Source organism: Salvelinus alpinus, chromosome 27 (assembly GCF_045679555.1).
Source record: "Salvelinus alpinus chromosome 27, SLU_Salpinus.1, whole genome shotgun sequence".
NCBI lineage: Eukaryota > Metazoa > Chordata > Actinopteri > Salmoniformes > Salmonidae > Salvelinus > Salvelinus alpinus.
Window position 1 is genome coordinate 32,196,670 of NC_092112.1, and position 241,278 is coordinate 32,437,947.

Consider the following 241,278-nt stretch of genomic DNA (forward strand, 5'->3'; position numbering starts at 1 on the left):
CTGCCCAGCGCATTCTGAGCCATCCGTCTGCCCAGCGCCATCTGAGCCATCCGTCTGCCCAGCGCCATCTGAGCCATCCGTCTGCCCAGCGCCATCTGAGCCATCCGTCTGCCCAGCGCCATCTGAGCCATCCGTCTGCCCAGCGCCATCTGAGCCATCCGTCTGCCCAGCGCCATCTGAGCCATCCGTCTGCCCAGCGCCATCTGAGCTATCCGTCTGCCCAGCGCCATCTGAGCCATCCGTCTGCCCCGAGCCATCTGAGCCATCCGTCTGTCCCGAGCCATTAGAGCCGCCCGTCTGTCCCGAGCCGTCAGAGCCGTTCGTCAGTCAGGAGCCGCTAGAGCCGCTAGAGCCGCCAGTCAGCCAGGATCCGCCAGTCAGCCAGGATCCGCCAGAGCCGCCAATCAGCCAGGATCTGCCAGAGCCGCCAATCAGCCAGGATCTGCCAGAGCCGCCAGTCAGCCAGGATCTGCCAGAGCCGCCAGTCAGCCAGGATCTGCCAGAGCCGCCAGTCAGCCAGGATCTGCCAGAGCCGCCAGTCAGCCAGGATCTGCCAGAGCCGCCAGTCAGCCAGGATCTGCCAGAGCCGCTAATCAGCCAGGATCCGCCAGAGCCGTCAATCAGCCAGGATCAGCCAGAGCCGTCAATCAGCCAGGATCCGCCAGAGCCGCCAGTCAGCCAGGATCTGCCAGAGCCGTTCGTCAGTCAGGATCTGCCAGAGCCGCCAGTCAGCCAGGATCTGCCAGAGCCGCTAATCAGCCAGGATCCGCCAGAGCCGTCAATCAGCCAGGATCAGCCAGAGCCGTCAATCAGCCAGGATCCGCCAGAGCCGCCAGTCAGCCAGGATCTGCCAGAGCCGTTCGTCAGTCAGGATCTGCCAGAGCCGCCAGCGAGCCATGAGCAGCCAGAGCCGCCAGCGAGCCATGAGCAGCCAGAGCCGCCAGCGAGCCATGAGCAGCGAGAGCCGTCAGCGAGCCATGAGGAGCCAGAGCCGTCAGCGAGCCATGAGCAGCCAGAGCCGTCAGCGAGCCATGAGCAGCCAGAGCCGTCAGCGAGCCATGAGCAGCCAGAGCCGTCAGCGAGCCATGAGCAGCCAGAGCCGTCAGCGAGCCATGAGCAGCCAGAGCCGTCAGCCAGTCCGGAGCTCCCGTCCCTCAGTCCGGAGCTGTCGTCCCTCAGTCCGGAGCTGTCGTCCCTCAGTCCGGAGCTGTCGTCCCTCAGTCCGGAGCTGCCCCTTATCCCGGTGCTGCCCCTTATCCCGGTGCTGCCCCTTATCCCGGTGCTGCCCCTTATCCCGCTGATGCCCCTTATCCTGGTGCTGCCCCTTATCCCGCTGATGCCCCTTAATTTAGGTGGGTTTATTTGGTAGGTGGTCATTGGGAGGGGGCTACAAAAGCGGGGATTGACTATGGTGGGGTGGGGACCACGCCCAGAGCCTGAGCCGCCACCGTGGACAGATGCCCACCCAGACCCTCCCCTAGACTTTATGCTGGTGCGTCCAGAGTTCGCACCTTGAGGGGGGGGTTATGTCACGTTCCTGACCTGTTTTCTCTTATTTTTGTATGTGTTTAGTTGGTCAGGGCGTGAGTTGGGGTGGGCATTCTATGTTACGTGTTTCTATGTTTAGGTTCATTGTTTGTTAGCCTTATATGGTTCTCAATCAGGGACAGGTGTTATTCATTTCCTCTGATTGAGAATCATATATAGGTAGGCTGTTTCACTCTGTTTGTTTGTGGGTGGTTGTCTCCTGTGTCTGTATGTTCGTACCACACAGGACTGTATCGTTTGTTTGTAGTCTATACCTGTTCGTGCGTTCTTCGTTATATGTAAGTTCTCAAGTCCAGGTCTGTCTACATCGTTTATTTGTTTTGTATTTCTCTAGTGTTATTCGTGTTTCGTCGTTTTCATTTAATAAATTATGTCTACCTTCAACGCTGCGCTTTGGTCCAATCCCTACTCCTCCTCTTCAGACGAAGAGGAGGTGAACGACCGTTACAGAACCACCCACCTAACAAGGATCAAGCAGCGTGAGAGGAACCAGCAGCAGCGGCCAAAAAAACATGACTCGTGGACTTGGGAGGAGATTCTGGACGGAAAGGGACCCTGGGCACAGCCAGGAGAATATCGCCGTCCCAAAGCTGAGCTGGAGGCAGCTAAAGCAGAGAGGCGGTGATATGAGGAGGCAGCACGTAAGCGAGGCTGGAAGCCGGAGAGGAAACCCCTAAAAGGGAGTGTGGCGAAGTCAGGTAGGAGACCTGCGCCTACTCCCTGTACTTACCGTGGAGAGCGAAAGTACAGGCAGACACCGTGTTACGCAGTAGAGCGCATGGTGTCTCCTGTACGTGTGCATAGCCCGGTGCGGTACATACCAGCTCCTCGTATCTGCCGGGCTAGATTGAGTATTGAGCCAGGTGCCATGAAGCCGGCTCAACGCGTCTGGTCTCCAGTGCGTCTCCTCGGGCCGGCATACATGGCACCAGCCTTACGCATGGTGTCCCCGGTTCGCCTACATAGCCCGGTGCGGGTTATTCCACCTCCCCGCACTGGTCGGGCGACGGGGAGCATACAACCAGGTAAGGTTGGGCAGGCTCAGTGCTCAAGGGAGCCAGTATGCCTGCATGGTCCGGTATTTCCGGCGCCACTTTCCCGCCCCAGCCCAGTACCACCAGTGCCTACACCACGCAGCAGGCTTCCTGTGCGTCTCCAGAGCCCTGTTCCTCCTCCACGCACTAGCCCTTTGGTGCGTGTCTCCAGCCCATTACCACCAGTGCCTACACCACGCACCAAGCCTCCTGTGCGTCTCCTGAGTCCTGTACGCACGGTTCCTTCTCCCCGTACTCGCCCTGATGTGCGTGCCCTCAGCCCGGTACCAACAGTGCCGGTACCACGCACCAGGCCTATAGTACGCTTTGAGAGTCCAGTGTGCCCTGTTGCTGTTCCCTGCACTAGCCTGATGGTGCGTGTCCTTAGCCCGGTACCTACAGTTCCGGTACCACGCACCAGGCCTACAGTGCGCCTCAGCCGGCCAGAGTCTGCCGTCTGCCCAGCGCCATCTGAGCCATCCGTCTGCCCAGCGCCATCTGAGCCATCCGTCTGCCCAGCGCCATCTGAGCCATCCGTCTGCCCAGCGCATTCTGAGCCATCCGTCTGCCCAGCGCCATCTGAGCCATCCGTCTGCCCAGCGCCATCTGAGCCATCCGTCTGCCCAGCGCCATCTGAGCCATCCGTCTGCCCAGCGCCATCTGAGCCATCCGTCTGCCCAGCGCCATCTGAGCCATCCGTCTGCCCAGCGCCATCTGAGCCATCCGTCTGCCCAGCGCCATCTGAGCTATCCGTCTGCCCAGCGCCATCTGAGCCATCCGTCTGCCCCGAGCCATCTGAGCCATCCGTCTGTCCCGAGCCATTAGAGCCGCCCGTCTGTCCCGAGCCGTCAGAGCCGTTCGTCAGTCAGGAGCCGCTAGAGCCGCTAGAGCCGCCAGTCAGCCAGGATCCGCCAGTCAGCCAGGATCCGCCAGAGCCGCCAATCAGCCAGGATCTGCCAGAGCCGCCAATCAGCCAGGATCTGCCAGAGCCGCCAGTCAGCCAGGATCTGCCAGAGCCGCCAGTCAGCCAGGATCTGCCAGAGCCGCCAGTCAGCCAGGATCTGCCAGAGCCGCCAGTCAGCCAGGATCTGCCAGAGCCGCCAGTCAGCCAGGATCTGCCAGAGCCGCTAATCAGCCAGGATCCGCCAGAGCCGTCAATCAGCCAGGATCAGCCAGAGCCGTCAATCAGCCAGGATCCGCCAGAGCCGCCAGTCAGCCAGGATCTGCCAGAGCCGTTCGTCAGTCAGGATCTGCCAGAGCCGCCAGCGAGCCATGAGCAGCCAGAGCCGCCAGCGAGCCATGAGCAGCCAGAGCCGCCAGCGAGCCATGAGCAGCGAGAGCCGTCAGCGAGCCATGAGGAGCCAGAGCCGTCAGCGAGCCATGAGCAGCCAGAGCCGTCAGCGAGCCATGAGCAGCCAGAGCCGTCAGCGAGCCATGAGCAGCCAGAGCCGTCAGCGAGCCATGAGCAGCCAGAGCCGTCAGCGAGCCATGAGCAGCCAGAGCCGTCAGCCAGTCCGGAGCTCCCGTCCCTCAGTCCGGAGCTGTCGTCCCTCAGTCCGGAGCTGTCGTCCCTCAGTCCGGAGCTGTCGTCCCTCAGTCCGGAGCTGCCCCTTATCCCGGTGCTGCCCCTTATCCCGGTGCTGCCCCTTATCCCGGTGCTGCCCCTTATCCCGCTGATGCCCCTTATCCTGGTGCTGCCCCTTATCCCGCTGATGCCCCTTAATTTAGGTGGGTTTATTTGGTAGGTGGTCATTGGGAGGGGGCTACAAAAGCGGGGATTGACTATGGTGGGGTGGGGACCACGCCCAGAGCCTGAGCCGCCACCGTGGACAGATGCCCACCCAGACCCTCCCCTAGACTTTATGCTGGTGCGTCCAGAGTTCGCACCTTGAGGGGGGGGTTATGTCACGTTCCTGACCTGTTTTCTCTTATTTTTGTATGTGTTTAGTTGGTCAGGGCGTGAGTTGGGGTGGGCATTCTATGTTACGTGTTTCTATGTTTAGGTTCATTGTTTGTTAGCCTTATATGGTTCTCAATCAGGGACAGGTGTTATTCATTTCCTCTGATTGAGAATCATATATAGGTAGGCTGTTTCACTCTGTTTGTTTGTGGGTGGTTGTCTCCTGTGTCTGTATGTTCGTACCACACGGGACTGTATCGTTTGTTTGTAGTCTATACCTGTTCGTGCGTTCTTCGTTATATGTAAGTTCTCAAGTCCAGGTCTGTCTACATCGTTTATTTGTTTTGTATTTCTCTAGTGTTATTCGTGTTTCGTCGTTTTCATTTAATAAATTATGTCTACCATCAACGCTGCGCTTTGGTCCAATCCCTACTCCTCCTCTTCAGACGAAGAGGAGGAGAACGACCGTTACAGGTGGAGCATGAACTCTGCCCGGCACAAGGAAATCACATTTGTGCAAAATCTGTAGCGTAAGCTTTCATTTGTAAAATAAAAACCATAAAGCCAAGTAAGATGTCTCTTATCGTTCGCATCGCTGAGCCAATCTTATTCTTTAACAACACTGCCACCTACTGGTGCCCTATCTTCTAACAACTATCACATCAGTTTGTCTTTCCTCACCACCTGGTAGTATTTCACAGCCTTTTATTGGGTGGCATGTAGCTTACTTCATTATTTAATGGTCCAGTCATCCATGGCGATTATTTGATAGATAGATAGACACAGCTTTATTTATCTCCCTCAAGCTCTTTGACAGAAACTGAAATCAAGAATAATCCATACATCTAATTTGCCCAATAACAAATACAAATGTAATAAGAAACTGAAGAATTTATTAGCTCTATACTCAATATGGCCATCCATCTTTATAGTATGCTTTTCTTATTCTTATTACATTACACTCAGACAGTTAGATTTTGGCAAATTCTCCTCCCTGTATCCTATTTAATATCCTCCATTTTGTTCACTCTACTCTTGGGATTCAGAAAATATCAACAATGGGACTGAGGCACAACCGCACCATTGATTCTCTTCCACATCTGTGTGTGAGATAACATGAATCCGCTTTTGTCTGGGCCAGAATCACTGTCAGGCTAGATCTACATCCCACTGCTGACCAGGGAAATTTCTAGGATTTGAAGACATTGGGGGCTTAGCCCAAAACCAGTAGGGGGGTCCGGAGACGTCCTTCCCCAGCAAGAGAAAAGGATTTTCAACAGCTAAATGCATGAATTTGGTGCACTTTGAGATGAACATTGAGAGATTAGATCTTTTTCAGGAAACTTGCACTTGCCACAGCAGACACTGCCAGTACTCAATTACAGTAGCTACTTTGGGTCTCTCTATTCTGGAACACTCTCTATTCTGGAACACATACAGTACCAGTCAAAAGTTTGGACACACCTACTCAGAGTCTTTCTTGATTTTTACTATTTTCTACATTGTATAATAATAGTGAAGACATCCAAACTATGAAATAACACATATGGAGTCATGTGGTAACCAAAAAAGTGTTATAAACAAATTAAAATATATTTTATACTGAGATTCTTAGCCACCCTTTGCCTTGACAGCTTTGCACACTCTTGGCATTCTCTCAACCAGCTTCATGAGATAGTCGCCTGGAGTGCATTTCAATTAACAGGTGTGCCTTGTTAAAAGTTGATTTGTGGAAAGTCTTTCCTTCTGGCAAGAACAGCTCAAATAAGCAAAGAGAAACGACAGTCCATCATTACTTTAAGACATTAAGGTCAGTCAATCTGGAAAATGTCAAGAACTTTTAAAGTTTCTTGAAATGCAGGCGCAAAAATCATCAAGCGCTATGATGAAATTGGCTCTCATGAGGAACGCCACAGGAAAGAAAGACCAAATAAATGCTTAACAGAGTTCAAGTAACAGACACATCTCAACATCAACTCTTCAGAGAAGACTGCGTGAATCAGGCCTTCATGGTCGAATTGCTGCAAAGAAACCACTACTAAAGGACACCAATAATAAGAAGAGACTTGCTTGGGCCAAGAAACATGAGCAATGGACATTTGACCTGTGGAAATCTGTCCTTGAGTCTAAATTTGAGATTTTTGGTTGCAACCGCCGTGTCTTTGTGAAACGCAGAGTAGGTGAATGGATGATCTACGCATGTGTGGTTCCCACCGTGAAGCATGGAGGAGGAGGTGTGATGGTGTGGGGGTGCTTTGCTCTTGACACTGCCTGTGATTTATTTAGAATTCAAGGCATACTTAACCATCATGGCTACCACAGCATTCTGCAGTGATACGCCATCCCATCTGGTTTGCGCTTAGTGGGACTATCATTTGTTTTTCAACAGGACAATGACCCAACACCACTCCAGGCTGTGTAAGGGCTATTTTACCTAGAAGGAGAGTGATGAAGTGCTGCATCAGATAACCTGGCCTCCACAATCCCCCGACTTCAACCCAATTGAGATGGTTTGGGATGAGTTGGATCACAGACTGAAGGAAAAGCAGCCAACAAGTGCTCAGGATATGTGGGAACTCCTTCAAGACGAGGTACGATCACAAATATCCTATCAATGGGACATCAAAAACTGTGATATCCTATGTTTCACGGAATCGTGGCTGAATGACGACATGGATATTCAGCCAGCGGGATATACGCTGCACCAGCAAGATAGAACAGCACACTCCGGTAAGACGAGGGGGGGCGGTCTGTGCATATTTGTAAACAACAGCTGGTGCACGAAATCTAAGGAAGTCTCTAGATTTTGCTCGCCTGAAGTAGAGTATATTGTGATAAATTGCAGGCCACACTACTTGCCTAGAGAGTTTTCAGCTATACTTTTCGTGGCTGTTTATATACCACCACAGACAGATCCTGGCACTAAGACCCCACTCAGTCAGCTGTATAAATAAGCAAACAGGAAACCACTCACCCAGAGGTGGCGCTCCTAATGGCCGGAGACTTTAATGCAGGGAATCTTAAATCAGTTCTACCTAATTTCTATCAACATGTTAAATGTGCAACCAGAGGGAAAATAATTCTAGGTCACCTGTACTCCACACACAGAGACGCGTACAAAGCTCTCCCTCGCCCTCCATTTGGTAAATCCGACCACAACTCCATCCTCTTGATTCCTGCTTACAAGCAAAAATTTAAGCAGGAAGCACCAGTGACTCGGTCTATAAAAAAAGTGGTCAGATGAAGCAGATGCTAAACTACAGGACTGTTTTGCTATCGCAGACTGGAACATGTTCTGCCCTCTCCACCACTGCCTGCTTGTGCTCAACCTGGTAGCTTTTTTTGCCTCTCTTTCGGAAGAAGTTCTGAATAGCCATATGCTTTGTGCTATACTACAGACAGGCGTTTTGTTGATTGATGACATTGACATCTAACCAGGGACGTATCACAGCATCTACCGTGTCACTCCAAAGGCTTCTTGCAGTGCCTACTACTGGGTTTCCATTATGTAACACAGCCACAAAGTCAGAATCCACAGCCACAAAGTTAAAATTGGCTACACAAATGTGCTTTGTGGTCTTAATTCAAGGTTAGGGTTAGGCATAAGGTTAGCCGTGTGGTTACGGTTAGGTTTAAAATCTGATTTAAAAAATATAAATTGTGGAAATGGGCGGGGTTTAGCCATATTTATGACTTTGTTAAGTAGTGACAACCCTACTACATTTAAGCAGATGCGTTTATCAACTAGGGTTAAATTCCTTGCTCAAGGGCACATCAACAGCTTTTTCCCTTAATCAGCGCAGAGATTTGAACCAGCAACCTTCAGGTTACTGGCACAACACTCTTAACTGCTAGGCTACCTGCCTAACACGGTATTCTGTATTGTTTATTTTTGTCATAAGTTTGTTAGTAAACTTTTTTTTTCTTATATACTGAATAGCGCAAGTGATCTGTGGTTATGGAAACTCATATCAGACTGAAAAAATCTATATAAAATCTATATATTTTGACCATCAAAAGGTTCAGGGCTGGACCGAAAACATCCGGGGCTGAAGCCACTACTGCTGACTCATTCAAACCCACAGCTGTTCTTGACAGTTCTCCCTTTTAGCAGTCTCCTTCACAGGCGTGGTAGAAGCCTGTGCATGGCATAGGTTATCCTTTAGCAAACCTCCACTGTTCCAAAAACATTTGCTGTATTTGTTGACATGGTCATTGTATTGTAATAATTAATCCACGCTACAGTCTTATCATCATCTGGGTTCGCTTAATTTTCCGTTCTTTAAAAATCGAAATAAAGGTAACTGATTAAGGGTTATAGTCTGTTTTTATCGACTTAGTTAAATGCCGGATGTGTGAGAGATAACGATTGCAGTCAGCATGACTCAATGTTTGCACACCCACGGCTGAAAAATCTATTCAGCTTTAATCAAATTTGGAAGCTAAACTATTATACCTTTTGGAGGAGCATTGAAACGAAAGTTCCAAATACAGATCCCATCACAGGCTGTATAAGAGCAGCATTCTTCAATATATCATGGGTTAGGACAACCACATAAAATGTTTATATTTGGAGAGTCATGTTTTCTCTTGTTACCCAGTCTGCCTGTGTGATTGACTGACTTTGAACTTGAATCGTCTGTGTGCCCCAAGAATGTGTTAACCCGCTGAGCTAAAGCATTGTGGCCCACTCCTTATCATTGATCAGTTTACTGTTTTAAGGAGAACGGCAAGGTGCCTAAGTAGGCCTATGCTTTGAGGGACATCTTCCTGTAATGTGCATTAACTGACCCAGTCGCAACAAAATGATTATGATCAAAATGATCACAACTGACATAAGCATGTTTGTATATGAGCTAGGTTTACACTGGCAGGTAGCCTGTAGCAACAGGATAGAGTGTACCTTACGGACTGTTGAGATGAGGATTGCTTCTTTCTGACTATCTATCATTAAAGGTGGGTGTCTATCTATGCATGGTTGGCATTCCAATGACAGGTGGTAATACCGGAAATGCATTGGGCGTGGTACATACAAGCATGGCCGTAACCAAGGTCTGAGTTTTAGTGAGGTCCAGACAGGTGGCTCACTAAAGCTCATTTACTGCATTTCTATATCATTTAAAACCTCTAAAATGCTATTTGGAGAACAGAAAAAACAAGCAAAAATAACCCCAGCAATTATCACATTGGTTGCTGGAGCTTCATTCACCTCAGTCGATCTACAAACACATATCCTATTAGCTATACAATTAGCCCCTACACATGAACTCACATTAACTCAGCACCGGGATTAAAAAATATAATTTAATTATACATAGAGGGATCTGTTAGCAAAAAAACTATTTAATTAACAAAAAGTTAACAAATGAGTTAGCTCTACATAACTTTTTGTTGCAGTTTTACAGCTAATTTCCTTGCAATTCTACACATTTTGCCATGACTTATGCAATGTTAATATGATATGTGAGTGAGAGTAACTAACAAAATAAATTGGGGCCCCCTGGAGTTCAGGGCCCATGGACACATGCCCTGCGTGCCCGATCGGTAATTGGCCCATGATTACTACTAGTTTAGATTGCTGGCTAGACTAATTTACTAATCTAAAAATTGTTTACTGACATGGACTAATTACGTGACAGTCAGTGAGTGACATACAGGTTTAACATGAGGAAAACTGCTGAAAATTCAAAAGAATGACAACGCTCCGGACCTCGATGTCCTCATATGTAGTTATAACCCTGCGTACAAGGCATGTCAGGTAAGGAGAGCACATCGCCTGCATGAGCATGTATAGACTTGTTTTGAAATGTCTGTTCTCACTTTACCCTCCTGTGACCTAGCCTGGGTGGATTTGACTATCAGACGGCTTTACTTTTCATGTAGACCTAGATACTTCACCCTTTATCTTAACCTATACAACCCATACTTCTCCAGCTAGAATAATGTTGAAGACATCCTTATAGACATTTAAAACTTTTCAAGTGTACTCCTACACTTAACATGCAACTGTGTGAATAGTGAGGTCAAGCACCAGGGGTAAAATTATTTTTATCTTGGATATTCGATTTTCTCTTGTCAATAGCTATTGAACCAAGCATGCCATGACTATGAAGATGGTATATTCTGAATCAGGGGTTAATGGAAAACAATCTACCTTTATTTGTGTGAAAATAAATTAAATACGATTTTGGATTTCAATCTTCAATAGCTCTTACAGAAAATTGTGGCATGACTATGAGAATGATATATTCTCAATCAGGGGAGGATAGAGAAAAATTCCCAGCTTTTTTGTTGTTGATGTTGAAATGTCGTTATTGTGTTATTTGTATGGCTTTCAATTTTCAATAGCGCTTACACAAAGCATGGCATGACTATGAAAATTATATAATCTGAATCGGGAGGATGGAGAAAAATCCTGCTGCTTTATTTTGTTGTTGAAATTCATATACAGTACCGGTCAAAAGTTTTAGAACACCTACTAATTCAAGGGTTTTTCTTTATGTTTGACTGTTTTCTACATTGTAGAATAATAGTGAAGACATCAAAACTATGAAATAACACATATGGAAGCATGTAGTAACCAAAACAAGTGTTAAACAAATCAAGATATATTTTATATTTGAGATTCTTTAAATAGCCACTCTTTACCTTGATGACAGCTTTGCACACTCTTGGCATTCTCTCAACCAGCTTCATGAGGTAGTCACATGGAATGCATTTCAATTACAGGTGTGCCTTCTTAAAAAGAGAGGGCACGTTAAAAAGTTAATTTGTGGAATTTCTTTCCTTCTTAATGCATTTGAGCCAATCAGTTGTGTTGTGACAAGGTAGGGGTGGTATACAGAAGTTAGCCCTATTTGGTCAAATAGGACCAAGTCCAAGTCCAAGTCCATATCATGGCAAGAACAGCTCAAATAAGCAAAGAGAAACAGCAGTCCATCATTACTTTAAGACATCAACATCAGTCAATACGGAAAATGTTAAGAACTTTGAAAGTTTCCTCAAGTGCAGTCGCAAAAACCATCAAGTGCTATGATGAAACTGGCTCTCATGAGGACCGCCACAGGAAACGAAGACCCAGAGTTACCTCTGCTGCAGAGGATAAGTTCATTAGAGTTACCAGCTTCAGAAATTGCAGCCCAAATAAATGCTTCACAGAGTTCAAGTAACAGACACATCTCAACATCAACTGTTCAGAGGAGACTGTGAATCAGGCCTTCACGGTCGTTTTGCTGTAAAGAAACCACTACTAAGGACAGCAGGGGCGGCAGGTAGCCTCGTGGTTAGAGCGTTGGGCCAGTAACCGAAAGGTTGCTGGATCGAATTCCTGAGCTGACAAGGTAAACATCTGTCGTTCTGCCCCTGAGCAAGGCAGTTAACCCACTGTTTCCTGGGAGCTGAAGACGTGGATGTCAATTAAGGCAGGCTCCTGCACCTCTCTGATTTAGAGGGGTTATGTTAAATGCGGAAGACACATTTCAGTTGTACAACTGACTATCCTTTCCCAATAATAAGAAGCATCTTGCTTGAGCCAAGAAACATGAGCAATGGACATTAGACTGGTGTAAATTTGGTCTCGAGTCCAAATTGGCGATTTTTGGATCCAACCGTGTCTTTGTAACTTTGCAAAAATCAGAAACTTTCTGTCCAAAAATGATGCAGAAAAATGTATCCATGCTTTTGTCACTTCTAATTTTGTCACTTCATGCTTTTGTCACTTCTCTTCTGACCAAGGCCCTTCTCCCCCGATTGCTCAGTTTGGCCGGGCGGCCAGCTCTAGGAAGGGTCTAGGTAGTTCCAAACTTCTTCCATTTAAGAATGATGGAGGCCACTGTGTTCATGAGAACCTTCAATGCTGCAGAAATGTTTTGGTACCCTTCCCCCACAATCCTGTCTCGGAGCTCTATAGACACTTCCTTCAACCTCATGGCTTGGTTTTTGCTCTGACATGCACTGTCACCTGTGGGACATTATATAGACAGGTGTGTGCCTTTCCAAATTATGTCCAATCAATTGAATTTACCACAGGTGGACTACAATCAAGTTGTAGAAACATCTCAAGTATGATCAATGGAAACAGGATGCACCTGAGTTCAATTTCGAAATCTCATAGCAAAGGGTCTGAATACCTATGTAACAAAGGTATTTCTGTTTATTATTTGCAATAAATGTCCCAAAATTTCAAAAAAACGGTTTTTACTTTGTCATTCTGGGGTATTGTGTTTAGATTGATGAGGGGGGAAAAGTATTTAATCCATTTTAGAATGAGGCTGTAACGTAACAAAATATTTTTTTGGGGGGGGGGGTTTTAAACCTTCCATAGGTCTTCCACAGAGACCTATGACAATGAAAATGACATATTCTGAATATGGGGCGGATGGAAAAAAATCCACAGGTGTTTCTTGTTGATGAAATGTCGTTAATTTGTCCCATGTCACAAGTTGTGGAAACTGAAAGCAGCGGCATGGATGGGAGTGACTGAGGTTCGAAGCAGATTGACATAAGGAATAGCTTCGCTGCACTGATGCCTGATCTACCTGCGCCTTCATCGCTGGGACTGCCTGTGTCTGCGACGGCAGTGCTGACTTCAACTACGCTGACTACAGCAGCGGCTTCGTCGTCGAGTTCGGCTCCTTTTGCTCTCTCTGTCTGACGGGGCACTGCCTACTGTGGGAGGTCTGGACCGATCGCCGGGAGCAGCGGGTATATGCTAACCTGCTTCTCATGGGCCCGTGAAAGACTCAACGAATTGTGTGAGGGGTGGGAATTCCCTTCTCCGGCTGTTGTATTGAACAGTTCAATGGCGAGAAATGTCTCAGTCCCTGGAGCAAAAACGTTGTGCTATCCAGGAGCACGAGTACAGAACATCAATAAGCTGCTCCCAAATATGTTAAACCAGCATCAGGAAATTGAGTCTTTCATAGTTCATTTGGTATTCAATGACATTACAAAGGGCAGCTAAGAACAGCTGAAGATGTATTTTAAAGAATTGATTGGCTCACTCTGCCATCCCTAAATCGTGGCATTGAACGGTTCAGCAGACTTTTAGCCCTCCTTAAAACCTCTACCGCTTCTCTCTCCCGGATCCGGGATCCTCCTCATCAAAAAAGCTGACTAGCATAGCCTAGCCTAACGCGACAGGGATATCATATAATATAATTTTCATGAAATCACAAGTCCAATACAGCAAATGAAAGATAAACATCTTGTGAATCCAGCCATCATTTCCAATTTTTAAAATGTTTTACAGCGAAAACACAATATGTATTTCTATTAGCTAACCACAATAGCAAAAAACTCAACCGCATATTTTCACAATTTTTCTACCGCATAGGTAGCTATCACAAAACCGACCAAATAGAGATATAATTAGTCACTAACCAAGAAACAACTTCATCAGATGACAGTCTTATAACATGTTATACAATAAATTTATGTTTTGTTCGAAAATGTGCATATTTGAGGTATAAATCATAGTTTTACATTGCAGCTACCATCAAAAATATCACCAAAGCAGCCAGAATAATTACAGAGAGCAACGTGAAATACCTAAATACTCAGCATAAAACATTTATGAAAAATACATGGTGTACAGCAAATGAAAGATAAACATCTTGTGAATCCAGCCAATATTTCCAATTTTTTAAGTATTTTACAGCGAAAACACAATATAGCATTATATTAGCTTACTACAATAGTCAAACACACAAATGCATTTATTAGCAGCAAAAGGTAGCGATCGCAAAAACCAGCAAAATATATAAAATTAATCACTAACCTTGACCAACTTCATCAGATGACAGTCCTATAACATCAGGTTATACAATACACTTATGTTTTGTTCGAAAATGTGCATATTTAGAGCTGCAAACCGTGGTTATACATTGTGAATATGTAGCATCGATTCACCAGAATGTCCTGAGCTAGTTTGGACACTCACCTAATCTGACCAAAGAACTTATCATAAACTTTACTAAAAAATACATGTTGGACAGCAAATGAAAGATACACTGGTTCTTAATGCAACCGCCGTGTTAGATTTTTTAAAATAACTTTACCATAACAAACAGCTTACGTTATAGCAAGACAGCGCCCGCTGTCACGTTCCTGACCTTATTTCCCTTGTTTTGTATTTATTTAGTATGGTCAGGGCGTGAGTTGGGGCTGCCGTTACACCCGCCAAAACGGCGGATAATAGGACTCAACATTTTCCACAGAAATACGAATTAACCTCATAAATTGTTCTTACTTTTGCTGAGCTTCTATCAGAATCTTGTACAAGGAGTCCTTGGTCAAGAATAAATCGTTGTTTGGTTTTAGAATGTCCTTCTCTCCTGTCGAATTCGCTCCACAAGGCTAGCCAATGTTGATGACGTTCCCAATTTCTCTCAACGCAGAGAACGGAAAACTCCAAAAGTCCCATTAAACGTTGAATAAACTGATGAAACTCGGTTGAAAAAACCTACTTTATGATGTTTTTCTAATATGTATCAAATAAAAACAAAGCCGGAGATATTAGCCGTGTATACCGAACGCTTATCATAAGACAATACGGAGGTGCTTCCCGCGCCTAGGTAGAGAAAGGAAATTCTGGACACGTCATTCCAAGAGCTCTTGTTTGACCTCAGATCAAGCTAGACACCCCATTCCACCTTCCACTGCCTGTTGACATCTAGTGGAAGGCGTATGCAGTGCATGCATATCCATAAATATAAGGCAATTCAATAGGCAGGCCCTGGAACAGAGCATCGTTTTCAGATTTTTCACTTCCTATCTGGAAGTTTGCTGCAAAATGAGTTCTGTTTTACTCACAGATATAATTCAAACAGTTTTAGAAACTTGAGAGTGTTTTCTATCCAATAGTAATAATAATATGAATATTGTACGATCTAGAATAGAGTACGAGGCAGTTTAATTTGGGCACGATTTTTTCCAAAGTGGAAACAGCGCCCCCATATTGACAAGAACTGGCTATGAGACTATTGCAGCTCTGCGGGTGTTACATTTATTGACACTTTTGATACCTTCTGGAAACAAAGCTCATGTTATAAGGAGGATGGGATCCACCCACATCATTTGGACTCCTGGATCCTTTCACAGCAATTTAAGGCTGCGTTGAAACAATGACTTATCAATGACACAAGCCCAGCTCATTTAAGCCCTACCATTGTGTCGCTGAGTTGTCATAATGCTTCAGCAAATGTACATTATCCCAGAGGGGCTGGAAGACTTAATGTAAGTACCCTAATCTATGTCCCTCTTACTGTCCTAAATGCCTCTGCTGATCCTACAGCTATTGTATGCAGTAATCACATGCCTATGAACCAGAGTTATACTGTTGACAATGAGGCGGTGTCCCCTAGCAGGAAGTCCACTGTGTGCAGCTCACCCTGCACTAACATAAATAACCTGAGCATGTCTACCTCTGCTAAGCTTCCCAGTAAAGCAATAAAAACAGAAAAGTGCTAAAAATAGCCCACATTAACATATGTAACTTAAGAAACAAGGTTCATTAAATCAATAATTTGCTAGTAACAGATGGCATTCATATTCTGATTATCTCTGAGACTCAATTACTAAATTTAAACATCAGCTATCTGAGCAGCTAACAGATCGCTGCAGCTGTACATAGTACTTCTGTAAATAGCCCACCCAATCTACCTACCTCATCCCCATATTGTTCTAATTTACTTTTCTGCTCTTTTGCACACCAGTATCTCTACTTGCACATCATCATCTGCTCATTTATCACTCTTTATCACTTTATCACAGTGTTAATCTGCTAAATTATAATTACTTCGCTACTATGGCCAATTTATTGCTTACCTCCTCACGCCATTTGCATACACTGTATATAGACTTTCTTTTTTCTCTATTGTGTTATTGACTGTACTCTTGTTTATTCCATGTGTAACTCTGTGTTGTTTTATGTGTCGAACTGCTTTGCTTTATCTTGGCCAGGTCGCAGTTGCAAATGAGAACTTGTTCTCAACTAGCCTACCTGGTTAAATAAAGGTGAAATAAAATAAAATAAAAATAAATGTGGCAAAAGAAATGGCAACTAATTCTGTCTGCACAACCGAATGGCTAATATACTGCAAATTGAGAAATCATGTGACTAAACTGAATAAAAAGAAGAAGAAACTACACCATGAAACAAAGATAAATTACGTAAAGAATGATAGTTAAACGCTTTGGAGCACCTTAAATGAAATTTTGGGCAAAAAGGCAAACTCCGCTCCGACAACTTAGATGGAAAATTACTGAGGATAATAGCGGACGATATTGCCACTCCTTTTTGCCATATCTTCAATTTAAGCCTACTAGAAAGTGTGTACCCTCAGGCCTGGAGGGAAGCAAAAGTAATTCCCCTACCTAAGAATAGTAAAGCCCCTTTTACTGGCTCAAATAGCCAACCAATCAGCCTGTTACCAACCCGTAGTAAACTTTTGGAAAAAATTGTGTTTGACCAGATACAATGCTATTTTACAGTAAACAAATTGACAACAGACTTTCAGCACGCTTATAGGGAAGGACATTCAACAAGCACAGCACTTACACAACGATTGGCTGAGAGAAAATGATGATAAAAAGATTGTGGGGGCTGTTTTGTTAGACTTCAGTGCAGCTTTTGACATTATCCATCAAAGTCTACTGCTGGAAAAACGTATGTGTTATGGCTTTACACCCCCTGCTATATTGTGGATGAAGAGTAACCTGTCTAACAGGACACAGAGGGTGTTCTTTACTGGAAGCCTCTCCAACACAATCCAGGTAGAATCAGGAAATCCCCACTACAGCTGTCTAGGCCCTTACTTTTTTCAATCTTTACTAAACGACATGCCACTGGCTTTGAGTAAGTCCAGTGTGTCTGTGTATGTGGATTAATCAACACTATATACGTCAGCTACTACAGCGACTGAAATGACTGCAACACTTAACAAAGAGTTGCAGTTGGTTTCAGAATGGGTGGCAATGAATAAGTTAATTCTAAATAGTTTAACTTAAAGCATTGTATTTGGGACAAATCATTCACTAAACCCTAAACCTCAACTAAAGGTTTAGGGTTGTAGGGTTGTTTAGGGTTGTAATGAATAATGTGGAAATTGAGCAAGATGAGGTGACATATTGATACAACAGTCTGTCCATAATAAAGCATTGCTCTGCCTTCTTAACAGCAAGGCAGGTCCTACAGGCCCTGGTTTTGTCACACCTGGACTACTGTTCAGTCATGTGGACATGTGCCACAAATAGGGACGTAGGTAAATTGCAATTGGCTCAGAACAGGGCAGGAAGAGTAGCAGCTAATAGGGATCCAAAATAAATACATCATACAAAATGAGACATTCTGAATCAGGGAAGAATGGGGAAAAATTCACTTTAGTTTTAATTCTATATTTTTTTATATCTTTTTTTCTCTTTCGGCTTTCAACCTTCAATAGAACTTACATAAATCGTGCCATGACTATGCAAATTGTATATTCTGAATCAGGGGAAGATGAAGGCGTTTTTGGGGGGGTTTAAGATTGTTGCTGCTAGTTAGTACACTGTTGTAGTAAAGCTTGAGTTAGCTTGTTCCACAATAGGTGCATCCAATATTTATTTGGCCCTAGACATGCATTGCACCTCTCAGGCTAATGTGACTGTTTCGTCTAACTTGGCATGGAAATATGATGACATTGCTAAAGTAGGCAAATAATTAGTAGGAAACAACTTATCCATATTATGATGAGATCAAATATTAGGTACGAATATCCAATATGAAACAAATTTTCCCTCAGTTAAACAACCCTGTTCATATTACCTAGTCTAGAACATTTGAGAAGATGAATGATATGACAAGAGTATTGAGACATTGAACAACTAAGAGGACGACTGGTCCGGACTGGTCCATTTCGCTGAATTCATCAACATCCAGATGTGTGGGTGAGGAGGCGGAGCTATGTTACTCTCTACCCTCAGAATTTTCGTCACGCGCAGTCCGTGAGATGCAGAGATCAGCGCAGCAGGGTTTGGATACAACAGTCTGTCTATATTCTATAGTTTCTACTAGAACGCAGGAATTGTAGGAAAGCGGCTACTTTTCGATATAAGTGTTGCCTTCGATTTGCTGTGGAATTCGTCCTTCGTGCAGCCTAAGGGACTCAGTAACGTAAGAGTAACACATTTCATAATGAGGACTTTATGGGAAAAAATGGTAACATCTGTAATTTGTTCAACTTAAGCACTTGGACGGAGAGAACCACATCACTCATTAACAATAACTTTTTGTCCAACATAAGATAGTTGCATACTGTATCATGATGCGAATTCTATTGTCTTGCTCGTTCATAGCCTGGGCAAACATCCTAGACTCAGGGGTAGACGTAACATAGTAAATGTTAATCCGGGATACATACTCCAATTAGTATGATGCTGTGTGTTAAATTCCATTGGTACTAATTTGATGACGTCCATCATCAATTTCGTTTGGTATGTTATGAATTGCAATTCGTTAAGAATTTGCAAAAACGTATGATTTGTTACAAATCCAATTTGTTGTAGCTGTCGTTAGTTAGGGTGGCTAGATTGCTAACGCTGCATTAGCAAAGTGGTTAACTTTAACTAGGCTAGGGGTTAAGGTTACGGGTCAAGGGTTAGGAGTTAGGTTTAAGGGTTAAGGTTATGGTTAGCTAACATGCTAAGTAGTCACAAAGTAGCTCAAAAGTAGTAAATAGTTGCAAATTAGCTAAAAGGCTAAATTAGCTAAAAGTTGTCTGTGATGTGATTCAAACACGAACCATTGGGTTGCTAGACGTTCACGTTATACTGTATATGCCTATCCTGACCAACCACCGTACTTTAATTTTTTGCCTTAGGTAACCTTCCGTCTTATGTAACCAAACCTAACATATTATACTAATTTGAGTGTGTTAGATGTACATGTATTATGTCACATCTAGTGTGAGAGACCAGGCTGGGGCAAATGTGAAGTTCCAATGCCAACCTTCAATGTTCTGCCAATTTTGTGTCAGGCTTGTGAAGATGGCAATGGGCACAATGCGTCACAAGGTATCCTATTTCTTTACTAATAATTTACCAATTGGTAGTAAAGATAAAAATATATGTACAAATGTTAGTATGGGATTCTGTCTGTTCCTAGAGAACTGGCATTGCACTTCACATTTGGTGATTGTTAGCCATATCTTTGACTAAGAAGAGATACAAAGAACTCAGGTTATAAAATGTATTTTCTTTTTAGTCATAGATATGGCTAGGTGATAGTGTGACGTGTATGTCTGTTTAATGACTGGATTATGTAAGTGGGCTATGTCCACTGAACTCTAGAGGGACTCATTTGTTCCTATGGCGATGTATTGTTTACATGTGTGAGTGACACAGAGGGACGGACACAAGAGGGCGGTCAGTGCCACCATGGCATGCCCATCTCACATACACAGCTGACCATGACAGTCTGGTGTTTCTACAGGCACATAGGCTTTACAGATCAGATGAGAAGGGGTGTGTACGTTATGTGTTGTATGCAGTTGTGCATGCGGCACAACCATGCGTTCTGTAAACAAAATAAAACACTGCCACACAAATGCGGCCAATTAGATGTATGTGTTTGATTCAAAATCAATGATGTAGATCATTGATCGGATTTGATCAGAAGACAAAGGTCACTTCATTCACTGAACTGCTCTTGTTTGATGTTGCTGTTAATAAGACAGAATGGCCCATTAGTTTAGAATGAAATTCGATAGGTTTAAGAAGGCTATACGATTTATTTACATAGGGACTATGCTATTTAGGAAGCTCAAGACAAATGGGTGTTTAAGCACAGTTACATACAGAATCATATTTGTGTTGTGTTGGCTAGTGAGGCACGGGTTGACTCATACCCTGCAGTTCCCGCGCTTATATCCACTGGGCAGATGGGTTTAGGGTCATTTAATATTGTGTGGATGAAGGGCGGATTGAATAAAGAGAAAAAAATACCTTAAAAAATCCATAAATGTATAATTATTGGGCAATTTATATCTATAGGCTACATTTAGGTTTTTCTTAAATTGTTTTAGGCTAAATGGCATTAGTGCGTAAGCCTATAAGCTTTAGGGCCTAACTGTAGGCGTGCCAAATAGTCTACACGCCAATCGCCACATGTTTTTGGGAATGGCGTCAATCCACGGAGGCAAAATGGACAATGTCGCAATTTAATTAGAGAAAAGCTGTGAAATGGAGAGTTGAACATAAAGAGGGCCAGAAAAGTAAATGTTTGGGAAAGATTTGGTGAAATGGTAGGCTTAAAGAGGATGATGGCAGTGCCGGCTATGTTAGGCCTATATGTGATGATTGTGAGGAGCTATACAAATTCAACAGTCACAAGATGGGGACTTCAAATAAGGAAATTCAAGGGAACTGTAGCCTACTGTTCAGATGGGTTAAATCTTCAGCTGTCTTTGACTGTAGACTACAGCGCATTTTCTATATTAGTGGGTTAGGGGCCGGGTGCTGGCCTCAGATTTTCACTTTATCACATATAATCTGGTGGTTGAGGATGGGTTATTAGCAATTGTGGAAGGGTGCGGGTGAACAAACAGCTGACCCGGGCAGCACTAGTGTTGGCATGGTGATGCTGACTAACAATCTGCTGACTGGGTCCCAGAGGGTGATGCCCTGGATTTATAGGGAAGAGGAACTGCTAGTGGAGATCCTCTGCTGACAAAGGTGCACATGCAGCTAGCTAGAAGGTCAACAGCTGTTGATTATGTTACTGCTCCCAGGGGCGGACTTAGTGATTTGGAGGCCCTAGGCCGAGGCCAGTCTGAGGCCCCTGCCCATGTCTATTAAACGCATTCATGGCTACTGAACGAAGAGCTTTTCGGAGCTAGCTCTTTTAGATGAATGAACCAAAATGAAAAGGCTAACCGAAAAAAATGTCAAATGCCCTTCACTAGTAAAGGTCTTTGCATCACTACATTGAACAGCAGTGGGCAATCATTTTGGTCCGAGGGTCACATCGGGATTTCAGTTTTGTTCCGGACCCATTTGTTAATCAAAAGCAATTTGCGGGCCAGAAAAGGGAAGTTATTTTTAAATAGATAAGTCCATTAACATTCTACATGTTTTCTATTTAGTTTTAGATGTTCAAGTTAGGGACCATAGACAACTCATCTTTTGTCCCATTATGGTGTCTGTGAGAGCACCGGGCAGCACCATTGAGGCCATCTCCATTTTGAAGTACTCAATTTTCTTCTTCTACTACTTCTATAAGTTGGTAAACAAACTGAAATGGTACATACTGCCACCTGGAGTTTGTTGTTTGAACAGGTATAATGTCAAGGTTGGTGATTTACTGCCACCTGCAGTTATGGAATGCTCACAAGTAGAATTCATTGGCTGAGCCCACCTGATGACCTAGATGGGATCATGTGATCCTTCCTTAACCCATAGGAAGTCCCACCCAGTTGACTACTTCAAAATGGTGGAAGCTCTCAATGGCAATGTCCATGCAAAAACTGGTTATTTCCAAGTAGTGATCTCTATCCATCTCTATGGTGGATATAAATTCTGGCCAATACCTACAGTACCAGTCAAACGTTTGGACACACCTACTAATTTCAGGATTTTTATAATTTTTTATATTTTGTACATTGTAGAATAATAGTGAAGACATAAAAACTATGAAATAACATGTAGTAAATAATAATGTAGTAACCAAAAAAGTGTTAAACACATTTTTTATTTGAGATTCTTCAAAGTATCCACCCTTTGCCTTGATGACAGCTTTGCACACTCTTGGCATTCTCTCAACCAGCTTCACCTGGAATGCTTTTCCAACAGTCTTGAAGGAGTTCCCACATATGTTGAGTACTTGTTGCTTTCCTTCACTTTACGGTCCAACTCATCCCAAACCATCTCACTTTTTTTGCATCAAACCGTGAGTGAGTCTCATCAATCGGTAATAGCCTCCGTTCAAAAGCTGGAGCCAAATTCAAAGAAAATAAAACGATTTTGAGATGCGCCAGAAGATACATTTTTAGGAACAAAACAGAAACCGCTCCGTTTACTGCTAATAGCGTACCTCGGAGGTAACTCACAAGTGGAGGAAAGCCTCAAGTGGAGGGGGAAGGCAAGATAACAGAGAAATTATGTATTATTAAACTAAATGATGGCAAGTTCACGAGGCCCCTGATGATGCGAGGCCCCAGGCAATTGCCTTAGTTGCCTAATAGTAAGTCCGCCACTGACTGCACCAGATATGATACTGTTATAAAACCATTCCTTTGCATGAGATGAGCCAAGGTTTATCATGTTTCAAACTTCCATGGCTACTGAACATCTTTATTTAGGTCTTTTATAGTGATTCCATCATCATAAACTGCATAGATTGCTCAGTTGCTCTGTAAGCATTTAAGGAGGTCACATTGCATAGCCCGGTTCCTGGTTCCTTATTTCACATGACTCCAGGAAGATTCTCTCTGCCAGGGTCATGCTGGTCTGGATGATGTTGATGTTGACAAGAACTCCCATTGTACAGTATATCCAGCACTCCAGGAATGTCATGCTACACATTCTAAGGGACAGAAAAGTTCCTGAATTTATTTAATTCAGTTGAACCCAACCCTGTTGATAACTGCCTGGTATTGCCATTGAGGCCTCTATATGAACCAATAATGATCTCTGGGCTCTTTCAGAAATCTCTGTCAATATAATCAAGCAAATCCATATAGATGACCCCAGGTCAATTTTGGGAGGAATGTGACTGAGAGAATAACACAACAAAAGTTAATCATTCTTTCCTAAAGAGTCTTTTTCTCTGTCTCTCTGTCTGTCCCCATCCCATCTTAAGCTGCAGGAAATTTGTCTGTTTCCTTCAGCCTTTCCCTTCCAGGCAGCATAGAAGCCGAAGCCTGTTCAAATAATGGACCCTTTCAGACCAGGGATTCCTGTATCCACGGTAATGTGTTCTCAAGACTATGTCGTTGTAGCTCCCGAAATTCCACATCTTGTTGAATGTGTCAGCATGTGCTTAGCTGAGGACATTTTTGAAGCATGAACATTCCAGTCACATGGCAAGACTGTTTTCCTATAATGCCACTGAGTGTGGATTGGTTGTTACTTGTTAGAACATGCATACGGGGCTAAGTTAGAGGTATGGTGTCATTCCGGTTGGTCATACTGTACATCGTTTTTTTAAACTCAATGTTGCACCAGACCAGTAGCCTTTCCAAAACGTACATTTTTCAATGGAAATAGTCATTTGCTTCTTTGTTGGACAGGAAGCCTGAGGATTAGTGAGCAGCAATAGGGAAAAAAGACATCAGCACAGATCAGGATTTTGTGTTTATGGAAAATCTTAGCCTCTCTACTCCAGCACCACTGGAAAGCGCCACATTAAAAACCTTCAAACCGACCTCGAAGTTGATGTCACAACTTCAAATAGACACACACGTGATGTCATAATGTAGCTTCTGTTGGAAACAGTTGCCTCAGAGTTTATTCATGAATAATTTGTTTCTGTCAGTAGTATATTTCAAGCCTGGCTTGGATAATCAATGTGAACGGATGCAGAGTTTAAAGGCATTGTAATAGAGAGAGTAGACACAACACAGACTACAGCAGGAGGATATGATTCACTAGCCTGAACTGTGTGAGTCACATTTCCTCAGTAGGATGTCTCCGTAGTGTACAGAAGGCATTCTGCACATTGAGGTTTCTGCTCATGTGGACCCCACCCATTCTCAGAACCATGGTCTCTTAAAGGTGCACTTCATTGATTTGCTTCTCCCTATGCTAGAAGGAGGATACTTCAACCTCACCAACAAGTCTGGCATGGAATCTTTGCATTCTTGTGCAATCACTGGAATGTGGATTTATCTAGCATAGGGCAATTCCACGTTAAAGGAATTTCATTGAGACGGATTTTTCACTTTAAAATGTATTCCAAACAAAAACCATTGATTTCAAAGTTTAACAAACCATACAACTCTATGCACAATGACTACTTTGAACAATTTACACAGTAAAAAAACGGAAGATTTACCAAACACATATTTACTGGAAAAACTTGCAGATGAAAAGTTTGGTAACAGTTTTATTCTGTTACCAAACTTTGTATCTGCACAGTTTTTCCTGTAAATATGTTTTTGGTAAATCTTCAGTGGAAATTGTTAAAAGTAGCACATTTGGTGCAGCTCCACTTGAGAAATACCTCATTGAGGTAAGAGTCTGACACTTGCTTTAATCTATGAAACACACCCATTGACAGTTTAAGATATCATACCACCTGAGGTTCCTATTTGTTACTACTGGTTTGGAAAGACTCCGGCTTCTAACAAAGTTGAGAAACAAAGAAAGGGTGAGTGAGAGAGGGAAAAAAGGGGAGGGTCAGGGAAAAAGAGTCATAGAAAGAGAAATATAAAGTAGGAAGTGTCCAAGAGAGAGACAGATAGGACAAAAAATGTTGTGTGTGAGGGGGAGAGAGAGACGGAGCACTCATATCAGATTCACTGCGAGGGATGTGATTGTATTGGCTAACAGGCCTGAATAGCTGACTGGGTCACTCTAGGGTTGGGAGATATCCATATTTTCATACCTTTATACTGTTCCTGTAGCATACCGGGGTATACGGTATTACCGGCAGTACACATAAGGGGCGTTATTTCTTTCCAAAAGAAAACATTTAATAAAAAATAGGCATCAGGGATCTTCATCCAGGAGGGGGTTGATTGTCTCTACTGTAACCAATCTTGCAAGTTAGCTAGCAAGTTAGCAAACCAAATAAATAGTTGGAGCCCTGAGCTGTAGATAATAGATTTGGCACATTTTAGATAGTTAACTTATAGTTAGTTATAAGCAGTGGCTTATAACTCAAGCTTGACGGTATTGAAAATCATACCATCGGTATTTTATAATACCCTGGTATACGGCAAATACGGTATACCGCCCAAGCCTAGGTCACTCCCTGTCTGTCTGTCCTCACAAAGTTGAGTGGCTATAAATGTGCCAATCTGTCAGTCACTAATCTATGTCCCAATGGCACTGAATACTCTTTAAACCGCAGCTCCAAGCAACAATGGGACTGAATCAGTATACTCACAAAGCTGTTGCAAATTCAGCAAGTATGACACCAAATGTACTATGCATTATCCCATATTATGCTGATGGCTGTTGGGATGCAGCACATTTTACAGAATGTCTTTTCAATTGAACATATACATATACAAAAGCCTTTAACCTTTTCAATCAAAGTCAAAGGAGGAAGACCTGGTGATCGTCTATTAACTGTCTTGTCTATTAGTAAATGCCCCTCTTCTCACATTCGTCCATTATAACTTTTCACCTCCTTTTTGTGGTGGCCCATGGGACTTAATTTCTGCCACATGCCATCCATCTCCAGTTGCATGACCTGCAGTCAGATCTTACGACCTCAGTGAAAGACACAGCGATAGTGACTGATATTTGAGCTTGCTGTCTGGGACAGGGCATAGGCCTACTAGTAGTGTGCCCTCTATAGAACTCTGTAAAGTCCAAACAGTCACACTCAGAACTGAAGTGGAAGTGATAGTTCACCCAACTTTAATTTACATTTAATCTTGATCTTATACTGAAAGTGGTACAGTTGAAGTCGGAAGTTTACATACACTTAGGTTGGAGTCATTAAAACTTGTTTTTCAACCACTCCACAAATTTCTTGTTAACAAACTATAGTTTTGGCAAGTCGGTTAGGACATCTACTTTGTGCATGACACAAGTAATTTTCCCAACAATTGTTTACAGACAGATTGTTTAACTTATAATTCACTGTATCAAAATTCCAGTGGGTCAGAAGTTTACATACACTAAGTTGACTGTGCCTTTTAAACAGCTTTGAAAATTCCAGAAAATTATGTCATGGCTTTAGAAGCTTCTGATAGGCTAATTGACATCATTTGAGTCAATTTGAGGTGTACCTATGGATGTATTTCAAGGCCTACCTTCAAACTCAGTGCCTCTTTGCTTGACATCATGGAAAAATCTAAAGAAATCAGCCAAGACCTCAGAAAGAAAATTGTAGACCTCCATAGGTCTGGTTCATCCTTGGGAGCAATTTCCAAACACCTGAAGGTACCACGTTCATCTGTACAAACAATAGTACGCAAGTATAAACCCCATGGGACCACGCAGCCGTCATACCGCTCAGGAAGGAGACGCTTTCTGTCTCCTAGAGATGAATGTACTTTGGTGCGAAAAGTGCAAATCAATCCCAGAACAACAGCAAAGGACCTTGTGACGATGCCGGAAGAAACAGGTACAAAAGTATCTATATCCACAGTAAAACAAGTCATATATCGACATAACCTGAAAGGCCGCTCAGCAAGGAAGAAGCCACTGCTCCAAAACCGCCATAAAAAAGATTGTACTTTTTGGAGAAATGTCCTCTGGTCTGATGAAACAAAAATAGAACTGTTTGGCTATAATGACCATCGTTGTGTTTGGAGGAAAAAGGGGGAGGCTTGCAAGCCGAAGAACACCATCCCAACCGTGAAGCATGGGGGTGGCAGCATCATGTTGTGGGGGTGCTTTGCTGCAGGAGGGACTGGTGCACTTCACAAAATAGACCCTAGCAACTAGCAACTAATCGGCATGGCCGATTAATTAGGGCCGATTTCAAGTTTTCATAACAATCGGTAACCGGCATTTTTGGACGCCGATTATGGCAGATTACATTGCACTCCACAAGGAGACTGCGTGGCAGGCTGACCACCTGTTACACGAGTGCAGCAAGGAGCCAAGATAAGTTGCTAGCTAGCATTAAACTTATCTTATAAAAAACTATCAATCTTAACAATCACTAGTTAACTACACATGGTTGATATGACTAGTTATCTAGCTTGTTCTGCGTTGCATATAATCAATGCGATGCCTGTTAATTTATCATCGAATCACAGCCTACTTTGCCAAACGGTGATGATTTAACAAGCGCATTCGTGACAAAAGCACTGTCGTTGCACCAATATGTACCTAACCATAAACATCAATGCCTTTCTTAAAATCCATACACAAGTATATATTTTTAAACCTGCATATTTAGTTAATATTGCCTGCTAATATGAATTTATTTTAACTAGGGAAATTGTGTCACTTCTCTTGCGTCCTGTGCAAGCAGAGTCAGGGTATATGCAGCAGTTTGGGCCGCCTGGCTCGTAGCAACTGTGTGAAGACCATTTCTTCCTAACAAAGACCGTAATTAATTTGCCAGAATTTTACATAATTATGACAACATTGAAGGTTGTGCAATGTAACAGCAATATTTAGACTTAGGGATGCCACCCATTCGATAAAATACGAAACTGTTCCGTATTTCACTGAAAGAATTAACGTTTTGTTTTCAAAAATGATAGTTTCCGGATTTTACCATATTATTGACCTAAGGCTTGTAATTCTGTGTGTTTATTATATTATAATTAAGTCTATGATTTGATATTTGATAGAGCAGTCTGACGTAGCGGTGGTAGGCAGCAGCAGGCTCGTAAGCATTCATTCAAACAGCACTTCCTGCGTTTGTCAGTAGCTCTTCGCTGTGCTTCAAGCATTGCGCTGTTTATGATTTCAAGCCTATCAACTCCCGAGATTAGGATGGCAATACTATAGTGCCTATAAGAACATCCAATAGTCAAAGGTATATGAAATACAAATCGTATAGAGAGAAATAATTCCTATAATAACTACAACCTAAAACGTCTTAACTGGGAATATTGAAGAGTCATGTTAAAAGGAACCACCAGCTTTCATATGTTCTCATCTTCTGAACAAGGAACTTAAACGTTAGCTTTTTTACATGTCACATATTGCAATTTTACTTTCTTCTCCAACACTGTGTTTTTGCTTGATTTAAACCAAATTGAACATGTTTCATTATTTATTTGAGACTAAATTGATTTTATTTATGTATTATATTAAGTTAAAATAAAAGTGTTAATTCAGTATTGTTGTAATTGTCATTATTACAAATATATATATAAAAATCTTCCGATTTAATCGGTATCGGCTTTTTTTGGTCCTCCAATAATCGGTAATAATCGGTATCGGAGTTGAAAAATCATAATCAGTCGACCTCTACTAGCGACAGCAACCAACTTCAGCATTTTAGACAATGCTAACGCTGCGTTCATAGCATCTCATATATTCGTAAATATGAACATACAACTGGGAATAATCCACTTCAATGCCCCTCCAAATCTTAATTGATAGGTGGAACTCTTGTGTCATTTCATCCTGAGCTCCGACTTCTCCCACATGATGAACTCTGACGTCACCTAGGCTCTTAGAAAAAAAGGGTTCCGAAAGGGTTCTTCGGTTGTCCCCATAGGAGAAGCCTTTTTGGTTCCCACTCTGTGGAAAGGGTTCTACATGGAATCGAAAAGGGTTCTACCTAGTACCAAAAAGGGTTCTACAAAGGGTTATCCTATGGGGACAGTCGAAAAACCCTTTTAGGTTCTAGATAGTACCTACTATACTAAGGAAATTACCTCGATAACAGCATTTTTTGCTGTTAAATGCAACAACAAAACATTATTTATAAAAATACATCTATTAATATGGTTTTTGAACACTATAAATTGGTTATGAGCATGATAGCTGTACTTTTAGTTCATGGTTGACACAGCTTGTTTGCCATTAGCCAATTAGGGGTTCTCAACAAGTTCAAAGCATGTGAATGGACACAACTTGTTGCTCCCAGTTCACAAGTAGGATTTTCAGAGTTTCAGCATAAAAGGATGTTTGTTTTTCTTTTACCCTTCCTGAGTTCAGAGGAGGTTCCTCTTCAGGCAGGTCTTTGACAATGGAGACCCTGCTTTCACTACCTCCAATTTTAGATTTGTGTATCTTTCCAATAATGCTTTGTAGTTCCTCCAAATCAAACCAATGCATGATTTACAGACTTATTTTTCAATTTTGTTTCAATTGTTGTGGGTCTCTGTTTCACTCTTATGTGGCACAACACGAATATTGCATAATGTTTCTCTACATCTAGCCTATCTTTTCTGAGTTGCCATGGCAGCCAAGGCATCCAAAGGGAAGTGGGAGGCCCTAAAGGAGCACCTGACCAGCAGCCCCCCGGACCCAGATGCTCACCTGGAGGCCAACTTGGAGAATGCAGATCCAGAGCTATGCATACGACTGCTACAGGTACCCACGGTGGTCAACTACTCAGGGCTGCGGAGGCGTCTGGAGGGGAGTGACCAGGACTGGATGGTGCAGTTCCTGGAGCTCAATGGGCTGGATCTGCTGATGGAGGCCCTGGAGAGGTTGTCTGGCCGTGGGTGTGCCCGCATCGCTGACGCCATCCTCCAGCTCACCTGTGTGGCCTGTGTGAAGGCAGTGATGAACTCCTCCGCTGGGCTGCACTTTATACTGGACAATGAGGGATACGTCAGGACCCTGTCACAAGGTGAGAAAGAGGGCTCGTAAGAAAGGTGGCAAGAGTTTTGGCAAAGGCCTGTCTCTGTCTGTCTGTCTGTGTGCCTGACTGCCTGTTGGAACATGATCTCTTTTTTTGATTGGCAGCACTGGACACGTCCAACACCATGGTGAAGATGCAGGTGTTTGAGCTGCTGGCAGCCCTCACCATGTTCAACCCACAGGGACACCACCTGGTCATGGATGCCCTGGATCACTATAAAGTAAGGTGTAACCCTGCCATCACCTTTTTTTTATACAGAACAGCATAAATATACACAAAGACAAATTCTGATAATTATTTTCATATGGTTTACTTTCAAAGCAATTGTTAGCTGAAGCAGCATTGATACCCCCTTGAATTCATACAAAGTATTAAAGGAGGAGTGTGAAAATGTATTTTACCTCGTCTAAGATAAGGAAAACCTACTTTAGATAAGGCATCTCCCTGTTCTTCATGAATTAGGGATGCTGACTTATGTTATCTTCGTAACTATATATCTTTGTCAGAGTGTGAAGATCCACCAGTACCGCTTCAGCGTCATCATGAACGAGCTGCATGCGACGGACAACGTGCCGTATATGGTCATCCTCATGAGTGTGGTCAACGTGATCATCTACAGGGTACAGGACCTGAGGAAGAGGGACAAACTACGCAAAGAGTTCATCGGTATCACTACTTCTTCATCATGCTTTTTCAACACTCACATACATAGAGAAGCACCGGTGTGAATGGAAGAAAAGAAACAAGGAGACCCTGCTTTCACTACCTCCAATTTTAGTTTTGTGTATCTTCCCAATAATGCTTTTTAGTATTTAGACTCACTTATTATTTCTTGAGAAAGGTTTCCATTGCCGTGTATATGTCTACTTGACCTTCCAATACTGTTGCCCAGGAAACGGAGAGGCTTAAGGAGTGTCTGTACCCTTTAAAGATCAACCATGCACAAATTGATTACCAGTATCAAGAAGTACCACAATAATGCTTATATACAGTAGCCTACATGGTGTGGAGTGCTTCATATGTTGAAAAATCTATCATAATGATGAAGATATTGCAATCGTTATAAACAATGGCTTGAATACAGGAAATGGAGATGGACATTCATAGAATTAAGAATTAGAGTACTAGAATGGTCATGAACCTTCTTATGATGGATAAAGGTCAGCCATTTTGGTCAGGGAGTTGGTCAACCATGGTTTGCCAGTGCTGTGATAAGATATTGTGTAAAATAATGAATTTGAAGAATTTATCTGCACTGTATGTTTGTTAGTTAGATAGTCAGCCAGTTTTAGAGGAATGATTCCATTAATTTGTTTAACTGCCAGTTTGCCAATATCCAAACAATGCAGTCCACAGCCATACGCTGGCGGAAATCAGTAGATGATAGGACTTAGACAAGTTGTAAATGCAACACATACTGATATTGTATCAAATAATAGGGCGGCAGGTAGCCTAGCCGTTAGCGCAAACCGAAAAGTCGCTGGTTTGAATACCCGAGCCGACAAGGTGAAAAATGTGTCGATGTGCCCTTGAGCAAGGTATTTAACCCTAATTTGCTCCAGGGGCGCTGTACTACTATGGCTGATCCTGTAAACCAACACATTTCACTGCACCTATCAGCAAAATAGTAAAACATATTTTTTAGATGTATTATATATACACTGTATACACAATAGCATGTTGACATGTTCTGTTTAAATATATTTGAGATGCTTTTTATACAGAAAATTGGTATAAAACCTGTTTAAACAGTATTTATAATTATATGACAATATTTTAGTTTGACAATAATTCTATTACACAATTTATGATATATATCACATGCCTTACTTTATAAGTAAAATCAGGATTATGCCTCTACTGCCATTAATTCAATTAGACTGGTTTGGATTTCTCCCTGACCAATATGGCTGCCATTTTCACCCCATTGTAGAACTTTTAGGATTTGTAACATAGCCCCTCTAGTAATTGATAGAATCTCTATGTGGACATGTCAAACTGGATGAAAATGTCTAACTGTGACTTATTCTTTGTCTCGCAGGGCTACAATTACTGGATTTACTTCCAAAACTGAGGTAAGTTGAGTCTTTTGCATAATACATTTTTATTTATTTCAAATATATATAAACTTTTTCGGAATAAGCAAATGCTCTGTTATGCACAGCACACCAATTTTCTTTCACACTGCTACTTGTTTTTTCCTGTGGAAATACGTATTCATGTATGTTTGTGTGTGTGTTACAGGGAGACGGATGATGTGGACCTGAACATCCAGTGTGAGACCTTTGAGGACACAATGGCATATGATGATGCTGAGATGGAGAGCATGTACGGAGGTATTGACATGAGCAGTCACCAGGAAGTCTTCGCCACACTCTTCACCAAAGTAAGCACCAATTAAGGGTGTATTTATTTGTAATTAAAACACACAGCAGATAATACAAGTAATATAACCCCCTCCCCTCTCTCCAGGTGAGTAGCTCCCCTGCCTCGGTGCTGTTGCTGTCCATCCTGCACGCTCTGTTGTTGTTGGGGCCGGAACACAGCGAGGTGTGGCTGGCCCTGGAGGCCCTGGCTGACCGTGCTACTATGCTGGCACAGGAACGTGAGTCTGAGATCAATCACCTTCATAGTCCATAAAAACATAATTTTCACCATTTATTTACTGTGGCCATGTACGCTGACATGTTTTGGCTGGTTTATATTATGTCACTCTGACATTGTCTGTGTGTGTGTGTGTTCTTTAGCTGAAGTTGACTCCACCGAGCGCTTGATGGAACGTCTGGTGTCCTCCAAGGGTCAGCAATGGTCACCTAAGGTCAAGGTCAAGACCACAGACAGGGGCGTTCAGATAGACCTGAGAGAAAGATTGACCGATCATTTGGGTGTCCTCATTAAAGGATCTACCTCCCCTGTTGCCACTGCACCCCCCCCTCCTTCTCCTCCTCCACCCCCACCACTACAAGGCATGGCAGCATTCGGCACACCCCCACCCCAACTTCCACCCCCACCACTTCTTGGCTTGTCTGGGATGCTGTCCCCTCCCCGGCCTCTCCCCGGTCTCCCTCCTACCCAACCTTCTCTACCAGGGCATGGGGGTCCACCGCCTCCCCCACCCCTGCCTGGCATGGGTCCCCCCCCACCACCACCCCTACCTGGCACAATGGGTCCCTACCCACCACCACCCCTGCCTGGGATGGGTCCCCCACCACCACCACCCCTGCCTGGGATGGGTCCCCCACCACCACCACCCCTGCCTGGGATGGGTCCCCCACCACCACCACCCCTGCCTGGGATGGGTCCCCCACCCCCACCACCACTGCCTGGTATGGGTCCCCCACCCCCACCACCACTGCCTGGTATGGGTCCCCCACCCCCACCACCACTGCCTGGTATGGGCCCCCCACCTCCCCCTGGTGGCGGTGACATGATTATGGCCCAGAGTGTGCAGACACTGGGCCGATCCTACTATGCCCCTCCACCCAAGGCGGGCCGCTGCCCCACACTACGCATGAAGAAGCTCAACTGGCAGAAGCTGCCATCCAGAGTGGTGACTGGTAAGGGACCTGTCAGATTGTGTCACCATTGAATTAAACCAACAAATACAGTTGACCCTGACAAGTGCAAATTGGATACATTTTGGATACATTTCAAGAGTGTAGTGTATAAGTCATAATTCAAATACTGTACACCATTTTGTTATTTTGCTCCAGACAGTCACTCCATGTGGACATCGGTACAGTCAGATTCTCTGGAGCCTGACTACTCCAGTATTGAGGAGCTCTTCTGTCTGCCAGTGACTGATTCAAAGGCCAAAGGCAGCGCCCCTGCGGTCAAACAGGAGCCCAAAGAGGTAGAGAGAGTAATCAATGTGGTCTTACCCCATCTCATTAGACTTTGAAATGGCCTTATAATCTCACTCTCTCTTCTCCCTTCATCATTATTGTCATTTTCCTTAACACATCCCCTGTTTTAATTTCAAGCATCACACTTTTTCTCCATCTACAGATTTCTTTCATCGATGCCAAGAAAAATCTTAACCTGAACATATTCTTAAAACAATTCAGATGGTGAGTATTTTCAGGCAAGAAATATGAAGAAGAGAGTCTTAGTAAAGGAGGCAACTTAAGAATTGATAGGTACAGTAGAAGAGTGTTGAAATACAGTGCCTTCAGAATGTATTCGCGTCCTTTGACTTTTTCCACATTTTGTTGTGTTACAGACAGAATTTAAAATGGATTACATTTTATGTCACTGACCTACACATACAACTCGATAATATCAAAGTGGAATGATGGTTTTTGAAATTTGTACAAATGAATTCAAAATGAAAAGCTGAAATGTTTTGAGTCAATAAGTATAAGATCAGGAGCAAAAATGTGCTTAACAAGTACACATAATAAGTAGTATTGGACTCACTCTGTGCAATAATAGTGTTTAACATGATTATTGTATGGCTACCTCACCTCTGTACACCACACATACAATTATCTGTAAGGTCCCTCAGTCGAGCAGTGAACACAGATTCAACCACAAAGACCAGAGAGGTTTTCCAATGCTTCGCTATGAAGGGCACCTATTGAAAAGAAGGAAGCCTGTACAGAATTAAAATATTACAAAACATGCATCCTCTTTGCAATAAGACACTAAAGTAAAACTGCAAAAAATATGGCAAATAAATTAACTTTATGTCCTGAATACAGGTTAAAGTCTGCTTGAAAGAGCCGCTAACCTAGCTAAGCTGCTAACGTTAGCCATAAAGCTAACAAAGTTAGTCCCAGATGAGTTTTCCAATGGGGCCCTCTTTGTCTGGAGAGGTAAATGAACGGTTCCAGCGCTGTAGGAGCTGTATCTATTATTCTGTGTTTTAGGACAAACTGGATCACTCAGAGTTACAATGCGGCAATTGTTTGCTTGCTGAGGATTATAGGCTTGAGGTGGCTTCCTTGATCATGCAGCCTACGTCAGAAATTGGGGAAAACGCAGAGTGGAATGTTCACCTTTTCTACGCCGGTTGCTGGATGGCTTCTGCGCATGTTGGATGCATCTCCGTCTTGTCGTTTGTCGTTATCGGACTGGCCGGTGTTGCCCGGAGTTCGTTCGCCAGGGGAGCCATCTCCTGCTTCTCCTCCCCAATCTGATAGCGGAGTCGATGGAGCACAGCAAGAGGAGCATGGCAATCAACAAATGTCGCATGTCACGAGCCGTGTAAGCCGAAGACAGCGGCCTGCCGCAAAGCAAACTACACTCCCAATGAGAGGCCTGGAGTGGAAACAAACAACGAATAGTTTCGCCGCCCTGGAGCCTGATCTTCCTGCACCTTCGTCGCTGGGGGTACCTGTGTCTGCAGCCGCTGTGCCTATTCCGTATGGGCTTCAGGCAGAAGTCTGCACACTTTTTGATGTATTTCAGAACTGCAGTTTCCTCTGCTTGGAGCAACAGTGAAGTGGGCAGGGCAGTACGGATTTCTTATCTTACATCTGCAAGCAGAGTCTGAACATCAGACAGGATGGCATTGTCTCCCTCAATCCGTGCAATGGCTACTGCTATAGGTTTCAGGAGTTTCAGGCTGCTTACCACTCTCTCCCAAAATACATCGTCCAGGAGGATCCTCTTGATGGGGATGCCAATATCGGCAGACTGTGATATGGACATTTCTTGGAGAGACTCCTTCCCCTCCAGGAGACTGTCAAACATGATGACAGCACCACCCCAACAGGTGTTGCTGGGCAGCTTCAATGTGGAGCTCTAATTCTTCTCACTTTGCTTGGTGAGGTAGATTGCTGCTGTAACTTGATGACCCTTCACATACCTAACCATTTCCTTGGCTCTCTTGTAGAGTGTATCCATTGTTTTCAGTGCCATGATGTCCTTGGGTGGGTGTGATGTGAGGGTAGGACTCCTCCACTTTAGACCAAGCAGCATTGTCTGTCACCAGTGCAAATATCTTCTGTGGTCAAAGGTCATTGATGACTGCCTTTAGCTCATCTGCAATGTAGAGACCAGTGTGTCTGTTGTCCCTTGTGTCTGTGCTCTTGTAGAATACTGGTTGAAGGGTGGAAATGTAGTTCATTATTCCTTGCCCACGAACATTCGACCACCCATCAGAGATGATTGCAATACAGTCTGCTTTCTCTGTGATTTGCTTGACCTTCACTTGAACTATGTTGAACTCTGCATCCAGCAAATTAGTAGATAAAGCATTTCTGGTTGGAGTGGTATATGCTGGGCGAAGAACGTTCAGAAATCTCTTCCAATACACATTGCCTGTGAGCATCAGAGGTGAACCAGTTGCATACACAGCTCAAGCAAGACATTCATCAGCATTTCTCTGACTACGTTCCTCCATTGAGTCAAAAAATATTTCTGATTCCAGGAGGACCATGAGCTGTTGCTAGCGATAAGGTGTCTGATTCATAATTTTCACCTCAAATAGAAGTAGAGGGACTTTTGTCAGAGGTTGCTTGTTGTGAGCGCTGAGGGAACTTTATTCACTTGGCCAGATGATTCTGCATCTTTGTTGTATTCTTCACATTTGATTTGTCACAGTATTTGCAAATTACACAGCTTTTCCTTCTACATTGGCTGCAGTGAAATGTCTCCACACATTAGATAGTGCCCGTGGCATTTTCCTGTAAAGATCAGAAAAAAATGAGTAAAAAAAAACAAATACAATTCCATGTACAGATAAAAAGTTAAGCAGTTAGATTAAACAACTCCTTTGTAAGATAAATGTTTTCAAATGAAACATGTATGGAAACAGGTGAATTAACACTCCTCAGTTAGCAGGCTCAAGCTAGCTAAAACCCACATGGTAGCAAAAACTAAATAGCAGAAATTGTTAACAAGTTAGAAATAATTTACTAGCCTACTATTTACTAGTTAAGAAAAAATTATGTATGTCAAATAAAATATATTCACCCCACCCAGTATTGTAATCAAAACTTACCAGAAAGCATGTAGTCCTTGGCTTAGACAGTGTAGTAGTGTGGGCTCAATAGCATCTCATTAGTGTGGAAGATCTTAAAAATCCGCTGTACATGTGATGGAAGAGTGCACTGCACATGTGATGGAAGTATGCACTGTGCATGCAGAGGGTTGCAATTCCATTGAATTGGGGATAGTTTAACCAAAATATGCCACAAGACCTAGAATTGCCTTAAAAAAGGTTCACTGTTATAAGCTTTTTTGAGGAATTTAATCAAAATTTACCAAATTCCAGGGCTTAACTTCTCATGGAAAATTTTGTAAAAATTCCAGAAATTTACTGGAAAGTTTCTGACCCTTTGCAACCCTAGTTGAGAGAGATGAGGCAAAAGCAATGGCAAATAATTCTGGCTGCACAACCGATTGGCAAACGTACTGCAAATTGAGAAATCATGTGACAACTGAATAAATAGAAGAATAAACTACACTATGAAACAAAAATAAATGACATAAAGAATGGTAGTAAAAAGCACTGTTAATGAAATGCTGGGAAAAAAGGCCAACTCAGCTCCATCATTCATTGAATCAGATTCATTCATTACAAAACCGACTGATATTCCCAACTACTTTAATAATTTTTTCATTGGCAAACTTGCCAGCCACAAACGCTGACACTACACATCCAAGTATATCTGACCAAATTATGAAAGACAAGAATTGTAATTTTGAATTCCTTAAAGTGAGTGTGGAAGAGGTGAAAAAATGATTGTTGTCTATCAACAATGACAAGCCACCGGGATCTGACAACTTGGATGGAAAATGACTGAGGATAATAGCGGACGATATTGCCAGTCCTATTTGCCATATCTTCAATTTATGCCTACTGTCATGCCCTGACCTTAGTTATCTTTGTTTTCTTTATTATTTTGGTTAGGTCAGGGTGTGACGAGGGTGGTATGGGTATTTTTGTCTTGTCTAGGGTTTTTTGTATATCTATGGGGTTTTGGTATTGTCTAGGTAAATGTAAGTCTATGGTGGCCTGAGTTGGTTCCTGATTGGGGATCCTATTTAGGTTGCCATTTTCCATTTTGGTTTTGTGGGTTATTGTCTATGTGATGTTGCATGTCTGCACTCAGTGTTTATAGTGTTCACGTTCGTTTTGTTGTTTTGTATTAGTTTGTTCAGTATATTTCTTTATTAAAAGAAGTATGTATTATAATCACGCTGCGCCTTGGTCTCCTCACTACGACGAACGTGACACCTACTTGAAAATGTGTGCCCTCAGGCCCGGAGGGCAGCAAAAGTAATTCCGCTACCTAAGAATAGTACAGCCCCCTTCACTGGTTCAAATAGCCAACCAATCATCCTGTTACCAACCCTTAGTAAAGTTTTGGAAAACATTGTGTTTGACCAGATACAATTCTATTTTACAGTAAACAAATTGCCAACAGACTTTCAGCACGCTTATAGGGAAGGACATTCAACAAGCACAGCACTTACACAAATGACTGATGATTGGTTGAGAGAAATTGATGATAAAAAGATTGTGGGGGCCATTTTGTTAGACTTCAGTGAGACTTTTGACATTATCCATCATAGTCTGCTGCTGGAAAAACGTATGTGTTATGGCTTTACACCCCCTGCTATATTGTGGATACAGAGTTACCTGTCTAACAGAACACAGAGGGTGTTCTTTAATGGAAGCCTCTCCAACATAATCCAGGTAGAATCAGGAATTCCCCATGGCAGCTGTCTAGGCCCCATACTTTTTTCAATCTTTACTCACGACATACCACTGGCTTTGAGTAAAGCCAGTGTGTCTATGTATGCAGATGACTCAACACTATTATACACGTCAGCTACTACAGAAACTAAAATGACTGCAACACTAAACAAAGAGCTGCAGTTAGTTTCAGAATGGATTGCAAGGAATAAGTTAGTACTAAATATTTCAAAAACTAAAGGCATCGTGTGTGGGACAAATCATTGTGTAAATTTAGCAAGTTGAGGTGACTAAACTGCTTGGAGTAACCCTGGATTCTAAACTGTCATAGTCAAAACATATTAATACAACAGTAGCTAAGATGGGGAGAAGTCTGTCCATAATAAAGCGCTGCTCTACTATCTTGACAGCACTATCAACAAGGCAGGTCCTACAGGCTATAGTTTTGTCGCACCTGGACTACTGTTCAGTCTTGTGGTCAGGTGCCGCAAAGAGGGACTTTTGAAAGGTATTAACATGTTGAAAAGCACCGAGCTGTCTGTTTAAACGACTAGCACACAGTTCAGACACCCATGCACACCCCACGAAACATGTCACCAATGGTCTCTTCACAGTCCCCAAGTCCAGAACAGACCATGGGAGGCGCACAGTTATACATAGAGCCAAGACTACATGGAACTCTATTCCACATCAGGTAACTGATGCAAGCAGTAGAATCAGATTTATTTTAAATACAGATAAAAATACACATTCTGGAACAGCGGGGACTTTGAAGAAACACAAACATACGCACAGACACATGCATACACACACACATTATATTTGTGTTGATTTTGTGTTGTAGATATGTGGTAGTGGAGTATGGGCCTGAGGGCACACACTTAATGTGTTGTGAATTCTGTAATGAATGTATTTTAATGTTTTAGAAATGGTATAACTGCCTTAATTTCTCCAGACCCCAGGAAGAGTAGCTGCTGCCTTGGCATTAGCTAATGGGGATCCTTAATAAATACAAATACAAAGCGTTATGTTTGCGGTAAATCCAACACATCACTGAGTACAACTGTTCATATTTTCAGGAATGGTTGTAGCTGCATCATGTTATGTCATTATGGGGTATTGTGTGTAGATGGGTGAGAGAGAAAAAAGTCAATTTAATAAATTTTGAATTCAGGCTGTAACACTACTAAATGTGGAATAAGTCAAGGGGTATGAATACTTTCTGAAGACACTGTAATTTGTATGTCCCCTAACAGCTCACATGAGGACATTGTGGCCATGATCCAAAAAGGGGACCGCTCCAAGTTCGATGTGGAGGTGCTGAAACAGCTACAGAAGCTACAACCAGAGAAGCATGAGGTGCGTGCCGGCACAGGAATCCCTGCCAAGTTCATTGGTTAATTTCAAGCGGCCACACTGTATTTCTAGATCTAAATACATTTTCTGTTTTCGATAGCGACATAGTGTTGGGAACCAAATGTTTGTGTTCAGTTTATGTTCATAGGAAAGTTGTTTTTTCCCCACCACTCAGATGGATAACCTCACGTCCTACCAAGGAGAGAGAAAGAAGTTAGCTGGTGTGGACCAGTTTTATCTCCAGCTCCTAGCTGTTCCATGGTAAAGATCTCCACAGCTTAATAGCGTTCAATGAGCTAGGACAGATTCACCCTGGATGTTGACCGTGGTCGTGTGTATGTGTTTGACCCCAGCTACGCCCTGAGGATCGAGTGCATGTTGCTGTGTGAGGAGATCAGCTCAGTGTTACAGATGATGCAACATAAAGCTGAGCTGCTGGATGAGGCCTGTGAGAGTAAGTCCAGGCACCAGGCTGCCTGCCCTACCACTCTCATCACCCCTACGACTAATTAAAATTCCTTTTATTTTATTCTCTTTAATCGGTTATTATTTCTATCCTATAAGGTCTGAGGGTGAGCACTCGACTGCCAAGCTTCTGCAAGCTCATTCTGGACGTTGGAAACTTCCTTAACTACGTAAGAATCCATAACATGTGATGCCATATAGTACTAAACTCAGCAAAAAAAGAAACGTCCTCTCACTGTCAACTGCGTTTATTTTCAGCAAACTTAACATGTGTAAATATTTGTATGAACATAACAATATTCAACAACTGAGAAATAAACTGAACAAGTTCCACAGACATGTGACTTAACAGAAATGGAATAATGTGTCCCTGAACAAAGGGGGATCAAAATCAAAAGTAACAGTCAGTATCTGGTGTGGCCACCAGCTGCATTAAGTACTGCAGTGCATCTCCTCCTTATGGACTGCACCAGATTTGCCAGTTCTTGCTGTGAGATGTTACCCCACTCTTCCACCAAGGCACCTGCAAGTTCCCGGACATTTCTGGGGGGAATGGCCCTAGCACACACCCTCCGATCCAACAGGTCCCAGACGTGCTCAATGGGATTGAGATCCGGGTTCTTCGCTGGCCATGGCAGAACACTGACATTCCTGTCTTGCAGGAAATCACGCACAGAACGAGAAGTATGGCTGGTGGCATTGTCATGCTGGAGGGTCATGTCAGGATGAGCCTGCAGGAAGGGTACCACATGAGGGAGGAGGATGTCTTCCCTGTAACGCACAGCGTTGAGATTGCCTGCAATGACAACAAGCTCAGTCCGATGATGCTGTGACACACCGCCCCAGACCATGACGGACCCTCCACCTCCAAATTGATCCCGCTCCAGAGTACAGGCCTCGGTGTAACGCTCATTCCTTCGACAATAAACGCGAATCCGACCATCACCCCTGTTGAGACAAAACCGCGACTCGTCAGTGAAGAGCACTTTTTGCTAGTCCTGTCTGGTCCAGCGACGGGGGATTTATGCCCATAAGCAACGTTGTTGCCGGTGATGTCTGGTGAGGACCTGCCTTACAACAGGCCTACAAGCCCTCAGTCCAGCCTCTCTCAGCCTATTGCGGACAGTCTGAGCACTGATGGAGGGATTGTGCGTTCCTAGTGTAACTCGGGCAGTTGTTGTTGCCATCCTGTACCTGTCCCGCAGGTGTGATGTTCGGATGTACCGATCTTGTGCAGGTGTTGTTACACGTGGTCTGCCACTGCGAGGACGATGAGCTGTTCGTCTTGTCTCCCTGTAGCGCTGTCTTAGGCGTCTCACAGTAAGGACATTACAATTTATTGCCCTGGCCACGTCTGCAGAGTCAGTAGGATGGCCTCTTTAGTGTCCTAAGTTTTCATAGCTGTGACCTTAATTGTCTACCGTAAGCTGTTAGTGTCTTAATGACCGTTCCACAGGTGCATGTTCATTAATTGTTTATGGTTCATTGAACAAGCATGGGAAACAGTGTTTAAACCCTTTACAATGAAAATCTGTGAAGTTATTTGGATTTTTATGAATTATCTTTGGATTTTTATGAATTAAACGTCCCTTTTGCAGGGTTCCTGAAAAAGGGACGTTTCTTTTTTTGCTGAGTTTATAACCAAACCAAAAATGATGGTCTCATAACAACATAGTTCTCTCACTAACAACTAACAATCTGTCTATCTCTGTTCTACAGGGGAGCCACACGGGGAACGCTGAGGGCTTCAAGATCGGAACCCTGCTGAAGCTCACTGAGACCAAGGCCAATAAAAGTCGCATTACGCTGCTCCACCACATCCTACAGGATGCTGAGCAGAACCATGATGACCTGTTGAACCTTCCAGATGATTTAGAGATCTGTGAAAAGGCTGCTGGGTATTGGAAAAAGCTGTATACAACATTGTGGAGTCTAATCAAAGCTTTACACGGAGGCTATGCTAACCTTACCAAGTTTATTGTTTACTTCCACAGTGTGAATCTGGAGTCTATCCAGACAGAGGTGAGCTCGCTCATCAAGCGGTTGACAGATTCAGAGAAGAAGGTGGCTTCCTCTTCTGTGGAGGACATCAAGGAGCAGTATCTAACTGCAATGCAGGTGGGTTGCAATACCTCTCCTCACCACCAGAGAGCAGGTGACTTTGTAGTTTCGTACAAGCGCCCCTTTAATGGTGTTAGAGATTTGTGACTTCATCGGGATTGTTGCCAGATCATAACTAAATAAATCCCCCTGAATTGGCTGTCTACTCTAGGGAAGCCTGGAGGCCTGCAGGGAGCTGGAGGAGAGGTTTTTCTCCATTGACAGGAAGAAGGAGGACCTGGCACTGTATCTGTGTGAGGACTCATCTCGTCTCTCTCTGGAGGAGCTGTTCAGCACTATAAAGACCTTCAGGGGACTCTTCATCAAAGCTCTCAAGGTGAGAGAAACAAATAACTAATGGACCTACTTCACCTATTGACGTTCCTATATAAAACCATTCAAAGTATATCTTTCTGTGTTTATTCCACAAACCGGGTCATACATTTTGACTGCATAGGTCCTCCAATTTTGTTCCGATATTTAATACCACATTGCTATGGTTTCACATTCTGGATACCTGTACTATTGTGTGTTTTCTCTTGCTTTTTTAAATCCCAGGACAATCAGACCCGCCGAGAGCAAGCCATCAAGGCAGAGAAGAGGAAGAAACAGCAGGAGGAGGAGGATTCCAAGCGACCAAGAGGGGATAACGGGAAAATAAGTGAGTCTAACCGCCAGCCAACACACCAAATAACACTGTTACCTCAAGGCACTCCCTGGTGACTATAGTCATAACTCAACAGTGTCCCGTTACCAACATCATAATCATACATGGATCATGTGTAGCTTCTGAAAGGGATTCTCCCTGGCTGTGTCTCAATAGTCTTCAGAAGATCCCTTTCCCCGTCTCCTCCTCCTTCATCTGCATTGATCTAGAAGAACTGGGGAGATGAAAGCATTCCTCACAAAATAGAAGGTTCCATTGCCTTTAACTGTCCAGTCTTTCAGTGCAGATTAAGGAAAGGAGACTAGGAAATTATGCCACTTTCTAAGGACAGTTGACACCTATAAGTGCATGTTTGATAATTGCAGTTCACCAGTCCAAATTCAAACGCACTACCAGAGCATTGCATGTATCAGGGTGGACTGTTTTGAGATGAACTCTCTCTCTCTCAATCCCAGTTCGTAAAGCCCCCCCGGTCCAGGAAGAGGGCTGCATAATCGACCACCTGCTGTCTGACATCAGGAAGGGCTATGCACTGAGGAAGACCAGGCCCCAGGCCGACAGGACAAGCCTGCCCTCTGCAGACAAGAAAAGGGACAGCAGTCTGTCGGGTGAGCATGAGGATGGGACTGGCCATTGATTCTGCTGCTGCCTCGAGCTGTTTGAAAGATATTACTAAGGCCCTGTCCAGAAACACCCTCTTACCTCTAAGCACTAGGCACTTGTGTAGATCTGAAAGGCTTGCATATAGAATGTAGAGGAGGTTTGTAGAGGAGGTAAATGTAGTTAGTTGTGCTTTATGTTAATATCTTTAATGAATAATTTTCCTCTCTCTCCTCCCCTAGAGCAGGGCACACAGCCTGAGGGATTGTCTGCTATAGATGCTAAAGATGGAGATGAAGTTGAAAAGGTGACATCACCCAATGACCAAAGACAACAAGACAGAGATTCAGTCGTAGGGGAGTCCTCATCCGGCCTCCCCACACACCCCTCACTCATATCACGTTCACCCGAAACCTTAGGCCCCTCAGACCTCCATACCACCACCAAGGACCAGGGAACCTGTGATCACACACAGAGTGAGGACCTCAAACCTGGGATGGATTCCTTGGCTGACCGCCTGGTCGAGGAGGAGTCCCCAGAGGTGGAGAGGGTTAAGGCTGCTGATTCAGAGGTTGAGGATGTGAACAGGAAGGCATTCTCAGCTGGTGGGGATGGTCCAAAGAGCGGAGACACAGAGATAGATGGGAACCAGGAAAGTGGGGCTGATGGAAAGGGGTTAGAGGAGAGTCAATCATCAGAGTCCCCCTCAAACACAGCTGCTGGTGACGCAGAGCCCAAACAACAGGCACAGAAACGGGGGGATACTAAGAGACATAACGAAGGTAATGTCTTCAGAACTAGCCTCATCTCGATAGAAAATGAACCATTCTTGCTTATCTTGATTTTTTTTGTCCTGTAAGGAAAACTTTGTTTCTTGTTTTTAATTCCCTAAAAATAGACATGAGCTATGGAAAAGGCCACACTAAACCTAAAAAGAGTTGTGTGTTACATTGAGGTAGGTTCTCCTCCTTTCAGGCTTTTCAGAATCCCAGAAACACCATCCACTAATCCTGCATGGATCTAACCAAGTCATTGGTGGGGCGGCAGGTAGCCTAGTGGTTAGAGCTTTGGACTTGTAACCGAGAGGTTGCAAGATCAAATCCCTGAGCTGACAAGGTAAACATCTGTCGTTCTGGCCCTGAACAAGCAGTTAACCCACTGTTCCTAGGCCATCATTGAAAATAAGAATTTGTTCTTAACTGACTTAGTTAGTTTAGCCTAGTTAAAAAAAAAACTGGTTTCCTTTCAATTCTATGTCTTGTCCATCCTGCATATCCCTCCCCTTTCCTCAGTGACCTTTCATACGCCACTTGCAGTTACTGTTCCTGCTTCAACTCTCTTCCATGTCTGGGGGGTATGTGGTGTTTTTAGCCTGGCTGGTTGGTGCTTTATGGATGACTCGCAGGGGCTTTTTGTTGGTGTATATTGTCTGTCAGCTAGCACTGGGTGGTTGGAGATTTGTAGGCTTGCCATCATTGGATCCCCCCAGTACCCAAGGTGACCTTATGATGGGAGATGTGATACACCTCGCGCTTGGCGGAACGCATACCGACCTACTGAACACTGCAGGACCTCAGCCGAACTGCCTGTTCTCCCTACCAACAACCACCACCACACACAAACACATGCACGTGCACACACACACACACAGAGTAAATCATTGAGTTAGATCAGATCTGGGCCATTGGTTTTGTGGGTCATTTCTAGGTTGTTATTGATTCACTCGGTTTGAGCAACATTTTGTGTATTTTACATGTAGTGTCTAACAAGGAACAGGCCTCTATAAAAAATGATGTTGCATTTGACGTTAAGAACAACCCACTGGGCACAGACGTCATCTATTCCACATTGGTTCAATGTAATTTCATTGAAATGGCGTGGAAACAACAATGATTCAACCAGTGTGAGCCCCGTGGGAATTTACTACTGCAAACTAATCCTTTTTACCAGATTTTCCCCCATTTGTTGTTTCTTTTATGAATTTTTGCCCCCATTTTTATTTTATTTTATAAATGAACATGTCAGGGAAGCAGTTTGTTGTCAATGTGCTGTAAATCTTTGTCACTCTGCTAAGGGATGTTAAAATCACAGATGTCCCCTGAAGATTACATTTCTGTGGGGTCTATGGGTCTATTATCTTCTAACCACCAGTGTGCAGTCTGGAGAGAGGGACTGCTATGGGTCTGACGCTCAATACACTTTTCTTGTTATGTAAACACTCGAGGCAGAAGTTGCCCTTATTCACAGATTACCATTTATCGTTAGGGCAATTCAAATATCTGACCCTAGATCAGTTGTTAGGGGACAATTCTACCTACTTCACCTGAACGTACACAGCTTCACTAAAATCCCACAATGTCAAGCTTAAGCTATATTTGTGTCCTTGTCTCCATTGTTTGGGGGTGCTTCCTTTCCATGCGCTTTCATCTTGTTGATTTACTTTACTTATTCCTTTCAGCTCCTAGTGTAGCAATGGGTCTCAATGGTCTATCCTCTTGTATTCTGGGTGAAATTAAATTAGCTATAGCTGTGTGGTTGGTATGTGCAACATCACTGATTCTATCTTGTATCTCTATTTCTAAGTGGACGCAAGAAGAAGGACAAGGCCAAAGGCAAAAAGAAACCATGAATGTTGACGCCATCTTCCAGTGCTCCACCCGTCTGCCAAACAAATACTATGGTATACATTATACTGTACTTACAAATATCTATATCAGCCATGCATGTTTCCCCCACTTTTTTCAAAGGATTACCTAACGAACCTAGATGATGCTTGTTTTTCAAAATGGAGACTTCCTTATTGCACCCCCTATAGTGGGGTCTTTGTATTATTTACTACGTCAATAACAGGATTTGGCAATGATATGACAGGAACTGCTTTGCAACCAGCCCCAGGAAGTATGGATGATGATGATGATGATGGGATCATTTGCATGTTACAATTTCATCATGGACATTCAATGTATTTGACACAATTTCATTGAAATATTATACATTATTTGACGAAAATCAACATGTCTATGTATAGAATGTTTCAATTTGATACTGAGACAAATGTTTACAGTATGTCTACATGTTATGTTTACTTGTTGATACAGACTCTCGTTTAATTTGGCAAATAGAGGGCCTCTTGCCTACAGCCAAGCATTGGTGTAATGACTGTAATGAATATTGGTTCATGATCAGTTAGCCATTAAATATTGACAAGGTAACAGCATAGATAGACCATAATAATAAACTCACCTGTTTTTCCAGACACAACAATGTTATAGTGATAATTTGCTATAGTCTCTTTTTTAACAGTAACAGTTATTGTTTCTTATTGCACTCTGCATTAACAATGTCATTTAAAAAAAGGTATGCTAATCAGGGATTTAGTAGGCTATAAAAATACTCTACATACAATAAAATAATCTGATACACTCCATGCATTTTTTTATTCGATTTGTCTATCTCGTTTATATGTGTGTGCTAATAGCTATGTTCACAGTTAAAATTGTTGCATATGGCCGGTCCACTGGTTCAACATAGTACGCGCAACGTGTGCGAGTAGTTTCATCCAAACGAGACTAGCGCTCCGAGAATGAACTATGAATTCTCATTGGCTCTCGCTTTCGTGGTAGTCTTGAACAACTGATAAGGGTCTGACAGTAAATATAGACACGAGATCATGTGCAGTCTAGACTACGGTTGGTGTGCCCCCTCGACATCAGGCGGCAAACCCGTTTTTGGTTAGACCGGACTCTTCTTGAGCACTGAGGGGACATTTTTCTCATCACATACGAGTTGTCAGGATAAATATGTCTCACAAAAGTTGTTATACAAACCCTGGCACAGGGGGGAAGCGACCTCGAAACGACAAGGGGAACAAGGTGACAGTTGTACTTGGTGCACAATGGGGCGATGAAGGGAAGGGAAAAGTGGTCGACTTGTTGGCGACAGAGTCGGACATCATTTGCAGATGCCAGGTGAGGAAACAAAAATACATAAAGAAATGTACTCATTGTTTTATGTGTCTGCGTTTTTCTTTATTTGAGAAGTTTGCACTTGCAAGACCTTTATGTTTATTTGGACACATTGTTTTAAGCACCTGTTAACAATTCCAGCTACTCCGCTGTGCAACTCTATGCAATGTCAGTCAGTGTAAAGTAGGTGCCATTGTGAAAACTGTATCTATTGATTCATAGTGCCTTAACGTTAACTTTGTTTCCAGGCGCATGAGAGAAAGCAGATTGGGCATTAATAACTATTTCAACCCAGCACCGTGAAATGTTGGGTTGAAAGACCCTGTGTTTATTCAAGGAAATACCCGTCTGTTGTAACATGAACCCGGCTCAACAGGAGTTAGGAGCTCTTTTTATGTGCTTAAGGGCTAGGGTCCTTTTTTCAGAATTTCTGCCTGACTGACGTGACCAAAGTAAACTGCCTGTTACTCAGGACCAGCCATGATATGCATATAATTGGTACCATTGGATAGAAAACACTTTGAAGTTTGTAGAAATGTTAAAATAATGTATGAGACTATAACACAATCGATATGGTAGCCGAAAATCCAAAGAAAAACAAACCAGATTTTTTTTGTTGAGATCCCATGCTCTTTCAAAGAAAAGCTATGGGTAAGATGCAATTCCAGCTTCCAGATTGCAATTCCTAAGGCTTCCACTAGATGTCAAGTCTTTGTTCAAGGTTTCGGGCTTGTTTCTTCCACAAAGAGGAAGAATTTTGAGTTTTAGTACAAGGAGTCACAGTTGGAAATCAGTCTGTGGGCGCGCACTTGCCAATTTTACTTTTCTATTGAACATACTTCTTTCCGTATGAAATATTATAGTTTAATTACATTTTAGGGTACCTGAGGATTAAATAGAAACTTTGTTTTAACAAAGCGCTTTAGCGGTAGCTTTTTGGATTCCTTTGCATGTTGAACGAGTGGATTACTGAAATCGGTGGTGTAACGGATGTGAAATGGCTCGCTAGTTAGCGGTGGTGCGCGTTAATAGCGTTTCAATCGGTTACGTCACTCGCTTTGAGACCTTGAAGTAGTGGTTCCCCTTGCTCTGCAAGGGCCGCGGCTTTTGTGGAGCGATGGGTAACGACGCTTCGTGGGTGACTGTTGTTGATGTGTGCAGAGGGTCCCTGGTTCGCGCGAGGGGACGGACGTAAAGTTATACTGTTACAGTGGCACCAACTAAACAGACTTTTTGGGATATAAAGAAGGATTTTATCTAACAAAACGACCATTACTATTTCCTACATTGTAGAATAATTGTGAAGACATCAATACTATGAAATAACACATATGGAATCACATAGAAACCAAAAAAGTGTTAAACAAATCAAAATATATTTTATTTTTGACATTCTTCAAAGTAGCCACCCTTTGTCTTGATGACAGCTTTGCACACATTCTTGGCAGTCTCTCAACCAGCTTCACCTGTAAAAATGCTTTTCCAACAGTCTTAATGGACTTCCCACATATGCTGAGCATTTGTTGGATGCTCTTCCTTCACTCTGCGGTCCAACTCATCCCAAAAAATCTAAATTGGGTTGAGGTCGGGTGATTGTGAAGGCCAGGTCATCTGATGCAGCACTCCATCACTCTCCTTCTTGGTAAAATAGCCCTTACTCAGCCTGGAGGTGTGTTGGGTCATTGTCCTGTTGAAAAACAAATGATAGTCCCATGAAGCGCAAACCAGATGTGATGGCGTATCGCTGCAGAATGCTGTGGTAGCCATGATGGTTAAGTGTGACTTATTTAGAATTCAAGGCATAAACAGTGTCACCAGCAAAACACCCACACACCATCACACCTCCTCCTCCATGCTTCACATTGGGAACTATACATGCGGAGATCATCCTTTCACTTACTCTGCGTCTCACAAAGACACGGCGGTTGGAACCAAAAATCTAAAATTTGGACTCATCAGACCGAAGGACAGATTTCCACCGGTCTAATGTCCATTGCTCGTGTTTCTTGGCCCAAGCAAGTCTCTTCTTATTATTGGTGTCCTTTAGTAGTGGTTTCTTTGCAGCAATTCGACCATGAAGGCCTGATTCATGCGGTCTCCTCTGAACAGTTGATGTTGAGATGTGTCTGTTACTTGAACTCTGTGAAGCATTTATTTGGTCTGCAATCTGAGGTGCAGTTAACTCTAATGAGCTTATCCTGTGCAGCAGAGGTAACTCTGGGTATTTCTTTTGTGTTGTCGGTACTCATGAGAGCCAGTTTCATCATATCACTTGATGGTTTTTGCAACTGCACTTGAAGAAACTTTCAAAGTTCTTGAAATTTTCCTCATTGATTGACCTTCATGTCTTAAAGTAATGTTTCTCTTTGCTTATTTGAGCTGTTCTTTCCATAATAGGGACTTGGTATTTTACCAAATAGGGCTATCTTCTGTATACCACCCCTACCTTGTCACAACACAACTGATTGGCTCAAATGCATTAAGAAGGAGAGGCATTCCACAAATGACCTTTTAACAAGGCACACCTTTTAATTTAAATGCATTCCAGGTGACTACCTCATGAAGCTTGTTGAGAGAATGCCAAGAGTGTGCAAAGCTGTCAGCAAGGCAAAGGGTGGCTACTTAGAAGAATCTCAAAAATAAAATATATTTTGATTTGTTTAACACGTTTTTGGTTACTACGGGATTCCATATGTGTTATTTCATAGTTTTGATGTCTTCACTATTATTCTACAATGTAGAAAATAGTAAAAATAAAGAGAAACCCTGCAATTAGGTGTGTCCAAACTTTTGACTGGTACTGTACATTTTTTTTAAGTAGTGAGGCACCGCCCCTAACGCTCTAATGGACGGGCTGCCACTGAGCCCGTCAGCTCACACTTTATAGATTGCTAGGTAAGTTAGCCAGCTATCTGAACCTTGTAGTAATTATAGCAAAATGCAAATTGTTTTCTCCATCCCTTGGAACATTTGTAGAATTGCTGGAATTTAACTTTAAAACTGCACATTTTTCTCTCAACCCCATAGTAAAATGTGTAAAATTGAAGGGAATTAGCTTTAAAATGGCTAAATCTTCTCTGTTCCCCATGTATAATTGCAGAAAATGTGCTTTACATCTGGATAATATTATCTATGCCCCATGGTAAAATGTGTAGAATTGCAGGACATTAACTGCCAAGAGGGGGACCACTAAAATGTTTTGCCTGCGAGGTGGGTGTGGGGGGGGCAAATCTTGCTTAGGGCTCCCAAAAAGCTAGAAACGGTCCTGACTGAAGGGGATACATTACTTATTTATTGGAAAGGCTCCTGTCAACATATTGCAACCAATTAGGGTGACCGTGTGGTTTCTGGGATTTGGACCCTTGTTAGTCCCCCTGTCAGTGCATCCCTTTGCAAATGGATCACAAGCCTTTGACAGTTTGCACCCATCATGTCAGTGGCTCCTGACCCCTTTCTTTGGGATACAGCTTATAATGCATTCCATTATGTAACTCTGGCCCCACTTACGTGGACAGTATACACACTGTATCTCTCCTACTTCTGACACCGATGTCACCCAAGGGAATTTAATCCGTGTTATAGTTATGCAAAGTGACAGAGACATGTTGGCTTTCGTCTGTGTTCTCTGATTAACACTGGGGTCTTCGGAATGTTTTGAGATAAAATATGTTCAAATCAGGAATCCATTTTAGCAGCTTCAGCATTTTTACCACTTGGTCACCAAAAAGTTGCTGCAGTGGAAAAATACAGTGTTTTCCCCTGGCATTTCATCCAAATTTATCTTGACCCTCTTGAGATGCTTGGGACGTTAAGTGACCACTTTGTCCAGAGACAACACAAAACTAGAAGTCAGAGATACACAAGAGACATGGTTATGTTATTGCTCGCGCCGTCGCTCCAAAATCTCCATAAATTGAACGCCGAAATATTTTCTATCCAGTATTCAAAACCATGGCATTTTTGAAGAGTGGTGTTCAGTTATCCTAATTGAGAGTGTTTGGCAGTGACAATGGCCAGCAGTGTCCTAAGGTCACTCAATGCTATCATTCTGAGTTGTCTGTGTAGATAAGGCTGTTTTCGTGGATAATGTAATGAATGATGTTATTGAATATGGCCAAATGGTGTTTAATCTCTGAACTTTTGTTGGCATGTTTCACTAACGTCAGTATTTTTCTAGATTCATTCTTTCATACTAGCCTCACGTTGTTCACTCCGTATTCATTTTCAGTGCTCCGGTGGAAATCATTTGAATCAAGAACATTCTGGTCCTTTGACTGACAAATCAACACTAGTCTTTGTTGGAAAGTAGCCTTACAAATATGGCAGAGCGTATTTATAGTAAGCTTCTGCTGATGACAGATGTCTTAATGTTTATTTACTGTAATTGGCAGAGGTGTTACACGTGTTAACATTAGCACATTTAGTTTCCTCGTTGTCATTGCCGAAGGAAGAGATTGCGACTGGTATTGGTAAACCTGACAGCATAAATCTGTGATCCCACTGGTGGAGACGTAAGAGGGGTTCCTGCAGAAAGACAGGATTGAAATACAGCTGGAGAGGGGATACTGGAAGTAACAACATACTGTACACATAACATTTAGGACAATGATGCAAGGTCCTATATGTAACGTTTAAAGTCCTCAAACAAAGATGCTTCAAATTGTGTGTATTGTTGTGAAATTGTTAGATATTACTTGCTGAATATTACTGCACTGTTGGAGCTAGAAACGCAAGCATTTCGCTACACCCGCAATAACATCTGCTAAACATGTGTATCTGACCAATAAGATTTGATTTGATTTGAGTGTCAGTTTGGGATGTCCCCATTTCTCCAGTGTGCCTGCCAGCCTAGGGGATAAAGAGGAGTCACATGCCTGGGGAAGCATGGATACATGAGAAGGGCAGACTGCACTCCAATCCCCATATCCCAGACTACATGGAGTACGTGTGTGTGGGGGTGTCGTGTCACCTTGTCCCGATCATTGCTGCTGCTAAAATAGCTACTAGTCTAGTTCTGCAGACTGCCAGTTAGTTTGCTCTGGGGAAAAATATTTCCGCAGGCACCCCTCCCCCCTTGGCATGTTATAGAGTGACTAGTCAGTCTTGTGTATCTGCAGGCAGGGGGGGCTGGAACAGAGAAGAGGGGATTAGGGGAGGAGGGGGTGGCCTAGATAGGGGAGACTTGTTGGATGAGATAAGATAACCCATACATTTGTTGCATTCCTGAGTGCCCTCTCCGTTCTTCTTGTTTTTCGGACCACAGGGCGGTAACAACGCAGGTCACACGGTGGTCGTGGATGGGAAGGAATATGACTTCCACCTCCTCCCCAGTGGGATCATCAACTCCAAAGCTGTTTCTGTGATCGGTGTGTACATTTCTATTCCCTATCACCAGCAGTTTGCCACTGTTCACCCTGACCAGTCACTCTGCTCTTTGGTTTGCCAGTAAGATGTAGGCCTACTGTCAAATCATTCAGTACCAGTCAAAAGTTTGGACACCTACTCATTCAATTTCTACATTGTAGAATAATAGTGAAGACATCAAAACTATGAAATAACACATATGAAATCATGTGGTAACCAAAAAAGTGTTAAACAAATCAAAATATATTTTAGATTTTAGATTCTTGAATATAGCCACCCTTTGTCATGATGACAGCTTTGCACACTCTTGGCATTCTCTTAACCAGCTTCACCTGGAATGCTTTTCTAACAGTCTTGAAGGAGTTCCCACATATGCTGAGCACTTTTTGGATGCTCTTCCTTCACTCTGTGGTCCAACTCATCCCAAACCATCTCAATTGGGTTGGGGTCGGGTGATTGTGTAGGCCAGGTTATCTGATACAGCACTCCATCACTCTCCTTCTTGGTAAAATAGCCCTTACACAACCTGGAGTTATGTTGGGTCATTGTCCTGTTGAAAACAAATGATATTCCCAATAAGCGCAAACCAGATGGGATGGCGTATCGCTGCAAAATGCTGTGGTAGCCATGCTGGTTAAGTCTGCCTTGAATTCTAAATAAATCCCAGATAGTGTCACCGGCAAAGCACCATCACACCTCCTCCTCCATGCTTCACGGTGGGAACCACACATGCGGAGATCATCCATTCACGTACTCTGCGTCTCACAAAGACACAGCAGTTGCAACCAAAAATCTCAAATTTGAACTCAGACCAAAAGACAGATTTCCACCAGTCAAATGTCCATTGCTCGTGTTTCTTGGCCCAAGCAAGTCTCTTGCTTTTAGTAGTTGTTTCTTTGCCGCAATTCGACCATGAAGGCCTGATTCACGCAATCGTTTAGTAGTGGTTTCTTTGCAGCAATTTGACCATAAAGGCCTGATTCACGCAGTCTCCTCTGAACAGTTGATGTTGAGACTCTGTTAAGCATTTATTTGGTCTTCCTTTCCTGTGGTGGTCCTCATGAGAGCCAATTTCATCATAGCGCTTGATGATTTTTGCAACTGCACTTGAAGAAACTTTAAAAGTTCTTGACATTTTCCGTATTGGCTGACCTTCATGTCTTAAAGTAATGATGGACTGTCGTTTCTCTTTGCTTATTTGAGCTGTTCTTGCCATAATATAGACTTGGTCTTTTACCAAATAGGTCTATCTTCTGTATACCACCCTTACCTTGTCACAACACAACTGATTGGCTCAAACGCATTAAGAAGGGGAAAAAATCCACAAATGAACTTTTATCAAGGCACACCTGTTAATTGAAATGCATTCCAGGCAACTACCTCATGAAGCTGGTTGAGAGAATGCCAAGAGTGTGCAAAGCTGTCATCCAGGCAAAGGGTGGCTACTTTGAAGAATCTCAAATATAAAATACACTTTTTTGGTTACTACATGATTCCGTGTGTGTTATTTCATAGTTTTGATGTCTTCACTATTATTCTACAATGTAGAAAATTGTCAAAATAAAGAAAAACCCTGCAATGAGTAGGTGTGTCCAAACTTTTGACTGGTACTGTATATGAAAATCATATCAAATCGCATCTATTTTTACACAAAACATCCCTTCTGTCTCTGCAGGCAACGGTGTGGTCATTCATCTGCCAGGCTTGTTAGAAGAAGCGGAAAAAAATGAAAAGAAAGGTTGGGAGATTCAGGTGTTAATGTTAAGTGGAGTAATTAGCCTATAGTTTGTCTTAGATTGTTCACATTGATCATCTCTTTAGAAAGGAACAGCAGTCAGCAGATGAGAGGACAGAGTGATTTTTCCTAACTGTTTTATGTTTCCTTCCCACAGGCCTTAAAGACTGGGAGAAGAGACTGATCATCTCAGACAGGGCCCACATTGGTAACTAACTGTCTCATGGGAAAACAGCTGCATTTAAAAGAGAGGGCAAAGGACATGTAGTTCAGATAGCACTTTAATCAGACGAACAAGCACAGTAATGGATGTGATTATTGCTGATTGTTCGCAAATCAATTGCTAATTGATGTATATGTTTGTACTTCATGTCGTTGGTGTTGTGACAGCAGTTTGTCAACAGTTGTTGCAGATAATTATAGAACATGGAGATACATTTATCCCATAGTCTCTCATGTTGCTTACATGTTCCAATGACATGTTCTGTTGTTGTGTTTATGTGTCCATGGTGTGAAATAACCTGTTTACCCTTTGGACAGTGTTTGACTTCCACCAGGCAGTCGACGGGCTCCAGGAGGTACAGAGACAAGCACAGGACGGGAAAAAGTAAGAACAGTAAATTACACCTTCTTCTGCAGGGCTCAAACAACACTACTAAAGCCTGCAGCTGTAATGCATTGAGATTCATTCATTATGCCAGTGGTGGAAAAAGTACCCAATTGCATTACTTGAGTAAAGTTAAGATACCTTAACAGAAAATGACTAAAGTAAAAGTGAGTCAGCCAATAAAATACTACTTGAGTAAAAGTCTAAAAGTATTTGGTTTTGAATATACAGTACGTAAGTATCAAAAGTAAATGTAATTGCTGAACTATACTTACTGTAGGTATCAAAAGTAAAAGTATAAATCATTTAAAATTCCTTATATTAAGCAATTATTATATATTTTTTTAAATTTACGTATATCCAGGGGAACACTCCAACACTCGGGCATAATTTACAAACGAAACATTTGTGTTTAGTGAATCCGCCAGATCAGAGACAGTAGGGATGAGCAGGGATGTTCTCTTGAGAAGTGCTTGAATTGGACCAATTTTCTATACTGCTAAGCATGAACAATGTAATGAGTACTTTTGGGTGTCAGGGAAAATGTATGAAGTAAAAAGTACATTATTTTCTTTAGAAATGTAGTGCAGTAAAAGTTGTCAAAAATATAAATAGTAAAGTAAAGTGCAGATACCCCAGAAAATAAACATAATTAGTACTTACATGACACCATTGAATAATGCATTGTAAGACTTGTCATGATTTATGATTCATTACAAAGGCATACAATGCTTGTAATGTCTTATTAAGCATTACCTGCAGACTTTAAGTAAAGTGTTACCAGATTAAGTGTTTTATTAGCATTCCTGTAGTGTTGAAATAATTCTAGTGTTATAATTCAACATTTACTTCATACAGTATTGGAACCACAAAGAAAGGCATCGGACCGACATACTCAAGCAAAGCGTCACGTACAGGGCTGCGTATCTGTGACCTCCTAGATGATTTCAAAGAGTTTTCTACAAGGTAAGGTTATGGGGAGTACCAGTTGGCATTTGGCTCTCTGGACAATAGGAACATTTATTAGGAAAATAACAGTATATTCATGTTCTTCTGATGGTGGCTTGGTCCTAGATTCAAGAATCTTGCTCAGCAGTACCAGGCCATGTTCCCCACACTGGTGGTAGATGTTGAAGGTCAGCTGAAGAAATTAAAGGTGAGTTTCATGAGGTGCGCTTTTTTACGTGTTTGTTTGTGTACACTATGTGTTGACATGGCGATGGGGTAAACAACCCCCCTCAGCTAGTAGAAAAAGTCTGTCTGAATTGGGCATACTCCTAACTCATCATAATCATCATCACCACATCATGGGGTGATGTCTAAATTTAGCATCGGAGAAGCAGATGACAATTACAGTAGCTCTGCTCTCATGATCCATCGATCCATACAGTAGGAACAAATCTCACCTATGCACCCTGTCTAACCTTTTAGGAGTATGCTGAGCGGATAAGACCCATGGTGCGAGACGGTGTCTATTTCATGTACGACGCTATTAATGGACCCCCTAAGAAGATTCTGGTGGAGGGCGCGAACGCTGCCCTGCTTGACATTGACTTTGGTAAGGAAATACTATACTCCCCTATGGCTGACCGTACGAGGCGGGTATAGACGCATGAATATGAGTAAGCACTGTTGGCCCGAGAATCATGGTATGTACATAGGGATGGTATGTATCCTTAGAGTAGGTTTGTGTTTGGGTCTACACAGTCCTTGTTTACACCTGTTGACACCACATATAGTCATTATAATGGAATAAGGACATTTCAAAAGTAGACATTGCCCAATAGTTCTGGGTCTGGTGCATATCCAGGAGGCTATCACAAATGCATTCCTTTAAAATCTTGCGCTCGTCTCCCAGGTACATACCCATTTGTGACATCATCAAACTGCACCGTGGGTGGTGTGTGTACAGGACTGGGCATCCCCCCTCTGAACATTGGTGATGTGTACGGGGTGGTGAAGGCCTACACCACTAGGGTGGGCATCGGGGCGTTCCCCACAGAACAAGTCAATGTGAGTCGAACCCCAAACATGATACATTAAATACAAATTAGAGGAGATCTATTTTGTAGAACATGATGTTAGAATTCAACTCGAAGTAGTCAAGTCTACACAGAATAGAGTAGTTGAAGGTCTGATTGCTCAGACCAGCTTCTCTGCTGTCATCCGTCCTTACAGGAGGTTGGGGAGCTGCTGCAGACGCGGGGCCATGAGGTGGGCGTGACCACAGGGAGGAAACGACGCTGTGGTTGGCTGGATCTTGTCATCCTGCGTTACGCCAACATGATAAACGGCTTCACGGCGTGAGTTTCACTGCAGGGTTTGCCCTGCCCTACAGTTGTGCAGTCCTGTATTTTTAATAGAAAAGTTGGGCTACTTTGCCACCTAGTGGATCTTATTGGGAACTTTTAGCTTAGATGCCATTTTTTTATTTAAAAAAATTATAATTATTTAACCTTTATTTAATTAGGGGTTGACAAGAGATTAGAGATATATGTTAAATTTGTACCGTGTTTTTTTCAATAACAGGTTTGCATTAACCAAACTTGATATCCTTGATGTGATGGATGAAATCAAAGTGGGAGTGTCTTATAAACTCAAGGGCAAAAAGATTCCCTATTTCCCAGGTAAGACTGACTGCAAGTGTACATATTCTCTTCATACATGTATACGTGGTGAATCAAACAAAGAAGATGATGTTGGCGTTATAAGATTCATTTGGAAATTGTTAACACAAAACCTTTCTCTATATTCTGTATGACCCATGTCCCCTCAGCTAACATGGACGTCCTGGAGAAAGTGGAGGTGGAGTATGAGAAACTGCCTGGCTGGAAGAGTGACACCTCAGCCTGTAGGAAGTGGGAAGATTTGCCAGTCAAAGCCCAGAACTACATTCGCTTTGTGGAGAACCACGTTGGTGTACCCAGTAAGTATTCTATTCCAAATGCAGGACTTACATGTTATTTTAAAATTCAATAAATCAATACGGAAACATTTTTCAATAGCTCTTAATCAACTTTTTCTCTTTCCAGTCAAATGGGTTGGAGTGGGCAAGGCCAGGGAGTCTATGATCCAGATGTTCTAGGACACAACAAGACCTTTGTCCTTCCTCCTTCCTCTCTCCATGAAGGTGAATTGAGGTGGTATGGCTTTATCTGCTCTGGTCAGATTTCTTCTGTTTTGAAAATGTTTTTTTTTAAGGGGCAGCAGCAGCTGCACAGACCCCAACTCCTGGACTAACAAACAGGTTCAAATGAGAGTTTGTGCAACCACCATGCTCTACTATACATGGTTCAAAAAGCACAATAAAGTGAGCAAATAATAGTTATATTGATTGTGTCACAGTAGTTCTTCTCTATTGCAATTTACAAACCATGAAATTGTCTTAGGTGAGTTCAAATAGACTTGTTTATGTTCCAATTCCGTTCTTTGCACTGATACAGCATTTTCGTATTTTGTTGAATATTGTTTTGATTTGATATTGCTGTCATGTCAGCTAACCTACGTTGTTTAGACTTGAATTAACATTGGCCAGTATCTGATGTCTACCATAGTACTTGCATGCTAGAACTACAGCTGATATGTAAAACTATTTTGAACAATGCAATGTGCAATGGCCAGAATTAGGTAGTTGTATGACATGTTGTGGTCAAGGTGGAAATCATGTGTCCTGATACTTGTCCATGAACTGAAGTGCAATACTGCATTTTGCTGTCCACACTATGTTGAAAAATCACAGGGATCCTGTTCTTTGCTTCTGTGACACATTTGATTATATAAAACAAATCTATTGTTGTAGCAATTAGAGCTCGGTTTCTATGGATTTTTTTGCCAGTCAAATTGATTTTTTCCCAGTAATAGTATGTCCCCCATTGACACTGTACTGTAACAGCTAAGAAAATGACACTGTTATACCCCAAAAGTTTTCTAGTGCAACACTTTTACAAGTGGAAATCTGATATGCAAATAAATCTGTTACATCGCATACATTGATCTGTTGTGTATTATCTATGTTTTGTTTGTCTAGTTTGAGAAACAGACGCCTCACAAGTCCTCAACTGGCAGCGTCATTAAATAGTACCCGCAAAACACCAGTCTCAACGTCAACAGTGAAGAGGCGACTCCGGGACGCTGGCCTTCTAGGCAGAGTTCCTCTCTCCAGTGTCTGTGTTCTTTTGCACATCTTAATCTTTTCTTTTTATTTGCCAGTCTGAGATATGGCTTTTTCTTTGCAACTCTGCCTAGAAGGCCAGCATCCCGGAGTTGCCTCTTCGCTGTTGACGTTGAGACTGGTGTTTTGCAGGTACTATTTAATGAAACTGCCAGTTGAGGACTTGTGAGGCGTCTGTTTCTCAAACTAGACACTCTAATGCACTTGTCCTCTTACTCAGTTGTGTACTGGGGCCTCCCACTTCTATTCTGATTAGATCCAGTTTACGCTGTTCTGTGAGGGGAGTAGTACACAGCGTTGTACGAGATCTTCAGTTTCTTGGCAATTTCTCGCATGGAATAGCCATAATTTCTCAGAACAAGAATCGACTGACGAGTTTCAGAAGAAAGGTCTTTGTTTCTGGCCATTTTCAGCCTGTAATCGAACCCACAAATGCTGATGCTCCAGATACTCAACTAGTCTAAAGAAGGCCAGTTTTATTTCTTCTTTAATCAGAACAACAGTTTTCAGCTGTGCTAACATAGTTGCAAAAGGGTTTTCAATTAGCCTTTTACAATTATAAACTTGGATTAGCTAACACAACGTGCCATTGGAACACAGGAGTGATGGTTGCTGATAATGGGCCTCTGTACGCCTATGTAGATATTCCATAAAAAATCAGCCGTTTCCAGCTACAATAGTCATTTACAACATTAACAATATCTACACTGTCTTTCTGATCAATTTTATGTTATTTTAATGGACAAAAAATTAGCTTTTCTATCAAAAACAAGGACATTTCTAAGTGACCCCAAACTTTTGAACGGTAGTGTACATCTCTGGCTCACCCCTTTGTCAAGAAAAGATAACAGTAGGCACAACTCTGGCGAATACTGGGGAATTGACATCATGTACCGCACTGGATTATTTAAATTGGCAGCGCATCTCTACAGTCTGAAGGGGTTTTCTCTTTCTATCTCTTTACCTTTATCTGCACCATTCTGAGAACACAATAGGTGGACATAATACATAGGAAAATGTCATTCAAGGGACTTTCTTTCCACCTGTCAGAACCTGAAATCCCTCTATTTATTTGGCAGCGGTGTGGATAGTAACCTGCTGGTGAGTCAGTGGTGATGGGAACATTGTCTCTATTTAGTCTCATCAGAGAGGCCGGTACGACCGCACCGCCGTTCACTGCTGAAATAGTGGCAATGAGGCTCCTGTTTGGCCATTTCAGGTTATCAGATTAAAACCCTTTGAAATTAAATCACAGCCACTTGTCCCTTTTACCACACCTGGTCCCCATGACCCTCCCCCCTTCTCTGAGTGTCACCCCAGAAGGCCACCGCCACCCGCTGTCACTTCCCTGAAAATAGCCAGAGACCGTGACCCAGGGATGGGCTGTGTCATGAGAAGGTTAGGGCATATTAGATACAAGCCTGCTGGAGTTTCTCATCCGGTTAGCAGGGGGCCATTTTGTCTCTTTTACTGACATTAAATCCATAGTTGCTATGAGAAAATGTTCCTGGAACTGTGTCCCTGCAGGGGAGGAACAGGAGGCCTTTTCACCTGTTTCGCTACTTAACATCTCTTCCTCTCCTTGTACATTTATATTTATGTGTTTGTGCCTTCTTTTCTGGATGTTTGTTGTTATACCTGTTGTGTTCCTCTGGTCCAGCAGGGGCCAATACTAACGTAATGTTGAAACGAGGTTATATCTTTGCTTCTGGCTTTATACTGGCTGTTGGATAACTTTTAATTGCCGATATTGAGGAGGTTGTCCAGGTTCTTTATTTCTTGTAATGTAATTTACAACATGCTAGAGTCTGGGTTTCAGCACCTCAGAGAGAAATGTACTATCTAAAATGGCTCTGATTTCAAACAAAGCCATTGAATCCCACATAGAACTTGAACAGTTGAAGCACAATACTTTTATTGAGGTGAGTTACATTGCTATTACTTTAGATTGTAGTTGCATTACTATTACATCGTTGTTGTAGATTGATACTGTAGGTGTGGCTCAATTACAATAACCTTCCCAGTAGGACCCTCACTATAAGTGGGCAACACAGCAAAGACAGATTGGGCTTGAAGAGAAAAGGTGCTGTGTGTGGCTTTCTTTCACAGACTGGCACTCAGCATTTTGCACAGTAGGGGTGTTGCTGTCTTCTGTCACACCATCTGCCTCCAATTCTGCTGTTGCTCTATCTTTCTATTCACCTCACATTCTTTCTCACTCTTGCTTTCTCTCTTTCTCACTCTCCCTCTTGCTTTCTCTTTCTTGCTTTCTGCCTCCCCCCCCTCTATCTCTTGCTTTCTCGCTCTCTTTCTCTCTTTGCTTCATCTGGGAAAACATCCAGTCATAATAACACTCAAAGACCTGACAGATATTAGTGAAAGATAATTTGTTGCAGCTTGAGTTAAAACATACAGTAACCATACTGTGGTTTTGCCATGGAAATTCCTTTTTGAAGAGATAGTGATGTGTAAAAGTGAAAGCCGTGGTCAATTAAAGTGTTAAATGACACCTAAAACAGTTCTCGGCAGGTGTCTGTTGCCTTGGGCAATACCGTATTTCTCTTTTAGAGAAAACAAAACCTTGCATCACTAAATGTGTCATCACAAAGACCCAAGGGAGAAACGGTTATCTTCTCATTAATTGGATTTAAGAGCTCTATTTTTTTCTGGCTGTGTGTAATTGTAAGAAAAACACTTCAGGGGAGAAGAAAGTGCCAGATGCTTTGGCAATCTGACCTTTGCTTGGGGGGCTGAGTTCTTACCGGAAAAGATATCTTATATCTTTTTGAATGCACTGTGTATATATATATATATATATATATATATATATATATATATATATATACAGTGCATTCAAAAAGTATTCAGACCCCTTCACTTTTTCCATATTTTGTTAGGTTACAGCCTTAAATTGTTCCCCCCCCCTCATCGATCTACACACAATACCCCACAATACCCCATAACCAGGTTCAGACATTTTTGCAAATGTATTAAAAAATATATAAAAATATATAATTTACATCATTATTCAAACCCTTTACTCAGTGCTTTGTTGATGGACCTTTAACAGCGATTACAGTCATGAGTCTTCTTGAATATGATGCAACAAGCTTGGCACACCTGTATTTGGGGAGTTTCTCCCAGATCCTCTCAACCTCTGTCAGTTTGGAAGGCAGCACAGCTATTTTCAGGTCTCTCTGGAGATATTCGATCGGGTTCAAGTCCAGGCTCTGGCTGGGCCACTCAAAGACCTGTTGGAAGGTGAAACTTCGCCCCAGTCTGAGGTCCTGAGCGCTCTGGAGCAGGTTATCATCAAGGATCTCTCTGTACTTTGCGCTGTTCATCTTTCCCTCGATCCTGACTAGTCTCCCAGTTCCTGCCGCTGAAAAACATCCCCACAAGATGATGCTGCCACCACTACGCTTCACCGTAGGAATGGTATTGTCCAGGTGATGAGCGGTGCCTGGTTTCCTCCAGACGTGACGCTTGGCATTCAGGCCAAAGAGTTCAATCAGAGAATCTTGTTTCTCATGGTCTGAGAGTCCTTTATGTGCCTTTTGGCAAACTCCTAGCGGGCTGTAATATGCCTTTCGCTGAGGAGTGGCTTCCGTCTGGCCACTCTACCATAAAGGCCTGATTGGTGGAGTGCTGCAGAGATGGTTGTCCTTCTGGAAGGTTCCACAGAGGAACTCTGGAGCTCTGTCAGAGTGACCATCAGGTTCTTCTCCCCTGATTGCCAGATCTAGGAAGAGTCTTGGTGGTTCCAAACTTCTTCCATTTAAGAATGATGTAGGCCACTGTGTTCTTGGGGATGTTCAATGCTGCAGAAATGTTTTGGTACCCTTCCCCAGATCTGCACTTCGACACAATCCTGTCTCAGAGGTCTACGGACAATTCCTTCGACCTCATGGCTTTTGCTCTGACATGCACTGTCAACTGTGGGACCTTATATAGACAGGTGTGTGCTTTTCCAAATCATGTCCAATCAATTGAATTTACCACAGGTGGACTCCAATCAAGTTGTAGAAACATCTCAGGATGCACCTGAGCTCAATTTCGAGTCTCATAGCAAAGGGCCTGAATACTTATACAAATAAGATATTCAGTTTTTTGCTAAAAAAGGTCAATGTTTTCCCTTTGTCATTATGGGGTATTGTGTGTAGATTGGGGAAATGTTTTTATTTAATCCATTTTAGAATAAGGCTGTAATGTAACAAAATGTGGAGAAAGTGAAGGGGTCTGAATACTTTATGAATGCACTGTAAAGAGAAAGAGAGAGAGAAAGAGAGGGAGAAAGAAAGAGAACGAGTGAGGGGGGTCAATATACAGTATAATATACAGTAAAGGTTTGCTCGTTAATCCATTTCTGTTGATTAATTTATACAACAGTAATACTATAAAAGCCAAACTCTCTGTGTCACAAAGTAAAGAGGTATGGAAATAAACAAGCTACATATAAGCTTCCTGATCTCATAACTAAACAAATCATGACTGATAATGAAAGTGTAGACATTTAAGGAAATATAGTTTCTTCTTGAGACAAAGTCTGTGAGACAGAACAGTTAGACAGCAGTAGCCTAGTTAAGCATATAACTACTCCAAATGAGGTCAATGAACCAAAGTGGTGTCACAGAACACTGAAAGTGTCCGAGTAGTTTTCCAATAACAAATAGCTCATGAAGCGCGGCTGTGTGTGTGTTTCTCGTAGTTGAGCCAGCTGAATGGAGGCCTTTTGTCCTGCTGGCAGACCCACTCTGCTCTGACTTCTTGTTTACCGGCTGAGGCTCTGACAGGGGATTTCCTCTGTGGCAAAAAAAGAATCCCTAAACCTCATCATGGAGGCTTTTTACCGAAACTGTGTTGAAGTGTTGTCATTGTGGCATTACCTTTATTACACACTTACACCTTTATTACACACTTTCATGTGTAATATGAGTAGGCACACACACACCCCCCCCCCCCCCCCCCACCCCACACACACAAACGCTGCTCCATAATTCTAATGCACTCCCTCCCAATCATTATGTTAAATATGTGCCATTCATGTAACCTATCAAGAAAGAAGAGCCCAACTAATGGTTTGCTATACTGTATACTGTAAGTAATTAGCTTACATAACTAATGGATCTTTTTCTGCATCAATTATAGAGTTAGAATAGGTATTAATTCTCATTTTAGCAATAATGATGATAGAACATTCTCTCAATGAAATATAATATTCTCTCAATTACCCGTAAATACATTAGATAGATACAAAGCAAGTTTTTTCTGCCTACAGTAAAGTTCTCAATTTTATCATCATCATCATCCCGTATAACGTTCTAGTTTAACAACACAGTCCCAGAAAACGTGGCATTTTGCATCTTGAGTGACACAATGAGTATGAACTCTTGAAACGGGTGAAAAGGCAAATGAGGTTACGGTACAGGTATTGGGTCGGCTTTAGGACCCAGGAGCGATTCAAATGCCGTTCAGACATAAGGCTCGGTTGGTTTAATGGGAGAAAGGCTAGACTTCTAGTGCACGAGGATACATTAACGAATACGCATGGACATATCCGCTGATAAATTGTCAAAGAGTCCAAGCAATGGCCCGGAATAACATTTGAATTGGTTAAGGTAAAGTACTGTGTTTGATTTCTTATTTTGTTGTTTCAGTCTTCAGTCATGCCAGAAAGGGTAGTTCCCATTGTAGTCAGTGGGATGCGGATATCTTCTTCACCCAATCTGCTGCTAGGCCTAGAACTGTAAAAAAACGAGCCAAAATATGAGAAATATTTACAATTCGGAATATTGTTCCACTTAGCCGACTGTGTGTAATGTGTAGCTTTGTGACGCATAGCTAATTTCCACAGTTATGCACGTTATTACATTTCTTACATTATATTTACGAAGAGTTCACATAATTACTGTAAAATCTTATTTTTTTAGGTGTCGGTCACAGTGCTCGGGAAACTAAAGTCAATTCCCTGTCATTAGTTGTTATGTTAGTAGTACATTTGCTTAATGCCGCTTGGCATCATTTGGCCACAGCAAGGAGTGTAAATCCGCCGTACAGTGTTATTAGTGACAAGTCCAATAAGTTTCCCAACATCTTTTTGTTCTTTGGTGAAGCTCAGCCTATTCACTCAGTATTGTCTGGTAGCCTAATTTAGTTGAAACTTAGTTGAAGTATTTTATTGATGAACCTAAAATAACTGACCGGGACTTGAAGGTTGTTCCATTGATATATTTTCTACATTGTAGGCTAACCATAGAGAATAAGGGAACCTGCTTTTTGCAGTAGGCTAACACGTGTGCTGTAACCCGACTGTAACAATGGCCCCCACTTATTGCGTTATAGTGTGGAAACATTACATCCACATAGGCTACTCGTGTATCAACCCTAAAAGATTGGCTGAAAAGTTGTATTGACCGGTGAAAATGTAGCAAGGCTTTCCTCTGGTACCCAACTCAGCATCTTTCGATACCAAAGTCCAAGCCAAGGGCAGGGTTATTGTGAGCATAATGAATAACACGCAAATTATTATTAAATCAGACACCAGACACGTTGTCTCTCTCACACAACTGCTATCTCCTCTTAGACATGCTCCTAAAATCTAGTGTGTGTGGATTACCTTGAGAAGAGAGAGAGCACACACTAACAAGGAGGTCAGACAGGATTCAAGGCAGATTTGTGGTGATTTACATTTACATTTAAGTCATTTAGCAGACGCTCTTATCCAGAGCGACTTACAAATGTGATGTCAGGGTACCACTGACAGTTTTTCGGAGGAGGAAGGGGGAGCATATTGAGGCTTAAAACAAACAAGTTGCCATGAAAAGAATCCATTGCAGTTGGGAACAGTTCTCTACTAAATGCCAATATCTTTGTTTGATCATGGTCAATACTCAAAGTTGTTGCTAAACATGGCAGATAAATAATTTTAAAGCCAAAAATGAGATGGTTACGAACATCTCACATATAATGTGTGTGCCTGGGGTTGTTTTGAGGAACAGGAGACCTAAAACATAATACAAAGACTGAAAAAAAACACCAGAGGATGGAGAGTGTAAGAGACAGGCTGTGACAACTTTTTGAAGTAAGCAGTAGTGTGAACTGTTTGCCCTGTGGATGTAAATACCTCAAATTTGGTCGTAGCCTGAATATGAGGAATGTCTCTGGAATCTGCTGCTGTAGCACAGACAAGCGTATTGTGCCGGTCAGCGAGCCAAGAGGTTCAGATGTACAATCAGACAAATGGCAAGAGGAGTTGTTGTGTCAACCGCGCGCACACACACACACACACACATACACACAACCTCCAGATCTCATGACATTTTAACAAGGGGTCCACCCTCACCTCTTACAACTCTCAAAGCATTTCACTGTCTCTGTGTGTTTGAGAAAGATAACCCTTTGAATCCCATCAGAGGTCAAGGAGTGGGGCAGCATGAAGGATATCAGTCAAACAACATGTCAGTATTTGAGTCTTTCAACCCAATGTATTGTCTAGACAGATGAGGTCTGGAAGAAACGTCTAATCATGGCTACTTCTCAAGGGTTTACAAATGAACTAGCCACAACCACCTTAAAACAGACACTTCTGTTTGCAATCCATAGTCAGTCTCTTTTGAACTCTTTCTCACGCACAGACATCCAGTCAAGCTTACAGCGCCAGCCTAGTTGTTACACCCAGTAATAGTCTCTCTTAACTAAGCTGAGTGTATTTCATATGCTTATGTTTTACAGGGAGGTAAAATATGCTGTACACTAATTGCATAAATAAGCACTCTTTTACCCATCTTCACGCTCATCAGAAAAAATGTGGCTACTCACTCAAGGTGGTCCATTTGAAAACAAGGGGGGTGGTGGTTGCTTAGTTACCTAACATAAAAACAAACAACAATCTAAACACTGTAATTCAGAGGCGAACCACCCTGTCCAAAGTCATTAGAATTCAAGGAATGGATCTGGAAATGAGTTTTATATTTGGGTTCTGTAAATGCTCCTTCTATGCTATTCACCCACTCATTGTTCCCTTTTGCTCAGCCTGTTCCCGAACATTAGCAATTAACGCAAAGGATGTTGACAGCGTGCTGAATATGAGGATATTGACAGCCTGCTGAATGTGAGGATATTGACAGCCTGCTGAATGTGAGGATATTGACAGCCTGCTGAATGTGAGGATATTGACAGCCTGCTGAATGTGAGGATATTGACAGCCTGCTGAATGTGAGGATATTGACAGCCTGCTGAATGTGAGGATATTGACAGCCTGCTGAATGTGAGGATATTGACAGCCTGCTGAATGTGAGGATATTGACAGCCTGCTGAATGTGAGGATATTGACAGCCTGCTGAATTTGAGGATATTGACAGCCTGCTGAATGTGAGGATATTGACAGCCTGCTGAATGTGAGGATATTAACAGCCTGCTGAATGTGAGGATATTGACAGCCTGCTGAATGTGAGGATATTGACAGCCTGCTGAATTTGAGGATATTGACAGCCTGCTGAATGTGAGGATATTGACAGCCTGCTGAATGTGAGGATATTGACAGCCTCTTTTAAACAACTCTTAACAGAAGTTACCTCCACACTGATTACATGAGTAACTTTTGTCACATTTCTGTCTCAATTGATTCTGACAGATTATTCAAAGTTGCCAGACATGATTGGAAACAACAGTCAATCTGAAGAAAGTCGCACCACACAGGATTGGGGGTCTTTCTTTAGAATATTGTGTACTAGAAGGTAAGGGATCATTAGCAAACATGGTCAGTGGTCACCTGGTTAGTAACCAAACAGAACAGCAAACAAAATAGTAGGTCTAGTATGGGCAACGTGGCTGACTCTTGTATTTGCATCATTTCACCCATTTAGTGGAATGAACCTGGTGAACTCTACCTGTTAGCAACTGTACCTGGCAGAAACAGCTGCTACATGTATGAGTCGTTAGGATTAAGGGTGATTCCACCCAAAAGCCCTCCCTCAGCCTTTGCACTGCACACACTGGCTCATGCACATTATCTACCGTCTGCAGTTTCTGGCCTGGCAGACTTTGTGTGCTGTTAACTCAATCCATTGACAAAACTGCAGGTTTATTTGCCTCCTATCATCCTTTTCAAGGGCCAACATCTCCTGTACTTTGAAAGGCACATTTGCACAGAGCCGCTGCTGGGATGCACCCTATTCACCATAAAACCCTGCTACTCCACATGTTAATTAATGTCAAGGCATGTCCACTGACATCCCACAAATCCCAGCTGTGGATGTGCAGCTGCGTGGCATGAAGAAGAGTCCATCCTCTTTCTTGCTGTATTTTATACACTCCCTCTCTCCTCTGCAGCAGCTTCCCTGGCTCCCTGACACTGGGGCGCGTGGTGCACACTCCACCATGACGAGGCCACAAATGTCGAACTAGGCGTGGCGGTGGCAGCCCTAAGGGGCCTCTCTTTTTCCTCTCTTTCCCTCTTTCTTTCCCTCCCTCATTTCCCATTCCTCCCTCTCGTTCTCCCTCCCTCCCTCTGTATCGGTCTTTCTCTCGCTCCTACTCTTTCTCCTTCTTTCTTTCTTCCTTCTCTCCTCCCCTCCCTCTCCTCCCCTCCCTCTCTGGCTTGGTCACGTGACCAGCTGTGAGGGCGTTGGGTTCATTCGAGTGCTGCAGTGTGTGTGTGTGTGTGTGTGTGTGTGTGTGTGTGTGTGTGTGTGTGTGTCTGAGGGAGCGAGTGTTTTGGCCATGGGCCAAGTCTCTTTTCCCCTCCGCAGCCAGCCGGCAGTGGTGGGGTGGTGGGGTGGGGGGGACGTGCAGGCGTCTTTGGGAGGGGAGGAGCGCTCTGGCCTGCAGGAGTGTGCCTGAACCAGGAGGAGATGTCAGTGTGAGGTCCTAAGGGACACGTGTGCGTGTGTGTGTGCGCGTGTGTGTTGCATGTATGAGACATTTTTGTGTGGTTTTGGTACGGTAGCATTTGTTAGAGTTATTAGTCTGGTGTGTGCATGACATGACCATTTGTATCAGCCTATAGGTGTTTTTGTGAGAATGTGTTTACTGCACATGTTTCTATGCGCTCCCAGGTGTTGGACTGCATGCTATTGACAGGTGTGAGGAGTGTTTCTGTTTCTGACATGTTTTGTATGTCTGTAGTTGGATGATAGTGTTAGCTGTTTTATGTGCATCCTTGTGCTTCTGCTGGCATAATACGAGTGTGTGTTTGTGCATCCTTGTGCTTCTGCTGGCATAATACGAGTGTGTGTTTGTGCATCCTTGTGCTTCTGCTGGCATAATACGAGTGTGTGTTTGTGCATCCATGTGCTTCTGCTGGCATAATACGAGTGTGTGTTTGTGCATCCTTGTGCTTCTGCTGGCATAATACGAGTGTGTGTTTGTGCATCCTTGTGCTTCTGCTGGCATAATACGAGTGTGTGTTTGTGCATCCTTGTGCTTCTGCTGGCATAATACGAGTGTGTGTTTGTGCATCCATGTGCTTCTGCTGGCATAATACGAGTGTGTGTTTGTGCATCCTTGTGCTTCTGCTGGCATAATACCGAGTGTGTGTTTGTGCATCCTTGTGCTTCTGCTGGCATAATACCGAGTGTGTGTTTGTGCATCCTTGTACTTCTGCTGGCATAATATGAGTGTGTGTTTGTGCATCCATGTGCTTCTGCTGGCATAATACGAGTGTGTGTTTGTGCATCCATGTGCTTCTGCTGGCATAATACGAGTGTGTGTTTGTGCATCCATGTGCTTCTGCTGGCATAATACGAGTGTGTGTTTGTGCATCCTTGTGCTTCTTCTGGCATAATACGAGTGTGTGTTTGTGCATCCTTGTACTTCTTCTGGCATAATACGAGTGTGTGTTTGTGCATCCGTTTGCTTCTGCTGGCATAATACGAGTTTGTGTTTGTGCTGCAAGTTGGGGCAAGGGAGTTAACCACATGGGCAAGAGGGCTGTTGTTAAAGATTTCTGTCGTTCACAGGAACACTGTGGTCTCTTTCTGTGCGTACCAAGGAAATCGAAAAGGGACCATCGCGCTCTCCCAGAAGTTTGGTTGATGTGTAAAATCTGTGAATTCAGAAAGTAAAGGGTATGATGGGTCTGCACTAAAGAATGTCGCATAAAGCTTACTTCATTTTTTGAGGAGCCAGACATTAGGGATGGACATTTGACCTTTTTGAACTGTTTGAGTACTTGCACTGCTTTTTTTTCTTCGAGTACTCTTAATAATAAATAAATAAAAGCTATTTTTAGAACACAATGCCTGCACTGGAATTTTTTTGTGGTGAATTTGTCTACATGCCAAGGTTTCCCATGCTCGGTCTTGGGCACCCAAAGGGGTGCACATTTAGTTTTTGCGTTAGCACTACACAGCTGATTCAACTAATCATCAAGCTTGAATCATTTGAACCTTCAGCAGTGTGGTGCTTGTTTGTAGGAGCCTATGGCTGTGCACTGGCATAGCCTTGTTTTGTTAATTTAGCAGACAAGATGCTCTTATTTCCCGAGCCCTTATCACAGTCGACACACATTTTATAGTAAAAATAGAACAGAAGTGATGCACATCTCCTGTCTGGAACACTTATTCTCAAACAGTGATCATTTGAAACTGGGCCCAATTTGGAGAGTTGAAAAATATTTTTCAGGGGTACAAACCAAAAATCGGTCTTCTTTTCGATATACAGACATTTTGATTTCGTTTATCCTGACTGTTAACAATTCCACATTGGACACCACATGGGAGGAATTACGGCCTAGTGTTTGGTGAGTAGGTCTATTCTTAATGATTCTGACGAAAATATGATCTTTGTCTTTATCAAAATAATGTTTTTGCATATTTTCAGTCTGGAACCTGTTTATTTAGGGGTGTTATACCCTAGGCTAACCAATTCTAAATGGCACTAGCAATTTGCAAAGTAGGGTCGTCACGAGTTACCACAGCCAGTCGTTAATCATAAACCGTGCCTGTTTCTACAATTTCTCTTTTTAAAATCAGATTTTAAACTTAACCCTGAACCACACTGCTAACCTTATGCCCAACCTTTCATGAGTTTTTCTAATATAGAGACTTTGATTTTGTGACTGGCAGCTAGTGACAACCACAAAGTAGCTGAAGCGGGAAATTACGCAATTGTTCCAAAATTGCAGCTCATTATTGTAACACATATTTTGCTACTTCAGTCAACCAGTCCATTTTACATTTGTGATAAAACTGTCGTCATCCCATCAGTTAGATATGTTTTTAAAGGCATTTATTTCTGTAGAGTGTGTAGAGGGAGCGCTCCGAACACAATTGAGTGAGACACAGAGGGGTAAAGGCTTTTAGGTAGCAGAATGTGTGATGCTTGGCTTGGTTTGTTTTTTCTTGTGTTCCGCAAATGCACAGGTACAAATGGAACACTAGAGTCAAAGTAAATGAATGTTTTGGTCAAGACAACATTTTGACCAAATAGTTTTACGGTGTTGGACTTTCTTTAATTAAAAAAAAAAATCTCTGGTTAAATATTGAGTTTTGACGTCTGTTTGAGTACTCGATTATTCATGCCCACCCCTACCAGACATTGATGGGTGGTGGGTGTGTGTGTAGCAAGGAGAAAGGAAGGAGGAAGAGGGGTGTATGCTGGGGGCAGCAGGATTTTTCTCTGGAATTAGTCTACCTTTTACCGTCTCTGTTCTCATTGGCTAGTCCCAGTCAATAGGGCCCTTGCTGCACCCCCCTTGCAATCACCGGATCATCTCAAAGCAATTTCTCTGGTCTGCCTATAGGTCCGTCTGAGATTCATTACACTGTACATCCCATTCTGGGTGAAAAAACATGATGTCAAATCAAATGTACAGTCGTGGCCAAAAGTTTTGAGAATGACACAAATATTACATTTCACAAAGTCTGCTGCCTCAGTTTGTATGATGGCAATTTGCATATACTCCAGAATGTTATGAAGAGTGATCAGATGAATTGCAATTAATTGCAAAGTCCCTCTTTGCTATGCAAATGAACTGAATCCCCCCAAAAACATTTCCACTGCATTTCAGCCCTGCCACAAAAGGACCAGCTGACATCATGTCAGTGATTCTCTCGTTAACACAGGTGTGAGTGTTGACGAGGACAAGGCTGGAGATCACTCTGTCATGCTGATTGAGTTTGAATAACAGACTGGAAGCTTCAAAAGGAGGGTGGTGCTTGAAATCATTGTTCTTCCTCTGTCAATCATGGTTAACTGCAAGGAAACACGTGCCGTCATCATTGTTTTGCACAAAAAGGGCTTCACAGGCAAGGATATTGCTGCCAGTAAGATTGCACCTAAATCAACCATTTATCGGATCATCAAGAACTTCAAGGAGAGAGGTTCAATTGTTGTGTAGAAGGCTTCAGGGCGCCCAAGAAAGTCCAGCAAGCGCCAGGACCGTCTCCTAAAGTTGATTCAGCTACAGGATCGGGGCACCCCCAGTACAGAGCTTGCTCAGGAATGGCAGCAGGCAGGTGTGAGTGCATCTGCAAGCACAGTGAGGCAAAGACTTTTGGAGGATGGCCTGGTGTCAAGAAGGGCAGCAAAGAAGCCACTTCTCTCCAGGAAAAACATCAGGGACAGACTGATATTCTGCAAAAGGTACAGGGATTGGACTGCTGAGGACTGGGGTAAAGTCATTTTCTCTGATGAATCCCCTTTCCAATTGTTTGGGACATCCAGAAAAAAGCTTGTCCAGAGAAGACAAGGTGAGCGCTACCATCAGTCCTGTGTCATGCCAACAATAAAGCATCCTGAGACCATTCATGTGTAGGGTTGCTTCTCAGCCAAGGGAGTGGACTCACTCACAATTTTGCCTAAGAACACAACCATGAATAACGAATGGTACCAACACATCCTCCGAGAGCAACTTCTCCCAACCATCCAGGAACAGTTTGGTGATGAACAATGCCTTTTCCAGCATGATGGAGCACCTTGCCATAAGGCAAAAGTGATAACTAAGTGGCTCGGGGAACAAAACATTGATATTTGGGTCCATGGCCAGGAAACTCCACAGACCTTAATCCCATTGAGAACTTGTGGTCAATCCTCAAGAGACGGGTGGACAAACAAAACCCCACAAATTCTGACAAACTCCAAACATTGTTTATGCAAGAATGGGCTGCCATCAGTCAGGATGTGGCCCAGAAGTTAATTGACAGCATCCCAGGGTGGATTGCAGAGGTCTTGAAAAAGAAGGGTCAACACTGCAAATATTGACTCTTTGCGTCAACTTCATTTAATTGTCAATAAAAGCCTTTGACACTTATGAAATGCTTGTAATTATACTTCAGTATTCCATAGTAACATCTGACAAAAGTATCTAAAGACACTGAAGCAGCAAACTTTGTGGAAATGTATATTTGTGTCATTCTCAATACTTTTGGCCACAACTGTACAGTTAGGGGTCTGTCTGTTTTGTTGAAGACTACGTATGTCTTCAATGCGCCTTAAAACATCACAACGGATGTAGTCTGACCTATAGTGTGGCTCGCTGAGTTTGTACATCCTATGGAAATGTTATGTGTTATGTTGACGGACAGTTTCCCACAAAGTCTAAGCAATGAAAAACCACTGTCTCGCAATCTCCCCCTTCCTGGCTTCCTCACCTTAACCTCTGCTTAGTCCTGTCAGCATTCTTTCTGTGCTGTGCAACATGAGTGTGGTTTGACAGTGGGGCTCTATGTACTGCAAGGCAGCAAGCAAAAAAGGTCACTGCAAGGTCTGTAACTTCATGTTTTCCTCAACGCAGACAAATCATGCCTCTCTGGGAGCTGTGTATGACCTCCTGGTGAACCCCTCCGGGTTTGTTCGCTCTCTCCTACAGGCAACTCATTACAGGAGACATTACATACACACAACCTCTTGACCCTTGGCTTGCCCCTTTGTACTGCACAGATTGAAGCCCTTACCAGGGCTAGAGAATACCATGTGTAGATTTCTAATATTTTGCAATTCACCTTTTGTTGTTGTTGTGTGGTAGCCTAACTAGTTAGATTTGACTGGCCAATTGCAACGACCTTGCAATAGTGCAGGATTTCTTCAAACTACCAATGGGAGATGACAGCCTTTAAGCAGCCTTGCTTGCAACCAAAAACCCACAAGAGTAAACCTGCATATCCGTTGATCTCATGTTTGCTTGATTTCATTACACATTTTAGATGTGGACAGTTCAGGGATGTTTTATTTTCCCCTCTTGATAAGAAATGACTATTAATACAAATTATTAAAGTAATTGTCCAGTGTTTCCAGATTTCTATGAAGTATGACTTATAATGACAATATGCGTGAAAAGTTTTCCTTACCAACATTTTTGGAATTACGTATGTTAAAAGCAGCTTTTCCGTGTTGGAATAGTGTGGGCATATCCCAACAACAGAATGGTGTGGGCGTATACTGGTCATAAAAAAATATTTATCCTGATAGTAGGCTGATTGGCCAGCTCATCCTCCTCAGGAGTATGACATCATACTGTATGAGGAAATAGCAAGCATTTTTTAATGGTCTGTTTTATATACAGTTTAGGGTGTTTTTGTGTGTGTTTTTCTTCAATGTATGCTTTGGCCACATACAGGATCAGTCAACAACATTTATATGGGTATGAGTTAACAGAATAAGAACTTTTAAAAGTATATTTTCACTGGACAGTTACTTAGCACTTGTATTGATGGTTTAACGGGAGCTCCCCTGGATATAATTTGGTGACCACCAATGGTTGCAATAGGCCTGGAGAGAGGTCTTCAAATGAAGAAATCAGAACATGGCTAGCAGCTAGTTAGTTAAACAAAAACAAATAGTCTGGTGGGCTATGGTCCAGTGAATGGCCATTTTGTAAACATACTTGCTCCTGTCTTTCATGTCTGTTTGTTTTGGGCTTCTGAACAGTTCACTATGGGCATCTGTTATTTTTTCCCTAGGTGAAATGATACTTGATTGGTAGATCAAAAACATTAAGCTGCATAGTAAAGCCAGTTTCAGGTTGTTTTATGTAATTAGCTGCTAGATGGAGCATGTAGTGTTGTGCAGTGGGGAGGGGTGTTCTGTCTGGGCATCGTCTACAGAACTGCTGCCTCCTTCCCCAGCCCTGTGCCTGGAAGTCATTTGATCTTTACCATCTCAGCACAACCACATCAACATGCTATAACCATCCTGTAATTTGTATAGACGTGCAGAAAATGTATATCTGGAATGCATCCATTTCCATACAGAGTTTGACAGTAGCAGTAGAAACACTTGGCATATTGCTGTGCTAGACAGCACCTGCTGTCTGTTGAAGCCATATTAAATAATGTGAACCTGCATTAACCCCTCTCTCTATCGTACAGATCTTCTGCCAATGCATTCATAAGCTCTTTTCATGGCTAGTCATATCATTCTGATGAACAGGGGTGTCATTTAATATAATATCATTGGGTTGCAGTCAAGGGGCAGGATTTCAAGAACCAGAGGATTAGGGCAAATAAAGCTCTGCAAGGCTCAGCAACGGTTCTCTTTATTTTTTAGCCTAGCACTAATATTAATCATGGTGATCATAGTGTAGTTATAGTACAATATTATAATTTTTAGGCCTACCAATGGAAATCTGAAATTTCCCTCATTCCTTGAATATACCTGATTTAGTTTGGTCCAACAGCAGAACACCCAACCTGTGAACCACCTTGATTATTATTTAATTTCATACAACGGGTGGTTCTAATGCTGATTGGTTAAAACTGCATTCCAGCCAGTGTCTTTTCCCCAAGATACCACTGGCTAAATCTATAACGTTAAAATGCTTATTTACTCTGTTCCATCTGACTGCACAGTCCACTGTCTCATCAGCCCAGCCAGACAATTTGTAAACTTGATCTCCACTATAAAAATCCGTTATCTCACATTTTATTTTTAGACTAACACTTCGTTTTCTACAGCGGAGGTTTGTATTAACCTTGCTGTCTGGCTCTCTGACATTCGATCTCAAGCTGTTCCATAGTAATGAACGTGTCGGGATGAGACAGACAGGCAGGCAGCTTTTCTTAGCCATTCGAAATCATGAATCAGCTGGCATCATTTTTATGGATATATATACACAAAGAAATGTCAATTGAAAAAAGAAAATGAAACAAAGTGCAGCTAGTTTGTAGTCTTTCCAGCTTCAGTTTGAAGTGATTGTGTTAGTTGTGTTGTTGGCTAGCTCCTCTGAACAACAGTGTCCTGATGAGAAAGCACATTTTCTGTGCCAGGCAAAATCGCGCCTATGGATGCATCCAAATAAATGTCACTAGGAAACAGCTTAAACAAATGCAGCTACTGTTCTGGCTGCACTGTTTGACATGACTGTAAGTTAGCTGTAGTTGGCTAGCTAGCAAGCAAGGGATAAGAATGTTGCCAGCTAGGATGGCAATGGAACATTTAGAACGAAGACCTGTGTCGCGTCCATAGATACAGAACAAAAAGACTGAACGACTGGGTCGCGTCCATAGATACAGAACAAAAAGACTGAACGACTGAGTTGCGTCTCTGGCAACCAAACCGATAGAACGAACAACCAGCTGGCTTGGGTAGCAACTCTAGTTTTGTGTCGGGACTATATCTTGTGGAAGGATGAAATAGTATGAATACATTTATCAAAATATATTTTTTTCTGAAAATACACTGCTCAAAAAAATAAAGGGAACACTTAAACAACACAATGTAACTCCAAGTCAATCACACTTCTATGAAATTAAACTGTCCACTTAGGAAGCAACACTGATTGACAATAAATTTCACATGCTGTTGTGCAAATGGAATAGACAAAAGGTGGAAATTATAGGCAATTAGCAAGACACCCCCAAAAAAGGAGTGATTCTGCAGGTGGTGACCACAGACCACTTCTCAGTTCCTATGCTTCCTGGCTGATGTTTTGGTCACTTTTGAATGCTGGCGGTGCTCTCACTCTAGTGGTAGCATGAGACGGAGTCTACAACCCACACAAGTGGCTCAGGTAGTGCAGCTCATCCAGGATGGCACATCAATGCGAGCTGTGGCAAGAAGGTTTGCTGTGTCTGTCAGCGTAGTGTCCAGAGCATGGAGGCGCTACCAGGAGACAGGCCAGTACATCAGGAGACGTGGAGGAGGCCGTAGGAGGGCAACAACCCAGCAGCAGGACCGCTACCTCCGCCTTTGTGCAAGGAGGTGCACTGCCAGAGCCCTGCAAAATGACCTCCAGCAGGCCACAAATGTGCATGTGTCAGCATATGGTCTCACAAGGGGTCTGAGGATCTCATCTCGGTACCTAATGGTAGTCAGGCTACCTCTGGCGAGCACATGGAGGGCTGTGCGGCCCCACAAAGAAATGCCACCCCACACCATGACTGACCCACCGCCAAACCGGTCATGCTGGAGGATGTTGCAGGCAGCAGAACATTCTCCACGGCGTCTCCAGACTCTGTCACGTCTGTCACATGTGCTCATGTGCTCAGTGTGAACCTGCTTTCATCTGTGAAGAGCACAGGGGGCTAGTGGCGAATTTGCCAATCTTGGTGTTCTCTGGCAAATGCCAAACGTCCTGCACGGTGCTGGGCTGTAAGCACAACCCCCACCTGTGGACGTCGGGCCCTCATACCACCCTCATGGAGTCTGTTTCTGACCGTTTGAGCAGACACATGCACATTTGTGGCCTGCTGGAGGTCATTTTGCAGGGCTCTGGCAGTGCACCTCCTTGCACAAAGGTGGAGGTAGCGGTCCTGCTGCTGGGTTGTTGCCCTCCTACGGCCTCCTCCACGTCTCCTGATGTACTGGCCTGTCTCCTGGTAGCGCCTCCATGCTCTGGACACTACGCTGACAGACACAGCAAACCTTTTTGCCACAGCTCGCATTGATGTGCCATCCTGGATGAACTGCACTACCTGAGCCACTTGTGTGGGTTGTAGACTCCGTCTCATGCTACCACTAGAGTGAGAGCACCGCCAGCATTCAAAAGTGACCAAAACATCAGCCAGGAAGCATAGGAACTGAGAAGTGGTCTGTGGTCACCACCTGCAGAATCACTCCTTTTTTGGGGGTGTCTTGCTAATTGCCTATAATTTCCACCTTTTGTCTATTCCATTTGCACAACAGCATGTGAAATGTATTGTCAATCAGTGTTGCTTCCTAAGTGGACAGTTTGATTTCACAGAAGTGTGATTGACTTGGAGTTACATTGTGTTGTTTAAGTGTTCCCTTTATTTTTTTGAGCAGTGTATGTCAATCTTTATTTGAATATGTTGGTAACTCTTGTATAAAAGTGATAATGCCCTCGAAGCCGGTGTTTGGAGGATATATTGGCACGGTTTGCCTCCCCTCGACTTTGTCTCGGGCCTAACAACACCCGTGCCAATGTATCCTTCAAACACCGGCTTCCAGGGTGTTCATTATCACTTAAACATATTAAATGATCTTATATGGCATTGCACAAAGTAGGCTATATATCCAAGGGACAATTTTGGTGCAATATTTCCACTGTTGATAGATATGGAGGGATACATGGGGTGGTAGCCATGACAAGGTAGAAAGATTTGACAGCTGCTAAACGGTCTGCATAGTTCTGTGTCTTGGTGCCATCCGAGTAAGGACCCGGTCTTCTAATTTAAACAATAAGGCACGAGGAGGTGTGGTATATGGCCAATATACCACGGCTAAAGGCTGTTCTTAGGCACGATGCAATGCGGAGTGCCTGGACACAGCCCTTAGCTGTGGTATATTGGCAATATACCACACCTCCTCGTGCCTTATTGGTTAAATTAGAGCTCCTAGAGTGTGCGGCTCTCCTTTATTTTTACGTTTTCTACTCCGCTAGCCAGCACCTCGCCTAAATAGGTGTGCGTTTCTTTTTCTTCTATATTGGCAATATATCAGAAACCCCAAGGTGCTTTATTTCTATTATAAACTGGTTACCAACGTAATAGTAAAAACAAATATACGGTCTGATATACCACGGCTGTCAGCCAATCAGCATTCAGGGTTCGAACCACCCAATTTATAATAACAAATACCAGACACTTGTTCAGTAGGGTACAACGCTACAGAAAAAACAGATAGAAATGGCAACACTACATGAATTTGTCCTTATTCATGTGTAGTAAAACTGTAATTACTCTAACATTGTATTTTGTTACATAGTGATTTAGTAATTACTTTGTAATTGTATAGTAAATGACTTGAGCTGTTTTTCTGGAATAATAACTGATTGCCATTTGTAGTCCTTGTTTCTTTGTCTCTTAATGTTGCTTTATCACTGCCTGTGGTGTGTTAATATTTGCAGCATTGAAGAATGTGTAATAGGGTGTCCTAGTTCAAATCCAGCCTCTCTTTGTCTTACTCCAATAGGTAACCAGTGCTGGCTGAAACGTTCCCCAGCACTAGACCACTTCTGATTTGACTGAAGGGGACCAGAGTGTCTTCTCCTTCTGTGGGACTCCCTCAGTGGACAGAACCTCCCCCTTACCCCCATTCCTCCGCAGACCACCATGGGCGAAGTAGTCATTGTGAAGGAGGGATGGCTTCACAAACGCGGTAAATACATATTCCCTCCATCTCCCACACCCTCTTACCTAAGGCTTTGGAAATCACACAATCTTCCATTGATTCTTCCTCTGTTTTGATATGAAATAAGTGTAGATTTCTTTGTAGATTTTGCATATTTTTCAATTAGCCAACCTGTTGTCTTTTGACCTAAATGGGCAGATAAAGTCGTCTCACAAATTCCTGAGATTGCTTCCTGTTGTTTCAGCTCCATTCATAGATAACCAGGTCTACAATGCAAGTGATGCAATGTTTATGGTCCTCAATATTGTTTACGGTCTATAAGAATGTTTACTGTTCTGAAGTATTTAATGGCTTCTACGAATGTTCATGGTCCATAAAATGTTAGTTCCCAACACCTAAGACCTGTGAATACATCCTCATAACAAACCTGTTAGTGCGCACACACACTAGTAGCGGTTACATCAGGACTTAGGTGGGTGAAACAAAATATTAGCCCTTTTCTGGATAGAAATGAACTATTAACTTTTGGATTAGTCTGTGTGTAGGTTGAACTCTGGGTCTCTGCTGTGACCCAAGCCAAACCTCGTGCATGTTTTCCACTTGCACCTGCTTCACCTTTGACCCTTTCTGTGTTCTATAAACAAAGAGGATGACACCCCCCACTGTATGACTGAACTGTCGCCAGCGCACGCCGCCTCACCTCGACACAGCTGTAGCCACAGGGAAGAACGGATTGCAAAATTAAGGAGTTCAGAGAATGACTGACAATGACAAACGATGGTTTCAGCCACTTATGTTTGTTTTCACATATGAAATCCTCTAATTGCCTACACTGGATATTTCAGAGTGAATTCTGTTATTGGGTTGTGTACAACACCCTTTTCAATCACAGAGGCGCAACTTAACTTTCTGCAATGGAGCAGGGATAAGGGTGTGGTGGAGGGCGACAGCAGCAGTAAGACTCCTACATTCTGTGGAAGTTGGACAGTCGAGGAGTTTGCAAGGCCAATGGGTTATTACGGGAGAATCCTCCCTCCCTCCAGCCTCGGACAGTCGGACAGTGTAGCGCCGTGTCTAGGAGTTTGGGGGTCATCCCAGTTCAGCTATGCAGACAGACACCACCCGGAATGGCTCTGGGCCCTGTTCAAAAGGAAGGCAGCCGATGCTGGATTTGTGCCGCTTAGTGTGGCGGCGAGCCTGTTTTGCCCACAAGGGATTTGGGGGGAGATGTTTTTTCTCTCTCGATGTGGCCATGGTGACATCACCCATGGGAAACCATGAAGGCTGCAGGGTGGTGCTGTCAGGCTCTTTCAGCTCAGGGTGCATTTTAAAAATGCTCATGCTTTGCCCACCTGTCACTCTCAAACTTTATACAACAACTTTAGTTTAGGAGGGTCATGCTCATTCAAGCACTGTATGCCAGTCACCTAATTTAAACATGCCAACGTGCATCATGTCTCCTCTGTATGGTTGACAATATGCTGAACTGGTTTGTATGTAATGGAAGCAAGGTATATACAGTGGGGAGAACAAGTATTTGATACACTGCCGATTTTGCAGGTTTTCCTACTTACAAAGCATGTAGAGGTCTGTAATTTTTATCATAGGTACACTTCAACTGTGAGAGACGGAATCTAAAACAAAAATCCAGAAAATCACATTGTATGATTTTTAAATAATTAATTTGCATTTTATTGCATGACATAAGTATTTGATCACCTACCAACCAGTAAGAATTCCGGCTCTCACAGACCTGTTAGTTTTTCTTTAAGAAGCCCTCCTGTTCTCCACTCATTACCTGTATTAACTGCACCTGTTTGAACTCGTTACCTGTATAAAAGACACCTGTCCACACACAATCAAACAGATTCCAACCTCTCCACAATGGCCAAGACCAGAGAGCTGTGTAAGGACATCAGGGATAAAATTGTAGACCTGCACAAGGCTGGGATGGGCTACAGGACAATAGGCAAGCAGCTTGGTGAGAAGGAAACAACTGTTGGCGCAATTATTAGAAAATGGAAGAAGTTCAAGATGACGGTCAATCACCCTCGGTCTGGGGCTCCATGCAAGATTTCACCTCGTGGGGCATCAATGATCATGAGGAAGGTGAGGGATCAGCCCAGAACTACACGGCAGGACCTGGTCAATGACCTGAAGAGAGCTGGGACCACAGTCTCAAAGAAAACCATTAGTAACACACTACGCCGTCATGGATTAAAATCCTGCAGCGCACGCAAGGTCCCCCTGCTTAAGCCAGTGCATGTCCAGGCCTGTCTGAAGTTTGCCAATGACCATCTGGATGATCCAGAGGAGGAATGGGAGAAGGTCATGTGGTCTGATGAGACAAAAATAGAGCTTTTTGGTCTAACTCCACTCGCCGTGTTTGGAGGAAGAAGAAGTATGAGTACAACCCCAAGAACACCATCCCAACCGTGAAGCATGGAGGTGGAAACATCATTCTTTGGGGATGCTTTTCTGCAAAGGGGACAGGACGACTGCACCGTATTGAGGGGAGGATGGATGGGGCCATGTATCGCGAGATCTTGGCCAACAACCTCCTTCCCTCAGTAAGAGCATTGAAGATGGGTCGTGGCTGGGTCTTTCAGCATGACAACGACACGAAGCACACAGCCATGGCAACTAAGGAGTGGCTCCGTAAGAAGCATCTCAAGGTCCTGGAGTGGCCTAGCCAGTCTCCAGACCTGAACCCAATAGAAAATCTTTGGAGGGAGCTGAAAGTCCGTATTGCCCAGCGACAGCCCCGAAACCTGAAGGATCTGGAGAAGATCTGTAGGGAGGAGTGGGCCAAAATCCCTGCTGCAGTGTGTGCAAACCTAGTCAAGAACTACAGGAAACGTATGATCTCTGTAATTGCAAACAAAGGTTTCTGTACCAAATATTAAGTTCTGCTTTTCTGATGTATCAAATACTTATGTCATGCAATAAAATGCAAATTAATTACTTAAAAATCATACAATGTGATTTTCTGGATTTTTGTTTTAGATTCCGTCTCTCATAGTTGAAGTGTACCTATGATAAAAATTACAGACCTCTACATGCTTTGTAAGTAGGAAAACCTGCAAAATCGGCAGTGTATCAAATACTTGTTCTCCCCACTGTAAATGTAGCCTGAATGACCCGATTATGCCAGGTTTCTTGCTTTCATCAGATAGGGCTGTATTTTAGCGTGAAGTGAGTCAACTACTTGGGTTTAAGCGGTTACTGAAGGGCATTGGTTCCATCACTGCAGACCGAGTTTGGACTTTCCCACTATTCCAGGGATAATCAAAGCCACGGATGGATGCTAGGACGACCTCCATGGGACTCTTCACATTGAAACATGGCAGGGGCTCCAACCAAGGTGTTAGTCAACCATTGGAAAAGCCTGCTCTGAGGAAAACATCTGGACTCCCTGGAACGCATCTACCTTTCCCTTTTTTAGCCAGTATCTCAGCATGGCTAGGAGTCCTCTGATTCCAAGCAAAAGAGTCATACACGAGGTAGGAGAAAAATGTGCTTTGGATGTGACTCCTGGACTCAAAATTCACAACTGGAAAGGCTTATTCTTAAATCCCAGCCTCAGCCTAAATACTGTTTAGTGTCCTGGCAGCTGGTTGGTTCCTGATATGGAAAAGTAGCCACACCCTTTAGCCTGCGGTTATGTGGCTTGCGATGGTGTGCCACTCTTGTCTGATCAAAGCATTCCGTTCGCAAACGTTGCAGAGGAGACGGGTACACCGGGATCAGTCTGTGGAGATTGGCAGTTACAGTTGGTGCAGAGGATTTGTAGGTTGGGGGGAGGGTGGTCATATGTCAGCCAGGCCAGCCGGTACCTTCCTTACCAAAAGCCTCCTCAGACCCAGTGTGGTTGAGCACACTACAGGGTTAGGTGAGGCATATTGAGGAGTGGCTGTAAGGCAGAGACATACTGGTAGTGGTGGCTCCTCTTAACACTTACATGGATGAGAAATGTGTGCCGAGTTATCAAAGGGACACACACAGCACTTACTGTACCACATTGTTGTGTTACCAAGGCCTAGCATAAGGTTCATAGTTGCTTGCAAATGGGACCGCTGACCAGAAGACGACGGGTGTACTCTGTCGTCTGTGCTTGTGCTTGAATGGAAGAGTTTAGAGACAGGTATGACATCTGACTGATGTTTTGACCTACTTGTCTATCTCAAAGTGTAGACAGGAACTGTCTACCCTCGCATTCATTCTGCTCACAAGCAATTTGCATGTCATACTCTTTTCACAGTGATATATATATACACATACATGGATGATCGCTCCCCCAATAAAGGTGGCGGTACTTAGTTTGAGTTGCTGCTGTTGTAGCTATTCACATGCATAAAACACAATAGTGTACAGTGTTTGCCTCTTTTAGAAGAAACTGCCTATTCGAGGGGCCTGGTTACCACACTGTAGGCTGAGCTGAATTAGATTAGGCCTTTGTGTGTGTGTGTGTGTGTGTGTGTGTGTGTGTGTGTGTGTGTGTGTGTGTGTGTGTGTGTGTGTGTGTGTGTGTGTGTGTGTGTGTGTGTGTGTGTGGGGGGGGGGGCATACTTAGGATACTGGGTGTCCGAGTGGGCGTGTATCAGAGCGAGTGTGTGTGGGTGTGTGTTTCCGAGTGTGTATGTGTGGGGGAGGTACAGGAGGAAGTGGATTCTTATTATAAGCCACACAGTTCCTTTGAAACCACATCCTCCTCCTATCCCAGACTGCACTGGTATCTCTTATCTTCCCTGTCACTGCACCACCATGCTCAGCCACTGTTGACTTATGTCAGCAGTCATAGAATTGCTATAGTGCCATCCACTCTATGAGAGAAAAACTGGGGCCTACCACAACCCTTACTACCACACCCTCACATCCCCTCATCAGCAGTACCACAGCTTCTCATAGTGGACCTCCCAGAATTCAGACATTCAGCACAAGAGGTCAGTAACCAGACCCAGTGCAACTCCTCACTACCCACACCAGCACATTCCCCTCGTCAGATAGGTCTGAACAGACCTCCCTTAGACCCTCACATCCCAGTCCCAGAGTGCCAGCGGAGCCATGCTGGGACCCTCAGGAGAGAGGAAGACAAGGAAAGGCCACCTGTGGTCACCACCCCACTCCAAAGACCATCACTCCAGACACCACAGCCCACAACAGCAGCACACAGTCAGAGCACCCTATGGCTTTTATTTTGTGACTCCAATGACACATTTCTCAGAGAAACTGCTTTTCCCTAGCATGTAGTGCTTAGTGATTAACCAAATGTTTTTTTCCGGTTATTAAACAGCCAATTGACCGACGTCTGATCAATTACTTGAGTTCCATTTAGTTTTTTTTTGTGAGCCCAATGCGCCGTTTCTCTGGAGAGAAATCAAATCATTCACAAGATAAATTAAGTCAAGAACTATATGGGACGCTGGGCTGAAGGGAGTTGTTTTACTTGAGCAAATATTCAACCAAGTTCAGCAAATAAACTTGGCAATTAACTACACTAACCATAATCCATTGCGCCTGTTCTTTTCTGTCTCGGACACAGATGGATACACTTTTACGCCTGCTACTTTAGGTTAGATACACACACACCACATACGCCGGCACATGAGAGGAATGTAGACAACACAACGATGAGAGGAAGGGATAGAGTTCATTAAAGGATGACTTATAGTAGTAAAATAATTTATAGTAAAATGATTATCAGACCGTTCTGCAGCATACTTAGGCAGGCTAGCTAAATAGGATGACTAAAGACAGTATAGTATGGGGAGAACAGAGATGATGTTAGATGGCCTGGCTGGCTGGCTGCTAGTGCCTGAGCAGAGATGATGTTAGATTGTTGGCTGGCTGGCTGCTAGTGCCTGAGCAGAGATGAGATGACTACTTTAAGGAATGAAAAATTATAAAGTCATCAAATAAAACGAAGTAATATACACAATTGAAATATATTTTATTTAATAGTAATTTCCTACTTTTCTATGTGGCCCTGACCGAGACAATGGAGAATTTTCAAGGTTTTGGCAGTTGAATGTTCACTATTTTTGGCTTTGTTATTTCCATGAAAAAGCACTAATCATTTTAATAGAATTATTTCATAATTAATTTAATGTAAAATTTTTGCAGAAACCGTGATTGTTTTTTTAATGATTGAACTGAAACCGAACCGACCTTAAAAAACACTAAAAGTTCAGCACTACAGGCATGTCAGTCTGTCAAGCAACACATTAAATGGGGTCAAACGTATTATAATTCACACCGCTACTAATGATTTGATGGCAATGAGAAGACATGTAGATCCTGCAATGCAGCAAGTGGCAGCCAGAGTTGGATGGATTAACTAACACAAAATCACTGTGTCCACCCTGTTGTTACGTGGAGATGTGCCCTTCCACATTTATTCAGAGCAACAATGCTGAGCTGGCTATAGGCTGTGCCCCATCCAGAGAATCCAGCTCCACCCTGCACCATCGGGCCCCATCCAGAGAATCCAGCTCCAGAGAATCCAGCTCCACCCTGCACCATCGGACCCCATCCAGCGCGGCCAACACCACCCTGCACCATCGGGCCGCGGGCAGAGAATCCAGCTCCACCCTGCACCATCGGGCCCCATCCAGCGCGGCCAACACCACCCTGCACCATCGGGCCGCGGGCAGAGAATCCAGCTCCACCCTGCACCATCGGGCCCCATCCAGAGAATCCAGCTCCACCCTGCACCATCGGGCCGCAGAGAATCCAGCTCCACTCTGCACCATCGGACCCCATCCAGCGCGGCCAACACCACCCTGCACCATCGGGCCGCGGGCAGAGAATCCAGCTCCACCCTGCACCATCGGGCCCCATCCAGCGCGGCCAACACCACCCTGCACCATCGGGCCGCAGAGAATCCAGCTCCACCCTGCACCATCGGACCCCATCCAGCGCGGCCAACACCACCCTGCACCATCGGGCCGCGAGCAGAGAATCCAGCTCCACCCTGCACCATCGGGCCCCATCCAGAGCGGCCAATACCACCCTGCACCGTCAGGCACCTTCCAGATTGGACAGCACCCCCCCATCCCACTACCCCCATGCTTACAGGACAACACCCCAATCAGAAGGGACCAACAGTCCAGAAGTGGAACGAAGAATAGAGCACCGTGCTGCAGCTGTCACGACTTCCGCCGAAGTCGGTCCCTCTCCTTGTTCGGGCGACGTCACCGGACGTCACCGGCCTTCTAGCCGCCGCCGATCCACTCTTCATTTTCCATTTGTTTTTTGTTTTTGTTTTACACACCTGATTTCAATCCCACTATTACTTGTTCATTATTTAACCCTCTGTTCCCCCATGGGTTTTTGTGAGTGATTGTTTATTGTATTTTCGGTCTGTCATGGTGTGCGTGTATTTGTTACTTTGTATATTTGACATTTTGAGTAAAAGTACGTTGATTACTCATATCTGCTGTCTTGCGCCTGACTGTCTACACCAGCTACACACAGGACCCATTACAGCAGCTGAGCTAAACCAGGCATCTGCTGCACATCATCTCCTCAAAAATCGATTAATTCCTTTTGTTATTATCATAAATAGAATTATTAGAAATACAACCCATTTATCATTGAGTTCAGTTTTATATAAGCTACCCCGGAAAGGATTAAAGTTAGCTCATATAAATATATATAGCCTCATGAGATGAGTAATTTGCTAATCTGAGATAATATTAATATATTAGCCATTTCTGAGGCTGACAGCGCCTTTGATACAGCAGTAGAAATACAAGGATGTAACATATACTGAATGAAAATATAAACGCAACAGACAATAATTTCAAAGATTTTACAGGGTTACAATTCATATAAGGAAATTATAAATTCATTAGGCCCTAATCTATGGATTTCACATGATTGGGAATACAGATATGCATCTGTTGGTCACAGATACCTTGAAGAAGAAAAAAAGTAGGGGCTTGGATCAGAAAACCAGTCAGTATCTGGTGTGACCACCATTTGCCTCATGTAGCGCGACACATCTCCTTCACATAGAGTTGATCAGGCTGTTGGTTGTGGCCTGTGGAATGTTTTTGGATATTGGCGGGAACTGGAACACGCTGTCGTACATGTCGATCCAGAGCATCGCAAACATCCTCAATGTGTGACATGTCTGGTGATTATGCAGGCCATGGAAGAACTGGGACAATTTCAGCTTCCATGAATTGTGTACAGATCCTTGTGACATGGGGCCATGCATTATCATGCTGAAACATGAGGTGATGGTGGTGGATGAATGGGCCTCAGGATCTCATCATGATATCTCTGTGTGGATTCAAATGGCCATCGATAAAATGCAATTGTGTTGGTTGTCCTTAGCTTATGCCTGCCCATGCCATAACCCTACCGCCTCCATGGGGCACTCTGTTCACAACGTTCACATCAGCAAACCGCTCGCCCACACGACGCCATCTGCCCGATAAAGTTGAAACCCGGGATTCATCCGTGAAGATCACACTTCTCCACCGTGCCAGTGGAGGTGAGCATTTGCCCCACTGAAGTCAGTTAAGACGCCGAACTGCAGTCAGGTCAAGACCCTGGTGAGTACAATGAGCACGCAGGTGAGCTTCCCTGAGATCGTTTCTGACAGTTTGTGCAGAAATTCTTTGGTTGTGCCAAATCCTCTAAAACGTTGGAGGCGGCTTATGGTAGAGAAATTAACATTCAATTATCTGGCAAAAGCACTGCTGGACGTTCCTGCAGTCAGCATGCCAATTGCACACTCCCTCAACTTGAGACATCTCTGGCATTGTGTTGTGTGACAAAACTGCACATTTTAGAGTGGCCTTTTATTGTATTCAGCACAAGGCGCATCTGTGTAATGATCATGCTGTTTAATCAGCTTCTTGATATGCCACATCTGGCAGGTGGATGGATTATCTTGGCAAAGGAAAAATGCTCACTAACAGGGATGTAAACAAATTTCTGCACAAAATTAGAGAAATACGCTTTTTGTGCATATGGAACATTTCTGGGAACTTTAATTTCAGCGCATGAAACATGGGACCAATACTTTTCATGTTGCGTTTTATATTTTTGTTCAGTGTATATTGAAAAGACAGGAATGTCTAGGGGGGAGGTGTTGCTGTATATATTCAGAGCCATATTCCTGTAAAGCTCAGAGAGGATCTCATGACAAATGAAATAGAAGTGCTTTGATGCAGATTCACCTGCTACACCTGAAGTCTCTTATTTTAGGGTGCTGCTATAGGCCACCAAGTACAAATTGTCAGTATCTGGAGAATATGTGTGTGATGTTAGATAAGGTCTCTGATGCAAACGGAAATTTATTTTCTACCTAAAAATGGTAAAGCACCCTTTGCTGGCTGTAACAGCTGCCTGTTGTCACGCCCTGACCTTAGAGAGCCTTTTTATTTCTCTATTTGGTTAGGTCGGGGTGTGATTTGGGTGGGCATTCTAGTTTTTCTATTTCTTTGTTGGCCGGGTATGGTTCCCAATCAGAGGCAGCTGTCTATCGTTGGAATAAATACAATGCTAACTACAGATGCTCAGCATGCATATAGGGAAGGGCACCTAACTTCTACTGCATTGACTCAGATGACTGATGATTGGCCAAAATAAATGGATAATAAGATGTTAGTTGGAGCTGTATTGTTAGTTTTCAGTGTTCCGTTTGTTATTGATCCTCATTTGTTATTAAAAAAAACTATGGCTTTACATCACCTGTCATCGCATGGTTGGAGAGTTACTTATCCAATATAACTCAGTATTCTTCAATGGAAGCTTCTCTAACATCAGATATGTACAGTGTCGGGTCGTTGTCCTGTTGGAAGATGAACCTTCGCCCCAGTCTGAGAGCAGGTTTTCATCAACGATCTCTGTACTCTGTACTGTTCATCTTTGCCTCAATCCTGACTAGTCTCCCAGTCCCTGCCGGGATGGTGCCATGTTTCCTCCAGATGTGACACTTGGCATTCAGACCAAAGAGTTCAATCTTGGTTTCATCAGACCAGAGAATCTTGTTTCTCATGGTCTGAGAGTCTTTAGGTGCCTTTTGGCAAACTCCAGGCATGCTGTCATGTGCCTTTTTACTGAGGAGTGGCTTCCGTCTGGCCACTCTACCATAAAAACCTGATTGGTGGAGTGCTGCAGAGATGGTTGTCCTTCTGGAAGGTTCTGTATATATAAAAAATATAATATTTGGAGGATTAGAAATGATGCAGACAATTACATTGATGGAAGCCACAGTATCTCCAATATTAAAGCTTATTTAGCCCCCCCCCAAATAAATAAATAATAATACATGCATGATAGTCTTTCATGATTGAGAAATTGACTGACTACTCTATTTTTTAAGAAGAATTTGTGTGTTGAAAATGCCTAATCACATGCATAATCTATTTGCATACACTTCAAACAGACATACAGTACCTACCCCACCAGACATGCCACTATGGCTTTCTTCACTGTACCCAAACCAAAAACAGATTTAATGCATTGCTCAGTTATCTATAGAGCCATGTCATCATGGAATGTTCTGCCACCACAGGTTACTCAGGCAAAAAGCAAGTTTAACTTTAAAAACAGATACAATATGTTTATCTTAGAGCCTCTCCTCTTTCTAAAGATCTAATTTAACTGTACTGAATATGTATACACAGTGAACAAAACATTACAAACACCTTATTATTGAGTTGCACCCCCCTTTGCCACCAGAACAGCTTCAATTACCTCTAACCTGTACCCCCGCACACTGACTCGGTACCAGGACCCCTTGTATATAGTTTTGTTATTGTGTTACTTTTGATTATTTTTTACTTTAGTTTATTTGGTAAATATTTTCTTAACTCTTCTTGAACTGCACTGTTGGTTAACGGCTTGTAACTAAGCATTTCACGGTAATGTCTACACTTGTTGTATTCGGCGCATGTGACAAATAGAGTTTGATTTGAATTCGTTGGGGCATGGACTCTAGGTGTCGAAAGCGTTCCACAGGGATGCGGGCCCATGTTGACTCCAATGCTTCCCACAGTTGTCAAGTTGGCTGCATGTCCTTTGGGTGGTGGACCATTCTTGATACAGACTGGTAACTGTTGAGCGTGAGAAACCCAGCAGCGTTTCGGTTCTTGACGCACTCATACTGGTGCGCCTGGCACCTACTACCATACCCTGTTCAAAGGCACTTAAATCTTTGTCTTGCCCATTCACCCTCTGAATGGCACACATACACAATCCATGTCTCAATTGTCTAAAGGCTTACAAATCCTTCTTTAACCTGTCTCCTCCCCGTCATCTACACGGATTGAAGTGGATTTAACAGGTGATATTATTGTCATGGAAAGAGCAGGTGTTCCTAATATTTTGTACACTGTCAATAGTTTTTTTTTAAATCTTGTGGTCTTTCCTATATATAACTCTTATTTATTTTGAATTTAATGTACTATCTTATGTCGTTCTTGTCTATTACTGTTCTGTACTTTGTCATGTATTTGTACATTTGTGGACCCCAGGATGAGTAGTTGCTGCATAGTAGCTAATGAGGATCCCAATAAACTGAACTTCCTGCCTGCCTGGGTAGCTCTCCGTCATTTATGCATTATTAGTGTGCATCTCAATTTTCTACTGCGTCTTCCTCGACTTCCCTCCTTTACCCCAACTGCACCGATCTGGCATTAGGTTGGAGGTGTATGGATGGATTGCTTTCACCTGTCCAGTTCTGTCACTAGAAATCACTGTCCTTAGAGTATCTATTTAGCAGCACACTGCACAGGTACTTACAGCTCAGTACATTATCATAGGCTCACCCATTTAAAACATGCACCTTCAAACATGTTTTCAGGCTTAAGTGCTGTTTGTAAAGAAATGGGTTGGAGATGAGTGGCATTGGTGTGTGAGTCTAGACAGGCACCATGCAACAACACTTAATAGACAGAGATGGATTGACTTTATAAGTTAACAGCTTGTTCATTAGCTCTGCCCCAGGAGCATCCTGTGCACCTGCAGCTGTTGGCTATGTGAAAACACCATCCGGTCCATGCCACACGAAAATGTGCACAGGCTCGGTAGCATGCACACACTCCGCTGCTTTATTCATTAGCCATGCCATTGCAGTGTGTGCGTGGGAAAATAAAACTGTTTTCCGAGGATTCTGATCTCATCGCACCTCTTTGAGCGGGTAACAAATGAGTCAGCAGCAGCACTGACATTAGACCTGATTGGGGTTTGTTCTTTTCTAACTGTGGTGTTTACCCATGCTGATAGTGTGTCACTTCCTGTTTTCTAGAATCTGGTTGTTGATTACCAGAAGTACCTCTAGCCACAGTTATAAAAATAAAAAAACTGGGTGAGACCCCGTGTTTACTAGCTGCCTGTCTTAAAGGTACAGTACAGGTTGGCAACACACACCATAATGTGTAAAGAGGAGATAAACAAGCAATAATACAAATACATAAAAAGGAGAAGGAAAAGGCCTAATGAGAAAAGTTCCGTTTTCTCTGAAACCACCAGGAGAAAGGCCTCAGTTTGCAGTCAACCAGACTGTGAGAGAATCTGTCTTTCTCACACACTTGTCCAAAGTGCTATCATTACTAGCTCACCCTAGGGTTAGCGATAGCTCTGTGTTGTTAATGCTCTTCAGACTGGGCTAGTATTAAGATTGCACTGTCCAAGGTTGACAGAGTATTGTCCTTTCTGATGTGATATGCACTCTCCGTCTCGCTCACTCTCTGTGTCTCTCTCTCGCTCTCTCAGGAGAGTACATAAAGACTTGGAGACCCAGGTATTTCTTGCTGAAGAGCGACGGTACGTTCATCGGGTACAAGGAGCGACCGCAAGACATCGATCAACTGGAGACGCCACTCAATAACTTCTCAGTAGCACGTAAGGCAACCCTATGACACTCTGCCCTAACCACAAAATGTAACAAAATAATTGTGCAGTGTTTCTCAACTCTGGTCCTCAAGTTCCTCCGAGGTTCCACATTTTTGTTCTAGCCTTGCACTACACTCTGCATCCCTGATGTTTCACTTGACCGCATGACATATCTCTCGCTTGCTCCCTGTCTTTCTCTCCCTCTCTCTCTCCCTCCCTCTCTCTTCCTTCTTCCTTATGACCAGCAGAATGTCAGCTGATGAAAACAGAGCGTCCTAAGCCCAACACATTCATCATCCGCTGCCTGCAGTGGACCACTGTCATAGAGCGCACCTTCCACGTGGATAGCCCGGAGGAGAGGTGGGTTACACATGTACACACACAGGGCTCTATTTTAACGAACCTAACATAATGGTAAATCTTAGCGCTGGTGGTTGGGTCAGGGGTATGTCCGAAATACTTGAGCTATTTTCACAACCAGAATTATGGGCGCAGTAGCTGACAGTATCGCGAAAGGATTGGGTTTTGATTAATAAGAAAGTTGTGGGTGTGTCTAGACTTAATCCCTCGCTGGCCAACCAGAATGTGCTCCAAGGCTAAATATGTGGTTGCTTCAAGTTGTGTATGTAAAGGATTTTATGTATTGTGTTTTCACAACTCCAATTCGAGTGTTAGTCTGTTATAGCCTAGTTTGTTAAATAGCCTACAGAAACAAAAAAACGAAATGTAGGCCTGTCCCATATTTGCTAAATATGTTGAGCATATTTGCAGTGTACATTGTACTAAGAAATTGCACGGCTTCAAAATGGATTCACACTGAAATAGGCCTACTGTAAAATGCATTATGTCTGAGCCATGGACATGCCAAACATTGTCAATAATCAATATTAAATTAATTATTGATGAGACCTAAAAAGACTGAATAATTCAAATTTAAAATAAAATAAAAAATGTCAACAAAAAACAACAACTTGTTTTAAATAGGCTGTCTAAATACAGTTACAGGCACCATAATTGTTCCACGTGGGCATATGATATTAGGCCTAAGACGACATAGACTATGGAGGGTTTTACACACATCCAATCTTTTCATAGGAGCTGGAAGAAGATCAACTATAAGGAGAATGTGGGAATGTCCACTCACCGTTATACTGCTCCCAAATATACAGTACCAGTCAAAAGTTTGGACACACCTACTCATTCAAGGCTTTTTCTTCATTTAAAAAAAACAACTATTTTCTACATTGTAGAATAATAGTGAAGACATCAAAACTATGAAATAACGTGTATGGAATCATGTAGTAACCAAAAAAGTGTTAAAGAATATCAAAATATATTTTATATTTGAGGTTCTTCGAAGTAGCCACCCTTTGCCTTGAAGACAGCTTTGCACACTCTTGGCATTCTCTCAACCAGCTTCATGAGGTAGTCACCTAGAATGCATTTCAATTAACAGGTGTGGCCTTGTGAAAAGTTTATTTTTTGGAATTTATCTCCTTAATGCGTTTGAGCCAATCAGTTGTGTTGTGACATGGTAGGGGTGGTATACAGAAGATAGACCTATTTGGTAAAAGACCAAGTCCATATTAGGCAAGAACAGCTCAAATAAGCAAAGTAAAATGACAGTCCATCATTACTTTAAGACATGAAGGTCAGTCAATGCTGAACATTTCAAGAACTTTGAAAGTTTCCTCAAGTGCAGTCGCTAAAACCATTGAGCGCTCTGATGAAACTGGCTCTCATGAGGACCGCCACAGGAAACGAAGACCCAGAGTTACCTCTGCTGCAGAGGATAAGAAATTGCAGTCCAAATAAATGCTTCACAGAGTTCAAGTAACAGACACATCTCAACATCAGCTGTTCAGAGAAGACTGTGAATCAGGCCTTCACGGTCAAATTGTTGCAAAGAAACCACTACTAAAGGACACCAATAATAAGAAGAGACTTGCTTGGGCCAAGAAACATGAGCAATAGACATTAGACAGGTGGAAATCTGTCCTTTGGTCTGATGAGTCCAAATTTGAGATTTTTGGTTCCAACTGCCGTGTCTTTGTGAGACGCAGAGTAGGTGAATGGATGATCTCTGCATGTGTGGTTCCCATTTGTGATGACATGGAGCAGTTGGTTGTGATGGTGTGCTTTGCGGGTGACACTGTCTGTGATTTATTTAGAATTCAAGGCAAACTTAACCAGCATGGCTACCACAGCATTCTGAAGCGATATGTCATCCCATCTGGTTTGAGCTTAGTGGGACTATAATTTATTTTTCAAGATGACAATGACCCAACACACCTTCAGGCTGTGTAAGGGCTATTTGACCAAGAAGGAGAGGGATGGAGTGCTGCATCAGATGACCTTGCCTCCACAATCACCCGACCTCAACCCAATTGAGATGGTTTTGGATGAGTTGGACAACAGCGAAAAGCAGCGAACAAGTGCTCAACATGTGGAAACTCCTTCAAGACTGTTGGAAAAGCATTCCTCATGAAGCTGGCTGAGAGAGTGCCAAGCGTGTGCAAAGCTGTCATCAAGGCGAAGGGTGGCTACTTTGAAGAATCTCAATTATATTTTGACTTGTTTAACACTTTTTGATTCCATATGTGTTATTTCATAGTTTTGAGGTCTTCACTATTTTTCTACAATGTAGAAAATAGTAAAAATAATAAAAAGCCTTGAATGAGTAGGCGTGTCCAAACTTTTGACCGGTAATGTGTATATATAGCTATAGCCTACCATTGCCGTTGACATGCTTTGCCATGTGAAAGGTAAACAAACGGGCAAATATAGCCTACAAGCGGATTAAGCACCACGGACAGCGATTAGATCTCCCACAATTTGACAGTTTGGTCCGGCAGAGGAAAGTGGAAGATTTTTTGATCAACAAAAAACAATAAGCAGTCTTTTTCAATAACCTGATGTTCCTAAACAGGCTTCCTACAGTTACTGACACCTTTCATGCGCATCGCACATAATGAGTCCAAACTTTTCACTGAAGCTGAAAAAAAAGAATGTTCAGAATAAATAAAAAGGGGAAGTTCTGTGACTGTTTTGCTGCTCTGATATTTGAATAAAACATTAGTGATGTACACTAATGTAAGGCTACTGTGTGTACCTCCGCTGGCAAAATGCCGTAACCAATTGAGTTAGCGCTAAGACCAGATTTTGGTTGGCCTTAAATAGCCCTAGTTTCACTGACTGAATTAGTTTTTTTTTATTTGTTTTTTTTGCTGACCAAAATTGGCTTATTGGCGCACCTTAAATATTTCCATCCCTCCCACCTCAGCGCAAGTGAGCTGACGTGAGACAGGTAAATTACCAAACCTGGCCAAAGGGGTGGAAAATGAAAGTGCGTCAGTTTTTACTTGACGAAATTGCAAACTAATGTTCATTTGACACTTCCGCTTCCTTAGCACCAGCCGAAAATAGAGCCCGTAGAGTCATCCCCCTCTGGTTCCTTCCATCCTTAGGGAGCAGTGGACGAAGGCCATCCAGGAGGTGGCTGATGGGCTGCAGAAACAGGAGGAGGAGAGGATGGACTCCTCACCAGACCCCATGGACATGGAGATGTACCTCACCAAACCCAAACTTAAAGTGGTGCGTGCACCCAACCCTAGCCCTAACCCTTTCTACTCAGCATTTCTTGTTACTTTAATACAAGACAAATACCAGCGGCAGGGTTTTAGATATGGTCAAATAAAGTTCATCCAACTGTTTGTTCTCAACTCCTAGACTATGCACGACTTTGAATACCTCAAGCTCTTGGGAAAAGGCACTTTTGGGAAGGTTATCCTGGTGAAGGAAAAAGCCACAGGAAAATACTACGCTATGAAAATCCTCAAGAAAGAAGTGATTGTGGCGAAAGTGAGTAGACGAGTGTGTGCGTGTGTCTTTGTCTCAGTTTGTGTCTGCACATACTGGTATTTCCTTTACTTGGATCATGCTCATCTCCTTACTCTTTTCTAGGATGAAGTAGCGCACACGCTCACTGAAAACAGAGTACTGCAGAACTCCAAACACCCCTTCTTAACGGTGAGAGACCATTCCATTGGTGTGCATCAGCATATGTGTTCCCTCTGTTTACTGTTATCCTAATATAAATGGGTAGCATTGTGTTTCTTAAATGTTTTCCTTCTCCTTACCATTAAGGGTCTGAAGTACTCCTTCCAGACGCCTGACCGCTTGTGTTTCGTCATGGAGTATGCCAATGGAGGAGAGGTGAGTACTGTGTTGCATTTTACCTGAGGTATACATACTCCTTATCAGTGAGGTGAAATACTCTGAACCTTGCAGATGAACTGTAATGAATAGAACAGACATGGTTCCTTAATCTACATGTAAGACAATTGATGGGAGTGAACTTAATACCGGTAAGGGTGAGGGGAAATGGGTTGGATTCATGTGACCGTAAATGTATGTAATAGGGTGCGTGCTGGTGGCAGGGTAGTCAGGTGCAGGAGAACGAAATTGGTATAAACTGAGTTATTTAATAACTGCTTAAAAACTCGAAAAACCAACATACAAAATAAAGAAAGTGGGTATAAACCCGTCGCACACCATAACATACTTGGCACCAATACATACAACGAACAATTCCCGACAAGGACATGGGGGGAAAACAGAGGGAAAATATACAACATGTAATTAGGGAATTGAAACCAGGTGAGTGTGAAAACAAGACAAAACAAATGGAACATGAAAAATGGATCGGTGATGGCTTGAAGGCCGGTGACGTTGACCGCCGAACACTGCCCGAACAAGGAGAGGAACCGACTTCGGAAGAAGTCGTGACAATGTAATTGACACAATCGCCATCTCCTTCCACCTAGCTGTTCTTTCACCTATCACGAGACCGTGTGTTCTCCGAGGAGAGGGCCCGGTTCTACGGAGCGGAGATCGTGTCGGCACTGGACTACCTCCACTCGGAGAAGAACGTGGTTTACAGGGACCTGAAGGTTAGTTAAGGAGTCGGAAAACGTTTCGCAATGGAAAATAAAAACATGTGTTCTTATTGGAACCTCCCTAACCCTCTCTCTACTGTAGCTGGAAAACCTGATGCTGGACAAAGACGGCCACATCAAGATCACAGACTTTGGCCTGTGTAAGGAGGGCATCAAGGACGGGGCCACCATGAAGACCTTTTGTGGGACGCCAGAGTACCTGGCCCCCGAGGTAAACACCTACCCATCAACCCTGTTCTTCCACTGATAGAAAGCTATCATCAGTGAATCAGAACCACTAACATAGAAGTTAAGGGTTAGAAAGCCCTTCCAGAGGATCTACCACCCACCTGTACATGACGCTCATGTTCTACCTCCCCCTTTCCCAACACACAGGTGCTGGAGGACAATGACTACGGTCGTGCTGTGGACTGGTGGGGTCTGGGTGTGGTTATGTATGAGATGATGTGCGGTCGGCTGCCCTTCTACAACCAGGACCATGAGAAGCTGTTTGAGCTGATCCTGATGGAGGAGATCCGCTTCCCTAGAACCCTGGGGCCCGAGGGAAAGTCCCTGCTCTCTGGCCTGCTCAAGAAGGACCCCAAGCAGAGGTAAGACGGGTGTGTGTGAAGTATGTTTCTGCATGTGTATGTGGTGGCGTTACCTTCCCCAGCAAGAAAACAAAAAATGGCGCTAAACAGTAGGGGGAACTAAGAAAGAGTCATTGACCAACAACCAATATGAAACGGGGGGTTTAGGAGCAACAACAACTGGAACCTAAAAGACGTCCACTAAATTTGCCCAAGAAGAGGCAAAAAGAAAATCTCACACCAAACTTACAGATAGGAAGCAAATGAAAAATGTGGAGCAAAATTAGATCAGGGAAATCAGACAAATGAATGTTTTTCTAGAAATCAAATAGGCAGAGCCAAATAAAGGTGTTGACACTCCACATCCCAAGACAACTGGAGCGCTGGGCCAGCCACTCTTAAATAGCACTTGAGCCAGCACAGATGAAACGCCTTCCCACTAACAAGATGGCAACCAGCACAGGTGTAACACTGACTAAGGTAACACCAATCGGAGCGCCCTGCGTGCTAACGACCAATACGTGCTAAAGGTGTACTCCCTTCTGTGTAGCACTTTGTGACATCGGCTGATGTAAAAAAGAGCTTTATAAATACATTTGATTGATTTGATTGAAAGTACAACCTCAAAACACCTTGCTTGTAACAATGGTCATTCAATAAATGAATGTATGTGTGTGTGTGCCTCTCTTTAGGTTAGGTGGAGGGCCTGATGACGCCAAGGAGATAATGCAGCACAAGTTCTTCGCTGGGATCGAGTGGCAAGACGTGTATGAGAAGAAGGTATCATATTCGTAGCTTTCTATGTGTTCTCATCGCAGGAGGTCGGTGCTACCTTAACTGGGGAGTACGGGCTCGTTGTAATGGCTGGAGCGGAATAAGTGAAATGGTATCAAATACATCAAACACAGAGTTTCCATGTGTTTGATGCCATTCCATTCGCTCCGTTCCAGCCATTATTATGAGCTGTCCCCTCAGCAGCCTCCACTAGTTCTCATTGTTCTCATGGTTATGACAAGTGTTATGACATGTAGGTGCCCACTATCATGACTCCTTCCTTTTCTTCTCAGCTGGTCCCGCCCTTCAAGCCCCAGGTCACCTCGGAAACAGACACCCGCTATTTTGATGTGGAGTTCACCGGGCAGACCATCACCATCACGCCTCCAGGACAAGGTACCCTCCCTCCCCTTATATATTTTGTATGTTAAGCATATGGGGCGGCAGGTAGCCTAGTGATTAGAGTGTTGCGCCATTAACCGAAAGGTTGCTGGATCGAATCCCTGAGCTGACAAGGTAAAAATATGTCGTTCTGCCCCTGAACAAGGTCGTTAACCCACTGTTCCCCGGTAGGCCGTCATTGTAAATAAGAATTTGTTCTTAACTGACTTGCCTAGTTAAATAAAGGTAAATAAAAATCCACTTATGGAAACACAACATCGCTATCAGCGAAGATGATTGGAGATATGGACTATCCTGCTAGAATACAGTCACTGCTCTGCCTATCCCGTTCTTCTCATCCGCCTCTCTGCTTGCTTCGCCTGCCCGCTTCTCGCTTTAGAGGCACTAATTCATCCAATTTCAGCAAACTCTGTACACCAGGTGCAAAATAGCTAAAGGCAGATTTACCTAACTCTGTTGAGATCAAAGGGATCTCCAGAGGTAGCCTGAGACGGTGTCTGATATCTTGTATTTCTGTAGTTTAACAGAGAAGTGGGGTACGGTGGGAGTTTATGCTAAAAGGCTGTATAAACAAAAAACGTGCAATGCATCGATCTACAAGACTTCAAAGAGGATCAGCCTATTTTCTGATACTGAGTGCAGTAGTTTGTGCCCCCGCTTTAAAGAGTTGATGGATTTATAGCACACTGACTACCCCTAGTGGGCTTAGTAGCTTTCATACTACTAGTTAAACCACAATTTGACTTAATTGCTTTGTTGTTGAGTTTTATTATTTTGGAACGTGAATGTCAGTTTTGAATTAATTGCGCTTTAACTCTCTTTCTCTAACTTGCCCTCCTTTTCCTTCCCAGATGACAGCATGGAGTCTTTCGACAGCGACAGGAGACCCCACTTCCCCCAGTTCTCCTACTCTGCCAGTGGGACAGCCTGAAACCGAAGCCTAGACCCCCTCTACCCTCTCCTCACCCTCTTACAGACCATACTGCTCTCACCCTAATGCCCCAATCTCTGAACAGACCTCATCCTCATAGGCCATCTATGACCTCACTCATGTTTATCTTCTTTTTTGTCTGTTTGTTCTGTAATTGTTGGGGCACATCTCAATTGTCTAGCGTGGCTTCTTAGCCTGTTCTCCTCTTCAGATGAGTCCAGGGGAGGAGAGGAGACGAGGAGTGGAAGGCCACTTTCGACTATTGAGTCTCCCTTGGTGTCACCAGTGTTTCAAATACTGTACTTGTGTTGCTTAGAGGGGAGGAGTCGGTTGCCTGCCAATAGGAAAACACTTGGACTAGAGGTCAAAAGTTACTAAGATATAGTGGTGACCGGCCAACCTAATTCTTCATGGCAACATGATTTCCTGTCAATGATGCATATGCAGCTAGCCTCAAAAGAGAAGCACAGTTATACACAATCTCTGAAAATGAGCTTTTTAAACGGTACACTATCTATTTCTACAAATTATTAGCTTTATATTTTGAGGGAGCAAAGGAAACATCATAGCGTGATCTTTAGAAATAGTCCTCCTTCTTCCCATCTTCTTCTACTAGCCACCACTGCCATTGTGCTCTCAAAGACTCACAGATATTCAGAGGTTTGCGAGAGGTAACACTAAAGCTCCACACCTGGGTTGTGTTCAGTAGGGCACCACAAAGCAAAACGTTTTGAAATCGAAAATGAAAATATGTGTTCTTATTAAACAAGTTCCCGTAGCACAGGGATGGGCAACTTTGGTGAGGGTGGGGGCCACAAAAAATCTGAACTCATCACGAGGGGCCATACCCACGCATGCAGTCAGTCCGGCCCTAGCCTTTTGGGGGGCCCTAAGTTAGAATTGCAGTTCATTTCCTGCTATTCTACACATTTTGCCATAGGGTGGAGAGAAATGTTTTTAATATGCAGTTTTGCAGTTTTTAATATATCTGAGTGAGAGTGACTAATAAAATCAATGGGGGCCCCCCGGCCGTTAAATTGATCATAATTACTATAAGTTTAGATAGCTGGCTAGACTAACTACCAATCTAAAATATCTTAGTTGACATGGGCTAATTGAGGGACTGTCAGTGACTGACATAACAAGAGAAACTGCTTATGCACAACCAAATTTCAAAATTGCACCTTGTGTATTCTACTATTCTTACTCTAAACAATAAGATACGTTGTTTTTGGAAAGTTGCCCATCCCTGCAATAGCACCTCCTGTTTGCTTTCTCCTATTTTGTGACTTCTGAACATGACCCTGCTGTCTCTCACCTCTCAAATGTTGATCCTCCCAAACACACACACCTTTATAGTAGCAGTGAGGACTAGAGTACTAAAATGGAGTCTATAGAATGATCTGTTATTCTACTTTTCTTCAGTGTTACTGGCCTCCCTCGCCTTCTGGCCTAAGCTTTCCTTAGTTAGAGTGACTACAGTACAGTGAAAGTTTGGTGTACGGGATCACACCATCTGTAAATTGGCATGGCGCAGAGTGAAATTCACAAAACGGTGTGTGGATTATAAAGGATTTTTTTTGTGGGGGTTGGTGTATCTGGCTACCTTTATGATTTGGGAAATAGCTTGTTTTCATGCGAATAGCAATCTTGGTATTCCGGTACAACACAGCGGGCAAAAGTTGCTGCTGCGACCACAGTAGGTTGTATGGTGAAATGACTGGATGTACGTACTTGTTTTGTTAGAAAGGCCACTATATCCATTTACCCATTAAACAAATGGGCTCTGTTGAAATCATGTGTAAGGAACCCTTTTGTTGGTTTATATTTCTCTATCAAAGCTATAGACATATACAACTTCAAAGTACATTGAGATGAGTTAGCTAATAAAAGTTACTTTTTATATCTAGCAGAGAACCATGCTCGTAGACCTGTTAACTGCTAGCTACATGTTGATAATAGAAATCAACTTTAAAAAAACAAATGCGTTTTTCTACCAGCATGCCATTGAATGCTGACACATGCATGGCTTAAACAACGGAAGAGTCTGAAGCTCGCCTGTAAAGATTTTAAAACGATTTACCAACCAAGCAGTTGCTCCACAACTATCTGGTATTGAGAGCACGGGTCACAGTCCGAACAATGTATAACAAAACTCTTACCAGCCATGTTCCAGTACATATTCTGAAGACCCTTAGCTTGGTGGACAGTTTCTGTATACTGTGGGAAGACTACCTGGTCTAAGTAAATGTAATTGTGCAATAACATAGGGCTGTGGTATGAGAGGAAAGAAGGAGCAAGCATATTTGTGACTGGAATCCTCGTGAGGGTAGATGGGATAGGGGGCTGGGCAATGCTGATACAAAATGAATGTCTTTCTTTTAGCTAGAACTGTGACCAAAGTCCTGTTTAGTTTGTGTGAGATTTACAACCTCGCCCTGACCCTTAACCTTACCGGAGTCGCACTGACTGACAACTGGGGGATATGATCATCTGAAAGGCATGCTCATGTACTGATACGAACCTTTGGAATTGAGTGTACAAAATGAATGGTGTGAATGTTCTGTTCTACCAACAAATTGACCTTCTCTTTGCTGTTAGATTCTCAACAGGTAGCCTGTTATTTGTTTGTACGTTTAATTGTTTATTGTTTTGCGATCCTTTCCAGTTATTGGGTGTTTTCTCCCCAATGCTTTTAGCAACACCTCACTGAGGTCACTGTTACAGTACTCAACCCTTTTAGACAGACAGCTACTGTACATAGACAGTTACTGGTGCAGCGAAACACACCAAACAGGCTGTGACTATATCCACAATCAAGGAAGGATGACTGTATTTGTGTGTGTGTGTACACAAGCGATTGTGCGGACAGGTCTGTGAGGCCAACAATTCAATGCATTTGTATCAGTGATTTGTAAAAAAAACTCACTGGCTATGTATGGTATGTTAGTCAAGGAAAACAAATGAGAATCTTACCTTTTTACATATTAAATCAAAAATATTTGAGACGTAAATACCTCAATGGTCTTAATTGAATCCAAGTGAGGATATCCACATTTTGCTGATGGTAATTTACGTTGTGTCCAGATGCCCTAGATTCTAGGTTTAAGTGTTAAGGCCTTATTTAATTTGAAGTTAGTTGAAACCCCTCTGAATATAAATTATTTATTTAGGAAAGGGTTCAAAATGTTCACTAAACAATACAATTAATAATTCATGTTAAAGAAATTATAAATGAATGTAAAACATATATTTAATTTTGTTGACCCATTCCAGTTTTGTATATTTACTTATTTTTTTACTTCCTTATTTTGAAATCATTGACCTAATTGTTACTTATCAACCGGTCCTTCCCTGGTGATTCACCATGTAAGTTGGGGGGGTAAGAAAATGTTAAAGAATTTATATTTAAGTTATTTCATTCCCTTTGATGCCCCCTTTGTAGATGAGAAACTGAACAATTGAATGCTCCAGCTTTTGTGAACAAAGAACCAGTGTAGGCTGCTGCAGGGAGGACGGCTCATAATGGCTGGAACGGAGCTAATGATTCCGCTCCAGCCATTACCACAAACCATCCTCCCCAATTAAGGTGCCACCAACCTCCTGTGCAAAGAATGTTTTTCTTTGCTGTGTGGGCAAAAATGTGGCATTATTTTCATTGGGATTCAGAAATAAAGACTTTTTGAACAAATATTATGATTTTGATTTGTTCAATTCACTCAAGCTCCCCACTTGTATAAAGAGTATATCAAGTAGCCTACAAATATTGTCCAGGACATAATTTTTTGGCTCATCCACTGGATCTCTGTATTGGACTGACAAATGCAGCCTAGAGCCAAGTGCAGATTGCCCAGGCCAGCCCAGGATAGGGAGCAGAGGTCCAGGGAGACAAACCCAGGTTTTCCGGGGTCCAGCTGTGAGCCGAGCTCCATGTGGAGGGAGCAACACAGCCAATTGCTGAATTCTCAATTGGCCCCTAGCCCTTATCCTAAAAAAAACAATCCTGTAGATTTGAAGGACATTTTGCATTATGTTTGGGAGATTATTTCTTCAGCTAGTTCCTCAAGGAAACTATTTCAGCAAAGCCATATTTGGCATGTATAGTGCGCCATCTTCTGGCTCAAAAGGCTATGCAGTTTATTATTGAACATAGTAAATAGTGAAGGTTGCATTATTTGCCATTAATCCTAATCAGGATAGGCCTATCTTGGATAAAGTGTAATCATAACAAGATCACAAAATAAGAACACACATGAAAGGTTAAGCATTAGATTCTTTGGGCACATAATGGACAAATTAAGCATCTAAATCATCCATGACATGATAGTTTTACAGGAAGCTGATTTGAATTCTTTATTTATAATTGACCATTAACAGAAATTACACCAATTTCAGTAGCCTCCTGTAGGCTACTATGTAATCAAGGGCGTGGATTTACAGGCTATCCAAAAGCGCGAGGTATAGACATGTAGTTTACCAGGCCTACCTGGCAGTCCGTATGGGATGAGAAGGCACAGTCAATATCCGTAATAATAACACACTTTTGCAACATTTTAATTCGTATCAGCAATTCCAAATTCGCTGTTAGCCTACACTACATTTTTTAAATTATAATGTAAACAAAAGACGTGACGTCATCACATAACGGTGTCCAATGCCCCTCACGTGAATGATTTTTAAACCACATTTTCAATATCCAAAAATATTTCAACAAGAATCTGTAACAAAATCTTCGTTAGACAACGCTTGTTCATATTTATTTGGGATAGACATAGCTATATAATCCTGCATTCGGCATACATTAGAGCAGGTGCACCACCAGATAACTGAGCATCTGATATTCGCCGTTGGTCCTGCTGTGCGTTTGGAGGCGGCGCGCTGGTCAGACAGAAATGCCATAACAGCAGCTTCGATATCACCACCCGAAGTGCATGATATTCACCTGGACCCGCGTAACGACATCGATTTGAAGCCACATTTGACCACAGACTGAATTGTCAGAGGATTGCGCCAAGGCTGGTGCTGTCTATTTGATGGTGACATCGTTTGTTGCTTTTTGGTGGGGAGCAGCATCTGGAATATTGTAGGTAGGTCGCGAGGATTTCAATATTAGAAAATGACATTATTTCATCATGCCAGTGGCCTAGACCTATCTTATTTGGTATGGTCGACGGCGATATATTTTGGGTTAAAACGATAAAGATCTAGCTCGTCCGTGCCTCATTGAATGGGGCAGTAGCCTACTCCAGGCTTTTGGGGCTAAACGCGCCTTTTTAATGTTAGCTACATTGATTGTAGCATTCTGTCCATGGCAGTATCGACAGTTGCATCCTCTGCCTATAACTATTAGGCTATTGCGCCCAATCAATTGTATACGTTGTATCGTAGTAGGACTATATGAACTAACAATAGTGCTGGGCTGGGCATATAAAGCAGACATCATCATCCAGTCGGTTGGCTTCTCACTGACGCGAGCATCCGGCACCAGCTGCGCTGTATGATCGGGTTATTTAATGAACAAATTAAAGGCGTTGGAGAAACTATTGAAGGAACGAGTCAGGTCGCCTCAAGGACACATTTAGGTTGAGCTTGAATGTAACTGGGATTTCAATTATCCTATAACGGTGCATGTTTCAAAGAGGGCATGCAGACATTCTGTAGGCTATCACGTGCATCTTATTGGCTACTGACACCGGCCTGTAATGGAGTGTGGAAATTGATGCGATGCCTATTCTTAGTATGAATAATACGTGTGTTTATGAATCATTTAAGATTTGCTTCAGAAATATGTTTCATTGTTTCCATTTGAGATGAGCCTAACATTTGCTTTCTTATAGTCAGTATGTTGCTACCTATTATGCAGTAATAATATTCATCACCATAGGCCTACATTGTTATTTTGTATGGGCAGCTCTGGTTTTGGGTCTGTAAGGCTTACTTAGCAGCAATACCATTTTCTCTGGTGTTCACTGTAACACGGAGCTATTGTAGTGAGGATTCTAGTTAGGCACAAACTATTGAATATGAGAAACCTCTATGAAATGTGATATTACACAAAACCGTGGTCTTAAGAAATAATATCACAATGCTGGAGGGATAGGGCAGGGGACTCTTACATCGATGTTATAGCTGCTATAAAGACCTCTCCATCTTCCTCTCTCCATTTATTTCTAATGTGAGCATTATTGCCTTCGTTTTGGTATCAGAGCAACACCACCCATGTCCATTGCAGGACATTGGCCCTTTTAAACTTAAACCTCCCTGTTGAAAGACAAGCATTCAGATTACAGATCAAAGGCCTGCGATGCTGTTTGCTGCTATTAAAGGCCCTCTTCATTTCAGTGCTATAAGGCTGTGCTATATCGCTATCGCCGTGCTAGCAGTATCCCCCTGTCCTTAACACCCCTGATCTAATACATGTGATTCAGCATCCTGATGAGCAGCTAATGAGTTAAATCAGGCGTGTTAGAGCAGGGCTGGAACAAAAGCCTGAGCAGCCAGTAGCTCTCTAGGAGAGGGCTGGCCGTCCCTGGTCTAGGGCGTGGTTCCAGTGTTAGTTACAACGTAGCATCTTGGGCCCTCTCAGTTTCACATCCCTTGCCACCAGTCCCAAAGTTTGCGGTGTCATAGCAGCGCTGACTTCTAAACAGAGGGCTATGGGCTTACCTACACCACTGACCTAGCTACAGTACCATTCCCTGTTGGTGACATTGAACCACTGCAAAGGCACACTGACAGTAGTTACTGATCATTCTCACGGAATGCTTCATTAGTGTCATTTGAAAAAAGGCTCTCAATCTCATTTCCACCCAAGCATAAGCCTGCCTTTGATTTTTCACTGATACCACCACTCTTTCTCATGTTATTTCCTGTGAATCAGCATTCTGCACGGCATGTTGGGACTGCAGTATGAATAGTCCTGTGAGTGAACAAGTGAACTCAAATAACAGGTCAATCAATTCATGTCCTGCTCCCTCAAGGGTGTCCATAGCAAGGCCTACGTTGAGCAGATCGATGTGCAATGGATAGTGACAGCATTGAAATCAGCAGTTGATAGTTTGTTGGTTGAGTTGATGAATAGGTTACGGTTCTTTGATGTTTTCTAGACATCGTTTAACTCTATTTGCAGATGTGTCTAGAAGACTTGACAGTGTGCTGGACTTTGTGTTACCACAACACTGGAGCAATGTAAATATTTATGTGCCACAAAATGTCTATCTAATGGAGAGATCTGCCCATTGGATGAATTTTATGATGGCAATTTTTTTTAAACATATTTTAAGGGACAATTGGTCAGTATGATCGATCGTTCATGATTATGGTGATGGCTACCTCCCTGAATGGATACCATACTGTACGTTGCACGTGTTCTACCCTGACATACTGTATGCGTCTCCTGTGTGTCCCAGGATGCAAAGGGGTTTCCCGGGGGGCCTGTGAAGATGAGCGTGACATCATGGTTCCTGGTCAGCAGCTCTGCCACCCGCCACCGTCTTCCACGGGAGATGATCTTCGTGGGCCGGGAGGACTGTGAGCTGATGCTGCAAGTAGGTGACGTGACCCTGGCCCTGACCCTGACAACCTCCTTTAAAAAGCTTAATATTGATGTTACTCTCTAATCTAATGCATCATCTTATCCTCAGGCGCAGATAACTAGAGATATTATTGTATTCCATGTAGTCCTCTTCTTCATGAGGAAGAGGGGAAGTCTGTGAGTGAAACTCAGTGACTACTAAGATCATTCAGAGATGGTGGCTGGAGTAGGGCAGTAAGTAAAACTGTGTTGTCTGTCATGCTACATGGGAAAGCGAGAAAGGCTGAAGAGGGTTGTCTGATGGGGTAGTTTACTCACTGTCCCATGGCACCATTAGCAGAAGGTAGTTGTGCCCATGGGACAGTGAGTCATCCACCCAGTCAGAAAACCCTCTTCAGCCTGCCTCAGCCACTGTCTCCTTCCTGTGTAGCATGAAAGACAACAAATTGATCAACACTCAAAATATGTCTATCTATCCTCCTTCTGAAAGCATGCTCACTTTTATCCGATCATGTCAGAGTTTGCTGTCTGGAGGACCTGTGCAAGGGTTTCTACAGTGCAGTAGCATAGACCAGTATTTTTAAAATCCAATCAGAGGAGCCTTCAGGGGGTGCCCAATTTTTGTTGTATCCCACCTGATTCAACTAATCAAGGGCTCAGTGATTAGTTGATTAGTTCAATCGGGTGTGTTAGTGCTGGGCTAAGACGAAATGGGAACCTCCTGAGAATCCTTCCAGAAACACTGGCTGACTATTTGTAATGGTAAAGGCAAATTTTTAGGACAATCTGATTGGCTACCATACAGTAGGAAGGGGTGGCATAAAGGGGAAATGGATGTCAAACATCACAGAAATCACTGAAGGAAGCAGACGCCTCTCAACAAAGGTCTCTTATTTTGGGATGGTCAATGAGATGGTATGTCGATAAGGTTGTCATCTGGTTAGGGCTAGCACTCTGTCTGTCGGCTGGAGATCACTACCTTCCTTGATGTGTGGGTGGAACAGCAACGTAATTTTACATACAGATAGTTATAGCCACATTGATGTACCATTTCACTGCATAGTTCAGATGACTGTAACGTTACTCTGAAAAAGACGACTGGCTATCTACTATTGGTGTCAGGCTTTGGCCGGTCAAAGCCTCAGCCCTTGATATTACAAGAAGCAACAGCTAGATACACTGATTTGCTACTAGAGGAAGACATCAGTTATCAACAAAAGTCTGCAGTGAAAAATAGGCCTTTTAGAGCACTGGGAGTTGTTAACCTTGACATGATCCAAAATGTGGCCTGTTTTTTAAATGTCATGTACAGTATACTGTATATAGTTCCTACCAGTTGCCGTGGCGCCAGCTCGGAGATCCTGATGATGCAGAGCTGTCTGCCCCACAGTGTCTTCCGATGTGGCCATCTGTTGCCAATAGCAACAGCAGAGATGGACTTTTTCCCTCACACGGCGAATGGGTGGCCTGTTGCCATCCCGGAACAATATTGTGTTATAGGACTAATGCTTTCTCACCCGCTCCTTCAATCTAAACCCAATTTGTTAGTATACCTGCACTTTAAAGTCAGTCTCCTCATCCTCCCGAAGCCCTCTGAAGGGGACAAAGGTCTTCTCTTCTCTGTGTTGTGTGTAATTTACACTCCCTCCATATTGTTGGCCACAGATAACAGGCCTTTGTCCTTCCTACCTGCCGAGCCACAGCAGTGTCTCTGATTCCAGCACTATTTATCACCTTTTTTTATTTGTTTAGCGGTGAAAGTTACCTCATACATCTGGCAACAATGATGGTATTGTGTAGCTCCAAACACTATTTTGAATATATGACACACTGGTGCAACTACACCATTTTAGTGAACTGGATTATTTGTCATGATGTTATTATTAATTGAAAATTGATACAATGCTTGTACAAAGCTACTGTTTTGATAGTAGACTGCCATTGTGGCCCTTAGCCATTACTCCCTTAGAGTATTTTGTTCAGTGGTATGGGGCTCCCACCTGAGGTGGTTCATGACTGAGTTGGACTACCACCCTATGTCTCTTGTATCAGGCTTCAGTATCACTAGGTCTTTCATCATTATGTGTTTAACAGTGATTTTTGCACTGAACTAGCCTAGCAACTTGGCTAGGCAGAATGCTTTTGGTCACTGTCTGAAGCACTTGTCTGGATGGTGGCTCCTGTCATGATGTGGTTGAGTTTAGTCTCTGACCCATTTCACTTCCCGGATGTAACCACATTGGAACATTTCCCTCTTCCTTCCACTGTCTAGCCTTCTCGCCTGTCATAGTAGGGAAATCCTTTTCAACTGACATGGCCAACATTTTAGTAACTGTACTCATTAACTTGTTTTGTGGGTGGGAAATGTATTGAGAAATGGATAGAGAAACACTGCTCTTTAGGAGTGACTATCAAGGCAGAGCCTGCCATTGTGTTAGTGTACTCCGCACAGACATGTTCAAGGCAGTAGTGAGTAGGAGGATGTGAATGTAAAGTACTTTCTTCTTTTTTTTGCTCATCATTCATACAATTCACCAAATACAGCTAGATACTATTACTTATCTAGTGAGTCATCCTCCAGTTCACTTGCCTTTTTAATAGAGGCCTGTTGGACATGCATCGCTCAGATTCTTGAGACAGACGCTTTTAGATAGTATGGTATGTTTGAATTATTCATCTTTTAAATGGTGTTATGGTTGTGAGAGTGTTCTAACTTTTGCGTAGTTGTGTCCCACGAGGAAATGACACGTGTGGTTAATGGAAGCCACGTGGCTTAGTTTGAGGCGTCTTATGGTGAACTGTATAGAATTTAGCTAGTGAAGTCTTTCCCTCACATGTAGTTGAGCAACAGGAGTTCGGCTACATGTCTTCTTGGCACGAGTTTGACCTTCTGGTTCTGTTCCGTTGGTTCCCGTAGGGACTGGATCAAGTATTTGACATATGCGCCTGAGGGTATAGAGTATCATACACAGTATTGACATGTTGCTTACTTCATATGAGTAATGGAGGTATTGAAAGTAGTCTTGCAAATTGCATCACTGCAGAAACTAAATTATAGGATTTATAGTCACTGTCTGTCATTTGTAGTAATGGTACTTCTTAAGGTACAGATTTAGGATCTTAATTTGAGCCAGTTTTCTACAGCAGGAAAATAATATTGTAGCAAGATAAAATGTGGATTATAATTCATGGACATTTTTGTAGGGGTTGGTACATTGTTTGTAAGGGAAAGTGAAGTCTGAAATTTCAAAGTGGAAATTACAAACTTCAGAAGACTTTTTAAACCTCAAATGCACTACAAGTTTTACATTTTCTGCATTGCAGGAAATGTATCATGCAACAGGGTGATCAAATTAAGATCCTACATCTGTAGTATGAAATGTATTTAAACAGAGATTGTAATTGTAGGGCACAGTTGAAGTAAACCATCCATGGTTCTCTCCTTTCCTTTTCCAGTCTCGAAGTGTGGACAAGCAGCATGCCGTCATCAACTACAACCCTGCTACCGATGAGCACCTGGTCAAAGACCTGGGCAGCCTCAATGGAGTGAGTACCCAGGGGAGGGAGGGGTAAAGAGGAAGGTACAAGCTAAAATACTTTCAATAGAAAGTTCAACTGTCTTTGGTACAAGGACTCCCCTTACTACACACAGAGATAAAAAGGCCCTAGATGTTTCAGTGTTCTGTTAAGTAGTTCTAAGCTTAGCACAGTAGATAAGTGCCATTACGTGCTTGCTTAAGCTGGTTATCTATTTTACACGGGTGTGTTAATGCTAGCTAAAAGAAGCAGAGAATTATGAATGGTTAAGCTCTGTCCTATGACGTTAGTTTCTGTTTTTCTATCTGCTCATGCTGTATGTAGTCTACTGTGCAGTGACAATGTAAATGCTAGTTCTAAGCTTAGCATAATGGAACGTATCTACTAAGTGCTTGCTTAAGCTGGTTATCTATTTTACATGGGTGTTTATAAACTGGGCAGTTAGAGCCCTGAATGCTGATTGGCTTTCAGCCAAGGTACAGTATATCAGACCGTATACTATGGGTATGACAAAAATATTTGTACTTTTTTACTAATTATGTTGGTAACCAGGTAATAATAGCAATAAGGCACCTTGGGGGTTTGTGGTATGTGGCCAATATACCACGGCTAATGGCTGTATCCAGGCACTTCACTTAAGAACAGCTCTTAGTCGTGGTATATTGGCCATATACTACACCACTTGGTGCCTCATTGCTTGAATATACAGTGCCTTCGGAAAGTATTCAGGCCCCTTGACTTTTTCCACATTTGGTTATGTTACAGCCTTATTCTAAAATGTATTAAATATAAAATGTTCCTCAGCAATCTACTACACACAATACCCCATAATGACAAAGTGAAAACAGGTCATTTTTGCAAATGTCAGAAATACTTTATTTACATAAGTATTCAGCCCCTTTGCTATGAGACTCGAAATTGAGCTCAGGTGCGTCCTGTTTCCATTGATCATCCTTGAGATCTTTCTACAACTTGATTGGAGTCCATTTGCGGTAAATTCAATTGATTGGACATGATTTGGAAAAGCACACACCTGTCTATATAAGGTCCCACAGTTGACAGTGCATGTCAGAGTAAAAACCAAGGTAATGAGATTGAAGGAATTGTCCGTAGACCTCTGAGACAGGATTGGCTCGAGGCACAGATCTGGGGAAGGGTACCAAAACATTTCTGCAGCATTGAAGGTCCAACAAGAACACAGTGGCCTCCATCATTCTTAAATGGAAGAAGTTTGGAACCACCAAGACTCTTCCTAGAGCTGGCCGCCCGGCCAAACTGTGCAATCGGGGGAGAAGGACATTGGTCAGGGAGGTTACCAAGAACCTGATGGTCACTCTGACAGAACTCTAGAGTTCCTCTGTGGAGATGGGAGAACCTTCCAGAAGGACAACCATCTCTGCAGCACTCCACCAATCAGGCCTTTATGGTAGAGTGGCCAGACGGAAGCCACTCCTCAGTAAAAGGTGCATGACAGCATGCTTGGAGTTTCCCAAAAGGTGCGTAAAGGACTCTCAGACCATGAGAAACAAGAGTCTCTGGTCTGATGAAACCAAGATTGAACTCTTTGGCCTGAATGCCAAGCGTCACGTCTGGAGGAAACATGGCACCATCTCGACAGTGAAGCATGGTGGAGGTAGCATCAGACTGTGGGGATGTTTTTCAGCGGCAGGGACTGGGAGACTAGTCAGGATCGAGTCAAAGATGAACGGCGCAAAGTACAGAGAGATCCTTGATGAAAGCCTGCTCTCAGACTGGGGCGACGGTTCACCTTCCAACAGGACAACGACCCGACACTGTACATATCTGATGTTGGAGAAGCTTCCATTGAAGAATACTGAGTTATATTGGATAAGTAACTCTCCAACCATGTGATGACAGGTAACGTAAAGCCATTTTTTTTTTTTTTTTAAGTGACCCCGACTTGAACCCGATCGAACATCTCTGGAGAGACCTGAAAAGAGCTGTGCAGCAACGCTCCCCATCCAATCTGACAGAGCTTGAGAGGATCTGCAGAGAAGAATGGGAGAATCTCGTCAAATACAAGTGTGCCAAGCTTGTAGCGCCATATCCAAGAAGACTCGATGCTGAAATCGCTGCCAAAGGTGCTTCAACAAAGTACTGAGTAAAGGGTCTGAATACGTAAACTGTTTTTGCTTTGTCATTGTGGGATATTGTGTGTAGATTGCTGAGGGGGGGACACACAATTTAATACATTTTAGAATAAGGCTGTAACGTAACAAAATGTGGAAAAAGTCAAGGGCTCTGAATACTTTCCAAAGGCACTGTACCAAGGCTAAGAGCTGTTCTTAGGCACGATGCCTTATTGCTATTCTAAACTGGTTACCAGCATAAATAGAACACTAAACAAGTGTTTTTGCGTCATACCCATGGTATATTGTCTAATCAGCATCCAGGACCCAAACTACCCAGTTCATAATGACATACAACATGACAACTGTGGCCCAAAAGTGCTGCTGAGTCCATTTTACTGAGTAGTCTAGCAACTATTTTCCTTTTAAATTGTAAAGGCCTCCGGATAGTGCTGTGAGATGGGAAATTGTTGGGTCGGAATGGGAGATTAGCTGTTTTATAGTTCACTGAACTGTTTGTTGTGCAGCTGACTGGTGGATGAGTGATGCACAGTGTCTATCCCAGGACCTCGTGGAGACTCGTGTTACATGTCATCCTTCAACATCTCCTGTTTACAGTAACCAACTGTGTTGTGTTCCCCTCTAGACCTTTGTGAATGACCTGAGGATCCCAGACCAGATTTACATTACCCTCAAGCTATCTGATGTCATTCGCTTCGGATATGATATCCTTTTTTTCTCACTCACGTCATCAATGCATAATTCTTGTGCCATATATCCGTAATCAACATTTGCTTTGGAATTTGATTGAAGTGCTTGTCTGTGATGTGATTGGCTATTGCCTTAACCTAGTATTTACATTCTCATGTGTACGTCCTGGAGAAGAGCCAACACAAAGTCCCAGAGGAGGCACTCAAGGTCAGCTTTCTATGCTAATGCAAACCTCAACTGTATTAAACAATAAACCCTAACCTGGACTAGCTTTTCAGACAGTACTGGTCTACCATCACATCATTTAGCTGGAGCTCTCTTAGGCAACTTTAGTGTGTTGTTTTTTGAGTTGTGTTGCGCCTCCTGCTGTTTCAGCATGAGAAGTACACCAGCCAGCTGCAGATGGGTCTGAGAGCCTCAGAGGGGAAGAGGGCTGAGCACCTGGATGACAAGTCCAAGCTAGAGAAGACGGACAGGAAATCTCTGTCTCAAGGTAAGCGTTAGCGAAGGCTTCAAACCTGTTTAAATGCTCTTCCACCGTATATTTCCACGGAATGTGCTTTTTTTCTTCTCATAAAACAAAGCTCATTAGTAGGAGGTCTAGATACATGTAGTGCTCATATTGATAGACCTGTTTGGATAACTACATGATGTGATAGAGGCTTTGCGCTCATGAACTCTGGGAATCGGGACATAGTGGGTTGCTCTCTTTTCATTTATCTCACTGATTAATCCTTAAGATTGCATCAATCTAATGAATATAATATTTGATTTAATACAAAAATCCCCATCGAAATCCGTCAGTTTAAGCTAAAGAGATCTGTTTTTGGGCTGCTTCTCAATCCACTGCATCCTCCGATGTCGCCCCTCCGCATCTGCGGTGGAGGGACATGGTGTGTTTTTGTATTTTTGGGGGATGATACTAACACAGCTGTTTTAACTTGGTTGAATGATCCTGGATTATTCTGATTTATAAACTGTGACTCAGTAATACCTGGAATGGTATGGTGTGTGAGGATGATGAGTATTTGAACTTTGCTCTGCTCCTCAATAATAAATAAATGTCCCTCGACCATGATGTCAGCATCAGCTCATCCTATTTCAGTCAGAACATGCTCCCCCTCTTTGTCACCCCTCTCTGTCCCTCGGCGGCGGCTGCATGCGGTCTCCATGGTGATGGCTACCGCACCCATAGTCACAGTTCAGCTCAGCACCGATGGCCTGTGATTTTTCTTGCTCTGTGTAATTCACACTGGCATCCCCACTGTCAATTGCTCTGCCAGAGAGTAATCCTTACGCCATAAATAGGTCACGATCAACTATCTATCGACTAAAGGCAGCTTTATAGGCTGCCTGTGTTGTGACCTCTCCGGCTGATGAGTCCCTGATACTTTTTGCTTGCCCTGCGAGGCTGTGACGGCATAAGTATAATCCAGTGGATAACAACTGAATCCTCACTCAAATCAACACAGAATTATTCTCCTCGTTTACTGTAGCCTCTGCAGTAAAAACATTGCCTCGAGATCAACTGGATGTGTTGGACACATTGGATGAAATACTATGTCATAAATAACAAGCTTTATGTGTGTGTGATTTGATGTATTCTAGTGGGGTAGAGACAAACCTTGAATATTATTTCTCTAAACTCCCAGTGGACCAATAGTAGATGATGACTGCTGCAGAGAAATGAGTCCTCTCTCGTGTGTGTTGTGTGTTCAGAGACTCCAACCTCCCGGCCCACTCCATTGTATGGCCAGCCCTCATGGTGGGGGGAGGAGGATGCGGCCAGCAAAAGACAACACAGTGAGGGACACCGGTCAGAGGAGGGTCACCCAGGTCAGTGAATCTTCGATTCACACCATTAATGAATAGAAATAAACAAAGAATGGTTTATGCTTGTCTTTTAATTTGCTTGTGTAGCCTCATTGGTGCTTTCATACCTATCCATTTGCAGAGATTCCAAAAGAAGGTTCAGCGTTAGATTCAGAGGTGAATGGCTCCCTGTTAGAGTACAGGGACGCTCAGGGCAAGTCCAGCTTCTCCTACCATCGGGAGCCCAGCTACTTTGAGATCCCTACCAAGGAGTTTCAGCTGCATCCCAAGTCCCCGGGGGCAGAGCTCCACGAGATCCCCACCAAGGACACGGACACGCCCCATGCCCCTCCCACCCCCACCTCGCCCACTCCCCCCGTGGTGCAGAGCCACGCCTCCTTCACCATAGAGTTTGACGACTGCACCCCAGGCAAGATCAAGATCAAGGACCATGTCACCAAGTTCTCCTCGCGCCAGAGGAAACAGCAGCAGGTATCCGGCAAATCTCTGGCCACCACGCCCACTGAGGTGATGTCAGCCGAGTGCAAGGTAGCAGATTGGTTGGTGCACAGTGATGTCAGAATGATGAGAAGGCGTCCCACGTGTGAGGATGTTTACAGTGTCAAGAGTGACCAGGCTGTAAACATCAAGAGCCTCAAAGGTAAGAGAGTGGTACTTTAAAAAAGAAACGTTCATAGAATTCAGTAAGGTGTTGGGAGGTTTGGGAAGGGGCTGCGTGTGTGTTTTCTGTCCCTCATTTGTGGTTTGAATTGATCTGTTTCTAGGACACCACCATGACGATGGGACCCAGAGTGATTCTGAGGACCCGGTTTTAGGGAAAGGGAAGCGACGCAAGTCACACCACCGGATCCAGTCGCAACATTCGATCCAGTCTGAGCTTTCCCAGTCAGAGCTGTCAGAACCGTCACAACAGACTGTGCGGTCATACCAATTAGTTCAGTCACAGCAGACAGTCCAGTCGCACCATTCAATTCAGTCTGACCAGTCAGTGCCGTCACAACAGACAGTGCTGTCAGTCCAACCACACCAGACAGTCCAGTCAGATCCATCACAAATGTTACTCCAGCCTCACTTTTCTCCGCCCAAACTGACCCCAGTCTCTCCTGTGGTCCCTGAGAGGCCCCTGTCTGAAAGCCCGCCTGAGGTTGGCTCCCCCACCATGGGCCGCTCTAAGCCCGACCCCCAGGAGCCACTCAGCCAGCAAGCATTCATCATAGAGTTCTTCGACAACCCGCGCAAAAAGCGCTCCCAGTCCTTCACGGCCAACCCCGCCCACGCAGACTCTTACTCCACCCTCAAGGCCAAGCTGGAGCGGCGGAAGGGCGGGGAGAGGCCAAACTCCATGCACGGACACATGCCCCCCACCCAGCAGGTGACTGTTCCTCTGAAGGGCCATGGCGGGCCCCTGAGGTCGAGCTCCCTGAAGAGGGAGAAGACAGAGGAGCCCCTGAGTGGAGGTAGTGCCTCCTCTTCCTCCGGTTCTGGGCCTTCCTCTCGCACCTCCTCTGGCATCACCATCAAGCCGTTTGGCAGTGTGGGGAAGAAGTCCAAGCTGGCCCAGGAGTTTGCAGCAGAATTCCTGATGAAGGATGCAGCCCACAGAGCATTGTCCCCCACCAGAGATAAGACGTCTCCTCCCATGTCCGCTCCCCCGGTGATGATGATGTCACCCTCTCGCACCCGCATTCCGTCTCCCTTAGACCCCCCTTCCTCTGTTTCCTATCCCTCCACCCCCTCGCAAACCACTGCACCACGTTCCTACTCTCCAACTCCTGCCCCTCATTCCCCAGCCCTAGCCCTCTCCCAGCCCCCGTCTCGCAGCCCTGTCCAGACTGCCTCCCCAGTTCGCTCAGCCGTCCCCTCCACGACCCCTCTAATGCCGCTGGGTCTGGGGGTGGTGAGGAACGAAGAAGAGGACAGTCTGAGTGATGCCGGCACGTACACCATCGAAACAGAGTCCCAGGACAAAGAGGTGGAGGAGGCACGCAACATGATCGACCAGGTGAGATTGTAGCAGCCGGAGGTTCACCTTAAACATTCTCAATTTTTAAAGTCTGTCACCACCATGACTTCTTTGGTGGGATGGTGGACCTTTTCACATGCTGCGTGTAATTATTGTACTGTATCGTCTCCACTGTTTGGATTCTGATGTTAAATGCTACAATTCTAACAAGTGGTATAGTTCTAGAATAAACAATCAAATACCTGAATAGGAATACCTTGAGGGACGCATGCTGAGAACTTCCTCTCCTTACCCAGTACCCCCTTCCACCCCACCTGTCCTTCTTCCCCTTGCAAAGTCCCATTGTCCCTTCTCTTCTCCTACCTACCTCATGCATGCTCTGTCCCTCCCTGACAGGTGTTTGGTGTCCTCGACTCACCGGAGTACAGTGGTGCCGGAGTGTATAGACCCATCATTAATGATGGCAAGGACGAGCCGGCAATGCTCCGGCCTAGTGACGCTAGCACTGTGGATCAAATGAAAGCAGTGTCTATGCATGGCTTTAACCCAGCCGCTCTCAGTGGGGCCCCTTCAGGCCCCTTCCAGGTAACCTCACCGTCCTACGCTACTGGAGAAATTAGGGACTTAATAAGTTTATTATTTGTCCTTCCTTTACTCCCTTTGGCTTCTACAGTGCCTCTCCTTACAATGTAAGGATTGTTCTTGGAAGGAGATTATAATGGTGGGTATCCTTCGACGTTGTGCTCTGTAGCGCTGCATCTAACCCCTCATAGTTTCCTACACTGTTTCAGGTGCCGTCTTCTAACACTGCAGCACAGGAGGAGGGGCCTAAGTGGGTTTCTCGCTGGGCCAGTCTGGCAGACAGCTGTGCAGAACCAAGCTGTACTCCACCTCAAGGGGAATTTGCAGAGGGAGGTGAGTCGTCTGCACCCACTGACCGCTCTGCTCAGAACTTATGTGAGCAAACTTTGGGGAAAAAGGCTGAATTAAAATATGTTTCTCTTTCCTAGATTTACGATTGATGAGTCGGTTGATGCCTAGCCACAGCATGGATAACTCTGAGTCAGAGGCGAGCCAGAGTTGTAGGATCAGGAGGCTGCTTCCCCAGGTTCCCCCTGGAGACAGAGACAAGCCAGAAAGCCCCACCCCCAGCATCTTGATCCGCCACGAACCCCCCTACCCAGGCCCCGAAACCCCCCTGGAGAGGAGTAGTGGTACGCCCCGGCATCAGGACTCCACCCAGAGGCTGTGCGTCCAGGACGATGTAGACCCAGACAGCCTGAGTGATGCCAGCCGCTCTGACGATGGCTCTGTGCTGGAGAGGACCAGGAAGAGCCAGGAGAGGACGAGTGGCGCTACCTCGCCCGGGGACACTGGACCTCACTATAGGGGTCAAGATAAGCTGTCTCCGTCTCAACCTACCAAGTCCACCTCTTTTTACATTGGTTCTGAGGAATGCAGCTTAGTCAAGCCGGACCTGGCCCGAAGCCCTTTTCTGTCTCAGGGGCCTGAGAGGGGGCGAGACATCCCTGCCAAAACCTCCCCCACCACCGTCCTCATCAGGCACCTGAGCAGCCACGAGCCCCGGAGGTTGGGCATCAAGCCAAACAACTCAGCCCCCAACCTCCACTCCCAGCAGGACAAGGAGTCTAAAGACCCCAGTAAAGACTCTCTAGGGACTTCCTCGTTTGTCAGGCAGGAGAGCTTCACCAAGGAGCAACCCAGTGACGACATCCAGATTAAGAGGCTCCCCCACATCTCCAGTCACCCCACCCTGAGGGACATGGAGCAGAGGAGAGAGACTGCAAAGGACCCACAGCCCTTCCTCCGGGATGCAGCAGACGCCTCTCTCTCCTCCCTGGAGGTCAAGTTACCCTCCTCAGGCTCCGGACACAGTTCTAAGAGAGGAGGTTCCTCCAGTCACATGGACGACTCTCTGTCTGGGGAATCCGATGTGGATACAGCCAGCACCGTCAGCCTGGTCAGCAACAAGAACACCCCCGTCACCACAGGCCCCAAGAAGAGGACGGCCGCCAGGTCCTCCTCCAGTCCGTCTGTCCAGGAGAAGGGCCACCGCCAGCCCACAGCCCGCGAGCGCCTGTCAGAGAAACGCCGCAGCCACGCAGCTGCCGGTGATAACTCCAGCAGCAAGGCCGAGCAGGCCAAGCGCTTCCAGATGCGGCGCAGCACGGGGAACTGCGGTTCCCTGGACCTATCAGAGGACCAGCAGAGTTCTGGCCAGCACTGGCCTGACACGGCCTCTGACCATGAGACCAGCTCCCGGCCCGCCAGCCGCAACAAGAAGCTCATAGCTCCCCTACAGAAAGAGGACAATGGGAAGACCCCCAAGAGTGCAGCACAGCAGGCGCTGATCCGCTCCAACAGCCTGTCAGCACCACGGCCCACCAGAGCATCCATGCTGCGCAGGGCACGCCTGGAAGAGACCTCTGACAATGATGGTACAGAGACTGACCGGGGATCCCAGAACTCAGACCACATCGGTGCTCCCTCCAAGGTGTCTGCTGACGGGAAGAAGCTCCTCTCCAGACTGGACATCTTGGCCATGCCCAGGAAGCGAGCAGGCTCCTTCACTACGCCTAGTGACAACGAGTCCTCCATCACCACCCCTTCAACCCGGCCTGGCTTCTCCAACCGGAGTGCAGAATCAACTGGGCCGGTCAGGAAGACATCAGTGGGTGAAGCAGGGGCAAAGCAGGGGGTCACAAGAGGGTCCGGAGCCCCTGGGAAGCAGCCCTTCACACGCACACGCTCCAGCGGGACTAAATACTCCAGCACAACCAGTGAGTATTATTGAAGTTACCATTGAGTAACTTCTCAATCTGCATAGCCATGCTATTTGCTTGCACAAAGCAACGCAGAGAACGCGTATATATATTTTTTTGAATTGTAATTCATGATTTAAAAGTCATAGCACCTTTTTTTGTAAGAGTGTATCTAGAACCTAAAAGGATTCTTCAGCTGTCCCCGTAGGAGAAACCTTTGAAGAACCCTTTTGGGTTTTATCTGGAACCCCAAATAATTATACTTTAAACCAAAAAGGGTTACCTTATGGGGATAGCCAAAGAACCCTTTTTTCTAGAAGTGTATACAGTATGATCAAATTTAAGACTGACTGGGGATTGTCATGATACAAATTATTATTTTTATGATACTGGGATGTTGTGTATGTGTTCTTAATTACTGTTTTAAGTAGAGGTCGACCGATTATGATTTTTTTCAACGCCGATACCGATTATTGGAGGACCAAAAAAAGCCGATACCGATTAATCGGACGATTTTACATTTTTTTGACAATGACAATTACAACAATACTGAATGAACACTTATTTTAACTTAATATAATACATAATTAAAATCAATTTAGCCTCAAATAAATAATGAAACCTGTTTAAATAATGCAAAAACAAAGTGTTGGAGAAGAAAGTAAAAGTGCAATATGTGCCATGTAAAAAAGCTAACGTTTAAGTTCCTTGCTCAGAACATGAGAACATATGAAAGCTGGTGGTTCCTTTTACATGAGTCTTCAATATTTCCAGGTAAGAAGTTGTAGTTGTTATAGGACTGTTTCTGTTGTATTTCATATACCTTTGACTATTGGATGTTCTTATAGGCACTTTATTATTGCCAGTGTAACAGTATAGCTTCCGTCCCTCTCCTCGCACCTACCTGGGCTTGAACCAGGAACACATCGACAACAGCCACCCTCGAAGCAGCGTTACCCATGCAGAGCAAGGGGAACAACCACTCCAAGTCTCAGAGCGAGTGACGTTTGAAACGCTAGCCATAGCTAGCCATTTCACATCGGTTACACCAGCCCAGAGTTGATAGGCTTGAAGTCATAAACAGCTCAATGCTTGAAGCACAGCGAAGAGCTGCTGGCAAAACGCACAAAAGTGCTGTTTGAATGAATGCTTACGAGCCTGCTGGTGCCTACCACCGCTCAGTCAGAATGCTCTATCAAATCATAGACTTAATTATAACATAATAACACACAGAAATACGAGCCTTAGGTCATTAATATGGTCGAATCCGGAAACTATCATCTCGAAAACAAGACGTTTATTCTTTCAGTGAAATACGTAACCGTTCCGTATTTTATCTAACGGGTGGCATCCCTAAGTCTAAATATTCCTGTTACATTGCACAACCTTCAATGTTATGTCATAATTACGTAAAAATCTGGCAAATTAGGCGCCCAAACTGTTGCATATACACTGACTCTGCGTGCAATGAACGCAAGAGAAGAGACACAATTTCACCTGGTTAATATTGCCTGCTAACCTGGATTTCTTTTAGCTAAATATGCAGGTTTAAATATATATACTTCTGTGTATTGATTTTAAGAAATACATTGATGTTTATGGTTAGGTACAGTCATGCAACGATTGTGCTTTTTTCGCAAATGCGATTTTGTTAAATCATCCCCCGTTTGGCGAAGTTGGCTGTCTTTGTTAGGAAGAAATAGTCTTCACAGTTCGCAACGAGTCATGTTAGCAGGCAATATTAACTAAATATGCAGGTTTAAAAAATCTATACTTGTGTATTGATTTTAAGAAAGGCATTGATGTTTATGGTTAGGTACACGTTGGAGCAAAGACAGTCCTTTTCCACGAATACGCACCGCATCGATTATATGCAACGCAGGACACGCTAGATAAGCTAGTAATATCATCAACCATGTGTAGTTAACTAGTCATTATGATTGATTGATTGTTTTTTATAAGATAAGTTTAATGCTAGCTAGCAACTTACCTTGGCTTCTTACTGCATTCGCGTAACAGGCAGTCTCCTCGTGGAGTGCAATGTAATCAAGTGGTTAGAGCGTTGGACTAGTTAACTGTAAGGTTGCAAGATTGAATCCCCGAGCTGACAAGGTAAAAATCTGTCATTCTGCCCCTGAACAAGACAGTTAACCCACCGTTGTTCCTAAGCCGTCATTGAAAATACGAATGTGTTCTTAACTGACTTGCCTAGTTAAATAAAGATTAAATAAAGGTGTAACAAAACGGTGTCCAAAAATACCGATTTCCGATTGTTATGAAAACTTGAAATCGGCCTTAATTAATCGGCCATTCCGATTAATCGGTCGACCTCTAGTTTTAAGGTTACCGCTTTTCAGGACAATAACTGCCTGCCTGCCACTGGCTCAATACAGACTCTCTGCAACTGTCACTGCAACAGACACCTTTTCACATTACACTAATGAATTGTAATTCATGATTTGAAAGTCATACAGTGCTGTGAAAAGGGATTTGCCCCCTTTCTAATTTTCTCTACTATTACATATTTTTCATGCTGAATGTTCTACTACCAAAACCTAATATTAGACAAAGGGAACCTGAGTGAACAAATAACACAATGACATACTTATTTCATTTATTTCATAAACTAAGTTATGCAACACCGAATGCCCCTGTGTGAAAAAGTAATTGCCCCCTTACACTCAATAACTGGTTGTGCCTCCTTTTATCTGCAATGACCGCGAACAAACGCTTCCTGTAATGTTTTTGGGTTTGCAGCGTTTGGTTTTCGCCAGGCATAATGGGACCCATGTTGTCCCAAAAGTTATACTTTTTTTTTTTTTACCCCCTTTTCTCCCCAATTTTCGTGGTATCCAATTGCTAGTAATTACTATCTTGTCTCATCGCTACAACTCCCGTACGGGCTCGGGAGAGACGAAGGTCGAAAGCCATGTGTCCTCCGAAACACAACCCAACCAAGCCGCACTGCTTCTTAACACAGCGCGCCTCCAACCCGGAAGCCAGCTGCACCAATGTGTCGGAGGAAACACCGTGCACCCGGCTCCCTTGGTTAGCGCACACTGCGCCCGGCCCGCCACAGGAGTTGCTGGTGCGCGATGAGACAAGGATATCCCTACCGGCCAAACCCTCCCTAACCCGGACGACGCTAGGCCAATTGTGCGTCGCCCCACGGACCTCCCGGTCGCGGCCGGCTGCGACAGAGCCTGGGCGCGAACCCAGAGTCTCTGGTGGCGCAGCTAGCGCTGCGATGCAGTGCCCTAGACCACTGCGCCACCCGGGAGGCCAAAAGTTATACTTTTGACTCATCTGTCCATAGAACATTCTTCAAAGTTTTGATGATCATCCAGGTGCTTTTTTGGCAAACTTGAGTCTACTTTTGAGGCGACATGGGTCCCATTATGTCTGGCGAAAACCAAACCCTGCATTCCACATTTAAGAACCTCATACCAATGGTCAAGCATGGTGGTGGTAGTGTGAGGGTTTGGGAATACTTTGCTGCCTCAGGACCTGGACGACTTGCCTTAATAGAGGACCCATGAATTATGTTCTGTACCAGAGAATTCTACTGGAGAATGACAGGCCATCTGTCTGTGAGCTGAAGCTGAAGCGCAGCAAAACACACAATCAAGACTACATTAAAATGGCTAAAAAGCAACACATTTTAAGTTTTGGAATGGCCTAGTCAAAGTCCAAACCTAATCCCAATTGAGATGTTGTGGCAGGACTTGAAACGAGCAGTTCATGCTTGAAACCCCACAAATGTCGCTGAGTTAAAGCAGTTCTACATGCAAGAGTGGACCAAAAATTCCTCGACGGTGATGTGAGAGACTGATCAACTACTACAGGAGGCATTTGGTTGTAGTCATTGCAGCTAAAGGTGGTACAACCAGTTATTGGGTGTTGCATAACTTTGTTAATTAGATTAAATAAGTATTAAAAAATGTAAACTCCGGTTCCCTTTATCTGATATTATGTTTTGGTTGAAGATCTGATAACATTCAGTATTAAAAATGTAGAAAATCAGAAAGGGGGCAAATACATTTTCACGGGACTGTATATGATCAAATTTAAGATTTGAAAACTAATTCAGGTGCACATAAAAACACAGGGCCACTGAGTATTGAAACAGGGCCTGACAATGAGTTGAAGTGACCTTTTCCACCCTTCATAGTGAATGTGACTCAGTCTCCCTTTTGAGATGCATGCTGGTAGGCTGTATTTTGGCTTGTCCTGTAGGAGCTCAGTGTAGTTGCTACGAAGCAGTGTGATGATGCCCTCTGCTGCCTGCTGCCGTTTCAATAGAAACACAGCCCCTGGTGGAAGCAGACTGAACCAGGTTTTCCTCTAGGATTTAGGATTTTGCCTATGCCTATCCATTCCGTTTATTTGTTATCCTGAAAAACTCCCTAGTCCTTAATGATTACAAGCATAGCCATAACATGACGCAGCCACAACTATGCTTTATATGGAGTGGTACTCAGTAATGTATTGGATTTGCCCCAAACATAATACTTTGTATTCAGGACAAAAAGTGAATTGCTTTGCCACATATTTTGCAGTATTACTTTAGTGTCTTGTTACAAACAGGATGCATGTTTTGGAATATTTTGTTTATTTTTAGACTTCCTCCTTTTCACTGTGTCAATTAGGTTAATATTGTGGAGTAACTACAATGTTGTTGATCCATTCTCAGTTTTTTCCTATCACAACAATTAAACTCCAACTTTTAAAGTCATCAATGGCCTCATGGTGAAATCCCTGGGTGGTTTCCTTCCTCTCCGGCAACTGAGTTAGGAAGGACGCCTGTATCTTTGTAATGATTGGATGGTGTATTTTTTTGACCCGTCTACCAATAGGTGCCCTTTGCAAAGCATTGGAAAACCTCTCTGGTCTTTATGGTTGAATCTTTGTTTGAAATTCAATGCTCGACTGAGGGACCTTTTATAGATAACTATGTGTGGGGTAAAGCGATGAGGTAGTCATTCAAAAATCATGTTAAACACTATTGCACACAAAGTGAGTCCATGCAACTTATTATGTGACTTGTTACTAAGCACATTTTTACTGAACTTATTTAGGCTTGCCATACCAAAGGGGTTGAATTTATTTTTTATTTTATTTTTCACCTTTATTTAACCAGGTAGGCTAGTTGAGAACAAGTTCTCATTTGCAACTGCGACCTGGCCAAGATAAAGCATAGCAGTGTGAACAGACAACACAGAGTTACACATGGAGTAAACAATAAACAAGTCAATAACATGGTAGAAAAAAAAGAGAATCTATATACAATGTGTGCAAAAGGCATGAGGTAGGCAATACATCGAATAATTACTATTTAGCAGATTAACACTGGAGTGATAAATCATCAGATGATCATGTGCAAGAAGAGATACTGGTGTGCAAAAGAGCAGAAAAGTAAATAAATAAAAGCAGTATGGGGGTGAGGTAGGTAAATTGGGTGGGTAGTTTACAGATGGACTATGTACAGCTGCAGCGATCGGTTAGCTGCTCGGATAGCGGATTTTTAAAGTTGTTGAGGGAGATAAAAGTCTCCAACTTCAGAGATTTTTGCAATTCGTTCCAGTCGCAGGCAGCAGAGAACTGGAAGGAAAGGCGTCCAAATGAGGTTTTGGCTTTAGGGATGATCAGTGAGATACACCTGCTGGAGCGCGTGTTGCGGGTGGGTGGGTGAATACTTATTGACTCAAGACATTTCAGCTTTTCATTTGAATTAATCTATAAAAAATCTGAAAACACAATTCCACTGACATTATGGGATATTGTGTGTAGGCCAGTGGCACAAAAAAAACTATATTTAATCCATTTTTAATTTAAGTCTAACACAGCCAAACATGTAAAAAGTCAAGGGGTGTGAATAATTTTTGAAGGCACTGTAAATGAATGGCCCATATTATGCAGTGCTGGTGTATTGCGTTTTTACTTATCAGTATTGTGGCGTAGTATTTGTAATCCCAAGGGTCTGTCAATGACTAATGTTGTTCATATTATAAAGGTGGTGCTGCTGGGAGGCCCTATTTCTGCAGAAAAACAATTTAAAAAAAATAGCTGAAAAATGTTTTTATTTATTTTAAACACTTTTTTTGCCCTTGTGCAAGGCACTTGCCCCTGGAGCAAATTAGGGTTGCCGCACTTCATGGCTGACCCTTTAAAAAAAATGTTTTTTGTATGTATCCTGTAACTGCATGAGATATGGATCAAATGAAAAACCGTGCTGTTATCTGGTAGGTTCCCGTCAAAGGCAGAAGGGTTCAGACTACACCTCCACATCTGAAGAGGAATATGAGGCCAGCTCTGGAACCCCCAAACACAAACGCTCCTCCCACATGTCTGCTGCCACACAGACCCCCCGGGCCCAGAAGGAGAAAGCTGCTGCAGAAGTTGCCCGGTCCAAGTCCGGCTCACTGGAGTTGGAGGAGGACGAGGTCCAGAATGAGGATGACCACTACCAGAACTGGACCACACACAGCGCCGAGATAGCAAAGTAGGGTGATACAATGGATCGCCTGGCTGAAACCACATATTGAGCCTTATGATTGGCAGCTGTAGAACATGCATTCTGTACGTATGTATTATTTTATGTGGTCGTGACTTGTGTTTCTGTCTTCCCAGGCTCAGTCAGGACTTGGCCAAGGACCTTGCCATCCTGGCCCGTGAGATTCATGACGTGGCGGGGGACGGGGACTCTCAAAGTTCCTCTGGAATGGGCACCAACCCCTCCCCCAGCTCTGCACCCAACACGCCCGGGCCCGCATCCACCATACCCATCTCTAGCCGGGAAGAGGTGAGCCCGCACACTACCCATAATACACTTCAAACATGCCCCCCTGACCTGCGCCTCACGCTATGTACAGTTATTTCCATCCCTTTGTAATGTTCTATTGCATAATACAACTGCACTGGAGCCTATGGGAATTTTCTTCCCTCTATAAGTTATTTGAACCATGTGCCACTAAGCTCTTACATCAAAATGATGTACAGGTCCAGTGACGCGTGCAAAGGATCCCTTATCATTTTTTAGATTATCATGAGCATGTTTCTGTTCTCTACTGTACAGAGGCCATGTACATCTTTGCGAGGGGTCCTCCCATCTCAGGTGCATACCTCAGATACGTCTGTCTCTGTGTCTGTCTCTGTGTCTGTCTCTGTGTCTGTCTCTTGCAAAGGTTTAAATTTGTTTCCTTCACCTCCCACACTCTTCAGACTATCATCACTAACCCAAACACTCGTATGCTGTTGGATTGTCATGCTACAGATTCTTATTTTTATCATACTGGGATGTTCTATGTGTTCTTAATGAGTTTTTATGGTGACAGATTTTCTGGACCATAACTGCTTGCCACTGGCTCACTACAGACTTTCACTGTCACTGCAACAGACACCTTTTCACCTTCCACTAATGTCACTTTATTTCATGGGCTTGTATCCCAGCAAAACTAAAATTCACTGCTCACAGTTCAACTGCTCTCACTCCTGCATGTTGCCTTGGTGCATGCAATCACAAAGCACTAGTCACACTGTTATTCTGTACTAGAGAAAAATCGACCAAAGATATTGTAACTTCGTATTCTCACTGTGTGCTTGAAGTACAGTAGAAGGCCTTGAGGCACTGAGTCCCTCAGTAGTCATGGTCATGTTAGTTGTTCAGAACGTGCGGTCCATGCACTGATTCTGTTCTCTTTCCAGCTGGTCCAACATATTCCTGAGGCCAGCTTAAACTACCAGAAGGTTCTACTATCGCCAGGTTCCACCGCTGTCATGGACCTGGATCCTAACATGAATGACCAAGAGCCAAGCTCTAAGCCACGGTGGAACCGTGAAGAGGTCACTTTCCTGTCACACTTGTTTCTCCTCCCTTAAGAATTGTACTTTCACTAATTAACAATGATTTGGAAACCTAGGCTCACGCAGAAACAAACTGGCACTCAGGCTACACAAAATGAGCTGTTGCAGTTAATTTTGGTCTTCTGGGAATTAGACTAAAGTATATTAATGTATGTGAAACTACTTTGCAAACACTTTGGGTGTTTGACATTCACCATTTTCTCCCTCCAGGTGATTTTGGACAATCTGATGTTGAACCCTGTTTCTCAGCTCTCTCAGGCCATTCGGGAGAACACAGAACAGCTGGCTGAGAAAATGAAGTAAGGGAACTTGATGTACCTTGGCTCTTACCTTGTGTAATTTTAGCATTGTATTTTAAATGGAAAAGAGCTAGTCAATGTATTCCTCTCTGCCTGGCTCTGAAGGATTATACAGTATTTAGTATTTTTCTTCTGTCAGGGTTTTATTCCACAACAAGACTGAGGCCTGGGAGGAGATCGAAGCGAAGATCAATGCTGAAAACGAAGTCCCCATCCTGAAAACATCAAATAAGGTACAGAATTGGTAGCCAGTAACATCGTACATTGATAGTGTAAAACTGAGGACATTTATTTGGGAAAATGTGTAATCGTAATAATTCTACTGTCACAGGAAATCTCTTCCATCCTGAACGAGCTGAGAAGAGTACAGAAACAACTAGAAAGTAAGGGGTGGGTTTTTCTTTGTAACACATGGGTTTTTCTTTGTAGTTAAAAAAGAATAATAATCTTCCTAAAATGTACTGGGAGTGCGATGTTGAATTGCTTTTCCTGAACGACTTCATGTCTGCATGACCTATTCAGGACATCTAAATAAAGCTGAAGGCCTACGGAATCTAATAGAACATGGAATGTTCCCTTTGTTGTTGTAGTGATCAACAGCATTGTGGAACCCGGTGGAGCTGGCAGTGGGAACCCTAAGGTGGCAGCAGTGGCTACTGCTGCTTCAGGAGGACAGGCCACCAGGTCCCCCTCGCGGCAGAAGAAATCCCCCAGTAAGCCCACTGGGCTTGGGGACAGACAGCGTGGTGCTGGCCCTTCAACCAGCCCCACCACCTCCAAACCCAACGCCAACGAAAGCACCAAGAGGACCACTCGAGGCCCCAAAGGGGCAAACTTTATGGCCTGATCAGAGTTCCCAGGTTTCTGTAGCATCTGCTGGTGGCGACTGCCTCCCTTCACCACACTGTCATTTGTAATGTAATACTATCATGATATACTGTATCTGTTTTGACTGGTAAAGGTGTACTGTAATTGAGTACTGCTGTAACTGAGTACCACTGTTTAGAATTGCTTCTTCCACATTTGTACAAGCTCAACTAAAAGTAGGCAAAGCTGAGTAAAATAAGTTGTAACTTGTTGCTTTAATATGTGGATTGTGTACAGAATAATGTCCATATGCCTTGTCTACTTGTCCTGTACAATGTGTAGTAGCTCAGTACTGTAGGCTTGGCCAGATGCCCAAGATAAGACAGGCTACATTCTTGCACCAACTTTGTTACCATAGTAATAATCCTGATGAAAACAATCCTAGGTGTCCATGAGAACATGTGATGGACTACTTCAATGACATGGTAAAACAGAGCAGCATTAGAGAGGGTGTTTGCAGTGTTCTGTGCTTGTCTTGTAAAATATGATTCATTGAATGTTCCTGAAGGACTTGGATATTTTACTGCTTGGGAAAAAAGCTACTGAATGAACTGACTGACCACCATTCTCCCTTTTCTCAACTTGATTGTCTGATATTGTGAAAATGCTTAAGATTTGTTCTATGTGAATGCTGTGCGTACAGAATGTTAGGATGGTGTGTCATCCAATGTTCCAGATCCCAAATAAATGCAGTATACACTATACAGCATCAGAAAGAGGGTAAAGAGCGTACTTAGAAGGCCAGCATCCCAGAGTCGCCTCTTCACTGTTGACGTTGAGACTGGTGTTTTGCGAATACTATTTAATGAAGCTGCTAGTTGAGGACTTGTGAGGCGTCTGTTTCTTCAACTAGACACACTAATGTACTTGTCCTCTTGCTCAGTTGTGCACCGGGGCCTCCCAATTCTCTTTCTATTCTGGTTAGAGACAGTTTGCGCTGTTCTGTGAAGGGAGTAGTACACAGCGTTGTACGAGATCTTCAGTTTCTAGGCAATTTCTCGCATGGAATAGCCTTCATTTCTCAGAACAAGAATCAACTGACGAGTTTTTGGCCATTTTGAGCCTGTAATCGAACCAACAAATGCTGATGCTCCAGATACTCAACTAGTCTAAAGAAGGCCAGTTTTATTGCTTCTTTAATCAGAACAACAGTTTTCAGCTGTGCTAACATAATTGCAAAAGGGTTTTCTAATGATCAATTAGCCTTTTAAAATGATAAACTTGGATTAGCTAGCACAACGTGCCATTGGAACACAGGAGTGATGGTTGCTGATAATGGGCCTCTGTACACCTATGTAGATATTCCATTTAAATATCTGCCATTTCCAGCTACAATAGTAATTTGCAACAATAACAATGTCTACACTGTATTTCTGATCAATTTGATGTTATTTTAATGGACAAAAAAATTGCTTTTCTTTTAAAAACAAGGTCATTTCTAAGTGACCTCAAACTTTTGAACGGTGGTGTATATGCTTCAAATTAGTAAATTGGCCCAAGTTGACTGTATTCCGTCTCCTAAATTGACTGTATTGTAGTGTGCTAGCTCTGTAAAGGTAGAATGGAGCAGTTCCTTATTGTCCGCTGTATGTGTGTGTGTGTGCACTAAGAGCGCCTGTGAGTTATGTAGCTGTTGTGGGCTAAGCCAATGTCACAGTTTACTCCATCTGCAAAGGCAGCAGGGATTGTGTGTGAGGAATCCTGTATAGATGTATGTTAAAGAATAAGAACGGACAAAAAAACTATTTTAAAACTATTTTGTGAAAGTGCATGTGTAACATAATTATATAGTTTAGTTGGGTGAGAGTTCAGGCTAGTTTGCCAAATGTGCACTTTTTCATTTTGAGATACACCTCATAAGCCATGCGTGGAACTGAAAATAAAGCACTATGTTTAATTAAGCAGTAAAAACAATGACATGTAGCTGAAATGTAGGTTTAACAGACTGTTTTAGAGTATCGCTTATCAGTATGATTTCTGTCAAGTACTTAAGCCTACAACAGATCATATCTATGCTAAATGCAAAGCTTTTTTTTTTTTACAGTCATCAATGGTGCCATGGTGTTCACTGACCCTAAAGCTATTGAGAATGTATGGATTTGTCACCTACCCAGAACAGACATCTGACTGGCTATTGGTCTGATTATGTCACCTCTGCTGCTAAGGGTGATGTCAGCTTTGGGCTACTTCTCAATATTAATTTTGTTTTTGCTACAATGCATGTAACTCAAGTATAAGTGTATAAAAACACTGCAAAGTGCTAACCAAACTGTGTGAATATCTGTTGGTATACATCAAAAACTTGTTTAATTTTTAAAGACTTTGAGGTTATGTTCACACTGTTGTTCCAAATTATTTATTTAATATTTGTGTTGTACTGAATATATTTACAGATGTTATGCCATGGACTTTACATACCAGTTTGTGCATCATCATGAACATTGATTTGTACCATTATATAATTTGTAATAAACTGATTTCAGTCATAAATGCTTTATTTTATTTTAGATGTTATGATATTTAACAACAAAAGATGATGACCTACAGAACAATTGTACACTACTGCTGCATCATGGTGTTAGTCTCTAGACAGCTGGGCTGCCTCCCACAATGTACCAAATACTGTTCGAGCTTATAGTGCTGAAACAGTGCTGTTGCTGCCCTAGGTCTGGGATTTCCGAGACTGTCACGTTGTGGGTAAGCCTAGCTTTGAGAAGGAGTGAAGAGTTTGGAACAAAAGTGCAAAGCCTAGGTAAAATCTTACATTGTTCCTATTCTTATTCACTGTGGCTTGTCATAAACCAGACCCACACCAAGTCTCTACATTTCTGCTATGTGACAATATTTGAAGATTGCTGTCCAACAATGATCCCCAACCAATCAGATTTTGCAATTTTGTCAAGAACTTCAAGAATGAATAGCCTAATGTTGCCTCTGGTGTACAAAGCATGTACTTCCACAAAGTTGCTGGAGAAACACTTCAGTCCAGTAGGTGGCCGTAATGCACCATTAATGTTGGTAGCCAACCACAACAACACCACAGAAGAAAAAGTGTTTCTTCTGCGCTTTCGCAGATTTGTTAGGCTAGCTTTGTAAGAATGGTTACTCCCTTATTTAGACGTGTTCCCGTCATTTTTGGTTAAAAGTAACAGGCTTTGGGGGGCTTTAATGTCAGGTGCAGCTAATTTAAAGACCTTTAGTAAAGCGGGAACCAGCTGGTAAGTGATTTCTGAGAAAATTGCTAGCTAGCCAGCCGATTAGCCTAGCTAGTTACCTGACTGGACAGCTGCTTATATTTTGAAGACATTACAACGTTAATCGGCTACCTAGTTATCAGATGTTTACATTTTGACAGCAAAATGGGCCACTAACGTTAGCTAATAAATAGCGTGTCAGCTAACTAGCTTGTTTTTCTTTTTTGGTTTAGCCAACTATGCTAACTAGCTTTTAAATGTAGGTCAGATCTCCATGGATTGGATTAACACATTGGCAGTGCCTGGGCCGTTTAGCACAAGCTCTGCATGGAAGTTCATCCAACATTTGGCTGCAGTTAATAATTACCTAGGCAATAGCTAGCTGGCGTTAAGATGGTATGTACACTGGTACACAGATACTACTATTAGATTGATGCCAGGTCTTATACTCATGCTATGGGACAGTTTTCCAAACTGATATGTTAATATAGGATAGTAGTGTGTACACACACACACACACGATTTGGGCTATACACACACAAATTCATATATTCTTCACTGTTTGTACCACACACACTCACACCTCCTTTCTCTCCTTCCCCAGGCACTTTAGCCGGACGATGGACGAGCTGGTCCATGACCTGGTGTCGGCGCTGGAGGAGAGCTCGGAGCAGGCGGCGCGGGGGGGTTTTGGGGATGGGGGGGACCATGCGCTGGCTGTGGGCTGCCTGCTGAAGAGACAGGCCCGGAAACGCCGTGGGAGGAAGAGACGCTCTGACAATCCCCACCCTCCCTGGGAGACTGGCCACCTCAGTGAGGGCTCCGAGTCCAGCCTGGATGAACACAAGGTGGGGAGGTGGTCTCGGACGGTCCAGGTCCTCAATGAACCTCACATATCTTATTGTAATTGTAAAGGAACAGTACCTTGGTAACTGTACAGTAAGAAGATTCCTTAAGAGCACAGATACTGTCAGTTTAACTGTCTAAGCATATGTTGTAAATGTTTGTCTTAATCTATTTCTCTTCCCTCGCTCCCTTCCTGTCAGGACTACCGTGCCACCACAGGCAGCGTTGCCAGCAGTAACAGCCACGCCCGTGACAACAGCGACTCTGACGAGCAGCTGGGGCCCAAGCGCCGTACCCCCCTGAACCCTGACACAGGGCGTGGCAAGCGCCCCCTCTGGCAGGAGGACCTTGGAGGAGTGGGGAGCGCGGAGGGGTCCCGCAGTTTGAGACGCCGCCGCAAGGTCAAACGCATGGCTGTCGATCCCCCTCTGGAGGCAGTGACCTCCAATAGCACCACCCCCATGCTAGGTCCCCCGCCTGTCCCCAAGCCCCACGGAGGGTGCAGGATCCCTGGGGTGAGCGCGGCTGAGGGCAGGGCGGGGATGGAGCTCACTGGTGGCGGAGTTGGAGGGAAGTGCAGGGTGAAGAAGAGGAAACTGGCAGCCCACAGGCTCGGGTTGGAGGCGACTGATGAGGGGGTAGTGGTGGAGCGTGGGGACGCCATTATGCGGCAGGCGGGGCCCAAGGACAAGATGGAGTTTGAGGAGCAGAAGGGCTCGGATGAGGACATGAGTGACAGGTGGTTAGTGTTTCCCTGCTCCTTTGTGTATGCCTGTACGTTCACAGGTACGCTCACCTGGTTGAAAGCAGTGTTTAGAAGGCTTGTTTAAGGTCTCCTACCTCAGAGGTTTCGCTGTATGATGGACACTGAAAATTGACTTCAGACTTCTCCCTTCTTTTCCCTTCATCTCTCCTTACACTCCCATCTTTTCTCCTTTTATCTCTTTCTTTCTATCTCTCTTTTATTAGTGAGACCAGCAGTGTGAGCAACAGTAGTGATGGTGGACTGTACACCAATGATGAGGGGAGGCAAGGTAAATTATCTATTTGACCAAATCTTGTCATTTACAGGGACTGGTGGAAGAAGAGGTGCGGCAGCGCCCACTGGTCTACCTCACCTTTCAACTTGAGATTCATCATTAACTGAAATCTGGACAGTGACTGTAGGCCTATAACCTCTCACATGTAGACTCATGTAAAATGAACTCGTGCAGAATTAAGTATTTCTTTCAGTGCAGTGACACACGTAATGTTAATTTTGTCTCTGGAACAGAAACTTTGAAATATGATATCTTTCAGCATCTCTTGAGCGAATGCAAGTGGGCTGATACGTTATATGCAATTGACACTTTTCATAAAAGCAGACCGTATTAAAATCACAACATTATGCATCCAAGACGAGCGGAAATCTAATTTGAAACATGTTGGATCGTTGCACAGCCTTCAGCAAGGGAAGAATCATTACCTTGTGTTAGAGCTTTTCTCCCATTCCCTAGATGTCTGTGAGAAGCAGTAATGGATCCGACAACTTTACCGACGTCAACTATATTATTGATGCATTCATTCTATCAATTTATAACATTTATTGTTGTGAGTACTGATTTTTATAGGTCAGCAAGTTATGACCGAAGACAAGCTGCATGTGTCTAATTATAAACAAGTTGACAAACAAATATCCTTCCAAATATCTGAAATTTATAAGCAGAAACACATTTTTAAATTAGGCTTTTAAAAAAAACATTTCCCGCACCCACTAGGGGAAAGGAAAGGGGGATACCTAGTCAGTTGTACAACTGAATGCCTTCCAACTGAAACGTCTTCCCGCATTTAACCCAACACCTCTGAATCAGAGAGGTGTGGGGGACTGTCTTAATGGACATCCACATCTTCAGTGCCCGGGGAACATTGGTTTAACTGCCTTGCTCTGGGGCAGAACGACAGATTTTTACCTTGTCAACTCTGGGACTCGGTTACTGGCCCAACGCTCTAACCACTAGGCTACCTTCCACTACGTATGTCATTTATAGCAGTGTTATCAACAAGAATAAAACATGTCTTTCAAAAAAGGTTAGTCCAAAATCTAAATAAGTAAATGTTTTGTATGGAACCTATTTTCTCAGCCCTGACCTTTAACATTTGCCCCCTCCCGTCTCCCAGGTGATGATGAGCAGAGTGACTGGTTCTATGAGGGGGAGCCGGGGGGGGCGTGTGGGGTGGCGGGGGTGATTCCCTGGTGGGAGAGAGAGGCAGGGGAGGAACTGGACCTGGCTGACCCGGTCTTCAACAGCATCCTCACCGGATCCTTCCCCATCATGAGCCCCGGGGCACAGAGAGGTAGCTGGACCCAGACCTGTCTGTTTATATGTCTGCCTGTTTGTTTGGATCTCTGGGCCCAGTACCATTTTGATTACTTGTCCCACTTCTCTCTCTTTGCATGATTGTAGAATTCGTTTTATACAAAGAGTTGTGATGTCATATGGCCAGTAGGGGGCATTTCCTGCACATGGTTTATCATGTAGCCTATACAGCTGCCATAGTGTTTCTCCTATTCCAGTCTATGATGTGTGCACTCTGCTGCCTCTCCTGTGTCAGGGTTCCAGGCCAGGCTGAGCCGGCTTCATGGGGGGCCCCAGGGCCAGGCTTCTCAAGGCAGCCCAGGACAAACCTTCAACGAGCGGCTGGGACGACACCACCAGGACCCCCACTCACACGAGTCAGTCTCCCTTACGTCCCCCGCAGTCACCTGACTTGTAGAATATCTGTCTATACATTTAATTTTTCCCTCATTCTGCATTTTTCTCTATTTGAATTGACTGTGTGCAAATAAACTAAACAAACCTGTCTCCTCCACAGCCCGTGGTTTAGTCCGGGATCTAGAAGAGAACATGGACAGGTAAGACATGTTTATCACTTAGCTGCACTTTCAGAACAGTACCGCCTATTATACATTTGTGGTTGATAATGCCCAGATGTATTTTACATTTGCTAATGGCTTTTCATTTGTTCTCTCTCTAGATGCACTGGGACTCACGGTCAGACAGAGGCCATCGGAGGAGCTGCTCAGTAAAGACGGCCAGCAGGTACACGAGGAATGGTCCAATCAGCGAAGGATCTAACAGACATGATACAGTTGTTCCATCCACAACAGCACATTGTTTCTAGAATGTTGCCAACAGATGGATGCTAATGAGTGAGGCTTATTTCCTGGTTGTGGTTCTGCAGGCAGACGAGTGGTCACCTGGGGTCTCTGTGTACGGGGGACGTCAAGAGGAGACGCAAAGCAGCACCCCTTGGCTTACCTCCGCCCACAGGTAAACTCTTTGACACACCACTGTACTGACACACTCCTGACTCACCCATCCATCCCCTGTTAAATCCATCTTTGGCTCTCAACCCACCTCTCTAATCTGGATGGGACAGCAGTCAGTTGGCAGGCTCTGCAGTCACAGAGAGATACCAGATTAACTCTAAGCCAATGACGGCTGTGTATCCCAAACCACACCTGCTCCCCACCCTTCACCTCTACCTCTATTAAGTAGTGTGTTTGATGAGAATGAGGAATTAAAGTGTTAGTGGGTCATAACCAGGTACCCATCTTGGTTCCAGGAAGAGGATATATAGGTATTTACCAATGGCTACAATAGGAAGTGATGCAACCGGAGTCTGGTAGAGGTCAGGGGTTAAATACTGTAGCTTCGTCAGCCCATTGAGCCAAATCAATAAGCCTTCATCAAGATCATCTGCTTGTATCTCTTTCCGTCTCCTCTTCCTTCTCTTGTGTCTCCGTGTCTTTTTCTCTGTTGTAACTCTGTGTTCCTGTTCTTTTATCTCCCTTCTCTAGGGTTGGTAGGTGAGAGTGCAGGGCCCATCCCAGAGACCAACATGGGCAACCGGATGCTGCAGAGTATGGGCTGGAGCCCCGGCATGGGCCTGGGTCCGGAGGGCAGGGGCATCACCGAGCCCGTTCGGGCCACACAGAGACCCAAGGGAGCGGGTCTGGGTTTTAACTGAGCCTCAGGCTTTAGGCCCCAACTGAACAGGCCGGTAGGCCTCGATGGAGATGGACCCTACTGAGAGCAGGGAGGACTGTGGGAAACTCTCTCTGGGAAAGAAACTCTGATGGAGCAGCAGAGCTGGATGAAGGAACGGATGCAAGTCAGCAAGGACAGTTTTAACTAATAGGAAGACCGAAAGGAAAATGCACTTCCACTCTAACCAGGGCCTAAACTCATAAGGGAAGTTTTGGCCCTGGTTAGGGGAAGTGCATGGAGCGTTGGGGTTCCCACCTCACATTTGTAGTTGGGATGTCCAACGTTTCTACCAGGGAAAAGAGAAGGAATGGAAATAAAGACCCAGGCATTGTAGTTGAGTTTGATTGTATGAGACTAGCCAGGTTGTGTAGTTGGACTGTGTGTACTGCACAGCACACTAAAAGGCTCAGTTTCACAAGAATATCATTTCTCTTCAATCAATGGTTGTTCTGATATTGCACAGTATGACAAATATATTTTAGGTGAATATCATTGTACGCATCAAAATAATGTGTGTGGTGGAAGTTTATTTGTTTTTAAATATGTTTTGCGACACTACATTACATTGGTGTTATTGAAGGGTAATTATAATGGAATAACATGCAGCTAGTTTTTACCGTGGCTTAGTACAAAAAGGTGATGGCTGAAGTGTTAGCTAAGTACTGCATTAGGTAAAGGTAATTCCTCTGGTATAACGCTAATTTAATGTAACTGGCAAATGTTTTTTTACATGTCTTTAAATTATCATATGGTTACTTTTGGGATATTGGGCAGTTATGTTTGATTGTAGATGACGGTTATTGGGATTAAAAAAATTCAGACGCCAATTTTCTCCTCTGCTCCTGACTGCATGTGCTCCCATAGAAACAGAATGAATTGGATGGGCGTCCCCATTCAAGTCAATGATGGCATAATGGGTTGACTGGCTGGCATTGCAAGTGTACCCATTAATTTGTGGTGCGATTTGTTTTGATTCAACTCAACTGATTACAAAAAAAATACATTCCATTGCGTTAGCCACATCAGTTAACATAAATTCAATGAATGTTCTACATCACAAGTGAAATTATTGAATTCAGTACCAGGCAGCCACCACAAGTCAAATTGCCAGGGTTAGTGGTTCCAAGAACATTCTATTCATCCTATTTCTATGTGTTCTGCTGCAGGGAGGGGTTGTTACCTAGGCTACCCCCGGGTGCACGTTTTGGTTTTGCCCTAGCACTACACAGCTGTTTCAAACAACCAACTCGTCATCATGACTTTCTTTTTTCGGTTATGACTTTTATTTTGTTTTCATGATGGTGTTCATCCATAACCGTCGGTTATATGGTAATTGTGCCGGCCGTAAAGATGGTATTCCTAATGGAAGTGGGAATAATTCAGGAAATGAATCTTAAATTCAAATCATGGTATTGAAGTAGAATGTTCAACCCTGAACACTCCAGAATACTGTTTAATTTATTAAAAAGGCAGCGCAGTTAACTTGATTTCCTGTTTTTCTTTTTATGACATTGAAATAACTTGTAATTGTGAAAAATATCATATTGCCCTTTTTGTGTAAGAGCTGTTTGAAAAATAATTCCTGGAATTTCAGCCTGTTCAGGTGGTGTGGAGTTATTGGACAAGATCATGACATTACAATCTGATCAGCTTATTCTGACCAATGACCAGTCATCTTTTATTTGTGTGCCTATCCTACTTTGAAGGGCTTAGCGGGGTAGGCTCTGGCCTAGACGATCCTATCCGCCAGTCAGGGCTGTTGGGCGATCAGACTGAGCATTTCAATGGCAAAAGGAGGCGTTATTTTTCATGAAATAAATACACAGTGATTTAATAGACATACAGTGATGATTTAAACGTAACTTTAAAAAGACTGCATGGGGGCTTTAAAAAGAAGCCAAACAAATTTCTAACTGTTTCCCAAGCATGCTGTACTTGCTGGGTATGTGTAGCAACCATCTCATGGCAATGTCTTTACAATAACAATTCCCAGTGTGTACGGTAGACAGTAACATGTTTTATAAAGTGAAAAAATGATATTGGTCACACTTTACAGTCTCTTCTATTTACCTGGTAAATACCAACTGAAATAGGTTTGTAAAAAAACTGTTACCATTGCCAATGTAATGTTCATTAAACTTGAAGGCCTGAGTGAAACAATCCCCCTGGTATTATGTGCAGATTCAGTTTGTGAGTTCAGTTTGTCTTACCATGTCTCTCTTTCTCGCTCTCTCAAGCAAAAAGCAACAGAAAAAAACTCCCTAAGAAAACATCAAAATGACTTTTTTTCAAAAACACGCTTCATAAATAGTTCTCTCTCAAACTCGATTGATATACACAACATGACCAAAAGTATGTGGACACCTGCTCGTCAAACATCTCATTCCAAAGTCATGGGCATTAATATGGAGTTGGTCCCTCCCTTTGCTGCTATAACAGCCTCCACTCTTCTGGGAAGGATTTCCACTAGATGTAGGAACATTGCTGTACGAACTTTCTTACATTCAGCCACAAGAACATTAGTGAGGTCGGGCACTGAATTTGGGTGATTAGGCCTGGCTCGCAGTCGGCGTTCCAGTTCATCCCAACGGTGTTCGATGGGGTATGTGCAGGCCAGTCAAGTTCTTCCACACCAATCTCGACAAACCATTTCTGTATGGACCTTGCTTTGTGCACGGGAGCATTGTCATGCTGAAACAGGAAAGTACCTTCCCCAAACTGTTGCCACAAAGTTGGAACCACATAATTGTCTAGAATGTCATTGTATGCTGTAGTGTAAAGATTTCCCTTCACTGGAACTAAGGGGCCTAGCCCGAATCATGAAAAACAGCCCCAGACCATTATTCCCCCTCCACCAAACTTTACAGTTGGCACTATGCATTCGGGCAGGTAGCGTTCTCCTCGCATCCACCAAACCCAGATTTGTCTGTCGGACTGCCAGATGGTGAAGCGTGATTCATCACTCCAGAGAACGCGTTTCCACTGCTCCAGAGTCCAATGGCAGCGAGCTTTACGCCACTCCAGCAGATGCTTGGCATAGCACATGGTCATCTTAGGCTTGTTCGGCCATAGAAACCCATTTCATGAAGCTCCCGACGAACAGTTATTGTGCTGATGTTGCTTTCAGAGGCAGTTTGGAACTCGGTAGTGAGTGTTGCAAACAAGGACAGACGATTTTTACGCTCTTCAACACTCGGCGGTCCCGTTCTGTAAGTTTGTGTGGCCTACCACTTCGCGGTTGAGCCGTTGTTGTTCCTAGACATTTACACTTCACAATAACAGCACTTACAGTTGACCAGGGCAGCTCTAGTAAGGCAGAAATTTGAGGAACTGACTTGTTGGAAAGGTGGCATGATGGTGCCACTTTGAAAGTCACTGAGCTCGTCAGTAAGGCCATTCTACTGCCAATGTTTGTCTATGGACATTGCATGGCTGTGTGCTCGATTATACACCTGTCAGCAACTGTGTGGCTGTAATAGCCTAATCCACTCATTTGAAGGGTTGTCCACATACTTTTGTATATGTAGTGTACTTGCATCAAACCCACATGCTGACAGAACCTCACTAAAACGTGATGCTCTTGCCTCTCTCTTTCCCTTCCTCTCCCTCCCCTTCGCAAGGCTGCTACAGCGATTCCTGTATCTATGGCAATGCAGAAGAGCTGTGTCCTCTACTTCCTCTCTATCCTCTTCCCCTATCACACACACACACACTCAGGACTGAGTGGGGTATGTGAACTCAGCGCTGGTCCAGAGGAGAGGAGAGAAAAGTCTGTGCTGCTGCATCGCTGAGCTACAGAGAGGAGAGGAAGGAAGAGAGCTGGGTAGAGCTGAAGGCGTTTGTCCTTGAGACTGACTGACTGCAGCTGGCTGCAGGGCTCTGGAGGAAACAGGGAGAGTGAGTACTGAGTCGGACAGAGCAGGGGCTGGATGGGATGTTAAGATATGTTGTTGTGGGCTATTTAGACTGGGGGCATTTAGAGGGTATTTGAAAGTGTGTATCTAGAGTGGGGTATTTTGACCAGGGCAGTTGACTAGAGGGCATTTGGGCTGGGATAGAAATGTTTGTGTGAGTGTGTGTGTGTGTTTCCTTTGTCCAGGTGGGAGAGATCTGTCCTGTACTCAGGTATACCCACCTAACTTAGGTTTCTATCGGCTTCCTGCTCTCCCAAAACAGTGTGTGCCACTACCCACAATTAGTTTTGAGAATAGCTATCTTATTGCATTCCTCAATCTTCCGCCTGCATTCTAAGGTCAAGTTGGTCAGTGATGAGTTGTTCTCTGTCATTTTTACAATACATGTTCATCCTTCATTCCATGTCGCATGGGTTAAGTAAACATTTCTTTACAGAGCTTTACTCTCCCCATCCCTCCATCCCTCTACTGCCTCCCTTTCTCTAGTGTTGACAGATCGATAGTTATACATCTATAATTGGAAGACATCAGTTATGGCGGTCCTCCAAAGCCAGTCATTATCATGTGTAATCTTGGAGTGGTGTTCCTGGCGTAGCTGAGACCCACTGGTCTGGCTGATTGGCTGCTGCTCAACCGATCCACCTTTATAGGAGGGAGGGGGGTGGGGAGAGGTAGAGGGCATAGAGAGAGGAACAGGTATGTGAGAAGGAGAAGTAGGAGGGACAGGAGAGGGGAGAGAAAGGAGAAAGATGGAGAGGAATTGGAGAGAGAGAAGGAGATGCAGAGAGAGGACAGGGGATAGAGAGAACAAGAATGATAATGAGGGAGAGAAAATGGAAGAAGGAGAATGGGTATAGGAACTGGAGAGAGTGAGAGAGAGGAAAACAGAAGAGAGGTGGGATGAAGTGGGAGGAAATTTTCACCTAACAACCCTGTGTATTAAGTCGACTGCCAGACAGAGTAAGATTATACCACCTGTGGAGAGAGAGGTTAACTGTGAGGTGGTAGGCCAGGTAATCCGATCTTTAGAGTGTGTCTGCCTGTTTGTCTGCCTGCGTGTCTATCTGCGTGCATGTGCGTGTGTGTGTATGTGAGGTTCCTGCTGTCGTCAGCAGGTGTCTGAGTTTGAGACATCATGCTGAGAGGGTCAGGTGCTGACTAACAGTATTCCACCTGTGTAAGCACCACCCTGGTGGCTTCACACCTGAGATGTGCCCCGTGATAGGCCTGGGAAGCAGGTGTGTGTATGCAGAAAAGGCCAGATATGAGAATGACAAAGAATACAACAGAGATAAGGTGTGAAGAGCCGTGGTGACCTTGGTGAATCTTCTCCCTCCCTCTTTTTGTTTTGTTTTCTCCATATCTCTGTTCATCATTTGAGGAGAAAGGCGAGCAGAAAAGAAAGAGAGATACAAAGAAAGAGAGAGAAAATGAAGAGTATTAAGAATTAGGAAGGACAGGAAGACAGAGACAAAAATATATGTAATTTAGAGAGATATACTACATGACCAAAAGTATGTGGACACCTGCTTGTCAAACATCTCATTCCAAATTCATGAGCATTAATATGGAGTTGGTTCCCCCTTTGCTGCTATAACAACCTCCACTCTTCTGGGAAGGCTTTCCGCTAGATGTTGGAACATTGCTGCGGGGACTTGCTTCCATTCAGCCTCAAGCGCATTCGTTCGATCGAGCACTGATGTTGGGCGATAGGCCTGGCTCGCAGTCAGCATTCCAATTCATCTCAAAGGTGTTCGATGGATTTTGAGGTCAGGGCTCTGTGCAGGCCAGTCAAGTTCTTCCAGACTGAACTCAACAAACCATTTCTGTATGGACCTCGCTTTGTGCACGGGGGCATTGTCATGCTGAAACAGTAAAGGGCCTTCCCCAAACTGTTGCCACAAAGTTGGAAGCACAGAATCGTCTAGAATGTCATTGTATGCTGTAGTGTTAAGATTTCCCTTCACTGGAACTAAGGGGCCTATCCCAAACCATGAAAAACAGCCCCAGACCATTATTCCTCCTCCACCAAACTTTACAGTTGGCACTATGCATTTGGGCAGGTAGCATTCTCCTGGCATCCGCCAAACCTAGATTTGTCTGTCGGACTGCCAGATGGTGAAGCGTGATTCATCACTCGCGAGAACGCGTTTCCACTGCTCCAGAGTCCAATGGCGACGAGCTTTACACCACTCCACCAGTCACTTGGCATTGTGCATGGTGATGTTAGGCTTGTGTGCGGCTGCTCGGCCATGGAAACCCATTTCACAAAGCTCCCGACTAACAGATCTTGTGCTGACGTTGCTTCCAGAGGCAGTTTGGAACTCGGTAGTGAGTCTTGCAACGGAGGACAAACTATTTTTATGTGCGACGCGTTTCAGCACTCACCGGTCCTGTTCTGTGAGTTTGTGTGGTCTCACTTAGCAGCTGAGCTGTTGTTGCTCCTAGACGTTTCCACTTCCGAATAACAGCACTTACAGTTGACCGGGGCAGCTCTAGCAGGGCAGAAATTTAACAAACGTACTTGTTGGAAAGGTGCCGTCCTATGACGGTGCCACGTTGAAAGTCACTGAGCTGTTCAGTAAGGCCATTCTACTGCCAGTGTTTGTCTATGGAGATTGCATGGCTTTATGCTCGATTTTATACACCTGTCAGCAGCTGGTGTGGCTGAAATAGTAGAATCCACTAATTTGAAGGGGTGTCCACATACCTTTGTATATATAGTGTATCTGTACATAGGGAGATAGATAAAGGGAAGGGAAGTGAATTTGTTAATCCTGTGCTCCTTGCTGAGAGGACATCCCGTCTGTAATCCTCCAGTGGTTAAAAAAGGTCTGCTTACATGACCAGCTGAAAATACAGGTTGGTGGGTTATCTGCTAAACACAATGACAGAGGGAAAGAGAGAGAAAGAAGGTGGGGGATAGAAGGAGAGGGAGGGAGAGAGAGAGGTTATACCTATCATAGGTGAAAGCAAGTGTTCTACGTTATAGTTTCAGATCAGTGATTACTCCAATGAAGGGAGGAAGAATGTATGTTGGCTTTTTAGGACTCCACTAGAGGGCAATCCAGACCAAAGTGTTTAGGGACAGCAGCAATAGGCTGGCTATGGTCCCGCAGCAACCCAACAGTGTTTCCCTCTGTATTCCAAACGGGACCATACAGGGTCTTGTGAGCAGTGGAAACCATTTCAAACCATTGAATAGTTGGTTGTCACCATAGACCAAGTAGCAGTTTTATGGTCAGTGGCGTGATCAGGTGGTCCCAGAGGTTCTACTACAGTTTCCCACACAGGGAGGGAACAGCCACTGGTGGCAAGGCTCTGATAGTGAATACATCCTGTTTCCTGATCAATATTTAATGTGTGAGTGACTGATCAATATTTTGACCAATCTGCTCTTCCTGGCACTAAACTGTCAATCTGTCAGTCTATCTATCCAAAGACCCATCCATATAGTCTCTCCCTCTCTCTTCTCCTACTCCTTACCCCTTCCTCCAGTCCCCCTCCCTCTATCTCTCTCTCTGTCTGTCTATCTCTCTGTCCCTAGCATGTACTATATCTGTGCAGTGAGACGATAGTGTTTGCCTACAACATGTCTAAGTAATTGATGGATTGCACTGAGTTAGACGATAGCTAAACTGATTATTCTCAGTGCGTCTCGCAGTGATGATGTCAGAAGGACCAGAGGAAGAATGATGAGGTGAGACAGTAGGGGGTTGGGGACACCAGAGAGAGACGCTCTTGGTTTAGAACTCAATCTGACAGCTGTCCTTATGGAGAGGGTGCTGGGATTGGGCAGGGAGTACAGTAAATCAAGGTGAGTTGAGTTAAATTGACCCCACTGGAGTGAGTGTTGATAACTGAAATTGAATGGGATGGAGTACTTTTAACTCCATTAAGAGTAACCAGAGACAGGGAGTTAAAACTATGGAGTGTCCACATATGTAGGAAGGACATCATTGTCATATTTCCCAGCATGCTCTGTTTCAGGTCGATTTTTTTGAATGGTTTGTTTCAATATCTGTGTTTTCACATGTACATTGATTGTTTTTGATCTTATACTACACAATGATATGTAACATACATTTTCTTAACTAAACTAATCTTAATAAGTGGTTGGATTTGTTGGAACCTTTACTGAAAAGGCTGTTCCAGTTTACATGATGTACTGTAGGTAGTCTGTAACATCAGCCCTCTCCACCCTCCTCTGACATGCATTCTGAGTGTAAGTCCTGGGTGATTGCTGGATAGCCTCCCTGTGAAATGGATACGAATAGTGATTGGATGTCATATTGTAAACCACCATAATATGACACAGAAATATGTAAATGAGACTTTACACCTTTTCACCTCAAATGGGACTGTATAAACCCCCCAAATAGTGTTCAGTTTGTCTCAATAGGAGTTGAATTAACTGTTGTGATTATATTGTGAGAGTAAACATTACCCTACATAATTAACTCTAGAATACTGATTAACACTGCAGAGAGTTAATACTGCAGAGAGTTAATACCGTACAGAGTGAAACCCAATGACGCAGAGTTAAATATCAACACTAAATATGAGCAGATACAACTCTAAAAAAATTACTCTGTTGCCAGAGTATGTTTTACTCTTTTTAGACTGGGACCAAATATTATCTGTAGCACAGTTAAATCTTCTTCAATTAAAGTAAAATTGACTCTGCCATTTTTATTGTGTGAGGTTTGAGGGTTGCTTCCCCAACTCTCTCAGATTATGAAAAGCGGAAGTAATCCATACTATGGTCAATGCTGACTGCTTAGTTTTGTGTTACAGGTCTCTCCTTTTCAGAGCTTTGAGAAGGTAGGCTGCATAGCATCGACCTCTGGGGAGAGAGCTTATCGAACATGAGAAAGTGGGATCTTTATTTTAATAGATTCCACAAAAGTCTTGCCAATCTTCCTTGAAACAGCCAATCTATTTAATATGCTGGACATCCATTTTCATGAAGCACATCAAAAATGTCATTAAGCTTAGGGCACCAAATACAGAACAGTACCCCGGGTTGGTTTCATATGTTTTTATTCAGAAATGCATTAAAATACATGAGTGTCTTGAAATCACAAAGTTAAAAGGAACGGTCTGGTAAGGTAATGCAGGTATTATCATTAGAGGAAGCGAACAAACTCATTTCCTGTGATATTAAACTCAAGTGGCTAACAAGACGCCACTGTGGCCCTGCTCTTGTGTGTCTCACTATTATTGTATTCCATCCCCCCATGACTGCTTTGTGCCATAGAAAATGTCAATCTTGCTCAAACAACGACTTAATTGATAAAATAAATCATAATTGCTCTCCTCTCCGTATTCAATTTGTTTATGGCTTTGTACCTGAATTAGCCAAAGTGTACGACCGAATGAAACAGCACAATAACTTGATTCAGGCTATAAAGAATCTATTGGTAGTAACAGCTATTAGGGGAACTCTCATACGTAAATCGTATTCTTCCTAAATGGTTTATTGAAGATCATTTCCCTGTGAAGATTATTTTCACGTGTTACATTTACGTTGGGGATTAGGTTGAGATTTGGTGATTGTATATGATAGCCGCACTGAACACAGACACAGATATTTTGACACTATGGTCATATGACACGAAAATAGAGGTCTTTGGCCACATCAGCAGTGGGTTTGGCATTTCGAAAGGACAATGCATATGTAGAAAATACATAATCCCTACTGTAAAATATGGTGGTGGATCTTTGATGTTATGAGGCTATTTTGCTTCCACTGGTCCTGGGGCCCTTGCTAAGATCAGTTGCATAATCATGAACTTGACCAAGTACCAGGACATTTCAGCCGTAAACCTGGTTGTCTCTGCCAGGAGGCTGGCCGCAAATAGATCTTCCAGCAGGACAATAACCCCAAGCACACATCAAAATTCATAAAATAAATGGTTAATTGACCACAAAAATCAACATTTTGCAATGGCCATCTTCTCAAGTCTCCGGACTTGAAAACCTGTGGTTTGAATTGAAGAGAGCAGTCCATAAGCGCAGACGATGGATATCAAGGATCTGGAAAGATTCTGTATGGAGGAATGGTCTAAGATCCAGCCAAATGTGTCCAATATCATAAAATATTTTAGGAAAAGGCTCAGTGTTGGAGCATTGAAAACAGGGGATCCAATATTTTTTTGTATTACTTGCTAAACAAAATATCTTTCTCTGAGAAATTGTATTAGTATAAAAATATGTATTTTTAAAATGTTTTGAGCATACAATATAGCTCATTATTCGCGTTATTTATTTTACAGGTCTTTTTTGCCCATCTTTATCAAGGGACGCAATAATTCCGAACCCCACTGTACATTGTATGCGTATATATGTGCAGGTGTGTGTGTTTTGTGAGGAGTTTTATGCGTCATATGTGTGTGTGTGTGAGTGAGGTGTTTAATGTGGAGCTCATTATCTGTGTGATAAGAACCACTCCATGGAGTCTGGTGTTTGGGGTTTAGCAAAAAGCAGATAAGCAAAGCGATTTCTCCTTGCTTAAGTTTGTTTTTCCAGGGGTCGCTTCAGAACATGATATTGTGTGTTGTACAGCATGTGCGTATGAAAGAGAGAGGGGGGTGGGGGGTGGGGCGAGGTTCACTTCAGAACACGGAACACTACTCAGACTACCTAGATTTAAATCTGATGTGTCCGTTTACACTGATTTGATATCAAAACCACAGAAACACATACTGTATGCACACTTACTCTGTTCACCCCTGCATCACCTTCCTTTGTGTTAGATGACCAGCTAATGAAATTAGAAAAAGTCATTGTAATCTGGACGTACCCTCCACCTCTTCCTCTCTATTTCTCCATCCGTCTTTCTCGTTTTACCCTTTTCTTTCTTTCTCTCTCTTACCTTCTCTCTCTTTCTTTGGTTTTGGCTGTGTGTCTGTCTCTGTCTGTCTGTCTGTCTGTCTGTCTGTCTGTCTGTCTGTGTGTCTGTGTCTGTCTGTCTGTCTGTCTGTCTGTCTGTCTGTCTGTCTGTCTGTCTGTCTGTCTGTCTGTCTGTCTGTCTGTCTGTCTGTCTGTAAGTCTGTCTGTCTGTCTGTCTGTCTGTCTGTCTGTCTGTCTGTCTGTCTGTCTGTCTGTCTGTCTGTCTGTCTGTCTGTCTGTCTGTCTGTCTGTCTCTGTCTGTCTGTCTCTGTCTGTCTGTGCGTGTGTTTGTTTGTGTTTTTGTATTCCTCTCTCTATATTCTTTCCTCTAAGCCTTTCTGATACAGTAAACTAGCTGAGAGGCTTTGTGGGGTGATTTGGCCGCTGGCTGATCGCAGGCAATCTCTCTGTTAAGTGATTCACCATCCAATGATCAGAGATTTCCTAAGACTCAGCCGGGACATGCCGAGGACTAAAGAGGGTCCTGAGTTCTTTAGTAAAGGAAAGAAAATGAAAATATGTGCCTTGTAGAGAAGACATGAGTGGAGTGTCTTCAAAGTATGCTGTAAGCATGCAGGCATAGTAATGTGTTGATGATGGTCTTATTTTTCACATCAAGTCAGTGTGCTCCAGTGGGAATTCTAACACCCCTTTTCACCACTTGAACATTGTTGCTCCTCTTTGATACCTGCTCGTGTGCCAGAGGTGGCAAGTTGCCCAGAGCCACACTCCAGCGTGTGTGTGTGTGTGTGTGTGTGTGTGTGTGTGTGTGTGTGTGTGTGTGTGTGTGTGTGTGTGTGTGTGTGTGTGTGTGTGTGTGTGTGTGTGTGTGTGTGTGTGTGTGTGTGTGTGTGTGTGTGTGTGTGTGTGTGTGTGTGTGTGTGTGTGTGTGTGTGCATATGTGTGTGTGTGTGTGTGTGTGTGTTTGTGTGTGTTTGTGTGTGTGTGTTTTTGTGTGTGTGTTTGGGGGTAGGGGTGGTTGGAGGGAGTGCTGTGGCACCTGTTGTTCAGTAGGACATGGACACAACCTAGATAGATGTATGTATAGAATGTCCTTAAGGATCAGGTATCATCACAGTAGGACAAAAGCTTTCAGAACTCACTGGCCTCACTACAAACAGGCAGGGATGAGTAGGTTACTTTCTAAATGTAATCTGATACAGTTACTACCCACTGGGCACAGTGGGTAGTACACAAACTTCAACTTGTGCCTTTTTTCAATGCTGAATTCAATGTCATTGGGAAACAGAAAGGTTCAAAACAATTGCAAGTATGCTTTCTCAATTTAAAAGCAATCCAAGATATAATAATCACATTTTTCAAAAGTATCTGTAAACTGATTACAATATTTATGCTGGTAATGTAACTGATTCCATTTTCTTTTAAATCAGATTATATATAACTGATTACATGTAATCGGTTACCCCCCAACCCTGCAAATACGCACGAGTACACACACACACATCTCAACTGCAACTCTATTCAAATGCAACAATTCATTTAAATGGTCAGCCTCCCAGGCTGTAATGTACTAATGGAAAATGTTTTTATTAGGACAAAGAAAGATATCCTTACCAGAAATTCCGATTTAGAGTCTGGCCGGCTCTCATTGGAGTAGACGGTGGCCAATCAAATGCCGACATTGTGGTACAGGGGGAGGGGCATGCAAAATAGTTCCTGGATATTCATGAGGGCCAGCCCTAGCTTAGAGTGCTCTATCATAGAGCGAGCCACAACAGTTAAGACCTCACTGGCTGGAGTGTCAACACTGCTGCTAGAGGGAAAGTCAGTGAGCGCATGAGAAATAGAGACAGAGAGACACACAGAAACAGAGATAGAGCGAGAGAGAGAGACTGTTGCTCCAGTGAAAGTGTGTGTATAAGAGAAAAACAGAGATTGGTAGAGACACAGAGACAGAGAGTTATAGGGAGACACAGACCAACTAAAGAAAGAAAGAGGAAGCTGACAGGGATCTTTGCTCCTCAGAGTATGGTGTCAAAGAGCACATGGATTTAGTAGAGCTGTACCTCCCTGAGTGTTTCACCTATCACCCTGACACTGAGTAAGTACATGGACTATTCTGATCCATATTCTGTATGTATACAAACTGTCGGTGGAGTGTAAAGAACGTTAAATAGCACAGTGATGTTATTTAGGCAATGGTAAGCATTGAACAGTGTGCATGTGCACTACGACTTGCTGTCTCGTTCTCAAATGAAGACCTTAGTTTGGGTGTTTTTATTTGCTATTTGGTATATCTTGTACTGACATATCTTCTATGTCAGCACAAGCACACCTGTGTGAAACAAAGGTAGTGGGCTGTCATATGTAGTTATTTAGGGAACAAGTGTACCTCTTGGATTTTTACTGAAAAAGAGAGTGTCTGAATGAGAGGATAACTTTGATGGATGAAACCCACATACCTGCATTGTGTGCGCAGAGCTGAGGGACTAGGTCTGAGAGGGAAAGAGAAGGTGGAAGGGAGAGGAGCAACAGGGTGTGAAAATGTGAGAGAAGAAAAGGGAGAGTTGGAAGTGGTCGAGAAAGAAGATTAGGAAGTAGAGAGAGATGAGGTGAGGAAAGCAGTGAAATGTGTGGTATCTTACCCCCTGCAGAGCAGTGAGGATCAGTAAGGGTCCATAAACTGCTGCAGACTCTAGTCTACAGTCGTTCCACTAGTATGCTGGTGCACTGAAGAATTGTACTTACAGTTGTGACGGCCTTTGCCTCAATTTTTTATACTACTGTGTTTCTTGAACTTGTTTTTATCACTAAATATTCCAACACTGTACAAGTCGAAAAATAACATAACTGTCCAAATTGAACATTTTTCTTACTCCCTGTAACAGATTACTTAATTGATAATTGATAATTGTTAAATTAATTACCACTATCATTTTGTTTGCATTGTTTACATGTTGTTTGTTATCAATCTGCATTGTGTTGTGTGAAGCATTAACACTGCAGAGAGAGGTGCGCTTCTGTAGGTTGGTGTTATTAGCTATTTGTTGCAACACTGAAAAGCAAATCCTGTTAACCCTGTGATAATACAGAACTAGACAACAGCTCAGATAAGACCCTAACCGGAGGATAACAGGATATTAGATATTGAGGGAGACTGACTGACAGAGAGAGAGAGGGAGATGGAGGAGGGGTGAGAGGGGTGAGTAGAGGATGCAGAAACAGAGCACGATTTTATGTTTTGTGTAACTATGTGTTGTTGATAGTGTAATTATAGTGAAAATATGTGGTCCTCTGTAGCTCAGTTAAAACTGCAATATATAACTTCTTGGGTGACCCGACCAAATTCACATAGAAATGTGTGTTATATATCTGTCATTCTCATTGAAAGCAAGTTTAAGAAGCGGTAGATCTGTTCTATGTGCACTATTTCTATGCTCCCCGTTCTTAAGTTACATTTTAGCGTCTTTTACTTTGGGTTTTGTACACCAGCTTCAAACAGCTGAAAATACTATATTTTTGGTTATAGAATATATATTTCACAACAGTTTAGATGCTACAATGATTCTCTACACTATGCTTGCTTGTTTTGTCACATAAACTGAAATTAAGTGAACTATTCAATTTTTTTGCAACCAGGAAATGGTGGAGCGATTTCTGCATAGTGCATCTTTAATAGAACATGGAGCTTGCAACGTCAGGATAGTGTGTTCGATTCCCGGGACCACCCATACATAAACTGTTTCCTAAATGGCATATATAATATACAGGTATAGGAGAAGTGTTACCATGTTTATCCCCTTCCCCAGTCTGTCAAGACATAGGCTGTCATTGTAAATAAGAATTTTTGACCCAACAGGTCCAGCCCTTAACTGGTTTAACCCAACATCTCCAGCACCAACTGATTTGACCCAAGCCCTTTACACACTTAAACTAAGAGTCATCAGTGATGCTAGTGTTTCAGCTCCAGCCTGATACCTCATCTCCTATTGGCCCATTAGGAATCACCATGCACAAGACTCCTTTGACTCAAATCACTGACCAGGGGGTTAGAGGCTAAATGGGCAAGTTAAGGAGGATGCATAGCTAGTGTAACCTAAATCCACATATACCTATACTTGACATCTTTGATCATCTTTTAGGTATGTGTTATATATATTTTTTCAAAACAGACTACTAAACGAATGGGCACAAAAACAAAATATACCCAAATAATAATTTTAATAAGACTTGAATGTACGGTTTTTCTACCTGCCTTTTAGTCCTGCAAACAATTTGACACATTCCCACATTCCCTTTTCCTTCCCTGTGTGTGTCTGTGTGTGTCCCCGGCTCTCTTGTCCTTTTGGTCATCGTCTGTATTGTGACTGCTCATTTGAGAGTGAGTGTTGCCTCCTCTCGTTTCTTTTTCCTTTCTTTCTACACACCCCGGGTTAATGGCCCAGCAATTGAGCCCTTTCTTTCTCTCCCTCTCTGTTTTTCACATTCTCTCTATCTGTCTGCTCCCATCTTTCTGTCTGACCGTCAGTCGTTTCACGCTGCATTTTGCTCTTTGTTTCCAAGGTGCAATTAGAGTTGTTTTGGATACGAACACACACTCACACACTCACACACAGCCTGTTGCTTTATAATGTTCCTCTGAGTCTGTGATTTACACCCAGAGTCTATGGGAACTGCGCTAACAGGGCTTTGATGAGCTTTTTTGAAGAGCTATAGATTATAGATCTGTCAGGTTAGATAACACACCATGTTTTACCATTCCACTGTAATGCTAATGCATTATGGGGAAATTCCGACCCGAGTTAAGTGCGAGTAAATGGAACGTAATTCCCTTTTTATGCACTTTTCTCTCTATGCATACTTAAGCATGAGAATAGCATATTCACCCGCTATTCATTTGCGGTGGAGATCCCGGATATGGAGGTGTGGCTGAGGTGTGTCTACAGATAAAGCCGTATTCTGACCTTGACTTAATTCCATAATTATTCCACCACCTTTAAGCGCGGGGAAACCATGAATAAGGTCGAGCGAACCTGCCGGTTCTAAGTGGAAAAAGCATCTACTATCTTTTTTTCCGATAGAAATAATACCATTCTCTATGCACTGTAATTTATGCATTGATAAGAGCTATTGACAAGAGATAGGTAAATGAGTAATCCGTTTGGAGAAGGGGATTGTAAATACACATAGCAATTGTTTTAGATGATTTTTCTTTACGATCCCTGGAGACGAATGTGAAACCAGTCATATTGAAGCAAACCAGGGGTGAAAGTAAAACATAAAACACAATAATTAAAACAAAATGTCAAGAAAACTGTAAGTTATTATACTATAATTTATCATTACCGCATGTCAGAGGCATGAAAAATATATGAATGGACTTGAAAACAGGTGGTATAGCCTACGCACCAAAATGCGATGTGGTTCGACATGAATACTGACATTTTGCCAAGGCAGAGATGAGTGGCCGATACGAAGACGCACGAAAAACAGTGGACGCATAAATTATAGCCTAATAACAATTGTCAAATGTCTCTTTCCATTCACCACTGTTTGGAGGCTGGAAATATGCTGTGAGTGGACGAACATGCATAGGTACCCTAGTAAAGGAGCTCTTTGAAGTTATATTTATATATTTGTAAAACTAAAATTAGGGGGTAGATCAGCTTTAAAATATTGCAGATAGATTGTAGCTTCCATCAATGTAATTGTCTGTATCATTTCCAATCCCAAATATATATTTTTGTAAATTTATATATACATAAATACATACATACAGTTGAAGTCGGAAGTTTACATACACCTTAGCCAAATACATTTAAACTCAGTTTTTCACAATTCCTGACATTTAGTCCTTGTAAAAATCCCCTGTTTTAGGTCAGTTAGGATCACCACTTAATTTTAAGAATGTGAAATGTCAGAATAATAGTAGAGAGAATGATTTATTTCAGCTTTTATTTCTTTCATCACATTCCCAGTGGGTCAGAAGTTTACATACACTCAATTAGTATATGGTAGCATTGCCTTTAAATTGTTTAACTTGTCAAACGTTTCGGGTAGCCTTCCACAAGCTTCCCACAATAAGTTGGGTGAATTTTGGCCCATTCCTCCTGACAGAGCTGGTGTAAGTAACCACGTCAGGTTTGTAGGCCTCCTTGCTCGCACACGCTTTTTCAGTTCTGCCCACAAATTTTCTATAGGATTGAGGTCAGGGCTTTGTAATGGCCACTCCAATACCTTGACTTTGTTGTCCTTAAGCCATTTTGCCACAACTTTGGAAGTATGCTTGGGGTCATTGTCCATTTGGAAGACCCATTTGTGACCAAGCTTTAACTTCCTGACTGATGTCTTGAGATTTAGCTTCAGTATATCCACATAATTTTCCTCCCTCATGATGCCATCTATTTTGTGAAGTGCACCAGTCCCTCCTGCAGCAAAGCACCCCCACAACATGATGCTGCCACCCCCGTGCTTCACGGTTGGGATGGTGTTCTTCGGCTTGCAAACCTCCCCCTTTTTTCTCCAAACATAATGATGGTGATTATGACCAAACTGTTCTATTTTTGTTTCATCAGACCACAGGACATTTCTCCAAAAAGTAAGATCTTTGTCCCCATGTGCAGTTGCAAACCGCAGTCTGGCTTTTTTACGGCGGTTTTGGAGCAGTGGCTTCTTCCTTCTGAGCGGCCTTTCAGGTTATGTCGATAAAATACTTGTTTTACTATAGTAATAGACACTTTTGTACCTGTTTCCTCCAGCATCTTCACAAGGTCCGTTGCTGTTGTTCTGGGATTGATTTGCACTTTTCGCACCAAAGTACGTTCATCTCTAGAAGACAGAACGCGTCTCCTTCCTGAGCGGTATGGGGGCTGCGTGGTCCCATGGTGTTTATACTTGCGTACTATTGTTTGTACAGATGAACGTGATACCTTCAGGCATTTGGAAATTGCTCCCAAGGATGAACCAGACTTGTGGAGGTCTACAATTGTGGAGGTCTTGGCTGATTTCTTTTGATTTTCCCATGATGTCAAGCAAAGAGACACTGAGTTTGAAGGTAGGCCTTGAAATACATCCACAGGTACACCTCCAATTGACTCAAATAGTGTCAATTAGCTCTCAGAAGCTTCTAAAGCCATGTCATAATTTTCTGGAATTTTCCAAGCTGTTTAAAGGCACAGTCAATTTAGTGTATGTAAACGTATGACCCACTGGAATTGTGATACAGTGAATTATAAGTGAAATAATCTGTCTGTAAACAATTGTTGGAAGAATTACTTGTGTCATGCACAAAGTAGATGTCCAAACTGACTTGCCAAAACTATAGTTTGTTAACAAGAAATGTGTGGAGTGGTTGAAAAACTAGTTTTAATGACTCCAACTGTATATATAGTACCAGTCAAACGTTTGGACACACCTACTCATTCAATGGTTTTTCTTTATTTTGACTATTTTCTACATTGTAGAATAAGAGTGAAGACATCAAAACTATGAATTAACATAGATGAAACGGCTGATTTTTTAAATAGAATATCTACATAGGCCAATAGAGGCCCATTATCAGCAACCTGTGTTCCAATGGCACATTGTTAGCTAAACCAAGTTTATCATTTAAAAAGGCTAATTGATCATTTGAAAACCATTTTGCAATTATGTTAGCACAGCTGAAAACTGTTGTTCTGATTAAAGAAGCAATATAACTGGCCTTCTTTAGACTAGTTGAGTATCTGGAGCATCAGCATTTGTGGGTTCGATTACAGGCTCAAAATGGCCAGAAACAAAGACCTTTCTTCTGAAACTCGTCAGTCTATTCTTGTTCTGAGAAATTAAGGCTATTCCATGCGAGAAATTCCCAAGAAACTAAAGATCTCGCACAATGCTGTGTACTACTCCCCTTCACGGAACAACGCAAACTGTCTCTAACCAGAATAGAAAGAGGAGTGGGAGGCCCCGGTGCACAACTGAGCAAGAGGACAAGTACATTAGAGTGTCTAGTTTGAGAAACAGACGCCTCACAAGTCCTCAACTGGCTGGCTTCATTAAATAGTACACGCAAAACAGACAATTTCCTCCTACAATAGGACAATGACCCAAAGCACAGCTCCAAACTATGCAAGAACTATTTGGGGAAAAAGCAGTCAGCTGGTATTATGTCTATAATGGAGTGGCCAGTACAGTCACTATTGAGCTGTTGTGGGAGCAGCTTGACCGTATGGTTCTTAAGAAGTGCCCTTCAAGCCAATCCAATGTGTGGGAGGTGCTTCAGGATGCATGGGGTAAAATCTCTTCAGAATACCTCAACAAATTGACAACTAGAAGGCCAAAGGTCTGCAAGGCTGTAATTGCTGCAAATGGAGGATTCTTTGACTAAAGCAAAGTTTGAAGGACACAATTATTATTTCAATTAAAAATAATTTTTTATAACCTTGTCAACATCTTGACTATATTTCCTATTAATTTTGCAACTAATTTCATGTATGTTTTCATGGAAAACAAGGACATTTCTAAGTGACCCCAAACTTTTAAACGGTAGTGTATATACACAGTGCATTTGGAAAGTATTCAGACCCTTTCCCTTTTTCCATATAAAAAAAAAAAAGGTAAACTTGTTTTAAAATGGATTAAATAAAATGTTTTCCTCATCAATCTACACAAAATACCCCATAATGACAAAGCGAAAACAGGTTTATCAAGTTTTTGCAAATTTGATCAAAAATAAAAAACGGAAATACCTTATTTACATAACTATTCAGGCCCTTTGCTATGAGACTTGAAATTGAGCTCAGGTGCATCCTGTTTCCATTGATCCAGAGCTTTCTGCCCGGCCAAACTGAGAAATCGGGGGAGAAGGGCCTTGGTCAGGGAGGTGACCAAGAACCTGATGGTCACTTTGACAGAGCTCCATAGTTCCTCTGTGGAGATGGGAGAAACTTTCAGAAGGACAACCATCTTTGCAGCACACCACTAATCAGGTGTTTATGGTAAAGTGGCCAGAAGGAAGCAACTCCTCAGTAAAAGGCTCATGGCAAAAAGCACCTAAAAGACTCTCAGACCATGAGAAACAAGATTCTCTGGTTTGATGAAACCAAGATTGAACTCTTTGACCTGAATGCCAAGCGTCACGTCTGGAGGAAACCTGGCACCATCCCTACGGTGAAGCATGGTGGTTGCAGCATCATGCTGTGGGGATGTTTTTCAGTGGCAGGGACTGGGAGACTACTCAAGATTGAGGGAAAGATGAACGGAGAAAAGTACAGAAAGATCCTTAATAAAACCTGCTCCAGAGCGCACAGGACCTCAGATTGGGGCGAAGGTTGACCTTTCAACAGGACAACGATCCTAAGCATACAGCCAAGACAACGCAGAAGTGGCTTCGGGACAAGTCTCTCAACGTCCTTGAGTGGCCCAGCCAGAGCCCGGACATGAACCCAATTGAACATCTCTGGAGAGACTTGAAAAGATTTGCGCATCGACGCTCCCCACCTAACCTGACAGCGCTTGAGAGGATCTGCAGAGAACAATTGGAGAAACTCCCCAAATACAGATGTGCCAAGCTTGTAGCGTCATACCCAAGAAGACTTGAGGCTGTAATCACTGCCAAAGGTGCTTCAACAATGTACTGAGTAAAGGGTCTGAATACTTACGTAAATGTAATATTGCAGCATTGCGTCCTGCCTAAGAACAGCTATTAGCCGTGGTATATTGGCCATATACCACACCCCCTCATGCCTTATTGCTTAAATAGTTATCTTTTGTTTGTTTTTACTCCTATCCTTCCGCTACCCTCAACCCCTTTCATCTATTTCTGAACATCCAGTTTGATTTCTGTTTGCCATATATTTTTAACTGTGCTGTTTCACAGAAGTTCTGAACCTATATACATTTTACGGACACAGTATATTTTACATTAGTTATCTTGTTGTTATTAGTCCCACCCTTCAGCTCCACTCAATCCCTCACATCTGTCTCTCAACACCATCCATATTGGATTGTTTCACAAAAGTTCTGAATCTTTCTATTCTCATAGTTTCTACAGATTGTAAATTAAAGATAAACATTTATGCTAAAAATATTATATTATTGATCGATTGACTATTACTTTTCAAATCACCCAGTAGTCTATCTGCAGAGTTAGCTCCAGGTAAATGTTGCAATTCTTCAGCCATTCCTGGACCTGCGTCCAAAAACAAGCTACATATGGACAGTACCAAAGCAAATGATCTAATGATTCTGTCTCTTAGCAGAAAAATCTGCAGAGTTGAGATGGTTGCATCCCCCATATATTTAATGTTCTATTGGCTGCAAGAAAGAATTCTTAGTTTTGAATCCGGTGTCGTTTTGTTTATCAGTTCATAAACCATGTACCATGGAATCAGTACATCGAAAATCTCTTCCCAACTATTTTGGAATCTATATGTCCATTTTGGGTCATTAAATGAAAATGTTTTTTTATTTTATTTATCACAACTTTCATTAACTAATTTTGGTCTGTTAATGCAGGGCCAACAGACAATTTCCTTACTTTCATCCCTTTCTGTAATGGGTGTTGTCGGAAGGAAGAGACCAAGGCGCAGCGTTCTTAGAATTCCACATAATTTAATCACGAAGTGAAACTAAAACAGGACAAAACAATAAAGAATACAACGACCGACCAGCTTCGATGTGCAAACTCCCTGCACACAAACAAAGAACAAGATCCCACACAGAAAGAGGGAAAAAGGCAGCCTAAGTATGATCCCCAATCAGAGACAACGATAGACAGCTGCCTCTGATTGGGAACCACACTCGGCCAGAAACAAAGAAATACAAAACATAGAAATACAGAACATAGAATGCCCACCCAAATCACACCCTGACCAAAACAAAATAGAGACATAAAAAGGATCTCTAAGGTCAGAGCGTGACACTTTCCACTTGCCTCTTCCATTTGTGCGGTAATGCCGCAATTTGTTGGTTGTAATTTTGGATAGAGAAACATTTCCATCTAATTTTGTTAGCTGCATGTGTGACATAATTCCACCAGTCCTATTTATGATAGAATTTACAAAGATTATATCTTATTTAACCTTTTATCAAAAAAGTATGTTTTTTTGATCAATTAGTTTATTTCATTTTAACCACAATATTTGTTTTATTATTTGTTTTTTATTTTCTGGTGGATCAAACTGAAATTGCAACCAACTTTCTATGGCTTGTTTTAAAAATAGCGATATTTTGGAGATTATTTCATTTTCAAATAACCGAAAGTCAGAGGTTAAAAGAGGGGAAAAGGCCATTCTTGAACATGTGGTGAGACATTCTTACTAATCTACTAGAGAACCAGTTCTGGTTTAAGTATAACTTTTGTATGGCTGACACCTTTAGTGAGAGGTCTAATGCTTTAATATTTAATAATTTCTGCCCTTAAAATGTATATTCATTATATAAATAGGCCTGTTTAATTTTGTCTGGCTTGATATGACTAAAGAGTTCATCAGGGTGATTTTTCCACAAATAGACAGGAATTTTCCTTTCCATGGCAGCAAGATCTTATCTGTTTTTGTTAACTTTCTATAAACATTTATTGTCGTGAGATAATTTTTTTCTTTCGGAATATGTATACCGAGTATGTACACATCACCATCAGACAATTTTATTGGTAAACTACACAGTAATGTAAAAGTTGTATTTTTTTGTGATCCAATACGTAATATCACTTATCATAATTTGTTTGTAATCCAGAGAGGTTAGAATAAGTATCTAGATCCTCTATGAAGCTGTGGAGGGATCCAAATTGTGGATTTAAAAGAAAGCATGAGTCATCAGCGTACAATGACACCTTTGTTTTTAAGCCCTGGATTTCTAACCCCTTGATATTGTTGTTGGATCTGATTTTAATAGCTAACATTTCAATGGCCATAATAAATATATATGCTGATAGTGGACAACCTTGTTTTACTCCTCTTGGCAGTTTAATACTTTTTGAGAAGTAGACATTATTTACTATTTTACACCTAGGGTTACTATACATAACTTTAACCCATTTTACAAGAGATTCTCCAAAATTGATTCTAGGCATTTATATAGAAATTCCAGTAGTACTTTATCAAAAGCCTTTTCAAAATCAGCCATGAGTACCAGGCCTGTTTTTTTAAAATGGACTGGATCTTTATATTTACCACATGGATCCTGTTTCAGTAATAATGAAATCAGACCTTCTTGTTGAGTATCTGATAATCTACCATTTCTATAGGAGTGGTTAGGAGACCCAAGCTATAAGCTTCTGTAGGGCCGAACATATTCAAATGTTATAATTATATATGCCCTGGCTTTTCTATCATGTTAATATTTGCCACTATCGGGAGCCTCCATCAGTAATACCCACATGCATTTATCAGTGTCACTTTATTGTTCATTTCGTTCATTTTGTCGCCTACATTTTGCGTTGTTCCATTCCATTTACCTTTCTTTCCTATGTCATGTCCGTGCAGTTGTTCCTGGGGGTCGCTAGCATTAATGGATCATATTAGAGTAAAGTTGTGCAATAATTTGGGACATGTAGACTTTTTTTCACCTTCCAATATTTAATGGATGTAACAATTGAATATGACAATTTACAGGATGAGTCAAACCACTATTTTTGATTCACCAATATAATTTATGCGTAAAGGTTCTCCAAACTATTTGTTTTTATTTATTCATAAATACTTTCCTATTCATAAATACTTTCATAACCCTAAAAAGTAAAAAGTAAGATCAAAGTATTTTTAAATCTACCAATTGGTGCTGAAAAGGAGACAAATATGTGTGTTTTTATATAGCTTTCTTTCATTGATACCTAATATTCTGAACCGTTCTCTCCATATATTCTAGTGAGAAAATTCAAGGCACACCAAATTTAAAGGGATAGCTTTAGATGAAATTGACTAAAACCCTATTGAATGAAAACTCCACGAGAAAATCTGTTGGCCAGCAAGTAGGAGGGTTTTCAGTGGTTTAATTAAATGTATTCAGCGCGCGCAAGGGAACCATGCCTGCAAAGCCAGTTAAGCACCTTCATAAGGTAAGTCGGAATTCCAACTACTGAGAATTGTGTAGGAAAGGCATGTGTAGGAAAGACGTACATTTCTTAAGTCTGAATCGGGCCTTTTGAAAGAAAAATCTATGGCCACCAAGTAATTGGAGAATGCCTTAATTCAGGTCTATGGGAAGCTGACACAGCAATATCTACCTGTGTGATGGATAGCTGATGAGAGAACAAACTGGTCTCTTCACAGTCCATTGTCCTCTGCCAGCTTTGTTGGACCACTTCAGAGGCAACAATATATTAATTTATCCAATTTAGAGCTGAAGTAGAATAAGGTTGAAGTTAGAATGACAGAGGTCTCTCTCTCTCTCGTTCTTTCAATATCTCTCTTTCTCTTTTTCTTTCAATATCACTCTCTCTGTGGATTTCAAGGGGCGATAGAGCGTGGTCATGGTTGACTCTAGTGATGTTTAGGGCAGCCAGATAGTTTGCCTACCAAATGAGTGGTGGTCATTACCGTGTGGATTTACATGGCAGGAACAGAGCTTGGGTTCCACCACACAGACAGGGAGTGTGTGAGTCATTTTAAAGAGCCACTTCCTTTGAAAATCAACAAATCCCTTTGAAAACGGCCTATGTGGCATCGATATGAGTCAGAAACATTTATTCTAGTGTCAAAATTGACTACAAAGTGTAAATAGGATAATTTTGGTCATGAAGTCGGTCTCATCTAAAACTGAGTTTTGAACATCCGTGTGTCACAACGTATAAATGAAGGTTGGGTTTTGATTTGACAATGTCCATTTGCCCACTAATATGGGGTGAACAGCTGCGGTGATTGCTCACAATCCAGTAGCATAGACAGTGAGGCAGACCTGCCCAGCAGCTCTGACTTTGTTTATAGAAGACAACACGTCGCAAATGTCTTTATTTAAGGAATACTGCACCAAAGACCTTAGTTAGATGTAAAATTGCTCAACTAAAACATCCTCGGCAAAAACATCAAAATGTATTACAGATTTCTTGAGTTATCTTAGATTCATATAGTACCACAGTATGAGTCATAAAACCTAGCGGTCAAACAAGGAAATGGTTCCAATCATTTTTCCACAATTCATTTTTCCCATAGTGGATTTTAGAAACACTTAAAATAAGGGCTGTGTTTTGTATAGGTTTACCCTGGTGTGACATTTTGATAACTGTGTAAATCTCTCTCAGACAAGGTGACTTTTATCAATATATTCGCCTGTATTTACCCCCCCCCCCAAAAAATGAAATGCTAATTAGCTCCAAATGTGGCTATCATAAAGAACTACAAATGCCATTATGATCTGGATGAGACTGCCGAAACGAGGCAAAGGTAAGAATCTCTGGATTAACTATCTAATGCCTACTTTGATGCTAATGAGCAATTTAGAATTTGAGAGTAAATAGATTGATAAAAGTCACCTTGTCCGAGAGAGATTTACATGGTTATCAAAACGTCACGCCAGGGTAAGCTTACACGAAAGACAGCCCTTATCTTAAGTGTTTAAAAATTTCACTATGGGAAACAATTTGACCGCTAGGTTTAATGGGTATTATGACACCTCCACTGTGGGGCATTATTCAGGGGATTTTCAGGAAGTGAAATAGGCTTCCCCCGTCGACTATCATGGGGGACAAACATCCATAACCAAATGCAGAATCGGTCAGGAAACACACTTCCAAGACTGAAATCTTGTTTTTCTAATGAGCAACAGAAAAACACAATTGCCAATCGGCGTGTTCAGTGGCTCTTTAAGAGTGGGTATGGCAACACACAATAGTGTGTGTGCTAACCTACGGCCACATGGGTCAGCACAGCATTTAAGTGTGCATGTAAACACCATACATTTTGGAATACTTTCACGTGCACTGTAGGTATCAGTTAGTCTACAATAATTATACGTGTGCCCAGTTCCTGAAACACATAACAACATTAGTGTCTATTCTGCTCTTATCGCTCACATGGGCAGGCTCATCTGTACATTAACATGCATGAATGTAGGGGGATGAACACAAATCCATACAGTAGAATGTGAAAACACATGGCTTACAGTTTGAACAATGCCATTAACATACAGCACTAGCATAGAAAAACATTACATTCCAAAAATTAATAACTCTACAACTCTAAACTTGACAGAGCTGGAATTCTGATAAAAGGACTTGGCTTCTGGTAACTGAACACAATGGGTAATATCTACTACATCACAAGAGATCTGTGAGAATAAACCTCTGAGCCAGAATCTTTGTTTTGATTTCCATATGTTTGCCTACGCAATCTCCTGTTGTCATAACAAGTTGGTCTAATAGACCTCAGCTTTGCATATGTGGGAAACTGCAAACGGCTGGGTGGGTGAGCGTGGAGATGGATGGATAGATAAACGGATCAGGAGAGGGGGATAGGGGTAGGAGGCACAGAGGAAGAGGCAGAGAGTGACAGAGAATGGAGAGAGGGGAAGATGGTTCCTACCCTTTTTCTTTTTGAAAGGGAAAGGGGAGGGATAAAGGAGGTTTTGGTAAATAATTGGTGCTGGAAGACAGTTGGTTATCAGTGTGTACGTGGTCAGAACAGGTATGAGGTTGTATGGGTATGCATGGGTGGGTGTATTTGTGTAGGTCTGCATAGACGTCAAGTTTTCTAACTGCGATAGATCTAGACAGAAAGGACATCATACACACATCAAAGCCAATGTACCACCCATTATGTTACTAGATGTTACCATAAATTAATCCTATGCACCCCCCTCCTGTCAGACTCCTGGGCAGGATGTCGGTGAGGGGCTTGGACACCTCCTGTCCCCCCATAAAGCGCGAGCCCTCCAGCCCCAGCCCCAGCTTCCAGGGGGACAGCCCATCCCAACCCAGCCCTGAAGGTTCCTCCTCAGACACCAACTCCAGCTTTGGTCTCCTGGGCAAGAGTCACAACCACACCAACGGCTTGGACTCACCAGGGCTCTACGGACACACAGCGGGCATGGGGAACAATGGAACAGCCAACAGGTGTGTGTAGGGGTTTATGCTTGGGTGCATGTACCATACAGTATGTGTGTCTAACCCCTTTCTCTCTTTCTCTCTCTCTCTTTCTCTCTTCCATCAGGCGGTTTGGTGGTGAGGATGGCCAGGTGAAGTGTGAGTTCTTGCTGGATTCTGTGGCTAAGAGGCTGTGTCTGGTGTGTGGAGATGTGGGGTCAGGGTACCACTACGGAGTGGCCTCCTGTGAGGCCTGCAAGGCTTTCTTCAAGAGGACCATCCAGGGTAAGACACTTACAATAATTCACATGAACACTGGGGTTAAGAGTTCACCTGAAGTGCCCACGTGTGTTACAGTATATATGGACAGACACCAGAGGTGTATGGCTTTGTACTGGTAAACCTCCAGTAGGCTGATAAGTTCCTAGTTCCTGTTTTAGTATCAACACCTGATCAACTCTAAGGACGCAAGCTTACAGGTTTCCTTACAGTGTGTGTTTGTATGTGTGTCTCATCCATATGTTTGCAGCATGTTGTGTGGGTGTTTTAACGTGATTGTCTGTGACTGTGCCTGTACCAGGGTCATGGCCCTCGTGTAGTTTAGGCTCCTTAAGCCTCCTCCGCATGCAAATAGACATACCCAGGCTCAAAGTTCATACCTGGATGTCTGTCAGATCATTTTATTATATTAGATCAGGTGATCAGATGCGTCCTGATTTTAATAGGATGTGGCAGCTCAGAGTGCTGCTGATTAGCTAACTTCCAGGAAATATTCATACTTTTCCTCGTTGGAGTTTCCTGTGTCTTTTCAGCATCTTGTTTGTTTTTGAGTGGTTGAATGAAAGGTTTTAGAAGTGACAGACAAAATTGTCCCATTTCTTGACTGTATTTTTGTCTCTCCATCTCTCCCTCGCTACCTCTCACCTCTCTGTCTTTACATGTTTCTCTATATTTCTCTCTATCTATCCCCCCTCTCCTTTCTTTCCCACCCACAGGTAACATTGAGTACAGCTGCCCGGCCACCAGTGAGTGTGAGATCACCAAGCGGAGGAGGAAGTCGTGCCAGGCCTGTCGCTTCATGAAGTGTCTCAACGTGGGCATGATGAGAGAAGGTGAGGAAGGAACTTCTCTACTCCTCAAAGCCAAATAAATGTACTCCTCTATGTACCTTTAAAAATAAACTGAGCGTAGAAAAGCTTGTTAATTCCACTTCAATTAGTGTAGATGAAGGGGAGGAGACAGGTTAAAGAAAAAATGTTAAGCCTTGAGACAATTGAGACATGGATTGTGTGTGTGTGCCATTCAGAGGGTGAATGGGCAAGACAAACGATTTAAGTGCCTTTGAACGGGGTATGGAGGTAGGTGCCAGGTGCACCGATTTTAGTGTATAAAGAACTGCAATGGTGCTGGGGTTTTCACTCTCAACACTTTCCCGTGTGTGTCAAGAATGTTCCACCACCCAAAGAACATCCAGCCAACTTGACACAACTGTGGGAAGCATTGGAGTCAACATGGGCCAGCATCCCTGTGGAACACTTTTGACACCTTGTATAGTACATGCCCTGACAAATTGAGGCTGTTCTGAGGGAAAAGTGGGGGAGGGGGGTGAAACTCAATATTAGGAAGGCGTTCCAAATGTTTGATATACTCAGTGTACACAATCCATGTCTCAATTGTCTCGAGGCTTAAAAATCCTTCTTTAACCTGTCTCCTCCCCTTCATCTAAACTGATTGAAGTGGATTTAACAATCGACATCAATAAGGGATCATATTTTTCCCCTAGATTCACCTGGTCAGTCTATGTCATGGAAAGAGCAGGTGTTCATAATGTTTCTGTATCCCAGTGGATCTTTATCTGTTCAGTACTATAACAGTGTTTTAATTCAATGAAGAAGAACTACAAATCAAGATCTAGAATATCTTTGTGGATCCAGACTCCCTCTACACAAATAGATTTGCTAACATATGGAGACCTGTTGTCTTAACTTCAGAGGGAAATGTAATCCCTTTGCCTGTTTAACAGGTCCAGCCCCTTAGTGCCTGCTAGCATTACTGCTCAGTTTTCATGTATGGTGTTAGCAGAACAATGCCCAGTATCTTTATAGGACGCTACTGGTTACGGTACCTCCGAAATAGAAAATGGCTATCTGCCAGAGTATGTGTGTGTGAACATGTCTTTATCCTCTTTCTCTCAGACATACAGTCTCTTTTCCGATGTGTCACACTACTCACACATGCGCAGAATAGAAATAGATGATCTGGAACAACAGACATATCTTACATTCTACATCTTTAGCCCCTAGAGTCTCTGGAGAGTTTTATGGTGAGTGTCTGGGGCAGCGGTCTCATGGAGTGTGTGGCTGCCGGTGACATATTGTTGGCCAAAAATAGAAGAGACCCAAAAAGGCAAAGCTTCACTGTATGAACCACTTATTGAAGGCCGCGTGTGAGCAACCGACAGCTGTTTATCAAAAGGAGAGAGAGAAAGAGAGAGGAGAGAGATAGAGAGAGAGAAGGAACGAGAGTTTACTGCTACCTGCTCCCTCCCCCTTCAGCTCACCAGCTTTGATTTAATCAGCCCCTCAACCAGGGTGAGAAGATCCAGCATCTGTCTATAGTCAGCCCTTGTGTGTGTGTGTGTGTCTCCTTTTTTAATTAGCTTATTTTTAATAGGGGAAGGGCATCTCCAGCACCCAGTTCTGGCTCCTATAGCAATTCACCCCCCACCCCCTCGTAAATTCCTCCAGATGCCTTGTGGGATTTCTGGACCTCCATGAAATGTGAACCGCACCTCGTAACTCCCGTCGTAACCCCCCTGGTAGCGGTTCTCGCAACGTGCCTCATCGTGCCTGGTAACGCCCCTCTTCCTCTGGGGGGCTGCAGTAAAGGTAGAGACAGGGTGGTGTGACTTATAACAGAGAGAGAGGTCCATGTCAGCACAACACACAGCTAAAGGACAGAGACCCTTGGTCTAGAATGGAGACCTGAATAAAATTGGATTGAGCACGGAATCAGTGTTCTGTTTCACAATTCAGTAGGGCAGTGGACTAACAAACATTCTAATTGTTCCACTACTTGGAACACTGTTCTTACCTCATGTGGTTGAATCAGAAAAATGACTTTATGCATACTGTCTCCCCTGAGCAGTGTGCATCTATCAGGTTTTTCCTTGTGTGTCGACGAGGATATGACAGCTAATCATATCACATAGCACTAATCACATGGAAGACTTAATATAAGTTTTGGGCACACTGTTGAAATAGAATGAGTAGATTTTAAATTTTATTAGGTAAGGTCTTATTATATACACAAAAATAGCTCCATTCTTTAGTTTGTTTATCTCTTTAAAGAATAAGAGCTTTTGACATCCTTTCATGACCCAGTGCCTGACTAACAAGCTTGCAGTAGGCTAATAAGTAAGGGCATTCGTTGACATCAGACCATTATCCGAGGCAGCTTAGGATAGTCGCCTGTCAGTGGCTTAGCTACTACACATACAGTACATGCAGATGGCTATGTGTCAGGTCTCTCCCAGGGGAAATTATGTCATGTAGAATGACGATCCAGGTCAGTTCTCTTGTGCTCAGTGGATATCCGTGCTCTTGATCCCGTTGGGTGTGTTTTGGGAATGTGTAAAGCCCCCTTCGAAAGGTGCAGGGGGATTTCAAACAGGAGTGAGGGCAGAGGGTGGAGGGGGGGTGACCCAACACCCGCCACCTTATCGGAACCCTCAGATCTCTCCGACACAGAGAGGTGTGTGTGTGTGTGTGTGTGTGTGTGTGTGTGTGTGTGTATGTCTGTGTGTGTGTGTGTGTGTGTGTGTGTGTCTGTGATTGTGTCTGTGTCTGTGTCTGTGTCTGTCTGTGTGTGTGTGTGTGTCTGTGTGTGTGTGTGTGTGTGTGTGTGTGTGTGTGTGTGTGTGTGTGTGTGTGTGTGTGTGTGTGTGTGTGTGTGTGTGTGTGTGTGTGTGTGTGTGTGTGTGTGTGTGTGTGTGTACACTGTTATCCTCCAGAGCTATTCTTGTCCCTTTGGTTGTCAGCACATTCCTCTCTGAAGAGTTACACTTAGCTCAGATGCCTATGAGTAACTCTTTGACCATCCTCATACACACACACACACACACACACACACACACACACACACACACACACACACACACACACACACACACACACACACACACACACACACACACACACACACACACACACACACACACACACACACACACACACACACACACACACACACACACACACACACACACACACACACACACACACACACACACACACACACACACGGCACGGACGGACGGACGGACAGACAGAACAAACCTTACTGCCTTTAATACACCTATTGCTCCTTTGTTTTCATATAATCCAATGTGTGACAACACAGTGAAATCCTTCCCTACACACACACTCATCACCCGTCACAAACTTCAAACTGGAGCTCCTGCCAACCGTTAGACTTATCCAGACTGTGTTTCCGACCACAGTGGAAGGACTGACATCACTAAAGGTCCAGGGGTCCTAGCTTACCCATCTGTCCAATCCTTAATACCCCTCTCATCTCCTCAGGCCTCCGTGTCCAATCCTTAATACCCCTCCTCACCCCTTAACCCTCGCCCCTCTTATCTTACTATTGAGGGACTATTGATTTGTTAGGAATATGAAACCCCTGACCCTAGCCTCAACCCTAACTCTAGCCCCAACCCAAGCTCTAGCCCCAACCCAAACTTTAACCTCAACCCTAACTCTAACCTCAAACCTAACTCTAGCCTCAACCCAAACTCTAGCCCCAACCCAAACTCCAGCCCAAACCCAAACTCTAACCTCAACTCTAACTCTAGCCTCAACCCTAACTCTAGCCTCAAACCTAATTCTAGCCTCAAACCTAATTCTAGCCTCAACCCTAACTCTAGCCTCAACCCTAACTCTAACCTCAACCCTAACTCTAGCCTCAACCCTAACTCTAACCTCATGCCTAACTCTAGCCCCAGCCCTAACTCTAACCTCAACTCTAACCTCAACTCTAACTCTAGCCTCAAGCCTAACTCTAGTCTCAACCCTAATTCTAGCCTCAACTCTAACTCTAGCCTCAAACCTAACTCTAACTCTAGCCTCAAACCTAACTCTAACCTCAACTCTAACTCTAGCCTCAACCCTAACTCTAGCCTCAAGCCTAACTCTAACCTCAACCCTAACTCTAGTCTCAACTCTAGCTCTAGCCTCAACCCTAACTCTAACCTCAACCCTAACTCTAGCCCCAGCCCTAACTCTAACCTCAACTCTAACTCTAGCCCCAACCCTAACTCTATCCTCAAGCCTAACTCTAACCTCAACTCTAACTCTAGCCTCAAGCCTAACTCTAGCCCCAACCCTAACTCTATCCTCAACCCTAACTCTAACCTCAACTCTAACTCTAGCCTCAAGCCTAACTCTAGCCCCAACCCTAACTCTAACCCTAACTCTAACTCTAGCCTCAACCCTAACTCTAGCCCCAACCCTAACTCTAGCCTCAACCCTAACTCTAGCCTCAACCCTAACTCTAGCCCCAACCTTAACTCTAGCCTCAACCCTAACTCTAGCCTCAACCCTAACTCTAGCCTCAACCCTAACTCTAGCCTCAACTCTAACTCTAGCTTCAACACTAACTCTAGCCTCAAACCTAACTCTAGCCTCAACCCTAACTCTAGCCTCAACCCTAACTCTAGCCTCAACCCTAACTCTAGCCTCAACTCTAACTCTAGCTTCAACACTAACTCTAGCCTCAACCCTAGCTCTAGCCTCAACCCTAACTCTAGCTTCACGTCCATATCCTGGCTCAACCCTAACTCTAGCCTCAACCCTAACCCTAGCCTCAACCGTAACCCTAACCCTAACCTCAACCCTAACCCTAACCTAACCCTAGCCTCAACCCTAACCCTAACCCTAACCCTAACCCTAACCTCAACCCTAACCCTAACCCTTACCCCTCATGCTAATAAAAGCTCTCTCAAGTCAAGATTCTCTTTGGAGGCGTATAGGGTATCACTGGATGGTGGAATGTGAGTATGGTATTGGCACTGACCCTGGAACTGATCCTGTATATAGCTTACTTACTTTCTCGTGTTCTTCTTCTTTCTATTTCTCGGGTGTTTTTGTTCTACCTTAATTTGTTTTTTATAGTACCACTGCATTGTTGGGAAAGAGCAAGCAAGAAAGGAATTTCCCTGTACTAGTGAACGTGACATAAAACATTTGAAACTTGAACTATGTGCGTATGTGCATGTATGTGCGTGTCCGTGTGTGTTGGTGTGTGTATGTAAAGGGACCGCTGTGACCAGCCCCCACCATGTTTCCCTTCTTACCCCCTAACCTTGCTGTTAGCTCCTCATCTCCATGGCGATAAGGTTACCGCTGAGCTTGTTAAGATGACCCTGTAACATATTGTGTTACAGGGTTGATGTTGCTATGCCAGCAATGTGACTTCTCTCTAAGGCTCCCTATAATCTTAGAGATGTCACGAGGGAGAAATGTCAATCAAATGAACTTGAATAGTGCATCACTCTCCTGGTTTTGACATTAGGGTAGTCTGCTAAACAGGAGTACTGTGTTTTAGTGTACAGTCCTGGCCAAAAGTTTTGAGAATGACACAAATATTAATTTCCACAAAGTTTGCTGCTTCATTGTCTTTAGATACTTTTGTCAGATGTTACTATGAAACACTGAAGTATAATTACAAGCATTTCATAAGTGTCAAAGGCTTTTATTGACAATTACATGAAGTTGATGCAAAGAGTCAATATTTGCAGTGTTGACCCTTCTTTTTCAAGACCTCTGCAATCCGTCCTGGCATGCTGTCAATTAACTTCTGGGCCACATCCTGACTGATGGCAGCCCATTCTTGCATAATCAATGCTTGGAGTTTGTCAGAATTTGTGGGTTTGTGTTTGTCCACCCTCCTCTTGAGGATTGACCACAAGTTCTCAATGGGATTAAGGTCTGGGGTGTTTCCTGGCCATAGACCCAAAATATCAATGTTTTGTTTCTCGAGCCACTTAGTTATCTTATGGCCTTATGGCAAGGTGCTCCATCATGCTGGAAAAGGCATTGTTCATCACCAAACTGTTCCTGGATGGTTGGGAGAAGTTGCTCTCGGAGGATGTGTTGGTACCATTCTTTATTCATGGCTGTGTTCTTAGGCAAAATTGTGAGTGAGCCCACTCCCTTGGCTGAGAAGCAACCCCACACATGAATGGTCTCAGGATGCTTTACTGTTGGCATGACACAGGACTGATGGTAGCGCTCACCTTGTCTTCTCCGGACAAACTTTTTTCCCGGATGCCCCAAACAATCGGAAAGGGGATTCATCAGAGAAAATGACTTTACCCCAGTCCTCAGCAGTCCAATCCCTGTACCTTTTGCAGAATATCAGTCTGTCCCTGATGTTTTTCCTGGAGAGAAGTGGCTTCTTTGCTGCCCTTCTTGACACCAGGCCATCCTCCAAAAGTCTTCGCCTCACTGTGCGTGCAGATGCACTCACACCTGCCTGCTGCCATTCCTGAGCAAGCTCTGTACTGGAAGTGCCCCGATCCCGCAGCTGAATCAACTTTAGGAGACGGTCCTGGCGCTTGCTGGACGTTCTTGGGCGCACTGAAGCCTTCTTCACAACAATTGAACCGCTCTCCTTGAAGTTCTTGATGATCCGATAAATGGTTGATTTAGGTGCAATCTTACTGGCAGCAATATCCTTGCCTGTGAAGCCCTTTTTATGCAAAGCAATGATGACGGCACGTGTTTCCTTGCAGGTAACCATGATTTACAGAGGAAGAACAATGATTCCAAGCACCACCCTCCTTTTGAAGCTTCCAGTCTGTTATTCAAACTCAATCAGTATGACAGAGTGATCTCCAGCCTTGTCCTCGTCAACACTCACACCTGTGTTAACGAGAGAATCACTGACATGATGTCAGCTGGTCCTTTTGTGGCAGGGCTGAAATGCAGTGGAAATGTTTTTGGGGGATTCAGTTAATTTGCATGGCAAAGAGGGACTTTGCAATTAATTGCAATTCATCTGATCACTCTTCATAACATTCTGGAGTATATGCAAATTGCCATCATACAAACTGAGGCAGCAGACTTTGTGAAAATTAATATTTGTGTCATTCTCAAAACTTTTGGCCACGACTGTACATTTGTGTGTGTGTGTTAAATGTACCTAAATGTGTGTGTGTCTCTCTCTCTCTCGCTCTCTCTCCCTTTGTCTCACTCAGGTGTGCGTCTGGACCGGGTCCGTGGGGGCAGACAGAAGTACAAGAGAAGGATAGACTCTGAGAACAGCCCCTACCTCAACCCTCAACACGGCCTGCCACAGAAGAGAACATGTAAGAATCAGCGGCTGAAGAGCACCCTATTGTCATACTTGAGTAAAAGTAAAGATAAAATAAGAAAATTACTCAAGTAAAAGTGAATGTCACCCAGTAAAATACTACTTGAGTAAAAGTCTAAAAGTATTTGGTTTGAAATATACTTAAGTATCCACAGTAAATGTAATTGCTAAAATATACTTAAGTAACAAAAGTAAAAGTATGAATAATTTCAAATTCCTTATTTTAAGTAAACCAGACAGCATCATTTTCTTGTTTATTTAAATTGAGAGATTGCCAGGGGCACACTCCAACACTCAGACATAATTTTTAAATGAAGCGTGTGTTAAGTGAGTCCGCCAGATCAGAGGCAGTAAGGATGACCAGGGATGTTTTCTTGATAATTGTGTGAATTTGATCATTTTCCTGTCCTGCTAAGCATTCAAAATGTAACAAGTACTTTCTGGTGTCAGGGAAAATGTATGGAGTAAAAAGTGTATGTGGAGTAAAAGTATAAGTTGTCAGAAATATAAATAATAATGTAAAGTACAAAAAACTACTTAAGTAGTACTTTCAAAAACACACTCTCCCTTTCTTTCTTTTGTACTCTCTTGCTTGCTCTCACTGTCTTTGTCTCTAATGACATTCTCACATTTGTGCGTTTAGATATTAATAAAGTATATTTTCAATCTCTCTCTCTCTCTCTCTCTCTCTCTCTCTCTCTCTCTCTCTCTCTTTCTCTCTGTCTCTGTCTTTCAGTTCCTCTAGGTGGTCTGGCAGAGAATAAGGTGGTCTCTCTCCTGCTGGTGGCTGAACCAGAGAGTATCTTTGCCATGCCGGACCCCACCGTCCCCGACAGTGACATCAAAGCCCTGACCACACTTTGTGACCTTGCCGACCGCGAACTGGTGGTCAACATCGGCTGGGCCAAACACATCCCAGGTAGGAAAACACACAGACACACATACATGGGTATACACACACACACAAACACACACACGGGCATAAACACACATCATTTTCAATAAGACTCTTATCAGCTCAGAGTGGAGATTGTTGCGCCCTGTGTTGGATTAAGACTTTAGTCCAGAAACAGTGTGTGTGTGTGTGTGTGTGTGTGTGTGTGTGTGTGTGTGTGTGTGTGTGTGTGTGTGTGTGTGTGTGTGTGTGTGTGTGTGTGTGTGTGTGTGTGTGTGTGTGTGTGTGTGTGTGTGTGTGTGTGTGTGTGTGTGTGTGTGTGTGTGTGTGTGTGTCTGTGGTCTGCGAAGCAAAAGTAAGAATGTGATACTTGAACATGCGCCTAGTCTAGTGCTACCTGAAAGTATTAGCAGTAGTTTCCTTCAAAATCTTAATGTGGCAGTGTCGCCATCTGTTTGACAAAAATACTCTTAAATACTCTTCGGGCCAGACGTCACTGTGGAAAAGAGGCCACAAAACATGTAATGTTGTTATGATTTTCAGTTTGCTTCCATACGACTGGGTTCACATTTGTCTCCAGGGATCATAAGGAAAAATAGGCTAAAACAATTGCTATGTGTATTTACAGTCCCTTTCTCCAAATGGATTACTCATTTACCTAGCTCTTATCGATAGCCCTTATCAATGTATAAATTACAGTGCATGGAGATCATATCAGAAAAAAAGATAGTAGATGCTTTTTCCACTTGGAACCGGCAGGTTTGATAGACCTTATTCATGGTTTCCTCACGTGTGAAGGTGGTGGAATTATTAGGGAATTAGGTCAAGGTCAGAACACAGCGTATCTGTAGACACACCTCCTCCAGACCTTCATTTATTAAATCTCCACCCCAAATGAATAGCGGGTGAATAGCATGCTATTCTCATGCTTAAATTCAAGGTCAGAATATGTGGAGAGAGAAAAGTGCACACAACTGGAATTAAGTTCCATTTACGCCTGCTCAACTTGGGTCTGAATTACCCCCTTAATGTTTCTGCCCTTCGTCCCAAAGGATATTCCCCCCACTGCTAAGAGAAGTCTTTAGAGAGAACTTCAGGATTAGGGCTCTCCTGGATGGGAGCATTGGAAGCAAGAGAAGCTGAACATCTAGATTAGTGTTGTCCTGGATGGGAGCGTTGGAACCAAAAGAAGCTGAACTTCTAGATTAGGGCTCTCCTGGATGGAAGCGTTGGAAGCAAGAGAAGCTGTTTAAACCTATTAAGATTAAGCTATGGTTTAGTTATGTATTGACCACACATATGAACCATCGGACACACACACTGATGGTGAAGATAAAGAGGAAAGAGGCCATATATCTTCAGCCCCTTCGTTTAGTTTGCATTCCACTCTGTGGATCCATGGTTGAGCTTGTGACAGCCCCCTGGTTTCTCTCTCTGTCTCTCTCTCTGTCTGTCTCTGTCTCTGAATTCAATTCAATTAATTTCAATTCAAAGGACTTTGTTAGCATGGGAAACGTGTGTTTACATTGCCAAAGCAAGTGGAATAGACAATAAAAGCTTGCTATAAAATAACACATATGGAATTATGTAGTAACCAAAAAAGTGTTAAACAAATAAAAAATATGTTATACAGTTGAAGTCGGAGGTTTACATATACTTAGGTTGGAGTCATTAAAACGCGTTTTTCAACCACTTCACAAATTTCTTGTTAACAAAATATAGTTTTGGCATCATTTTGAGTCAATTGGAGGTGTACCTGTGGATGTATTTCAAGGCCTACCTTCAATGTCAGTGCCTCTTTGCTTGACATCATGGGAAAATCAAAAGAAATCAGCCAAAAATATTGTAGACCTCCACAAGTCTGATTCATCCTTGGGAGCAATTTCCAAACGCCTGAACGTACCACGTTCATCTGCACAAACAATAGTACGCAAGTATAAACACCATGGGACGACGCAGCCGTCATACTGCTCAGGAAGGAGACACGTTCTGTCTCCTAGAGATTAATGTACTTTGGTGTGAAAAGTGCAAATCAATCCCAGAACAACAGCAAAGGACCTTGTGAAGATGCTGGAGGAAACAGGAACAAAAGTATCTATTTCCGATCCGTCCGGTGACGCAACTTAGGAAATGGCTGCCTAGTTTTTCATACTGCACATCGGTTGGGTATTTCCCCCCCTAAATTCAAGTATTTACTCTGAGCATTATAATAATTTACGCAAAATGGAAAAGGGGAAAATAGGAAAAGGTTGCGGAGCTACAACAACAGCCCATAACAAGACCGCAGAAGATATAATCGTCGATGAACCCGAGATGGCTAATGCTAGCGCAAATAAGATGGCAGCAGCAAAAGAACCCTCATTTCATGAGGTGATGAAGGAGGAATTGCGCGAGGCGCACACACAGGCTTACGAGAGGAACTTCCAGAAGATGTAAGAAAATAACTAAATGAGTTCAAGAAGGACATTAACCAGAAACTTGAAGAAAACAAATTAGAACTTCACAGCATATCTACAAGAATGGGGGACGCAGAACAGCGCATTGGGGAAACGGTCACATGGAACTTCGCAGTCAAGGAAATACGGATCTTGAACAGTCACTGAAAAGCCAACACGCACTACAGGCAAGAGTGACAGAACTCGAAGGTTTCTCACGTCGAAACAACATTAGACTTTATAATGTAGTAGAGGGCGCAGAAAAAGACTCTATGCCCAAATTCGTGGAGGGTCGATTCAAGGACATACTTGAAGACGACACGGACCTGGGAATCGAGAGAGCACACCGAGCTCTGGCCTCAAAATCCCCCAGCGGCGCCCCACCAAGATCCATAGTAGTACGGTTCCTAAAATTCTCAGTCAAAGAGAAAGTCTTACATGCAACCTGGAAAAAGCCTGTTAGCTTCCAAGGCCAACGAGTTTTCTTTGATCATGACTACGTGGGAGAGATACTGAAAAGAAGGAAAGAATACACCCCCATTAAGAAAGCACTTAAAGAGAAGGGTATTCGCTTCCAAACACCATACCTGGCAAAAATGCGGGTACTTCTGGAAAATGGCCCGGTTACATACGAGCATGCAGACGAGGCGGCTGAGGACCTGAAGCCAAGGGGCTTCCCAGTGGAGTATACCACCAGGAGAAAGGCGACATCACCAGCGGAAAAACTCGAGCAGGCTCTCCCATGGATCGTTGTCGACAAGCAGGGTCATGGAGAAAGAGGGAAACCATCTCGGCGAGAGGACGTTCACATCCGAGAGAGACTCAGGCATTTCCAACGGGAAGATGGAAGACACTGAATCGGATTTAACAGAATTAATAGTTACCGCGAGCTGTTAAGATTTTGGGTTGTTACGGTTGACATTGCAATAGGTAAAATATCTCCCCTATTTTCCCCCAATGCTGAACAAGGGTGAGTAGCCAAAAGTATGTGTTCTTTATGAACACACTAAGTAGCGTCACGTTAATAACATATATATTAGCTAAGGATTAATGACACATTGACAACGGGGCGACAGAAGGGCATATCAAGGGGAGGATTCATGATATGCACGCATGACCGATATAGTTTTCACTTGTAATTAACCGATGTGTATAAGCGACGAAATAGGCGCCTTATTATTTTCGGTTCCACCAGGTCTTGTTTGTGACTACGTCACGCATTTTCATATCTGAGCGAGGGGCCCATCCTGCGGACAGGCTCATCCTCTCAAACCCCAGAGGCAAGAGACAGTCCTCTGACATGGGAGTCCAAATACCAAAGTATTTTCCCACTTTGGTTTACTTTATTATCGTTCTTGATTTTTCGTTCATTTTTAGGCTCATGATAAGCAGGCAGATATGGTGCACAGTGTTATTTATTTATATCGATGCATCATGGGGAATTTAAGGTCATAAGTCTCAATGTAAACGGACTGGGGAGTGCCACCAAGAGAAGTAAGGTAATAGCAAAGATGAAACGGGAGAGAGGTGACATACTATTCTGGCAGGAAACTCACTTATCCACACCTGAACACGAGAAACTCAAGAAAATGGGATATAGGAACACTTTTTTTCTTCTTACAAAATGGCAATCTTGATCCCAAATTCAGTTAATTTTGAGTTTGTGTCAGAAATAAAAGACAAGGAGGGTAGATTTATACTTGTTAAATGTAAACTGGATAACAAGGAAGTTACATTATTTAATGTATACGCAACCCCAGGGAGGGACATGGTCTTCTACGGGAAGGTGTTTGATTTAATTGCCACAGAAACCACTGGCACTCTTATCTGTGGAGGGGATTTTAACACAATTCTAAACTCAAAATTGGACAGCACAAATCAAAATAGGAAAATTAGTCTAGTTGCTAAAAAGATCAATAGGATACTGCAGGATCTAGGACTGCTCGATGTATGGCGTGACACCCACAAGACCGATAAGGAATATACTTTTTACTCAGCCCGCCACACTGAATACTCCAGGTTAGACTACTTTTTTATGTACAGTGCAGATAGACACAGGCTTAAGGATTGTAGGATCGGGCAGAGCGACTTATCAGATCATAAGGGAGTTTACCTTACTCTACACATTGATAGCAATCCAATAAATACTATATGGAGACTTAATACAAGCATGCTGAATGATCCAGCATTCAAGGAATCAATAAAGACAGAATTGAACATCTATCTGGAGAATAATGATAATGGGGAAGTATCTCCTGTTATATTGTGGGATGCAGCTAAGGAAAGATCATAGCCACATCATCTCTCAAGAAAAAGATTAAAGCCCAGAAACTGCTGAAATTACAGGAAACCTTAAGAAACTTAGAACGATTTCATAGTCAATAGAAAGACCCTCTTATATTACCAGAGATTCAAAAGGTAAAACAGGAAATTGACCAGATTTATAGAGAAGAAGTAGAGAAAAAGCTTAGGTTCCTGAAACAACAATATTATGAAGCAGGCTCAAAGGCAACCAAATTACTAGCATGGAGACTCAGGAAACAACAAGCACAGAATACCATTTTGATACAGTGCATCAAAACACTGTATTCATGTCCGACCGCTAGAATAAAGATAAATGGACATTTGACACGAACAATAAAATTAGAGCGAGGGGCAAGAAAAGGCTGTAATGTTCCACCCGCGCTCTTCTCCTTGTACCTCGAACCATTAGCACAGGCAATAAGACAGGACCCAACCTTAGAGGGAATAACAATAAGAGGCAGTGAACATAAGATATGCATGTATGCTGATGACGTTCTGTTATTCCTTAAAGACCCAGGCTCAAGTGTACCTAGATTGATGGATGTTTTACAAACATTTGGAACATATTCAGAGTATGTGCTTAACGTACACAAGACCCAAGGCCTAGTATATAATTATACCCCACAGGAAGAGCTGAAGAGCAGGTATAACTTCCACTGGACCTCTTCATCCATTAAATATCTTGGAGTATATCTACCAAAAGATACAGCCAAACTTTATTGCATGAATTATGACCACATCAACAAGAAAATATATGATGACCTGGACAGGTGGAATTCACTTCCCGCAGATCTTAGTAGTAGAATTGAAACAATCCAAATGAACATCCTGCCAAGGTTACTGTATTTGTTCCAATCACTGCCCATAGAAATCCCGCCTAAACAGTTTAGTGAAAAACGGATATCAAGGTTTATCTGGAACAGTAAGAGACCAATAATTAGATATACAACATTACAATTACCAAGAAACTGTGGGGGTATGGCCGTACCAAACCTAAAATATTGTTATGTGTCAGCCCAATTGAGACCTCTGGTGTGTTGGCGCAATTCAGAATACGAATCCAAATGGAAAGACATGGAGACTACTTTGACAGAGACACCCATACAGTCAGTTTTGGGAAATAAGGACATGGTAATAGAAATATACAATAGACAAAATCTGTGGATTAATTTCTCTCTGAAGACATGGTTTAGGGTAGTTAAGCAAAATAATTTAGACAGAGAGATCAAACTGCTGAGTTGGCCCGCATACGACCCCAGCTTCATCCCTGCAACTCAGGACAGCAGATTTAAACAATGGACGCAGAAAGGCATCACATCATTCAGTACAATTATAAGGAATGGGGACCTAGATAACTTACAGGACCTAAGTAAAAAGCATGGCTTGGATAAACAAGATTTTTACAGATACCTACAAGATCGACACTATTTCTTAAGGGAGATAAAAGTGACTGACCCTCGAGCACCTCCAAAATTAATCCAAGTATTCCCTAACGCATACAACTTGGGGAGTAACAAAAAAACTATTTCAAATCTCTACTTGGGTATTCAAACCTCAAAGAAACATTCTACAAACTATATTAAAAAGAAATGGGAGGAGGAACTTAACATTGAAATAACTGATGAAACATGGTTGAACATATTAGAGACTCAACAAAGCTCCACCAACTCAAGGTCATGGAGAGAATTATTTTGGAAGAATGTTATACGTTCCTTCATAACACCTAAACTGAAATCAAAACAGACTGGCTCCCTACACCCTTGTTGGCCACCCGAAACATTTGACCCAAGTTAAACAATTTAAAGGCAATGCTACCAAATACTGATATAGTGTATATAAACCTCTAACCCACTGGTAATGTGATGATAGAAATAAAAGCTGAAATAAATAATTATCTACTATTATTCTGACATGTCACATTCTTTAAAAAAAGTGGTGATCCTAACTGACCCAAGACAGGGATTTTTTACTAGGATTAAATGTCAGGAATTGTGAAAAACTGAGTTTAAATGTATTTGACTAAGGTGTATGTGAACTTCCGACTTCAACTATATTTTAGATTCTTCAAAGTAGCCACCCTTTGCCTTGATGACAGCTTTGCACACTCTTGGCATTCTCTCAAACAGTTTCACCTGGAATGCTTTTCAACAGTCTTGAAGGCGTTTCCACATATGCTGAGCACTTGTTGGCTGCTTTTCCTTCACTCTGCGGACCAACTCATCCCAAACCATCTCAATTGGGTTAAGGTCAGGTGATTGTGGAGGCCAGGTCATCTGATGCAGCACTCAGTCACTCTCTTTCTTGGTCAAATAGCCCTTACACAGCCTGGAGGTGTGTTTTGGGTTATTGCTCTGTTGAAAAACAAACAATAGTACCACTAAGCGCAAACCAGATGGGATGGCGTATTGCTGCAGAATGCTGTGCTAGCCATGTTGGTTAAGTGTGTGTTCAACTCTAAATAAATCACTGACAATGTCACCATCAAAGCACCCCCACAACATCACACCTCCTCGTCCATGCTTCATGGTGGGAACCACACATGAGGAGATAATCTATTCACTTACTCTGCGTCTCACAAAGACACGGCAGTTGGAACCAAAAACCAAAAAGGACAGATTTCCACTGGTCTAATGTCAATTGCTTGTGTTTCTTGGCCCAAGCAAGTCTCTTCTTCTTATTGGTGTCCTTAGTAGTGGTTTCTTTGCAGCAATTTGACCATGAAGGCCTGATTCACACAGTCTCCTCTGAACAGTTGATGTTGAGATGTGTCTGTTGCTTGAACTCTGTGAGGCATTTATTTGGGCTGCAATTTCTGAGGCTGGTAACTCTAATGAACTTATCCTCTGCAGCAGAGGTAACTCTGGGTCTTCCTTACCTGTGGCGGTCTCATGAGAGCCAGTTCATCATAGCGCTTGATGGTTTTTGCGACTGCACTTGAAGAAACTTTCAAAGTAATAGACATTTTCCAGATTGACTGACCATCATGTCTTAAAGTAATGATGGACTGTCATTTTTCTTTGCTTATTTGAGCTGTTCTTGCCATAATATGGACTTGGTCTTTTACCAAATAAGGCTATCTTCTGTATACCACCCCTACGTTGTGACAACACAACTGATTGGCTAAAATGCATTAAGAAGGAAAGAAAGGCGCACCTGTTAATTGAAATGCATACCAGGTGACTACCTCATGAAGCTGGTTGAGAGAATGCCAAGAGTGTGCAACGTTGTCATCAAGGCACACACCTGTCTATATAAGGTCCCACAGTTGACAATGCATGTCAGAGCAAAAAGTCATGAGGTCGAAGGAATTGTCCGTTGAGCTCCGAGACAGGATTGTGTCGAGGCACAAATCTGGGGAAGGATACCAAAACATTTATGCAGCATTTAAGGTCCCCAAGAACCCAAGAACACATTCTTAAATGGATGACGTTTGGAACCACTAATACTCTTCTTAGAACTGGCTGCCCGAACAAACTGAGCAATCGGGGGAGAAGGGCCTTGGTCAGGGACGTGACTCTGACAGAGCTCGAGAGTACCTCTGTGGAGATTGGAGAACCTTCCAGAAGGACAACCATCTCTGCAGCACTCCACCCCACTTGGAGTTTGCCAAAAGGCACCTAAAGACTCCCGTGAGAAACAAGATTCTCTGGTCTGATGAAACTAAGATTGAACTCTTTGACATAAATGCCAAGTGTCACATCTCGAGGAAACCTGGCACCATCCCTACGGTGAAGCATGGTGGTGGCAGCATCATGCTGTGGGGATGTTTATCACCGGCAGGGACTGGGCGACTAGTCAGGATCGAGGGAAAGATGAACAGAGCAAATCACAGAGAGATCCTTGATGAAAACCTGCTCCAGAGTGCTCAGAACCTCAGACTGGGGCGAAGGTTTACCTTCCAAAAGGACAACGACCCTAAGCACACAGCCAAGACAATGCAGGAGTGGCTTCGGGACAAGTCTCTGAATGTCCTTGAGTGGCCCAGCCAGAGCCCAGACTTGAACCCAATCTAACATCTCTGGAGAGACCTGAAAATAGCTGTGCAGCAATGCTCCCCATCCAACCCGACAGAGCTTGAGAGGATCTTGACAGAGCTTGAGAAGAATGGGAGAAACTCCCCAGATACATGTGTGTCAAGCTTGTAGCGTCATACCCAAGAAGACTCGAGGCTGTAATCGCTGCCAAAGGTGCTTCAACAAAGTACTGAGTAAAGGGTCTGAATACTTATGTAAATGTGATATTTCCATTTTTTATTTTCAATACATTTGCAAAAATGTCTAAAAATCTGTTTTTGCTTTGTCATTATGGGCTATTGTGTGTAGATTGATGAGGGAAAAAAACAATTGAATTAATTTTAGAATAAGCTTTAACGTAACAAAATGTGGGACTGTACAATGTTGTAACAATGTGCAAATAATTGAATTATGAAGTCCCGTGTGGCTCAGTTGGTAGAGCATGGCGCTTGCAACGCCAGGGTTGTGGGTTCATTCCCCACGGGGGGACCAGGATGAATATGTATGAACTTTCCAATTTGTAAGTCGCTCTGGATAAGAGCGTCTGCTAAATGACTTAAATGTAAATGAAAGGGAAAATAAATAAACGGTTAAATACAGGTTGTATTTCTAATGGTGTTTGTGCTCTTTCGGTTGCCCTTTTCTTGTGGCAACAGTTCACAAATATTGCTGCAAATCTCTGTCTGTCTCTCCTCCCCTCTGATTTGATGTACAGTATACATGTACATTGTGGATACATGGATGACCTTGTGAGAGACTCCTAGTCTCTCTCTCTGTCACTTTATTTATGTATATTTACATTTGTCTCTGTCTCTCTCTCTCTATGTCTCTCTCTCTCTCGCTGTCTCTCTCTATGTCTCTCTCGCTCTCTCTCTCTGTCTCTCTCTCTCTCGCGGTTTGGTAAGTCTTTGTTTTGGAAAGGCCCTTGGGTGTCGGCCAGCTGTGTTGATCTGGGCTAACTGGGAAAACTAGCCCCTCCCACAACTACACCCATGGTGACAGTCAGGCTCAGATAACTGTCTAACTGTCCTGCCTCTGTTGGGCAAACAATGTCAGATCCCTTTTAATATACTTTAGGTATGTTTCATTTTCCAGTTGAATTTCCTTACGTAAGTACTGTTACATAATTTGTCAAGGTACACAAGCATTTAGAAATCGAATGACTTTCCCCAGAAAGATGACAGCCAAGTAGAGAGCAGTGGAGGTAGATATGGCCATATGTGGCTCAATTCAGGAAGGTGAACTTACATGTATGTCGAATTTTCAAGATTGCCTTTTTTTTGTAACATTTTATAAAAGTACAAACTCAGAGCTTCAAAATGGTATATCATACACTGCAGTTGAGGGGGGAAATGTAAATGAGCTAAACTTGTTATCGCACTTTTGAGACAAGTAGGAGACAAATTGCCCTTGAATGATTTTCACGTTTTCTAGAGAGCCCTTCTTTGTTTCCGCCCATTCAGGATCATTCATACCCTCTTAAGCCATAGCCCCACCCATCTCTTTAAGATTTCACATGTAAACACATGAGTGAGCATGGCATTGTCATCCAGAAAGTAGTCTGTCTAATATCCATCTCCATTATCTCAGCTAATCATGGATCCTGCCTTTCTCCCGATATACTGTAGCTCTGCGCTTTCTCCTTGGCTAAACTAGGCTATTTACTAGGTCTAGCTAGGCATTTTGATTCACATTTATGGATCCCATACAAGTTTGTAATTAAGGCATAGGAAAGTTCACATTTTCAAGAAAACATTTATGTCAGAAATTATATATACAGGACCAGTCAAAAGATTGGACACACCTACACATTCAAGGGTTTTATTTATTTTTACTATGTTCTACATTGTAGAATAATAGTGAAGACATCAAAGCTATGAAATAACACATATGGAATCATGTAGTAACCAAAAAACGGTTGAACAAATCAAAATATACTTTATATTTTAAATTCTTCAAAGTAGCTACCTTGTGACAACACAACTGATTGGCTCAAATGCATTAAGAAGGAAAGAAATTCCACAAATTAACTTTTAACAAGGCGCACCTGTTAATTGAAATGCATACCAGGTGACTACCTCATGAAGCTGGTTGAGAGAATGTCAAGTGTCACGTGTGCTCCCTCTCCAGCCTCTAGGTCACCAGGCTGCTTGTTATAGCGCACACCTGTCACCATCGTTATGCACACCTGCGCGTCATCAGACTCACCTGGATTTGTTTAACACTTTTTTGGTTACTACATGATTCCATATGTGTTATTATTCTAAATTGCAGAAAATAGTAAAAATTAAGAAATACACTGGAATGAGTAGGTATGTCCAAAGTTTTGACTAGTACTGTATATATAATTAACATCCCTACTGTGAAGTAGGAAATGGCGTCAAACGCCCCCGGTCCTGAATTCGATCACATATATCCAGTATCTCTTTCCCCAAGCTTTTTCTCTCTCTCACTCAGATGAAAGTATTTTGGCTCTATCAGCAGTTAATGTCCTGTTCACACCCAAAACATCACCAGGGAAACACCTGTGTTTTTGTTAACGCTTGTCCAGTAATGCTTACACAACAAGCTGCCTAAGCAGGTGTGTGTGTGTGTGTGTCTGTGTGTCTGTGTCTGTGTGTGTGCGTGTGCGCGTGTATGTGTCTTTCCTGATCAGCACTTTCTTCGTTCTCAAAGAACGAAGAGCAACAAAGCGTTCCCCTCCTGAATGCCTTGAAACTCTTCTTCTCTGCTTGTCACCAGTGTTTACTGTCAGAGTGGGAGTCTAACCTAGTCAGTCACATGGATGTGTGTATTTGTAGCCCTTTGCCAGTGGAGTGTTTGTCTGTCTGGAGGAGTGGAGCAGCCATGGGAAACAACCACCGACACAGACACACCAGGGACCCACTTGAGGGGATAATGGAGAGAGAGAAACTGAGAGAGAGCGAGAGAGAGAAACTGAGGATGAGCGAGTGGGAGGCCGATAGCGAATGAGCAAGAAGGCAAGAGAGAGAGTCAGCGAGATGTTGCGAGAGGGGGAGAGAGATACAGTAGATAAGGACAGAGTGATGAGGGACAGAGAAAGAGAGAGAAAGTAGTCTCAGCTCTAGACCCCTGGTAGCACCGTAATGGGGGTGTCACATCAGCTCTGTTTGAGTGGCAGGCTGCGGCCCATGGCTGGGGGAACCAGTGTCCTGGCAGAGGGGCCCAGGCTGTCTTTGCTACTGCCCTGGGGGAGGTTAGTCCAGCTCGGCCACTCAGCACCCTGTCCCCCCCGCCCCTTCCCCTGTCTGGTCCTGTCATGGAGACTGACGTTGATTCTGTCTGAGGGCTATGCTGGGAGAAGATGAGCTTGGCTTAAGACCCTCTCTCACACCACACTTTGGCCTTTTTTAGGCTGCTGTAAGCTGGCTGTGAAGTTATTATGTGTGTGTTTCTGTAGGGGCACAGCTGAATCCTTCCACCCCAGATAACCCTCTCAAATTGAAGCCTGTACGCCTGTATCATTGTTCCAAGCGCTCCTCATACCCTAACCCTTAACTACAGCGTTGAGAATGACATCCCATGGACTAACTGCTCTGGGTTAAGTAAGAGAACCTCTTTGTCTCTGCCGGCTTTGTCTTGTCTCTGCGGGACAGAGGACGTCTCTGATGCTCCTTTATGTGTCCCCTTGTGTGTGTCCATGTAGAGGTGTCCTCAAAGACAACGACACACACACAGACTCACACAATGCTTCTCCTTCTCCTCTGCTGAGCGATCATTCTGTACCGGAATGCTGATCCCTATCAACCAATGAAAGAGTCTGCAGACAGCGTTCCAATCAATCTGGGAGAGATAAGAGAGGAGCGGGAGCCACAGGCTTCCACAAGGCAATTGTAAAAGCACCCGACCCTGATAAGAATCACTGATGGTGTAAAAAAAAGAAGAAAAAGCCTTCCCCTCCTCCTCTTCCTTTCCCTCCATTCTGTAAAACGAATCTTCTGGTTTTTAATTATGCTGTGTGTGTGTGCGTGCGTGCGTGTGTGTGTTTGTGTGTGTGTGTGTGTGTGTGTGTGTGTGTGTGTGTGTGTGTGTGTGTGTGTGTGTGTGTGTGTGTGTGTGTGTGTGTGTGTGTGTGTGTGTGTGTGTGTGTGTGTGTGTGTGTGTGTGTGTGTGTGTGTGTGTGTGTGTGTGTGTGTGTGTGTGTGTGTGTGTGTGTGTGTGTGTGTGTGTGTGTGTGTGTGTGTGTGTGTGAGGAGACTACAGATTGAGTGGATCTAATCATGCTCACATGGGGGTGTATCTGTTTGTCAAAGGGAGTGTCTTATTGGATTGACAACTTATGGGCTTTCACTATTCAACTGTTCCACACCGCTGCCTCCGCCCCTCTAGCCTCAACTGACCCCTCATCCAATGACCCTTCGGTTGACCTTGGTCTAATAATTCCAATGGGTCCAGCCATTCTGACTAAAAGCATCACAATTCTATTTTCAAATGCCAATGTTTTTATTTTTGGGTTGTATCTTTTCGATGAATATATGTCTTTAAAATTGTCCTTCCCCTCTTTGGCCTCCCTAATTAGACCTAGCTAAAACTAAAAACTCTACATCTCTCCTCCATCCCCCTTTCTTCAGGTTTCCCCTTGCTCTCGCTGGCAGACCAGATGAGTCTACTGCAGAGTGGATGGATGGAGATTCTGATCCTGCGTGTGGTGTTTCGCTCGCTGGCCCTAGAGGATAAGCTGGTGTATGCTGAGGACTACATCATGGATGAGGAGCAGTCCAAACTGGCAGGTGTACTGGACCTAAACAACACCATACTGCAGCTGGTGAAGAAATACAAAGCCATGAGGATTGACAAGGAGGAGTTTGTTGTCCTCAAGGCAATCTCACTGGCTAACTCAGGTATGGAACTTCACTGTGTTGGTGTAATTGAGGTTGAGTTAGGCATGTATTTTCCAATGGCTATTTGTCTTTTCTGGCGTTCAATCTCTGCATATATGCCAACATCATCTCACAATATCATCCTTCCCCTGCCCTATCTATGTTCCTCCCTATCCATCTGCCTTCCCCTCTCCCCTGCTCCCCCGCTCCCCCGCTCCCCCGCTCCCTCTCTCCACAGACTCCATGCAGATAGAAGACGTGGAGGCTGTCCAGAGTCTCCAGGATGTGCTCCATGGGGCCCTGCAGGACTACGAGAGTGCCCAGCACACGGAGGACCCTCGACGGGCAGGCAAGCTCATCATGACCCTGCCCCTGCTCCGGCAGACGGCCGCCAGGGCTGTGCAGCACTTCTGCAGCATCAAGCAGGACGGCCGTGTGCCCATGCACAAACTGTTCCTGGAACTGCTGGAGGCCAGGGCCTGACCAGCCACGTGGGACTAGGATCACATAGAGGAAGGATAGGGTAGTGATGTCATAAAGGTCAAGATTAATGCAGGAAGTGGTACTGTGCTGGAAGAACAGAGTGAACAGCAATGAGGGGACCTGAACGGAGACAAAATGGCTCCTCTGTGAAGTTACTATTAAGTAATTGTTGTCCAATCCTTCTTTATGTCATTCTGGGACTGTTGTGAGTTTGACAAGGCTAACACAGCCCTGCTCGCCATTACAAACTCAGGAGGAGAGGAGAAAGGACTGACATCACCTAAGTGACAGGGATAACTGCCTTATGAGGGATCTTGATGGCAGTTCTTAATATAAACTTAAGCAGTGCTAGTGAAATGAAGAAAGACCCAAAACTTGAAGATCCTCTAGGATTATTATTTGTGTGAAACCAGCTCTAAGCCTGTTCATCTTGCATTGTAGTGCTTGAATAACTTTTCTTTTTTATATAAAATGAACTGTGGACAGGTTTGCCAAAGAACGGTGTGACACACTTAGTCAAAGGATGCAGCAAGCGGTCACAATAACGTATGTAAGGCACTCACCTATAATAAGTTAGGGAACTTGATTTAATTGAAATATTTTCAAGGAAATACTTTAAGTAACTGTAACTCTTTTTTTTTTAACCTTTATTTAACTAGGCAAGTCAGTTAAGAACAAATTCTTATTTTCAATGACGGTCTAGGAACAGTGGGTTATCTGCATTGTTCAGGGGTAGAATTACAGATTTTTACATTGTCAGCTCGGGGATTTGATCTTGCAACCTTTCGATTACTTGTCCAACACTCTAACCACTAGTCCACCTGCCGCCCCAATGATTATGAAGGTGAGGGGAGATATTGAAAAAAGGCCCAAATTCAATCAGCTCAAGAGTTAACCGCGAAAGCAGATGCCCGCATAGCGGATGTTTTGGTGGAGTCGGAGGTGGAACTGTCAAATCGGTGAGCAGCTGCTCTTCTGATCATTGTCACGAAGCCACACCCACTGGCGTTAGAAGTTCAGAAAGAAAACGTGTAGAAAGCTATATAGAAATAATGATGCTCAAATGTAAAAATCATTCAACTAAATAATGAGGGTTTCTATCATCCTAATGGAGGTGTAGATTACATCTCACATTCCAGTGTTGAACTTGTAAAGAAGGCTGCATGGGTTTTCAGATAATGTGACTCGGTGCAGCCAATGGCAGTGTCCGATTTAGGTATAATGCCGGGAGCCACTTGTGGATTTGACAGCTCTTAGCGCAGTTCCATCTCCAACACCATCAAAACAGCCGCTACGCAGATGTCAGCTAAAGCAGATCTGATTGAATAGAGCCCTAAAATGTATTTATTGTTGGCTTGATTATTTTGTTGTTTTGTTTTTTATTTACCAGTGTGGCATTAACGAAGAATATTAAAGGAAAAAATACAGATAATTTTCTAAAGATGAAGTCATTTTGTTTTAATAAGTAATTAAAAGATTTTGTACTAGCTTCACTACTTCACTCATGGCACTGATACCTGTACTATACCATAGCATCTAAGGCAATATAATAACGTGATGTACAGTACTTGACATTGAACCGTGCATTTTTTGCATTAAGTTGTAGATTACACACTGTGCAAAGAACCTCTTTTCTTTCTTATGATGAACATCTGGTGGTGGTATTTCAAACGTGTCTCTGTGTTTCTGTTTCAGAGAGTAGAAATCTTGGAAAATCATAAATGGTCAAATTAATGGAAACTAAATCGGTAGGAATGTGAAAACAGCTTTTAACTCGCTGTACATTACGGACAACTGTATTTTTATTTGCTCTAGCTGTGCGGAATAATCTGTATATTTTTGTGACAAAGTATATCATAAAGTGTGATCCAGCAATACTGTGTGAAGGGGGTGTAAATGTATGTATTCTGTATATAAAGTCCAGCGCCAACTGAGTTGTAACCCATGTTCAGATGAGATGTACACTACTACTACCATTCTCAGGACGATTCTAGGGCAATAAAGATGCTTCCAGTTCCAGAAAGAGTCTTCATCTTTCTATCTGTTATAGGTTTATGAAACAATCATATGTCCCAGTCAGACTTCTGGGAAAGGGGGAGGCAGAAGGGGAGACGTCCTCATTGATAAAGTGAGGGGGAATGAAAGGAGGGAAGAGAATGGGGAAATAGTGAAGCAATGGAGAGGGGTAGACATGAATCAAGAGAAGATCAGTGCGGAGGAGAGGTGGAGTAGGGAAAGTTGCAGGCACTCTGTCTGACGTTACAATAAATTATGGACACCCACATGCTACCGCAGTGACTTGTTTCAGATAACAGACTGCTGTCACTTTGAACGATTGTCTATGACAGGCGCCTCGTTTCTCAAGGTGGCCATAAATGTTGGCTTGAGGTGTGTCTATTGGACAGATGAGTAGGAAGTGTCGGGGCTGGTAGGGGGATGGTCCCATAAGAGAGGATCCATAATTAACGACATTATTTTAATGAAGTCTAAAAGCGCCGCTGGGAACAGATTGTCAAGGTTGTTGAACGCACCTGACTTCCTCTCAGTCAAAGGTTGTGATTGCCTGACAGGATTATTGCCTTTATGAGGCAGAGACAATCACAAACTCTGTGTCTTACAGCACAAACCTAACAGGGAAAACTAGGCACAAATAAAAAAAATTGTCCTTGAAATATCAACCTGATTTCGAATTGCTTCAGTACAAAAACATAAGATGGAATGATTGCCATTAAAGGAAAAATCCACTCAAAAATGATATAACGCACATTTATTCATTAGTCCACTGTTGCTTCAGTCACAAAATGTTTTGCATTTCAAGTTTTCAAGAAACAATTCTAAAATATTTCAAGGATTATGGTCTTATTTGTGCCTTGTGCTTGTGCTATAAAATACACAGTCTGTGATAGTCTCTGCCTCATAAAGGCAATAATCCTGTCATAATCCTGACTGAGGGGAGTAAGAGGGGTATAGCTTCTATATGGTGGAGATTTATTAGATTTTTATAATAATGAAAATGTGGCTCTGTTGATAGAGACCTATCTTGCGTCACTGCAGACCCTGGTTCGATCCTGGGCTGTATCATAACCGGCCGTGATCGGGAGTCCCATAGGGCCGCACACAATTGGCCCAGCGTCGTCCGGGGTAGGGGAGGGCTTGGCCGGGGTAGGCAGTCATTGTAAAATAAGAATTTGTTCTTAACTGTCTTGCCTAGTTAAATTTAAAAAAAAATACTAATCTGTAATGCTAGTTCTGAGTTGTAAGTACCTCTATGACACCATAATTCCATCAAAGGAAAACTTATTGAATTCCTAGTTAAACCATTCTCAATATGCTTTAATTAATGCTTTAATGCTTTTGATACAGCACAATGTAACTACATTACTTACAAATCAACACTCAAAAGGATGAGTATAGACGTTTATTACAGAAAAAAAGAAATTGGATAATTACAATCATAAATGTTGTTGGTTTTTCAGAGTACAGATGACTGGAGCAAACCTTTCAATGATTGTGTTCAGAGTCAATATGGGAAGCATTCGCTACAGCTGCATGGCTTTCAATATAAATATATCATTGCTGGTTATTACACAAATACAGTTGGCACTCATTACATCTAGCCTACGCACAACTTCTAGTGGTTGATCAACTGTATTGCAAGCATAGGGGCAGGCTACAGTATTGCGATAGGAGATTGACATCATAGCCGTTTTAATTTCAGAGCCTTTAGAGTACCACAGTATGAGTCATAATACCCATATAACCTAGCGGTCAAACAAGGAAATGGTTCCAATCATTTTTCCCATAGCGTTTTTTAGAAACGCTTCAAATAAGGGCTGTGTTTTGTATAGGTTTACCCTGGCGTGATGTTTTGATAACCGTGTAAATCTCTCTAGGACAAGGTGATTTTTATAGAAACACAGCCTTGATTTTAAGTGTTTATAAAATCCCCTATGGGAAAAATGAATGGTGGAAAAACGATTAGAACCGTTTCCCTGTTTGGCCACTTTGCTTTATGGGTATTATGAAACCTCCACTGTGGGGCTCTATACCAAGGCAGGAAATAGAAACAATCATGAATTGATAAACAAAATATTGAACAACAATTCACATTTTGTATAGAAGTGTGGGCTGTAAGCAGCATTTATTTTTAAATTGCTCAATAAACAAACAATCTTGCAGAATGTGCGTCCAGTGTTTGGCACTCGCTATTGCGGCAAGCATATTTTTGAATTATGCAAAAGATTAAAACATTCTGCCCACACCTCTACAGAAATGTGATCACATTTTCCAGTGTGCTTTCTTTTAACAACTATCATGGCCCAGTTCCAACACCTCCAAATCATACAGCAAATAAGGCGTTGTTACCATAAATGGTGAATGGAGGACGTTTTCCAGGCAGGGTTGTGGTTCTCCTTCAGGAGCTGATAAATATAGTTTGGGTCTGATTTATCAATGAAAACATGTAGATTGGGGTAAATTGAGCCAAAGGGGTAGTATGTTGACCCCCCTTGTTTCTAGGAAACCATAGGCCTATACAAAATGTATAATTTGACCAAATATTAAGGAAGAAGTCATTATTTCATGGAGTCTGTGAAGGAGAAAATCACATGGAAAAAGTGGTAAGGAAGTTAAGTCCAAAAAACGGATTTTCACCAAGTCAAATGCATTTATTGTGTTAGAGCAGGGATGGGCAACTTTCATGGGGGTGGGGCCCTCAAAATCTGAAATCATCATGAGGGTCCGCAGTGGCTCGTATGTCTTCTACCCACACCTCCACGCACCAGGCCTCCAGTGCGCCTTCCCAGCCCGGTACGTCCTGTGCCGGCTCCCCGCACTCGCCCTGAAGAGTGTGTCATCAGTCCGGTGCAACCTGTGCCGGCTCCACGCACCAGGCCTCCAGTGCGCCTTCCCAGCCCGGTACGTCCTGTGCCGGCTCCCCGCACTCGCCCTGAAGAGTGTGTCATCAGTCCGGTGCAACCTGTGCCGGCTCCCCGCACCAGGCCTCCAGTGCGCCTTCCCAGCCCGGTACGTCCTGTGCCGGCTCCCCGCACTCGCCCTGAAGAGTGTGTCATCAGTCCGGTGCAACCTGTGCCGGCACCACGCACCAGGCCTCCAGTGCGCCTTCCCAGCCCGGTACGTCCTGTGCCGGCTCCCCGCACTCGCCCTGAAAAGTGTGTCATCAGTCCGGTGCAACCTGTGCCGGCTCCACGCACCAGGCCTCCAGTGCGCCTTCCCAGCCCGGTACGTCCTGTGCCGGCTCCCCGCACTCGCCCTGAAGAGTGTGTCATCAGCCCGGTACAACCTGTGCCGGCTCCACGCACCAGGCCTCCAGTGCGCCTTCCCAGCCCGGTACGTCCTGTGCCGGCTCCCCGCACTCGCCCTGAAGAGTGTGTCATCAGCCCGGTACAACCTGTGCCGACTCCACGCACCAGGCCTCCAGTGCGTGTGTACGGTCCGGAGACTCCAGCGACGGTCCGGAGACTCCAGCAGCGGTCCACGGTCCGGAGACTCCAGCGACGGTCCACGGTCCGGAGACTCCAGCGACGGTCCACGGTCCGGAGACCCCAGCGACGGTCCACGGTCCGGAGACTCCACCGACGGTCCACGGCCCGGAGACTCCAGCGACGATCCACGGCCCAGAGCTTCCAGCGACGGTCCACGGCCCGGGGCTTCTTGCGCCGGTGCCATGGCCGGAGGCTTCCCCTGCGCCAGTTCCCAGTCCAGGCATGGCGTTAAGCCCGGCTCCATGGCCGGATCCGCAGTCTGAGTGGGTGCTACGTCCCGCACCGGAGCCGCCACTGACGCTAGTTGCCCACCCTAACCCTCCCCATCTAGTTTCAGGTTTTGCGGTCGGAGTCCGCACCTTTGGGGGGGGGGGAGTGGTACTGTCACGCCCTGACCATAGAGAGCCCTCTGGGTTTTCCATGGTGTTTTAGGTCAGGTCGTGACTAGGGGGGTTTCTAGGTATTATATTTCTATGTTGGTGTGTGTGTATGGTTCCCAGTTGGAGGCAGCTGATATTCGTTACCTCTAATTGGGGATCATACATGTGGGATATTGTTTTAGTTTGAGTGCCAATGTGCACTACGTATTTCACGATCGTTATATCTCTGTTGTTTTGGAAGTGTCACTATCATTAAAATGTGGAACTCTACTCACGCTGCGCCTTGGTCCAATTATTCATACGACGGTCGTGACAATTCTACACATTTTGCCATGGGGCGGAGAGAAATGTTTGCAGTTTTTAATATGATATCTGAGTGAGAGTGACTAACAAAATCTATGGTGGCCCCTGGTCGAAAAATCTGCATACAGAAAATATGTGCATTTTCCTACCAGTGGTGTGTTTCCACCAAACGGACTAGTTGCAGAAAAAATATTAATGGTGACATGTGCAACACCATTTCCCCCCCATATTTGATTTAAATCATTAAAATAAGACAACTAGACTTAGCTTTTAAGTATTGCTTACTAAAGAATTTCTAAATAAAACTGATTCAATGGATTTTAACACACTTCTGTGAAACCCTATGTCATAATAATCTACCCGGGTAACTGGGGCTTTACCCCATGTAAACTGTAGCCATTTATTTCCCTTTAGTTTATTCGCCTGAGCATGACCTTCATCCACATACCAATGTTATTTCCAAACATTGCTTTTTTGTGTCAGCAATTAAACATTGTTCTTAGGGGGGACTAGTTACCCCCTAGTACCCTACGCACGGCTGATAAATGAGGCCCCAGGAGAGGAGGGCAGCGTCGGGTCAGAGTGTCAGTCGTGAGACTAATTGCACAGAGCATACTCAAGATGGATGGATGAATGAATGAGTGTAGCCGACATCTCCCCAAAAATCATCCATCGGTTTATTTACCAGTCATTCAAGCTGAAAAGGGGCATGATGGAAGTCGGGCATCCAACACGTTTCGCCACATCGGCTGCTTCTAAGTGAGTTAGTGATGGCGAGAGACGTCCCAATATATCACCTACCTTAAGTGAGTTACCTTGTGAGTGACATCCCTATATGTCACTCTCTCTAAGTGAGTTAGTGTGTGTCTACCATCTCAGTCTCCCAGACACCCTTTGATGGATGGGTTCTGGAGGAGATGGGCTGTAAAAGGCTGATTCTGCCACTCTGCAATGAGATCACTTCCACAATAAAAAGCCATTGTCCCTAATCATCCCGGCAAGGTATGAATGCTGATTAGAGTATTATAAGGATGAATGGTGCTCCCTCCCATCTAAATACGAGCTTTGGTTTGATATAAGGGCCTTTTCCCACTATAGTCAGACCACGATCCATCAATAACCAAAGCCACCAGAAGGAAGTCAGTAGAACATAACACCTGCACGGTGATGTCTCAGTCTTTTCAAACAGCAAACAATACTTTTTAGGCTTTCATATGCATCTACATAATTCATAGGGTAGCTTTATCTCTTACACTCTCATGTATAGTCTAGTGCAGTACTTTTAGTGGGCTTCTTTTCATTTTGCTAATAAGACAATGTGTTGCACAATGTGTTCCACAATCTTCCACATGACATAATGGAACACAGAATACTACAGGACTCAGAGCAGGTACTGCAAAGTAGCGGGCCATGAGGTAATATTGAGTTGTTACTTAGCACCACCATGTGGCAAAATAATTCAGTGCAGGCGTCACTGCATTAATGTCCCTATGACTTGGATCTGTTGTGTTACGCCTGCCAAGGCCCCATCCATGTAATACTACCACTCATTTAGTTCTCATTTTGGAACACACCTCGAAATCCATACAGATCAGGGTTGACATTTAAAAGTGACTTTCAAGGTGAAAGTGGCCTTCACCAGAACATGCCAACTCCGGTGAATCATAAAGACACCACCACCACCACCACTACCACTACTACTACCACCACTACCACTACCACTACCACCACCACCACTACCACTACTACCACCACTACCACTACCACCACTACCACTACGACTACCACTACTACTACCACCACCACCACTACTACTACCACCACTACCACTACTACTACTACCACTACTACTACTACTACTACTACTACTACTACTACTACTACTACTACTACTACTACTACTACTACTACTACAGCTATTTTTCCAGTGAGGTGGAACAAGATCTAGGTAGTTACTGTAATGCGTGTATTAGAGCGGCATGGTACTCTGACTGGCCGTCACCCTGCCTCTCAAGGCAAGCTGATACCTGACACCTGGCTGTTGCCATGACGCTGCTGGGTGGAAGCAGGGGTTGATGGGAGATCTCTGAGGTGAGGAGGACACCTTAACAGCACTCAGAAGTTGCATCTCTCTATTGCTTCGCTTTTTCACTGACCGCATCCTGACCACACCACTAGACCAAACTGCAGGGGAGCTGGGTGGACAAGACAACAGAGTACTTAGAATTTTCAAACCTTCCGAAGACATTTGCGCTCATTTGTGGGGTGTTGCAGAGTGTGTATCAGCCAAGGTAAACAGCGGTGTGAAATATTGATGGGGCAACAGGTGTGATCCCTTACCGTCGGTCAGTCCTTGCCCCCCTGATCACATGCACCTCACGGAGAGGGGGTGTCTATGCCCCCGCCACACACCCCAACACGGACACCAGCACTGGTGAGGCTCTGGACTGGCCAGTCAACCTGCTCTTATTCTCTTTCCCTGTCTTCATACCTCCCTCTAGTCTCTCCTGTCCTGTCAACTGTCATTGCCTTCATGATGTCTACATTAGATGTGACTTTCTAAACTAACATATATTAGATGAAATGTAGTTTTATAAAGATGTGGGTTTGATGCTACCAGGAGTTAAGAAAACTCTAGTCATTGTGCATAGAAAGTATGGTGTGTCAAACAAACATTTTGAGCTGTGAATACCCCACAAATACTCTGGTTCAGAGAGCAAACAAAGGACAGAAATATCACAGCAGTGGGTCAGTAAGAGATGGTTGGATGAGAGAGGCTGCTTAAGGAGTGCGATCAGAGAGGGATAGAAAATAGGCCACGCCAACAAGTGCGTCTCCAGTTACCTGGTTATCTCATCTCTCTCACTGTGTGATCACCTTTCTAAAAAGAGTGTTGACTTGGGCCCATTACCTTGAGCTGTAGCCCCTAGAACTCAGAGTAAGCCTGGGACACAAAGGCATTTACTGATAAAGAGACCATTAGTACACAGAAAGAAACAGCTATATAAAGACGATGAGTAGGTTTGTCCCAGACGTGATAGTGGCGGGTGCATGACGTCTTTAGGATTGAAGAATCAGACAGCAAGTTGGATATTATTCCCAATTAAACAGGTTCAACTGCTGTACACTTGTGTTGCCTCCGTTCCTCTTACCCGTCCCTCTCCCCCTCTAGATCAGGTGGAGCCCACTCCTCCCGGTGGGGAGCGGGCGGAGGGGGGTAACGGGGACGGGTCTCTTTTCTACAGGGAGCTGTGGTTCATTGTGCTGATGACAGGGGTAGCCCTGGTGGTTCTAGCTATCGTTCTGGGGATCATCCTGCACAAGGCCCTGAAAAGAACCCCCTTTACTAGAGAGCGCCCCCCTCTGGTGGCCCTGCCCATGCAGAAGAGGAGCCCCATGGCCGTGTATCCCCCCAGCGACTCCTACCTGGTGAGACGGCCTAACTGGGTATGTGGGAACATCCTATGAAAGAGATGGGTCTTTCAACTTTAATGAAGCTTTCACTTTCATAGCATATAGAAATTAACTTTATTCCGATGAGTTTGCATACAACATGGTGGAATATTTTATCTCAGATGGGGTTTATTCGGACTATCTCAGTGGAAAACATGAGATATGTGTGAAATGTCTCGCTCTGTAACACATTCTCTCTCCTCTCAGTTTGACACAGTGCCCAACACAACAAGCTCCTCCAACAGTGTCACACTCAAAGGGTTCACCATGCACCTGGAGGTTAGAGACCAGGCAGGCACAGGGAGAATCTCAATTGCATACTCCCCGCGTCCTCTCTCCTCCTTCTCAACACCCATTAGATGAGAAAGCCAGAGGTTCCTCCCCTCTAATCTTCTCCAATGGGTTTTGATGAGAGGACACTAGGAGTGTGCAATTGAAATTCTCCCACAGACACATACACGTCTATTTTGGACAACAGTAACTTGCTGCCTTGTCTCCTATCTGTGCCCCAAGGGAGTGGAGGACAGTAAGTTTTGGGCAGGTGGCGACGCCCCTCCGGAGGGTGAGCTAGGTATCCTTAATGTGTCCAGCCTCCACGTCTCCGCTATCCATGGCTCTGCCCACTCCCAGAACTCTCTGCGGCGCAGTGTGAGCCAGATGATGGACAGGAAGTCGCTGACAGGGGAGGAGGAAGTGTGGGACTCTCACATTCAAGGCCACGACAGCGGGATGGTGAGACACCCCGAAATGTAGGCCCTGCTTAGAGGACGTTTCTTTCTTCTTTGTTTATTATTAACTCCTCCTTTCTCCCCCTTTCCATCCATCATCCTTCTTCCACCAGTTTATGGAGGACGAGGAGTTTGTCGACACTATTAAAGGCTTCAGCACGGTGCGGAAGGAACACACCATGTTTACCGACACTAACCTGTGACCTGCTGTGACCTTTGAAGTCCACCCCTCACCTTGTCAGATCAGACAGGTCGACTGGAGGGGCAGCCCCTCACAAAGGGAGGTCGGAGGGGTACAGAAAGCAAGTCATAGACATTCACTAATAACATCCTATTTGACTATGACTGCAACCGACCTACCAAACAGCACTCTTGGATTAAATAAAAAATGGAATACAAAAAATAAAAGTGCAAATATGACTAACTGAAGATAATCTAAGAAAAGGACTTGTCTTGCGAGCCAGGCTATTTGATCATAATTCAGGGACAGAAATGTCGCCATGAAAGAGAAGACTCCTGATGAGGTAGAGGAACTGATAGAGAGATCAACAGTTTCACTGAGAACATTTCCCTGTTTCAATGAGCAGTATCAAGGCATCCATTTATATTGAAATTTGTTTTGGGATTTCTTATAGCTACACTGACCTAAAATACAAAGAGAACAGTGTTTTCATTTTATATAAACATATTTGTATATTGACTTGCTGTTGCTCTGAATGTAAGAATGCCTTTTGATAAGTCGCTGCACAATTTCTGTGTACAGATTGTAACTAATAAAAGTGTGGACCAATTTATTTTTGATAGTAACTTAAGAGTAAAAAGGTGATTTAATACCAATTATTGATCATGGATGCACCCTACAAACCAATAGCATGACACCAAAGTTAAGTCAACATATCATTTTATTTGAAATGAGCTCCAGATGCAATTCTGGCCCAAAAAGTTTGTACCACTAGTCAATAATATGGTTACAAAACAAAAACACTTACCCAATAAATTAATGTACTGTAGTACCACATGACAAGACAACATAAAAACCCCAAATGGGAGAAGTATAGTGCATTAAAAATAAATGAGTAGATTATATATACACAAAAGTTCAGGCATTTACAAAGGCAGCCTTTTTTTGTTGCTTATGTTTATATAAATATAATTCTCTAGATAAAGTGTGGATATACGCTGATATGTTTGCTAAAATAGAGGGACCAGGCGACGAAAGGGGCAGAGCTTCATCCGAGTCAATAACCTTCTCTGATCTCCGTGACAACGCCGTGCCGCTCCAAGACAACCCAAATTATACTACTCAATTTGACTCCAGTTTCAAGGAGTCCAAACCCCACCCTAGCTAGTATATATTTCAGTTCGGCTTAGCTTTCTCATTGCAATGTGGTTCAATGCTAAGGATTCCTTTAGTGTGACATTATTGCTTACCATTCATTTGATTTATCTGAAGTAAAAGTAGAAAAGTGCATGCAGCACATGCTAGGGGTTGTGAATGCTTTTGAAGCTTGCTACAATTGAAAGATAGTTGCATGTGATTCTGTACAGTACCTAGAGGTCTGCTGGCTTCCCTTACTAAAGAAATCTACCTTCGAAGACATTCAACTGAAACCCATTACCTCGACACGACACTCTGATCCAGGGAAAAGCTTCCATTAGACACCATGATTTGACTTCTAATAGCGAGGACAGAACTGGCACTACCGTGGACTTCTTACCTGGGATGTCTAGTTGCTGTCTATAGGTGTCAGGCGGCTTCTAAATACTTCGTCCAGCAGTTACTACAACAGTAGTTTTACTATAGAGTTCCTACAAGCTGATGCTACAACAACCACTTAGCTAGGTCTTCAGGTTCTAGCCTATACTTATCTGTAGCCTTATCAATCACTGATGGCATTATACTACTACCTACTACATGGCTACTCAAGCTGCAGGATGCTGGGCTTGCTAATGTTAAGACATTATCCCCCAAGCATGGAGTAACAACATCGCCACTCTTCATCCTAACGCAATCCATAATCCTCTACTACTGTGGAACCACTGCTCTGGGTGTAGAGTAGTGATAGACTGGACCTGATCGGTTTGTGTGCGACTGCAATTATTGTGCACTGAGCTTAGTTACCTGCTGACGATTTGACAGGATTGTGGCGTACCAAGCATAGCGTTGCTATGACAGATAGTGCTGATGAAGGTTGGCAGTTGTGGATGTAGACAAGAGGTTATAGAAATGTTGGTGTTTGAAGGCTCTCTCCTGTCTTTGAACAGAAACCTCCCTGCCTCCGTTACATTGTCTCCATAAGTACATACAACGATTTAGTGTTCTACTACTGTTGCTACATCCACTGGACAAGAACACATCACCGACTGATTACATCATCACTTGATCCTCAACACAACATCAAAGAGTTATTGGTTTTAAAAACAACATGGTAGGATCAACTCACAGCAATTACACCATTATTTCATCATCCTAATATTAGTGTTATACCCACTGAAATACTATAATAACCCTAAACTTTCAGTACATACTAAGAGGTGAGGTATGAGGCAGGCAAGTTTACAGGGTGATGTCATAATGTAACATGTCACTAGGAGGGGTCAGAGGTTGACAGCTATTGTTTACATAACAATGGTGATGTCATAAGTGGCCACACTACTGGCAGCAAAAAGTCCCTAATTTCTCTAAAACTACAGAAAAATAAAAAGCTGTACAAGCTTGTTCTTTCGGGTTACCTTCTAACTAACTTCTGTCCTTATTTTTTTCCCTTTTTCAAAAAGTTATCACTTAAAAATACATGTTCTATTTGTGCAATTTCCCCATTGTAGTATACAAAATAATGATTTATAACATGTCACTGGTGTAGCTCCCTAATCCTATGTACCAGCATGCAAAGACAAACTGACAGGGTTTGTGAAACGTAAAAGAGATGGGGGAAAAAAACAAGGCTTCTGAATCCCACTAATACCATAGTTTGTCAATCATTAATTGCTCTGATCCATAGGATCTCTCTGTTAAAGTGGAGAGCTCCCATTGGACTCCATGACTGATCCCACCCATAGAGGTTCAAGAAGCCTTATTTCCCCATCCCTCCTATATACCCCAGTCAGAGGGCATTGGCCAGTCTAACAGAGGAAAGACTCATTCCAATGGTCAAGTGACTTCTCCTTGTCTCCTCACCCTATTTCTTACTGATGTGAAAAGACAGACCGGTGAATGTAGAGACAGGAATGAGTTTCCCCTCTCAAGTTATTTTACATTAGTGCAAACAGAGGATAGAGAATAAGTACAGAAAGCCACTTAAGACAAGGAGAGTAATACTGCCAACAGGCTAACAGAGAACCTAACATGCAGAGAAGACAAAACTAATGTGAGATTATAGCATTAGAACATTAAAACACACTTAAAAATTACACGTAAAAAGGTAAGGTAAAACATCAGGTATTAAAATGTGAGTCGAGGGAAAAGATGTGGCGGGGGAAAAACTCCAACAGGAAGAGTCCACCTTATTAGAGGGGTGGGGGGCTCTCCTTCCATTGGTATGTTCCAGAAATCTGCAGCTCCTGAGTGTTCCGTCAGAATGTTCTAGAACAGGGGGCTCCTCCACTAGGTCTATGTGGGACACAGCACTGCAGGGACAAGAATACACAGAAAACAGCTGTCAACCAATAAATGATCCACCAAATGAAAATATGTGCGTAAAAGAGGATTCGTCGCACAGGGAGGAGAGCCACTAAGGGATGAGAGGTTTGCAAAAGAGAAAGAAGAGTGACTCACTTAGGTGGACAGAACAGCACTCACGTGAACAGCTCTATAGTGCTAGAAGCTTGGCGGGAAGTGGGAGTGAGCAAGAGTGTGTGTGAGTCTAGGAGGGAGTGCGTGTAAGACAGAGGGTAAGTGAATGTACACCATAGTCACAAGCACGGCGAGTATACAGCACAAACCCATTGAAGGGTGTCGTCTGGAAGGAGGTGTGTGAGGGGGCTCTTGACACTTTGCGTGTGTGTGTGTGTGTATGTATGTATATATACATGTGTGTGTCTATGATTGTGTGAGTCTGTGTGCCTCACAAACCTCCACGTCCAGCCCTCTCATACCAGAGCTAGCGAGAGAGCAGCGCAGCAGAGACGAGAGGCAAGGAGGGTAAAGGTCAAGATGGAAGGCTCAGAACAACCTTGCAGGCCTAGTATGACACACTTCAGGGAACAAAGAACACACTGGAAGTAGACCCTCCTAACAAAATGTCCTAACCCTTGTGTCCTGCAGTATCTTTCTCGGGCACTAGGTGGTAGTGAGACAGTCAATCTGGACAAAAGCGCTGTTTTGAATGGGAGTAATATTTTCTCAAAGGAATTGAGTACCTTTGAGAATGTACATCGCCGTGTGTGGTCTTTTGAATGGGAGTAAGAGTTTTGTAACTGGTAGAGAATGAGTACCTTTGAGGATGTAGTCTGTTAGGAGGCTGGGTACCTTCTCACTGTCCTCCCTCATGGCATGCAAAACTGCAGGGAAGAGCATAAAAGTGATTTGGGAGTGAATATTATGGTTATAACACGGCTATTATGGCATTATAGTTAAACTTTCATGGTGACTTGCTATTTGACAGGCAAGTGTGGTTTGCGAGCAGTACTCACTCTTGATGAGGATCTGAAGGTCTTCCACAGAGGGGGAGCCAGCCTTCTTCTCATAGGGGATAACTGTGGTCAGGTACTGAGAGAGAGAGAGAGAAACCCGTCACAAACACAGAACGAGAGGAGAGGGAGGGAGTACAAGACACAGGAGAGGGAAGGCAGAGGATAGAGGGAAGACACAGGAGAGAGGGAAGGCAGAGGAGAGAGGGAAGACCCATGAGAGAGGGAAGGCAGAGGAGAGAGGGAAGGCAGAGGAGAGAGGGGGGATGAAAAAGGAAAAGGTTTAACACAAAGAAAAGGAGAAAAAACTGCACCATGATACAAGAGAAACTGAGAATTATGGGAATAATAACTAATAAAAAGACAAACAGAAGAAAAAAAACTCGTAACAGGTATGTTCAGTGGTACACTCAGTGGACAGTTTATTAGGTACACCACCCCATTCACAAAAATGGTTTGCTCCTACAGACATTGAGTCACTTTGCCGTGGCGTGTTATATAAAGCAGGCAGACAGGCATCCAGTTACTGTTCCATTGAATGCTAGAAATGGGCAAAATGAGTGACCTAAGCGACTGAGCGTGGTATAATCGTTGGCGCCCGGCACACTGGTTCCAGTACTTCAGAAACTGGCCGGCCTCCTGGGCTTCTCACACACAACAGTTTCTAGGGAGATGCAGAACAGCATCTTGGAACGCACAAGTCGTCGGTCCTTGTCTTGGATGGTTTACTGCAGCAGACGACCACACAGGGTTCCACTCATATCAGCTAAAAACAAGAAGAAGCGGCCCGAGTGGGCGCACGATCACAAACATTGGACAATTGAGGAGTGGAAAAACATCGCCCGGTCTGACAAATCCCAGTTTTTGTTGCGTCATGCTGATGGAAGAGTCAGGATTTGGCGTAAGCAGCACGAGTCCATGGCCGCATCCTGCCTGGTGTCAACGGTACAGGCTGGTGGTGGTGGTGTAATGGTGTGGGGAATGTTTTCCTGGCACACGTTAGGTACCTTGATACCAATTGAGCAACACTTGAACGCCAGCCCTGAAGAATTTAGGCTGTTCTGGAGGCAAAGGGGGTGCGACCCAGTACTATATGGGTGTACCTAATAAGCTGGCCACTTAGTGTATATTTCAACACTACAAACAACTTAAGAACTTGAGTATTAAAACCTTACCATCACCATTTGTATTTGCCTGACTACTCAAAATGAATAATTCCACTGCTCTATCGTTCGCTACATACTTCAGTCAGAGACTGCCATCGTTAAAGTCGTGTGTGTGGTGACGTCAAAATGAGGGGTGTTGTACAAAACAATGTCATTAGCGATTGAATCATCTCTAACCAATCAGAGTATCAAAGCCAATGACACATTTTCAAAACCTAGCTTTACTCGTGTGTTCTGGCTCTTGCCCAACGCATCGGTTTCTGGGACCAATCAGAATGGTTAGAATGTGTTTGCGTTCTAGAAATTGTCAGGGAGACACTCAGATCCAGACTCATTGCGGAGTAGAAACTAACTACCGTGGGCGTGGCGTATCATTTGGCCAGAGCAAGGAGTTTGGGCAGCCAGGCAATACTTGTATTTGTTCCAAGTCAAGAAACAGATTATTTGTGAGAGCGAGAGAGTCATTGGTCAACTGATCGGAAGCTCCTAGTTCCCAGTGGGAAATTTCACTTGAATGACCCTCCAAGTCAGAATTGCAAGTGGGAAACTCAGAATATGTTGTTACCCGAGTTGCTATGTTTCACCACTGACCTTTTCAACCAAGAGATGTCAACAAATCAGTTTTTGACATTTACAACCTTATCAATATGGAGAATGCTAGTTTAACCATATGTCAATGTTACACAAGCTAGCTAACTTTATTATTAGCAATGTACAATCTTATTGGTTAAAGAATTGTCCCAACTTCAAAAAGGCACGTGAGCACAATGTCGGACTTACGACTTCCCATTTCCCACGAGCACACCCATAGTAATAGGGGAACGCTTGTTTGCAGGGAATAAAGAGCACACTATTGGATGATTCAGCATCAAGTTCCTGCCAATCTCAAGACACAACGCTCAGTTCAACAAACAGGACCACCCATACGTAAAAATGTATGTACGCATGACTAAGTTGCTTTGGATAAAACAGTCTGCTAAATGGCATATATTATTATATATTACAGTATACTACAGGAAAATCATAGGAAACAAAAGAGACACAAAAAGAGAATGTTTTGAAAGCAGAGAAGCTTAATTTGTATTTGATGGACACAGAATGAGCCAGAGGATAAGACAGCAGAGGGCTTAAGAAATAGTATAAAAAACTGAAAAAGAAAGATGGTAAAATAAAGAGAACATGTTGAGAACACAGTAGCAGCAAAAGCTGTAGAGAAAAGAACTGTCAAATTTTGGGGGGGAAACTGAAAAAAAGAGGACGGGTAGCTAGAGAGAGGGGGGCACCTGTTTGTCCCCTCCTGTGCTGCCGAAAGTTTGACGGAGGCCGTTCTGAATGACAGTGGAGAGTCCCTCCATAGTGAAGAGCTAGAAGGAAGCGGAAGGAGGGAGAGAGAGATAAAACTACCAAAGAATGAGAAACCCTCCAAAAAGACATGAGCACTCCAGAGAGCAGGAGAGGGGTATAGAGCTGGATTCAACCCTCTATCGTTTTAGGTTCTGAAAAGGACAGATTATCCACACGGAAGATCAACAGTTCAGAATGGACAAAAACAATGGCAGGATGAAGTCAGACCGCCAGGTTGCTTTATTTGACATTCCTGTTTTCAGCTGGTATTTACTAAGACATGTCAAAATGTCACCATGTACATAGGAACTAGCTGGAAAATAGCTGACTGTAGAATAAAGCGTAAGGGCAGAGACCCAACAGGGTCTGCAGGGTGAGTGTGGCAGGAGTTAGTACAGCACTGCAGGGTGTGTTTTGTTGCTTTTCCATGCATGTGCATTCCCCCCATAGTTTCCAGTGCATGCATCTTCCCTTGTGGTGCGTGTATGAATGAGGGAGTGTCCACAACACACATATCTATACGCGCATGTCTGCATCACAACATGCATTATATGGATTTCAATGTATACATCTGTCTCTCTCACCGTCCCAGGAACGTGTGTCCTGTCTGCCCTCGGAGCGCTGCCTGTGGGCCTGGTCTTCTTCTTCTGGCGGAGCAGCTCGCGGTGCTCCTTCTGCCGATTCTGCACGTCGATGAGCAGCGAGATGAAGCTGTTCTTCACCTCCTTCTCAAAGTCCAGCTCGTCCCTCAGGGCCAGGGCCTGGATCAGCTCCTCACTGTAGCGCCTGATGGCTGTCTCCACCTCCTCCAAGGCCTCGCTCAGCTCTGAGACTGACAGACGATGCAGGCCTGACAGACGACGCAGAACATACCAACACATACTTAAACAGGGCTTGACAAATCACATTTACACATGGGGGGGTATCACATACTAACATACACTTATAAGGTCAGTCACAGATGTTTGCATTAAGCCTTGATTTGATGTGCATTTACAAGTTACATAACAAACATGCAGCAATTGCTGTCCAGTTGTATCTAATGTCTGTTACGTAACAATGCTACTGTGAGCCTGTATCTGCTGTTCAGTTGTATATATGTACGGGTTGTGCAATGTAGCTGCAAGGAGCTGTTAACACTTGAGTTGTTAGGGATTTAGATGAGAGTTAGGAGTAACTCACGGTCCTCATAGCTGGTGTTGGAGCTGGAGCGTTTGAGGTTGCTGAGGTCTTGGGAGAGCATGGACAGGTCTGACTGGGACGGGCTCTCATCATCCTCTGGGTCTGGAGACTCTTCCATCAGCTCCTCAATCTCCTCGATCACCTGCAACAAACAAACAAACAAACAAACACACACACACACGGTTATGTGTGTGGCTTTGTAAGTAGGAGTGTGTAAGGTGTATTTGAGACGTGACAGAAAGAGAGAGCGAGTGTGTGTGTGTGTACCTGCTCGACGGTGAAGAGTGGCTCGTCGTTGATGCAGGACACGATGATGGAGTGCATGTCCATCTGTTCCCTCAGCTCCTCATCATCAGACAGGTCAAGTGGCATGTTGTCCAGCTTCTGTCCATCACAGAGAGAGGGAGCAGAGAAACAGAGAGAGAGAGAGAGCAAAAAAGGGGGATGCAGTCAGCTTGGTGGGGAGGTGCTAGGGCGATATATATACAGTGGGGCAAAAAAGTATTTAGTCAGCCACCAATTGTGCAAGTTCTCCCACTTAAAAAGATGAGAGAGGCCTGTAATTTTCATCATAGGTACACTTCAACTATGACAGACAAAATGAGGGGGAAAAATCCAGAAAATCACATTGTAGGATTTTTTATGAATTTATTTGCAAATTATGGTGGAAAATAAGTATTTGGTCAATAACAAAAGTTTCTCAATACTTTGTTATATACCCTTTGTTGGCAATGACAGAGGTCAAACGTTTTCTGTAAGTCTTCACAAGGTTTTCACACACTGTTGCTGGTATTTTGGCCCATTCCTCCATGCAGATCTCTTCTAGAGCAGTGAAGTTTTGGGGCTGTTGCTGGGCAACACGGACTTTCAACTCCCTCCAAAGATTTTCTATGGGGTTGAGATCTGGAGACTGGCTAGGCCACTCCAGGACCTTGAAATGCTTCTTACGAAGCCACTCCTTCGTTGCCTGGGCGGTGTGTTTGGGATCATTGTCATGCTGAAAGACCCAGCCACGTTTCATCTTCAATGCCCTTGCTGATGGAAGGAGGTTTTCACTCAAAATCTCACGATACATGGCCCCATTCATTCTTTCCTTTACACGGATCAGTCGTCCTGGTCCCTTTGCAGAAAAACAGCCCCAAAGCATGATGTTTCCACCCCCATGCTTCACAGTAGGTATGGTGTTCTTTGGATGCAACTCAGCATTCTTTGTCCTCCAAACACGACGAGTTGAGTTTTTACCAAAAAGTTCTATTTTGGTTTCATCTGACCATATGACATTCTCCCAATCTTCTTCTGGATCATCCAAATGCTCTCTAGCAAACTTCCTGGACATGTACTGGCTTAAGCAGGGGGACACGTCTGGCACTACAGGATTTGAGTCCCTGGCGGCGTAGTGTGTTACTGATGGTAGGCTTTGTTACTTTGGTCACAGCTCTCTGCAGGTCATTCACTAGGTCCCCCCGTGTGGTTCTGGGATTTTTGCTCACCGTTCTTGTGATCATTTTGACCCCACGGGGTGAGATCTTGCGTGGAGCCCCAGATCGAGGGAGATTATCAGTGGTCTTGTATGTCTTCCATTTCCTAATAATTGCTCCCACAGTTGATTTCTTCAAACCAAGCTGCTTACCTATTGCAGATTCAGTCTTCCCAGCCTGGTGCAGGTCTACAATTTTGTTTCTGGTGTCCTTTGACAGCTCTTTGGTCTTGGCCATAGTGGAGTTTGGAGTGTGACTGTTTGAGGTTGTGGACAGGTGTCTTTTATACTGATAACAAGTTCAAACAGGTGCCATTAATACAGGTAACGAGTGGAGGACAGAGGAGCCTCTTAAAGAAGAAGTTACAGGTCTGTGAGAGCCAGAAATCTTGCTTGTTTGTAGGTGACCAAATACTTATTTTCCACCATAATTTGCAAATAAATTCATAAAAAATCCTACAATGTGATTTTCTGGATTTTTTTCTCTCATTTTGTCTGTCATAGTTGAAGTGTACCTATGATGAAAATTACAGGCCTCTCTCATCTTTTTAAGTGGGAGAACTTAAAAAGAAATTGGTGGCTGACTAAATACTTTTGCCCCACTGTATATATACACTGCTCAAAAAAATAAAGGGAACACTAAAATAACACATCATAGATCTGAATGAATGAAATATTCTTATTAAATACTTTTTTCTTTACATAGTTGAATGTGCTGACAACAAAATCACACAAAAATTATTAATGGAAATCAAATTTATCAACCCATGGAGGTCTGGATTTGGAGTCACACTCAAAATTGAAGTGGAAAACCACACTACAGGCTTATCCAACTTTGATGTAATGTCCTTAGAACAAGTCAAAATGAGGCTCAGTAGTGTGTGTGACCTCCACGTGCCTGTATGACCTCCCTACAACGCCTGGGCATGCTCCTGATGAGGTGGCGGATGGTCTCCTGAGGGATCTCCTCCCAGACCTGGACTAAAGCATCCGCCAACTCCTGGACAGTCTGTGGTGCAACGTGGCGTTGGTGGATGGAGCGAGACATGATGTCCCAGATGTGCTCAATTGGATTCAGGTCTGGGGAACGGGCGGGCCAGTCCATAGCATCAATGCCTTCCTCTTGCAGGAACTGCTGACACACTCCAGCCACATGAGGTCTAGATTGTCTTGCATTAGGAGGAACCCAGGGCCAACCGCACCAGCATATGGTCTCACAAGGGGTCTGAGGATCTCATCTCGGTACCTAATGGCAGTCAGGCTACCTCTGGCGAACACATGGAGGGCTGTGCGGCCCCCCAAAGAAATGCCACCCCACACCATGACTGACCCACCGCCAAACCGGTCATGCTGGAGGATGTTGCAGGCAGCAGAACGTTCTCCACAGCGTCTCCAGACTCTGTCACATGTGCGTGTGAACCTGCTTTCATCTGTGAAGAGCACAGGGTGCCAGTGGCGAATTTTCCAATCTTGGTGTTCTCTGGCAAATGCCAAACGTCCTGCACGGTGTTGGGCTGTAAGCACAACCCCCACCTGTGGACGTCGGGCCCTCATACCACCCTCATGGATTTTTTGTATATATATATATATTTTTAAATCTCTCTCTTTTCGATTTTTAATTCGATTATACCTTCCGGCAACCTAACCTCACCCAATGTGATACGGAATCGCTATTATTTTTTAACTTTGGAACACATTCAAGAACCCCCAGTAGCTAACCAGCTAATCAGCTACAAGCCATTTAGTCATTTTTAGCCAATGCTAGCAGCTTTTACCTTCTGCACAGACACCAGCCCTGTTATTAGCCTGGATATTACTCACCAATTTACTAGCATCGGACTGTCTCTCCACAACAACGCCGGATTCCTGCCGTAGTCCCTGAGCCACTGCTTCTGATCCTCACAGCTAGCTTGCAGCTAGCGCCACTGCCACGAAGCTAGCAGCAGTTAGCAAACAAAATTCTACAATACCTCTTTCGCCATCTGGCTTGGATTCTCTGTCGACACGGCGCCCCGCTGCACCACCACGTCTGGTCTGCCGACAAATACCCCATCCACTGTGTCTTCAACCGGCCTCCGTCTGAGCAGACCCCCTCCGTCTGAGCAGTCCACCCCCGGGCTACTAACTTTAAACGCCGCGTGCTAGCGTAGTGGCGGCTTCCCTGCTCCATCTACGGCTGCCCCCTGGACACTATGATCACTTGGCTACATAGCTGATGCCTGCTGGACTGTCCATTAATTCACGGTACTCCATTCTGTTTATTTGTGTTTTATCTGTCGGCTCTGTGTTTTAACTCAGGCTCTTTGTGTAGTTAATCCGACCCTCTCTGCCTAGTCATCGCCATTTTACCTGCTGTTGCTGTGTTAGCTGACTAGCTGCTGTTATCTCACCTGTTGTTTTAGCTAGCTCTCCCAATCAAGACCTGCAATTACTTTATGCCTTACTGTATGTCTCTCTCAAATATCAATATGCCTTGTATACTGTTGTTCAGGCTAGTTATCATTGTTTTGGTTTGCAATGGAGCCTGTAGTTCCACTCCCCGTACCTCTGATAACTCCTTTGTCCCACCTCCCACACATGCAGTGACCTCACCCATTGTGACCAGCATGTCCAGAGATACAACCTCTCTTATCATCACCCAGTGCCTGGGCTTGCCTCCGCTGTACCCGTGCCCCAGCATACCCCTGTCTGCACATTATGCCCAGAATCTATTCTACCACACCCATAAATCTGCTCCTTTTATTCCTTGTCCCCAACGCTCTAGGCGACCAGTTTTGGTAGCCTTTAGCCGCACCCTCATCCTACTACTCCTCTGTTCCTCGGGTGATGTGGAGGTAAACCCAGGCCCTGCATGTCCCCAGGCACCCTCATTTGTTGACTTCTGTGATCGAAAAAGCCTTGGTCTCATGCATGTCAACATCAGAAGCCTCCTCCCTAAGTTTGTCTTACTCACCGCTTTAGCACACTCTGCCAACCCTGATGTCCTTGTCGTGTCTGAATCCTGGCTTAGGAAGGCCACCAAAAATTCTGAGATTTCCATACCCAACTATAACACTTTCCGTCAAGATAGAACTGCCAAAGGGGGAGGAGTTGCAATCTACTGCAGAGATAGCCTGCAAAGTTCTGTCATACTTTCCAGGACTATGCCCAAACAGTTCGAACTTCTAATTTAAAAAATGTCTCTCTCCAGAAATAAGTCTCTCACTGTTGCCGCCTGCTACCGACCCCCCTCAGCTCCCAGCTGTGCCCTGGACACCATCTGTGAATTGATCGCCCCCCATCTAGCTTCAGAGTTTGTTCTGTTAGGTGACCTAAACTGGGATATGCTTAACACCCCGGCAGTCCTACAATCTAAGCTAGATGCCCTCAATCTCACACAAATCATCAAGGAACCCACCAGGTACAACCCTAAATCCGTAAACATGGGCACCCTAATAGACATTATCCTGACCAACTTGCCCTCCAAATACACCTCTGCTGTCTTCAATCAAGATCTCAGCGATCACTGCCTCATTGCCTGTATCCGCTACGGGTCCGCGGTCAAACGACCACCCCTCATCACTGTCAAACGCTCCCTAAAACACTTCTGCGAGCAGGCCTTTCTAATCGACCTGGCCCGGGTACCCTGGAAGGATATTGACCTCATCCCGTCAGTTGAGGATGCCTGGTCATTCTTTAAAAGTTACTTCCTCACCATATTAGACAAGCATGCTCCGTTCAAAAAATGCAGAACTAAGAACAGATATAGCCCTTGGTTCACTCCAGACCTGACTGCCCTCGACCAGCACAAAAACATCCTGTGGCGAACTGCAATAGCATCGAAGAGTCCCCGCGATATGCAACTGTTCAGGGAAGTCAGGAACCAATACACGCAGTCAGTCAGGAAAGCAAAGGCCAGCTTTTTCAAGCAGAAATTTGCATCCTGTAGCTCTAACTCCAAAAAGTTCTGGGATACTGTAAAGTCCATGGAGAACAAGAGCACCTCCTCCCAGCTGCCCACTGCACTGAGGCTAGGTAACACGGTCACCACCGATAAATCCGTGATAATCGAAAACTTCAACAAGCATTTCTCAACGGCTGGCCATGCCTTCCTCCTGGCGACTCCAACCTTGGCCAACAGCTCCGCCCCCCCCGCTGCTACTCGCCCAAGCCTCCCCAGCTTCTCCTTTACCCAAATCCAGATAGCAGATGTTCTGAAAGAGCTGCAAAACCTGGACCCATACAAATCAGCTGGGCTTGACAATCTGGACCCCCTATTTCTGAAACTGTCCGCCGCCATTGTCGCAACCCCTATTACCAGCCTGTTCAACCTCTCCTTCGTATCATCTGAGATCCCCAAGGATTGGAAAGCTGCCGCGGTCATCCCCCTCTTCAAAGGGGGAGACACCCTGGACCCAAACTGTTACAGACCTATATCCATCCTGCCCTGCCTATCTAAGGTCTTCGAAAGCCAAGTCTACAAACAGATCACTGACCATCTTGAATCCCACCGTACCTTCTCCGCTGTGCAATCCGGTTTCCGAGCCGGTCACGGGTGCACCTCAGCCACGCTCAAGGTACTAAACGATATCATAACCGCCATCGATAAAAGACAGTACTGTGCAGCCGTCTTCATCGACCTGGCCAAGGCTTTCGACTCTGTCAATCACCATATTCTTATCGGCAGACTCAGTAGCCTCGGTTTTTCTAATGACTGCCTTGCCTGGTTCACCAACTACTTTGCAGACAGAGTTCAGTGTGTCAAATCGGAGGGCATGTTGTCCGGTCCTCTGGCAGTCTCTATGGGGGTACCACAGGGTTCAATTCTCGGGCCGACTCTTTTCTCTGTATATATCAATGATGTTGCTCTTGCTGCGGGCGATTCCCTGATCCACCTCTACGCAGACGACACCATTCTGTATACTTCTGGCCCTTCCTTGGACACTGTGCTATCTAACCTCCAAACGAGCTTCAATGCCATACAACACTCCTTCCGTGGCCTCCAACTGCTCTTAAACGCTAGTAAAACCAAATGCATGCTTTTCAACCGTTCGTTGCCTGCACCCGCACGCCCGACTAGCATCACCACCCTGGACGGTTCCGACCTAGAATATGTGGACATCTATAAGTACCTAGGTGTCTGGCTAGACTGCAAACTCTCCTTCCAGACTCATATCAAACATCTCCAATCCAAAATCAAATCTAGAGTCGGCTTTCTATTTCGCAACAAAGCCTCCTTCACTCACGCCGCCAAACTTACCCTAGTAAAACTGACTATCCTACCGATCCTCGACTTCGGCGATGTCATCTACAAAATAGCTTCCAATACTCTACTCAGCAAACTGGATGCAGTTTATCACAGTGCCATCTGTTTTGTTACTAAAGCACCTTATACGACCCACCACTGCGACCTGTATGCCCTAGTCGGCTGGCCCTCGCTACATGTTCGTCGTCAGACCCACTAGCTCCAGGTCATCTACAAGGCTATGCTAGGTAAAGTGCCGCCTTATCTCAGTTCACTGGTCACGATGGCTACACCCACCCGTAGCACGCGCTCCAGCAGGTGTATCTCACTGATCATCCCTAAAGCCAAAACCTCATTTGGCCGCCTTTCCTTCCAGTTCTCTGCTGCCTGCGACTGGAACGAATTGCAAAAATCTCTGAAGTTGGAGACTTTTATCTCCCTCAACAACTTTAAACATCTGCTATCTGAGCAGCTAACCGATCGCTGCAGCTGTACATAGTCCATCGGTATATAGCCCACCCAATTTACCTACCTCACCCCCATACTGCTTTTATTTATTTACTTTTCTGCTCTTTTGCACACCAGTATCTCTACTTGCACATGATCATCTGATGATTTATCACTCCAGTGTTAATCTGCTAAATTGTAATTATTCGATTTATTGCCTACCTCCTCATGCCTTTTGCACACATTGTATATAGATTCTTTTTTTCTACCATGTTATTGACTTGTTTATTCCATGTGTAACTCTGTTGTTGTCTGTTCACACTGCTATGCTTTATCTTGGCCAGGTCGCAGTTGCAAATGAGAACTTGTTCTCAACTAGCCTACCTGGTTAAATAAAGGTGAAATAAAATAAAAATGGAGTCTGTTTCTGACCGTTTGAGCAGACATGCACATTTGTGGCCTGCTGGAGGTCATTTTGCAGGGCTCTGGCAGTGCTCCTCCTGCTCCTCCTTGCACAAAGGCGGAGGTAGCGGTCCTGCTGCTGGGTTGTTGCCCTCCTACGGCCTCCTCCACGTCTCCTGATGTACTGGCCTGTCTCCTGGTAGCGCCTCCATACTCTGGACACTACGCTGACAGACACAGCAAACCGTCTTGCCACAGCTCGCATTGATGTGCCATCCTGGATGAGCTGCACTACCTGAGCCACTTGTGTGGGTTGTAGACTCCGTCTCATGCTACCACTAGAGTGAAAGCACCGCCAGCATTCAAAAGTGACCAAAACATCAGCCAGGAAGCATAGGAACTGAGAAGTGGTCTGTGGTCACCACCTGCAGAACCACTCCTTTATTGGGGGTGCCTTGCTAATTGCCTATAATTTCCACCTGTTGTCTATTCCATTTGCACAACAGCATGTGACATTTATTGTCAATCAGTGTTGCTTCCTAAGTGGACAGTTTGATTTCACAGAAGTGTGATTGACTTGGCGTTACATTGTGTTGTTTAAGTGTTCCCTTTATTTTTTTGAGCAGTGTATATATAAAATGTATTCTAGCATGATATTCCAAATGCCTGTATTTTTTTTAATGAGCGTTGATGTCCACTTGTTCTCATATTGTCTTTTTGGTCTCGTCTCCTTCGCTCCTTCTGCGCAGTGCACCTTCCCATTTACACACACGCCAAGCCCCTCACAAAAATGAGAGATACCTTGTTCATTTCTGACAAGCTGGTACTAATCACAATGTGCATTTGAGGTTTGGTCCAACAGAATGGGTCATATGGTCACCAAAACACATTGAGACATTATTTTACTGTAATAGAGAAGTAACCCTCTCTAACTATATCATTTTTATATGTCTCTACTCCTTATACTGCACACAGAGCAGACACTACTAAAACACGAATATCAATAAACGTTGATTTGGGAAATGTATGCTCAGTTTGTTGTGTGTGGCATTGCGTTAACACGTACCACTAGCAGCATTTTAGCCAAAGACTGCTTTACTAGCTGTCTATTCTGTGTTTTATAAATCTGCAATAAGCATAAAACAATTCTATAAGGAATTGTCATCTCGTTCTAATTAATGAGAAATAAGGCAGGCCACTTGATTTCAACTTCTGAACAAAGTGGACGGGCTAGCACGCTGTTCAAACAGTTGGAGACAGACAGAAGGGTGTGTTCATAACAATTCAACTGTTCTACCTTGTTAGATAGAAAATAGATCCAAGTTGGCTACATTTGAAATATAAAACTTAGCTGGCTAGTCACTAGCACGTAGGCTTGTGCTTGAGAGCTGGTTTATGAGACTTGTATACATTTTCTATACTGCCTGCTACAAGAAGTCATTATTAGTGAATGTGCATTATGTATGGTCCTGGTAAAATTTGTAACAAAAATGAATTTTCATAGACTTGAATGCCAGATTGAAAAAAAGCAGGTGATACTATTTTGATTACATTATTAGTGGGTCCTGTAGTTGTAGAAGGCTTATATTAATCCTAGGTACAATTTCACAAGCCTTCAATTCATTACATTATTGCTGACTGTTGGAAATGCAGTGTATTTGACCTTTAAAAATTGTCCAACAAAGCTTGTTTACAAAAAAGATTATATATATTTTTTTCTTCTTCAAACAATATACATCTCGATTAAAATATATATATATATTTTTTAATCGAGATGTATATTGTTTGAAAAAAAACTAGATATGATTTTTAGGCCATATATTTAAGTACTAGGAGGTGCAGACTGTGTGTGTGTGTGTTTGTGTCTTACCCTCTGCTCACAGAGATTGAGAGTGGGGAGATGCAGGGAGCGAATGTGAGAGGTCTTCCAGTCCACTGGCATCACATTGCCGTAGTTATCGGTCAGAGCATTCCACACGCTGAGAGAGGGAAAGAACGGTGAAAGAGGAATATGGTGAGGGGAATGAAGAGAATGAAAGGGTGACAAGAGAAGAGTAAGTGGGGGAGAATTAATGGAGAACAATGTGAGGTCGAAAGAGGGTGAGAAACGAGGAAGGGAGAAAGAAAGAGGTAGAAAGAGAACATTTTCATTCACAGCACAAAAAAACGACTTTCCACACTGACACATCATTAGTTGGCAGTAGTTTGTCATCCTCTTTTCTCACCAGCCACCCACACACCACTTGTCTCTGTCTTTGACACAGCTCGCGTCTCTCTGCCCGCTGCTAACAGCACAGGAATCTAGCATTTCTCAATGCCAAATCTATTGTCCAAGTATTTTCTTATAAAGGGCTCTGCTTTATGCTACAGGAAAATACAGAATACATTTTCATGGACCTTTCTTCCATTTTGTACATAGAAACCGCTACACAATTGGAGTGAGCATGTGTAAGATACATGCGAGGAAGAGAATATGTTTGGCGTAAGATACATGCGAGTGTGTGTGTGTGTCTGTCTGACCCTGACTGCTGCGAGCAATGTGAGGATGGGCATTGTGAACCCACGCGTCAGATAGGCTTTGCATCAGAGAGATTGCTGCCCACACACTCCAATGAATAGACATGTGTTATTCGCATAACCCCACTCTCTCCCTCCCTCTTACTCTCTCACTAACACAGCATTATTACCATTAACAACATACCGTTTTGGGATAAGTTCCCTAAAAATGGGGCAATGCCGGCAGGAACCGCTTTGGCCCCGTCTCTGTCACCCTTTGATCATGGCATTGCTATTCTCAACAATGCACACACCCTGCATAAAACAAGCCTCTCTGTGGCCAGTGGGTCTATGTAGCTTCATGAGTAGTTCTCCTTCTGTCCTCCTATGCCAAGGGAAGTTGATCCTGAAACTTTTCCCAAAAGCACATTAGGGAATATAAAACACACACACTCCTTCCAGTCTTCCTGTCATCCTCGCTGTGTGTCTCTGCATGGAGCTAGGCCATTAGCCAACTTCAGAGCTAGTTAGGAGTCAAGGCATGTCCTCCAAATGAGCAGTCTCTCATGAAAGGACTCCGCTGCCCTCAGTGCACTGCTCTTTCTGTCCAAACTCCCCCCTCCACTTCCCTCACACACATCCTCCTCACCCTGGTCCCAATAGTGGCACTGCAAAACTAGGTCTGTGTGTACTGTGTATACATGTTCTCTCTGTGTGTGTGTATTTATGCGTGAATTCAATTCATTCTTTCCCTGGAAATTGATATTATGAACAAAGCGGAGCTGACATCGTCAAGGTTGTATCTGTATTGAGTGAGACAGCCCAGGAGACCATTTTAGGGAGATGACACTGGCTGTTCTGTAGTCAGAGCATGCTGATGAGTCATACATAGACCAACATTACAGGCTAACAGATCCTCTGCCATCTCCACAAGTCTTTATTATAGTGATAGCCTAGCTACCTTTGTTATAGCATGTGTTACTTAAGCAATAAGGCCCGAGGGGGTGTGGTATATGGCCAATATACCACAGCTAAGGGCTGTTCTTACACAACGCATCCCGGAGTACCTGGATACAGCCCTTTGCCGTGGTATATTGGCCATATACCACAAACCCTGAGGTGCCTTATTGCTATTATAAACTGGTTACCAATGTAATTAGAACAGTAAAAACAAATTTGTCATACCCATGGTATATGGTCTGATATACCACGTCTTTCAGCCAAATCAGCATTCAGGGCTCGAACCACCTGGTTTATAATATTATAAAGACCACCATTCTAAGACAACAGGGATTGTTTAGGTTAGGCCTACATATGGGAGCGCATTTTATTGTAAAAGGGTCCAGTGTTTCCCCCAAGATTCTTTGGACCTGACTCAAAAGCAACATACAAGGCTGCCAATATCAAAAGACACGATCTCGGTGTGTGCATATGACTATGTGTAGGCTGTGTGTGCGTGTATAGAGCAAGTTGAGGGGTGAAGAGGAGGGTTGAGCTCAGATGTCCTCTACAGATCACTGGTTTTATAAACGCTGTCCATCACATAATCTGAGCTGAAGCGTGCCCTTTCAAAAACAATTACAAAGACGTACCTCGATGTATGCGTTTCATTTGTTTAAATGTCACAATGACGATGTGGTTCATCAGCAGTGCGTCAATAGAGAACAGCCCAGACTCCCGTCTGTCCTGAGTTTAGACAGACTCAGATGACTTGAAAGTCAGTATAATAACTAGCTACAGTGCCGGAATTGGGAAAATTAATTGCAGTGCACATAGCTAATGCACGAGACACACGTAGTCTAATATTTTGAAGTAACTTATGTGAAAGGAGGGACTGTTTAGGAAATCATGCAATGCAAATATCAAGTTGTTTACAAACTAAAGTTGGGTAGCTAGCTACATTGAAAACACAGGTCAGTTAGAGTTATAGCTAAGTGCTAGAAACAATATACAAATGTAACCTCTTGAAGGCTCTGGTCTTGAAGTCCTGATTTTCTTAAGTTACCTTTGTGTCACGTGCATTCAACACAACCATGGCTATCTAGCTAACAACCCTGTTGTTTAAATGCCTAGCTAGCAGCAGGCTAACCTTAGCAATGGTAGGCTAACTAACTAGTTTAGCAAAACCAGATTTCAGATGATAGGTTAACAATGCTAAAGTAATAAAGTAGCACAATTCACACTCACTCGTCGTCCTTGAGGAAATTATCTTCTGTGATAGGTTTAATGGGGGCTATGTTTTCAGTTTCAGTGTTGTAATTTCGGAAGCAAACTGTCAGCTTCTCATCGAAGTCGTGGACAAGGTCCTCCATTGATTTGAAGCTGCATATCTCCCCCGAAAAGCTGTTGTCGATGTCCGAGAAATCCTCCGCCAGGCCCGTGTCAGCCACGTTCGAGTTCAGCTGGTCTAGTCGGTTCGGCGACCCTGAGGCCGACTTGAATTCGTTGAAATCCTGCCAGTCTTCATCGAAGTGGGCTAACGGCGCCGCCATGACTACCGCAGGGACTCGGTTCGGCTGCCCTACCCCTGGATGGTGCTCTATCCTCGGCTATAACGAATGTGCCACTGATGATGATGAACATGGAGAAGACTGATAAAGCTAGTGGTCTCTGCATCTGCTGACGTCACGCGTGGTGGGTATCCCTCCCTCTCTTCGATTGAAGAGCAAAACACACATGGGGTTTTGGGGGGATATTTTTTCAAATTTGTATTATATTGTTAGACTGTTTAAAACGATGCAATTGTATTCTTTAATCTTCATGTGAGTGACTGTGGTCAGTAGCTTGCCTTACAGGATTCTTAGTTAAAATGCACATTTGGCATATTTCACCTATGGTTTCAAACTGGAGGAAAAGGTAAAACAAATTTATAATCCTTGAGTATTTCAGCATTGAACCATAGACTGTTGAATGTAGGCTATGTTATGTAAATAAAATGCCATTAAATGTTATTGCAAGCATATAATTTCCCACCTGGTGGCGGTGGTGAGCTAATGTAAAGAGGAATGGAGACAAAGGTCTATAGTTGGAGATTATGCAATTTCTCTATGGCCTGTATAATACGTGGAGAAAACGACTTCACAAAGGCACCTCAAATTAGAAATGTATTTCAAACAAGATTTTTAACTTAAAATAGTCACAATTTATTGGTAACAGTTCTTGTTTATCCCCAAATTTGGCATTTGATCCCCTCTGATGCACACACTATGCCTCTTTGCTGCCATGCTGTTTCTCTGAATTACACCAAATGTCATCAAATGTTCAAGTGTGTGAACCAGTCAACAGTACAAACAAAGTTAAACACAGGAAATTGGAGAGCTCCTTTCAGTCTGAGAACTCAAACTTTCCTCTAAAGTCTGTCGAGACATGTTGCCTCTTTACACAAACCTAAAGGTCAGTTTAGCTCTGTACTCCCTCATGATTATGTGGAACTGTGGATAGGATTGGATAATGTAAACTGATCCCATATCTGTAATCCAGCCCCTTGATACTTCCATGTTGGGCCACAGCTCTTTTTCAAAACCCTGAAAGCTTTATTGAAAATATCCACACAACACTTCTCCTACACATCGATACAAAACAGTACAATCACTTTTGTAAATAAAACAACGCAAACAGATCCCCGTCCCCCAATTACTCTTTTAATCTGCTACCGTAAACGCTTACTCCCCCACCCAGCCCCACCACCTCCAGAGAGAGAAATAAGATAGTTATTAGTATCAAATCATAAACAGTCCTAGAAACTCCAAGACAAAGGAAGAGTAGACACCAAGTTGCATTCAGACATAGCATATGTCACCAGCAGGTGAATTATAACTTTGTGAAAGCTTTTGGGTTCTTCACTTTTTATTTGCCTCAACTCCTCAGACATGACATAAGGTGTGGATGGGCAGTTCAAGTCCATTCAGGGGTCCAAGAGATGGAAGGTTCTAGAATGGGAAAAGCACCATTCCAGAATGTGAAACACAGATCATGGAATCTCACACACCCACAGAGCCACTATTGAGTCTCAAGTGCTTTGATTTTGGTAGGGGTAGAAACGGCAAACGCAACCAACAGTGGCACAAAAAAAGCAAGAATTTTTCTGTCCTGGACATATTCCACAGAGACACGGGTATTGAATCACTGCACAATGTCTCACTTTTAAAAGGCGAGAGGTGGACATTTTAAACCTGATTCTTAAGGTAACACACTCCCAAAACATAACTCACCCCACTCATATTGGCATGAGTGTTACTGTGCATATTCACTATTAATATGTAAGAAGTAGTGGATAAGTAAAAATGAAACCCAAAAGACAAAACTAATCATAAGATGAATTTAAAAAAAATATAGGACACCAGTTGTCTGGTTATATTTTAATATGATAATACAGGGAGAGAGAATGAAATGATATGAGAACAAAAAATGAAAGTAAGAAAATATTTCATAAAAACTGACAGAAAAGCGTTCTTTTTAAACATTTAATATCAGTCCATAGCAAATAGTCATTACATACCCCGAATTGGGAGGAAGAAAGCTCTGTATGGTGCCTTCATCACTGAAAAGGAGGACTTGGCTGGAGAGAAAGGGGTGTTGTGCAGAAATCAGTCTTGCTAAGTAAGGGCTGTAAGCCTATGTAAGATGGAGCAGCTATGCCTGTGTATATGTGGGAGGTTGTGTTTGGTTCTGTATGCTTAACATTAAGAATGGTGTACTACTGTGTACTGTGTAGGGTGCATGGAAGTGTGGCGTGAGCTAGATTCCAATATGATCACTTCCACCCATAAAACCTTGCCTATACCTATCCAGCTCTGTCAAAGTGGGAGCTAAGAGCAGGTTATATTGGAATTGAGCATTTGCAGGTGCGACTAGGGGTAGATCTCAGCGGCGTGTTTTGGGTGTACATGTGGGGGTGTGTCTGGGGGGGACAGGCGAGGGTGTTTGTGTAAAGTCTGTGAACTCTGTGAATTTTCCCACAAAATTGATCCAACTCCGGTATCTCAGTGCCATTCCAATGGTAGGTGTTGTTAAGGAGAAATATATAAAAAAGCAAAGTCAAATGTAAAAAGAAAAGCCCAAGTTTAAAAAAAAAAATGTGTTTCTACAAAATGGCTCTCAAGTATTCTTTGTTCCACAGATAGAGGTCGCTCTGGGGTTTTGGATTAATTCTGAATGGGATTAAAATCCTCTTTATAATTTCACTGGGGGAGGAGGGGAAAGCATGATCTTCTGCTGGTGTGCATGCCCTTGCATTCACTCACCTAAACAAACACACAGAAGTTCACCCATACACACAAGCTCGCTCACCCACACACACACACACACACACAGGAAGGACAGGTGCAGTCCTCAGTGTACGGCAATAGTTGCATGTACAGACCTCTACATCCAAGAGTATGTCATTCTTAGAGATACTCAACACGAGGACTGCTTCACACTTGGCCCTACAGCAGTGACGCAACCACACTACACCAGCTACCACTGACCTCTCACCTTTGACAGCTGACCTTTACCCCCACCCAACAGGCAGATCTAGTGGAACTGTGAGCTGTGCGGTTCATAGCTTAAGCTCGGAAGTGGGAGATAGGGGGAGTCAGAGGGTGCGACTCGGGGGACATTGGCGCGAGTGTGTCCGTGTTAGACTTCAAACAAGGGATAAAAATAGCTTTTCCAAATTGAGAGAGAGTATTCCTCACACTAAAGCACTCCACGGCCACTACTCCTAGTTCAACCCTAGGATTCACCTGTTAAATGATAACAATAAGAATGCTATGACTATCGTAAAAAAATCCAAAGTAAGCATAGCCTTTGAGTTTTTCTTTGTCGGTTGGTTGGTTTTGTGTTGATTTTCTGCTTTCGTCCAACAACTCAAGTGCGAAGAAAGGAGCGAAAGGAGAAAAGAAAAACTAATAAACGGAAGAGTTGCTATAACCCCCTCCACCCGTTTAACACCCCACCACCCTCCCCATGGACACACACGGGTAGGTGAGAGAGACAGATGACAGACGCGGTCCAATCCGTGTAGATGGTCTGTAATGGCTGTCTGAAGGGGTCAGGGGCGTGATGCTGGGCCTGAGGCCCAGGGAAGAGGTGGGTTTCCAGAGGAATATTCAGGGGAGAGCCCCTGGTGTGGCTGTGGCCTTGGTGGGGTGGAGGAAGCCAGCAGGGAGTAATGGATCAGATCGATTTCCCAGGTCACTGGTCTTCCAAGTCACTGGTTCTGGTTTTGGATGAAGACCTAGTTTTGTAAGAGTGTTTTCATCCTCACCGCCATAGTTTTGCCCGGTCATGAGACAATTGATTTACTTTTCTCTGTTTAGTTTTGTCAGGTTTTTGGATTTCGTTCTCGTTTTGATGTTTATTTGTTGTTGGTTGGTTTTATTTCTTGTTGTAAAAGAGAATAAGTTTTCCATTCCAACGTCACCATCAACTGTCCATGTTGCTGCAGTTCTCTGGGGAGAGATGAGAATGACATAATTACCTGTAAAACTTTTGGCCTTTCTACAGCCATTGAACTTACGGCCTTACTACGGTCATTGAACTAACAAAATGCTAGCGGTATTTACCGTTGAGCCCGTCGACCACCTGTGTGTCGAGGAAGGGTGCGGGGCCCCAGACACGCACAGTGCCGTCGTCTGAGGCGGAGGCCATGAGGCCTGGGATGGCGGGGTTCCAGCTAACGCAGTTGACTGTGCGAGTGTGCCCTGTTAGCTCAGCGATGGGCAGCTCACTGCGTCGGTGCCAGATATAGACCTTATGATCTGGGGGGGGGGGGGGAGAAAGTGTAAGAGAGAGGGGGGGGTACAATGGTATTAATATAGAAAATATCAGCCTTATGTCAACCTTCCTATGATATGCTGAAAAGGTTGCTGTATTTGTGTGCTTATGAATGTGAGAGATGGAGACATGGGTTGAGCCCCGATAATTGGGACACACCCATAGTGAGGGACACAGTGGTGAACACGTTTGTTGTAGGGCTCAACAACTACAACACTAATCCTAAACTTGAGGAGTAGCTGTGGTCAGTGCCTAAAATGGCTGCTGTTGGGTCTGTGGGTGGTACCTTCGCTGCCGCTGGCAATGAAGTCTTCATTGTGGCCTCCGAAGCAGGAGTGGATGGTGTAGAAGCCCTGGGTCACACCTTGGTACTTCCTCACCAACACTCGGTCCTGCAGGTCCCAAAGATGCACTCCCTGTGGGGGGGAGAATGGAGGGAGGAGGGGAGGAAGGAGAGGGAGCAATTAGACACTAAACACAGCCATTAGTACTGGTACATTCTCTTCCATCTCCCTCACACAAACAGACACTAGTCCACAAGCAAACAAACACACACACACAGAATACCGCTGGTACAGTCCTTTCAGTATTCAAGTATAGCACCCTCTCCCCATTCACCTGAGTTGCTACATTTAACAAAGCTAATCTTCCGTTCTTGGAAACAGTGAAAGACATGATAGGATGGTCCTCCTGAACTCTGTAAAAGAGGAATTCACAACAGAGATCAATCACTGATCTGTGTTCTGTTCAATGATATCTGTATATAGACAACTTCATAATTAAGATGAGTCATTCTGAAGGTATTACTTGGTCCAGTAACGCTTCCTTTAGGTCTGTTAATAATCTATTTATAAAACATGAATAAAAAGTAGTAAACAGTTAGTAATTCATGTATAATTTGTTCATGTATTCATTATGCATGTATAAACCATGCATGTATAAACCATTTATTACAAAGACTTCTGAACCATTTTGTTGTTGTTAATCTACTGAATAATAGTCAGGAGGGTAAATTGTGATCTGGTACGGGGAGAAACCGCAGCCCTCACATGTTTCTGTCCGTTAGGTCCTCAAAGTTGTAACCCCGGATCCGCTGGTGAGTGTCTGACGCTAGCACCGTCCTGCCGTCCCCCACACACCAGAGGCACTGCACACGCACGCCCTCCCACGAGTCCAACAGGTTACCATCCAGGTCCTGGCAATCACACACACAGGCCAGAAACAGGTAGAAAATCAGACAGACAGATTCAGACACACAAATACACAGTTTGTAATATACTAGATCCTGACAGTCTCTGTTCTGAAGGTCAGCAGGTTCTTGTCTAGTCAGCTAATCAATAAGAAGTGAAGGTGCATATCTAAAAGTAGTCTGTCCATTTACTGTACTGTATTAGTCCCTCCTCGCTGCAGTATAATTCATTCCTCCTGTCCTGTATCCTACCCACTACTCACACACTGGCAGGACAAACTGGAAGAACCAACTGACACTGGTATATCTGGTGGATAGATCACACACACAGCAAACTGGTAAAACACACTAATACACACATCCTCCTTTTACAATACTTACACACTGGTAGAACTGCCCCCTCTGTCCCCCGGTGACAAAGCGTTTCCCGTCAGGGTTCCAGGCCACACTGGTCAGACTGTCCTCGTGGGACTGGCTCATCTTGGTCCGCAACTCGCCCGTCTACCCACCAGGGCACAAACACCACTCAGTCAGTACACGACACTGAAGAGTTCCCAGCCTGGATGTCTACTGCACGGCTGTTTTTAACAGGCCCATGGGTCTCCCGAGTGGCGCAGTGGTCTAAGGCACTGCATCGCAGTGCTAGCTGTGCCACTAGAGATTCTGGGTTCGAGTCCAGGCTCTGTCGCAGCCGGCCGTGACCGGGAGACCCATGGGGCAGCGCACAATTGGCCCAGCGTCGTCCGAGTTAGGGGAGGGTTTGGCCAGCAGGGATGTCCTTGTTCCATCGCGCACTAGCGACTCCTGTGGCGGGCCGGGCGCAGTGCACGCTGACACAGTCGTCAGGTGTACGGTGTTTCCTCCGACACATTGGTGCGGCTGGCTTCTGGGTTAAGTGGGCATTGAATCAAGAAGCAGTGTGGGTCGGCTGGGTCGTGTTTCGGGGGACGCATGGCCCTCACCCTTCGCCTGTCCCAAGTCCGTACGGGAGTTGCAGCGATGAGACAAGACTGTAACTACCAATTGGATATCACGAAATTGGGGAGAAAAAGTATTTTAAAAAGCAGGCCCATCTAAATCAGGGACTCTGACCAATAAATTACATTAATTGATGTGTTTCTATTTATTTAACTAATTAATTAATTCAATCAACCTGCCTGTCCTGGACGGCCGGAGTCTATGCCTATACAGATTTTTTACCCGCACTAACATACTGTTTTTCCACCCGGGGTGTGTGTGTACGTATGTGTGTGTGTTGCCATACCTGGACGTTCCAGAGCCAGAGTTCGGAGCAGTCATCGGGTCCGCAGGCGATCAGGTAGGCGTCGTCAGGGCTCCAGGCCAGGTAGGACACACCGTAGGCATGGCCCTCTAAGGTCCGCAGCAGCTTCAACTGGTGGCTCTCCTAGACAGCACACACACAGACACCAGGCTCTGGGTTAGCGTAAAGCACTAACGGAAAGACAGTAGATGGTGACCATCTTTGCCATTAATGCAGCAGATGACTCCTATAAGGCATATAGTGGGAATGTACACAGCAGATGGTGTGGGGGATATGGGCTCAGTGTGGTACTCACAGGGTCCACCTGCCAGATGATGACGGTGGTGTCTTTGGAGCCGGTGGCCAGCTTGGTGCCGTTGTTGGAGAACTTACAAAACCACACCTCGTTACAGTGCTCTGTGAGGATCTGCTGCGTGTAGCACGGGAACTGCTTCCTGTGGACAGTGCCAACCAGGAGAGAGGTCAACCAAGGTCAATCGGTCAAATAAAAGAGGAGAGAAAGAAGAAAATGAAGGACAGTGGAGAGGGACAGAGAGAACAAGGTAAAGAATGAAGAGAGGATAGAGGCTACTGATGGGCGTTGGTAATTTATTCCTTGTGTCCCTATTAAAAACATATATATTTTTTAAACTAACTCTGTATTGTTAGAAAAGGACCCGTAAGTGAGCATTTCACTGTTTTTCTACACCTGTTGTTCACAAAGCATGTGACAAATAAATGTATGTAGTAAGTGATTGAGGGTGATCTTTTCTGTTCACTTTACGACTCTTGCAGTGCGCAACATTTCTGAAACCAAAAAACATCGTAGCATTCCAAAAATATTGGTCAGGTCAAGAGGTCAGGAAAGCTCTGTATCACACACAAAGACCCTGTATTTAAACACATGCTTTTCTTTATATCCGCATAAATTATTGCCTCCATCTTTACCGATGTCTACAGTAGGCATCGTAAAAAGGAGAGGTTTTCAGGTTTAGTTTTTTGCACATTTCAGCTGTGTTTGGCAGAAAATGTCACCCTGAGTGTGTTGCTGACCGGCTGCAGACGTGGTCCAGGAGCAGGGAGACAGAGTCCAGGCTGCTGTCCAGTTTGGTGTTGTGGTAGAGGCAGCGGTCCCTCTGCAGCTCCACAGCCTGTCTCAGCAGGGTCTGCAGCCGGCGTGGGGGAAGCATCACCGACGGGGGCAGGTACGCTGGAGAGGGAGTGGGTTGGAGAGAAGGACAAGAGACAGGAGTCAAACTATAATCCAGTCTGAAGTGCATCCCTAGACCCCTGTGAAGCCCTGTTTGACTTTGTGTATACGGTGTCATGAGGCTGTATGTGACGTAGCGTGTGTATTTTTGTGTTTATATGAAATGTGTGTGTGTGTGTGAGTGAGTGGTGGAATGTGGCCAGTGTTCTCACTCTGTAGCTTGTCCAGCAGTCGGCAGCGTGAATTTGCACCTTTGCCGTCCCACTCTGCCTTGGCGCGCAGGTCCTCTGCATGGCTACACATCAGATACCTACACAAAACAAAAAAACAGTCAGACTACAACATACTCCACTGGGCAAATACTTGTTATGCATGACCTCTAATAACAGTAATATTAACATAATATTAACCTGTATACGCTGGTTATTACTCCAAAGCCACATTGAACTCACTCATCTCATATGTATTTACTGTATTCTATACTATTCCACTATCTTAGTCCGTGCCGCTCTGACATCATTCGTCTATATGTATATAGTTTTAATTCATTCCTACTTAGATTTGTGTGTATTGGGTATATTTTGTGTAATTTGTTAGATATTACTTGTTAGATATTACTGCACTGTCGGAGTTAGATGGACAAGCATTTAGCTACACCCGCAATAACATCTGCTAATCACATGTATGTGATCAATAAAATTTGATTTGACAATGTGACTGATCAACCACTGACGCAAATTTGGTTGTTCGTTTTTCTTGATAAATGTAGGTTTCCACTGACTGCTTGAGAGACAGACTGGCATACTTAGTGAGCATGCGGATTATTTTATTTACCCGCTGAATATTTGGATCCTGTCCCGAGTTGTACTCGACAGTGTAACAGTTGATGATTGACTTACGTGTTGACTTATGTAAATGGTGCGATTGATAGACAGGCAAACCCACTGAGGATGCTGTTTGCACAGATTGATCAGACAGCGGATTGATATGATTGGTAGAAACAGTAATGCCATACTGAATGACTGTGTGGAGCACGTGTGTTCACTGATCGATTGAATCATCCGATGATTAAAGTGATTGATAGGTAATGGCGTACCCGCTGAGAACATGGATGCGGTCCGTGTTGTACTTGAGCGGCGTGAGCTCTCCCCTGAGCACCTGCAGAGCCTCGAGAACCTTCCCGTCCTCCAGGTACTCCAGATACTTCTGCTGCAGGAGCAGGAACTTCATACGCTACAGAGAAAGAGGGAAGGAGAGGGGTAGATGAAGGAGAAGAGAGAAAGGTGGAGTAGGAGGTGGAGAGAGCCGAAGAAATGGGAGAAATTGAGAGAGGGGGAGGAGGGGGGGTTGATAGATAATGTAGACAAAGGGAAAGGATGAGAGAGAAAAGGGGGAAGAAAAAGATGAGTAAAAAGGAGAGAGAGGAGAAACAAATGAAGTAAGCAAGTGGCGATAAAAGGGTTTCATAAAAAGCGTCGGGAGCCCAGAATCCTGACCAACAGATTTCAGATTAATACTAATTAACTAATTTCAAAACATAACGCCTCTGATCCTGTGCTTCAAAGGGTGCAGGCACTCATACCAGAAAGAAAGAGGCAAAGTGAGATGCTTGACTCCGCCCCAAGATCTGTCCGAGCGAAAATACAGCGAGAAGCAGAGGAAGTGGGGATTATTGGTATGGAGGTCAATGACAGAGTTGAATTTGGTCAACATAAAATGTTATTGCTAATTTCCTACGCAAGGCTTATTTGATCGGATAGAAGTTCCATATTTAGGTTGTTACAAATGCATTTATATACGTGGCATTCCGGCAACTTAGAATTTTTTTTTTATATCAGAGTTGTGCCTGTTGTTTACACAAAGTCTTAACAAAGGGGCCCCCCAGGGGTGTGTCCTCAGTCCTCTGCTGTACTCCCTGTTCACCCACAACTGCGTGGCTTTAAACGACACAAACATCAAGTTTGCTGACCTGATAAACAACAATGACGAGTCAACCTATAAAAGGTGGTAAGTGAACTGGCATTGTGGTGTCATGACAACAACCTCTCACTCAACGTCAGGAAAACTAAGGAGTTTATTTTTGACTTCAGGAAGCAGAGGGAACATGCCCCGATCCACATCAACGGTAGAGTCACAAGTTAAGTTCCTCTGCGTCCATTTGTCATGAAACACCACCACTCGTCCAGAGGGAGCAACAGCAGCTCTACTTCTTAAGGCGGCTGAAGAAATCTGGCATGCCGACCCAGGTCATCTCTAATTACTACAGCTGGACAATCACGGCCTGGTAGAGCAATTGCGCCATCCACAACCACAAGGCCCTCCAGCAGCTGGTGAAGACAGCCCAGTACATCACTGGGACCGTGCTCCAACCCATCCAGGTAATCTACTCAAAACGGTGCCCGATGGAAGGCACGCAGCATCATCAAGGACCCCAAACACAAGCTGTTCTCTCCCTTAGCATGGGGCAGCCGGTATCGGAGCATGAGGTCTGATTCCAACAGGCTCAGAGACAGTTTCTATCTACAAGCCATCAGACTGCTGAACACTTGAGCTGGACTGACCACCTGCTCTGATTCTCCTCACCTTAGCGCACACCAGACTCTTATTATACTGTTCAGTTTATACACTGCCCCCCCACCCCCAAAACACATGTAAATATTGGAGTATAAATTGTGCCTTCCTGTATTATCCTTATGCTAAAAATCTTATTCTATTCTACTGCCATTTACTTTATTTCCTATCGCATTGTCGATAAGGAACCTGCAAGTAAGCATTTCATTGGACGGTGCATACCATGTGTATCCCTTACATACGACAAAAAAAACGTGAAACTGGTTGGCTAGAATGTTCTCGCCTCCTCCTGCATGCTTTCCGCCTTCGTGGACATTTATGCCCATTATTAGAGCTGTCAGTCCCACATAGATCATCTTTGCTCATACCGATATCATTTGAGTGACAGGCAGCATTACCATGGTGACAGTGAACTGGGGGGGTATTGGTAGGCCTTGGCTTAACCCCAGAGACCTCACAGTGCCAGCTGTAACTAGCCACTTCCTCGTTAACTTAATACTTGTGACCACAAACAAGAGCGTTAACCAGTCTGGGTATTTTGGTCAGTGCTGACATTTATGGTCTTTTTTATTTATTTAACTAGACAAGTCAGTTAAGAAAAAAATTCTTATTTACAATGATGGCCTACCCTGGCCAAAGCCAGATGACGCTGGGCCAATTATGCGCCGCCCTATGGGACTCCCAATCACGGCTGGTGGTGATACAGCCCGGAATTAAACCAGGATCTGTAGTGATGCCTCTAGCAATGAGATGCAGTGCCTTAGACAGCTGCGCCACCCGGGAACCCTATTATTAAAGGAATCCATCTTATCTTGGGCCTGCCACAGCCCAACAGACGAGTTAACGCACCCTAACATAGACAGACGTGTGCCCAAGTGCACAACACACACAACCTGTCAGAAGGACCAACACGGTTTGACCTTTTCAATTATAACCATGACTCTGGCATATAAAATTACCATCGTTAAGTGTCCACCATAATCAGCTTGACATAACTTGCATACCTTCTTGCTATATGGCAGGGCAGAAAACGACTATTCATTTTTAGACATTCATAAAACAGGATATAGTTTACCTCGATTTAAAATGAATTGTGCAATAACAAGCCTTTGGTTCACCAGAATAAAACTCCACAGGCGCTTGACTAAGCTACAGGAGACCATTTTGAGATCTATCCTTTTCATTCTACATTGAGGAAAATGTACTTACTATGATTGAGATATGTGGTTGTCCCACCTAACCACCTTAAAATGAATGCACTAACTTAATTCGCTCTGGATAAGAGTGTCTGACTCAAATGTATCCTGTCTCCTAATGAGCTAGCAAGGTCTAATCATCATAATTTAGCCTAGCTGCAGTCCTCCGTGTTCTTTAGATGACATCTGAACACTCTGTACCCGTGGTAGAGGCGACTCCCCTCATTTACAATCTCAGAAGAATAGCCGAATGACAAATGAGCTCCATCTCAGGGCTCCACCAGAATATGTATGGATATTAGATGATATATATAGAAAACCTTTATGAGCAAATATTGATGTTGATATTGTTATAACCATCATATCGAAGTAAACTCAGCGTCACGCCATGGCATGGTGTCCTCCCACTACGACTAGGGAAAACATGCAGTTTAAATTAGGCTACAGATGAAAAAAGTTATGAACTTCACAGGGTAGTGAAAGTGCATGGTATGAGTTCAATGCTCCCTTCCAATAAAATGTCACAGGTCTTATTCTGGTGACATGATGATGAATGCTTAACTGCCGCTTTGACAAATAAAAAATATTGTAGCTCTTATCCATAATCTCATTATATAGACTAGCCTACCTGCACTGTATCTGCGAGTTGTTGGCTACAGTGCACATGCCAAGACCAGAGTAGGCACATTTGCTATCTAACGCAACAGTTTGTGACAAAACTATCGTTAGAGTTGAAAATGTGATGGAAACACATTGAACATTAGATTTTTATTCCGTACATGAAAATTAAGCGAAAAAGTACATTTTGTGAGCACTAAATCATCACGCACTGATTTTTATCTGCAACAAGTCAGTTCGATGGAAACACACTACTAGTGGGGAAATTCACATATTTTCTTTATGCAGATTTTTGAATAGTTGCATGAAAATCTGTCACCAATTAGATGAAGCCTAGCTACTAATAATGCAAAATTCTTTAAACACTAACAATGTGATTATACAACTGTGTTTTTGTTGAATAATAATATTGGTGGAACATTTTACTGATAATCATTCCATACACTTAGCATCTGACCAGCAAATTATTAAATGCAGGATACTATACCCCCATATATGAGGATATCTGTTGTAAACATTCCATTCAGTCCGTCCAAGGTATTCCGGAACACTTGAAATTCCAGTCAGAATGGATCCGCCTCACAAAGGAGGGACTTTCTAATCTAGAACAGTCAGGTTGGGGACAGAACCGTTCTAGAACCCGTGGTCCCCTTTCACTGCGTTGATGACTGTCATTCAGGTCAGGTTTGGGCTTACCACAATAGCGTTGGGAGAATGCATCAGTGCCCTCAGCTCGTTGAGATCATTCTCAGCCTGGACCAAAACAAAGAGAGAGAGGGGAGACAAATAGTTGGCTCAGCACTTTCAAGCCACAAAAACAACAAATCAAAACAGTTGACCACTACAATAAGCACACTCTTTCTCAGTGGAGGAAGTCAATAACTGTCATTGTCATGGTGTGTGAAGCCATTTTGTGGCTACAGTTCAGATAATGCACAGTAATATCTGTACATTTATGGGATTTAAAAAATATTGCGTTTTTTTTTACAAGCCTTATTAGCCCAAGGCTATTGGAAGGGGAGTATTGTGGCAATGTAGAAGAGAAAGTAATTACACTAACAACTCTTTAAGATCCCTACTAGGAACTTAGCAACCTATATTTTCATCAACAAGTTCCAATATTTTATTGATTGGCACAAATGATTATTAACAGCACTGTTTATGTATTCCATATGTAGCTTAATGTTGGTGTTGTACATGTGATTGATACTTAGTAACAGAACCATGTTAAAGGTACTCTCTTGAAGTAGATGTGTGCAGGCTATGCCTAACATTAAAGGTGAGGTGTAACTATGGTAACGTGGGACCCACCTTTTCCCACTCCCCCTCCATGACGTTGTTGCGGAACTTTGTGGCTGAGGTATGTTCCAGTCTGCAGCCCGACTCCTGCATTAGCAGGTCCACTGTTTGACTGTAGAGAAGAGAGTGGGGAAACATTTTTATTTTTGTTGACCTTTATTTAACTAGGCAAATCAGTTAAGAACAAATTAGTATTTACAATGACAGCCTACACCGGCCAAACCCTAAACAGGACGACACAGGGCCAATTGTGAGCAGCCTTATGGGTCCCCCGATCATGGCCAGTTGTGATACAGCCCGGGATCGAACCAGGGTCTGTAGTGACACCTCTTAGACCGCTGCACCACTCGGGAGCCATAAAAATATTACCCCAATGTTCACAGCAAACATTAGCTGAACATTTGAACGAGACGGACATTAACGTACAGATGTAAAGGAACTGAAATGTCAGCCCAAAATCAATTGACCACGAAGAGACGAATTAAACATGAATTGCCTAAACGTTCATAGCAAACAGATTAACATTGGCCAAGAAGACAGCCAATGGAACTGATATGTTATACCGGACCGACAGACAGGGAGAGACAGGCATAACATAATCTAAACCATATCCAGCAATAAGTTATAATGCATTAGTAATAATCAGTTATAATTATAAACTAGACCTGTCAACTGCGAGTACCTTTTCTGTAAATCTCTATAAGTGTGCTGAAAAGGTGTCTGTGATAAAATGGAGTGGGGCTGTACTGACAACATAGCATGATGACATCATCCTCATGTATCAAAGAAGAGTGGTGCAGCAGTGTTTACAGCGTCACCCTGCTGAGTTCGGACACCATTCTCACGTTCCATTCCACATTTGAAATGTAGGGGCGTCAGTTCCATAGCAGACAATGCATGTATTTATCCCCCATATAAACATACCCAAACAGGCTCTCTTAGCAGCTCCTGTAATGGCAGTTCCACTGGCGAGCAGTAGCAGGCTGGGTCTATCAAACACTGCATTAACAGTCCATTATGGTGGTGACATGGGCCAATTTAGCCATGGAGGGCTCAAAATATTGTGTTCCTCCTATCTATTATTAGAGTCAATCAACGTTTCTAATCTATAACAGCTGAATAGACGCGCATTCCACAGCCGCCATGAAATCATACCCTAGTGGGGAAGTCATTCTGATTACTTCACGAGCCACCATTACCACCAATATTTTTTTCTTCACTACCACCAATAATGATACGAGTTAAACATCGCTCTGACTTTGCATCTGGGGCTATAAATGGTGATTGTGTCCATATTTACACTACTGCCATTGTTGACATGGATGACAGACTGTCATATTTATTTGTCTGCAAATAGCAACGTCAGAATAATATAAGCGATTAGAAAGATATAACCACTGGTTTAAGAGGCTGTACCATGGTTGTTGTTCAAGACGACTGCCGCTCAAAAGGTTTCAAAAGAAACACTGACCCAGTCTTTTTCTAGTTAACAGCAATGTATCAAGCAAACTCCTTTATCGACGTTATCTTTGTAAACACCAAATGTCAATGTCACGAAAACACGCAAGCCATCGAAAGGTCCAAATATGGGAAACACGGGAGAATGAAAACAAATTGACGCTGTCAAACAGGGTATAGTTGTTCTCCCTACGCACTTTTGCGCAATCCTCTAAAAACGCAGGCATTTCATTTCTGACAACTATTCTAACGTAACACGGTGCCGCCATAGTATAAAATAGGCGAAATCTATACGGTCATTTCAAACAGGCTATGGCCATTTACATCCTTAGTAGCCACAAGTCAATATATATTTTGCAGCATCTTTCGCTGGATTTCAAGGTGATGTAATACGATTTCCATCCGTGTAACAAAATATATATACAACTCACAACACGCAATTCAACTAGCCCTATAAGGTTACTCTGAAAAAAAGTTATTGTGTGGGGTCAAGGTAGCCAACCAAATTGTGAACTGTCTTGAGTTTTTATTCTGTATAAAAGGTCAGAATAACAATCGTAACGAAGACCAGTGGTTCTATCGACCTAGCCACTCCGTATTGTGCAAAATGGACCCCTTCTTCCTCCGACTAACGTTAGCTTGCTAACTACCCCCTCCCCCATGTTTGTCTGTCAAACGCAGAATTCCGTTTTTAATCAACCGCCACCACGCAGTTCGCTATTTGAAAAAAACTCACAAATAAATTATATGTCATGAATCATGTGCTTTGACATGTTAGGGTTTTTTCCTTCCAATGACACGTCGTGTAAACTTACTTTAGCCCTAACCCGTGGAGATGTTGTCCTATTAATCGGATGACATCTTCCTCCGACTGCGAAAGACGTTTCTTCTTTTTCATGGAGCTGACCTCCGAACCAGAGGCTGTGGAAGTCCCTGAGCCCGGTCCGGCTCCGTTATTGGTACCGACACTATTCCCATTGTTTGTGCTGACCAGAAGCCCGTTGAAGTGCGTTCCCCCAGCCGAGGATGACTCCCCGTTTTGCGCGCTGTTCAGGCAGGAAAGCTCTGAATCCTGTCCCTGTCCTGCCCCGTTTGACTGCATGTTATTGCCGCTGAGATTGTTGACAAGGGTCCGGTTAAAGTGAATAGCAGAGGTGGCTTGGTGATGTGGAGAAGTAGTAGCAAGTCCCAAAACAACTCCAGAAAGGCCTGTCGCAACTGTTGAATCCCCGGACTCTCCTGCTCCCTCCGCCGCCGAGGCTCGGTGTTTCTTCCGTGGGGGCGGCGACGCTCCGCCGGTGTCCGAGTCGGAGGAGGAGGAAGCGGAGGCCAGAGTTTCCTCACCGAGAGCGGCCGTGGTTAGAAGCCGGCGAAGCCCCGGGTGGGAAAGGAGGTTTTAGCTCCCAGAATTTAGACTTCGTAACCCGCCTGAGAACGCACTGACTCCGTGATAGTTCCGTCAATCGCTCCGTTTTTGTTGTTGTTTCTCTCAACAGCTGCAACCCCCTAATGGAGTCCAGACACGCTGACGTAACCGGAAATTCCTATACTACCCTGCTTCCGGTAGAATTATATAATCCATGGTTGGTGCATTGGGACCAATTTTGCATATTGATCATGGTTTTATGATAGCTTTAAAGAATTTATATTAAAATGCCAGGCAAAAATAGTTTTTTTTATTGGAGGCGTCGCAATGGCTTATATTCAAATAAAATAAAATTGTATTTGTCATATGCGCCGAATACAACAGGTGCAGACCTTATCATGAAACGCTTACTTAGAAGCCCTTAATTAACTAACAATGCAGTTAAAAAAATAGAGTTAAGAAAACATTTACTAAATAAACTAAAGTTAAAAAAATATCAAATCAAAAAGTAACACATGAAAATTACATAACAATAACGAGATGGCGTAGCAGTCGGACGTGTGTTTGTCTTGTCCCGTGTAAATAGTCCTCGTATTTTTAGTATACATTTCGTATATATTTTAATTTCACTTTCCATCTAGGAACTGAATATACATTCCTACACTCCGCCTCACCCAATGTGGTACGGACCTGCTATTTTTTATACTTTAGAACCGTAACCCCAATCAGAAGCTAGCCAGATAACTAGCTACTAGCTAGTAGTCAGTTAGCCACTGCTGCGGTCTTCACCCTTAACTCGGACACAGCCAGCTTCAGCTCGGGCCAATACCTGCCAGTCTGCAAGCGCGATATCAACCCAGAGCATATAGGACTGCTTTTTCTCTACCACATCACCGGATTCCTGACGCAAGCTCTGGACAATTACACCGTATCATCACAGCTAGCTAGCTGCAACCGAGTGGCTACTACTGGCTAACACCTCTGTCCCGAAGCAAGTGTAACGGATGTGAAATGGCTAGCTAGTTAGCGGGTACGCGCTACTAGCATTTCAATCAGTTACGTCACTTGCTCTGAGACTTAAGTAGGGTTTCCCCTTGCTCTGCAAGGGCCGCGGCTTTTGTGGAGCGATGGGTAACGACGCTTCGTGGGTGTCAGTTGTTGATGTGTGCAGAGGGTCCCTGGTTCGCGCCCGTGTCGGGGCGAGGGGACGGTCTAAAGTTATACTGTTACATTGATGCTGTTGACCCGGATCACTGGTTGCTGCGGAAAAGGAGGAGGTTGAAAGGGGGGTGAGTGTAACGGATGTGAAATGGCTAGCTAGTTAGCGGGTACGCGCTACTAGCATTTCAATCAGTTACGTCACTTGCTCTGAGACTTAAGTAGGGTTTCCCCTTGCTCTGCAAGGGCCGCGGCTTTTGTGGAGCGATGGGTAACGACGCTTCGTGGGTGTCAGTTGTTGATGTGTGCAGAAGGTCCCTGGTTCGCGCCCGTGTCGGGGCGAGGGGACGGTTTAAAGTTATACTGTTACACAAGCACCAGTTAGCCTTGAGCTAGCCTCGAGCTAGGCCCATCTGCCGGCTAGCCGAAGAGGTCTACCAGCGAATTCTTGGGCTACAATACCTCTTTTGCCAATTGGACTGGACCTTTTTTTGCCGACACAGAGCCCTGCCAATCCATCACAACTGGTCTAAATCAGCTACAAGCTAATTTAGCCATTTTTTGCCGCTGCTAGCAGCTTTTACCTTCTGCACAGACACCAGCCCTGTTATTAGCCTGGATATTACTCACCAATTTACCAGCATCGGACTGTCTCTCGACAACAACGCCGGATTCCTGCCGTAATCCCTGAGCCACTACTTCTGATCCTCACAGCTAGCTTGCAGCTAGCGCAGCTAGCGCCACTGCCACGAAGCTAGCACCAGTTAGCAAACACAATTCTACAATTCACAACCTCTCTTTCGCCATCGCCATCCGGCTTGGATTCTCTGTCGACACGACCACGTCTGAGCAGACCCCCTCCGTCTGAGCAGACCACCCCCCGGGCTACTAACTTTAAACGCCGCGTGCTAGTTTAGTGGAGGCCTCCCTGCTCCATCTACGGCTGCCCCCTGGACACTATGATCACTTGGCTACATAGCTGATGCCTGCTTGACTGTCCATTAATTCACGGTACTCCATTCTGTTTATTTGTGTTTTATCTGTCGGCTCTGTGCTTTAACTCAGGATCTGTGTGTAGTTAATCCGACCCTCTCTGCCTAGTCGTCGCCACTTTTACCTGTTGTTGCTGTGTTAGACTAGCACCCTGTTATTGCTGCTGTTATCTTACCTGTTGTTTTAGCTAGCTCTCCCAATCAAGACCTGCAATCACTTTATGCCTTATTGTACGTCTCTCTCAAATATCAATATGCCTTGCATACTGTTGTTCAGGCTAGTTATCATTATCATTGTTTTGGTTTGCAATGGACCCCGTAGTTCCACTCTCCGTACCTCTGATACCTCCTTTGTCCCACCCCCCACACATGCGGTGACCTCACCCATTGAGACCAGCATGTCCAGAGATACAACCTCTCTTATCATCACCCAGTGCCTGGGCTTGCCTCCGCTGTACCCGTGCCCCACCATACCCCTGTCTGCACATTATGCCCAGAATCTATTCTACCACGCCCATAAATCTGCTCCTTTTATTCTTTGTCCCCAACGCTCTAGGCGACCAGTTTTGATAGCCTTTAGCCGCACCCTCATCCTACTACTCCTCTGTTCCTCGGGTGATGTGGAGGTAAACCCAGGCCCTGCATGTCCCCAGTCACCCTCATTTGTTGACTTCTGTGATCGAAAAAGCCTTGGCCTCATGCATGTCAACATCAGAAGCCTCCTCCCTAAGTTTGCCTTACTCACCGCTTTAGCACACTCTGCCAACCCTGATGTCCTTGCCGTGTCTGAATCCTGGCTTAGGAAGGCCACCAAAAATTCTGGGATTTCCATACCCAACTATAACACTTTCCGTCAAGATAGAACTGCCAAAGGGGGAGGAGTTGCAATCTACTGCAGAGATAGCCTGCAAAGTTCTGTCATACTTTCCAGGTCTATGCCCAAACAGTTCGAACTTCTAATTTTAAAAATTAATCTCTCCAGAAATAAGTCTCTCACTGTTGCCGCCTGCTACCGACCCCCCTCAGCTCCCAGCTGTGCCCTGGACACCATCTGTGAATTGATCGCTCCCCATCTAGCTTCAGAGTTTGTTCTGTTAGGTGACCTAAACTGGGATATGCTTAACACCCCGGCAGTCCTACAATCCAAGCTTGATGCCCTCAATCTCACACAAATCATCAAGGAACCCACCAGGTACAACCCTAAATCCGTAAACATGGGCACCCTAATAGACATTATCCTGACCAACCTGCCCTCCAAATACACCTCTGCTGTCTTCAATCAAGATCTCAGCGATCACTGCCTCATTGCCTGTATCCGCCACGGGTCCGCGGTCAAACGACCACCCCTCATCACTGTCAAACGCTCCCTAAAACACTTCTGCGAGCAGGCCTTTCTAATCGACCTGGCCCGGGTACCCTGGAAGGATATTGACCTCATCCCGTCAGTTGAGGATGCCTGGTCATTCTTTAAAAGTTACTTCCTCACCATATTAGACAAGCATGCTCCGTTCAAAAAATGCAGAACCAAGAACAGATATAGCCCTTGGTTCACTCCAGACCTGACTGCCCTCGACCAGCACAAAAACATCCTGTGGCGAACTGCAATAGCATCGAAGAGCCCCCGCGATATGCAACTGTTCAGGGAAGTCAGGAACCAATACACGCAGTCAGTCAGGAAAGCAAAGGCCAGCTTTTTCAAGCAGAAATTTGCATCCTGTAGCTCTAACTCCAAAAAGTTCTGGGATACTGTAAAGTCCATGGAAAACAAGAGCACCTCCTCCCAGCTGCCCACTGCACTGAGGCTAGGTAACACGGTCACCACTGATAAGTCCGTGATAATCGAAAACTTCAACAAACATTTCTCAATGGCTGGCCATGCCTTCCTCCTGGCGACTCCAACCTTGGCCAACAGCCCCGCCCCCCCCGCTGCTACTCGCCCAAGCCTCCCCAGCTTCTCCTTTACCCATATCCAGATAGCAGATGTTCTGAAAGAGCTGGAAAACCTGGACCCATACAAATCAGCTGGGCTTGACAATCTGGACCCCCTATTTCTGAAACTGTCCGCCGCCATTGTCGCACCCCCTATTACCAGCCTGTTCAACCTCTCCTTCGTATCATCTGAGATCCCCAAGGATTGGAAAGCTGCCGCGGTCATCCCCCTCTTCAAAGGGGGAGACACCCTGGACCCAAACTGTTACAGACCTATATCCATCCTGCCCTGCCTATCTAAGGTCTTCGAAAGCCAAGTCAACAAACAGATCACTGACCATCTCGAATCCCACCGTACCTTCTCCGCTGTGCAATCCGGTTTCCGAGCCGGTCACGGGTGCACCTCAGCCACGCTCAAGGTACTAAACGATATCATAACCGCCATCGATAAAAGACATTACTGTGCAGCCGTCTTCATCGACCTGGCCAAGGCTTTCGACTCTGTCAATCACCATATTCTTATCGGCAGACTCAGTAGCCTCGGTTTTTCTAATGACTGCCTTGCCTGGTTCACCAACTACTTTGCTGACAGAGTTCAGTGTGTCAAATCGGAGGGCATGTTGTCCGGTCCTCTGGCAGTCTCTATGGGGGTACCACAGGGTTCAATTCTCGGGCCGACTCTTTTCTCTGTATACATCAATGATGTTGCTCTTGCTGCGGGCGATTCCCTGATCCACCTCTACGCAGACGACACCATTCTATATACTTCCGGCCCTTCCTTGGACACTGTGCTATCTAACCTCCAAACGAGCTTCAATGCCATACAACACTCCTTCCGTGGCCTCCAACTGCTCTTAAACGCTAGTAAAACCAAATGCATGCTTTTCAACCGTTCGCTGCCTGCACCCGCACGCCCGACTAGCATCACCACCCTGGACGGTTCCGACCTAGAATATGTGGACATCTATAAGTACCTAGGTGTCTGGCTAGACTGCAAACTCTCCTTCCAGACTCATATCAAACATCTCCAATCCAAAATCAAATCAAGAATCGGCTTTCTATTCCGCAACAAAGACTCCTTCACTCACGCCGCCAAACTTACCCTAGTAAAACTGACTATCCTACCGATCCTCGACTTCGGCGATGTCATCTACAAAATAGCTTCCAATACTCTACTCAGCAAACTGGATGCAGTTTATCACAGTGCCATTCGTTTTGTTACTAAAGCACCTTATACGACCCATCACTGCGACCTGTATGCCCTAGTCGGCTGGCCCTCGCTACATGTTCGTCGTCAGACCCACTGGCTCCAGGTCAT

General features: G+C 43.7%; 8 protein-coding genes and 1 long non-coding RNA gene across 23 annotated transcripts; 7 read left to right on the forward strand and 2 right to left on the reverse strand.

Annotated features, from left to right (window-relative positions):
- The first annotated feature begins 18,467 nt into the window (after nucleotides 1-18,467).
- Nucleotides 18,468-47,177, forward strand: LOC139556407 (inverted formin-2-like). Of its 4 annotated transcripts, none has more exons than XM_071370326.1 (22): nucleotides 18,468-18,634; nucleotides 29,486-29,902; nucleotides 30,019-30,134; nucleotides 30,421-30,580; nucleotides 31,956-31,989; nucleotides 32,159-32,300; nucleotides 32,387-32,519; nucleotides 32,662-33,471; nucleotides 33,628-33,767; nucleotides 33,923-33,984; nucleotides 39,821-39,923; nucleotides 40,096-40,181; nucleotides 40,274-40,374; nucleotides 40,485-40,555; nucleotides 42,105-42,283; nucleotides 42,380-42,503; nucleotides 42,658-42,822; nucleotides 43,044-43,146; nucleotides 43,608-43,760; nucleotides 43,995-44,534; nucleotides 44,651-44,707; nucleotides 46,336-47,177. In XM_071370326.1, exons 2-21 carry the CDS (start codon nucleotides 29,506-29,508, stop codon nucleotides 44,704-44,706), a joined length of 3,675 nt encoding a protein of 1,224 aa, XP_071226427.1. In that variant the 5' UTR covers nucleotides 18,468-18,634; nucleotides 29,486-29,505; the 3' UTR covers nucleotide 44,707; nucleotides 46,336-47,177. The 4 variants fall into 4 exon arrangements, with proteins under 4 accessions (XP_071226427.1, XP_071226426.1, XP_071226428.1 ...); XM_071370325.1 differs by lacking the exon at nucleotides 44,651-44,707 and adding an exon at nucleotides 44,728-44,868; XM_071370327.1 differs by lacking the exon at nucleotides 44,651-44,707.
- A 224-nt stretch (nucleotides 47,178-47,401) lies between these two features.
- Nucleotides 47,402-59,408, forward strand: LOC139556408 (adenylosuccinate synthetase isozyme 1 A). Its single transcript, XM_071370329.1, has 13 exons — nucleotides 47,402-47,720; nucleotides 52,981-53,083; nucleotides 54,757-54,819; nucleotides 54,974-55,024; nucleotides 55,357-55,423; nucleotides 56,282-56,389; nucleotides 56,498-56,579; nucleotides 56,855-56,981; nucleotides 57,282-57,436; nucleotides 57,602-57,726; nucleotides 57,953-58,050; nucleotides 58,200-58,349; nucleotides 58,456-59,408. Exons 1-13 carry the CDS (start codon nucleotides 47,553-47,555, stop codon nucleotides 58,506-58,508), a joined length of 1,350 nt encoding a protein of 449 aa, XP_071226430.1. The 5' UTR covers nucleotides 47,402-47,552; the 3' UTR covers nucleotides 58,509-59,408.
- Nucleotides 59,409-65,057: 5,649 nt separating this feature from the next.
- LOC139556409 (RAC-alpha serine/threonine-protein kinase) lies at nucleotides 65,058-104,243 on the forward strand. Of its 3 annotated transcripts, none has more exons than XM_071370330.1 (14): nucleotides 65,058-65,212; nucleotides 79,905-80,090; nucleotides 92,799-92,927; nucleotides 93,164-93,278; nucleotides 96,386-96,512; nucleotides 96,648-96,779; nucleotides 96,882-96,947; nucleotides 97,065-97,133; nucleotides 97,745-97,870; nucleotides 97,959-98,087; nucleotides 98,252-98,466; nucleotides 99,138-99,225; nucleotides 99,513-99,615; nucleotides 100,473-104,243. In XM_071370330.1, exons 2-14 carry the CDS (start codon nucleotides 80,045-80,047, stop codon nucleotides 100,550-100,552), a joined length of 1,425 nt encoding a protein of 474 aa, XP_071226431.1. In that variant the 5' UTR covers nucleotides 65,058-65,212; nucleotides 79,905-80,044; the 3' UTR covers nucleotides 100,553-104,243. The 3 variants fall into 3 exon arrangements, with proteins under 3 accessions (XP_071226431.1, XP_071226433.1, XP_071226432.1); XM_071370332.1 differs by having other exon boundaries at nucleotides 93,167-93,278; XM_071370331.1 differs by lacking the exon at nucleotides 65,058-65,212 and adding an exon at nucleotides 71,204-71,334.
- A 990-nt stretch (nucleotides 104,244-105,233) lies between these two features.
- Nucleotides 105,234-132,522, forward strand: LOC139556410 (centrosomal protein of 170 kDa protein B-like). 5 transcript variants are annotated; one of them, XM_071370337.1, is made up of 20 exons: nucleotides 105,234-105,639; nucleotides 107,962-108,099; nucleotides 111,543-111,632; nucleotides 114,360-114,438; nucleotides 114,573-114,631; nucleotides 114,800-114,917; nucleotides 116,144-116,260; nucleotides 116,379-116,897; nucleotides 117,022-118,259; nucleotides 118,617-118,805; nucleotides 118,994-119,135; nucleotides 119,231-121,021; nucleotides 127,250-127,505; nucleotides 127,634-127,805; nucleotides 128,079-128,117; nucleotides 128,708-128,845; nucleotides 129,077-129,165; nucleotides 129,305-129,398; nucleotides 129,497-129,555; nucleotides 129,756-129,930. In XM_071370337.1, exons 2-20 carry the CDS (start codon nucleotides 107,995-107,997, stop codon nucleotides 129,802-129,804), a joined length of 5,343 nt encoding a protein of 1,780 aa, XP_071226438.1. In that variant the 5' UTR covers nucleotides 105,234-105,639; nucleotides 107,962-107,994; the 3' UTR covers nucleotides 129,805-129,930. The 5 variants fall into 5 exon arrangements, with proteins under 5 accessions (XP_071226438.1, XP_071226434.1, XP_071226435.1 ...); XM_071370333.1 differs by having other exon boundaries at nucleotides 105,235-105,639; nucleotides 129,497-129,548; nucleotides 129,756-132,522; XM_071370334.1 differs by having other exon boundaries at nucleotides 105,235-105,639; nucleotides 119,012-119,135; nucleotides 129,497-129,548; nucleotides 129,756-132,522.
- Nucleotides 132,523-133,053: 531 nt separating this feature from the next.
- LOC139556411 (G patch domain-containing protein 2-like) lies at nucleotides 133,054-138,930 on the forward strand. Of its 3 annotated transcripts, none has more exons than XM_071370338.1 (10): nucleotides 133,054-133,250; nucleotides 133,831-134,074; nucleotides 134,273-134,814; nucleotides 135,042-135,106; nucleotides 136,230-136,406; nucleotides 136,665-136,785; nucleotides 136,926-136,965; nucleotides 137,088-137,152; nucleotides 137,295-137,383; nucleotides 137,914-138,930. In XM_071370338.1, the coding sequence occupies exons 1-10, from the start codon at nucleotides 133,201-133,203 to the stop codon at nucleotides 138,081-138,083; spliced, it is 1,563 nt and encodes a 520-aa protein (XP_071226439.1). In that variant the 5' UTR covers nucleotides 133,054-133,200; the 3' UTR covers nucleotides 138,084-138,930. The 3 variants fall into 3 exon arrangements, with proteins under 3 accessions (XP_071226439.1, XP_071226440.1, XP_071226441.1); XM_071370339.1 differs by having other exon boundaries at nucleotides 134,273-134,811; XM_071370340.1 differs by lacking the exon at nucleotides 133,054-133,250 and adding an exon at nucleotides 133,293-133,622.
- Nucleotides 138,931-141,750: 2,820 nt separating this feature from the next.
- Nucleotides 141,751-190,242, forward strand: LOC139556412 (estrogen-related receptor gamma-like). Of its 2 annotated transcripts, none has more exons than XM_071370342.1 (8): nucleotides 141,751-142,000; nucleotides 164,657-164,902; nucleotides 165,000-165,157; nucleotides 165,868-165,984; nucleotides 173,133-173,243; nucleotides 173,985-174,167; nucleotides 187,488-187,757; nucleotides 187,975-190,242. In XM_071370342.1, the coding sequence occupies exons 2-8, from the start codon at nucleotides 164,670-164,672 to the stop codon at nucleotides 188,217-188,219; spliced, it is 1,317 nt and encodes a 438-aa protein (XP_071226443.1). In that variant the 5' UTR covers nucleotides 141,751-142,000; nucleotides 164,657-164,669; the 3' UTR covers nucleotides 188,220-190,242. The 2 variants fall into 2 exon arrangements, with proteins under 2 accessions (XP_071226443.1, XP_071226442.1); XM_071370341.1 differs by lacking the exon at nucleotides 141,751-142,000 and adding an exon at nucleotides 150,644-150,973.
- A 7,929-nt stretch (nucleotides 190,243-198,171) lies between these two features.
- Nucleotides 198,172-199,381, forward strand: LOC139555830 (uncharacterized). Its single transcript, XR_011671025.1, has 2 exons — nucleotides 198,172-198,591; nucleotides 198,701-199,381. It is a non-coding gene; the product is annotated as an uncharacterized lncRNA (long non-coding RNA).
- A 90-nt stretch (nucleotides 199,382-199,471) lies between these two features.
- On the reverse strand, nucleotides 199,472-219,559 carry LOC139556418 (fasciculation and elongation protein zeta-2-like). 2 transcript variants are annotated; one of them, XM_071370353.1, is made up of 9 exons: nucleotides 219,142-219,559; nucleotides 216,329-216,437; nucleotides 207,176-207,292; nucleotides 206,909-207,050; nucleotides 206,311-206,576; nucleotides 205,666-205,746; nucleotides 203,220-203,295; nucleotides 203,022-203,087; nucleotides 201,341-202,214 (listed from the first exon to the last, which is right to left on the reverse strand). In XM_071370353.1, the coding sequence occupies exons 1-9, from the start codon at nucleotides 219,444-219,446 to the stop codon at nucleotides 202,198-202,200; spliced, it is 1,179 nt and encodes a 392-aa protein (XP_071226454.1). In that variant the 5' UTR covers nucleotides 219,447-219,559; the 3' UTR covers nucleotides 201,341-202,197. The 2 variants fall into 2 exon arrangements, with proteins under 2 accessions (XP_071226455.1, XP_071226454.1); XM_071370354.1 differs by lacking the exon at nucleotides 205,666-205,746 and having other exon boundaries at nucleotides 199,472-202,214; nucleotides 219,142-219,558.
- A 1,844-nt stretch (nucleotides 219,560-221,403) lies between these two features.
- LOC139556415 (WD repeat-containing protein 26) lies at nucleotides 221,404-236,056 on the reverse strand. Of its 2 annotated transcripts, none has more exons than XM_071370349.1 (14): nucleotides 235,331-236,056; nucleotides 233,070-233,169; nucleotides 232,455-232,511; nucleotides 228,470-228,606; nucleotides 227,586-227,683; nucleotides 227,217-227,373; nucleotides 226,480-226,618; nucleotides 226,167-226,307; nucleotides 225,284-225,403; nucleotides 224,763-224,908; nucleotides 224,332-224,410; nucleotides 224,000-224,129; nucleotides 223,503-223,697; nucleotides 221,404-223,388 (listed from the first exon to the last, which is right to left on the reverse strand). In XM_071370349.1, exons 1-14 carry the CDS (start codon nucleotides 235,615-235,617, stop codon nucleotides 223,363-223,365), a joined length of 1,812 nt encoding a protein of 603 aa, XP_071226450.1. In that variant the 5' UTR covers nucleotides 235,618-236,056; the 3' UTR covers nucleotides 221,404-223,362. The 2 variants fall into 2 exon arrangements, with proteins under 2 accessions (XP_071226450.1, XP_071226449.1); XM_071370348.1 differs by having other exon boundaries at nucleotides 223,286-223,388; nucleotides 227,199-227,373.
- Between the last annotated feature and the right edge of the window lie 5,222 nt (nucleotides 236,057-241,278).

Excerpts from the sequence above, each read along its gene's own strand:
- LOC139556407 (XM_071370325.1), top strand. The coding sequence starts at position 29,506 with ATGGCAGCCAAGGCATCCAAAGGGAAGTGGGAGGCCCTAAAGGAGCAC. Across the intron at positions 40,375-40,484 it reads GCTGGATGAGGCCTGTGAGA|GTCTGAGGGTGAGCACTCGA; the intron begins GTAAGTCCAGGC and ends CTATCCTATAAG. Across the intron at positions 42,284-42,379 it reads ATCTGTGAAAAGGCTGCTGG|TGTGAATCTGGAGTCTATCC; the intron begins GTATTGGAAAAA and ends TTACTTCCACAG.
- LOC139556408 (XM_071370329.1), top strand. The coding sequence starts at position 47,553 with ATGTCTCACAAAAGTTGTTATACAAACCCTGGCACAGGGGGGAAGCGA. Across the intron at positions 56,390-56,497 it reads TTCAAAGAGTTTTCTACAAG|ATTCAAGAATCTTGCTCAGC; the intron begins GTAAGGTTATGG and ends GCTTGGTCCTAG. Across the intron at positions 56,580-56,854 it reads GTCAGCTGAAGAAATTAAAG|GAGTATGCTGAGCGGATAAG; the intron begins GTGAGTTTCATG and ends CTAACCTTTTAG.
- LOC139556409 (XM_071370330.1), top strand. The coding sequence starts at position 80,045 with ATGGGCGAAGTAGTCATTGTGAAGGAGGGATGGCTTCACAAACGCG. Across the intron at positions 96,948-97,064 it reads CCAAACACCCCTTCTTAACG|GGTCTGAAGTACTCCTTCCA; the intron begins GTGAGAGACCAT and ends CTTACCATTAAG. Across the intron at positions 98,467-99,137 it reads AAGAAGGACCCCAAGCAGAG|GTTAGGTGGAGGGCCTGATG; the intron begins GTAAGACGGGTG and ends GCCTCTCTTTAG.
- LOC139556410 (XM_071370333.1), top strand. The coding sequence starts at position 107,995 with ATGAGCGTGACATCATGGTTCCTGGTCAGCAGCTCTGCCACCCGCCAC. Across the intron at positions 114,439-114,572 it reads TGTCATTCGCTTCGGATATG|ATTCTCATGTGTACGTCCTG; the intron begins ATATCCTTTTTT and ends CCTAGTATTTAC. Across the intron at positions 121,022-127,249 it reads TAAATACTCCAGCACAACCA|GTTCCCGTCAAAGGCAGAAG; the intron begins GTGAGTATTATT and ends GTTATCTGGTAG.
- LOC139556411 (XM_071370338.1), top strand. The coding sequence starts at position 133,201 with ATGTCAGGTGCAGCTAATTTAAAGACCTTTAGTAAAGCGGGAACCAGC. Across the intron at positions 134,815-135,041 it reads GAGGACATGAGTGACAGGTG|TGAGACCAGCAGTGTGAGCA; the intron begins GTTAGTGTTTCC and ends CTCTTTTATTAG. Across the intron at positions 137,384-137,913 it reads TGGCTTACCTCCGCCCACAG|GGTTGGTAGGTGAGAGTGCA; the intron begins GTAAACTCTTTG and ends TCCCTTCTCTAG.
- LOC139556412 (XM_071370341.1), top strand. The coding sequence starts at position 150,918 with ATGGATTTAGTAGAGCTGTACCTCCCTGAGTGTTTCACCTATCACCCT. Across the intron at positions 164,903-164,999 it reads AACAATGGAACAGCCAACAG|GCGGTTTGGTGGTGAGGATG; the intron begins GTGTGTGTAGGG and ends CTCTTCCATCAG. Across the intron at positions 165,985-173,132 it reads CGTGGGCATGATGAGAGAAG|GTGTGCGTCTGGACCGGGTC; the intron begins GTGAGGAAGGAA and ends TGTCTCACTCAG.
- LOC139556418 (XM_071370353.1), bottom strand. The coding sequence starts at position 219,446 with ATGGCGGCGCCGTTAGCCCACTTCGATGAAGACTGGCAGGATTTCAAC. Across the intron at positions 216,438-219,141 it reads AATTTCCTCAAGGACGACGA|CGTGTGGAATGCTCTGACCG; the intron begins GTGAGTGTGAAT and ends TCCCTCTCTCAG. Across the intron at positions 203,296-205,665 it reads GCACAGGAGGGGACAAACAG|TACCTGACCACAGTTATCCC; the intron begins GTGCCCCCCTCT and ends TCTCTCTCTCAG.
- LOC139556415 (XM_071370348.1), bottom strand. The coding sequence starts at position 235,617 with ATGCAGTCAAACGGGGCAGGACAGGGACAGGATTCAGAGCTTTCCTGC. Across the intron at positions 226,619-227,198 it reads CGGTCAGCAACACACTCAGG|GAAGCAGTTCCCGTGCTACA; the intron begins GTGACATTTTCT and ends CACTGTCCACAG. Across the intron at positions 223,698-223,999 it reads CATTGCCAGCGGCAGCGAAG|ATCATAAGGTCTATATCTGG; the intron begins GTACCACCCACA and ends CCCCCCCCCCAG.